Genomic DNA, 226,346 nt, shown 5'->3' with positions numbered 1-226,346 from the left:
CAACCACCCGCCGGGCGCCAATGTGACGACGTCGCAGGTAAAAATATACTATAATTCATAAGGGCGATGATAAGGTGGTGTGTATATATACATTTTAGGTAATTGAAAATATATAGAAAAACCGTGTCTGGGATCGCCGTTTTTCGAGTGTCAACGTTGTCTTTTATTTTGCGATTTTGCCAACGATGATTGTTTTTTATTAGGTACTTATTAATGTTATAATTAAATTTTTCTGAGGAGAAAGATATTGAGAGTCTAGAGCGAGATTTGATATCATGATTCTGTTCTAAACGACTGAAATGAAAAATAAATAAATAATCGATGTGAACTAAACGGTTGTAAATACTATATATTATATTATGTACAGTGGACCTGACAAATTTTGCGTCATTGCCGCTACTAAAATCCTCACAAATTAAAAAAAAAATAGAGTATTCAACATTTTTGTAGACTGCTTATGCTGTAAGCATATGTAATATGTATTATGTATACTGTAGTGTCGTAAAAAAATAAGAACTTTGTCCAAAGGCAATATAGAGTCATTATTTTCTAATTTATTTATTTGTTTAGTTGTAATTTGTTAATATTCCCGAAATGTTTTATGATATCTACTTAGAAATATATCATGCAGAAATTACTTCACATTTTTTCACAAATGTATAATAACCATTTGTTTACGTGTCAATATGTCATTTAAAAGTTTAAAACTTCCAAATACGATTAATTTCACCAAAACTTAAATGCTAATTTTTTAGTAAAGAAACGTATTAAAATATTTCTTAAGCGAAAAAGACACGAATAAAAATCCCCATATAAATCACATTTATACATTTTGATGAAAAAGTGATATTTTATCAGCATTATTTTTTTATTCTTGAAAGTTCTATGCAGTCTTAAAGTTCGATAGTTACCCTTCTCCGATTTCCTTAACCATACCATCTATCTTTTGCTTTCCAGTACAACAACATTTTCTTTTTAAGGTGTTAAAAAGTCTAAAAAATATTTAAATGATATATTATACCTTTCGGAAAACATTTTAATTGATAAAGTGTATATCAACAATTATTTGTTTTAAATACCATACTATGTTTTTGAAATATTTAAAAAACAATATAGAAGTACATACAAACATTAAACATTCATGTATGACTATAATAGTTTAAGTGAATGTAGAATGACGTAAATTTCATTAACGCAGAGATAGCTGTAAATAGTATTTTTTTAATACGTGTCTATGAATTATTATTGTTTTTTTAAATAGGTAGTAAAAAGTGTTAATATAACAAGAATAAATTCAGAAACTAAAAATCATATAATATTTATAGTTTGTACAATATTATTTACCAAGTAGTCAAAGTATTTAATGTTATATTTGGTTGTCAATTTTAAACACTTTATCTACACAAACAAATAAACAAAAAAAAACATATTACAGAAAACAAAGAAGTACAATATAGTATTATTTATCGAAAAATGATTTCCTCTGAAGATATTATACACAATAACTACTCATACATAAATAACTGTCAAATAAAAATTGATGCACAAGCAATATTTGAAAATATATGTGAGAGAACTGAGAATATCCCATGCCATGATAAACCTCACTATCTATAAATTATTAAACCATGCATTACTTCAAATTATTAGCACATGGATGGTGCGTTCAATTTTTTTTATACTTACGTCTATTGTATAGATTTTTATGATTCATGACCTATCTTTATCTATTTCTTAATAATCATTAAAATAAATTTAATTAATCATAAACTCATAACTAATGAATAATGATACATCTTTTCAACTTAAAATATAAATTCCAAAAGCCTTATCCCAATATTTATGTATTTAACTGTATATTAAATACTCATCACCTATAAGAATTCATAGTAAAAAATTTTAAAATCTTTTAAATTTTTATGCATTCTTTTTAAGTTAAGTTTGTACTTTGTAGTTTTACTCATATAAACAATAATTAAATACTGGGACAGATAATATTATAACAAAATGTTAATAATTAAATAAATATTCAGGCTGAATAATTCCACTCAAAATCAACATTATTATTTATTAATATAAGTAATACGACATTATACGCACTATAACTTATAAACAAAAAGTTTGATCAGTCCTATATGGCTATATGTATAATACAGATATACATATTATAGACATACGATTAGACTATTATTTGAATTTTATGCGGGAAATGTAAATTTATAGTACATAACTAGAATAGTATTGATTATATATTTTGTTGATACTTATTTTATTTATTTATTTTTTTTTTTTTTAATAGGAACAAATCATCATAAATGTGAAAGATTCGAAAAACTATTATAATCTATAATTTGACCGACATAATAGCGATTTTTGACCTCAATAAGATAATAATACAAATAATATAAATATTATAGAAATAGTTTAGAATTAAAACGACCAAAAAAATGTCTAATATTTTCATTCCGCATATTCTCAATTTACTTAAAATATGTTAACGAAGTGGTAATGCGATATGATTCAAATAAAAAATACCATGAATCATACCAGTTTGTAAAACAAATTTTAAACGCACCGAAATACTGAAGTTGAAAATTAAACTTTAATAAACATTATCGAGTAAAAATTGAATCATTATTATTATTATTTATAATATAATGAATATGATGTTTACGTTAATATTTTATTATTGTAATTTCTTTATAGTCAACATTTTACTATCATTATTATTTTATATTTTTATGTAAATTTTACTTTTTTACTTTTCAGCAATGAAAAATTTAATTTAATTAGGAGGTATCCATATAATAATTTAATGAATTGCTGAAAAAAAGTCTCGGAAAAAATCCCGGTAAAAAAAGACTCATGCTAGGGAAAAAAATCCAGATAAAAAGAGTCCCACACTTGAAAAGTCAAATAATTTAAAATGTCTAAAATAATAAAATTTAATAAAATATAATAAAACATTATAAATAAAATTAGAGTACCTAATATATAGTTATTATAATAATGATATTAAAAGTTAATTTTTAAATTATTAGGACAATAAAGGTACAACCCTTTCTTAGATTATGACCTATGTGTGTAAAAAAATCTAACACAAAAATATTGCCCTCTAATATTTGTATAATTATATTTTGTAGATGTTTTTCGATAGTCTGAGTTTGTCCCAATTTTTTAATACTTTTCGAATCTCTTTCATCATCTACAGCTAACTTCGCTTCAACTGCGGAAATTTTCATTTCTATTGGTTCGATAAAAGAATCACCTGAAGAGCACCTAAGTTAAGTTAAGGTTTAGTATAATTTTAATTTAAAATTATTTTATTCAAATTATTTAATTTAAATAAAAATAAACAAATAATTAATTTAAAAAAAATACAATGTTATTTACTTTAAATAATTTATTTCGTTTACATTAGGTGGATCATTAAATGCCCTATGATTTCTAATTTTTCTTTTTAGATATTCTTCTGCTAGCAATTCAACGAGTATAGATTTTAGGGAATGTTTGATACTATTTCCGAAAACATTTGAACAGGAAAATCGCTTGTTAGCTAAGCTTTTTCTACAATTATATTTTTTATTTTGTCGCAGAAACAAGATGTTCATTTCCTTGATGCATATGATCACTATTTACAGAAATCAATGTTTGACAAGTTACCTATGTTTAAATCAGTTTTTTTTAAAATATGGACACTTCATAAAGCTATTTTTTAACACCTCCAACGAATAAAATTAGAGCATTATTTGTGGAAATTGTACAAAAATCTCTTATGCGCAACCTAAGAATTTTTTGTTAGAATTAATCAACTCCATTTTTCAATTCAAATTAACTTGCTTGTAAACTGCGAAAAAAACATAAAATTTGAAAACAAACGTATAAACGATTCAATACAATACTATAAAATACGATATCACCTAAAAGACTGGCAATAGTCTCATTACGTATATCATCATGACCTGTGTCAGATATTCGGAAATAGAGAATTTTTTGGTATACTAAATATAAGATCAGAAGGTACGGATTATGATAGTTATTAATGTATTATAGTACATAGCAAATGTACAAGCATTTTATACATTACACACTTAAATACAAAGCACAATTATTGTAGAACTGTACTACAAGATTAATAAGTGTGTATTTTGATTAATTTTTCATTCAACTTTTTCCGATTACCAATTTAATATGTGTACTAACAAGTTATACAACGATATTGTAAGTAGGTAAAGACTTTGGTTTTCAAAATAATTTTCTAAGGTCATAATATTATATGCAAATTCCATTGTACTTCAAATTATCTTTCAAAATATTTAATTTATAACTTTTAAATTGTTATTTTTGTTTGTGTTATATTATATTATAAAGTACCTATTAAAAAGCAAATTCGAAAAGTGTATTATTCTTATGATCATGACATCATGGTATCATAGTTTCATCTTTAAAATATTAATATTTTATAAGTCTATTTCTAATCAAGAGTTCAAGACTGTATTTGTTGGATAGTGAAATAGTTTAAGTTGTATAAAACTATAAAATGTCCCATCAGAAATTTCAATGTTATTTTTAATTGAATATTTGAATTTACTTATTGACTAAAAAATATTTCACCAACTACCATACAGTGCATAATTCCATCATAGACTAGTAAATAGTAATAAGCTTATTTAGCTTATAACTAACGAGTAATGACACATTCAAATTTAACCTATATACTTTAATACTGCTACAATCCTAGTACTAGCCATTACAAACAGACGTTAGGATTGAACATACCGCTGATTTCGGTTGAGTAAATGACAAATACCGAGATATAGGTACCATATATAGGAGCAAACTGATGGTCGGCGGGAATAAAGTATTAACTATGCATACTAAATAATAATAATAATAGATGGCATGTAATAGGCAATTGCTAAAATTGCACACAGTGAAACGTATATTCTGAGAAGTAATGTTTTCATTATACTGCAAAAAATAAATTAAAAAACAGATTAAATCACAGAGGTGTTCCCCAGCCGTCACCTGTTAATAATAGAACAGATAGACAGGAAGAAATAAAAGAACATAATAATAATCAGACATAAAATTAATTAATATTATATAGAAAAGGTACCTACTCGTGAGTTGTGATGAAAATGTTATAAAATGTCTGTTATAAAATGTTATAAAATGTTCTTGTTTATTATTATAAAATAATAGTCCTTGCAGGTCGTGTTTAAAATTAAATTATTTTATCATCTAATGTCTACACTGTGTAATGTGTATAATCCAAGCAAACAAACAATTTGAAAAAATGTTTGATTTTTTGAAGTTGACACATTTAAACTAATATAAATTGATTAAATATCTGTTTTAAAATCCAAAATGTATTTCTGAAATTTACAATAATAAATTATTTTATAATGTCATGTTCTCTAACCTCTCCTTCCTCTCAATCCCAGATAACCCAATCCGCCGCCTCAAACTAAAATGGCCACGAGACCTACTAAATACTGAAAGACAATTAAAATACATTAATTATTCAAAATGAAATATCTACCAGACACAAGTTTGAAGTAGTGTTACTGGGCACCCTCTTCTAGCACGTCACCTCGCATTGTATAAAATAAAAAATTACCTATTGTAGGTAAATACTAAATACCAATTACAGATTGTATATTTTATTTTTTCTAAAAAAAAAAAAAATGTTATGTTACTTTCAATGTATGGCGTGCCAGTATTATTAGGACGAAATACGGTTGAGTTTTACTGTTTTTTGCATTGAATAAGGTTCAGGTAAAATATTTTTCTGTTAAAACACGATTCTGATGAAATATTTTCAGACATTTTACTTATTCCTCTTAATTTTTAGTTTTCGCATCCCATACCATTTTGTTCTCGTAAAATAATAACCAGTTAAAGAATATAACATGTTTAGGTATGAATATGTAACAAATATTGTTTATAAACGATCCAAAATAATTGTAAGTTTGGAACATTTTTTTATAACAACTATAATTATTTCCATCAACTATTTAGTGTAGCACTCATGCAACCTTTAGAAAAATATGATACATAAATTGTTTGTTTATATTTTATAGTATTAACTCCGTTCGAAATTTTATCTTTAAAATCTTTTACAGTATGAAATTAACTATTCTAAAATTTTTAATTTGTACAAAGAAAGTATAATCGTATATTTAAAAAAAAACAAAATTTAGATACATTCCTTTTATAATTAAAAATAACAAATTAATAATCTAATGTGACTACTTTTATGAATATCGCACATATTATATCTTTGAAATACTACGTATTTATCATTTATGATTCAAACTTAAATTGTACTGAAAAAAAAAAACTATATGCCAATACAAAGATTTATTTTTCAAAGTTATAAGATACATTCTATATTTAATATGGATATTCTATATTACTAAAGTTCTAGATAAATAAATAACGAATTATCAAAATTAAGCAAAACAAAATACTATTTCCGACTGCAATGCTGGTGTTATTTAGCATGTATATTGTATATATACATAACTGGCGCGACTCCAAAAGAGTAGGATCTGAAGATTTACATATAATAAAGAAATATAAATTTTTAAATATATAAATTTAAAAAATTATATTTTCCCTTCATTATGTGGATATTTTAAATATTTTTGCTAAAACCAAAAATAGACACGTTTTTGAGTACCAACGTAATGTAAAATGTAGTTTTTTGTTTTAAATTATTGCTGCCTCCCCCCCCCCCTAAAAATAGATCCCTGGAGCTTCGTCTGATATATTAGTATCTCATCTGTAGTCTGCATTCACTGTTTACAAAATACAAAAATGATTTGAAATTTGTTATACCTAATGAGTATTAAGCGATGAGCGTAAGACGCTATTGGCTATCTATATTATATTGTTGTGTTGAAAATGAAATTACTGTGTGGAATTCGATCGCACTAAAATGTCTATTACAATGATTTTCAAGTTCCTAGATCTACACATTACATAAACAACGGCTCTCGGAAACGTTTATATAGTTTCCTTCTAAAGTTAATGACTTGCATTCAAAGTTACTGACGTGATGACTATTATCGCATTCTAAAGTATAAGTGTATAATGCTGTAGCTGCTATCGTCTGTACAGTGTGGGGTAGTTTTAACCAAACTTTAAACTTTTCAGATAATACATTGTATATTATCGTTCAATTTGCAACACAAAACATAGCTATCCACTATCCAGTAGGTACCTATTTAAAAGCGGTAGTGGTTATGTATATGTTTCATACACTGCTTACCCTAAACAGAGTATAAGTGCATATCTAATATGTTACTTTTATGTTTTATATTATTAGATTAACTACAATAATATGTGTTTCTATATGTATGAATACACACGTGTGAATATTACATTATACATTATGATTAGCCACGCATGCTTAACTCAATTTTTTTCTTTATAATGAACTTATTCTAACTTAAGTTTTTGGAATTTTAAGACTATATTATGCATTTATTTTTAAATTATTGAGATATCATTATACAATACTTATTACTAATTAAATAGTGACATGTAGTCATGTGGTGATAATAAATATCTGTTCTTCAAATGAAAACTCATCGTTTTGCTGTAAATTATTTAGTGGATTACTTTTTTGAAAATAATAATGTACTTGATTCAATATTCGAAAGAGTAGTTCTTCAGTTATTAAAATTGTTATTTGTTCCGAACATTATAGACTTTTAAAATTATTTACAAAAATAATATATACAATGCATATTATATGCATTATATATATTTTTATCCAATATTATTTGGATCTAGTATGTATTATATATATTTGAGCCTTTTTTATACGGATTATAAAAAATAATTTTGATAGATTGATTTAAAATATTAAACCACAGCAGCCCCTTTCTTCCTAACCCAAAATCCTGGACCAGTTGTCTTCAATACACATACTTAATAAAATATCTCAAAAACAAGAATCACACAAATTTTTATTTTTATATGTCAAAAATTTTGAAAAATATGTTAATTTATATTTAAAAATTCCAAAAATCCAAGGTGTTTCCGGGTCTTCCAATGAAAACATGACATATGACATTTTATAATCGTATGTTATTTATAGTGGTCTGATGGCTCAGCACGTACAAAACACTCAACGTCACATAGACAATTTTATTGAGTCAATAATATATAGTCGCGTAGTATCGTAATGTTAGAATTAGTTTTTATATTAAAAAAAAAAAAAAAAAAAAGATGTGAAATAAATACAAGGTGTATTATGATTTTTAATTTATTTCAAGTTTCATATTTTGTAACTTGTATCTATACTGTCAAATTATGTTTATTTAATATTAACATAATATTATTTAAGTAGGTACTATAGTGGTTATTTAGATAAATGTAAAAAAAAGAGATCATCAAAATATCATCAAGCACTCCTTGAATAAGGGATCTGCCTAGTGGCCTATGATATTTAATTTGTCAGAATAATTTGTTTAATCGGAACTTGCGAAGCGTTCTTTTGAAAACTTACATCATATGTATACCAACATTTATTTAATCACTCATAATTAATTTTATTAAGTAGATAATTTAGAGTACCTATATACATCTTGTATAGTTGTATCTTGTATTAGTAAATTTATGACCAATATCAAATAAAATGTGTACATAATATTATAATATATAATGTAAAAATAATATTCTGGAGAAAAGTAATTGGAGTTTGACATAAAAAAAACCCGCTGATAACTTTCAATTACCTTCAATGAGGATGTCTTTCAAAAACATTGAGAAAAAAAAACAGTGCCGTGGATGTAATATAATAATGCGAATTTGCTGTATTCCATTGTTCGCAAGTGTTTCCACTACAGAATAATTTTATTAAAACATTGAACGTATTTTTTTCTCACCTGTTTCTCATCGTAGATAGTTATTACACATATATGGGTAATGGGTACTACATAAAACATAACCATAACATAATATATGAAGGTATATTTATATAGAATGTAATATTAGATAATCCATTTAACGCGAGTCGCATTAATTTTCTTGGACGAATTTTATGATTTTTAAAAATAAAATAAAACATGGTACCTACATATCATTGAAGTATTTATAAATTATAAGTTATAAGTTTATTTTTTTTACAAGAAATCAATTTTTCAATGTAGTATTTTTTCATTGCACTTTATGTATATAAGGATCTGCAGGGAGTCGCATGATAAACCTAGAGAGAGAAACTGACATCGTCGGTGTAGTGTTGTATATCGATCCGGTACAGTGTAAAGTTTTACAATTAAACTTGTCACGGGGATGACAAGCCGAATAATTGCATGTTTATTGTTTATTGTGACTGCAATGTGGGATCGCCAACTCCATCGGACCGCATGCACTCGTAACACATTAACACCCCCATTACCGCCTCACTAAGCATCGCAAATGTATATAGACGAACATACTTATTATAATATAACACTCTGGAACTTAAATGTCCATTATCTCTACATATATCGTCCAGCGAGACTAAAATACATAATACATTTTATTTGCCCATATTATATCATATTATATATTCCATAATAATATACAAATAGGTAGTAACAACGATAGTTAAAAGCCAAATAGTGATGGTCATCGGATGATGATTGACGAGAGCCACTTATGGTAGAGGTAGGAAAGGTTAGTTTTAGGGTTTATGGTAGAAATGTATTATAATAATACTCTATTTCTGAACCTTGCGACAAAATATACATTTATCTATTGTAGCACTGGACAGCTGTAAATTTTTATATATTATACTATAGTAATTACGATGACAATTTTAAGTCACGTGTATGACAATAAGAGGGTGTCAAGAGCCAAATCCGTTCAGACAAATAATATAGTATACCTAATACAAACAACTGCGATACGCCTAAATACAAATTATACATTATTGGATCGGTGCTGCAGGATCGTAAGAGTATGCGCTTCTTCGATCATATCACAATACAATAATAATAATCGTAATGATAATATATAATACCATCAGCTCCCGGGACCATAGGTATATTATAATGAAAAAAATTCGCAAAATAACACTATGTCGACGACGTGCGTTATACGCGTAGTATATAGCTGCGAGGCACGCCGACAGACTATTTCACCGCCACTGACGATGGTGCACAGTCACGGCGGGATAAAAGCATAACGGGACATCGAACCCACACCCACGGCGACCACTGCCATCGTGGCTGAAGAAACCCACAACACACAACATATTGTATATCATATACAGTGTGTTTCCTTTTAAAGGTGACACGAAATATTTCTGTCCGGTGCAACATCAAATTGAAATGGATAGTTTTCGGGAAGAGATATGGAATACTGAAATACACATTTGTAGGCGATTTTCAAATTATTAGCCCTTTCATTGGGTGCATCCGCAACAGAGATTACAATTTTTTCAAATGACTGCATGTATTGAAAATACCAACTATTTGGATAGATCATGTTTTTTCAGTAATTTAGATGGTTTAACCATAGCTCTGATACCAAAATGAACTCAATTACAACAAATAAAATAATGTTAAAACTACGCGAATTCCCATGTAAATTTGAAAAATAACCGAAGACTAGACGTTCAAATCAAAAAAATAAAAACTGTATTTCATTCAATTTTGGTTTTACCTACATCAAGCGAAAAACGTGTCATTACTGGGGGGTTTCATTTTATCAACCAATTCATGTGAACCGTTGATAGAATGATAGATACGCTTATTGTAAAAAAAATCATTTACAGATTGTTTATTTTTATGATAAAATATAAATATCTTACGTGAAATGGATCGCACGGTGTGTATATTCTGCATAATATGTAATACCTAAGTCTCTACTATTGTCCTACACTCTATGCGAGCACACTCGGTGCGCTGTAGTCACTTTTTCCTATGCGATTACGAGTCTTATATTATGTCGTATATGATTGAGATGAACTAGTAGCAATATAGTACGTGATTAAAACATATATTGTGTTAAGGTGTGTTGCACTTTAAATACGAATCATCATTACTGCCTATACACACGATTATATATAATAATATATACAAAATATGCTATATATATATATTATGTTTTACCAGACCGATATATCCGACATATCATATATGTACATATTATTTTAGTCCTCTATATAACGCAAACACTGTAGTTTCATATAATATAGTTAGGTATAGTGTGCAACATGTCCCCTAAACAGCTAATTATTTTCAAACAAAACAATTATAATCAGCTATGGGGTAAACACGTTTTGTTCACCAAATATCTACATTCATGAGATCCGTTAAAAAATATTTTTAAACGATGTTTTCAAATTTCCCTTTATACTTAATAGAGTTTTTAAATTCAAAATATATATTTATGTGTACGATATTGATATTACTACATTAAGAGACACTATGTCACTAATATTCATGTTACTATACAATAACTTACTATACAATTAATGGCCAATCGCCAATAGGAAACGGGAACGGAGTATGAATGACTATTTATATACCTATACAAAATTGTCTCATACATGTATTTAACGAATTTATAAGTAGGGCAAATGCAAATTAATATATATTAGTTATAGACACTTGATTATATACTATATAGTCACTACTCACAACTATAGTTACTCTCTTCTATTGAACATCATATAAATTATACACATTTTTTATCCTAATATAATTATGTTTTTTATTATTGTTTACGTGCAAATGTGTATTATACCTATATTATTTATAATGTCTAGTCTAACATGATATTTCAGAAACAGGCCAAATTATGATTTATTTAATGTTTTTGAAAAAACTTGGTTTGATTCCTACACAGATTTTTTTCAGACAAATAAAGCATTTAAAACCGTACTATAAATAGTTATTGAAATTTATCAGTTTATCACAATAATCACGACGTATAAAAGCTATTTTTTGTGTATTGGGAAATTCAATTATTTAGCAATAAATCGTGTTAATTATCCTGCTATTTGATAACTTCTGAATAAATTATAGCATTACATTGTAATGTTATGCGTTATGTATATTATATATTATAATTTATAATACTAAGTTTATCGTTAGAGACTACCTACACCAAATACGTATAGCGCGTAATTCAATTATTGTAAAAATGCGATATCAAATTCTCACGATTATTCGTTAAATCAAAAACACCTGCCTAACAATATAAAACAAAAGAATAATTTTCTTACATTACACAAAATACTGATATGAATTTTTACTATAAATAAAAAGTATATATCTGTTAACAGAGCGAATAATAAATGCAGTTACAGTCGTATATTATATAGTAGACGAACACGTTTTTCATTTTTTCCTGCATCCGATCGTTTTAGGATTTAGGAATATAGTGTCACGTTTTCTATATTATGGTATAACGTATTATTATTTTATACACCAATAGTTATCTTTAAAGCGCGCGCAGGAAATAATTAATTATATACACGCGACGGTCGTAAGTTTATATGCTTTATATAATAATAATTTTACAGACTTAAAATGTATCTATGCTATTACGCGTATACAACAACATACGGCCGTGCTTTTTTTTTGAGAATAAATTCGAGCATAAATAAAATATATCAAACACGATCTTTGATGACTATATATAATATACAGAGGAAAAAACACATTGCAACACCATAATATATTATGTATATACATGATACCTAGGTGGTTTTTACGAGAACCGAAAATTAGTAACGCCGACGGACTCAGCATCGATTTTAGTGTAATATTATATACATACATATAGACGAAAAATTAGACCAAATCATCGTATAAAGCGAAAAACCAAAATGCAATTCCCACGCGAATACACGTAAGAAAATGATATATCATATATGCTTAATATATATTCAAGTCATGTCGTAAGCCACCACCGTCTATATCGTCCTTAAGGCTTAGATTTTTAATCATGCTCACTCCGAGCGCATGTTAACTCTGCCACAGTTATCCATTTTTTAGTGTTAACACCGACAAAAAAAAATTCTGGTAAAATTTGGTTCATGTATAAATGCCACCAGGAAAAAAACTATGTATATCAATATAACTTACTTAAATTCGTATTAAATACAAATTACAAAAACTATATAGGTATATTATATATGTATATAATTTCTATAATAATAATCGTCCATAAACGGCATAAACTAAATGTAATACAATAAATTGCGCATACTACGTATAGGCTATACGGTATAGCAGTAGAAAAAAAATTAAAATTTAAAATTTAATGTATTTCAAAGTATACACAAATTACTAGCTATATATTGAGGTTATATTTTTTTTTCAAATACTACGAGCATAAATTATTTTTAAATAACAATATAATATAAAATAAACAATTCAAAGCATTCAACTGATAGCAATTTTAGCAATTTATACGTACTTACGTCATTTAAACGGCTGTCAACATACGAGTATATTATTTAATATGGGAATAAGTATTGCGCTGGTGGATTTTTCATGTGTTAAGCCGATCACAGGTGTAAGAAAATAAAAACTGGCGAACTATATACATTAGACCTTTTCATTATCTTTTTATCTATAACTAATATTTTGCGGAGCTTACATTCACCTTCACTTCTCGCTGATCTAATACTGAATCAAGCCATTAAGAGGACGTGATACCCGCATGTGTTGTCTCCGTCTTACAAATGCGTAACATGGTACATTTTTCGCTCAGCAGAACACGTGTAGCCCCGTTAACTTAAAAATTAGAGTGAACTGACCTCTTATAAAATTTAAAGGTAAGATTATTATCTAGACAACCTCATATGCTTTTTATTTTATATCAAATTTAAAGCGAGTTATGAGTATTTTAAAATTTTAAATTTTTTGTGCATCTTAAAATACTCATAACTTCCTTTAAAATTTAAATATAATAAAAAGCATATGAGGTTGACTAGATAACAATCATACCTTTAAATTTTATAAGAGGTCAATTCACTCTAATTTTTAAGCAAACGGAGCTACACGTGTTCTGCTGAACGTAAAATTTACTATATAATGCACTTGTAAGACAGAGACGGGTATCACGTCCTCTTAACCTTTCAACTTAACATTTTTGGATGAAAGTTATCGTCATTTTACAGATCCGTTAATACTAAAAGCTTTCCTCTTCTTTATATAATTAACGTATATTCAACATACCAGTTTTATAATTTTATTTAAGAACTAACAAATTATAGATAATCTAGCAATAGCAATAGTGAACAGTTTGAAAGTAATTCCTAACTTACTATATGGAAAGTATGCTTTACGAAAAATGTTTGCTATACGCATTTAAGTTTATAAATTACAAAAATAGTGCTATAATAATGGTTCAAGTATGAATAAATTAAAAAAAAAAACCTAATATAATCGTGGTTTATAAATACAAATCAAATCATAAATAACGATGTTGATAATAATATTTCGTATAATTGGTTTAATCAAACTGTTTTACCTGGTTTAGTTCATCGTCCATTTTATTACTTTGCCACATTAATTTGATGTAGTTACAATATAAATATGAGTTATAATACATATTATTTGTGTACAATAGTACAATACCCAAAAAAACGTTGACCTTTTTCTACTTTGAACAAAAATATGCAATAAACTTATCATAAGGTATAATAAGTATACCTAAATATTAGGCGTTCGAATGAATGCCACTTCAGAAGTGTATATAATATTATAAATCAGAGCTCTAACCTGGCTTATTGACTTGAACGAGAATACTCTAACTAGTCTAATTCATCAATCTATTATTTTGGTGAAACTAAATCATTAAACTATATACAATAAACACACATATATGCACACTACACACAGTTTACACCCCTAAAAATAGGCCTTCCCATCAACAATTGGTAAGAATTCTTATATTGGATAAAGTCCACTCTCATCACCGATCAACCATCGGTTGGTTGACCTATATAGTGGTAGGGATGGAAATAAAAAAGGTGGGGGTTCTAGAATTTAATATAATGAATTTGCTGTGCGTGTGTATTGTCCTCTTATAATAATATAATATACCTACTATAGTACCATCGTGTTATAGACTTATAGTTGAGATATTATGATTATGCGGGATATACACTTTTACTCGACCCCGCAGAGCGTCGATTTACGCAACATTATTTTTTTTATACGGTACCTAGGTATATTATTTATATATATATATTATCGTCATAGATCCGCGCACTGATGGGTGCGTTGTGCTTACATGTATATAATATATATAGCTGACACGAGTGGCATCGGGCGGTATACCGCCAACCTCACGACTGACTATTAAATTAATATAATATACAACTATTACCTAATATACTTAACTATAATATGAGCGCAATCGTTTGATATTAATTTTATATTACTTTGATCTCGCGCGTACTCTTCTCATTTGAACGGTGTGATATACTGATATACTTCGTTTCTCAATTCCGCTATCATAATAATTAGTCTCTAACGTAATTTAAATAAATACATTTTACATTTCATATTTTATCTCAAAAAAAAAAAAAATCATTACCTGATGAATATTAATCTATAGATAAAAAATTCTTAGTTGTACTATCTCAACTAATTTGTCTAAAATCTAAATAAATAAATTCTAAGTATATTTTTTAATGAAAAATAAAATGTGAAAGTTGAGAACCATACTAGATTCGCTACTTTTTGACCTACCTATATAGAACAAAGTATGAAGTAATAATAATTTTTGCACGTGTCTTATTAACATAATTCACCTCCACGACTTCTACGGTTTATTATTGTACATTTTTCAACTTCTTTCGCTTTTGATTTTTATAGTACGATTACACAGAATACATAATTATAAAACGAATATAACGACACATTTTCTATTCCGATAAACTGTACTCGTGGCTGTGGCATTCTTTACTCTATGCTGTGGCAAGACGCCGCATTAATATATGGAATTAAAAAGACATAATATTAATATGATATAGAAGAATAAATTATTAATAATCATATCACTATTTGTCACTTTGTTGTTAACAAATCTTTGTGCCCGCATCATCGGATAAACACGCAACAGTTCCGTTGTAGTTCAGTAGTTCCGTTTACCAATAAAAATTATTATCACAAAAAGATTATGGTGTGTTCGTTTCGGCACCCGTCAGTCTTCATAGTCACGATGTCTGTTTCAATGATTAAACACGGAGCAGTTCCGTATACATTAGAAGAGACAATTTTTAAGTAGCGTAATATACAGCAATATGTACATTTTTTTACATTAAAATAATAATAAAGCATTTTAAATTCATTTAGTATGGATAATTAAGCGTTTTAAAACGATTCGGGTGAGCTCATTTGCAAGTCGTCTACTCGTCTGGTGTCGTGTCTCTTTAAGCCGTTGCCCATAATACGCGATTTGTTGTTTTCCATTTACGTTCGATCGATATACACCAAATTCCGAATAATATTATTAATATTATGATGATTACGTACCCATATACCACGTTTGCGACTACGTGCCTACTATTGCTATTACTACTACTACTACTACTTTTTTTTTTTTTTTTATCTTGGTATCGTCGAACCGGGGGAGTACTGCCTCTGCTCTGCATTCCCGCCGGTCCGCCATCATTTATTGGTATAAAATAATAATTATAATTACAATTTTGTTTTAACATCATGAGCTTACACCTAACTAATAAACTGCGGTTTACAATTGTGGTAAATGCAGTACGAGCTTTCTTAGCTACCTAGGCTTTGGATTCATGTACTAATAACTATTTACAATTTATACAATTTACAATATCACATATATATTTGGTTTGTTCGGGTCTTGTTTGTCCTTTTCACAGGCCGGCCTACCCAGCCCGCCGCCTTTGTAGTCTCGTACTATACTGCGTTGGTGTGCCTTTGGAATTCCTCTTCCTGCTTGGTAATCATTATTTCCTTGACGTACCGATCGACTGCAGCCCATTTCCCTCGACTGCTTAGCATGATGGAAATTACAGTCTCTGGCGTGACATCCTCTCCTACTGTGGCTTCCAGTTCTCTGAGTTTTCCAGCCCATCTCCCGCATCTAAAAAACGTATGTTCAGCGTCGTCTTCAGGGTCACCGCAAGACAGACATTCTGAGCTTTCAACCCGAGTGGATCTGGGCAAGAGGTAGGTCTGAAAGCAGCCATGTCCCGTGAGAAACTGTGTCATATGGTAATTTGTCGTACCGTGTGTTCTAGATACCCAGGAGTATACATCAGGTATCAGGCGCTTTGTCCACTGTCCGGTGGTGGTTAATTCTACCCATTCCTGCTGCCACCATCCCCAAACAAGGTTGTCTACTATTTGCCTAGCGTTCTCTGAATGATTCCTCACTACTACTACTACTACTACTACTACTACTACTACTACTACTACTCTACTACTAAATACTACTGCTAATTGCTATTACTACTAGACTAGTACTAGTTACTACTATATCATAGTACTAATACTATCGTCTATTACTACTATATACGCTGCGTAATGGAATAAGAGAAGTTGTATGTATGGCGTACGTGTAAAGGAGAAAGAGGGGACGTCTGACTGGGTCAACATCGTATGCCCGTCCAGGGTGAAAGGTGAACAACCTCACACGCCATCGCGTCACGAGCCACTGTGCTACTCTCTTGGACGACTTATATTTTGTTTCGATTTTTTCCACTTTTTTCATATTTCACTCGTTATATTGTCGTGTAGTCCTGTGGAGACTACGATGACGCGATATACCGTCGATTTAATGCATAATACCCGTCAACATTAATATTTTAGTGATATTTCGGCCGCTGCAGTATTTCAGTTTTCTAGCCTATCGCGTTTTCGATTTTATTTTTATTCCTAACGAAAAAAAAATGATTTCCGAAAATCGATTCCGAGTATCAACATTACTAGGCCGTGGCACGACCGCGCCGCGCCGGCATTCAAACCCGTTCAACATCGAATAGAGGTGAGGGGAGAGCGGACTGTATACCGTTTTTGATTTCTAGGTCAGCATAACGACCAGCTGACGGTCCAATTTAATAATAGCATGTACTGTACTTATGTATAGACCATTGGTTGGTGTACACTAGGCAGGTATGACACAAAGATTGCGGTGTGTGAGTGAGTTTATACGGCCGTCACTTTTACTGCCGATTATCAGCACTCGGTTTTACGTTTGTCTTTGACCTCTAGTAGGATTGCGTGTTAAATTTGAAGATAGTCAAACGGAAGTTTCGAAAATCTATATCACCCATAGTTGTTTTACTATCTTCGAGACTAAATATCAAACACATATCACTCCGTAATGATAACATTGATTTAACATTTTTAATATAATAAATTAAATTAAAATTTTGATTCGTGAAATCTTGTACATGCATCATATGCTGTATCTATACGTAGTATATCATATACTAAACTTGTTCGTATAATTAGTAAAGGTACCTATTATATACGCATCATATCCTATCCAGGGTCATCAAATCAGCCCGTCAACGAACTTTATCTAGTCCTCAGGCAGCAAAATTATTTTTTAAATTGTTATTTTTTTTTTTACTGCAGTTGATCAAAATTAGATGTTTTCATTAATTTTAACTCAAGTGTTTGACTTTTTCTTCATTTTATTTAGAATTATACAACGTTATATGTGATTGAGCATAAAAAATTGTCTAAATTCATAGTGCCATTACAAAAATATTAATTGATTATCCCTGCAAAACAATACTATGAAAAATTGTTCAAAATGTTTACCACCTGAATCAGTTAATCGAACAATATTTCTATTCAGACAGATTTTCGATCGATCTATTTAATTATTAAACAGTTTTTAAATAATTGATTGATTTTTAAATAACAAGGTTAAAATGACATATTGACGTAGATTATTTTAGTTTTTAGTTTATGAACCATGTGCTACCACCAGTACTGGGTTTTATCGATATCTATAAACACACAAGTCGACGATTTAAGTAAGTTTTAACTTCAAGTCAACAAGAATACGAATGATTCGTGATTCAAAAAGATTATGTACCTACTACCTATAATATACTATTAAAAACTTAGAATAATAGTATAATTATTTCCTGATTTAAAAGAAACGATAAACGAGTAATGCGATTCACTTACATTTTATTTCTATATCAATAAATTAATGTTTAATCTACTATCATTTTCTAATAACCGTAATTTATTATGAATTTCGTTTATTATTTTTTTCAATAAGTCTTGTTGGACTTAATGTTTCAAATATGTAGGTAAATTAAAAGTTATATGTAGGTATTTTCCGTTACTACCCAGCATCCACGGGGCACACACACACACACTCACACACGATGACAGAATACCTGAAAAAAATTTGTTTTTATGATGGGTACCTTCTATTCTTTCTATTCTTGAGACCTACACATAATCTGTACATGTTATATATCTAACCAATTATTTTTAATCGCATGTAAAAATAATAAATATGATAATAGTTCTAGCAAATCATATCAACTATTATTATAATGTAGTAATGCACTGTTTAACTTTATACTATTTATATACTTTTGACACAATTCGCCGAAGTGACTTTCGGTAATTTTTATTGATGTTACGTAAAATAATACTATCATTCATCCGGATTTATCCAAGATGGTTGTTTTGTTTATATAATGTATGAACACAGAATTTAAATTAGCTTTAATCAATTTTAAATGTTATTTATTCAATTATCAAAGAGCAATGTGCAAAAACATATACATAACTAGTTTCTACGCAATATTTTGCAATATTTTGCAATATTTTGATTATTTAACTAATCGTTATAATATTATAACATTTAATTATTGATGATTTTAAAGTTTGATCGCTTAAAAATGGTAAACTAATTCAGTAAAAACTTTAAGTTATTAGGAAGGGGGATATTTGTTCCAAAATCTCTATAAGTACATATTTTATGCCTACTAAGTAAAAAGCTTATTAGAAATGTATACAACGCTAAATATATAGTTAACATACAGCACTGTATTATAGTTTATTGTTAATTAAAAATAAGTAATAATGCAGTGAACCTACATTTCAATAAAACGTGATAATAATGCTTATTAGTCCTAGTTATTTACATCGTCAAATTAAATCATGTAGATTTAAAATCTGGAATTAGGTCTATGATTGGTTATAGCCTATAGGTTATATTTTTTTTATATACGTAACCGGATAGGACCACGAAAGTATAAAAAATCTTTCAAATATAACATATAATACACAGATATAATAAGATTATATATAGGTACAAGGTACATATATAAATTAAACTTCCTCAAATACTCTAATATGTAGCTGACAGCTGTTCCGAATGAAAGTTAAAAATTCTAAATCACGAACTAATTAAGTTTTTGTCTGAACTATTATATGTAATTATTTTTTATTTTATACTCGGCCGTCAAAACTAACGCGCCCTCTCAGAGTCGTTGGCATTTATTCCTTTGTAATTTGTATATACTAAGTTAACAAAGTTCTCTGCTGATTAAAAATAAATAAATGGGGAAAAAAACCATTTACCAAGAACTTTGAGTACATAAAGACAGCTATAAAACCTGTGTTAATATGTAAATATTATTATATTTCTGTTTTACTAGGCCGTTTCAAATACTATAGTTTGTAATTGGATGCCAAAAAAACAAAAATTAAATCTTATAAAAACGCATAGTCACCGAGATCCGGGAACTCAGCAATAAAAAAAAACATATTTATCGGTACATATAATATAAGTGCGTACCAGAATTTAATCACAGATAATAATGAGTTATTCAGTGAATTTATGGGACTTGTTATGATATTAAATTAGTATATTATATTTTTATACGCATTTAAATCATTTAATACAAAATGGAACAAGATTGGACGACAACGAGGTTACGGGATAATTTCTGCAGTTATATAGTGTACCTACATAATAATGTTATGTGTATGGGAGTTTTGGACAGAGATTTTTTTATACCCACATTATTTGTGTCTTGTATGTATTGGTGGCAGGTGTATATATGTATATGGAATATGGAACTAGATCATCACGCATTCACGTGACATGTAAATAACTACTAAACCCTTGCTCGGCAATAACGGACGTTGAGAGTTTGAGCAATTTACTAATAACCATGGCCACAGCAGTCGTAAAGAAACATTCGAGAAATATAAATTTGACAATGATAATACGTACGAATCGTACGATGATTTTTTAAATTTATTTGTAAAGTCAATTATTTGAGAAAATTATAATAAAATCCTTGATTAAGGTATACGGTTTTATAATAGTAACTAATAAGTAGGTATAAAATAACGAAAGAACAAAGAAGGAACTCTAAAATCACGCGTTATGCCTCAAATATTCAAATTCTTATTTTTTTATACCACTTGAAGCAAGTTTCAAATTAGAAATTTATAGTTTGATATAATTGATAATATTTTTGATGTTATGAATTTTATTTAAATTATGTATACACTATTATAACTTGCTGATAGTTACTATTTTCCATGACGTGCAAAAATTAACTAATTTTATTAATTTACCTAAAGTATTATTGATTTCCTATCATTATTATTAAGTTAATTTTATTTACTTCGTAAAATTTAATAAATTAACAAAATGTTTTACTTTATTTTTTTGTTGATATTAAAAGTATATTGTGATTCTAATTCTAAAGCTCAACGTACCGCTCATCCCAAAAAATAAATAAATAAAAATAAGTCACAACCGGTATGGTTGAAAACTGTCCAGCGTCAATATTCATGTAATCATATATGCAGGTGCATATAAAGAGTTCCCATATTGACACGCCCTGCAATTAGTTTGAAATCGGAAGGGGCAAATCTGACTGACTTATCTATCTTCTATATATATATTATATACATATAAATGGATTTCTATATGTTTGTCTGTTTGTTCTTTATGCATTCCTAAACAGCTGGACCGATTGTGACGAAATTTTATGCAGAGATATATTAGACCTAGACGTACGGGCAGAAGATAAGCTAAGTTAAAAAGTGATAGGCCCAACCCCGAGAGGTGCTCAAACAGACATTTTGAAATTTACGATGGAAATTTTTGCTTATAAATGGTTGTCATTAGTGATGGTTGCTATTAGGGTAAAAGAAATGATTATCCTTGAATTTGTTTTTTTTTTTCATGGCACATGCGTCTAAAGCATTACAAGTTTTTATTGATATTTTGTGTTTTTTTTTTTGTTTGTTATAATAACACCATTTCCATGCAGTTATGCCTCCTAAAAAAGATAAATTGGTAGTTCTATGCCTTAAGCTTAAAAGAAAATGGCAATACGAGCTTTAGAAAAAATCGAGCAAAGATATGCAAGATTGGGAACAACCAGAGAATGTCAAGCTCGATTCCGTTCATCTGAAACAACTGAGCAACAATATTTTACGAAATTTGAAACTAATATGAAATATGAAACAAATATTCGTGTACATCTACAAAATGATGCATCAGCCAACGGTTTCTCAAAACAATTGTTGGGAATGAGCCGAATATGAGGAATGGAAAACTAGCCGATGAATCAACACAATTCATCGCATTACCAACAAATTTCTGTAAAATAACAGCAACGGTCAATAAGTTAATAATAATTAACTAGTAGTCTTTCCAAATTTACCATAAAATTACAGAAATTGTCAGTGGTTATATTATAGCACGGGCTATCTATATTGGCAGCTAAAAACTATGGTGTAAAATGTAAATATAATCATTATCATCACTATTCTAAACGAACTTCCGGGCGACACCATGACAACGTACCAACCCATCGATACCATAATGAATTAAGACGGCGAAGTTGTCAATTTTATCCAACCGAATTCTTAAATTCATTTGACTCGTCAGATATGCCACCACACGTTCTAACATTGAATTTTGGCGTGCCCATCATTCTTCTACGAAACATCAATCCACCACGACTCTGTAATATAGTACCAGGCTTTCAGTGAAAAAGTTTAACAACATTATCGAAGCTACAATTTTAAACGGAAAGTTTAAAGGTGAAGATGTTCTGTTGCCACGCATCCCAATGATTCCAACAGTTATGCCTTTTGAATTCAAACGTTTGCAGTTTCCGGTGCAACTCGCTTTTGCAATGACCATCAACAAAATACAAGAACAATCGCTACAAGTGTGTGAATTGAATTTGGAATATGTGTTGTTTATGTATGTGGTATACTCACGCGTCGGAAAACCTGATTTATTTGTGTACGGCGTGTACGCACCAGAAGGAAGAACAAAAATATTGTATATCCAAATGCATTTTAATAAATATCATTCAATTGAATACCTGAATTGTCAGACTATTCTCGATAAAACGAATAAAATTACATAATAATAATTAAGGTAAGTAAAATTATTACTTGATAGCAGTAAGATTTTAAATGGTTAACCATTATCTATCTATATACGACTAGCATAATCACAGGTAACGAATTTAACACACAATTGAGGCATATAAGAGGTAGAGTTTTTAACGGGTTATGAAGTGCACGGGTTCAGCTAGTATTTTATAAAACACAATTATACACTGTGTTTTCTAAAACGTTTTCTTTTTTGACACGTAGCATGATTTAATTTTACCCAACTTTCTTCTAAAATTCTAGTTAGGTTTACTTTTTTTCTTTAATTTATTTTGTTACATAAGTACTATAAGTATACCTATTTAAATTTTTGACGTAGGTACCACGATTTGCCACCTCTGCAATATAGTAATAGGGCTTATAAGATTCAATTCCACGTCACTATGATCTTGTATAATAATGGGTAAACAACTTTAATTATAAGCATGCAATATTTTTAAATAACTACGAATTTTGGGCCTACTTGCCTTTTTTAATTTGCAAACAATAAATAATTATTTATTTTTTGTTATCGAATTTGCACAATCTATTCGACCAAGATGATTTAAATTTATTATTAATAGTAGTTATGGGTCTATTAACTGCTTGTATAGGGTGCCGGTTCAACTTAAAACCTAAAAGCTCTACTTACTTGCAGCTTTTATAGTTGGCGCACGTGATATTAAAGTGTTTCAAACACCATTCATCACTCGTGAATACTGTTCACCGCTACAAGGGTATAAACTATAAAGTACACCTCAACTGACGATCCGAGAGTAATATCTGAGGTCAATACGCCTTATTATTTATAGACACAATACACCACATAACAAGGGTGTACAGTGTACAAGTACAAAATGGTCCACTTATCCGTGTGGCATATTCGGTCTACCGTAAAAATCGAACTCCCGTATCTACTATACGCGCATATAAGCTACACTCACGAACACACACACACACACACACACACACACACATACATATGTATAATGTACATATAAATATAATATGTAGGACTTAGGTCTTATAAATACTACTAAAAGCATTAAAAGGGAATACACTGTGTAGCAGAGTTTGAACGAATAAGGACAAATTGTTTTCCCACATCAAACTTTTTTGTACCATTCAAAACAATATTATATACTAGTGTAGTAGTGTGTATGTAAAGTTTGATAATATATATTATTATTTACTTACAAGTAGGAGCGCCCGTATAAACTCAGTTCTGTAAGTACAAAATTAATCTGGACCTATCTCCTATTCTATACGGAGCTATACCTAGTAATATAAATTGTCAATCTCCCTCGACGATCAGATAGCCCTATAGTAAAGTAAATTCAATAGTTAGGCACACAAATTTAAAATATATTAATACTTCTAAGTTTTGACCTCTCAAAAATTATATTGGAAATCATATTATTATTATATATGTACCCGTAAAAATCCTTGTTTTATTTTTCAATCATTATTAACCCTATTTAGATATTGTTCTTGCTTGAGTGACAGCCATTCACCAATCAGTAGTTAACTAACTTCTCAATATTCAAAATCATATCTAAGAACATTAAATATGTCACAATACAGTTTTATACTCGCTATACTTGATACAATGTATTGATAAAAACATCAAAAATATTATTTATATTTTTCAACCATAATAAAATATAAAAACATTATTTTAAAAAACCCGAACATTATTCATCAAAATAATGAAACCTATAGTCATCAGTTCATCACCTATATATTTTATATTGCACTTAATAAAATTAAACGAATAATTATAAACGATTTGTGTTACTAAAACTTGGTATAACATTAAAATCAAACAATTAATAACGCTTAAGATTCTAAATAAAATCATGTTCAATATAAAAATGTTTGAATTATCAATAAAGTTAAAAAGCTAATATTATTTTTTTTAGAAAATACATTAGTATATAGGTATAAGTATGATAAGTGCATACTACTGATTCGCATATCTGGCCAGATGTGCACTCTGCCAAGGTAGTCACTCAATCGATTACATGAATTAAAGTTTTGCAAGCTATCGAAATATTATATATATATATGTGTGTCAGCTTGCTCTTGTCCAGTCTTCTTTAATAATGTTACGATACACTACTGTAAAGACAATAATGTACGACAAAATCATTGAATCCAGAAATCTCACCGAACGCAAACTTCGTACGATACCCGGACAATTTTTTGAAGAAATTGTCTGTATTCTGTGTCCAAGTTGACAAACAGTGAAGCTTTATGGTCACCCAGTAGTGGACATATATTTTGCTTACCTATACTGCGTGTCTAATATACTGGTAATAATAAATGGCAAATTATTAATACCTAATGAAGATTTACCAAAAACAAATTTTATAATTATTATTGTTTTTTGATTCTAAGCAATGGATATGTCGATTCTGCTATGGTACACTGTGTAGTGAGTACACTGTTTTCATTTTGCGTCCATCGCCTTTTGGATTAAGTAGCAAAAATAATTACATTTTTAACTTTGAGAGTGATTTCAGATGGAAAATTGGATCTAAAGTAAAAAATCCCCAATATTTTTTTTAATTATTTGAAATACTAAAAAAAAATTAAGTAAAACGGTAATATTCACGTATGTAACAACAGTTCTTGACAAAATGTATTAAGTTTTTATTTGCATTTAATTTAGCATTTTGATGGTAAAATACTATTGAGATTTTTTTTTAGGAAAGTAACTCCATCACATATTTTGATAGATATTCACAATAATAAAATAACAATACAGGTACCACGCCCTAAAATTCCAACTTTAAAAATCGAACGACGACTGATATTATAAAGATATTAGTAAAGTATTTCATGGAATGTCTAGACGTTATAATAACATTTTAATGTTAAATTGTTTTTTAGATTGTTATCTGTAGACGAATTCCAAAATAATGCAATATTCAAGAGAAAATAATTTAAAAACTAAGGAGCCACATATCTCCATCACAAATTCTGATATTCTCTTTAACACGATAACTGTATTATAAACTACGCCCTAAAATTCCATCTTTAGGAATCGAACGACAACTGATATTAAAAAGATATTAGTTAAGTAGTTTAACATGGAATGTCTAGACCTTTTAATAACATTTTAATGTTAGATTGTTTTTTAGACTTTTTTTAAATTGTTATCTGAATACGAATTCCATAATAATGTCTCCATCACACATTTTGATATATTCATTAGCACGATAACAAAAATATATACTACGCCCAAAAATTCCAACTTTTAAAATCGAACGAAAACTGATATTGTCAATGTGTTTTAGTTTAGTAGATAGTAACGTCTAGACCTTTTAATAACGTTTTAATGTTAAATTATTTTTTGAATTTTCTTTTTTAAATTGTTATCTGAAGACGAATTCCGAAATAATGTAACGCTTAACAGAAAATGATATTAACATAAAATATGTACAACTCCACGTCATATCGCCATCCCATAATATTCTAATATTCAAAATATATGTTAGGTATGTATACTGTATAGTTATTAGTATTTAGTAATTACTAATTATGTATAATTACTGATTAAAATAATATCATTTATATAAGTATTAATTACATGTCGAGAATACAATCAAAACATACTGTATTGAATAATTTTAGTATCGAATAAAATATAAAATATAAGAAAATTCACGACGATCGGATTAGTTTCGCCGTCGACATTTCGTATAGCTTGCACACTGCGACACTTGTATACCTAATATTAGTTGTTTTCACCTCATAATAATACATGTTTATCTATACAGGGTGGTTCACTATCTTTCGCCACGTCTGCTCAGTGTTCACCACCCCACCACCACAAATCCATCCCCCCTCCCATTTTTATTTACATAATGCATTTATTTAAATTCTGATTTTTGGAATTTTTAAGAGTACTAATTACTAGAATACTGCATATGTATATTATAGCTACTATTTCTTTCTCTATTTAAGAGTGTCCTATGGCGTAAACAAACTAGTTCAAATTTTGATTCAGATAAATTAACATTTTCAAATTATTTTCTATTTAATAATTTTCTGTAAAAAAGGAAGTTTCCTTCTCATTTTAAAAGCCAAAGTTAGGTTAGGACACTTCTGATATGCTACTAAAAATTAAATTATTAAAAATATAGACTTTAAAGCTTAAGTAAACTTCAAAATTTAAAAAATTGTAAAAGAAAATGTGGGAAATGGCGAGAAAGTTTGGCGAATAACGGTATATATGTATAAAATAGTCTTAAGCGCGCGCAACAATATGCATACAAATAGAATGTATAATAAAAAAAGCTGTTTACCTACCTATAAAATATACTTATTATTAATTTTTACCACAGAATAGATTTTATATTATATTGATACTATAAATTTCAAATTTGTTTTCAAAAGGCTAATCAAGTTTCAGTTTTGAAGTGTTTATCACAAGTATTATAGTATTAAGAGGACGCTTCACAACCATTTGTTGTCTCCGTCTTACAAGTGCATAACATTGTAAATGTACGTTCAGCAGATCGCGTTTAGCTCTGTTAGTTTAAAAATTCGAGTGAATCGACCTTTTATGAAACTTGACGTTGTGAACATTGTCTATGTTTTATGTGGATTTTTTACGATACCTAGTTCAATTTTTTAGCAAGTTATGCGTATATAAAAAAGAGTAAATTATAAATGCTCATAACTCACTTAAAAACTAAGTTATTGTAGAAAACACACATACAAACACAGATAATGTTCTTACCATCAAGTTTCATAATAGGTCAATTTCCTCTAATTTTTAAACTAACGGAATTAGACGTGATCTTCTAAGCGTACATTTGATATGTTATGCACTTGCAAGACGGAGACAACAAATGGTTGTGTAACGTCCTCTTAATACTATAATACTTGTGATAAAGACTTTAAAACTTTAAACTGAAACTTAATTAGCCTTTTGAAAACAAATTTGAAATCTATTGTATCAATATAATATAAAATCTATTGTGTGGTAATAATTACTAATAATTATATTTTACAGGTAGGTAAACAGCTTTTTTTTTATTATAAATTTCGAAGGTCTTTTTGAGTCTTGAGATGGCTGAAATTTGGTGTTTAGGCCAAGTGTACAAATGGTTCACAGAAAATAAACTGATTATAAGATGTCTAATTATTCCCATAACGACGGACGAGGGGTGAGGGCTAATGCCCCCTTTAGTACCAACTCACGAGTCCACCTACGAGCGAACCAATGTATTTATATGCTATTATATGTAGGGTCGTTTAAGAAATATAAAATAACATACGAAAGGTCAAATCCAAAAATATATAATAATTGTTCGGCCCACGAATTTATTTGGCATGCACGTGTGTATAACATGATATACGCATACACATACATCGCATAATATGAGATATGGCGATGATGTTATTACTACTAATAATAATAATAGAATAATATAATTTATAATACGTTTATAATATCGGACGCCAAACGAGTTCATTGAGGTGAATGTTTCGCGGCGGAATCGCTCGCACACCGTAGCCGAGACGACCCACTGGCACTTGGCAGTATTGACTTAACAATGGACACACTTTTTAAGGCTCGTACAATGGCACACGCCTACGTCGACAGATATATTATGTTTATGCATATATATGTATAAATATGGAACGCAAAGACCGACGTTTAATTCGGATTTTAAAAGACGTCCCGCACAGTGTTACAATGTTACACATATATAATATATATGATGTGTTAATATGTATATAATTTATATATATATATAGATCTTATAAAACCTTTTCTAAAGCCGGCAGGATCATACAATTGTATAGTTCATGAACGAAAAATAAATAATCCTGCGCCGATTCGCGTTACTACGCATCATGTGGTAATAACATACCGAACGGACTCTTGAAATGATGAGTAGCTTCAGTGGCAATAGTGGCATCATTATTTCGAGGTTATTATCACAGATTATATAAAATTTTATATAATCTGTGATAATAACCTCCTGGTATTATGCAGTAGACAGTAGGTACAAAGATATGCAGATTTTTCATCCGCTAAACTCGGCTAAAGCTGAACTCTAATCATATTAATATATAGTACTGTAGTAGTGTAGTGTCTCATTGTTTTGTTAAATTTTTCAGATAAAAGAATACACAACTGAACAAATAATAAAATAACGTTTTCTAATTATTTGCTACATTTTGACAAATAGTTTTGGAGTGGATCGAATAAAGTGGATCTAGTTCATGGATGTATATTCATTTAACTCAAATATAAGCAAATATAAACTTATTATAATATAACAAATAATATAATTATTTTTAGAATACAAGACATTTTAAATTTTAAATGAAAATATAATAATACATAAATCTAAGTTACTTGATACTTGGAAGATGTTGGGGGAAATTCCCCCAAATATCATATATTTTCCAATTCAGGTGCATAGATACCTTTTACAATATTAATAGACCAGTCCTATTCACATTTCCACCTTGTAAAAGATAGGTGGCGCTTTTCGGTTACTAAGGTCTAAGTTATTATGATACGTAACAATATTAAATACCTACATACAATTTTTGCTAAACGGGGTGTATGCGGGTGTGTATTTGGTATAAGATGAACCGGTCTATGAGTAAAATGTCTATTATAGTGATACTACATTGCTGTATAGTGTATACCGAAAACAATACTTACAACTGTACCACTTCAGTGTACAACCGTCTATGGACAAAACCACAAAACACATTAGACTGGATACAATATTGAGTATTATCATAACATTCATAACTCGTATTATATAATATTATTACACGTGGAAAGATTCGATTTGGCAAAAAAACGTATCTAACGACCATCATATATAAAACCTTTATTATAACTTATAAGTCATCGAGTCGTATAGAAACTGGTTATAATAAATTAATGTTATAAACATAGAACAGAGATATTTTAACTATATATATTAACATCATTGTACATATAGGCACCTTATTACTGTACGGAATAGTTATTATTATTCCGTTTATCATTTTGATGTGCCACGTTCAAAATCTTATTTATTATTACGTTTATCAACGAACACCGCTTATTTAAACTCAGCTGTACCCATATCGCGAACGATATTATAATATATATCGTGGGGGGGAGGGAGAACACATGCGCGCAACTATTATAAACTGTAATAATAATAGTACACATTAGCATTATTATAGCTTTACCTTATTTCACGTATACACCGCACTCACATACGTGCGAACGGAAAAAAAATATTCATTTGAATAAATTATACTCGTTACCGTTAATCGCCGTCTCTGTAAAACTGCAAATAACTATTATAGTCTGGTATGTAAAGAATTAATTCAAGATTCTATTACCAGTCCCCCCCCCCCACAGTCTTATGAAACAAATGTGAAAATATTTTGTACAATAAAATATCGATGGGTTAACTTTGAATCCAGGTAAATATTTTGGAGGTGATTAAACACTTGATGCCAGATCAACTTTATAAAGGTTTAACTATTTATAATTATCCAACTTTATAATATTACCTATATTCAATGATTATCAATATTTATATTATTGGAGGGAAATTAGGAAATTTATCTAGAGGGGCGGGATCAAAATTGAATGTAGATGATTATCCGAGAAAATTAAAGGTAAAGCCAAAATTAAAATAGGCGGGCAAGTGCCAAGTGGGTACCACTCTGCTGCACATTAATAGTAGATACCGATTAATAATATATAGGTCAATATAATGGATATGTTAAGTTTGAATTCAATGATAGTGGCATGATACAAACGATTCTAAGTGAAAATAGTTAGCCTAAGTATATTTTTTGACTTTATTGATATTAAAGTAAATTCTACTGTTATTAAATAGTTGGTTGAATTGCTTTTAAAAAAACATTGCATTTTAAAATGTCATTGAATGTATAAAATATCACAATATATGTGTTACTTTAAAAGTTTCATGTACTCACGAATAATATTTTTAAATTACAAAAAAATAACTAAAATTGTTATTCTCTATTTAAATATTAAATTTGGACTAATTGGACTTAATATTATTATAAGGTATATGTCCTGATGTTTTTTAGCATTTTCAGCTACAGTATGAACTATTTATGAGGAAACTTGTATTCATATTATTAATTATTTTACCAAGTGAAAAAATTATTATTCAAAAAAAACAAAAATTAAAATCGAAAAATTCAAGTGTTTATATCAATAAGTACAAATATTTCAGAGATTTAAAATTGTGGCCTTTAAGTATATTTCAAAATTCCTAAGATCAGAGTTTAAAGTTATTCATTATTAAATAAAAAAATAGAGGGGAATCATGTTTAGTAGATCATACTATATAATTACAAGTATATTATATTTATTATTTACATAAAAATCAAAATATGAATAAATCAGTATGCTGTAGTAATAGCCCCCCAGACTATACACTGACATTTTACAATAACTATAGAGATATTATACGAAATGAAAAGATTATCATCGCTGGGTTTTTCTCAGCACAACTGCTTAAAGGTTTTTCTGTCATTTTTTTTTTGTTTTTCTCGATTTTTTTGAAAACTGTTCTTGGAAAATATCTACTTTTGACCTCTATAATGCACCAAGGATCTTCAATTTTACATTGGAAACCACCCCCAAAGTTTGAAATCGAAGTATTATATCGACTAGTTATGCTGTATACAGACACAAAAAAAAACACACATCATTGTAAAATCAATACATTCATCACTTCGTTCAGAATCTAAAAAAAGGTAGCAAAATTTATAAAAAAAGTAGTAATGTACAATGTTATGATTTTTATGACATTAATATCTTAATGTTAGTGTTTATCTTTACTTTTGTTGGTTAATATATAAATTATAATTTATCACTATTAGATCAAAAAGTTTATTTTTTGAATATTTTTATTTTTAATAAAATGGTAATAAAGTTATAACTTATTACTAATATTAAGTTATAAATAATAATTTATGTTTGAAAATTACTATTACATTTGATTTTTTTGTTTTATAGTTCAATATTATATGTTTTTCAGAAAATTAAATTATATCAAAAATATTATATATTATTAGGTTATAAATTCATATGACCAATTTTTATTTTATATGAGACTAAAAAATAAAAATTATAACAAATATAAATATTAAGTAATATACGTTGGTGTATTTCATCATCGAAATGTCAATAAAAAGATTGAAAAGGGCGAACCCACTGACTCCTTGGCCATTCCGTTTGGTAACGTGTCAGTAATAATTCACTTTTCTTATCTAGTGGCCAGTCCTTATTATATTATATTCATGGCAAGGTTATAAGCACGATCATAGATAAGTATAGATGTATCTTCTCAACGTCATCGTGGTTACAAGTATAACTGATAACTGTTGATAATATGGAGTGATACAAAATTACTATCATTGCCACTCATAGATAATATATTATTATCTATGATGCCACAATAATAATATACCTCCAGGTTAGGTTAGGTAACCACCAGCTGATCTCTGATTGCCACGGTCCAATACTTATTTACTGGACGCTTATCACAAAGTGGCTGTCCGAACCATCGGTGACTATTCGGTGTTATTACAATACAATATTATAAGCTAGCACGGAGGCTACTGAGGCTAGTAAAATTATAAATAGTTATTACTTAATACTTATTAGTTATTAGTGTTATTACTTGTTACTTATTATTATTAAAACCGTGTTATGTTCTATAGTCGAATAACGTCTAACGATATTATTTTTTTGTTAATATGGAGGGTTTTAATTTAAAAAATACTTTTTTCTCGTGTATAACAATTATAGTATTAATATTGTCTATGCTATTTTTCTATGAGCCTGCTCAAAACTTACTGTGTAGCTTTGCAATTTTTGAACGATTCTTAATCAACACCCCTAAAGTATGTTCTCTTTTCGATACAACTCGATTAAGTCGGTATAATGGTGTTGATGGAGGCAAAATATATTTATCCATTCTTGGTATTGTATTTGATGTGACAGAAGGTAGAAGATTCTATGGACCTGGTGGTTCGTATAGTGGATTTTCCGGTATGTACCTAAGCAGTAGGAACCTGTTAAAAATAATTTTAATTCAGTTATTCTTTAAATTTTGTTTATTTCAAAAATATTTTTGTTTAAAGTAGTTTTACTCAAATTTAAAGATTAACTTTTTTACTTTGTGTAAAACAATATATTTTAAGGTCGTGATGCCAGTCGTTCATTTATTACTGGCTTATTCGACGAAGAAAACCTAACTGATCATGTCAGTGATATGGATCCAAATGATTTGATAGGACTGGATACTTGGATTAATACTTATAAGAAAAAATACAAAGAAATTGGTACTTGGATTTTATATTTTTATATCATCAACCTTTTCAATTTCTTATTTCATCCCAAGTTATGTTATAATTATTTAATTTGCCTTGTATTTTATACTAATATGTTGTTTTAGGAAAATTAATTGGACGTTATTATGATTCATCTGGTAAAGAAACTGACTATAATAAATTGGTGTTGGAAAAAATAAAATCAAGTAAAATGGCTAAAGTAGCTAAGAATGAAGAAATGGTTCGATATCCGAGTTGTAATATAGAATATGTTCAAGAAAATCAAAGAAGTAAAGTCTGGTGTACTACATTGAGGTTTGATCAATAGGAATATAGACATTTTCTAATTATTTTAGATGTTAGTACTTTGTTAGTTATTGTTTTTTTTTTTATATACATTTATAGTGGTGGTATTAAAAGGAATTGGATTGGAGTACCTCGTAAATTTCAATCATTGGATGAAAATGGAAAGTTGTCAGTACGCTGTGCATGTGTACAACTAGATACCCTCAGTAAAGCTGAACTAATGCATATTAATGAGTATGAGGATTGCGATGCTAATGCGACAACATGTTATATCAAAGTCAGTTAACCTGACGTGTTCTACTAATATATGTCTTTCCATGTTATTGTTATACTATATTTCCTAAAATGTTCATTCTGTGATAAATTCTCATATAGTATCAAAATTGTTAACGCCAGTGAACAATAGGAAAAGTTAAATTATATTGTTGAATCTTTTGTTAAGAATAAGTTTAATTAAGAGGGCACAACACCCGTATTTGTTGTCTCAGTCTTACAAACGTGTTACATAGCGAATTTACACTCAGCAGTACACGTTTTACTCCATTACCTTAAAAATTAGAGTAAATTGACCTATTATGAAACTTGATGGTAAGAACATTATCTCAATTTTAACATTACAATAACTTAGTTTTTAACTAAGTTATGAGCATTTTTAATATACCATAATTATAGGCGCATAATTCACTTAAAAACTGAATAAACGTAAAAATACTTCCAACAAATCACAGATAATGTTCTTACCATTAAGTTTCATAATTAGTCTATTCACTCTAATTTTTAAGCTAACGGAGTAAAACATGAATTGCAGAGCGTAAATTCGCTATATTACACGTTTGTAAGACTGAGACAACAAATACAGGTGTTGCGCCTACTTATTGTGCCTATGAACTATACCATGTACCAATAATATTATAATGTTTACAATTTTTATACAAAAATATTTATAAGAATAAATACACAATGATTCACATTGATGTATTACACTTGATTATAACTTATAAATTATAATAGTTGTTTTTTTTTTTTTTTTGTATATGAAATGCAAAAAGCCTAAAAAAAACTTTGAAGTAAACATAAAATCAACTGTTAATTTTTATAATGTATTGTGACAATAATATAGTGACACTATGATTGTAATATATTATATTATAAACATTATTTACTCATATTTTACCTGTGCCTGATCTATCAAAAAAAAAAATTGATTTTAGAAACTGTTAATTGATAATGCTTTAAGTTAGCTTTAATTATAACTTATTTATAATAATAAATGTAGCGTGCAACATAATATTATATATATGTATTAGATATATTGGTTAAAATGATATTCTATCAAACCAAATTAAGTTTAAGCTATCTACATTACAATTTATTAATAATATATGTACACCATTGATTATTTATATAATAGTATATTCAATCAATGGTATTACTCTGTAGATAGTCACTAAGTTTTAAGTTTAAAATTAAATTTTTATAAGCACTTATATAATATTGATAAGTCAATCTATTAAATATTAAAATAGTCAAAGTATGTGCCAACCTAATATTTAAACTTGAAATTACTTTAATACTAATATAGAACTAAATCTTAAAATATTACATAAATTTAAACATGGAGGTATTGAACTTATTATAAATTATAGTAAGACCAAAATGTATCGAATACAGTAATTTAACTTAAGACATGTTCAATACACCAGTATTTACTTTAATTAATTTCTAGGACATGGATAATTTATGACCACCAAATAAAATAATGTGCTTGGATAATGGAGATGGTAATTCTAGTGAAATTTGATAAATGTGCTTATGGCTCTTTTCCAATGTATTACTATTGTTGCTTCAAAGTATGAGCAATTGTGTTGAAAAATCCACTTAGTATTGAGATTGTTCAAACAACTTGTTATAATATATGTGAACAAAGATCATTTTCAGTTTAAGTATATAAATATACGTATAGAAAATGTAGATACATTTTCTGTGCTCACTGTATTACATTAAATATTGGCACACTTATTTATAGATAGATAATTTTATTTTTATTTCTTTAGGTAGCTAAGTGTGAATTTTAAACTTAAAATTTAAATTATTTTTTACTACTTTCGTTTCAACTAAAAAAGAATGTTATCAACCTATTTTCAGATAAGTAATATCAAAATAGAAAACTGTAAATTTGTTATTTGTGAAGTATACTTTTAAGAAGGGCCTATGCTATCAATTTTAAATTAAAGTTGGTTAGTCAATTCATATAAGGTAACTCAATATTGCCTATGGCTGAATAAAAAAAGTTCATCTATTAAATTAGCCAAGTCAGACTACTGCTGTACTTGAATAGTTTAAAAGTATTATTTACAAAACAGACAATGTAAACAATCAACATTCAAGAGCTTTTTCAACTTGATAACACTTAAAAGGATGCCAGTGCATTTTTTCTCCCTATAACCGACGCACAACAGAGAAAATGTTCCGTTCACAATAATCAGAATAATTTCTAAAATTAGAGTGAAATGACCTCTTTTAAAATTTAAAGGTATGATTATTATCTACAGCATCTCATAGGCTCAATTTTGAAACGAGTTATGTATTTTTTTTAAATACTCATAACTCACATTAAAATTAAAATATAATAAAAAGTCTATGATATTTTCTAGAGTCTAGATAATAATCTAAATTTATATACTAAAGTGAACTTTATTAATTTATGAAAATGCATATAAGATATAACTAACTTAAAATATATCAATAAAATTGAATCAAAACTATGTCACTCTGCTGTACAGTAGGTTACAAGTGGGTTACTGTAATGGATGGAGTTAAATTTGAATCCAATGATATTATATCATTGTACACGAAAAACGATTCTGAGCGAAGACTATGCTGATCCGTCTAAGATATATTATAGATTATTAAAAAATTTCAAATCTTAGATTCAAAAAGTCGCTCAAATGTTTAGAAAATTTTACCATGTCTAGGTAAGGCTAATATAAGTTAACAATAACCAGAATTTCAAGTTTTTATGAATGTTCTTAAGCGAATTACAACAAAAATCTACCAAAATTAAAATGTCTATAAATAGCTCAAAAATGGCTAACATTTCCACATACGACCATTAGCATTCTTATTTTTATTTAGTATTTTCAAACCATCATCATTTTCTCATTAAGACATAAAGTCATAATATTTCAATATTCCGCAGATGGTAAATATAATATCTAACTAAAATATTATAACCATTCCATATTGATGTATTACAATTGCATAGTAAAATGTATTTAGGTACCTCAATATACTATTTATTGTATTGTGCCATTGGCATATCATTTAGGTTTATAAGTCTTTATGTGCACATGTAATAATATTATTGTTTGCACAACTAATTATAATATTTACCGACAATGGCACACAATAATAAGTATTTTTTTTCTTCGCCTATTTAAAATTATGATTAATATTTTAATTACAAGAATTATATTTATTATTTTTGTGTTGTAGCCTGTAGTTATCTTATTTGTTATATGTATATACATAGGTACCTAAATAACATAATTGTAACCGCAGTTTTTTATAATAATTGTAGTTTGTACAATCAGTGGCGCCGAACCCTATGTTAAGGTCGGGCCATGGCCCGACTTATTTTGAAAATGTAAGATAGGGCCGCTTCATATTGACCATTTTCCTCTGCACGGTATGCTATTTTATCCGATATTAAGATGTTGGGCCTCTTGAAATATTTTTCGCCCTACTAGATTTTTAGGACTTCGGCGCCACTGTGTACAATACCTTCAGTAGGTACCCATACTACGTATCAATATATACGTGCTGTACTCGCTGCTATATAATATATACCAGCGGCGTATTTACGGGGGGGATTGATCCCCCCCTGGTGTTTTTTCTATTATTAAAGAATTTACCTATATATAACTAGACACTAAATCGTGTTTAGTATTATTATATTATATTATTTATTAGTATTATTATATGTTACTTTTATGTGTGATATTCAATGGGTCGTCCCCTCCCTATAACAGTTCTTAAATACGGCACTGATATATATTATATTTAGACATATAGATATAAATGGTATGATATGTATGATTTGCTGACAACTGTCAAGTGTAATTCACTTACATAATAGATATTAAGCGATGCGATGTTGTACAATTGAGAATTTACCTTTTTAGCAATGCGTTTGAGAACGATTGTCGGCAAATCAAAGAAACAATATTTTGTACCTTAAAATCAAACGTTTGAGAACGATTTTTTGAGGGACGTCGTTTATCTTAACTTTTAGTATTAATCTTTAGGGCATAGGGCATCTTTTTTTTGGTGTTTTGAACTGTTGCTGATTGAAAGTGATTTTTTTTTGCATTTGTTGACAAAATTCACTTTATAAATTTGTTTATAACATGAACGAAAATTTTTGCGATTAACAAAGACTTTGGCATGTTTCCTTTTGATTTGGATTTTTTTTAATTTTTAATCTTAAACTAAAAATATAAATATGTTGTAAATAAATATTAATTTTTTAAACATTTATCTTAAAAAATTCCTTAGGCTGACAAATAAGTGAAAAATGCAGGTATTGATTTTAAAATAATGTGTGTGTTTTTTTTTATTTATCAAATTTAATTCCACGTACCTAAGTTTATGTTGTAACCAAAAACTCAAAGAAATATGGTTATTGATAGGTATCTATTATATTGTATATTTTATTTATATTTTATATTTTTAATTAATGTGGCAACGTTGCATAAAAGTTAGCAGGTAAAAACAACCTCAATCGTGTTATTAAAAAAGGTACGGCCGATAAGGACCGTTTCAAATTGTTCTTAATCGTGTTCTACCCATATTAAGAGGACACCACAGGGAAAGAACCGAGAAAGCTACAGTAGGTAGGTAATACCTAAGAAACGAAATTTTCACCGTATAAAAAGGGAGAATTTTGTCTGTGCAATATCGTTTTTATTTTTTCAATATCAGAACTACAAAAAATTTTTTCATGCCTAAAAAACACAAAAATAATGTATTATGAATCATTAAATACTTTTTTACATAAGTGATATCGAAAAAATAAAAACGATATTGCACAGACAATATTTTTATACAAAAAAAGTTCTTATTGTTTCATGATACATTATTTTTGTGAATAACTTTTTTTGTAGTTCTGATATCGAAAAAAATAAAAACGAAATTGCACAGACAAAATTTTCTTTTTTATATGGTGAAAATTTCGTTACTTAATTATAACTGTAGCTTTCTCGGTTCTTTCCCGCGCGAAACAGTTTTTGCTATGTTACTCACTTGTAAGACGGAGACAACACATGCGGGTGTGGTGTCCTCATAATATTTAATCACAGACTTCTATACTATCTATCTATCTATATATATATATATATATATATATATACTGTCTATATAGAAGTCTGTGTATTTAATATATTTAACCTTATCGACGTTTGATAAACCGGCAACCGTGCACAGCACACATTATTAATTAGTATTATTTAATAGTAATAAGTAATAACTAATAATATTGCCAATTTCCAAGTTTGATGTACACCAATTACGTTTTTATCGTGTACGGTGTATATTTACCTCACGTCCTCACCTCATAGGCACACCTCTTACCCATATTTATACTACACGTATTATATTATTAATTATATTTATGATTTTTAAATATGTTTGGTGATCTTAGTTTATTTCTAAAAATCTCGGTGCCTACGAATTGCGTCCCGTATAAAAAGGTATAATACTAATTGCCTCCCGGGTTTTTCTCGAGAACGATTGAATTGCGTCCCCATTATGGGCAGAATCTCGGCTACAACTATACGAACTACTATAATAGTTGTGAAGATTTTCATTCGGAGCTTAACGCAATGTTTTATAATGCTCATCCAAATATTTTTCAATTTATAAATACTCTGAAAAGGTCACAAACTGATATTTATATAAAACAACGGAGCACTCACTTAAATTACCGTACAACCTCGATAATTAATAAAGAACATTTTTTAAAACAAGCAATGGCAGATTTTCAATAAAAAAAAAAATTAGTAGATTCGATTTTATAAAAAAGTTATCTTTTAAATTTTTACTATTATCATAATATTTTTTACTACTAACGCTTATATTTTTATACCGTTATTAATTTATTGTTATGCAATTTTTTTTACTACAATTCAGTGGCGTGCTAAACAGCTATTTTTTGAGACAACTGCCTCAGGGAAAATACGGGTGGGTGAGTTACTATAGGTGTGCAACTGGGCACTAATTTGTTCGTACATTTTCAATGTATAAAATTTTTTATTAAGTGAAAACCTAATGGTTGTAGGGTGGGTGTTAAATTGTATAGTTTGTTTCAGGTCTGAAAAATGTTCTGCACGCCACAATTTATATTTCTATATTTTCAATATTTTTATACATTTACAATTACAAATGCATTATACAATAAATAATATAGAAATCAAATCAATATTTTTAACCTACCTATTGTAGTAATAAATTATTATTTAAATATTATTACAGACAGTTCTAAGTCTGTATAAAAATGGGAAGGGAAATATATTTAGTTATCAAAGTATACGAGGCGCATTTGGTATGCATAAAAAAATTCGGGACGCAACTAGTATATCTCCAAAAAATAACTGGGACGCAATTCATATGCAGCCAAAAATCTTGCTATAGCAGTGTGCTTAGTTTCCAAGTGCTTAAGAGAACGTTATACTCGCATGTATTGTTTCCGTCTTACAAGTGCGTAACATTATTGCAAATTTTACTCTCAATAGATCGCATTTAGCTCCGCTAGTTTAAAATTTAGAGTGAATTTACCTCTTATAAAAATTAAAGGCAACATTATTATCAAGGGCATCTCATAGGCTTTATATTATGTTTTAATTTTAAAGCGAATTATAAGTATTTTAAGATATACAAAAAATTTACAATTTTAAAATACTCATAACTCGCTTTAAAATTAAAATATATAAGATATATTATATTAATTTTGTGTCGGTACGCCCATTTTTTTTATATATTGTATTCTGCGTACAACTTCATTATATCTATATAACGTGATTATAGGTTCTTATTGTTTAAAAATAATGATTCTTAATTTAATTAATTTTTTTTGCACTTATGCTAATTGTAAGCATTCAAAACTTCGTTAAATAAGAATACGAATAATTGATTTTTAGTTTTGTTACTGAAGGTAGCTCTAAATGCTGAAATTATTAATTATTAATTATTAATTAATATGGTAGCAGTGGCGTACCCAGGATTTTTCAATGGTGAGGGCCGAGGGGGGCTAGCTAATCAGAATTTAATAAATTAACAAACTAGTTACTAGTTTAAATATAGTCTTATTGTAGGTAATTGAAATATTTTATTATTATACATTCTACTACTATACAAAAGTTTCCTGAAATATCATGGTTTTTACTTGGTCGTTTATTATTTAAGATTTATACAATAACGCGATCAATGGGGAGAGGGTTGAAGCCCCCTTACCACTCCCCCATATTAGGTACGCCACTGTACGGTAGTATAATAGGTATCCAGTATCTGCGAGTTGCGACTACAATAATTGAAAAATTCAGCATTTACTATAGTATTATATCCACGGAACAATATAGGTTATATAAATAAATAAGTACACATTTACCAGAAAATTAAATAAAGACTACAAAATAAATAATAATTAGGTAGGTATAGTCCCACCAGACAGTTATTAAAATTTAATAACTTGTGTAAATGTTAAATGTAATTATTTTTAAAGCTAACGTGCTCGAATATTTTAAAACTTCAATTACGAATTCAGAACGAAAACTGTAGACATCAGAGATACATCAAATTGCTCTCTGCTACAATAATTAGTTGTTACAATAAACTTAGGAGATCTTAGTTCAACGCTGCGGAGGAACACTGTAAAAAATAATATTTATAAAATACAATCGTATTGTATAAAAATAAATCGTTATCAGCGTCACTGATAAAAGTGTCACGCTGATAACACAAGTTTCAAGACATAAAGGCATTAGACTAATAGACAATTAAATAATTCCAGATGGAAACGTTTTGATGTCGAATTGCTTTTATTTCTTAGTTCTAAGTAATAGTTTAACCGAAATTAAGTGAAAATAATACACAAACCAATTTTAAATGAAGTCTTCATCAAACTGTCATAATATTTTAATAATAAACTAATTTGTTTCACCGTCAGTAGTTGAATGTGGTGCACACTATTCTAATATAGTATAGTTATATTCTTATCCTGCAGATCATTATGAGTAACTCTAGTCCTGATGTTGAATCACTTTATAATAAGTCATTAAATCAGTTATGCGATTCCATGAATGAAGAAATCCTACAAAATGTGTTAAAGTGGTTACCACCACCAATCAGTTTACAACTTTTATGGAAGGTTTGAAATACTTTTGTAAAAGAAATTATGTCTTGAAAAATAAATCCATTTTTTTTTATAGATCTTACGTGTAAATAATGGTTGTGAAAAGTTTGTGTATAGTCATATGCTCCCAGATAGTGAGCTTTCTTCCATTAATCGAGGACGTCAAATTGCTCAAATGTCATTTCACAATTCAGGCTATACAGCGCCTGTCTCTTATAGACAAATGAGTTCTGAAACTCATGAAGCATTTGCCTCCATACAAGAAGTAACTTATACATTTTTTTTATGGTACCTTTCTAATTATTGTAGCTTTGTATTATTTTATTCCACAAACTAGGTCAGCATATGATACATTGTAGATATCCAATGAAACAGAAGTACAATTCATTAAAACTTAAAATAATAATATTTACTGATATATCAGCCATCAATGAATATTCAATAGAAAAAATATTTATATTAATCAATTAGGTATAATAATGTGCAATGTTTTAATTCTGGAGAACTTTTTTTCATTAGATTACAAATCCAATTATTTAACATTATCTATTTACTATCTTGTTGTAGTAAAAAAACCCGTACTTAATTAAAATCTTCTATCAAGCATATATTTTCACACATAGATATTTAAAACTCAACATAGTTAGCTTTCAATCAAGATGTTATACGTAATTAAATATGTATGATAAAAGATTTCTTTATAAAATCATACACACCAAAAAAAAAACTAAAGTTAAATACCTTTAAAATTGTGGTCACATCTATGACTATGTGTCTAATCTTATTTGGAACAATTGACCATTTAAAATTATCATTTGGTACTTTTTTTTATAATGTATTTTCAATATTAATTTTTATTAATATAATTTACATTGAATATAATAAAATCATCTGTATTGTATTTGTATAATATTATGTAATATTACAAATATTTTTGTTTAGAACTTAAAATAAAAATAATAAAAATAAAATATTTTACTGTGGAGTCAAAACTGTAGCAATATCTTCTAAAATGATTTGAAATGAGTATGAATTTTTTGATTTAATATTAAATATCTAAAATAAGAAAGTTATAAAAATTAATATTTGAATTACTGTCAATATAACACATTTGTTCCAAATTCAGTTGAAATTAAAAAATCTTTAAAATCAAATTTTGGTATACACTTTATACTTAAAATATTTCTTTAACGTGATTTTTAAAAGGTTTTACATTGAGATTTATCCATTAAAATATTACGTGTATAAATAAATTGTATCTTTTTATATTTGTTAGAGATGGGCTTGAAATCTGAATACCTGAATTATCCGAATATCCGGATATCCAAATCCGAATTTGAATTAAACTCTTATCCAGATTTCCAAGATTATCCAGATTTATTGATATGCTTTTTATATGACTTGAGACTTACAATTATTTTTAATGTATGATAAAATAATTTATTTTATTTTATGATAATGAAAATTTAACAAGAAATTATTATTTAAGTTTTAAATCACTGGTACTTAATATGCGTTCGAAATTTGGTATACCTATGTCCAAAAATTATGTTATAGAATTAAAATATTATTAGTATATATAAATGAATTTTTAAACAGCATAATCGAGTTGAATAATCCGGATATTCCAGATAATCCGTGAAATTCGGATTTGAATAACCTGAATAATTAGGATTTTTGAAATCTGGATATGCCCAATGATTTTTGTAAACTTTTCAAAATCAAAAACTGTTTAATTTTATTTTTGAAATTAGAAAAGTAAAACAATAAAATTGTCCTAGGCTTGCGTACTGGGTATGCAGGGTATGCAGCTGCATACACTGAAACTTTTTGAGGGGTGAAAACCAAATCTGGAAAATTGAAACATCCAGTTATCAGTTATCAACTACCATGTATTTGCGAAATACATACTTTATGTACTTTGTCATGGTATTTGTTACAATACTTTTTTTAAATTAAACAGTAGATATTTCAATATTTGTGTATTGTGTAAATATATTATCAAAATTTTACAAGTTTAAAATAACTTTCGGGGTACGCCATTGTCAGCCTTCTGCATACTCTGAAAAAGAGGCCTGTGCATGCCTATTCGATTGAATATTGGAAATTTTTAACTTTATTTAAAAAATTTACATGACTTATAGATAATCCTTAGATGTTTCTCTTTTTTAATTTAACTAAAAATGTTGTTATAGTCATATTTGATAAGTAATTTTAGAACTAAAAGTGTAATATTCTAATTATTAATATATATTGAATTTTTTTAGACCAGATTTGTTGATAGTTTCAATTTTTCTAATTATTTCAACTTAACTTTGTTTTCAAAATTGGTGGATGTCACCAATTACCGAAGTCAGCTGTTCACTATTTTCCAGGTAATACATTAATTAAACAATACTAAATCAATCAACAGTATTGATTTTATAATTTCAGTTATATTAATTATAATATTTTTAATATTGTTTTTGTTTAGATTTGTATACAAATTAATGGTTTTAAATTTCCCCAACAATTGGCTGATGAATGGTTAAAAATAGAAATACAAGATGATAATGACAATATAAAGGCTCATCATATTGAACAAGGTCTTAAATTAGGTTTGTAAAATGATTTTTTTTTTAATTTTGAAAATCTATTGAAACTGTGGTTGAAAAATAGGAATTTTTCTTGGTGATGCCGGCTGGTTCAGTGAATGTGCTCTAGTCTTATCACATACATACAAAATAATTACTACAAAATGGGTGTGTCTTGATCGAAATTTTGAACTGGTCAAAATTATTCAATGTCTAACCAAGTTAAAAAAAATCTTGAATTACAAATTATTTAATTTCAAATAATAGTTGATCTTTTTCTCTAGGTGGTTATTAGTAGTGTCAAACTACCATAATTTTGATGAAGCTAAAATAGTATTACAACATATGCTACACACTATAGCCATCATTGAAAAAATAGAAGAAAGAAAATTGTGTATAGCATATGCCTATGTGGCCGTTTCACAATACTACTATGTATTAATGGAATTTAATGAGGTTTACTATTTTTTTGTGAGCATTTAGTTTAAAAAAAATATTTTTATAATAAATGTGATTATTTAGGCTTGGTCTTGGGCAGTAAAAGCTGTCTATGAACTCCGGGATAAGAATGCTGATATCTTGAAACTTTTGGTTATAAGTCATGCCATAAGGGTTTGTTCTGTTTTGAACAAACTGAGCACAGCAAAAAAATTAATTAATCAATTGCACACTTATGAAAAAGAAATTGATCAGAACATTTATGTTGATATATTATTGAATGAAGCATGCTACTCATTAAAGGCTGATTTAGCAAAAGATAGCATTAACAGTTACTATGTAAGAATTATTTGTGGTAGATTTATGATAAAAGAATACTATTATTGATGTTAGCATTATTACATTTTAGATTGCATTAGATTCTAGAAGAAATTTATTTGGTTATTATAATTTACATACTGCAATTGTTTTTGTTGATTATGCATATGCTCGATATGTTTGCGATTATTCAACAACTGACTTTAATGAAGCTATGTAAGACTAAATTCAATTATTTTTTTTTACTTTTATGTAATGATATAATAAAAAAATTTAAACTTTATGCAACCATCATGGTTGTCTTTAGGCGAAGTATATTACAAGGCATATTTATCATGGAAAAAATTGGTTTACCAAGTGATAATATGTTGTTAGTTAATGCTGGACGAATAAAGGCATTGATACTTGAAGAAAAAGCATTGGACATAATGGACAGAGGTATCGATATTTACATTCATGATGGTATACGAGGTCTGTGCATTTATTTTTTATTTACTAATTAATATAATATCCTCAAAAGGGTTATTGAACAATAGTTAATTGAAGTTTAAACCACTAAATCTATAATTGTGTAGTTGAAAAATGTTATACACATGGTTACTTCCACTGATTATTAGTCAACATTATTTTCATTGTAAGATGGACTTTAATCCCACTAATATTAACACACAAAGGAAAACATTTTTTTAGTATCAGTTTGAATAGAAATAAAACACGAAATTTTGGAATAGTGAGAGATAAAATACCAGATAGAAAAACAAATTTAACCAGAAATTTATCAATTTAACTTTAAGGTCCGATATCTGTTCGACATCTTGACACAGGGAACAGTGGTCACACGTCTCTCTATTTCTAGATGCTAACAATGTTCAAATTGGTAATATTGACACTAGAGTATACAGAAAAACTGTACTTTTATGAACACTTACAGTGTTTTAAAATATAAACTTTGCATTTTATCTGACCAGTCTATAAAAATGTTTTGAGATGGGTAACACTAATCCATAATCTAGAGAATATATATTCATTATAATTTATAAGAAATCAAACATTTTGAAATATATTAATTTGACGAAACGCCATAAGTAACTTTTTAAATTAAAAATTCTTTAAGTCATAAAAATGGCTATATTTAAGGAGGCTATATAAATGGCTATATTTAAGGAGGATCTAAACATTTTATTATGTTATACCTATTGCTTAAAAAAAATATTTTGGATTTCATCAACTTTTTTAGAATTAATCAAATGATAACTACTATATTTAGAAAGTAAACAATTTATTTTGTATATTTATAATAGGTTAAGGACAAAACCAGACAATGGAGAGTATTGCCGCCCCAATACATTTTTTTCTAAATTTAGAATTCCACACTAGCAAATTATTTTTAAATACATTTAACCTGAACGTAAAGAATAATAGCAAGTTTATCTATCTAATGAGTTATAAACAGATTTTCTAGAACAATTATTGTGATTTTTGTAAGGGTTTCAGCTAAGGTGGGTGACAAATGCCACACTTCCCCTATGATGAAAACTGTTTTTCTAGACATATTAACTAATATTCCATGTTCTACTGAATTAAATATTCCTATAATTGGCTCTTTAATTACTCAACACACATTTTCAATAATGTATTTATTGACAAAGAAATTCACTCTACACAGTAAAATTTTGTGTCATGAACTTCGAACCCTGATTATTAGAGATATATGCGGTCTTGGACGGCTATCTTTAGTTTGTGCATACTTATATTTTCTCTGTGAAAGGAATATGGGTATTGTCTACTTTAAATATTCTCAAATTTTTTTTCTGCTTAAGACTCATGTGTGTTTTAGATCAGTAGTATACCACTAATAACTAAAAATAGAACTATTCAAAATGTTAATTCACATTTTATCATAACAATATTTTAAAATAATAATTTAAGTACGTTTATTACGTTAACAGTATATTTAGTAGGTACCTTTTTACCTAAAACAAATAATTATATAGATCTGTGGCAAACATTTAAGTAAAAATAGATTTAAATGTATTAACTTTACATACTATTACTATATAGTCATCCTTGTACAATTTTAGATCCAATGGCTTATACTACTTTGGAAAGTATAATGTATGTCAGCAATTGTGGCCAAATCATCAGAGTGTATTCTATTATAATTTATATTTATTAGTAGATGAGTTTAATTTTTATTGTTTTTTTTTTAAAAAAGACCTTAAGAAAGTATGCACTTTAATCAGATACTTTTTATATATTTTATATAAATTTAAATAGTTAACGTAACATTATTTGGGTAATTTAATTATGATTATAATGGTTTTAAAAATAAAATTACGTTGTTTTAGATTTACAAGCTGATGGAATTAAGCGATTGTTAGAAAGAATGAAGAGGAACATGTTAAATGAAGCTGAAGCCCTTCATTTAAAAGCGTTAGATGTTTCTTTGAAAGCAGTCGGAGTGAAAGCTTTGCTTACAGCAAAGTCATACTGTAATCTAGGAAGACTTTATCAAAGCCAAGAAAAATATGAGGTAATATTTAAATTATTTTTCTCTTTGAATAACTGAATTTTAAATTGTTAATGTTTACAGCAATCTGAAAAAATGCATTTAAAAGCTATTGATATCAAAGAATCAATTTTAGGTAAAGATAATCCAGAAGTGGCTCTATCTTTAGGTCACTTGGCTAGTTTGTACACTTATCAGTTAAAAAAATATGAAGATGCCGAAAAACTTTATTTGCGTTCAAAAACGATATGTAAGTTAAAATAAATCTTATAACTGTATAAGGCTATCAAATGTATCATATTATATAAGGATCAAAATTATTTAATACAGATGAAACTACCTATGGTCGCCAGTACACAGGATTACTGTATGATTTCCAAGGATTGGTAGAAGTTTATCGAGAACTACAAAATACTGAAAAGTTAAATCTATACAATGAAAATATATTAAGATTTCATGAAACACGTGAAGCTTGGTTACATCAGGTGCACACTGCAGTTGATGAAAACTGCACTAAAGACGATTTAAGTTTGGAAAAGTTTAAATGCATACTGAATGAATGTGCTTGTGACAAGTAATAAATTTATATGTAAAAATAGTTAGAAAAAAAAATGTATATTATGATATCTATTGATATTTAATTATGTGTTAACAAAAATAATATCAATAGTATATTTTTTTCTGAGTGTTCAATTATAATTTTTTTATCATATTAATTTTGCTTGTGCATAACTATTATTTTTAAATTATAATAGAACTATAAAAATTGTATTTATTTATTTATGCTATCAGATAATTGTAAATTTATTACTATTATTATTTAATTTGATTATCAAATTAATATATATGTGTTATTACTTAAGAGACGTACACCCTTGTATGTTTTCTGTCTTACAAATGCACAACACAGCAAAAACTGTTTTTGTGTGGAGTATCTTTACTCCCTCTGTATTCATATTAGAGCTACCTACATTTTACAATCCATATGGAAGATCTTTATCTGTGCTACAGCGTCATTTTTTTTTAATAATATATACAAATAAAGTTATCAGATTGAGAACATAAGTTTTCTTATTTTTTTTTCATTGAATTACTAAAAATTATTGGGTGAGTGTTATCAAAAATAAAAAATACACTGTAGCTTAAATGAAGTTCTTCCATATATTTAATAAAACTTTTGTAATTCTACTATAAGTCAATAAATACAGAAGGAGTTAAGTTATCCTGCGTAAAACAGTTTTTGGTATGTTGTACATTTGTAAGACAGAGACAACTCATAGTCAAAGAACATTTATATAAGGTCTTAATGAGTGATTTTTAATATGGCCCATGACAAGTATATTTATTGATAGTACTACCTGTATTTTCCATATTTATCCTATAATAATATTTTTAAATTATTATATTTATGTTAGTTTTACATACATAAAAATATTCTATATTGTTGAATTTCATTAATGCATACATATTTTATTTTTAATAACATATTTATGTGGTTATTTACAATTTTTCAGAATATAGTGGAAATATTTTTAATTTAGACTAACTTAATTATGTGCAAACATTATCCAGTTTCCATTTGATTAAATATTATCTATAACTAAATTAAAATAATTCAATGTACTTTTAATAAGAAATATAAAGTTTTTAAAAATGTGTGTTTATAATTTTAAAAATCAATTTTTTTTCTTTATTTTGATTATTTTATATAATTTTAATATTAGAAGTTAATAAATTGATATATTTAATTTAATTATTTAAATAAGTAAAATTATTATAAGCAAGCAATAATGCGTATATAATTTGACAATATTCATGTTGTCATATGATTATACTTGCATACTAGTTGCATAGTACAATTTCTAAGATTATTTATAGATAGAAGTATTTATGTATTATGTACCCACTACCTATAACATTTTTAGTATAAATGTATTTTTTCTGATAACATAAAAATAAATTAATGGTACCTAACTTATTGTCTTGAATTCTTCGATGAATTTTATTTAAAATATAAAATATGTTTAAATGTTTATAGTTAAAAAAATATGCAAACATGTTAAAATGTAAATTGTTGATTCATTTAGTAGATATAATTATCATATTATTATTAAAACATAGATTAAGATTAATGATATATTTTGGATTGTTATTTTAGAATGTTAGTACTCACATTTAAAAGGTTCAACACATTAGAATATGAGTGTAATTAATATGTTATAATATAACAAATATCATCAATTTCACTATACTCACTCACAGCATTACAATAAACATGCATTTTAAATGGATGTGTGAAGTGGTTTTTATTGAATCTGAAATCTACTGATTGCAGTAATTACTTCAATTAATTATCATACAGACGACTAGTTATATGCATAATTTATACATATTATATTGTTTAGTGTCACTGTTTATTTAGTGTGACCATAATTAACACTTTAAAAAAAGAGGTATGTAAAAAATGTAAATACATAATAATAGCAAGTACGTTACATTTCATTTAAAATTATTTTTATTGATAAACAAATCAGACAAACATTAGATACTACATATTTTAAAATGTTAAAGTTTTTACTTAAACAAATTTTAATTTACAATCACAATTACGGTTTTAATACTTATCCTTAGATACAATTTTTTTATTATTTTCAATTCGTAATTGCAAGTCTGATACAACGTCCTTTAGAGTGTAGAATCATGATGTACCACTTCAATTTTCATAAATGCGGGGCCAAAGTGGGACATTTAGATATGCGGGACGCACCTCTGAAAAACGGGACAATCCCCCCTAATGAGGGACGTCTGGTCACACTATGTTTATTGGACTTACTTCGAAAATGAGTCCAATGAATGACAACTATGTACATATAATGTATATTGTTTATACAAGTTAATCTTACTGTATTTCTATTTAAATTCTTACAACTTTTGTTTCTTACTTTTTCTGGACACTTGTTGACTGTTGTGTTCGGTTGATTTGAGAATGATACTTTTAAAAAAAAAAACTTTTGATTTGACTAAAAATGTTAGTATTTAATATTTAATATTATATTTATTATATTTAATATTTTATTTAATATTTACCGGTAAAAACAATTAATGAAGACAGTTAAAGATTACAGTTTTTTACAGGTATATTTTATATTTAGCAAGTAGGTACCTACAATCTACATTATTCGACGTTACTCAACCAAATGAAAACTCATAGCTTCTATATCTATACCTAAGCATAGGCGTGCGCAGACTTTTGGATCCGGGGGTAGCGGGGTGCATACTATAAATTAGGGCCCACAATAATTTTGAAAGCCATTATAGGTACAGCAATATATATATAAAATGCACTAAAAATAATTTTTTTTATTTTATACATTGTAATAAAATAAATATCAAAAAATGCGGGTAAGTCGTGGATGTCGCTCTGCTGTACAGTAGGTTACAAGTCGGTTACTGTAATGGATGGAATTAAATTTGAATCCAATGATATTATATCATTGTATACGAAAAACGATTCTGAGCGAAGACGGTTTATCTGTCTAGGATATATTATACATTATTAAAAGTTTTCAAATCTTAGATTTAAAAATAAAAATTTTTAATAATTTCTAGTTTAAAATAATTTGCTAATTTTCGTGATTATCGTTATTTTAGATTGTGAGCGGAGCGATGAATGTATTGATTTTACCATGTGTGTGTTTTTTTTTGTGTCTGTCATCACGTTTTGGGGCAGTAAAAGTGCTTCGATTTTTGACTTCAGTACCTCGTTCGATCAGAAAGTGAATCTAGTTGGTACTTTGAGGGGGTCAAAAGTGAAAAATTCTTAATACTTTTCTAAATAATCGGGATAAACAAACTAAAAATTAAGGGAAAAACGGAAATTTTTACGCACACTCATTTTTCGACAAAATCGATTACCGATTATCGAATTAATTTTCTATTCAGTGAATATTAATATTTTGACTTTAAAATGTAATAATAAATTTCGAAGTATAGGTTCCACCATCTATATTAATCAACCTTGAATTAAATACTTTAATAATTAAAAATATATGTGTTTATGACGTAAAAGCGTATCGTAACTGGAAAATAAAACCCATTTTAACGTAATTCATACTGTTATTCTACGAAAAATAGAGCTACCTACGTACATGTGTAAACACCAAAATTATTATTATGAACGTGGATCATACGTAGTGCTGCGTTTACCATAGATAGTAATAATGTGACCTAGTGAACATAATCCTTAATGCCATTTTCACATAAGATAATTTATTTACGCCATATACATCACCAACACTTGCTAAGGATCTTTTGTAAAACATAATAATTAAGCGAAATACCTTTTTATTTTTTTCTATTATTTCAGAAATGAGTCAAACTTTATTGTATATGATGAATATAAGAATAAAATTTCTTATGATTTTTGAGTCAGTTTAAAGTTAAATATCCCACAACAAAAATGTAGAGGATAATATTTTCGAGGGTATGACATATCGGTTTTATGTTTTATTATTATTTGACTTGGTATTCGACTTTAAAAATAAAACATAAATTTTGTAAATTTAAATTGTTTTGAGACAATATTTAGATAGTCATAAAAATATTATTCTCTATCGATTTTGTGATGGGTGATTTTGCTTTAAGATTATTTGAAATCCTAAACAAATGATTTTAAGTAAATTGGTTTGGTCTATTTTGGGCAAAAATATATTAAGATACAGAAAGAAAAAACAAACAGTGCACTTTTCACTTACATCCTTAGTTCTGATATTTTTTCATAATTTTTATTAGTTGCTAATGTAAAACACTATGCTATAATTAATCATTTATAATAATTTAAAACAAATAATTATTGCCACTGTTTATCTTGTACTTTTCTCAAACAAATTAATGTTTCACATCCCTTTTTTTTTAGACTGCGACTGAAGCGTGCAGAAATACTAGAGACAAGCGCAATGACGATTTGACGCCTCGATTCGTATTTAAAAATTTCGCAAAAAGGTATCATTTAAGTGTTTATTTTTAAATATGACCATATGTCGTATATGTTTACGAAGGTGAATCAAAAATTAAGTTGCATTATTGCGCCATGTATTTTGCAACTATATTATGCAACTTATATACTTTTTGAGTGTCTTTCGTAGATATATATACATACGGTAAACGTAGTGTTTTAGTGGTTGTCGATATAGTGTTTATAGGCACGGGTATATAGGTACAACGTAATACATACATAGGCACATCAAATGAATAAAAGCGTCAAAATTAAAAGGTCATGTTATATTTGCGGTAGATATAATATATATGATAATAATAACATACAAACGTTTATTTTTTTTAGGTTATTCCTTATTATTTAATTTTTATTACAATTAAATGTAATAGGTATAGCCGTAAAGGTCTTAATAAAGCATCTAATAGTTTATTCTACAAAAGCAAATATTATTTATAATATAAAATCATATTCGATTAAAGTTATGTAAATTTATCGCTGTAATATTGTAACATATAAATTATTATGATTTAAAAATGTTCAATTCGTTCTACTCTAAATATTAATAATATTTAAAACATTTATCGATAATTATTTTTAATGGAATATGAATAATGAATAATTAGACTTACACACTATTTTAATATATTAATTATGAAGTACTTATATAATATATTAATTTCACATTATTATATATATACACGATTTTTTTATGCTCGTATCATTAACATTTTGTTGATTTAGACTGTTTTATAATTACTTATAGTTAAAACATAAATTAAACATAATTTAAAACCTTAAATATAGGTATATTATATCGATTAATATAAAATTCAATCACTAAACAAACTACTTTGTCATCACACATTTTGACAAATATATTATTTTTTTATTAAATTATCGTCAACTATAGTATCTAATAGTAATTAACTACTATAAATATATAGGTATATGTACCTACCAACAAACTAATAACCACTAAATTACATATTATTTAATTTATAAAAGTTTGATTATCCTACAAGTACAACTAAGATTGGTGTCAGCCAAATTTCTTAACACAACGCTATTCGCTGTACCTATATAATATTTTTTTTTTTTTAAATTATCAATCAATAAACTGATTATATTCTTTTATCTGCCATAAATTTGTCTTATAATGTTTTTTATCCAACTGGAAAATGTATTTTTAGATATAAATATATATATATATCTTTTTATGGCACTAGGTTTTTAACGATATATAATTTCGAATCACATTTGTGCAAAACCATAAGTGAAACCTAGGAATGTACACATTAAAATAATAAATAGCAAAATGTCGGGAATATAATATTTTATTTTATAGTTTAAGAATAAACTTCATATTGTAATTTATTAGGTGAACAATATTCGTAATATATTAGATTATTACACGGAAAATAAAAATTCTAATTTTTAAAGGCAGAGAGAAAAATGTTTTGTCGTAATAACTCGAATACTCAATAGTATTAGTCTATAGTATTTGCCTATTGACAATTTTTTTTAGCCTTTCTTTACTTTTCAAAAAATTGAAATTCACTTCCCCGAATTAAACCATTAAAGTACCAACCTATAAAATTCAAATTTTTTTTTAGTTTCTTCATTGATTGCTTCTTCAGCACTAATCAAAATGTGTATTTGATAAGATTGTCCATGATAATAGAAAATTTATAGGTAATATTTTAGTATAAAACCGATCCGTGCGGCGTGCTTTATACTTATAATCTATTGGCTATTATTATTTCTTAAAACTTATCGGAAGTAGGGAAATGTATTATTGTATGATTATTAATTACTCATTAGCGTAATAATGTGCCATCTGTTGGAGCTGATAAATTTAAAAGTTCACACATTTATTTTTGTATATGTTTTTTTGAAACGCCTTGAGACTACTAAAAACACTTTCTAAGACGAATATTTTATAAAAATTTTAAAATGGCCTGTAGGGGGACATGACACCCACGTCCCCCTTGTATACGCCCCAGGGTACCTTACACTTGTAAGTCAAGACTCAATAGTGCTCAACATTTTAAATATTAAATTAATAAAATTATTATCTACTTACACAAACCAGAACAACTATGATTATTTCAGTAGGTGTATTTTTATAAAATCCGATAAAAACGAATTATTTGGACCCGATTTCAACCAATTCGATTTTCATTCGAGTACGTATTAAATTACGTTTATAACTACAAAACTTGAGACTAATCATGTACAACTTTTGAAGGAGTGAAAGAAGTACATTTAAGAATGACTCGAATAGTGGTATACTGGTATATAATATGTGTTGTGTTTAGGTATTGGGTACTTAAGCTAACGTGTTGAATGGGAAACTAGTCTATTATCGATAAAATCACTAATTATTAATTAGTATTGTACTTTTACAGCGTACTACTCGTAAAGTAACTTCGTAATTGGAATATAAAATATTGTTATATTATTAGTCTAAAACTAAAAAAAACTTAGATAAAAAGTTATTTTCAAACACGACTACATTTTTATTGTACCTACACAGTACACATATTTTCTATAAAAACTAAGTTTGGAAATTAGGTAAGATTATAATATTTAAATTACAAGCTGAGGTACGTACAATAACTAGTCTAATCTAATCTAATTATTATATTAGTTATCAAAAAGCGTTTAGTCTCTATTGTAAAACTCCCATCGTGGAATCTACAAATATACTATATTCATTAAAAAAACACGATTAAAGATATTTTAACTATGTTAGCAAACGTTTTCTGCAAAAAATTATTATTATTATTATTATTGTTTTCTTTTTTTTTCATTTGTAATTTTTTTACCAAAATTCAAACATTTTAGATCTCAATTATTTTTTATATACGCAATATTTATAGAACTATTATACTAAAATGTATTAATGTTATAATATGCCACATTTAATATAGTTTTCATTGGAATTATTTAGGTATTTTAAATTTTATCAAAATAAAACAAACTACCAAACTAGGTACCTAATATAATATAGATAGATATAACACAATTTAACTGTTCATTAAATTACAGATATATTACTATTGTAAGACTTTAACTCCCCAAAAAATAGCCACTAATTAAATATGTTGTATAATACTATTCTATTTATAATTAATGCAAAGAAAAATTAATTAAATATTATGCACCCAAATATAGTGTACATAACGTTAGAATCTTATCACACCGTAGATTATGGTGATTCTGCAGATTATCATACATATTTAATTTTTAACATTATGTACTGCTTTCAAACCCAAAACTTACAATACTTTTGATTGTTATTTATTATCATGAAACAAGTAAATGAAGATTTGTAATAATTATTTTATTCGAGGCTGAGATCATCGAAATTTTATAAGTAGTCGTTGTCATTGACGAAACAAGTTCAGTTAAATTATCGACTTTGCAACGTGGTTTAAATATTTCTACGTTTAAAATTTAAAAAAGATTAAGTAATATTATAATAAAATTATTGTATTATACAATTTTTAATTATCTACTCTATGTACCTATAATCTATCATTACGATAGTTACCTACAACTATTTTATAACCAATTAAGCAAAATTTCTAAATGACCGTTTGATTTTCACACACAAACACTTTTAGAGTTCAGAACTCGTTTAATTAGGCGAATTAAAATGGAGGATGCAATCATTAGAATTAATATAGCTAATGTAAATACTATTGTTTATAGACGACAGTCGATATCAGCTGTTTACTCGCTAGAGGTTAATAGACCATTGGAATTCAGCGAGCTTAATACTATTTTGACATTTCTATTGGATCTCAAACGTCTACGGATGCGATGGGACTGGTCAATCTCACTTGTGCTGGATCAGAGAGTATGTGCAGCCCGTTTATAGAAATCGGATCGTCGTCGTGTTCGTCCCGCCAAGGTGTAGTGAGAATTTTTAATCTCTGTACACAAATGATTAGTTTCAACGTTAATGTTCAATTTACATATAATATAGGTAAGTGCGTGTGGGTACTTATGGCAACAGTGGCACTGATATTATACCTATTTGACAAAATTACCTGTAAATGCGTTCCCGAGGTGTTGAAATATTGATAAAGTGCCACAGCTGGAATCATTGCGACACTGCTGCCAGCGATTATCCAACCGAGCACATTTGCCCAAGCCGGATACACGTAACCTTCGTAAGTCAAGGGTTCGTATCCCAACAGACCGTATACTATAATGAACTATTGCGAAAACAGTTTAAACAAAGAATTCGTATTTTGTTTTCAATTGCACACCAACGAAATGATTATTATGCCGGGTTGCATTAAAATTGATTCATTTTATGGTTCACTATAAAATTGAATGGACCGATCACTGGCCACTAGATCATGAATTAAGGGCAATTTAGCTCACTATAGATTCGTTAAATGTTTAGTGATTGTTTAATGTTTATGCAACCCGACAATGTTTTACTTTACTTACGACTAAGAACAGAGGAGCAGCAAAACGCCAACAAAATCTCCAGTAAACACCAGGATGATGGCCCATCATGTCTTTGATGTCATCACAAAATCTATCGACTCCTTTAGATTACAATTTCAAAACAAATTTATAATTGAAACTTGTAGATTTTTGTTAAACTTTCACCATTAAAACACAACATATTATTGTTTTATGTACAACCATACAATTATTATAAGGCGTTAAAATGTTTGTTATACTCTATGATGCATACGTATTAAATAGTATACTTTATCTATTAGTTTTATGCATAGGGTTTAAACAACAGTATAATATATTGTAATAAATTAACAATTAAAAGAGGCTGAAGAAAAGAAAATACTTGCATTCGGAGTGTGTTGCTATAGGCGAATTCTCAAAATAAGTCAGATGGATCGTATAACAAATGAAGAAGTTTTTCGAAGAGTAGGAGAGGAAAGAAGTTTCATAAAAGCTTTGAAAATAAGAAGAGCTAAGCTAATTGGACATACACTACGACATAACAGTCTACTAGGTAGGATATAATAGAAAAATCTACAAAAGGAAAGAATAGTCGAGGAAGGCTTCCACTCGAATACATAAGCCAAATAGTTAAGGGTATAGGGTGTGAAACATATTATGAATTAAAGCGTAAAGCGGAGAAGCGTGAAGAATGGAGGAATGTTGCCAATCAGCCCTTTGGCTGTTAACAAAAAAAAAATCAATTATCAGCTTTCTCAACCTATAGGCCACGAATCTTTGTGTATGAGTCACTACAATTATGTTTTTAAAACTGAATGTAATATCTAGTTTAAAAAAATTCATATTTTTTTTATCGAAACTTATGAGGAAATCAATTTCGAATATAATTTTATAGAACTCAGAAGTCAAAAGTATTTAAATTGACTCTGTTATATAAAAATATACACTTGTACCTAAACCTATATGATATTGAAACCTTATTGATAAATGTTTTCCGTTAAGATATTTTATAACTATTATTAATTTTAACGTTTAATATTTTCTATTTTTCATATAATATGATAATAATTGACTGTATATCTGTATTTCATTATTTTAAAATGATAACGATACAAAAAATGCAGTGAGCCCAGCTAAATATTACTATTGTACTTGAGTATAGTTCCGTTAATTCACCTCTCAATAAGATGTAATCTAATTGGAAAACTGTTCATCTGTACTTATCCCTCTATTGTGTAACTCGCAAAACTACCCACTATGCAACGCCTAACAGTGTTAAAACAAACAACGAGACGATTTATCGATGTTTCGATCGAAGTAAATCCAAAAGACTAGGTACCTAATAACATTATATATTTTATATTCTGGTATACGAATAATTTTTTTCGTAAATAAGCTTATTTTTTTTTATTTTTTTTTGGTGCATTAGCCGATTAGCGTGTAATAATATTTACTTTATGGTTGAAACACAATGAGAACTAAACCTACAGGTACTGTGCTTTGTCAAAAATATATATTCGTACCGTAGATCCACGATACAGCTATAGTTTCAAACAACACGGCGATGAGCATCGAGTAACCGGCGGCGTAACGATCGAGTAAATTAAAAAAGTAAAATCCTCCTTGAGCGCATGATGCGAGACCGACCACAAAATAAAGAAGAAACAATAACGCCACAAACACTTCCCGATTACGTCTGATCAATGGAAATTCGTCGCTCATCGCAGTTATGATTGCTTCCGATCCTCCAAACTGAAACGAATATAATAATAATAATTATACTTAAATAATACACACACAAATAATAAAAGTCTGTAAATTGTTATAATATAATTATATATATATATATTATATTGTATAAGTATCTTTAATACTTAAACAAACTGATTTGACGAGTACAATTAACTATAGTCTATAATTGAAGATGATGTACAAAACGTGTAATTACTTATCTACTATTAATTGTAGTTATTATAATTTTTTATCGTACCGAACTGTCAAGGCCTAAGTTGAGCAGCATCATGAAGAATATCAAAGCCCAAAACACTGATCCTGGCATGGCTGCTATGGCTGCAGGATAAACGATAAACACTAAACCCGGTCCTTCGGTTGCCACATGTTGAATTTGTCGACCAGAAACATGAGACATATAACCCAAGACAGTGAAAATAACGAAACCGGATAAAAAGCTCGTGATCGAATTGCACATAATCGCCAAGTATGCATCTCTAAATAATCATATATATTAAACACACGTATAGTAATATTCATTGAAAGTGGACATCAGTGACACAACTAGAAAATAATTTCAGCGGGAGGGGTGTTACATTGTTTGAATATATAAATACATAAGAGATAATAATATGCTAGGCGAAAAAAACAAAGCAAAAAACATGATTTCGAGGGGAGTTTATAACCCCCCCCCCCCTCGTTGACATATAATAATATATATAATTAGTAATAGGGATTAGCCAAATCTCGGTTTCCGTCTTATCGTAAGGCGCAAAACATTTTTACTAATTTAATAATATTTAATAAGTAAAGACAAAATTACCTAACACACAATTTAATAAGATATATAATTATTGTACGTTATTATATTTTTTTGCATATTTTGCATTCTCTCATTTTATTACATTTGATGATATATATATTATCTTATTTACAATAATTGTTCTCAATAAAAAAAAAAAACTCTTTTTTCCCCGATCTTGGATATTATATATTTTTCATTATCTTGTGCGGTTCGTGGCTCTTAATCGTGGTCTATCGCCGCTGACGATCCCAATTACCTATAATATATTATGTACTTATACAATAAATTATAAAGATCAATATTATATTAATTTTTTCGAAAGTACACCATATACAGTAGGTTACCTACTCAACACAGGCATACAGCAAAATCACGATACGAAAGGCTGTATAAGACTTATAATTAGTGAATGGCGTCTTACACTTTAAATGGATTAATAAAAACACGTGCATTGATTAGTAATATAGTTGCACACATAGAATATTATGATTTGTGAAGATTTTATGAAATATTATAAATGTAATTTAAAATGTTAATATAGTTATAAACTCATATTGAACAAATTACTAATATAGATAGAGTTAATATTGATAGGTACATCTAAAATTTTAAAGTCACACTAAATTACAATCTAAAATCAAAAAACTTGTAGCTAATTAAAAAAACAATAATGTAGATTATAACAGGTTTATAGACTATAGTTATATCTTATATATCTATAAATATACCTAAATTGATCTTATCATTATATTTTAGTTTTATGGATCGTAATTAGTATATTTTAAAAATATGGCACCTATCTACTGTTACATAATTATAACATAATTTGTGGGTATAGGTTAATTTTTTTTTATGCTAAAAGTTTTAAAATTTTTTTAATTTATTAAATTATTATATTGATTTGAATAGGTTATATTACCGTCAAACGTCTGATATTTAACAATTAATGATGGACAGTGGACATTCAAATAATTAAATATTGGAAAATAACTTTTAAAATATTATGTATTTTAGTGTTTATAAAAATCAAAATAAGTAACACTTACCTCAAAACATTGTTATGATATTTGTTATACGAAGCATATGCTAATAACACTCCAAATCCAGGACCTAGTGAAAAAAATACTTGTGTAGCCGCATCAACCCAAACCTAACACAAATTAATGCTATTAAAGACAAAAAAAAATGTGATCCACATTGTCAATGACAAATTAAAATGATAGAATTGAATCAAATGTAAGTAAAATTAAAATATAAACATTTTTATCATAACAAAAAAATATAATAACTTTTAAAACCAAACTTAAATATACAATTTAAAAAGCCTACAATTGTAATACAAGTTTTCAACGAAACTAAGAAACAATTAAATTATTTTGGTCACCTTTTTACCCACATAAAATAAAATACAACATTAGCTTGAACCCAGTGTATTGTTATAAATTATCATAGATATGACCACTTTTTAATCTTACAAAGAAAACAATAATTTTCAGAAATATCCATAAAATAAATCTCTCATTTCATACAATCCATGCATTTCGCCATTATAATTGTAGGTAGGTACATGTATAATTTTTCAATTTTTAAAATCTAAATACTAAAATGTAATCAACGAATGAATTATTCGAATATATACATTTTTTAAGTAAAATGTTAGTTCTTGTCTAAAATACGAATGTTGAAAGTCCTTATTAGTTATTACATTTACATTTTTTTTAGTCGGCTAAATATTTTATATAATATATATTTACTTATATGCGGCACATACCTACGGTGTTATATTTTATATTATTCATAATACGCCTATTTATATAATATAATATAATATCGTGATATATTTGGTACGTGAGTGGGCGTGTGTGTGATGTGTATATGACTACATACATTATAGTGTTTGATTTATTTTGATGTCAGTGGTTCATAATAAAATTCAGTAAGTATTAATATAAGTAAGGTACGCATTTCAAATTGTCGAAGGTTAAGTGTACGTATAAAGCATGTATATATTGTACATTGTACATACATAGGCTTATAGTGGTCAATATATAGGATTCAGCAAGAAAATGAAATCTCATTTTGACACGACAATTCCATTTCCTCAATGGGAGTGTTCATAATGGACACTACTTTATCCGTAGCAATGTTAGCAGAATACGTAAACAGCTGTATAATTTCAATCATAAAAATATGCGGTGAATATAATATTATTAGTGTATATGTGTCATGTGGAAGTTTTTGATGTGAAATTGTTTTTATTTTTTTCAAACGCGAATCAACTAATAATACATGTTGATGGAATTAGATTAACTACATATTCAGTATTTAAATAGGTTCAACTGTTAATATATGAAGTCCAGCAAAATAGATTATAAGTACAATATACTAATGTATAGGTACAATTAAAAAGTAAAAGTCTAATAAGCAGATTAGCAGAATAATTATAAATAGCTAAACACGGATACTTATAATTATATTAATAGTATTTATAGTAACTTTTCTAATATTTAGTTGTTAGTTTATTGTCAAATGCGTTATAGGTATACCTAACCGGAATCTAGAATAAATGTTGATTTATTATAACGCACCCCTTTTATCTTTTAATTTATTTTGAATTTATTAAAACTATGATTTTTGCAATCTTCAAGTTCACTTAAAGAGCATGTTATTTTCAAAATACTAAGCTATTCCAAAACTGTTAATTAAACGAGTATCCTTTATTTGTGTGACAGTACAGAGCTATACTTGTATTTTTAATGTAATTTGATATCATGGTCGCCAACTCTTCTAAACCTTTGTTTTTATAGACCATTTGTAGACACTTTATATTTTAGATTTAGAATAATTAAATAATCTTACCTCTGGTTTAGCTATCATAGAAAAGTTTGGATACAAGTAATAACGAACGCCTTGTGCCGAACCAGGTAAAGTGATTCCTCTGATGAGTAAGAAAATTAATACTACGTATGGAAACAATGCAGTAAACCAAACGACCTATGGTAAAAATAATGTTTTATGAATTATTAGACTGTACCTATGTATACAAAATAAAAATAAGCAAAATGTCCAACTTTTCCTGAAGTAGATATTCCTTTCCATAAACTGAAGTAGCATATAAGGTAAACCAAAAACAAACATCCTGCCATATCCCATTTAATATATCCTAAATCGTGAATACCTTCACTGTGGTTTAATTCAAGTACTCTACGTCTGAAAAATAAACCATTTTTATTCTGTATATTAATTTTAAATAAATTAGGCACTTACAACCAGTACTCCGAAGAAGCAGATGCTAAGCGGGAATCATTTGCTAATACTGTAACATTGTCTATTGAGTTCAAGCTTGAATCATTTGACCATATAGTTAACTAATATATATATATATATATTAACAATTCATATAAATGCGTTAGTCAAAAAATCAAATTTTTAACAATTATAAACTACATTAATAAATAATAATAATAACAATAACAATTACAATAGGTACCTAATATATATCTTTGATAATAAAACTATATTTTTGTTTTTATCTCTATATTTTATAATCATAATTTAACAAGCCTAGTGAAATAGTTGTAAGTAAATTAAACAGATGTCTTCAATAAAATTTGGAAACAATTAACTAAATATTTTTAAACAGAAGTAGAAAAAACAGAAAGAGATTTTAAGTAGGTACACGGTATACGTAATACGTATGTCGTATACCTATAGATTTAGAAAAAAACACAATTTACCGGTTGGCAGAAGTCTGTATTCCAGTCGTTGTCACAGGTGGTCCAAGGTAAAATATTCGTAAATGAAGCCAAAAAAAATCGTAATGCCCATGCTATGATTACGTTGTAATAGAAGTCCACATAAAACGCAATCAAAACTACCGAGTAACCAATGCCTAAATTATTCATACATTAAATTTGGATTATTGAGAATAAGTCTTGACGTTCAATAAACTGTAAAAAATATGATAACTTACCTTTGAACAGTGGGACTAGCCTACCCCAGCATGTTATTGCTCCAGTTTGATAAAATTGCCCGAGGGCCAATTCCATATAGAACAAAGGAATTCCACCAACCAACAACATAGTACAATAAGGTATTAAAAACGCCCCTTGAAAAAAAAACATGAATATTAAAAACGATAAAAAAACTTGAGTGTTTTCATTTTATTTATTTTTACTTGCAAGCGTTTAAAAAATAAGAAATATTACTAGATACATATAATACATATTAAAGGTAAACATGTTTGTTCAATGTTTATAAAAAATCTAAAAGGTTTAAAATGAATAAAGTACCTATTATAATTAATGAATAAATACTCTAATTATATAGTTCATAATAATATTAGTATACATGTCATATATTTGAATTTCAATAAAAAAATGTCAGTAGTTTCTCGTTATCTCAATGTCTTTCAATATTATGAATTATTATTCTCAATCAAATTTTAAAACAGGTACCTACATAACAAGTTTAATTTAAGTAAATAGAAATGATTTATAATATTGTATCATCACATGCAGTGAGTCGTAACACTCGTAACTATTATTGCGATTATGAATAAGACCATGCCATCTATAATAATAGTATCAAATAGGTAGACAAAAAATTATTTCATAAATAAATAACATAAAAAGAATTATATTTAAAAAGATGAAGTTAATAAATATGAGATTGAATTTTTTTTAATATTAACACTCATTTTCAACAATATATTTCAGGTTTTATCTGTACCTATAAATTGTATTGTATTATTATATATATTTTGTAATGATAATTAGTCTTTAGTCTTGTCCGTTTGCAATACCTACTCGCAGAAAAATAAATGAGATAAAATTACATGCACCAAAAATAATTTAATTTGTATACCTTACTAAATCCATAATATAAAAGCCCTTTGATAAAGGACAAAGTATATGACAAAGTGGTTTGAAATTCAATAAAGTACATCATACATTATTATTAAAGACATTTTAGGTGTAAAACGAGTGATAGAAGTAAAGGAAACTTCGCAATAATTAAGGTTAAATCAGTAATGATAAATGAAAGATGACTAAGTGCATGTGAATATTGCATTAAAAGTAGGTAATGACTAATAAAATAATAACTATAAACGCTATAATAATATCATCATCCGGTTTAGTACCTAGTAAAGTATGTCGAATCAATTAACTAACTGAATTTAATATATAGATTATATAAAATTAAGTCATGTATTAAATATAAAATCAGATAAGTTGCTTTACTGTAAAGTTGATGCCACATGTAGATCGTCCATGAGTAAGTCACTGTAATGAATTAAATTTGAATTCAACGACAAATCATTGAAAATAGAAAATACCTAAAAACGTGTGTCGAGGAGATGGTACGTTAGCCCATATAATATTATTAGTTTTTTTTTTCTTAAATGTTCAGTCGAAAACTAATTTTGACCAAAATACATGGAGACATCTTGTTATTGCTCCCAGATCTTCGATGTTATAAACTTAAAATAAAATTCTGAATCTCCCCCCTCCCGACTTATCAATATAAAAAGTAATTGTTATTTTGTCACAAGTCACAATAGTTTGAATATTTTACTAATAACGATTTTATTGTTTGAATACTCGCTGTAACGATTGAGGAATAAAAATATAGTACAGTGGTTTTCCGTAATAATTAAATCACAACAAATTTAATAAAAATATAATGTTGTAGTAAATGTGTTTGTGGATTATAGTAAAGATGTGTACATATTAATTTTCCGAGACTATTTACGTTTCACAAAGAAGCATTATCTGCTGCAGGAATTTCATCTCTTAAATACAATAATTCCCCACGCTGGTAAGAGGTTTATCATAATATTGAAAGTACCTTTTACCTTGTACCTACATATGATGTAAGAAAGTCAATGGAATCACTTATGTGCAGAATATCGGTACGGATAATAATCATTGTTCAATCGATTATTTTTCATTTCCTACCAAGAAGACCAAGAAGAACGAGACGGATATCAAACTCGGGGTTTTATTTATAATATCGTATTTTAGCTGAATATTGACATATGAACGCATTATTTCGATAACTTGTAACTTTAAATCTAAAGTTCTTAACATTTTACTCAAAATGTATTTTATTTTCAAATCAAGTCAATAAATTAAAAAATATTGAGTTCAATAATTCTATATTATGGTAATCGCTTTAAAACAGTTACGTTTGCTACTGTGTTACCAAAGAGTGGATATACTAAAAGGCACGTCTGCATGCATTGAAATATGCATTATAACTTGTAAACAAAGAGCAAAATATGCATTTGTATCGAGCAGAATTGCAGTGATCTAATAATATTTTTTTATTTGCTTACATTTATTTAATCTCGATTCACTTGTAATTCATCCATTATACATACATAATTTAAACATATTTTTGAGTTAAAAAATGTTTAAATTTTCTCGTAATTATAAATTATAATCATATAAAAAACGTAAACACGCAATTTCAACATATTATGAATGCGGTTATGTAAAAAATATTGGTACTTATATATTACCAATGTAAAATGTTAAATGTGTTTTAAAAGTTTTAATTTACCGTTTTATAGTCTAAGGACAATTTTAAATTTTTAAACTCTTACTGCAGACATTATGTGTATCGCCGTAAAAGCTTACCAAGAGTGTGCTGTATAATCTGAAGACAGTTATTTACGTTTACACCTTTTGATTCTCGATATGCTTAAAGGTGTATAATATATACGTATAGACTGTGCGTTTTATCTGCAGTAATGAACCATTTCCGTGTGTTCGAACATTATTTCCTGCCGGTAACAAAATTTTCTCATTTCCCGTAGGAAGTCCCCTTTGATCAGCTATATACGAACCACTATACTGATCTGTATACGAATCACTGGCTGCAAGATTTTTGCATATAATTTCCATTTACTCTATCACCAATCATTTTCTTCGATTTTCCGAAAGAATATAACCAGAAAACATTACGATTTCGCCGGGTTATTGTTTATCGCGGGCCTTTGTATGATTCACCACCTACCGCGTTCGGTGCATAGTATAACACAATAAATAAAACGAATACAACACGTCCACACGTGGGTACTTACATCGTGACCGGGTGCTTATGATTAAAAATACCAATGATGGTTATGCTTTATTATTATTTTCCTGAGAGTGTCCCCTGCGACCCTACACCGTGTAATAAAATCCCATACCCTGTATCTTTTCGTAATTCTAGTGCAAGTGAAATGCATAAAGTGTACCAAAAGTCATGGTCTGACAAGCACATTATGGATATGTCATGTACCACGCTGTTCATAAATCACTTTTGTCACATGTATTACTCAGGGCGCCTATTGTTTCTAAAATAGGTACCCTGGTATACTTACCCACTTTATGCTCGCTACTCGCGGGTTGTATTAGCTATTTTTGCGAGAGGAAATAAAAATGATGTGACAGCTAATTACGTAAATTCGTTTGAAAAATTAAAATGTGCTGAGTAATAATGCTCTCGTTACGGCGGTCTGTGCCCTTCAACTGCAGTGAAAAAACTAGTGCCTATCTATAACATATACATATTATATAAGCTAGCTTTTATCAAATATAGGCATTCGTTTACAAGTTAAAGCTAAGTTCAAAAGTTAATTATTTTTCAAACTTTTAAACTTATTACTAGTTAATTTTCTATTGAAACTAGATAAATAATCCATTGTAATCACTTAGCTATTTCCAGTCAATTGAAAAATAATATTAATGACACTAATGTCTAATTACCTATAACATGGGCATCCCCAGTTTCCCGTCTTGCCCCCCCCCCCTGTAATAATATTATTTCCACAGAAATTGGTAAAATTCTGATGTAATAATGTTTTTTAATGTTTTAATTGTAATAATAATACCTACCTAATTGTAATGTTTCATTAAATGTTCCAACCTAAGCTATATTATAAAATTACATTATACGAGTTGTAGACTTGTAGTATTCATCAGAAAGTAAATCGGACTCGGTAATATAATACGCATTAGGTATATCGAAAATAAATTGAGAACATGTATACGTATATTGTGACAATGTGTTGATGATTAGAATTTAATCCAGAAATACCCATATACATTTTATACATATATTATATTTTATCTCTTAGGCAATACATAACGTTATAAACTAGCAAAACTGTACACAATAAGCTGTGAATACATCCTATTATATATATTATATATATTATTTTGTAGTAAAAACGATTATCTTGAAAACGCGCAAATGTACAAAATATAATATAACGTTGGGTGGAAAAACAATAAATAAAAAATATTACAATTTACATAACACACATTTATATAGATAATGAATATACGAATCATAAGTACGATGACGAATGAATTTAGCAAACAAACCTCATAATTACTAAAATGAGTATAATATTTAAAAAAATCTGCAACTACACACGTACACAATTAAATCGAATACGCGTTGATACAATGTTTCATGTAACAATATAAACGAATTAGATGATTTTTTTATTCGATATGAATAAAACCAAAACGGTAGGTATATACGACGATGAGTGATGACGCACGTGATGAGTACAAGCGCTTTGGTAGGTTTTATTAGTAAAACGTCAATCTAATTTTGAATAAAAAAATAATTGAAATGTTGTCAATAAAACAGCATGTAAATGTAAAGGTGTCTTCTTTGAATACGCATAGTATAGGTATTAGATATTACACTTGACAAATAAATACACGTAATAGGTATTGTATGTTTATACAATGCCATAATCAGCTTGATATTTTTTATTTTTTATTTTTTTAATGGAGAAAGAATGATTGTTAAACCTATTACTCGCATCAACCAATAAATTGTTTTCAGTTTTAATAATAATTATGATAGAGTGTCTCTGTGTGGACAGATTAATTGGAAAATTATGTACACTGATGTTGATTAGGGTGTATAAAAACAAATAAGTAATAAATCATATATTTGTCTCAAAAAGATAATTAACCACTTTCATTTTCAAAAATCATGATGTAGGTACACCTAAACATAATATACAACTAATGAAAATTTAAAATTCTTATTTAAATCTTTAATTACTAACGAGTAACGGCTCACTATACAGTTTTAAAAGATTAGTTAACTTCTTAAATATAAAATATTTTTAATTCTCAAAAATTACAATTTCACTTTTATAATAAAATTCATCGACAGTTTGATATGTATAGTATAGGTTTCCTAGTTTCAACAATAAAAATTAAACTAAATCAATAAAAATAAAAATATAGCATATTCCTAATTTTTCAAATTTCATAAATGAATAAGTTCGCTAATGAAACAAATTACTTTGCTCTTATTTGTACAACTAAAAGGTAATGGTTTTTTATTTGAAAACACTCAATCACATAAAAATGTTCATCTTGATAAATAATAATAATGAAAGAGGTGTAAATACATTTTAACATTTTAAAATCTTTTTACTGAAATGCGTCCGTCAATGAAATGCATGTCGAGAAGGCGATCGAGAGAGAAAATTGTCATCAGTTCCGGTGCACTCGCCCTTCTGATATTCTTTCTTCTTTTTATTTTGTATTACATTTTAAACGGTTCAGATTTTACTTCCCCTTCTCTGAGTATTTTATGCTTAACCATTGCAAGATTCTTGGAAAGAAGCTTACAATAATGAATTCCTCTTTTTCACCCAGGCCACAAAAGTAAGGGTTTCCGTTCAATTTTTATTATTCCATTTTAACAAGAAAAATTATGTTTCATATTCATATAGAATCTGCAGGTTGATAAATTAATCATTTGTTGAAACGAGAGTTGAACTTTTCATAATAGCTGTCTATAAAACTTGATTTTATATAAGTACATTTTGAAAATAACTTACTCTATAAAATACAAAGACTAAATGTAAATTCCTTATAGGCTTCAAAAAGTACAATCTCTGTTGAGTTATCCTTTCAAAAAAAAGTAATTTCATCAGACATCACTAAATAATACATTTTTATTAAAATTCAAGAATAATTTAGAAATAAAAGATAATTTTAATTATTATACGAAGGTGACAATGCTTTTATGTTTTTTCATTTCACCATAGAAAATATTGATATGATTACCCATGGCATATTTTAATAAACTCAAATTATAATTAGTGTCCAAATTGTTTTAGCATATTAAATTGTTTCATATAGAAATCAAACTTATACTTAAGAAAAAAGTTTCTAGTTTTTCTTTCTCATTTCATTTACAATAAACGTATTAACAAAAAAAAACAATTTTTGGAATTAAAATCTAGGAATAACACTGAAATTATGGAGGTAGAATAATATAGGTAAGGAATACACAATAGACCCATAATATAATTAAAATATCATATATTTAATTGAATTTGGGCAATAATTATTATTTCCTGCTTAAGCTTAAGTTATTTTTATCCGTACTCTATATTATATCATCATCACATCACTCACCATTTAAAATATTACAACGTGTTCTATATGAGCATCAAGCATTTTTATAGTATGAACATTGAACATGATCTGAAGCGTAAAAAAACATAAATTGTGAAATCGTATCAGAGAATAATGATCAAATTATTAAATTGGTTCAACAATATTGCATTATTAACTATTATATATGGTGACATTGAAATAAATACCTATTGAAAAATATATTAATTCATTTGTTTCTATAAAAGAAAGGTGTTTAGATTTTATAATGCAACCTTATGATTATCCACATCATGAGTTAGACTATGGTTAGGTATTCAATTTAGTTCTAATTTCTGGTGCTAAGCTATTTATTTTATTTTAACTAACAAATCAATTTTGATAATTACTTTACATTTGAAAAGAAATGTGTACTACTTAAATTTTTAAACATGTTTTATAATTCTAAAATTTAATAATTAGTGCCATACTCCTCCCACCCAGAAAAAATGTAATAACAAATAAATATTTAGACGTTTTTAATAGGATTAGAGGCCATCCTGTTCCTCGCCAACAGAATATATATTAGCTAGATAACAGAGTCGTGCAAAATCGTACCTAGATAATTATTTGAATAGAAAATTATTTGAATAATAATTTTTGGCTAAATTTCAAAAATAGTTATTCAATAATTTCCAGTTATTTTATTTGAGTAAACAATTCGATAATTATTTTTTCATAATTTTATTATTCGAATAAAAATATAGTTGAATCATTTCAAAACATAATATCTATCGTACTAATGCAAAATATGTACTATACTACTATTTGATGATTATAATCCTTCTAGTAAGTTTACATGTATGTAGTATGTAGTAGTATGTAGATGACTAGTGTTTACCCGTATTTACCTCAGTAGTATATGATACAATATCATGCAGGGCCTCCACAATGGGAGTGGGTGGAAATTCAGAAGGACCCATGGTATTGGGGCTCAAACTTTCGTGGGGCTCGGAAGTTCATGCAAATAATTATTTCAATATACTCGTACATGTCCCACGGAGATCTGACATTTTGACGAATAAAATAAATTTTGTTATATTAATATTTTAAAATTTTTTTTTTTAATACAATGCATAGACACTTGCACCATATTTTTATTTTTTATTTTATAATACTGAAAATAAAAAACTTCAAATTTTTTTAAAAATATTGATTAGAACAAAAGTTATTTAATTTGCCAGAATAATGGCAGAATGTCAGATCTCCGCGGGACACCCTATATATTAGAAAAATTTCCAAACTTAATTGTTATTTAAGAGGAGCCCGGATTTAGTTCAGTACCAGGCCAAAAATATGATGTGATGGGCCTGATATCATGTATCATAATTTAAAGTATAAAGACGCTCATAGATATTTAGCCAGACACAAAAGTATATATAATAATAATATGTAGGTATATATATAATAATATATAAGCATTACGCTTGTTTATTTCAAAGCTCACCTCCGCCATTCTTATAGCACAGGTATGGAAATCGCCAAACGTTGGCCAAGTCCACGGCGAATCCTATGACGGACATTAGGAAATCCGTTTTGTTTGACCACTGTTCCCTGCCAGGTCGCCTACGCCGCTCCAGCGGAACCGCTGGCGGCGTGTTGGCTTCAGCACCGCCGTCCTCGTCGTCCGTGGCCATGTCACGCGATCGCCCCCCCCAAAATGCGTCTCCGAACTATCCACCCACTTTCCTGCACAATATAATTTTTTATATATCATTATTATCGTGTCTCAGACGAAATTACAAACTACGAACGCGAATAGGTATTTAAATTATTCTCCGGAAGCTGGAAATTTTATTTTCTACGCTGACGAACGAATCTCGAATAAGGTACGCACCACAATAATTGAAAAATGTAAATGATATAATATATTACACATTATAATATAATAATTCGTTTTTATTTTTCAACGACTAGAGGGGTAGTATACTACAGCAACAATTTAATATTATAGTAATATGCGGCGGGATGATACATGAAAGCTTTATAGTCATTCGTCAGCGTGATTGAACTGTCGTCGACACATTATATTATGAGTAGGTATACTGGACCCAGTGCCAGTATTCACTGCAATTTAATTAACCAGCAATTATTAAACAACAAAGCCCGTTTCCAAAGTAGGAAAACATAAAGCCTATTGTACACACGCGCGCTCAGCGTTATATGTTATGTTCGTTTTTCATTCATTTGGTTTGACGTGGTAGCCGTTAAACTACACTTATTATACCTATCTATTACCTAATACACTGAATAGAAAAATATTATAATAATATAATATGGTGTATTATGGTATATACACGCGCGATATGAGACTATATGAGAGTGTCGGACGAAATCAATTAACGAGTGGTTCATCAAGGCGTTGTATTGACACACAAAAAAAAAATTAACATGCTAATCGAATGTAAAAATAGTGAAATTAGTATTGATCACATCTGAAATGCACAACATATATATTATTATATTATTTACTACTTACTACTACATATCAATGAATCGACGAATTTTAAAGTATCATATTATAATATAAATATATATTGTTGAATAAATAATACAAGAAACCTGAATATAAAATATGTAATGCGTATACAAAGAAGTATTTTTCTGATTTCTGAAGAATATTCTTACTTCAGTAAATCCAAAGTTCGCGATACCGTAGTAGAACTATTGAGATTGAAAAATATTGTTAAGCATTCTTTTGTCAAAAATTGTATAATGTTACTTATTGATACACTGATGCACACGTAACGTTTAAGATTACGATACTTCCAATACGGCAATACCTACATCGAACTAACTAAAATTATAATATGGTAAACCTATAAATATTAAAATTAAATGTATTTAACAAACAAATAGCAAAATTAATATTTAACGTCATATTATAATGTGATCAATTATTGTGAAAAATGAAAATTGCCTGTCCATTTTAAGAAACAAACATTCTTTAAAAGTAGTTACATAATATTTTATTGTCATCAAAGTCAATTATTATAAATAAAATCGGTTCTGTTTCATATTATAATTATGATGTAGGTACCTAGTTTTTAAATATTTAATAATCAATACAATAAATAACAAATCGTATTTTATTTTTATATTTGATATTTAAAATACTATATAAATTAGTTGTAACATTTACTAAGCATTTTTTTTTTAAATTTTAGAACTGATTTTATTTGTTTGTATGTTTAATGTTTATATTAGACATTTTAAATTATGTTGCATCACGTGGGTAAAGAAGTTGATTATCTCATATTAATTTAATCAAAAATATCATTATATTTTGCCAATTTATATCATTTTCAAGCGAAGTTAATGAAAACATGAGCAATATCGATGCCTTGAACACCAATTTATGGCGTTTATAATTGAATTACACAAATAATCTAACAGATACGCTTCATCCACGTATACCTATTCGTTTAATTGTTGAACATATACGTAATATTCCGTGACTGACTAATTAGTAATTAGTAATTACCTATTTTGAAACTTATAAATATTTTAATTAAACAACCATGAAATGTTATCGAATAGTAGTTAAATAAACAAGGGATAATACAAGTTTAATTAAATAGGGCAATAATGTTAAATTTGATATCATTTTTAATCGATCTTCTAAATGTATCTGTGCAATTAGAACATGGTTAAATAAAAAAGTATACATGCAAAAAAATAATTGTAAAAGACAGAGGTACAACACTGAACATACCACTTAATATCGTTTGAAAATAATATATTCCGATACACTAAATGGCGGTTAACATTTTGTATATATCTTCAATATTATTGTTTATTTTAAATAAAAAAATTAAAAGACTAATGTCTAATATAGGTAGGTATATCAACATTTTGGATAAAATAAATAATCAATAAAATCAATCACATTTTTCATAATAGAACAGTATCATATAAAATACTAAAATTTATATAACCTCAATAAATTAAATTAAACTTGACAAGAATGCCTGTGTCATTAGATATTAATTATGTGGGCTGAATTTTATCCCTTCAATACTCACTACTTATTGGCTATTACCTAGCAGCTAATTCATATTTTTTAATCCATTATTTATTTTTATCTTAGTTTTAATTTTTGAAAAATGTATTATATAAACTATTTGTTCAACGTTGATCCAAAAATACTTATATTTACTTAGAAAATCTAAAAAATAAAGGACTAATAATTGACATGCTTGAAGTGGTACCAAAATTTAGAATATTATTAAGTATGTAACTCCAGTTAATTTTTATAAAATAATTTTGTATACTATTTATAAAAATACCTATAATTTACTTTGTGTTAACAGATAAAATTATTTTTCATCATACAAAACAGATTATTAATTCTTAAACATCAAGAATTTCTTTTAATATGATTAATAAAACTGATACAAATTGATCATACATTAACAAGTTAATATAAATAATCTTGGCTTCCTTAAAGTTAAAAACAAATCATCGGGCAGTCTCACAATATTATTATGCAAACACATAATATTAATTGTATTGTTATTTACATTAGAATAATGAGTGCATAGACAACAGACGTACAAATATAAGTAAATACGGTACCAATAAATTTAAATTTATTTAAACGGACGTAATGTATAATATTTTACCTGGTGCCTTTCGGCTGGTTGGATACCCGGCCCCGAAGCATCAGCACACCCGCGTAAATTGAACGTCGTATGCTTGTGAAGATTAAATAAGGCGCGCGATCTGACAAAATAATATTGTCGGTGGTTTCGTGCTTTTTCACAACGCGTCGACCAATCGGAACCATATCATCTGCAGCGCTTGCGTGTATTTTGGCTAACATTTTAGACTGGCGGGGTGTTTTTTTTTTTTTTTTGCAAAACAAAATTACACGTATACAAATTATTATTATTTTAACTAGGTACCTATAGAATTAATAACATAGCAATGAATTCGTTCAGTTTTCTGATATTTTCCGACAAATACAATAGTCTGTTAAAATTTCGACAAGTTTTTTTCAATTTTAAGGTAATTTTCTATTTTAACATTTTAATCATATTAGAACAAACTACATCTATTTTATAATACTAATGCTATTTTAGTTATTATACTTATTTTTATTTCAATATCACACACAAAGTATATGACCATTAATTAAGTATCTATCACATTATTACTTTACTACTATTATTAATATTAAATATATTATAAAGTACCTAAATTTAATAAATAATAACTATAGGTAAATATCATCATAAAAAGTTAAATCTTAAAAATATCGTTTTTGTGTTACGTGGATCAACAATATATTGGTAATTTGAATAAGAACGTAATACGTAAACCTCTCTTCAATTATATATGTACCGCAAGACAGCTATTCAATATTCCGTTTGGTAATTAAAATACTCCTCTCATGCCTCAGATCCAAAAATTTGGTATGGAATAATAGGTACCTTGATGCCTAAACATATTTTATTTCAATTAGTTTTATAATAGGTACCAAATGACAAAAATATTTTGTAGTTGTATACCTTGGGTGTACAATTGTGTATGGCATATAATATACATTACATTTTATAAATTATAAATATAAATAAAATTATATTAATTATTTTTAGTGGTGGCTAGTGACGACTAGTTAATAACTCATAGCCATAAAATCTTTCTTCTATAATATGGTTATTGGTTATAGTAAGTAATAACCTATATCCATTTTATACCCGTCATATAAGTTATAATAATAATATATATAAAGGTAGATTTCTACACTTGAAAAATGATAAATACAATTAAGTTGTCTATTTAAATACTTTAATTTTAAGGTTTCAAATTATTATGCTTAATCAAAAAAATTTCAAACTTAAAATAAAATTAGAAGTCGATGAATTTTATCCGAACCTAACTACGTGTTAATAATTTATTTCATAATAGCCAACTTAACATAATTTAGCCTATACCTACTTAACCTACATAAATATTAAAATTGTATTCTCAGTCGGTAATATTTGTTGGAAAATAATTGCATCATTCAAAATACCAATTAGCCTATAGGAAGTGTATTATTGCAGGGAATACGCCACTGAGTAGTATAATATATTAAAATTGTGTTCTTGTTTCAAAATAGGATTGGTTTGAATCTTAAATTGTATTAAAAAGAGTCTAAAATTTTGAATTTGACTCAATATTTCCATCTGTTGTGTGGTTTTATCAATTTTTCCAGATGGGTTGCGTCTTGTCTCTTATGTATATATGTATATTATATAGTGAATACCCTAACCAACAAAATCCAAAATGTTGGTGTAAAATATTGTGAGGTGTATGGTACCATTTAAATTCGTAATTTTTTGGGACCGTCACCCGTGCCCCCCACTATAAGTAGTTCTTAATACCTACTCCCTTATTGATCACTTATTAAAGTTTATGAAATATTCAAGCTCTTTAGAAAGCGAACATTTTTAATCGACAATCAATTCAAAGAAAAAAAATCGAAAATGAAAAGTGTAATAGATAGCTCAAAAATAACTATAAACTATATTCAAATTTCAAATTTTAAATTGAAGCGTTTTTTCTAGATAATAATGCCTATGCAAGTATAGTGTCTAAAAATAATTTAAAAAAACAATAAAACTCATCATTGTTTGTGTGAATTTGTAGGAAAATGCATTATTTTTAGATTATTGCAATACCTTTCTTTAAATATGTTTCAAACTTGTGTTTGCTGTGTGGCAAGGAATTGCCACTAAGAACCTGATGATCACCAATCCGAGAAATAGTGACATCAATCGATACTGGCAGACATGAAACGTTTGTTATCTAAAGAAAATACCGAGCCACGCCAAATCGCCAAATCACAATCTTCTATTGGGTATTTTAATGTTTAGTGTACTAAATTTGAATTCAATAAGAAATCACTGCATTAAGTACGTAATGACAACGATCTTAAGTGAAAACGATCTGTCAGCCTACATTATTAAATATTATATTCATAAAGCGTTTTTGATATTTAAATAGTTTTACTATAAATATTAAATATTATATGGTAGGTATATTCATTTTTTTCGAAAACATTGCATTTGTTTTAATATTAATAGTTGATTATTAGAATAATAAATCACGGCTAATGCAGTTGTACCACTATACCATACCACCATTACCATCTATCCGTAGAACAATACACTAAAAATTCCGTTTTTTTCTAATTTTTCATATGATGTTCCCAATTGTTAAGAAAATTTCTTACTGAAAATCATTTTCTTTTTCATCCCCGATTTGATCCACTTTCCTATCAGAAAAAGTATTGGAGTTGAAAATCTATGCATTTGTGCAATGTGCACTATAAATCGTGTATGTGTTTAAAGCATTACTCTGTGGTATGCATATTTTAACACATTAAAAAAAATCCTTGTAAATTCAACACATTCATGTTAATTTCTCCATTCATCATCTAAAATGTGTATTGACGTTTTGTAATATTGTGGAAAATGGAGCCAGTACGTATAATACTTTGAGACCTACCTAAATTTTTATATTAAGAATAAGTTAGTGAGAACAAACGACAAAGGGTATATAATATTAAACATGAGTTCGGTCTTAGATGTATTTAAATCGTTTTTTGATATATTTTAAAATTTCTTAGTTCGAAGACATAGGCCAACTGCACGTAGCTCCGCCATAATGTCAAAGTCAAAATCAAATTAGTCGAAAAACATGCTAATGGCCATAATATAGCTATAGCATACACTTATAAGTTATTATAATATAATATTGCCTTTGGTCCCGACTGTGGAACACCAATGCCCCCCACCCGCCCATCTTTCCGAAATTAATACATTTTAATAACAAGTGAACAATGTACACGTATGAATATTACTTATTTTACGGCATATTACTATTGATATTTAAATATTTATTGACATTAAGTTCAATACGATATTGGCGATATTGCGTACCAACTGTAGGAACCATACGTTTTGCATTGTGCAGCTGAAGTATTTTAGTGTATACGCAGACCATGTTTTATCAGCTGGTCGTGACACAGTTCACCAGGTTTAGAAGATAATAATGTTATGATCGTTATCTTTGTTACAACTGGCAACAAATTATAGCACTTAAGTATAATAATATTATTACTATAATAGTATTTTTAGTGCTAGTTTTTTTACCACCACAAGTAGACGACAGACGTGTTTACATCGTTAATTATCATATACTATTAACTACTGAAATATAGTGATTAGTCCAGTTTGTCGTGGCACTGTTGATACAAGCTGGATATTTATTATTAGTTATTGTTGTTATTAAGAAAGCGCATTATACATAATAATAAACGCGTAATTATTATCCCTGCCTACCGGTTTAGTAGTCGCTGGTGTTTTTCTAATTACAATAACTCGAGCTATTTCAATTTTCAATACAACAGGTAACGTCATGTACCTATAATATACGCGTAACATTGCCAACATTTGCGACTTGTGTTGTCGGCGAATTTGGAAAATGGGTACATCGCAGTGAGTTGCCGGGGTAGCTAATATTTCTATAATATTCTTTCATTGTTGTTGTAGATAAAGTTGGTTTTCTGTACTTTTGTCTTTTACCATGAGCGATAACGACCCATGCGAATGTTTTTGGAATCATGAATTATCCATGCAACGACTGCTGTCACTGGTAAGTAAACGCAAGTATTTTCATTTAAGAAACAACACTTTTAAGTGTATGTATTCAAGTGCTTCCTGATCAAACATTGGCCAATAATATATTATACCTAATATATCTATACTTTGTTAATTTATTTTTGATTTAACTCACACCTATTAAATATATTAATCAATATTATAATCCTATTTATACAAAATTAAATTAATGTCATTCATACCACATTTCTGTATGCTCTTTATGGATTTCTACTTAATATTTAATATTAGTATAATATGATATATACAAAGCAATGCTTCATAACTCTTAATGCTTAAAGCCATTATTTTAACATAGTTTAAGTTCTAATTAGGAACTTGATTTAAGTACACATTAGGACTTCATTTCTTGTAAACAATTCCTTTGTATACGCTTGACTAAATATAGATATTCTAGTAAAATTAATAATCAAATACTTATCATAAATATTTCTAAATATAAATAGGTACCTACCTAAGTAGTTATGATTACTGAGGTCACAGCTAGAAATTTCAATTTAATTCATAATTTCCAAGTACAACTATAATTTTTGTTGTCATTCATATATATAAAGATTATAATATGGCCTGTCATTGATATAGTCTACTCTTGATCCCCTAGCTACAAGTTTTCATTAAAATATTTCTCTATTTTTACTGGCAAATCGAGACTTAAAATTCTACAAAAATCTGTCAACTTCCAGAGCAATAAAATATCCTAACTTATCCATCATAAACATTTGTAAACAAAGCAAATAAAATAATACTAACATAATTTTATTAATTAATAATTATGGTTGTTAATTTTGAACTTTATAAAATAATATTGATTGTTAAATTGTTAATAGAGAAGACTATCCAAAAATGTTATGATTATTTAAGTTTTACTATACTTTTGTAATGTAAACAATTAAACAAGTAAACATTTAATTTATTTTAAGGTAGTTATCTTTAAAACTAATATCACATAACAGATATTTTTGGTGGAATTTTTGAAATATTGAAACGTGCAAAATATTTTTTCCCGATCTGAATTTCCGCTTTAGTATATGTACCTACATGAATTTAAAAACATTTTTTGATATCTGTTGAATCCATGGTCAATTTTCCACCTGAAATATTCTGCAAGTGTGATATAAAAAGATAAAATAATTCATTTAATCAAGTAATAAAATAAAACTGTTGTAGCTACGTCAGTCACAGTCGGCCTGCACAGATATTGATTGCTTGGAACCAGGTAAATCTAGATTTTAAGTTAATAATGATACAATACATTTTTTTTTTACCATTTTTACATTAGACATTTTACAAAAAATATTCAGTCTTTAATTTTACTTAATTTTTATTGAGCAAGCCGTGTATTTATTCTTAAATATTTATATTTATATAATTTTTTTTTTAATAACAATGCTTACACAAGTTAATTTTAATGAGACAATGTTAAAAAGTTTTTAATATTTGGTATTCCTGCACAAATAAATTTAATTATTTTAAAATTATTATGTAATATTTATACAAAACACTTATATGGTTGTTAATATTTATATATATGATTATTATATCACTTTATGTAAGTAAATTATAATATAAAATTTAATTTTTATAGTGCAAAGATTAGATGGACCATTGGCATCGAATAGTGAAGATACTAATTTTATCTTATTAACTGGAATTTGGGTTGTTATTGCTTTGGCTTTGTACTTTATGCGTCCTAATCCGGCTCGTACACAAGAGGAAACTATAAAAAAATCACCATTTGGTGGATCTGACAATAGTGGATCAGATGTATGGATTACATTAAAACAACAAACAATATATTTCATATATGAATAAAAATATTTTTATTTTCAGGATCCACCTTCCCCACCTCCTCCATCAATGGGAGCCCAGTGATAAGTTGACGGTACATTCTACAAGAATTTTGAGCTTCGCTCAATCTAAAATTCCCTTCCATTATTCCACAGATAATCATTATAATCACATAGATTTAAGAATTTGAAATTTTAATTAAAGTTTTCCACTTGACTAATGAAATCCACTGCACTAAAGTGAAACATCAAATCATTGTTTTTATATTACAAAAAAATTAATATACCTTAACTTTAAACTTGATAAAATGTTATTATATAAGCACATATAAGATAATAAGTTTTCTTTTTCAACTATTATGATAAACAATAAAGTTAAATTGGGGATATGTATTAGTTGAGTGGAAAATATTATGATTAATAATTATTATACATTATAATATTATATATTACTTTTATCATATGCAATAACAAGGAGAGAATATGTACAGAAATGTATTTAGTATTTGAATGTGTGGATTGATTTATTATAGCTGTTTTATTTTTAATTTAAATCTTATTTTATTGTTATTTTGTTAAATAATATTTTAATATATTTACAAGAACCGAGCATAATATTTTGTTAATATTTCATGAGAATGAATTAAAATTGTCCATAATATGTATTCAATTAAGTTTTATAATTAACTTCACATTTTCTTAAACTTATTGTTTAATAAAAAAAAATGGGAAGTCTCTGTTGTATAGTATTGTGTTGAGTGCACCCAAATCCAGGTTAATGATCCATTTTGAAACATTTGACACTTAAGGCTTCACTTTCACTCATGCTTCAAATTTGTTATTTCATTATCAATATTTTCACTTAAAAAAACATTGAATAACAATTTTCGTGAATAAATATAAGTTTAGTTTTTGAGTGAATGAGAATATAATCTAAATGTAATCTAATGGTTTTACATTGATGAGTGTTTTATTTTTGTGACTGTCCTCATGTCTAATAGTAAAAAAAAATGCTCCAATCTTCAACTATGATCATAGTTTCAGATAGTAAATTGGATATAATTGTTATTTTTGGGAGGTCAAAATTGAAAATTCTCTATTCTATTAAATTAATTGAGAAATACAAAATAAAAGGAAACATAGGTTACCACTCTGGCCTTTAATGTACATACCTAGGTTATAAGTATATGGTAGGCCTTAGTCATTGGGTCACTATAATAAATGTGTTAAATGATAAATCATTGTACACAAAATATGGTTCTGACTTCTGAGCAAGAACCAGAAGTCTTGGTATATCTAAGTAAATATATCTTATTAAATATCATATACTTAAAGTATCTAATATAGAGTAGGTTAAATAGTTATTTTAAAGAAAACTAATGGAAAATCTATCAATTTTTCAAATTTTGGGGATTGATTATATTATTATATAGGTATTGCATATAAGGTATAAGTATATAAAATTTTAAATTTAATGAGTTTTAGCAACAAAATAGTGAACAAATTTTCGTGATTTTGACAAGTTTTGTCAAATGTGAATTCAAGAGCTTATAAAAAAAATCATATCTGTATTTTTAATTTTTTTAAGAGAAACTTTTAAAGATCAGGAGTTACATTTTATAGCTCTTACACTATCAAATAGAAATATTATCATCCTGAAGTCCAAAAAACTATAAAGACAATAATATTATTATGTAAGTAGGAGGCTCAAAAAGAAAAAATATTTTTTTCATTTCCAAAAAATGTAGTTAAGTACAAATATTTATGAAAAAATTCAAGTCCACTTTTGTTTTCGAATTGCAACAGCCAGCAAAAAACAAAATTGCTCTTGTTGAAACTGATTTTTACTTTTTCAAAAATAAAATATGTTATTTTTATGTCCATCTCCTTTTACAGTTTATGTGATTGCATAAGCGGAACTATAAAATGTTATTAGGAGTATTAGGACAGACAAAATGATAAATATGAAAGTAGAATATTATGACTTATGACACTCGTACTCAGTAGATTCGCCTATGTGTATGAGTTTTGAGTTGATGATGTATATGGAAATATCTAATACGATGAAAATATCCCCGCGAAAGGTCACACTGGCAAGGATGAAATAATAGTAAAATCAATTTTTGTCATAATATTATGGTCTTCTTTAGATTATTATTTTTATAATATTTTAAACGTGGATTTGTACTCAATATCCATCATTCGTCTTAAATAATATTTATCCAGCATTCCAACTTCTGATAAAATACCTAAGCATTATGAAACTCAGTATTTTCACTTTAAATATATGGTATTTACTATTTTGCTATTATATTTTTTGTTTCATTGCTTACTTATGTCTTATTATATTATTTTGATAACAGACAAATATTTAATATATTTTCAGGGGTTTGAAATTTATTTCCAAAAATCGTAATGCTCGAGTAAAAGCATTATCTGACAGTTTAACAAACAATGGATATGATGTTGTGTGCTTACAGGAATTATGGTGTGAAGATGATTACAAATATTTAAAAGCATCTTGTAAAAACGTATTTAAATACATACATTATTTCCACAGGTATTGTGTTACATAAAATGTTCAACCTATCAACACAGAATAGGTTTAATCTATTCTAATTCTATGCTATTAATTAGTACCTAATTAAAAAAATATTATATTATTAATATTTATATTATAATTAGATGCATCAATAGCTTCTACAAATGATACACCACTACAGCTGCTCTGATAGTAAACAGTCCTAATGGACTTGATATAAATTCTTTAAAAAGGTTTTTTGAACTCACTGTAAATATACAATGGTAATCTATACATATAAACTGTTAACTGTTAAGAGACACAAAATGTTAATGGTCATCACTGTAATTTCCAAATTGAAAAAAATGAAAATGACTAGGTTTTAACATATTTCATTAACAGATCACCAACGTCATTTGAATGACTTACATTTTCTGGGCATTGCAAGATAGCAAATAGCATGTATTAACTTATATTATATATTTCATAGATCTTTCAAAATTAAATATGAAGATAACAATCATAAAAATTGTAAAAATTTGTCTAAGAAGGATACCTATAATCCATATTATAGGTATTTATGATTCATCATGTGAATGTGATTTTCAATTAATTAGTTCCCTACATTTTTATGTACAAATTACTTATATTTATGCTATAATTTAAGCCAGAGGAACCAAAAAAAAAAAAAATTGAATTGGTTTTTATACCCGTTCATGAAAAACATATCACAACAAGACATTTACAACCAAAAGCATAGTATTCACCTAAATACATATTCTCCCTTCACTTATTTATTTTCTCTCAGCTCATCTAACAACTTGAAGAAAATCCATGCAACCTCCTGCATATTATATTTACTGCCCTATCCAGTATCCTTGACACTTTTTTGCTTCTCCGCACTTGGTTATTTCTTTCATATCAAAGACATAAATTTTAAATTCAAATTTTTCAAAAATGCATTAGATTAAGATTTCTTATTAGTACTTGAATAACAGTATACCTACTATGATTATTGTGCAATAATATTTATTATTTTATACATATAAACGCATAAAAATAAAAATCTAAAATTTAATTTGTGTTTAAAAGTGGCATGTTAGGATCAGGGATGTGCATCATGTCACGTTATCCAGTAATTGATCACCATTACCACTCATTTAGTTTGAACGGCTATTTACATAAGATTTGGCATGGAGATTGGTTTGGTGGAAAAGGGATTGGTATGTGTCGTGTCAATGTCAACGGCTTTACTGTAGATGTATACACTACACATGTAATTTATATATTTTTTAATAATTATTATATAAGAAACTAAATATTATTGACGATTAATATTCAACAAAAAAATAAAAAAATTAACAACTTTTAAGATTTCTTTACTTAAATAATCTTAGTACCTGATTGAAAACAATTCAAATTGTGGTATACCAAAAAAGCTTTTTGAGGCATTAATTTGTAATATTTTTTAGTTGAGTTACTTATATTTAAAGCATATATAGTTCAGTGGCGTGTTCAGAACTTTTTTTGTGGATGGGCCATAAAAATTAAGTTCATAATGGTTTTACCCCCTCCTTATACTAAAATTTCATTGAGCATCAAACTTACACTAGTCTAGTACTTATATAAAAATGTGGGTGGGCACATGCCCACCGGGCCCACCCCTAGACACGCTACTGATATAGTTAATACTCAGCTATTATAATTTAGAAAATTGTCTACCTAATATCATGGTAACACAAATCTGGTTGTGATAGAATTTTTATAATTCGTTTCAACTTTGAAATAAGTTTGGCATGTCATAGTTGGTACTATTGTACTATTAGATTTGTTACTTGAATCTTAAATAAATGTGTGTTTTTTTAATTTTATCTTAATTTCAGTTACAAGCTTGTTATAATGCATCAAACGATAAATACATAAATCACAGAATAATACAAGCTTTTGAAATTGCAAATTTAATTCGTATTACATCTGCTGGTTCTGACTTATCAGTTTTAGCCGGTGATCTCAATTGCAATCCAAATGATATTTGTTATAAGTTAGTCTGTTTAGTTGCAAACATGATCGACTCTCATTCTGCGGTAATTTAAAAAAAATTAAGTATTTATCAATGCATCAAATTACTGAGGCATAATATTATAGCAATAGATTATGGTAAATTCTTGATTATCTACAGAATATTCACTAATAACTTATAATAGATATACAGAGTGTCCCTCGAGGATTTACCCATTGCAATATCTCACAAAATAATGGAGATATCAAAATTCTGGTTTTGTAATAAGACTCGCTGGGATAAGAACTGCAATTATTTCATTTTTTAATTTATTTTAATGTTTTGGTTAAAAATTTAAAAAACACATTTTTTTACAAATTATTTCCAAAAAAAATGAATATAACCATTTTGTAGTTTATTTTTCTGAAAATATTGGCGTTTCAAAATTTATTTTCATTAATTTCCTGATTTTTAATATTTTTCTAGTTTTAAAGAAATAAAATGTGATTATAACTAGGCACACTAAAAGTGTCCGCCCGGCCACAACAAGAATGAGCGTGGCGCAGTGAGTCACATATTTAATAACACTACGGTGTTAAATAATTCGCTTTTTTCTTGAAACTGAAAAAAAAATTAAAAATCAGGAAATTAATGAAAATTAATGAAAATGCAATTATGAAACGTCATTATTTTCAGAAAAATAAACTACAAAATGGTTATAGTCAATTTTTTAGAAAATAATTAAATAAAAAAAATATTTTTTTTAAACTTTTTTACCATAACATTAAAATAAATTAAAATATGAATAATTTATTGTTGTTCCCTGTGATTCTTATTACAAAATCAAAATTTCCATACCACCATTATTTCGAGAGATATCACAATGGGTAAATCAGTGATTAATAAACACTTGTAAATGGCTCAGTACAAACTTATGTAATTTTATGTTAAACAAAACTGTCATTACTAAAATTAGTGTTGCAAATTGGCCTAGTTAGATGGCTAAAACAAGGAATTTTTAGTGAAAATATATATTAATTAAAATATAATAAAAACTTCTAGTTAAACAAATATTTATTTATAAAGTCATAGTTGCGTGTGTAGGTGGTAGGCTTCATATTATTAATTAAAAATGTTTAATAGCGGGAATAATGTCTTGGGCTAACCATGTTTGCTACAGCACTAATATCTTTGGATTCTTCAGATAATTGGGAGTTTACTGTACAATAATAATTTTAAAAAATTGATTTAAATTAGTTATTACTTTTTTGAATTTTTACTGATAATATTATAATAATTATACATTATTACGTTTCAGTGTTTAAATAATAGTATTGAGTATACTTTCAATCATCCTCAAAATTCTTACAAAGATGCTAATAACATAAATGATCGTATTGATTATATACTGTACAAATTAAATGAAAAGAATTTAGTAAGTTTATTTTTTATTAATTATCCATTTGTACCCATGAATATGAATATGAAAATATGAAAGATAAATATAGTATAGAAAATTAAAATTGTTAATTTTTTTGTGTAACTTCAGTAATGTAATATACTAATATACTATGTAACACACTAAAACGTGTTATGATTGAGTGTGTTGTTTAGAATTTAACTTGTTACAACTTGAATCAACATGATTAAATATAGGTTTAAAATGTCTAATAATATACAAATATGGTTAATATAACTGGTATCATTAAAAATAAAAATTGTAATGAAATTGAACAATCTAATATTACAATTTTATAGAATGCTTACATTGTTCTTATGTTGAACTTTAAACTATTCACAAATTTGAAATTATATAGATACAATAAAAATATACGTAAAATACTACAATAAAAAAAAAAAAATTCTAAATTGATAAATAAAAAGTTATACAAAATATTTAGGTGGTTGTAAATGAACATAGACATTCATTACCACATCGCGTTCCTGGACAAAATTTTAGTTACTCAGATCATGAACCAATTGAAGCAGTATTTGAAATATCAGCGAATACATCAAGTACTGAAAGAAATATTACAAAGAATTCCAGTAAGAAAATCTTTTATATTTGTTAGAAAATATTTAAATTTCATTTTTATATTTTCAGGTATTAAATTTGAAGATGAATTTAAAAATGTTTTGATTACTTCTCTGAACATATGCAATGAAGGAAATGTAATAAACCCATTAATATCATTATGGCATTTTGTATTTGTAATCATTTTTATTGTATTTATGTATATATATCCATATACATATATCGATATAGTTAGTGCTATTACTTTATTAATTATTTTCTTAATAATGTGGATTTATAACTTAGTCATAAAATGGACAGAACAAAATTGTGTACGTGGATTTCGTCATCGTATAGAAACATTTTTTTCTAATCAATAAGACAGAATTTTTATTTCATAACATACAGGGTTGAAATAAATGTTAGAGATATAACTGACATATGCAAGGCCGTAGCCATGGGGGTTTAGGGTTCAACCCTCCCCCCCAATTTTTTATGTCACATATGTAATAATAACTAACTGCATAATATTTTTAATTCTAATAAATTTTCTTGAAATTAAATTACAATTATTATTAATTACCTAATATTTATATATAAGTGCTAATACTTATAAGAACAAAAGACTAAAGTTATTACATAGTTAATTATGTCAGTTATTTCTGTGAATTCCTGTTTACTTATATTTATTTATTTTTTTTTAAATGATTTAAACAAAATTTTAATATTATTAACATTGTTAAATCAGAAGAGACTTATATACCTCCAAGTTACTTCGAAATGTATTTAATAAATGACCTCTGTTACTTAAATCTAAGTAATTATCATTCCCTAGTTCTTAACTCAATTAATTTTTTTTCTAGACAATATTTAATTTTTAATTTAAATATTAAATTTTATTATAATAACTAGGCAGGCAAGTATCTAGTAGCGTATATAGGGGGGGGGGGGAGTAGCCTAGTAGGCTACAACCTCCTCGTGAAATTACAGTGTTAAATATTTTGTAGCCTCTAGATGCTAGATCATTATTGTTAATTACTATTTATTATGGCCCATCCCAAAAATTATTTTTATACATGCTACTGGTAGTATCTACAGAATAAATCTAGATATTTTACTTTTATTCAAAAAATTTTTCAGTAGATATATCTATTATATACCTAGTTAATATTTATTGTATATTAATTAATTTATATTTATATCTAATTTATTAGTATTGAATGATACATCAATTACTGTTAATATATTAATAAAGTATTAACCTAGTGTTCAATATTTTTTCAATGTTAATTATTTGCTTTTACTAACATTTATTCTACATTTTATTGAATTAATAAATATATTTTAAAATAGAATTATCGTTATCAATTATGTTACCTTAATAAATAAAAGAAAATGTATCTAAATAATCTTATGTCAAACTGTGACCAGGAAACCTAAAAAATGGACAATCCCCCATGTTACACTCTAACAAATAAATGTTTTAACTTTTAATTGACATACATATTAATAGTTATAAATACAATACTATAAGATTTTTTTTTTTTTTGGGAAATATTTTATTAATTAATACTAAGACAATTAATATTACAGAAGTACCTACGAGGCTACGCATATTATTATTATTATTATTTTTTTTTTGAAATTCCTAAATTTTAATTTGATTCCATTTTATAAAATAATTTAATACAAGAATGAAAATTTGAATATTATTTAATGCAAAAAAAAAATGTTTTTCTTTTATTGAGGAATGACCACAAATACAATTATTTACAAATGTTCTTATTATCACTTATAAAACAAGATTCCTGGGTCAGTAGTCCACAAATTCATGAAATGAAGGTTATACCATTGAGATATTTTTTAAAAAATTTGAAAGCACAAAAATTCAGTCTTGTATCTAATATTGTCATATACATAATTCTAAGAACAAAAGTCACAGATACAGAATAAACGGAACAATATTCTAGTTTAGCTCCCAAGCGATTTTTTGAATTTTTTTTTGCAAAATGTGTTTTTTGTAATGGAACATTAAAATAAAGTTGCTCGAACTTCTAATGGAAGTTATGTTCAAAAAACTTCGAAATACTCTATTTTTCAAAAAATAATGTTATTGAATTAAAAATATCAAAAATTTGTATTTTTGTAATTTTTTTTTTATATTGTTAGTATTTGTATGCTTAATGTTTCGGTAAAATCAAAATTGGTCTATCGTATTTACTTTTTATATAAAACTTAAAAATGATCGATTTTTCCGAAAATTGTGTTTTTGGTTAAAAATATCAATACCTAAAAAAGTTGAAATTTTTTTTTTTCATTCGGTGTGTAATGATATAAAACAGTTTTAGTGTAATCAAAATTTGTCGGTCGGACTTAGTTTCGAAGTTATGACACTTCAAATAGGGCAGTGATTACATAGTAAGCGGCACTCATCGCTCCGCTCCGCAAATCGAAAATATCCCTCGACTTGCTATGCAACACCACCACAAGTATAGGTTACAGAGTAAGTTATGTTGTAGACTTGTAGTATATGGGCAATGATTATGCAGTTTGCGATACTCGTCGAAAAAATTCCAAAAATACAAATTTTTGATTTTTTTAATTCAATAACATTATTTTTTGAAAAATAGAGTAATTCGAAGTTTTTGAACATAACTTCCTTAAGAAGTTCGAACGACTTTATTTTAATGTACCATTACAAAAAACATACAAAAATACACATTTTGGATAAAAAAAATTTCAACAAATCGTTTGGGAGCTAAACTAGAATTATGCCTAAGTCATATGTACAGTCTTATGTGCACCCAATTATCTACCAGTGTTTACACATTCCAAAAATGTCAATGTCAAATCATCTGTCACTCTGAACAACAACCCACATCAGTGACATTGGATAATATATCAAGTGCAACAAAGAATGTTACCGAAATTAATAAAATTAATAATTATTGATTCATCTCGCATACCTGCATTCCACCGCTCCTCATAAGTAAAATGGCACTTAAATAAGCACAGAATGAAAATACCGTTGGGTTGTTCTTGTTATAAAGGAGGAAAACGCAAATTATTTAACTCCATTATAATATGACAATTATTACAAGTCAACAACAACAAGACTAACTGAGTAACAATTGAAAAACTTTAAATGAAGATTGATAACAACACGCGCTATTAACTTATTATGAAACAGATAAGTAATGAATAATGATATTCTAAAAATAGAAGGTCCTAATGATTATTATTATATGTGTTAATACCATCATAATTATTGGTTTTTAAAATGACACGAGACGAGAATAGTTTAAATTATACGAGCATTAATAAAATAATACAATTACATTATATAATATTAAAATGTAATTACATTGCACAAAATTTGGGAAGTACTTCAAGTACTTTAAAATAGGCAAATCAGTAATTTGAAATAAATATCAACAAACAATAAACATTATTAATTAGTAATTACTCATTATTAACTACGACTGTCTACCGTAGTAGACAGTGGTAAATGATTCGTATTGAGTCATACTATATATACTAGGTGCATAATATACTTTTACCTACTTCTCAGTGCTCTACAAAAACTAGTATACTATAGTAATACTACAATTTTATTTAATTAGTGGAGTTATCGACAATAATAGAAAAAATAAATTGAAAATTTTAAATGCCTATAGTTATAAATAGCCAAAATATTTTGAGAATTTTAAGAATAGTCAACACGATTACACGAATTGAAAATTATATAAACATATCTCGATGAAAATTCCAAGCATCAACGGTTATTCGGGTTTTTATTACAGCAGAAAACAAAATCAATTTTGTCGTTAACTGGCTTTAACCTTTCGTTAAAAAATGCCATTTTTTTTTTTTTTAGACGAGATAGTGCAAGTTGGATTCAGCCGATGCGACCAATAAGTGTCACGGGCGTAGCTCACTCGAGACAGTCGACATTCAGGGTCCAATCAGACATCAGACGATCGGATTTTGCCGACCCGCAATTCCCGCGTTTCTACTGCCACACTGCCACAGTAAATAATTAAATATGCCAGAGCCGACGAATTGCGCAAATTGTCCGGTCGGCGAAAAACGTCTGCAATGTCTATTTAGTATTTAGTAGTATTTACCACAATCTAACTCTATAATTATAAAAAACCGGACGGCAGATGCTAGCTGGCAAAATCAGGTCGTCTGTTTTTGATTTCTATGGTAATAAACTAATAAATATAATATAATATATTTACTCATCTTTGTATAATATTAACTAACTAATTTCAATTGAACATTTTATTTTACTTTATTATTCCATTACTTACTTATAATATTTGATCCTAATGAACCTTTTTTTCCATACCTTCTGTAAAGCGAAGTTTCACTTTATCGTCTTTATCCGAACGTAATGTTGTTGGAACATGCAAACATTTTTTATTCCCTACCCTTTCAAAAACTAAATACCAATAGAAATTGCTTACTCTTGATCCACCAAAGTCCAAAAGACTTTTAATAATTGATTCACTTTCTTACCAGAAAAGATGCCGAAATAGAAGCATTTTTACTGGCCCAAGGCGCCCAGCTCCCAAAAAATGTAATTATTAAAATGCTCATAACTTGCTTCGAATTTTCAATAATATCAAAAAAAAAAAAATCCTTTCGAGATGCCTAAAATTATATTCTAATTTTCTAAACTTTATGCATGTAAAAGATATAATATATATTTTGATTACTTATTAAAATTAATAACATGCATATTTAAACATTATTTATCAGTTATCAGTGTTATCACACATTATGAAAAATAATCTCTACTCTCTATAATTAGGGGTAATTAACAATTCGATTTTTATATAAAATTCTTAAAATATTTTGCTTTATTGGAATAAGAAATAAAAAAGTATAATATGCTGCCATTCAAAAATGTAAAAAATATAAAAATGATAACAATAAAAAAATACTAAAATGTTTTTTTGACAGGATTTTGTGAAAAAAAATTCCATAAATATTAATATTTTAGAGAAAACGAGTGTTTTACCTTTGAAGAACTCACTCCATATAATAGTCATACATCATACACTACATAACGTAGATAATAGTCAATAAATATATGTATATATGTATATAATATGTAAAAGACTTAGGTATAGAGGCTTTTATGTAATCAGGATAGCTAGTAATCTTTTGTTTATCGCTTGAATCATCTATGTAGGTACAAATTTTTACCATCATAATATTTATAAATTTATTCTCATATATTTACTCATCACCTAATACCTATGGTTCCACCTTTTTTTAATTTATAAAACTTATAAATTGCAAGTATTAGACTTTTAAATTCTAAAGTTTTTGGGATATTAAAAATGTATATCTTTAATCCTTGCTATGATTACTTTTACGGCTAATAATACCTATATACCTATAGACGCTATAACCATAGTACTGATAGTATGCCTATACGGTTATACCTACGTATATCATAAATGATGCGTTGGCCACTTTGAATTCGTCTTGTCTTTTCGCGGAGAGAGTACACCTGAGTATAGTATAAGTATTATCTATTTTTATCACTTAAATACATTTATAGAAAAAATCTTTCAACTTGTATCTATAATATGTGTACTAACTAATATATTAAAGTAGTCTCATATCAACGCTACACCTTCGTCATGCACTACCTATGTGTATTACTATTATATAAATCGTCAATAAATAAATATAGATACCTATAGATATAATGATAAATAATAAATTTTATTTTATCATATAATCAACTAATTTTAACTAAGTATTTATTATTAAATTTAAAGTCAAAATTATTTTGTATTCCCCTTCCCTCTTTAGTATTTATCTATTTATCTGTCCATTTATATTATGCTATGGACAGAGATATTATGCAGTGTTGCCCTGGCCATGGCAGCTAGGCCGCGAACGCGTCCGGGGCACTTGACCTGTATTTGTGTCTAGGGGCCCCGGCCCCCGATATTACTAAAAATATAATATTTCACTATACTTATAAGCATTTTTTTTATCATTTTATGAAATATCAATTTTGGGGGCCCTTCTGAAGAAATGCATCTAACGCCCTTTAAGTACCAGGCTGACACTGGAGATTGTTGATGACTTTTACATTTTGTTTATCTTAAATAATAAGCAATGTTAATCAAGTTACAAATTTGATTCATGCTTCAATATGAGTCAGGATGTATACATTTAAATCTTAATTTGTTTTGTTTTTTAACGTAATTTTTCACACTTTTAGGCCATTATTTAAATTATTTTACCGAGGTATTTTTTTTCTCGTAATTTTTGTACATCCGACATCGTAGTCATTTTTCTTGATCATAAAATCTTCAGTAATGTGTCATTAAAGATAGATTACGTATTATATAGTTGTCAGTTTGCCACCAAGTAACATACTATTAAAAGTAAAATAAATACAAATACAAGACCCAAATTGCGTGTTAAGAGATAGTACCTAAGAAACAACCATCATGTTAATTGAATATTTTCATATTTTTAATCTAAATTTTACAGCAAGTTTTTTTTTTCATTTCATAATCATATACCTACCTACTAAAAATATTATAATTTCCTTTTGCATTTTTTATAATAGTATTGACTTTAATGAATATTGAGTAATGAGTAATGAGTGGTAATAAGCCTCAGTCCTCGGATGTAGTATACAACTAGTAATTTACGTGTTCCGTGTAATTTTTACCATCCAACTTCAAACTTGTTGCAATGCCTATAGCCTCAATATATTGTAAGGTCTAAATAAATAAATTTGTTCCATGCAATTATGAAAGAACAAGTATAATTTTTACGTAGGTATTAAAGCAATTTATTTTCAAGAATTTTAAGTGCAATCAATAATAGATTTAGAGATTTTACGTCCATACTCCCCTAGACCTTCTATCGTTCTATGACATAGCATTCGATTCTATTAATGTTTTGTTTATGAATAAAACAAGATGGTTTCCTCTATATTATGTATTCACTTCATGACTTAAAGTAGCTACATTTCAGTATCACTGTCAATTCATCGAACACATTAAATGTATTTAAAAAAAAAAACAATAATTTATGAACTTTACTAAAAGGGCGTCTTAATTTTTATTTCCTTATTCTAACATACGTAAAAAAACATGGAAAATTGGATAATGTGATTACCATTTAAAATAAAGAAAAAATATTTCTTCATTTAGATGTTTTTTGATATTTACAAAATTAACTTATTTTATCATATTTTTCATTACATTCATTTCACATTTTAAGTTGGAACAATTGATATCTGCAGAAGTAGGTATCTTGCACACAAAAATACAAACAAAAACAAAATAGTTAAGAAAAAAAATATTTGTTAAATGGAATTCATTATTTATAAATATTGCTCTAGCTCCAATACAAGTTACAAACTACTTTATAATAATCAATTAAAAAAGAAGATAATAACAAAAATAAATCACAACAAATAAATTTTGTACATTTGCAGATTACAAATTCTTTAAAATACGAACACGAATTTCGCATCATAATGAAACTATAAAAATACTGATAAATCTTTAAAAAAATTAGGAAATGTTTGGGGAGCTTAGCCCTCACAGTCTCCCCTCCTATTTGCGTCTATGTAGGTACCATTAGTACCATAACTAAAATAATTTCTGATCAGGTTTCAATCACATTATGTTATCGTATTACAATTTTTAAATTTTAGCAACTGATCGATGCCATATTGGGTTATTTAAGCATACAAATATTACTTTAATTTATTATATTACCAATCATTTATTAGATTTTATTATTTTTTGTTTTTAATATTTAATCAATGCTATTTATATGTCGTTAGATATTTTCATTGCTAATAATAGATCACAATTCACAATGAGATTACTATTAATGGTTTTTTTTTAGGTCACGGAGGCATGTCTCTCGTAGATACACCACTACATTGCTGTCAAGCGACAACTATACTACTTTTTTAAACACTACAAAAATACCAAACCACTTGTGTACATTATAGGTAGATATATTGTCTGATTGTCATATTGATATATTGTAATATGGTTTATGGTCTTATAGGTCTATAAACTCTATAATAAATAAAAAAATAAATTAATAATACATTATAAACGTTATTTTGAAAATTATAATTGAATGTCGAATATTGTTATTCTACCACAATAAGTATCAAAATAAATTATACTGCTAGTGAGTTAGTGTAAGTAACTAGTGTAAGTGTAGCATTGTAGCTATTATGTGCATAATATAAATAGTTCATTTTAAAAAGATGTGTTGGGTTCACTAGTAAATCACTTCTATGTTGTCTTGTCGTATCGTGTCCGAAAGTTTGAGCACGGATCAACTGGAATTTTCCTGATCCTGGTTTGTGAATGATTGAATGATACCATATTTACCACGGCCATTCAGAATATGATTAAAGCCACAAGACACGATAGACGTTATACATGTTGTAAGACGCCTAGATAGTGACTTACGGCTTAACCTATAGTATATGTTAGTATGTTTTTTTTTTTTTTTTATTTTAAAGCTCTCAATATAAAATTATTACAGCTTGACAATTAAAACTAAAGATACATTAATAAGAAACGGTACAGGATAACGAAAAATAAGTCCAATATACATACATACTAATAAAACTAAAAACAAACAGTGATTAAAAAAGTTAACAGAAACTGAAAACTATAATAACAAAAACAGAAAAAAAAGAAAAAAAAAAAAAAATAAGCAAATTGATTAAGCGTAAATTAAGCGTAAATTTAAATCAATATAATCAAATTAAGAATCCAGCATTTTCGAAGAATTTCAATATAATAATAATAATGTCTCTTGAAAAGGAATTAAATGTTAGTATGTTACTATGTGATTATGATAATTTAGAAGATATTTTAATTTTAAATAACTAAAATATTAAGATGACTAGAAATCACGTACCACACAAATACGCTACCCTGGCTCTTAATTTTAAACTTTTGTACATACTAGTAGCAAAGTGTATACATTTTAGGTATATCTTAGTTGTATTCGTTAATTATTATATAATTATTACAAATATGTCATTCAAAGATTCGCGGTCGTCATACAAATTGCAATATCTAACGATTGGTCAATAGTTAATATTATCTAAAATTACTTTTAAAATTGTTTTTCGAAGGATACAATTACAGAAAAGATTAAATACAATATGTCAATATACCAAGTCTATGACATAATCTGATATCGTAGCATTTATCGTTATGATTATACATTAATTAATAATTGCAGTTACCTATTTATGTTTATATTGTAATTAAATATCAATTAAATAACAGTCATCGTAGTCTCCCAGTACCCCGTTGATTTTGATTTTTGATGATGAACTAAGATACGGGTATAATAAGCATTATTTAAGATATACTTAAAAATATAATATTTATACTTTTATCTTAAAATCATGGTAATAAGTACAAGTAGATAATTAATAAATGATTAAAAATAATTGATAACTGTTTTGGCTTGAATGTTTAGTGTTTACAAAAACCCAGTAAACACGATGGACTATATTATTATTATAAATACAGTAAGTAATAACACTAATAACTGTTATCTGTCAATAAGACAATATCCAATGTAACTATAATCGGATAATCCTAAACATAAGTTGATAATATTGAATATTTCTACTATCAAGTTAAAATTAAAACAATTTAAAAAGTTTATACATACCCATTTGATATAATAACTAATAAGTATGTATATACTTGTATATACTATACAAACATATAATTTAAATTCAACATTAGATAACCAATTCATTACGCGTAGAAAGAACATTTTTCAAATAAAATATTTGTAAAATGCGCATACCCCCTATAAATTTATTTACCCTTGTGGATTATTATTGCAGGTTATAGAATGGTTTGATAAGTTTGTAATTGGAAATTGATGAAATTGAATAATTCACAGAGAAAAGACATTGGAGCGTTTTATCATCGTCACATTATTGAATAAGAAAAAAATATTTTTTAAATTATAACTGCTTTTAAATTTTTAATTTTAAGCAATATTAATTTGTATATACAGTTTACTCATCATAGTTATAGAACTAAAGTCTAAAGATATCCTCCAAAATTCTACAAATTATATGCTACTCGGAATAAGGAATTAAAAATGTATGTTATCTTTAAATGATTATAACAAAAAATAGTAAAAATATTTTATTTTAAGAATCATGTTGTTTTTAAATACTTAAAATTGAATAAAGGAAATATATTTAAAAAGCACGAGCACAGACACACTATTATAATGCTATATTAATTATAGTTTCCAAAAGATTTTTAAAACGGGAAGAGGGAGTTTTTGATTGCAGACAGTATGACACCAGACATAAAAATTGGGCATTTTTACAAACACAAACGAATTGTCGTGCGTATCCAATTTAGACAAGGGCGGTAGAGTAAAGTGGAAACTCTCGTGAAGAATATCCCATCGGCATCAACATATTACAAAAAAAAGTCTACAATTATTATGGTAGTTGAAGAAATTCAACGCAGGGATCGAATTTTCAATGATGGTCGTGACGAATTGGAGTTGGACGTGGTATTAATAATAATCATTATCGTAAAGGTTGTAGTGGTAGAGGTGGGAAGGGTACCTATATATACTTAATATTCTGAGTAACCTGTAGTCGTACTCGTACGTATTATTATTATTACGGACAAGGCACGTCGGGTGGTCGTGCAGCCCCCCCCCCACCATGGCCATGGATCTTAGAGTGGCGTTAATGTAATGTGTGTTCCACACCTGCCGGTCGTCGGCGGCGTCGGACCCATTGGTTCCCAGGATGCGGCGTCGGCGGGAAAAGAAAGAGAAATAAAAAAAACCGTTGGGCCACCGCCGCCGCCGCCCGGAACGTGACTGCCGTCCTGGAGCGGAAATCCAGAGAGTCAAAGTCTGCAGTGGAGGGGGTGTGGGGGGGAAAGCCAGTAATAATATTTTATTGCCGGCGTGTTTCTTTGTGGCCCGCGTGCAAAGAGTCTTATAATAATAATAATAATAATAATAAGGCGACCCCGGCGTTACTCCGTGGCGTGCCTTCTCGCCGCCGACAACCAGTTTTTTGGGTTCAACAAGTTTGTCGAACGACCGACGAGCGCGCGCAACGCGTATCACGGCCGCCGTGCACTCCCACCACCGCCACTGCCGCACGACGACCGTTGCCGCCACTGCTGACAAGGCACCGTACATAGTGCCGTGTGTTGTTGCACTGTTAGTTCTTCGTTGCGTTCTCCGGCTACGAATATTATTTTTTTCGTTATTATTATTATTATTATTATTATTTCCTTCTTCTTCCTTTTACCCCAAACCCCACTCGGCACTCCGTCGAAACTAGAAATTCCTTCGTACGTCCGCTTAGTGGTGTGCGCGCGCCGCGTGTGTACATAAATATTAATATAATATATTTCATTATCATCGTCGTACCTATCAGAAATTCGTACGATGTCGGTTTTTTTTTATACGTCCGTTATTATATTATATTTGTAATATTGTTATACACGTACGTCGAATTTCGTTTTCCGTCCGATTTCAGTGCAACGGATGTGCGTGTAATGTGTTCGTGATATTTGTTTCGTGTTCAGTACAGTGCCAGATCACAGGATTAACGTGTAGGATTATCGTTCGTTGTTATGCCGGTGAACGTTTGGAACGGTAAGCGTACCTTTGTTAAACACCTCCCCTTTTACCTAGTTATGATGTCATATGCCTATTACATAGTAATAATAATAATATATAGGTAAATGATAAATCGTTCTACAACCTGGATGTTTACCACCCCGTGTTGATTAGACTGAAAATGCTTAAAAAATATTTTTCCTAAAAACTTGCATTTAGTTTCTGACACGGGTATAGTATTACAGTAGGTACTAGGTAGTAGTAATATGTTGTTTTAGTGTGTGTGTGTGTGTGTGTGTGTGTGTGTGTGTGTGTGTGTGTGTGTGTGTGTGTGTGTGTGTGTACATGTCTGCGTGCTCGCGAGCGTGTGTTGGAATGCGAACAGTTTGCCCCCTAGAAATCATAGCCGTCCACCAACCGGCTATCCAGAATTTCCTAGTGAATACTGAATTCCAAACACTGGTAATTGCATTCCCTGTGACAAGGTTGATGACTCTGGGTGTGTGTGCGCACGGAGTATAGCTAGACTTTAATGCCCCGAGGCTGTAGAGTATTAGTCGTAATCATAGAATAATATTATGTTAATCTGCGGTAACTGCAGTGTGTTCTTCTCGGAGGTTTGCTAAAATGTTGCAGCTGAAATTTTTTGTAATTTCTGTAATTGTATTATGGAATATTGAACTATAATTTATTAACTATATATTCTAAAATATAATACAATTTTTAAGTTTTGAGAACTACTGAACTAGCTATCTATTTGAATACAACGTTTAAAATTAGTAAAATTTACTTTTAATATTGCTCATTCGTTGTAGTCTGCAGTCAGTGTTCTACATAAGGTGGTTTGAAGACTGAAATTGGTATACATTGGTATTTTTTTACCTGCCTCAGCCTAATATTTCGAACCTTCAATTCTCAGTTTTATGCAGTACGTGTTTTTTTGAAAGGAATTGACTCTCGGAGATGTCGCATTCCTGCAGGCTGTCATGATGTATGGATAAAGACTAAGAGAGGGATAAGATATTTCAATTCTTAAAAATGATTATGATGATTAAACAAATTCTTTGGTTGAATATTAATTTTTATATGATAGATACTTGACGGTATCTTTCATCTATAATTTTTAACATAACATAACTTTATATAAAAAAAATATATTATATATAATTTATAAGCGAATATTAGAGTGTGGTACAAATTTTTTTGAAAGAACAATAAATGGATAAACAAAAATTATTATAAATTCGTAAAATAAATAAAAAACATTGGAATAAAATAATACAACATTAAAACATATTGTACCTAATAATTTATACTTTTATAACATGCAATCAATGTAGTTTACAGAACTTGACAGTTATAGATACTTGTAATAAATATTTCCGTATTGTGAAATCACAATAAAATTATAAAATAAAAACATTTAGCCTAGTAAATTCGGTAGGTAGTAGGTACCTACTTATTTTTCACATTCTGTTACGGCGATTATATTATTTATAGATTGGATAATTCATATGGATATTTAATGTCCGCAATAAATTAAAATAAATAAATATTTAATCAACTTATAATGTTATCTACCTAATAATTAAGTGACTCCAATAAGGCAATAGTATAATTATGTTGTGGTTTAAAAGCTAATTTTTTGCCCAGCCCAGCGTGGTTTGGAACATTTTATAGAATTACTAAAAATCATTATGTGCATTGACTTATAATAAGTAATTAATTTACGTGAATTTATAATCCAGATTTAGTAATAATCAGTAATCTGATAATTGGTTTGAACATTTTTATTTATGTTCGAAAAATGGTACAAGGAAAGTTAAATCACTTTTGGTATTTATGTCTGTAGAATACTTGTATCGTTATTATAAGACATTTTATATTTACAGTGAATTTATCTATCATATTTATTTAGAGCCATTTTATATTTCAATTTTAGGGCGAATTTGATCATTTCAAAATGTGCTAAAAATTTACCAATTTAAAATGCTCGTAACTTGCTTTAAAATAAAAATATCAAAAAACCTTTCAATGATACTTATTACTCACTTTTACATTTGGTAATTTGTCGACTCTCTCAAAAATTAAATAGAACAAAGTTAAATTAATTATTCAGAACTCAACGATTTTCTATGTAATACGTTTGTAAGACGGAGACAATGCATGCGCCCTCGAATGCGTCTTATATTGTATTATCCGAGATATCACCGATATATTTTAATATAGGTACTATATTTATTATTTGCACTTTTTTTTTTACACTTTTTTATCTTGGATAATATTTATGTCGTGTCGTATAGAACTTTCGTATTTCAGGAATTGAAAATTTGTCATTTAGGATGGACACTAATCCTTATTCAAATAATAAACATCCGTGTTGTTTAACAATAATACACATCATTCTAAGTAAATGTAAAAGCATAGACGCATAATACTAATGAGTAACGACCAACATATTGTACGCTGGTAATGTACATATTGTATTATAATATATATGTATATATAATATATATATATATTATGTACATATTATTATATACATATTATTATGTTTATAAAACATCAAGTACAAGGTCATGTAAAGATATTTGCAATTTGCAGCACTGCAATGTAATAAATAATAATGTAATGTCCACCCATTATATTTAGTATATATTAAATTGTTAGGTTAGTTATTTGGATATAGTAATACTCAACTTTTTTGTTTTAATTCAAGTATTCAATACCTAATTTTAGTTATTTGTTTGTATTTTGTAAATATGTATTTTTCTTATTTGTAGGTACTGGATTTATACAAAAAACATACAAAAATTATGAGTATAAATAAATGTAATCGTCAATATCGTGTATATGCAATATATTTATTATTTAGTAAACTAGTAAAATAAATTAAGTTTATTTTCTTTATAATGATATTTACCAATCTGTTATCTAATACAATAGGAAAATTTGATACATGACAAATAATAAAAGTTTCACAGGAATTTCTGGAAGAAACTATTTACTAACTGAATTTCAAATATTATTAAGTTAAAAGTTAAAACTTAAAGCAAGCCTAAATAAATGAATAAATAATAATTTATTAACATTAGGTATGTCGTATTCAATTTTGATTCAATAATATTTAATATAGGTATTAATATGTAAATTATTACTTAACGTTGTTACTATTTGTTGTGCCTAAACTTTTTTTGGATTAACAAGTTGAAATTAAAGTAATTGAAGAAACTAAATATTTTTCAAATGGCAATCGTAACGAATGAATAATGAATATGGAGCAAGTTTAGTACACTATTCAATCAGAACAATAAAAATAACCTCACACATTTCAATTAAAGTGATTGGAAGTGGCGGTTTTCTGTTTTTGTTTAATACACGTACAACATAGGATTATAGATGTGTTATATGTCCAATGTACCGATTGAAATAATGAAGTGATAAGAATTCTGAAAACAGATTTAAATTTTTCGTGAAGTCTTCTTGAGATTGATCTTCCCATATTTTTTATATTATCCCTTAAAGTCCTAAAATCGATACATTAAAACAGAGTAATATAAAAATAAAAAATGTGAGATGGTCAATCTCAAGAAGATTTGACGGCAAATTCAAATCTGTTTTTAGAATTCTTATCGTTTCATTATATCAATCGGTACGTTGGACATAGAATTTTATGTGAGGGGCATCGAGATGTATATACATCTCGATGGCTCGATTTTATGTATAGCCATTTACCAATCATGATTTAAAACAAAATATGAAAAATTAACTTAAAATGTTAAGGATGTCAATGCATTAGGTATTTGTTTTGCCTCGATCTAAGTCTGACCCACGCTCAACATGGCACATAGCAATTTACTTTGTTTCCAGATTTTTAGTAGAAATAATCTTGTGTTATATCTTGTAAGCTTTCTGCTTTAATATTATTATAGTGAATTGACTTACTATCAAACTTTTAAGTTACAAACTAAAGAACATTTTCTATGTTTTACCTACATTAAATTTCATTGAATTTATTATATTTCTATTTTCTATGATACATCGATACATGGGCAATTTTAAATATTAAAATTTTTTTTTCTGATAATATTTGACATCAGCAGCAAAGGCCATTAGTCACAATTAGTATACACGATTGATAGTAAACACTTTGATATTAATTCTAATAATACAAAATTGTTTCTGCAGAATGGAGTTATTATGATAAGTGGCCTGTAGGTTATCGTGAGAAAAAAAGTAGTGCGCTAACATTCAATGTTTTTATATTCTAAACATTTTGAATTAAAGCATAACATTAAAATGTTTTTTTATATTAATATCATTAACATTACCAAAATAGAACCTTTCAACTCGTTCAATTTTAACAAAAACACAATCTCAGATTTGCCGGAATATAACAAAGTACAAATTATTATTCTAATCCATCTTTTGCAGTTTGCATAGAAATAAAACTTGTAATTATTGTAGATATCTGTCTCCTGAAATGAATGTTAAATGTTCATTAACTTTAAAATTGTCTTCTGGATTTCTCTTTTAATATCAAAACATTATTTACATTTTAAAAATCACTCATCTGTTATTTAAGGATTCATTTAACAAGATGTATTTTTGTTGCATCATTAACACGGCTCATTACCTTTCTAATTTTATCTTTTAACACACTTCATTAATTACAGATACATTATACATTTATATGTAATATTTATCTTGTTATCGTTATAATTATAATTTATTAGTCAGGTACACACTTGCATTATTTTGGTATTTGCTGTTTAAGTTGTAGTTTGTTATTTTTAGATTAGGTTTATTATATTATTTGATCTTACATTTGAAATTAATTTGTTTACTCATGAAGTCATGAATAATAATAGTCATAACTCCTAAGAGTCCTAAGTCATTTACTTAATAATTTTTATTTATCTACCTATCTATTACATTTATGTATAAATATAATGATTAGGATAAAAAATTCAAATCTGTTTTTAAAATTTTTATCGCTTCATTACATCATTACATCAATCGGTACGTTTGGCAAAGAACGCGTCTAAAATTCAATGGCACGGGTGTGTTAAAGACAGAAAATAGTGGCATCGAATGACAATAAATGCTTATTTTTAATTTAATTTTTTGTTTACAGGGTAGTTTTTTAGTCAGCGCTCATTTTTTTTATGTAACAATTATGGGTAACATTTTTTTTGATTAATTTAAAATCATCACAGAACTAAAAAATCTATAAACAAATTACAATGTGTAACTAATTAAATTAGTATAACTAAAAAAAAAATAATCCGGAAGTTATTTTCCTAGACAAAACTGCTTTTTCCATTTTACACTCATAGTCTGATAATCGAATTGTACGTAATATAATATAGTATAGTATACTGCAGCTGTCCACCCTTGTTCTATAACCAATTTTTCCAGTGAAAAAGTATTAATTCGCAGATTATTTCAGTAGTAAATGCCTAGACCTAGAGAAGAAACACTGTGCAGTATAACTACTCAATATAGATTTTGTCTTAACTTTTTCCTAAGTAACTTGACTTTCCTTTTTTCAATTTATCTAAGTTTCTCTTTAATATTCGAATAGTTTCACGCATTCTCACAACATCATCATATACCTGCTTATACTTTTCTAGGATAAATATATTTTTATAGAAACCTCACCATTTCTATGTTTGTCAGTGGTTATGGACACGAAGACGGAGACGACATAACACAACAAGTGTATCTAGGCCACAGCATTTAGACGCATGTGCGAACCTGCTACCTACACTGTTCCTCTTTTTTTTTAGCGCGCGCGCATGCGGACCCTTTTCCATTGCTTGGTAACATACGGAAAATCTCGCACAGTCGATCAGTGCATTTTCCAATGTGCCGCGCGTCGAATAATCGAGCAACTAGCTCGTTAAAACGTTCTACACATTCAATTGATAGATTTTAACTTTACGAATCTTCATTAGTTGTTTTTCCTAGCATTCATATTCGTTTTATCTTTTTCGAAAAATTAATATTGTTAATTTGTGCTGTTTATTATACTCCCAATTGATGAATTTACTTAAATAATAATTTGAGTGTCACGTGACCCATATTTTGTTCAGTTAATTGGTCTGGTGGGTGGTTGTTGCGATTTATACGTAGCGCCATCCAAAAATGTTATTGTGCGTTCGCTTCGAGTGTAACGACCTAACCGTTCGATACAATGATACTGTAGCCCAAAAAAATAAAAAACGCACCAGAGTGGTTTTACGACATTCCATTAATATCACAGCATAGAATACGACGATATATCTACGTACAATGTTTCCCTGTTTTTGGAATTTCTGGTCATGGTGAGTATAGTCAACGCTATTTTGTGTGTCATATCGCAAATTACCATTTAATTCGTGTGTGTATTGTGTGTCCGTGTAAACTGTATGCTATGTAACACAACTGATTACTTTTGAAGTATGTATAAAAATAATACATTGAATAAGTAGGTAACCGTTTTATGCGTGTGTATATGTCAAACACGCATGAATGAGTGCCAAGGTGTCGTAAAATACGTAAAATGTAAATGAGAACCTACCGCTATGCGTCTAATCAATACAATGGTAGACAACTAGTTGATGGTTATTATTTATACTATATCTATGCAATAAGTATTGACTGCTAAACAGTCTATAATAATAAATATAATAGTATAAACATGCTATTTATAAAATACATATTATACCCATCAATTAAATTTCCTACATTTGTCCCTAAATTTTACTTTTTAATATCTTGATTAGGTAAAATATGATTAGAGTAAACTATAGATAAATTAATTGTCATAAACAAAGAAATATGAATTGTATTGAAATATTTTTGAAACATTCAATGTTTTTACTGAGTTATTTGGCATAGTAATATGTATGGGATTAAGTGTATACACTGTATACCTAATAAATTATATTTATCTTTTCATTAAAAATTTTAATAAATTACAGTAGGAAATAAGCTAAATATCTAATAAGTAATAATAATTAAATAAGATAACGATACAAAAGTTTTAGTAATGGTTTTATATTTTCACTTGTAACATAACAGAATTAAAATTACTAAATAAGTAAAATCTTGTGGATAAATCTGAAATTCAAATTATTGCAAATTAAAAAAATTAGCTATATTCCAGCCCACTAAACATTTATAACTTTTTAAAAGAAGCAATAAATTTATGAAACAATTTATTTAATTAATTAACTTTTTATTTTTATAAGTAATATACAATCTGTATCATTATACATAACAATACATGCTAAGAGTACATTGACAGGAACATTATTGTGATGGAAGGAGCCACCCACTTTTTATGGTTATTTGATTATTATATTTAGGTAACTATTATTATTTTAATATGTTGTTATTTTTTTTTATAACAAATCACGACACCACTTGCGCTTTAAGCGTCTTGACTTCTTGAGGGATAACCAGGAATAGTGGCACAGGCAAAATTTTTGATAAGTCGATTCGAACGAGTACTTAGGTGGTTGTGTAATCTTTTATAGAAACATTATTTCAAAACTAAAATTTAAAATGTCAAAAACTAAACTGAAAACCAAATTTTTTGGTGTATTTTCTAACCTACCGATTACCTATTAAATGTATACAATGTGGTCTACCGTAGTATTTAATAAAATCAATTATGGTATGTTGTCTGAAACAAAAAAAAATTGTATTTAATTCAGTGATTTGACATGAAATAATTATTATTATCAAAACAAAATAAAAATATATTGATTTTATAGATTAAAAAAACAAACATTTATATGATGATTAAGAACTATGAAATTTTTACATTAATATTTTTAACTTTAAATTCTTTTAAAAATATTTTGAAAAGTTGATTATAAAATGCTTTAATACTAGAATTAAAAAATATATTTCCTTTGAAATACACTTAGCGTTCATATTTAATATAATTTTGAAAAAGCTATGAGACATCACCTCACATTTAATTCTTTTTTCTTTGTTTGAAATAATGTGTTTTTGCTCTAAAATCCCTTACTAGTTACTGTTAGATATTTGAGATATATATATTTTACGAATATAGATATAGATAATATATCTTATAAAAATACTGCGTTAAAATTACTTAGGCTAAAATATACTATATAGGTGGTAGGTAGATATGAAGCGGGTTAGATGGGATAAGTGCTGAGTCAGATATAAATATAATATTATCTCCGTTATCAACATAATAAAATCGATATCTAGCAGTGCATTATTATTGTTGATTTATTATCTTATTAATATATTTATTTTGAATTCAGTTAGTCGACAGGAATCGCTGATTTAAATTTTATGGAATTTGCAAGTACGGGCATTTCATTTTTAAATACCAATTAACACAAAATGTGTGTAGTAAACATTATAATTGTATTGATTTAACTTATGCATAGTAATTATTCCAAATATTGTGTTTTTTGAAAAAAGAACATAATTTTAATAATTGTTATATTGTTATGTAATAGTTATATTTATATTAGAATGTTGAAGGAAATTACTCTACTGGTATTATACTTTTAAAGTTTATAAATAATGAATAGGTATTTTAGTATTCTACTATACATCGTTGAAGTAAAAATATGTGCAAATTATCGTCATGTTGGGGTAAAAATGTCCCTTGTTAACAGGAGGGTTGCTATAATGGGGCTTTTTGTGTACACCCTTGTTTATTGTACGATGAAGCCTAATATTTTTAGAATTCTGGTCTCGGACGACTCGAATATTATCGTACGATACATACGATGAACATCTGTTTGAAATATAATACAATTGGAAACCCCTGAGTTTTAATTTATTTCTGTTCGTTATAAACATTATGAACGTATCATTTATGTTTTCTACAATTACACTCAGAAAAAATTTATTAAATTATTAAAAATCAAGTATTGGTACTTTTCTTATTAATAGATCAATTATTACCGAAATAATTTATCTATGATTATTATTAATTATTGTATTATGGAATTGTGTGTACTAGCTGTTATATGTATTGTGTATTACAACGAATTGTATTTTTGTATTATAATATAGTATACCTAGTCCAATACGTATACACTAGCACTATACAGTATATACCAGGGGTGGCCAACTTGCGGCTTGTGTCATAGTCGTATGCGGTTCACGTTTTATCATAATAAAAGCAATATTTACTAATTAACGATAAAATTATAAAATGTATTTTGAAAATTTTGACTCGTAAACATATTAATGTTAGCCACCCTTGGTATACATAATAGGTGCATACACATATTACATGTAAGAGGGCTTCTGATTCTATACGATAGAAATAAAAACGTAAAACTTAGTAAAACCAGATTATATAGGTGCTGTAAGAATTTAGTTTGATAAATTAGCATTTTATTATAATTGTTGAGCAAGATTTAAAATAAAAAGCTAAAAAAAAAAATTAACATTTTGAAAACTAATTTAAATTTTCTGATAATTACTAAAGCATAACCGAAGCAATATTTGCTATTACAAAAATTATGGGCTTACTTGATACATAACAATTTTTTTGTTAAAATGCCAATATTTCACTGGAAAATTTGAATATAAAGCTAGAAAAGAGTCAAAAAATCGCGGTAGGTGAGTCGATTCCCTATTGTTGTTTAATCTCATTACCTGCAGATACCAACTTATTAAAACAATGTGATAGACATTTTTACCAAATTACTAAATTATTTAATAAATAATAAATATAATATAATACAAAAAATAATTAATAAATAAAAATTGAATGATTTTCAGAATATGAAAAAACTAAAAACAACATTTTTGAGAAACTTGTCAACCAACCTCCTCTTGGTGTTTCTTGAGTTTTTCTAATAGGCTAAATATTTTACTAAACATTGAAAAAAATATATAATGACCCGGGGAATGAACTCAAGGGTGTCGGTGCAGGTAAACAGGTACCGGGGAATCAAGCTCAAAAAATAATTTAAAAATTTTATCATGTATGAAAAATACTAATATAAATATTTGGTGAAAATGTTAAGCTCCATGGTTATTCATTTTTGAATTACAACAAAATATTATCAAAAGATAGAAATTTGTTAATTTACCAATAGTGAATGAAAATGCAATATCGTAAAATTTTTAAATTCAAACGCTTGCAAAAAATGAATGTTAAATTCTGACGAATTTTTCTTTTGTTAAACGGGAATCTTCTATTAAAATTTCTTTTATAAGGCATAAAAAGAAAAATGTTTATGAATTTCTAACTGAAAAATACCGAAAAATATTTTTCAAATTTTCGAGATTTTGATTGCATTTATCAAAATTTGAACTTAAAATGTATATAAAAAATAATCATGTCTGTATTTTTAGTATTTTTGTATATTATAAGTATTAAATTTTGACTTTCTGAAAGCATCAACTTAATTTATTTTTCTATCAGAATTGATACTGATGTAGAAAATCTGAACATTGTTACTACCACAATTCATGGTAATGACAAAAATAAAAATAAAACAAATCATTGCAAATACAATATAATACGCTCAGGAAATAAAAATATACTCAATTTGGTATTTTGCTATTTACCTATTCACAGTTCACACCAAAAAAATTGATTTGCAAAATGTTGGTCCATTATTCTGCTTGTCTAAATTTAAATACTTATAACTCATTAACTTCTATTCCTAAATTTGATTTTTATGTATTGAAATACACAGAATAATATTCCTCTTTCAAAATTTAATTTTAAACAGTAGGTAGGTATGTTGTTAAAACTTAAAAAATTACCTGTAAGGATAAAACATTTTAAAATTGTTGTTTTGTAATAATTTTAAACTATGCAAAAAAAATATTTCTAAAAACATAAATATGTTTTAATGATGAGTGGTTTATAGTAAAAGAATAAAAGTAATTAAGATGTTTTGTTATTATAAACTATTAATTTTGTCCATTGATTTATTTAATTGTTTTTAATTAAATAATTTATTTTTTAATTTAACTAAATATTTGAAAAATTATAGGGTAGAACCAGCTACAACGTCAGCAAGTTCCACAGTTGTAACAATGGCCACATTAAAAAAGGTAAGTAAATAAACAAATTTAATGAAATAATTCTTGTTAAATATCAAGATTCTTTTAGTGTATGTAATTAATTAAATTTATTTTTAGTTATAGTAAAGTAACCAAATTATTAATTATTAATATATATATACATACATATATAATGTTGGCTCCCAAAGAGAACAAATGTAATTGTTTTAATCAATAGATTCTACAAGTAGAAAATAAGAAATTACATAATAATAAATACCTAAAAAAGATTATATTCTTCCTAGGAAAGATGACCTTGTACCTTCAGAAAACATGACCACCTGTTATGATAGGTATTAAAAAACCATCATGACATGTACACTCTTTTCTCTTGTCAAAAGAAAGAAAAAATCCTAAGATATTGTAATGATTCACTGAACCGTGATTTGTATATTAGTGGTAGGAAGGAGACTAGCTATGATTGTAATATCTTTCATGCTATGATTTATTTCTGACAAGATTTACATTTTATGTTTGATTATACTTTCAATCAACAAAGAAAAATAGTACCTTTTTTAAAATACATTGGTATTTATTGTGTGTGTTACTTTTGATTCCCAATAGTAGATAAAAAATTACTATTTGTGGCACAATTAGGGCTTAAATTTTGGAAAGGGCTGTAGCCTCCTGATATTACGTAAAAAGTAACTCATGAAGGCAACTACCCCAAATCCCCATATATTCATTTGAAAATATAAAAAAAATAAACAAAAATAAGACAAATATTTATTCACTCATTTTCATTTTTTTTGTCAGTAATTTTATTAATATCTGTTCATTTGAGTCTCATTTCCTTTTTCAATATGAAGTAACGATATGTTACTAAACTGACACTGGTTCATTGTGGACCGTAAATATGTGTTTATCCTTGTTTATCATATACAATATGAAATGATTTTAAACTTAAAATAAAAAATAAATTGTTACAGTTAAATTATAAAAGGTTTATTAATAATTTTTTTTTTTGAGGGAGGCTAAACCACTCCAACCACCCTAGTTATGTGCTCTGTTGGGATATGTGTAACATGTGTAATATTATTTTCAATTTTCATTTTAAATAATGTACTTAAATAATAAATAAATAAAATATGTTTAATTATTCTGTATGTACTAATTTAATATAAATAAAGCAAAAACTGATAAAAATTTATTAAATTACCAAATTGGGGTTTTTGACTTGAATATCATAAACATACTTTAAAATTGTATGAATTAATTTAGGGGATTCCTAAACTTATTTAATATAACTTAATATAAAAATAAATAAAAAATATTCTGAACAATTTGTTTGTTGAATACTACCTCAATTTGATTTACTTATAATTAAGTTCCAGGCTTATTTTCTCTTAAAACAGTTATAAGTAGGGCTCAGTGGCTCAGAAGTTGATGACCTTAAAAACAATAAAAAATGCCCTAAAAAAATATGTAAATATGACATAAAAATGGCAAAAAATAACCTAAAAAATTACAAAAATTAGTTTTATATTAATAAAAATACACTTTTTTTTTAAATATTTTACTCTATTTTACTATAAAATTCAAAATATGACATAAAAATGACAAAAATTTCCTTAAAATAAAAATATAAAAATATAAAAAATATTTTTTTTATAAATTTATCAAAGCTTACAAATTATTTAAAAATTAAAATCATTGCATTGTACAATTAGAGCGTATTTTATGTTATCGAAAGTAAATGAACAACGATTATCTGTTAATAAATATTTATGATTGGAAAAAAAATTCTCTCTACGTCCACTTAAGTGATTGAGGCAAATCTGAAATGTACCTAATCATCAGCACTGAAATCATCCGGAAAACACTCACTTGAAGCTTCTTCACCATTTAAAATTTTTGAAATTGTTGACAACGACAAATGTAATCGTCGAGATGAAATTAAATAGGTACTTATCTTAGCCAGTGGTAATTTCCAAGTTTTAAGTTATCGGCATAATGGTCGACTAGAAACGATAAGAAAGGAACTAGTGTGAAATCAGTAAAAATGACTAAAGATTTAGGAAAATTACCTAAAAATGTCAAAAAATGACTAAAAAGTAATAAACATAAAAAAATGCAAAAAAGAGCAAAATAAAAATTAGTTATTCAGATTCACTGATTCACATGCTTATGAAACAGATTTGTAGCCAGTAGAGCATCGTCTAATAAGTTCCAAAAAAAAATGCAAAATGCATCAACTTCCGAGCCCTAGTTATAAGTTATAACATATGATACAATTTAGCATATTCAGTACAAAACCCTACATCTATTATCAGAAAAAAAACTTTGCAAAAATAATCGATAAACCTCTTCATAATATACTTAAATACCTTCAAACAAAAATATAATTATCACTTAGGTTTAGACGTTTAGTAACTAAACAAATATGTAATTAATTAATTCGCTTTAAACACAAGGGCCTATGTTGCCGAGGGTATATGTACAATTAAAAAAAAATATATATATGCTTAAATATGTATTATTTTTGCTATTTTTTTTTACAATAGTAAAGTATGCATTTACATATGGTAACAGTTAAAAAATTTTGTGTTGAACTTTTTATCTTTTGTTTTAAGATGTATTTGAAATTAGTGGATTTTTGTATTTTATTAATTTTAATCACTTAAAAATATGCAGATTATAAATTTGAATAAATAACCTAATTTATGAAAACTAAAGGTTAAACTATGTAGTCTCATGAAGTCATAACCAAAGTATTCACATGTAAATCCCAACACAAATTTTTGTTGAAAATTAAACCTAGATATCTGACACTCAACTCTTGATAAACTGTAACACTGAGCATTGTTACATGATTACATGAACAAAAAATTGTTGTATATTTAAATTTGTGATGAATTTCTACAAATACTTATGATATAAAATAAAAATGTGAAGCTCAAGCATTTTAATAATAATTTTGATAATTTTTAGAACTCTGTTGTGGTCACTCAACCTATGAGGAGAGCTATGATTGGATCTAGCCCTTTAAAATCGCCTTTTATCAAAAGACCCCCATCTGCTTCTGTTACATTACAAGGCTGGCTTTACAAGCAAGGAAGTGAAGGTTTAATGTTATGGAAGAAACGATGGTTTGTTCTATCTGAATACTGTCTTTTTTATTATAAAAGTAAGTTCTTTTAAAACAAATTAATTAAAAATTTAAATTTACGATTTCGTTTAATTTGGTTGTTGATCTAGATGAAGAGGAAGAAAAACTTTTAGGTTCAATATTGTTACCATCATATAAAATATCCCCGTGTTGTCCTTCAGAAGATAAAGTTTACAGAAAATTTAGTTTTAAAGCTGAGCATGATAACATGAGAACATATTATTTTGCTTCAGATACCAGAGAGCTTATGGTTCAGTGGATGAATGCTTTAAGCTTAGCATCAATTCTGCAACAAAACTATGAGTAATTATTTATATTTAATAAATAAAAAGACATTTTTTTATGGGATTGATTTTAAAATAATGTTTTTAATAGCAGGTACAATGAACGAAACAATACAAAACGATCCCAATATATTAATAAGTTAGATGATATGGATTCAGGTTTCGTAAGTTCATCTTTCTATTCAACACCACGGTCATATTACAATAATGATATAACTTACAAAGCTCAAAACAGTCAAATTGCTCAACCACTTTATGCCAATGCGCCCCCAAAGCCTAGACGTGTAACTGAACCACAAGAAGATCATCCTCAAATAGCTCAACCTCAGTATAAGCCATTATCACTAGTCCAAAATTTAAATAGGTCGCAATTAAATAACTCTGAACGTCGAACACCTGATACATATGGACGTCATGATGTCAAATATTTTAATCATAGCGAGTATGAAGAAGTTATTGATGAATATGTACCAAGTCCTATTAAATATAGAGAAAAAAAATATTCTTACAGACCCCATAGTGCTGATTTTTTAGAATATGATGTAAGACGTGCTTATCAGACACCAACCCCAAGCACAAATTCTTCATATAAATCTCCCGAATATTACAATACAGTGAAACATGTTAAAAGACCTAAATCTAGTTTAGATTTTGTAGATAATTCAGATAGTTATTGGTCAGAAAATGCATATGCAGAAAAAATGAGACAAGCTTCTCAGAGTTTGAGTAAAGAGACAAACTTGAATCGCACAACTGCTTTATCATTGAGACAACTTGGAATTTATCTAAATGATATAAAAGCTGAGCCAGTAGATGCTTCTTCCGCACAAATGAAAAGTCATCGAAACTACATTAAAGAACAAGAAAAAAGATGGAGTGAATATGTTAATTCTTTCAATAGATCAGCTAGCGCTAGAGTTGCTAGGAATGCTGATAAGCGTAATTACGAACAGAATGACCATAAAAGAAGTACTAGTTTACAAAGAAGAAATAGTATTGACTCTAGAGATAAAGAACGGAAATCACAACAGGTTCGTTAAATAAATTCTTTAAAAATGCTTTAAAAAAAATTAAAGTATACTATATATAAATTTATTTTTAGAGAGAAGAATCTATGAAACGTCTTTTAGATTGGAAACAGCGAATGCTTCAATCTACTTTGACTCGCAAGTCTTCCGGATCTTCTAATCGTGGTTCAGCTCAAAATGAGTTATCCAAATATTACAAAAAAATAACTGATAATCGACTTAAAAATGAAGAAAAAACTGTTGTTAATTGTACTAATAATTTCTACAATAGCAAGTATAACAACGACAGTTTTAGTTATTCTAAAAATGACTTGACTATTGAAAATGATTTCAACTATTCAGATGATGAAGGTAAGATTAATATTAATTCTATATTACCAGCTTATTTTTAATATAAAATAAATTAAGCAGCTCTAATTACTAAATATGTAGAATGCCTTTATTTGTGGTAAATATATTCTTCTTATTCTGTCAACTAACTTTAAGTAGTACTTAATATTTAACCCAATATTTACAAGTGGATGATGGTCCTTTAAGGATTTTTCCGAAGCTCGCTCTAACTGCATGTGCAAGAGTATTTTACAATGGATTATTTAACAATTTTGGAAAATTATTTATCCTAGAAGTTAAAGCAAGAGAAAGTCAAGTAGATACTCCAGTGTCAGCAGTAAAAAATGTCAATGAAATCACTCCAGACTCAAAATACACCAACACAATTAACTTTTATACAAAACCAGTGGTCAAGCAGCATCTTTCTGACGAGACTGCAAGTTCAACAAATTCCTATTTTAAAGACGATACATTATTAGTTGACAGTAGGCATTCAGACAGTGGATATGATACTTTACAAATGGGTAGTGTTCTTTCATCAAAAGATCCAGATATTGATCGTCTATTGAAGTTTGATTTTGGTAAGAAAACAAATGGAATACAAAATCTAATCAAAAATTTCGAATTCAATGATATGAAAGAACCACTTCAGTCATCTTCATATAGTTCTAATGAAGCACAAATTTCTTCACTGAAAAAAGAAGACATAAGGTATTCAACTGCTCAAAACCCTCAATCTGTTAGAGATTTATTAGCAAATTTTGAAAAGAAAAATGAGCGATGTGTATTTAGTGATACGGAAACACTGCTATACGAAACATCTAGTGATACAGAACCTATTGAACCTAATATACCTAATTCAAAGCGCACTGAAGCACTATCAACTGACGAAGATGATCCAGAAGTTGTAGATGTGTTGAGACAAAAAGCTGATCCTAATGACGAACAGTACTATTTGCCTATGACACCATCTAAAAAGTCAGCATTAGAAGAAGATATTTCTAAATCCAAGTTAGTGATAGTTGATACTGAAGATCAAGAAAATTATGTTGAAATGACACAAAATTCTAGGCCTATACTTGCTCCATCGCCCAAACTAGACAAAAAATCACATTATGAATATATAGCTTATAAAACTAATTCTAATTATGAACCAGTTTATACAGAGGTAAAAAATAAAATTTTACCTGACATTCTCAAATCTTCAACTAATGTTAACAGTTCAATCAAATCAGATAGTTCAGATGCTGATGATGAAGCCTCAAAAGATTTAGATTCACTTGATACTCCTTGTCATCCTAGATTTAGTTTATCTGATACATTTAGACCAGCTTCTTATTATTTAGGAGCTGCAACCAATGAAGATACCCATGATTCTTCAGATAGTGATCTAGTTTCTCCACCACCCATGAACTTTGATAAAGACGATCAACTTAAATCTATTAGAAAAAAAATGGAATCACTGATACAATCTGCTTCTGAATCAGATTCAGATTCTGGTAAAAAGGAAAAACAAACAGCCTTTAATGGGGATTTAGACTCAATTGGAAGTAGAAATGGAATGTATGAAATAGATATAAATTTAGATGATTACCTGGATAAACAGAATATAGAAGAATGTGATAGATTCTATGAAAATTATTGTAAAAGTTTAGAGAGTAGACGATTAGAAAATTCTGAACCAGCACCTGGTGCTCCTTATTATTATTCAGATATTTCAAATGGAAATTTAAGATCACTAACTCCAGAACCGCAAGGTGCTGAAGGGTTTACAATGCGTCGTCGAAGTCATTCACTTGAAGGCGTGCTTGATGATAGTGCTTATTGCAATTTAGAACCTAGAAAATGTACCTCTCCTAAAGAGGCAATATCTCGATTATTGCGTACAGCAGAAATGAAATCACCTAGATCAACTGAATTAGCCATTGTAAATCTACCATTGAGATCAAGGTCCTTAGATAATTTGGATGCCGAACCTGAAAAAAAGACTGGTCGTCAAAGCGCAGATATTTTGAATAGCAAAAGAAATGAAGCAATGTATGTCAATGAAGCTGTATTTGACCGTCATAAAGAATATAAAGATGATTATCGGTCGGTTAAGAAGGGTAGATGCAAGAGTGGATCCCAGTCTTTTTTAGAGGAGGGCCTATATCCGATGACCCGACCACCATCAATGGAGCAACTGGACAGGGAGAAGTTAAGGCAGTGGGACCTCATGTCCACTGTCCCTGCCGTGATGTTGGGTGCAACGCGCGTGTACAGTCGTACTTCCGAGAGACAAGTGATATTGACGCCTGCCGAATCAAACACAAGGCCGCCATCGCTAAGTTGCCGTTCAGACGAAACACCAACAAGCTCGCCAGGTTATTAAATACAAACATTTTTCCTCTTATATAAATTTATAAATAAATTATATATTACACAATATGTAGGATTTACTTTATAAAAGTTATATTATTAGTTAACTATTAATGTGTACATTTTTGAAGTAATGATTATAAGTATCAATATCGATATAATGTATACATAAGGGATTTATAAGCTAAGGTATTAAATAACACTGATTAGTGATGTAATGTATGAAATTGAATGAATTAATAATTTAACTTTATGTTTATCATATTTCATAGTGTCCGGTTGCGGATCAGCGATTGGACAAGGTCCAGTTCATCGAGAATACCAAGAAATCAATAAAATGATTAATGAAACAATGGGCAGTAAAAATATATATTCCAGCAATAGAAATATAAGGGTAAGTTATATTAAATTATGTCCCAAATAATTGATATTAGTTATGCTTAATTTTGTTTTATTGCTATTTTAATTTATTTTATTTTATTTTAATTTCAATTTATTATTTCTTTATATACATTTAAATCATTAGAATAGTCAATGGAACTTGACAGTTTCTGCTGGTGAGCTCCTTGGCCAAACGCATGAAGAACTAGTTTTATTATTGATTCAATTAAGAAGGCAAAGAGTTTCTATTTGTAAAGCAATGGAAATGTGCCACAATGATATAGAAACTCAGGTTTGTTTTAGTTATTCTAACATTTATACGTGCTAAGTTGCTTATGAATGATTTATTTGTATGTAATTTATGTTTTTAGAAATTTCATTAGTATTTTTTTTTTTTTTTACATTTATATTACAAATAGTGCTAATATGTTATGCAATTATGGCCATTACATAAAAATGAAAATAAAAATTTACCTTCATCATAACTTATAAATTTATAAGTAATATTTATAATTATAAATTAATGTTAAATGATTATCAAATTACCAGTATGGGTGCAAAACAAATAAGTAAATTTTTTACAAATAATTAAAAACTTTTATTGTTATTTAAGTGACAGGAAGATAAACTTAATCTATTTCCAAAAGTATAAATTGATTAAAAATAACCTAAATAATTGTATACCTGACTTAACCTAAGTTATATTAAGTTTTCTTTATGTTTTTCCTCTGGTTTTTTGGAAAACCACTGAAATTTTAAATTTTTACCTTCCAAATACACCAACTATATTCAGTTTCTCACAATAATAAATATTGAATTTGAAAATTTAAACATTATTTCAACTACTTATCCTGTACACAGATACAATAAATAATAATAATAATAAAAAGCATCAATGTAAATTAAATACATTCTTCAAAACCTCTGCTCAATAATAAACTAAAATAAAATAAAAAAATTATATTATAGTACTATATATGTAGCACATATATATATATAAATTTTAAATATTGATTAGTCTAAAAGTTATTTCATGTGTCAGACCTTCCTGTTACACTCTTGTATAGTATAAAAAATGATGGAATTTTTGATTTTTATATGATTTGAAGGTTGATCTATAATAAAAGTAATTTACTTCTTAAAATTCAACCATAATTATTTTTGTTTGATATTAATCACTAATTTACTCATTCCCTCTATTCTCTAAATATAATATTGAATCATATTTTTCATTTAATTTAAATTTAAAAAATATATTTGTTCATAATTACGTGTCTTATTATGTTTAATTTTAGCATATTATATCAATTTTAACATTATTGTTATTATTTTAGACGAGATTAACTGAACTGGATACCCCAACAAAAATAGAAAACTTACAAAAATTAGATGAATTGAAAAAACATTTGTTGGAACTTGAAAAACAAGTAATTTATATCAATGGTTTATAATTAAAATGTTTAAAATAATATTTGTATGAAACTATATTGTCTTTATTATGAAATTTCAACAGTATGAAAAAGGAAAACCTCTAATTAATCTGGTTGATAATATGGTAAAATTGGGTTCATTGTATCAAGCTGGATCTGCACTTGAAAATCCAGATGGACTCTCAACACCAACTATATTAAAAGAGCGTTTAGAGTTCAATGATAAAGTACAAGAAAAACGTCTTTTAGCAGAAGAAAATAAAGAATGGCAACGAATAAAACCAAATGTTAACGATCTACAGGAAAAAGTTGATAGACTATATGACTTAGATCAATTAATGCTAGAAGAATCTGGAAATTTATTACATTTGAGGCAAGATAAAGAATTACTAGAAAAAGCTTTAGGTGGCCTTAGGCATAAAATGCAAGGTATACATAGTCCAGCTGAGGAAGAACGTTACAGGAGACAACAACATGTACTAGAACGTGAATTAAGTTCAGTTAGATCTGTATTAGCTAATAATTCAAAGGTAATATTACAATTCTAATATTTTAGTTTTAAGTAACTAATATACTAATTTAATGTTTTCAGAAACTGGAAGAAACAGTGGCGTCAAATGCCAGATTAGAATCAGAATTGGTAGTCTTACGTCAAAAATTGCAGTCATCCAGACGTGTACCAGATACAGGCACGGGAGGTCCAACTGTAGCTGCATTGGAAGTTGAACTCAAAAGAGTGCAACTTCTGGTTGGCGATTTACAACGGCAACGTGAAGATTTAAGTGTTCAAGTTCGACAGCTTACAGAGAAATCAAATACATTATCTATGCAAATGGATAGTGATGAAAATGAAATAAGGGGTAAGAAAAGACCAGCAAATGATTCATGGATTGAAACAGATTTGGATGATTCAATTCAAGAGGATAAAAAATGTAAATAACATCTAAAATTAAATGTTTTAAATGTTAATAATTAATATAATTAAAATTGTTTCAATTTTTTTTAGTTTACACTCCAAGAGAAAAGCCACAAGAAATTAAAACAGTAAGGATTGTCAAACGAGAATCAGAAAGGCGACAGAGAGATAGAGATAAATATGGTGGTAATATTGGTCTTCCATTAACAAGTGTTAGTGTTAAATGTGTACCTGTAATTGAAGAACCTGACTATAGAGTAAGAATACATTATTTTCATTTATAATTATTAAAATTATGAAATTATTTATTAACTGTTTTTACTATTTTCAGGTTGAAGATAATCATGTAAAAAAACTATCAGCACAAGAACAATTATTTGGCACAAGCCAAGAAAATATCGCATATGATATGTATTCAAATTTTAACGTTGGAGATCAATCTATACTTCCAAAAGATGATGCCCCCTTATCACCAGTGTATCAGAGTGAAGCAGCCAGACAAATTGTACAAGAATTATCAAAAAAAGATCAAAATGATAACATTGAGCAAAATGAGTCATTAACAAAAAGACTGGTACCAAGAGAAAAACGCAGACATCACACTGTCACAAGTGTCAGACCATTTTCCATTACAGAACCTTACAATGTAAATATACAAAATATAATAGCTTACTTATTTAAAATTATATTAAATGAAACAATAATACATATTTATTTAAAATTGTAAATTGTTAGAGAGATGGTGGTTGGAGAGCTCGAGATGATGTGGATATGGAGCGAGCTCTTAGGCCCGGTGCTCCAGATGTGGTTCGATCTACCATGAACAAGACTGATCCTACAAAATTTAGTGCAGAAACTATAGATAGTATATTAGGAACTCCTGGAAAAATATGTATACCAGAACGTTATATACCAGAATCGGCCCCTGTGTCACCAGATGAACGTAAAAAGAGAATGCACAAAGCTGAAGCTATTAGAAAAATGTTGTCAGAATCTACTCCTATACTTACTGCTGGTACAACTTACTGTTCTCTTAATGTATAATACATCATGTATACTAAGTGATCAATTGATATTTAGAAGGAGAAAATGATGAATACACAACTGTTAGCAGAAAGAAGATGATTGAAGAAAAAAAGCAAAGAGATCATTTGTTACAATTGAATCAAATATTGGCGCAACAAGTTATGGAGAAAAGTAAATCAGTGGCCTGTAAGTTAAAATAAGGTTTATAAATGCATGAGTTTTTATTTTGTTTTTATTTTTATTTTGTTTTTTTATGTTTTTATCTACCCTGCTTGAGTAGTCACACGTTTTGTTGTAGGTGCAAGCCCCACAAATACTAGAGACTGATTGATAAATAGCATGAAGGTGTGTTTAAATTGTTTAGTTATTGCTGTTTTGAACACTTGAGTAAAAAAAAAAATGAATTCTAATATTTTATTTTTAATAATTTATTTGTAGTGAATGCTATGGCGCAAGTGGGTAAATTAAAACGATGTTCAATTGGTGATGGTGAACGAGAATTATCACCAGAAGAACCTCTTCCATTGTACCAACAAAGAGAAAACTTTTACTCTTAACAAATTAACTAAAAATATTTAGGTTGTGTACCTGAAATGTTTAGGTTGTGTAATGCAAAAAAAATAGACTTTTAAACTGTTAAAAATATTTTTTAAATATTTTAATTTTTGTTGTATAGTTTTATAGAGATTGATGTTTTAATAATGTGAATTACACATACAAAAAAAGTATTATAACTTTATAAGTTAATTTAATTACTATTATTATTTGTAAATAAAAAGTTTAGTTTTATTTAATATTTCCTCAACAATTTAGGAAAAACCGTTCTAGTATTTATTATTTATTTAATTTAAATATTTTTTATTAAAAATATTACTATTACTATATTATATGTATAATTTTTATATATATTATATATATAATATTAAATAAATAAATTGTTACTTCAGCTGTTAGAAAATAATTTATAATCAAAACATGTTCCTTATTAGTTATTCACAAATACTTGTGCCAATATTAAAATGAAAAAAATGAAGTATAAACGTATATTCATCTTTACGTTTCTTATTTTATGTACTGATAGGATAGATTTATTGTATCTTGAATAGACATTTTTATGAATAAATATGATTACATTGTGTATATGTTTAAAAGTCTAATTTTGTATTTATAATTTTAAAAATTAAGTTAAAGATTGTACTTTTCTTTTGAATATCTCATGCACATACACTAATACCTTGATAGTTGATGTTAACTATTGAGTAAGAACTGAACACAATTTATATGTGCATTTACTCATTAACTGACAACTGCCGTTTATTCTTTTATGTATCAAGTACTCGTTATCATTCAGTCTTCTTCTTTTATTGACTAGAAACAGAGAGGTCTGATGATGTGAAATTTCAATCAATTGTTGTAGCCTATGACTAATTTATATACTTATATATATATTGTTCTATGTTCAACCACCAATAGGGGTCAGAAGTTTTATAGCACCAACATTTTGGGAACATAAGTTCACTACCAGAGCTAATGTGCTATTAATTTACAATTAGTTTTTAAACAACTCATTTTTTATGCTTATAGAAGGGCGGTATGAAAATCGTTTTTTGGAAGCTATTATTTTAAAAGTTATAACCCATTCAAATCTGTTGTATGATAAATATTAAATTTTAAATAGTGTTTACATATTAACGTAGAGACTTGTTCAAGTTTATGACCAACAAATAAAATGTGCTTGGATAATGGAGATTGTATGTTTAGTGTTAATGAACTAAATGTTATATCAATAAATGTGCTTTTGACTCTTTCCCATTGTATTGCTTCGTGGGACAATTCACAGATTATATGAAAATATGAAAGTAGCCAAGTAGGTATATATTATCAAATGAATAAATAAAACAGTTCCTATCATAATGTTGAACTTATAATGTATGTGATCAGAGTAATCAATTATTTTGAATAGAGTTCTGACTTTCTAAGTAATAGTTATTATAAAAATTAAAAACTGTATTTTGAGTATGACAATGCAAATATGAAATAGTTTAAAATAGTTTGGGATTATATTATTTAAAAATATTACAACATAAATCTTATATTTTACTTAATTTTTATAATGTTGATAAACTGTTTTTTTTTTAAATTAATATTAAGGTAGTAAAGTATAGTTTTTATCGAAAAATCGTCTGGTGGAGGAAAATGGCTTACACAAAAATATTCAGATTCATTTTACAAACCTAGCTATCAACAAAAAATATTGTTGACAATAAATGGAGAGGTAATATGAACTACAAAATTCTTGTATGTGTATTTGATACATCGTCAAAGCCTAGGCAAGTTAACAGTATTTTTTTAAACTCGTTAAGTTAAGTTAATATAGAAAAATTTAAGTTAAGTTAAAAGTTACAAAGTTACTTTTATTTTTTTAACTTGTAAAAGTTACTTAACTTATTTAAAAACTAGTTACTTTTTTGTCATATAAAATTAATAATTAAACCTATCTTTTTTAAAGCTAACAATAATAACATAGTAATTCAATAAATGTCTTACAATTTTAAATAAATATATTTATTAAAATTAATTACTTTTGGTAATTATATTATATTTTAATCCAAGAAAATCCAAAAAAAAAAATTTTTACTATTTTTATGTACACAATTTTATTTAAGTAATAGTCCAGGACTCCACAACTATATTAAATATTATAATAATACTATAATAGAATATAATTAATTGCAGGTAATAGGTAATAATTAATTAGTTACACAATTTATAATATCAAATATTATTCAATACTAAGAATAAAACATTTGATAGCTTAAATAGCTTGTTCATTTATTTAATTAGGAAAATAGTAAATACCAAGAGTCTATATGAATGGCATGAACTACGCTACGTCGCAACTACGGATTTTCATTATTTGCACCAATGGGCCATGTGATTGCTTTTAAATTTTAATTCCAAGAATGAATAAAATATTATAATTACTTATCAATAAGTAATAATATTAATGATTATGTAGGTAATAGGTAATCAGTAATGACTTATCTGTAATGAGCTAACAAACATGTATGGGATACTGAAAAGTGAAAATAAATAATTATATTTTTCAATTATTTATGACGCAGTTACCCTTATAAAATTTCAGTTTATAATATTGGTGTGTATTATATTCTGTGAGACTGAATATGCAATATACCTAATATTATAATAATACTATAATTATAAATTTATTAATTAATATTATATTTAATATTTTGAATTATTATTTTTTGTTTTTATATGACTAATTTTTATAAAATTGAAAATATTTTTAACTGTTCAGGAATAAAATTAACTTAACGTGCGCATAAAACAAATTAACTCATAAGTTATTGAAGAACAGAATAAAAAATTTACTCGTCAAGTTAGAAGTTTCTCTGAAAAAAAAGTTAACTCGTTATTTAACTTAGTTAAAAGTAACTTAACTTTTTATCTCGTTAATGTCCAGTCTTGTTTATCGTACCGCACTACCGTGGTAGCGTTTGCCAGTGGTACGAAAAAATATTTCTGTATGATATATTTTACTGTTTGGTAATCCATATCGTTACCGGATCAGTTGTGATCACAACAAAGCTTGGATGACACAAGAATAATTAATGTTAGGATGGTTATCGAATTTTTATAGAAAAATGCAAGGCCGAAACCGAAAGGTTATATCTTTTTTCTTGATAATGCGACTATAGTCATCCCCATTTGAATTTACAGAATGTGAAACTCGCATTCTTCCCACCAAACGTAACTTGCCAAACATTTGACCTAGGAGTTATAAACAATTTCAAAATTCTCTACCGCATTAGTCTTTTAAAACACGTAATTTCGTCCATATAGACAACGGAAATATAAAAAACCTTAATGTGACGGTTCTTGAGGCAGTTATGTGGACTACAGCGACTATCAAAAAAATAAACAAGGAAAGAGTCGCTAAATGTTTTATAAAATGGTGCGTTACCGGGGTCAGATAATATTGGTAACTCAACACAAATTGAAGATTTGAATAATGAGTTATCGAAACTAGCTTCGACAATATGTCCAACAAATGCACCGGACTATTATCTTCTACAGATGATTGCCTACAAATCGAAGACTTATCATTGAACATTGAAGACATAATCAATGATGGCATTGAGTGAGAATGAAAAATATGACGTAGAACAAGAAGAAGATAGTATACAGACGGACAGACGTTGTAAACGAAGAAAAAATAACTCTCAAAGAAGCATTGCAGTTAGCGAATAGGCTGAACATATTTTGTCTCAATAAGAGTGATGCGATTTCATTGTCATTAGTAGTTAATCAACTCCAGTCTAATTTCGAGGAAATTGCAATACAAGGAAAAAAACAATCTAAAATTTCAGATTTTTTCTCAATAAGTAATTTTGTACAATATAGTTTGTTACGTCTAAATAATTGTAATAAATTATATAACGATACATCTACAATAAGATATTCTTTTGAAAAGTCAATAAAATTTAAATTTTCAGACAAATACATACATATTATTTTATTAATTTCTCCCAATAGTGGAAAATTATGCCACTCCCGTGAGTGTCCGCTATCCAGAGGTTTTACTAATATAATTATATTACTATATTACCAATACTCTCGATGAGTGTAGTATAGCGGTGTCATTTACTATAGTATTACAGGGAAGTTAATAAATTTAAAATATAAACTTATATAATAGTCTATTATAATTAAATGTGTGAACTACTGCATGTGATTAATATGGAAGAATAATTGAATACATTTAGTAAAATTATGGAATAAGGATTTAATTCAAAATATAAAAAGGGTGGGATGGGTGGTTAACTTTTTTTTAATTGTGTGTGCTATTATTAGTTATTATACCCCTCTGCGCCACTATAAATGACATTTGAGTACTTATTTTTCAATTGATTGAACAAAAATACAACGGAACAGCAATAATATGGTCGCTCGTAGATTCATTGTTGCCGTGCCAACCATATTAAACATTAGGTGAACACAATATCATTTGTACACTGTGTACAAACATTGCAGCCATTATAAAAGTTTTATATTTTCAATGTTATTATCTATTACAACTTCACAATAGCAATACTTAAATAATTACAACCATCGATGGAAAATTATAAAATGTTGGAACGGATCGGGGAAGGTACACACGGACAAGTGGTTCAAGCCATGGAACGGTCTACCGGTAAAATAGTCGCCATTAAGTGCGTACGTTCATCGGACAAGGCTTCAAAGAACTTGCTGCGTGAAATCGAATCACTGAAAGCGCTGGATTCCAATTACGTTTGTTATATATAAATATTAAAAACCAGCCAATGGTCCAGTGGTGCATGTGGAGATTGGTCTAGCGGGGCTTATCATAGTGTCGCTCGATGTACCTAACCCAGACAATTTCACCTTTGTTAGGGCCATCATAATTTTTGAAAAACGTTTAGTTATTTGAGAATTGAATTCTATATTTTTGTCGATGCACACGGCGTTTAATATTATAGAACTATTATATTTATATGATAATTAAGGGAACAAAAATATTATGACATCGATAACTTAAAATATGCGAGGTTCGTAGGTCATGGCTCATGGGTTTCCCTCTCCGTAAAGGCTGTATTCAGTGGTGTATTTACGAGGGATATAGATCCCCCCCTAAGTCTCTTATTTGTAACTTATTTATGATATTGTGATGTCGATGGCAATTTATCTACCCCCTCTCCTTAGGGAAATTAAATGTTATAGAAATTTAATAATTCACGTTAACCCCCCCCCTAAAAAAAAATCGTGCCTGACTAAATCTCCATCTATGTTGCAACATACTTTAGATACCTAAAGCCTAAAGGCAAAAGTAATAAAATAGGCTCCTAAACTATTTGCCATTTTTCAGGTCGTAAAGTTTTTGGATCATTTCTGTCACAGTTTTAGTTTCTACTTGGTACTTGAATTCATGGCATCTGGCTTACCAGAGATGTTGTGCGATGACGACATATGGCTCGACGATTCTCATCTGAAGACATACGCTCATATGCTCTTCGCCGGTGTCGCTCATATGCATGCCACCAAAATCATACACAGGGTAAAACTATCAACTATAGAATAAGTCACGGGAAAAAATAACACAATTTTTCCTCTATTTTTACTTACATACATGTATTCTTTGAAACATGATTAACAATTATTTTTACTAAAATTAGAAATTCCCATTATAAAATATACTTAAAATCGATACAACACTGAAATCTGAATAATATTGAAACGCTGGAAAGAGAAGATGAAGATTAAAAGGTTTTATTATGTAGGTCGCAGGTAATCGTAATAGTTTAGAGTAGGACGAGTAGGTAGAATAATATCTTAACTCGAGAAAGGTTCTAAAGAAATTTTTAACAAAAATATGAACAAATGTCATACATTTTATTAGTTATTTTTAAAACTGTAAAATACTTTCTTTTTTTTAAACTTAAAAAAAAGAATTTCAGTGTCTTGCGTAGGTGTATCGTTTATTAAGTCTTAGATTTTATGGCCAATATACCAAATTATAAAATACAACCATTACATATAGGTATACATTTCTGCTATTAATTATTAATTAAGATACATAATTGTATCAAAAGATTGAATAATCATTATATTATTATTTTAATACGTACCTAGCTTATAGCTACACAATACAATGCATGCATTTTAATATTTAAATAGTTTATATTTATAATTTAGATTGACCAGTTCTCTAAATGCGTTCTACCTTTTTTTTTTTTTACTAAAATCATTAATAGCCAAGTCAAAATGTATCACTGAATCTAGATTTTAATTCTAAATAACTTATGTACAAATTAATATAACAACCACTCTGTAGGATTTTTGTTGATGTTGGATACAAATAACAAGTTTTATAATCTCGTCGTCCGTGTTTATTAGGATCTGAAGCCGGCGAATTTGCTGATAAGTTCCGAGGGCGTATTGAAAATAGCGGATTTCAGCTTGAGCCGTCTGCTCCTGTCCACCTCGACTGCCGATGATGATGTTGATGATCAACGTAGTAGCCAATGTTACACAGGCCAAGTAGCGACGCGCCGATACCGGGCTCCCGAACTCTTGTTTGGCTCTGTTCACTACGACCAATCAATAGATATGTGGTCTGTTGGTTGTATTTTAGCAGAGATGCAAATGAAAACTCCTTTATTCGCGGTTAGACGATTTGTTTGTCTTTCAAACATTACAAACTGCAGGGCTGCAATTGCCACTTACCTTTAAATTGTAATACCTTTTCAGGGGTTATTGTGAATCCAATGCCTTAAAATTCTTAGAGTTACGCATTTTTTTGAAATACATTATATTTATCAACAATGTTGATGAGAACATTTTAATTTTTGACTTGTATATCTCCATAAAAATTTTTCAAATCTCTTAAATTTCAATAGTTGACCTCTATTTGTGAAACATAAAATATTATTAACAGTTATTACAATTTTAGGGAGATTCTGACATGGAACAGATTGCCATCGTTGTACATAATTTAGGGACTCCGACTGATGAAACTTGGCCAAATAGGAATGAAATGCCAGATTACAATAAACTCAAGTTCACACGCTGTAATCCAGTACCAACAAATGAATTGTTGCCTGATTTTGATGAATTGTTAGTCGATCTACTAGGAAAATTAATTTTATACAATGCCGATAAAAGATTGAATGCTCAAGAGGTACTTAATGATAACAATTATTTTTTTCTATAAAATTACTATTTGAAAACAAAATATCTATTTAATTAAACTTATTAAACTGTATGTACCATGGAAAATTAACAGATTAAATACTAATATAATATTTTAAACATTTTTCTAGGCATTACTACATCCATATTTTTTTAATGAACCATTGCCATGCTTAGAACATCTAATGCCAAAACCACCAAAGGATCATAGACAAAAACTTATGCCTAAACCAACTAAAGTAATTGAAAGTTTGGAAAAAAATTTTAGTTGTTTATACCAAATACTTGATGAGGTGATGTAAATTTGTAATTACTAACATAATATTGTTTTGGAACATTAAATTAAAAACTTATGACAATTAACAAAGATACTTTTCATTTATAATATATTCATCTATTAATTTATTAAAACTAAAAAAAAAAACATTGTTTCAGAGTAGTTATTATTTTATTATTCCACATTAGAAAAATATAAATGCAAATTATTTATTAAAGTATAGAAAGAAATTAGAAAACTATAAAATAAAATGGTTAATAACAAATAAACACTTTTGAAAAAAAAAAATGAATATAATATATTTATAATTGATTGAAATCTATAATATTGGCAAAACCATAAACCTAATTGTTATTTAATAATAATAGGACACCATTTATTTGTGAGTGCAAATTTTTCATTTTTTGGATTTAACTTCATTAAAAATAAAAAAATAAAAATAAAAATACCTATAGGTTAATTAACAATTCTAAAATAAATAAATAAAAATAAATAGTCAACTATAAATATATATAGTATATTTTAATAATTGTAGATTTTCAGCTTGAATTACCAGATTAAATGGGTGTTACATTCCAGATTTTTGTATTGCAGTCTTGTCCAACCGAGACTATAGTTTCATCATCCAACCACAGTACACGTGTAATCTGACTTTGTGGATGAGCATCTAAAAAAATAATAAATATATAAATATATCATCGTATTAAAAAACGTCACAGCTTGACATGAACTAAAAGCTTTAATACTAACTTTTTATTATTGTATGTTTGTTTGGTGAAGTAACGCTCCATACTATGATAGTAGTGTCTAAACTTCCACTAGCTACTTGTTTTGAATTTGGTGACCAGGCCACACTGTTAACACGTGCATTATGGAAGCCCCAATCTTGTTTATGTGCCAGCTAAAGTATAAAAAAAGAAACAAAATTACTGAAAGTCAATAAAAATTAATATTATTATATATTCCTTACCGACTTTCCAATGTAAACAAAAATAACAAAATAAATAGTATAATGATTGTTTCAGATTTGAAGTATTCACTTTACTTACATTGAATTCGGGTACTTTATATAAAATGACTTTTCTGTTTGCATCACTTGCTACCAAGTACTCTCCATCAGGTGAAAATGAACAATCTGTAATTGGTCCCAAGTGATCACACTCAGTGACAAATTCCAAAGAGTAAGTAGATTCATTAATCTTGTATATGTGAACCTAGGATTACTTATCAGTTAGACCATGACGACCATTGAGTGTAGTGTATGTGTTTTAAGTTGTTATGTACACTTACTTTATTATCCAATGCTCCCCCAACTGCAACATAACCAGCGCCTGGACTAACAGCTACAGCAGAAGGCTCATAGTCCACAGGCAAATTAAATACTTTTTTTTCGTTTTTTAATACTATTATCTAACATATAAAAGTTAATATTAGAAATACTATTATTATGTTCATTAAATATTTTTTGTATAACCTCTTTAATTGTAACCGTGACAATCACATTACTGTTAAAGTCCATTCCTCTTGGTTGAGCATTTAATTTGATTTGCAAGTCTGTGTAAGAATTGGATTTAATGTCAACTTGCCTAAAACTGTCATCTATCCCACATGTGTACAAATAATCATTATCCAGTTTCATTCCATTGATTTGATTTCCATGACCAACACCTTTTACTCTGTCATTTTCACCTAGTTGTAATTAACAATAATTAATAATAATTATATTTTTTTTAGCTGGAGGAAATAATAAAATATAAAATTTTAAAAATTATTTTATGTTCAAAATTTGAAAATTACCATTTACAGCATTCCAGTTTGTAATATTGCCATCATGGGAACCAGTATAAATAGTACTACGGTCTGGACTTAATGCCAATACAGTAATTGGTTTATTATGACCCTGAATAATTATGAAAAGTGTAATTTAGTTCTCTTAAATTAATGATCAATGATATAATCTAATGATGTATAACTATTAAAGTTTTAACATGTTAATTTAATTTTTACTTTACTCTATTAAATTTAAAATATTTCCATTATAATGTATAAAACTATCTTAGTATGATATTATACGAACACAAATTATATTCAATAAATAAATCATAGTTTTTGAAGATAAGTTATAATTTGAATTAATAAAAAATACTTCCGCTTCCAATGAATTCAACTTTCTAAATTTTTTATGGAAATTTACTATCTTTAAAAATTAAAAATGGTTATTTGAATTACCTTAATGATTCGTATGGGTTTTTCAGGATTGTTGACATCTAGATATGTAATGAAACCATTAAGAGAGACGGTTAATAAATAATTTCCTTGCCACAAACAAGAAACCTATTGAAATATACAAAAAGTTAATACCTTTATAAATAATAAATTATCTGATAAAAAAATATTAAACCTGTTGATCTTCTACTTGGTTTCCTATGACGAATTCACTAACAACAGATTTTGTTTCAACATCCCACAACTTGCAAGTCTTATCACCAGAGGATGTTAATAGACGTGTACTGTCTGCACTCCAAGCAACCTATTATTTTTCAATATAACGTAAAAAAATTACAGTTAAATATATATTAGTAGATGTTTTCTTACTCCATAAACTCCTCCTTTGTGTGCAGGACTACCAATTTCAGATACAAGATCAGCATTAGTACCTTCATACAAGAACACTTTACCATCAAAACCTGCTGATGCAAAAAAGTTACCATTGGGCGAGAAGCGTACGGCCTGAACAAATCTTGAGTGTTCCTGTAATGCACAAAATTAAAGAGTTAGGTACCAAGTTGTAGTTAAGTATAGATAAAATTTACCTGTTTGGTCATTTTAAACTTGAATGGTGGACCTTCAAAAACACCAATTGTGTTGTCTTCACTACCAGTCACTATTCTAAATGGACGGGTAGGCCGAAAATCACATGAATTAATTGGTTTGGATTGACCTGTTATTTCACCAACTGAAGTACCAGTTTCTGACATAAATACATGGCCAAATCTATAAAAATAAAATATAATATATTTGAATAAATATAATAACTAATAAATAACATAAAAAGTTAAATGATCTTATGTACCTCTCTCGGCCTTCACCGACAACCACCATCCGTTGATTGTCCGGAGACCAAGAAATATCTTTAATTGGCCCACCAAATGGATGGAATTCATTTTTTAGTATGTGTTCTTTATTCACAGTATCCCAAATTCTTACTTTTCCTGATTGATCTGTAATTATAACTTTAATCAATCAAATACTTAATTTAAATATTTTATATGATCTCATACCACCAGATGCAATGTAAAATCCACTTGGGGAATACTTAGCGACATTTACAGCACAGGAGTGTTCGGTGTATACATCTGATATCGCAGGGTTCTTGACAATAAGTGAAACAAACGAAACACAAATTAAATAATTGTTTATTGACAATAAACAAAATACAAAGGCTCACCTCAATATCACGTATAATGACACTATTACCATTTGTGTAGAGAAAGTTTTTTCCCTTAGGATCGCTACCCAAAACAATCGGTTGCCCTCTTTGAGTACGTGGTAGTGTTGAGTATATGTACTCTATAATCAAACGGTAAAATTACACTTTGGTCAATTATCAGATGATTTGTGTAGATGACTCACTGTTAGAATAGGACATTGTGTATGATACTGTAGTAGGTAAAAATGAAGCACTAATAATTAATAAATTACTAAATGATGAGTAAACACCGAATCCTGGTGTAACAAACCTATTACGAGAGAAATAATAATAATAATAATAAAACTATAATAATAACGAGACGACGGGGCTGTTAGTTGTTCGTAAGGTATTTTAGTGTGTAAAATACTAAAATGTAAATGTGTAACTATTTTATTCTCGCACAGACTAACGAAACCTGATATGTCTAAGCTCTGAATTCTCAACTCATGATAAGCATATTATTATTATTATTATAAAGATAACTGTAGCGAGTCGACCAGGATTACCATATAAGGAATAGCAAATAATTTATTTCGTATAATTTTAAAATGATGATAAATTATTATTGTTTGTCACGGTGCACTTATTGTGCATTTGTGCACATAATGCAACGACCGCAAAGGACATTTTATGGTGTCTGCCGCCGAGTAGAGAAAGTCGCTGAAGCTTACTTATTATTGATTTCTTATCTGTATCTCGCGATGTTTCAACGGCACAACGACGAATGCACACAGACTCACACACAAGACACAAGTTAACCAATGTGGTTACTTGGTAGCGGTGAATGGTGAACGACAGGCGGACCGGTATACGTATACCGCATGGCCGTTACGTCCCTTAATAGTTAATATGCTGGCGGTAATATAACATTAATTCAATTAATTGGTTTGGTAGTTGGGATCCGAGTGTTCCGAGTTCCGACTGTATGAATTACGGATATTGTAATAATAAAATTAATATCGGCCTCATCAATTAATAATGGTTCCTAATTTCCAAGTCCCAATAATTGACGAATACAAATTGGCAAAAAGTAGTACAGATAATTAATAATCACTGAAAATTCGCTACTAAATTCAAAATGTAGGATGATTCACCAAACACACGCTTACCTACTTTTTTTCTTCAATAACGAGGTTATTCATAAGCTGATTTTTGGAATCTTTAAATATTATATTATATTATGGGAACGAGGCCTAAAGGTGTAATTACATTTTACATAAAACGAAAGAATATAAAAAATTATAACAGAAAGTAATTAAAATTAATAGTCTATATACAACTAAAAGAATACAACATTTCGAAGACATAATAATAATTAACAAAACACATAATATAATTTAATGATAGATTAAATAAAGTAGGAAGCTCATTCACCAAACGCATTGATAAATTGGATCATTCTTACCATAGTATTTAATCTATTCTGTGGTATGATGAAAAGGAATTACAAAGAGATACCGTGACCTATAGAGAAACGAGGAGGAACTCTATAGTTAACTTGAGATATTAAATATAACTACTCAAAGGCCGTATTTTCAAATTCTTGAGATTTTATGTACGACCTAAGGTCTTCTGTGACGGTACAAACCTTTATTTTTCAAATGAGAATTTCCCTTTTTATTATAAATTATTGAAGGGATATTTTTTTTAAGAATTTAGATGTATTAAAAATTAAAATCAATATTCTAATAAGTAGTTTTTGAGTTATTTAACTTTCCATACTTTCATATTATATTGGAGTGTTTAATAATAATAATTTGATATCATTAAATTTTTGTTGATAATTAATTAAAATATTTTTAAAAATTGAATGGTGGAGGGAATATAACGTGCTATGTTATGTTGCAATTCGTTAATTGTTTAAGAACTATTAAAAGCGAAAAATGTTATAATACTACTACATAATGGCCATTTTAAGTTTATACACTATTTTACGATTCTTAATATAAATCGAGATTGCTTCATAGCACGTTATATAGAAAATTGAAAAAATGTTACTAGCACGTTATTCCTGCCCACACTTCAATAGTCTTTTTTTCCTTGGTATTTTTTACCGGTTACCAAATACACAATAATGATTGTTGTCTATTAATTATTTTTGTGGAACCACGGTCTATTGTATCTATATGCTACGTGCTACGGTTGAATAAGTACGCTAATGATTAAATAATTCAATTTTATTCAAAAAAGTATTTAATGGAAATCGTAAAGTGGGTACTATTTTTAAATTCGATACTCCTGAATTCTTAAGATATTATTTACGAGTTAGACACCAAATCCTCATTATTTAGTTATCTCAGGCCTGTCTTATAATCTCCCAATCGCGTAATGACATATTTACGTTAAATTTACTCTTTGTCAAATTATTAGTTACAAAATTGTCCATGTTTCATAGTTTCATTGTAAGTTTATTTTCGATATTTAAATTTTCTTGAGAGTAAAATGATATAGTATTATAAATAAAAAACAATATTACATATTAATAACAGTCATGTAACATTTTTGATAGAAAATGTAAGTCCGTGTAACAAATCAGTAAGGCATTCCCTTAATAAAAGGAGAAATAACTTATAGTAGTAAATCAGATATTTTATTTGATAGAATAAATTGCTAAACGTTACAAACATATTGCTTATTTAAAAACTATCTAACATTATAAGTACTATTATTGGATCATTTAGTTGAATATAGTATAGCGATGATTAAACCTTGATATTATACAGTTCAAAAGATTTAGATATATTGGACTCATAAATGGGAACAATATTAAATAATCAGATCTTAAATACTTTAAAATAGGTATAGGTGTATAGCGAAAATTGATTATTTCTCCTAAGCTATAATATGTTTAACTTAATTTTTTTTTTTATTATATTTAACTATGAATTTTATATTCATTGGAAGCACTTGATACTTGTAAATAAGTTTTCATATTTTATTTTTTATGAATAAATTAAATAGGATAAGCAAAAAGGTATATAATTAAATTTAAATTGCTGGAAAAAAATAAGATACAACTCGGACAATAGTCATGTAAACTAATTCATGTTGTTAAAAACAAAATAAGACTAAAATATTGATAAAATTAAGATTATCATAAGGTGCAGGATTTAAAAAATAAAAATAAGGGATACATATTGAAATTTTAGTTCTTATTTTGACTTATCGGGAAAAACAACAATTTTTTCTCAATATCTATCATATTAGAAGAATGTAACGAAACCACATTTTGAACTTTTCAACTTTCGAGTAAAATCAAAATTATTCAAAAGTTCTAAAACACCAAATTTCAGAATGTCACAGTTTTCTTAAGTGGTTATATGCACACTATTGATTTAAAAAAAATTATTTTCATAATAAACAGATAAACCTAATGAGAATATTTTTAGATACTATCCGTAAATGAGATTGTTATTTTAAAGTCCTTTATTAGAGTACACGACAATTGGTGGATTCTTGCAGTTGCTCACTATGTCACAATATGCAGTATTCTCGTATTTCTCCAATGTGCTTAATTTAATGGAGCTGAAATAAGACATAATAGTTGACTATAAAGAACATAAATTAATTTTAATTATATACCTGAACTGAGGAAACAAGGCACACGCAGTTGGGACCATACCAATAAGACTGAAAATAAAAAATCAATATTTTTGTAAATAGCATATTCCAAAACATATAATTATTACAAAATTTTGATAAGTTTATGTAAAAATATAATACTTACAAACAACCAACAGCAAGAGTTTGGAATGGAGCATGGATCCATGTATTTCGCTTGAACCATGTACTTTTGTTTTCAAGTTTTTCCATTATGACAGGCAACAATACTAAAAATAATGATAATAATACATACATATAATTTAGTTAAATACATTTTTTAAATCATAATTATTTCTTGAATTACCCATTCCAGGTGCACACATAACAATCCTTGACACTATTACTTGAGATATTCCTTTAGCTGCAGCTAACTAAAATCAACATACATTTAAAAATTGTATTTTGATAATATATAGTATAAATATTATTTTAGAGTCCAATGTATTACTTTAGAACATCCAACTCTATTTTTATCAGCATCATAAACATCTACACCGTTTAATAATTCAGTCTGGCGCATTAATGGAATGTTCACACAATTAGCTGCTGCAACAGCGGCAAACGGAACATATCTCTAAAATATTGATTAAATTAGGAACATTGCTATGACTTGACAACTCATTGATAGTCTTACTTGAAAAAAAGGTGAGGCATTGTTTGTCAGGTATTGTTTGAATTTTATGGATGTCACACAAGCAGCTATTGTTGCTGAACCGTAAGCTGTGCCCATTTGAGTTTGACTCAAGGGAGAGTTAGCATTTCGATTGGTATAGTTAACTAAAGCATTGAATGACTGATTAATCCATTGCCAAAACACGACAGCTGGAACAGTCCTAGTAAAGTAACAATGTGAAATAAATATTAACTATCTGCAAATTACATAATTTTAATAATAATATACTTATAAAAAGATAACATTGCTCCAGTAATAGCCATACCCCCAGGAACCTGAAAGCACATTCGACCAAATACATTTTGTTTTTGTCCAGTATCTGGGTGAAATGAACTTTCATAGATCTGTTTAGCAGTTAACAATTGTTCAGTAGTTGTTCCAGGTGGATGTGTACCATTTCTGTAAAAATGTAATTTTCAAATTTAATCAAGTCTATAAATATTTCATAATTCATAGATTATACTTTACTAAGTATTATAGTATTATGTTTTACTACTTACAGATAAGATGAACGTAAGGACTTGGCTTCTTCAAGCTCTTGATCGGTTTTTAAACATAGCATAGGGTTTGTCACCCAAAAGTAATAATGCCATCTTCCGACATAAGTACTCTGATCCCAAGGACATTTTTCCATTTCAAATGAAGTGTTCATTGTATAATGTATATGTTTTATAAATTCAATATTACTATAAAAAGCAAAAAAAAAAACACTGATATTATTCATTTTATTTTTGAAAGGGACAGAACTAACTCATCTTTTTAGTTATTAAATTATTACCAAAGTGCAACTAAATTATTCTTAAAAAAACCAAAAGGAAAATCAGAGTGTCAGAATATCAGTCAACAACTTACTTTTAACTGTTGTTTAAAAGTGTTTAAAATAAAACTGTGTAGGTTGATATGACGTATATTACAAATAGGTACAACGCCTTAACTATAATTAACGACGACTGTGTTTCAGATTCTGACTATCAATTTATCAAAACAATTATAACTGTTACCTATTGAATTAATTATAATTAATAACTACGAGTTCAAAACATAGTAAACGTAATGTTTCGATAAAAACAAATTCATAGAATTATTCGAATTAACATGGCGGGATGTAAATATTATGTAATTTAAAAGTTTGGACTAATTATAGGCAATGAGTAACCCGGGATTCGACCAATCGGAAACCCAAGTGGCTAAATCAATGACCTAAATGATAAAATAATCATTAGACTAACTGACCAAGAAACGCGTTTATACTTCATAGCCTTTAGTTTTTTCATGTGTAACTGGGTACTAGGTGAGTAAGTGGCACCGTGACAACTACAGGCTGCAGTCGTCGCTCGCTGTATATTATTATTATTATTATTATTACCTTCCAAAAATATTATTTATGCCCTTCAATTCCCCTGTATACTGTTTTCTGAATAGCAGGTCCCTTTGGTATTTATAACTATTTTCTTTTTAGTGTATTGCTCACAAGTAGACTCGTGAGTCGTGAGACGTGTACGTGACGGCGAATGGCAATAGTTAGACAAGTTGTACTGTAGTATCGTACATTCGTACGGCCGGCCGTTCGTCTATAATTTAGTTTAATCTATATCATTAAATAGTTAGTAAGTCAAGACGGTGTCAAGTAAATTTGTAAATCAATTTAGACGTCATAAACGACAAACAAGTGTGATTGTATTCCGGTACTTATCTCACTCTATGGTTCATACTTGGTAGTTGGTAGCCAGGTAGCCGATAATAAAAAATATTGATACAATCACCGAGAATCGAGATAGATAATATATATACTATATAGTTATTTTGAAGTGAGATATTATGAGTATTTTAAAATTGTAGATAGTTTTTAAATCTTAGAATACTCATGTTCTCTTTAAAATTAAAACATGTTAAAAAGCCTATGAGATTGTCTGAATAATCCTACCTTTAAATTCTATTAGAGGTCCATTCACTCTAAATTGTTAACTAATAGAGTTACACGTGTTCTGCTGAGTGTAAAAATTGCCATGTTACACACTTGTAAGAAGGAAACAACACATAAGAGGACTCCTCTTAAATAATATGTATAGTATTAGTGTATTACCTAATTAGGTCATAACCGTTATTAAAATATCAACAGTAAAATATTCCTAGGGAGGTAGGTATCCACATATAGCGCCTCCAGCTATTTCATCACTGCGCCAAATCTAAATACCCCTCCCCATTTAAAGAATTTTAAAGTTGGTAGGTATAATAGTGCCTACTATAAATTCTGGTTCTCGGTAATCAACTGACATAATATATTATCTCATATACTTTAACTTTACTCTTAAGTCTTATAGTTACTAACTTACTACATATTACTTACTAATAATACTTAGTATGTAGCCATCATGTAGGTTGTAGCTAGAAGTCACATTACGATCACTTGGGTTTTAAAAGAAATGCATGTACGAAAAAATGTTACTTTAATTAGTTGTTATTAACTTCAGTAGCTCAAAAGATAGTGGAGTCCTCAACTTCTACTGTAGGTACTGGGCTAAGGCTAATGCAGAACTGCGTGGCAACTCAAAGTTACACACGTACACCTATTTTTTTATGCAGTTATATCAATAATTTATTATATTAAAAATAATTATAATACGATGACATTATTAGATAAATATTTGATACTGAATATAAACCTACTATAAAACTATACATATAAGAACATTTTATAATTTATAGGCAATTTAAGTAATTATGTAATTTAAATGCCTGATTTGTATTTTTAATGAATCTTGATTAGCAAGCTACATTAAAAAAAGTAAAACGTTAACTTATTATTGCATTATTTATTATTTTATAAGGTATAATAAAATTGGTAAAATATTTTTAGACTGGTAAATGCGTTCAATGTCCAAACGCACTGTTCTTTATTTTTCACAAATTTTAAAAGATTGACAACAGATCATCATTGTTGTAAAAAAGAGATTAATCGTCATCGTCGTATGATATTATACATATTATCTATTCCGACATTTTTATAAAACACATGCTTAAATTCTTAAGATATTATATTGGTAATGCATTTAATAATGTATGAAAAATATGTATTTAGTTTTATACTATTCAATAATATTATATTTATCGATGATTATATAATTTATGTTGTAGTGCAAAGATACACAATTGTTTGGACCTTTATTATTTATCTTTAATAGCCAATATCATTGGCGTAGTCAGGGGGTGTGTAGGGTATGTGGCAACCCCTCTAAACGCACAAACAATTTAGTGTGGAGTTCAAACGTCGAATGATATTGTGATTTGGCATTGTATATCATTATTATTGTGATGTAATATTATGAATATAATGAAGTATAGTATAAATTTTTTTGAAGGTGCCAATACCCCCCGAACGTGAAAAGGTGGCTCCGCATAAGGCCAATCGCCAATATATATGTGTTCATGTCTTCATAGTAGGCACGAAGGTAAATATTTTATAAGATTATACATATTATTTTATGATCTACTATTTTAATAAGTTAATATTATGGTATCCGTTAAATCGTGATAATGATTTACTCCAAGATATATATTCGTATCGGCTATCACATGTGTCATTTAGTCCCGAAAGTGTCATACAACATACAAAAACTCATAGAACAATTGAGTTGAGGTGTTGAGGAGTCTATATCTACAGGTTGCTTAAAATCTTTGGAGAGCCAATAAGAATTCACTATTCCCCAATATTTTGAACATTTTAACTAATGTATATACTTGAAATAAAACAAACGTTTTGCATTATTCATACTGAGCGAGTTGAACATAGTCTAAAATATTTAAAAAAATAAAAATTATATCACGACCAGAGAAGGGGGTGATCCAACAGTCCCCCCTTATAACCGCCAATGTCTTCTTTACTATCTCTCGACTCTCATCGGACTATCCGACTTGTGCGTTTAATGTTGATGTTGAATCATTTGATTTGAATTCCCACGCGATCGAAATATATAATTTGGTAACCAAATGTTGAAATAAGGTTATCCGAGTGCGGTACGTATTGAAACTCTTAAAAATTTCGTGAACACACGCATAAACATTGCATAAAAAGCAGCAGCAAAATCATTGCATAAAAAGCAGCAGCAAAATCATATTGCCCACCGTTTTGAATTCATTCTAATCCTTTCTAATCCGTACGGGGTATCGACTCATCAGCGACTTAACCATGACAAATATAAATAAACGATTCATATAATGTGCACATACTAGGTAGATCATAGTTTAAATTATAAAATATTATTATTGAATATTTTAATGAGACAATAGAAAATGTTACTGATAACCTCGGGATACGAATTATTTGTTCGTCTGAGAGATATTCAATGCGACACTGGGATATTTAGGACCTCGACATCGCTCAAAAGTTAAATCGCGTTATTACATTATTACCTATAAGTCAATAATCAATAATCAACGAGTAATCGCGAAAACAGTGCGACTGTACGAATCGACAATAGCCATTACCGGTAACCACGTTTCAAACGGTAAAACGTAAAACATCGCTAACCATGGGTTCAATATTTAAGCCAAGACGCCAAGTGTTTAGGTATGGTCAACTTACTCAATGTCTAATGTCTATATCGTCATTAAATATTTAAATTTAACTACTTAAGTATTCTTAATTCCTAGAGCGCGTCGACGCAGTCTATCCACACCGAGCGTGCGGAATACGGACGAATGGACGATTCGAAAGCGTGCAACAACTTACATCACTGCCTCGACGCCCTTAAAAACGCAAAACAGTAAACACGTTTTGAGACGTCACAGCCTTTGTAGAATGTAGATTGTAGATCAACTTTTCTATAATAATACAGATCATTGTCAATGATTTAGAAAAGTAATAAAAAATGATAATTGATGACAAATGACAAATGTGAATAGTCGATGCCGAGTGTTTCACAATTTTGAGCGCAACAACCACAACAGAATAACGAATTTACCCTTAACCCTGTCACGGGCGGGGGATGCGGTAAAAATGAAAATAAAAACAGTAAAAACCACCAATAGGCAATACTAAATTTTTCTGCGTGATAACGTGATACCGCAGCGGTATACTAATTTATTATCAGCCATGTCGCCATGATGTCGTCCCTGCTATCAGGCGGAAACCGGAGGTGCCGCCAAAATGTTTAGGTGAAAATATTTCTAAACTATAACCTATAGGTGAATTTTTTGGCAGTACCGAATTATTGGCCTCAAAACTCGGTGAGACGGTGACCGTACTACGACAAACGACTATTAAATCGGAGGTCGAGGCTAGGTCCGAGATTCCAAGCCATTGAGAATTATTCTTTGTACCAAGCTCATAACAATAATAACGTATACGGCGGCGGCACTGACTTGATGTTGGCATCGGTCTTGGCGCGCGCGTATAATCACGGTGGCGATTATTGTTGTATTTTTTTACCGTTTATATACACTTTACACTCAACACTGGGCCCGCACTTATACATCCCGCCACCGTCGTTGCTACCGGACGGACGCGGTTATGTTTTGTTGTTTTGTTCGTACGATCTTTCGCGTTGATTTTCTCTCGCCGTAGTCGTCGCACATACTACATTTTACGTTTTGCGGGCCTCCATCACTCGATCGAAACACGCTCGTTGCACCTATTCTTATATTAGTGGCGTTAGAACTATCCGGAGATCGGTTATCTTGACCGTCATCGTCAATACAACCCTTGCGAGTAGGTAGAAATCAGTAGACGCCAATACCAAACGAGACGTCGCGGACCGGGACGACGGACCACCGAGGTACCGAGCAGCAGCTGGCCTTCCGGTCGTCGCGCGGGACCACTACCGCCGCCACCGCCGCATCTACATCAGCGGCAGTTGCATCCGAAGCCAAAGCGACAAACGACGGTTGCGTTCACCGCCGACCGCGATTATTATATTACCGCCGCCGTCATGCCACTGCTCCACAGAAAACCGTTTTCCAAGAACCCTGTGCCCAGGGGTCTGAGGGACACGGATGAGGTGTTCTACTGTGAGCTGACCAAAGAGATTTTCCTCAGTTACGAGTGAGTTGAGTTGGTCTATCAAGTCTTATACTTTTCCCGTTGATTGTGTGCTATTGCACCACCGTGTCATTATGCGCGTTTCACATGGCGCCCAGCGCTCGATCGATTCTCGCGCGGCGCCCACGTTTGGCGACCGACGAGTCCGGTCCGCCCGCGTCCGATTTTTCGGTCTGTTTCCGTTCGATCCGTGGTTTACGTTTCGTCTCAAAGTTAAAACTCTAACCTGCGTCCACTGAATGGTTAGCGGATCACTTTCACCGCGTTTTTTCCCGCGATCGTATTTTTTCTCCAATTATTCGAGGTTAATCCTACTCCGATATTGGAGTCCAAGATGAAACATTCGTCATTTTTTACTACTATCAATTGTCGAAAATGCGTTTAACAGTACATACATTTCGAACAACTTTTCCCTCCTGTTAACCTAACAACATTAACGACTATTGTGTCAAAGATTCACGACTAATATTACTGTCAGTTGTGTAGTAGGTATTATACCTTATAATTATATGTTGATTTTTTATAGTAAGTGAATATCTCAACAGTGGTTTATCTTATATGCATTAAATCTAAATCATTAAATGCTAATTATCCACAGTTTAGAACTATTTTTTTATGCATGTATTACACAATATACCCGTTTCTTAAATTTGATTGAAAGATAGTCCCATTTTCATGAGTACCTATAATTTTTAAGTTCCTGAAGTTTTTTATATGTTTAAAATTGACTAGTATTACTTTTCTATGTTAAAACTTAAATTTATATTCTTAATACTGATTTTGACTAATTTAATATTTAATTCATCTGAAGTGTGTATAATTTAAATACAATGTATTAACTATTTTTTTTTTATTTATCTATGCAGGCATTATGTAGAAAGAATTATTTTGTGCAATTCATTAGTATGGTCATGTGAGCTTACTGGTAAAAAAAATATGACCTATAAAGAAGCCTTGGATTGTGAATTAGATTCAAAAAAAATGTTGAATGACTTTCCAAATGAGGTAATATTACAAGTTTTAAATTTCATAGATTGTTTCATAGTTTTTTGTTTTTCTAACGATCATTATGACTCATTTTTAACTTTCAGCTTCAAAAACCCATTTTGTATTTATTATCGCTGACAAAATGTTCTTCTTTGAAAGAGCTCATTGAACAAATATTTAACTATGTAAGATATAGATATTTTATATCAGAAATAGTGGATGTTGCTTTAGAACAAGATCAATGGTAAGCATTGTTTAAAACAGTAATAGTCATATTGTATAAATTAATTAATTTACAACTACAAAACATGATTTTTTGTTTAATCCTGTTAATATTTTAAAGGTTAAAATGTAGAGTTTTAGCTGTACATGCACCTTCTGACCAAAAAATTGCTGAAAGAAACCATCATACACCAAAGTAATTACTTAATTTTTTGAATAAGTACATTGAGAAAACTTAAATTTATATTAATATTTTTTCCATAGAAAATCAAATGATAGTAATTCAAGTGCAGCTCTTGCATTTTATAGTTATGATGTAGAACTACTAAGTCCTAAAAAAAAACAAAATCCCAACAATGAACCTATATATAGGGTTGATAGCGTTCAAATTCGAAGACCAAAAGCTTGTTTTACGAGAGATCGATGTAGATTTTTCATAACTCATAATGTTGAGTTTAAAAATGGTTTGATTTCACTAAAGGTAAACTTACATACTTAAATAATAATAATAATAAAAAAAAATGATATTTCTAATGAGAAGTAAAAAAATTCAAATATAGGGAACGTGTATGTATTTTTTAAATATTAAAACTGTTTTTGACATTTTAAGTTTTAATATTTTTGTAATATTTGCAAAACAAATATATCATACTCTATAATAGATTTGATAACTAATTTTAATTAGTTATGTTCTTTTTTTTAAACTAATTGTATTATATTTAATATATTCTAATTTTTTTTATTCTGTTGAGATTAAATATTTAAAATTATGTAATCTTTTGGATGTTAACCTCAATGATATCAAGTGTATAGTTCTATGAAATAATGTTGTGAAATTATATTATTTTAGGATAATGTAGCAAGTAGTATTGCCAACTTAAAATTTGAAGACATATTCAGTGGAGAATCTCCTCAATTTTCTGAAACAAAAAAGAACAAAGTATTAGCTAAAAATGGACTTACTAAAAAATGTAACAAGTTAATGAATGGAGGAGAACCATCCAAAAAGGATGATAAATCTTTGCAAAAATCAATGCTAGAAACAGTTGAAAAGTTAAAAGAAGAAAAATTGAAAATAAAAGAAAAGAGAAAGGAAGAAAAAGAAAAATTATCTAAATTCATGAAAGAATGGAACAAAAAAAAAGAAGATCTTGAATTGGAAGATTTAAAAGTAAGTGAAACTTTTATTTTAAGAATTTGAATTAAACAAAGTTTTTTCATTTATCATAACTATTTAGAATCATAGGCTTAAATATTATGTTCATTTCTTGATTACAAAATTTTATTTTAGTTTAAGTTGCATATCCCATAAATTAATAAAAATAATTCAATATTTTTTTTCATTTTTCATTTTAGTTAATCAGCACTCATAACAGGCTCAGTACAGTTAGTAAATTCAAATATACCACTTGTTCATATAGTATTATACTTTGATTGTTATATCATTCAATAAAAAAGTTTTACACAAATTTGAATAAAAATTGCCTATGTATTCTAAAAAAAAACATTGCCTTTTAAGTTATGTCTCTTATTGGTACCAAATATAGTATTAGATTGGTTTTACAATGATTTATGATTTTTATTTTTCATGAGATTTTTGGAAAACAGTTTTAGATTTTTTTGAATGTCCAAAGACTTTAGGAGTTATGCATAAGTAAAGTAATTTTTTGATTTATTAATCAAAATCTTTATCACTGTTGACTTGGTAAATCAAATTCCTTTCTGGGGTTTAAAAAAAGGGATTAATATTGTGTTAAAATACGTTATTAAGTAAATGCCTTTCACCAAGTATTTATAATGCAATATTTTTGTTTTAGATCTACTATACCTGTGTTAATTTAATGTGTTTCATATTTATTTTTTTATTCTATCAATTAAAATATTTTATATCATATCTAACATCAACATCATTTTTTTTAGGAATTGCCTAGTGTAAATCCAGTTAATTTGCGAGTTCCAAATGAACATATTGGTGACTTCATTATGATTTATGAGTTTTTCCATAATTTTTGGTCTCAACTTGATGCAGGCAGTTATTTCCCACAAGGATTGAATATAGAATTATTAGAAAGATGTCTAGTAGAAGAGGAAATAACAGGTATAGTACTATAGTATAGTGATGGGAATAATTGAATGAAATAATCGTTCGAATGATAAAATTACGAGTAAAAATCATGACAAAATAAACATGTTATGGTAAAAACTAAAAATAATCGAATGCTTTTCTTATCTCACTTTTACTTCTCTTACCCGTATACTACAACTGACTACTGTATAAAATATGAATGTATAGCAATAAGCAGGGCTCGGAACTTAATGTGTTTAAAATCTTAAAAATATGTGCATAAATATGTACCAAAAAATATCAAAATATGCATTTATTTTTAGTTAAAAAAGACGTACTGATACAAATTTAATTTAAAAAAAAACATATTGTAGGTACATACTACTAAAAATTTATATTTTATACATACCATATTATTAAAAAAATATGCCAAACTGTTGAATGGGAGGTCTTTGGATTTTTTTAACACTCGACATCTTCTATACCTAGCAATTATAATTTTTATGTATTAAAAAATAATCATTTTATAATTCTTAATATTCTAATTATGTACTTAATTGCGTTACACTGGATTATTAAATGTTTTTTGATGTTTTCAACTTTGAAAGACCTTCTATTATTCGTTATATTATATTATAATGTGGTGTATACTGTATAGTACCATTACTACCAATCACTAACCTATAGCTCATTGGGCAGCCTTCAGTTGCAGCGTATATTTTATATCGTTCAATTACTGATAATATTATATTATAAATATAAATTTAATATTCAAATTGTGGTTTACTGTGGGTATATTGAATAGAATAATTCACTTTATTTCCGATAACAAAAAGTAAAAACCGTAAATAAGAAGTGCAATACAAATTTTTTTTTAAGGAAAGTTCAGTTTATAACTATTTAGCTCGACAATTGTAAAGCAATAAAATATCTAAATAATGACAAATATAAACTTATAAATAGTTTGATATTACAAATCAAATTGTATAAGTGTCATGCATACAATTATTTCCAAAAATAGTTTTGGACTAATAGTGTTATAGAAGTAATAACCAATAAGAATAAGTTACCAAAAACAATATTACGTATCATTAAATTATTAAAATTATTATCATTGCGATTTCTGGCACAAGTCGAATAAGAAGTGTTTCTCTGTTATTAATTTTATTTTAGATAGTAAAATGGCACCTAAAAGATCAGTGGTATGGGAGCATTTAAAAAAAATTAATGAAAAGTGCGTGAAGTTCCAAATATGCAAAAAATATTTCAATTACCATAACAATACTACAAATTTAAAAGTATAATAGTAATAGTAATAATATTAACTAAATTATAAAAAAATATAAACGCTACCTCATAGATTAGGTTTTATCTTCTATGTAGTAACAAAATTTGAGGTTTTTATTTTGATAATACCTACTCTGTATTTGATGTTCGCTTAAACATCTTTTTTAAAACGAATATCATGATTACACTGCAATAAAAAATTGTGTTGACACATGAATATTTTTTAATTACTTTTAAAATAGTTTTAAATTGTTAGATTTTGTTTTATTTTTTAAATTTATAAAAAATGCTTATTCAAAACTCCTTGTTAAACGTCCGTGTATTGTGTAGCATTAGCATAATAATTAACAAATAATATAGGTTTACAGATATCTCAACCACATAATATCATGAGGTTATAACTATAATTCATAAAATTAATAATATATACTGATTTTGTTGTATATAGATATATTATTATTTTTTATTATATTTTTTTATATTATTATATTTTTATAAGATTATACAATTTTTTTTTAATTTCAAATTTAATTACTATTACTTTGTTTTTAGAGTTTTAAATTCCAATTTATTTATTTTGATTGCGTTTATTTTTGTTTTATCTAAAGAACATTTGAAGAGAAAACATCTTACACACCTTAATCCTATTTTAGAAACTGAAGAACAATTAGATTCAGATGTATTATCGGCTGGCCCTTCCACAAGTTCTAATTTACAATCAGAACATTCAGGTTCTAATACGAGTTCACAGCAGCCTTGTACTTCACCTATACCTAAACGTTCTCGTCAGTTAAAATAATTTGGTTCGACTAGAGATGATGAATTATCTGAAGTAGAAAATAGTTCAATAGACAAAAGTCTAATCAAAATGATTTCTGTTGATTATCAACCACTTTCATTAGTTGAGAATATTGGATGCCTTTGTATAAGCCGCCTAGTAGGAAAACGTTGACAATGAAATTATTACCGGATGAATACAATAAGATAGCTACCATTCTTAAATCTATGTTAAAAAGTATCAACAATGTTTCAATTACGACTGATATGTGGACATCAGATAGCAATAGGGTTTATTTAAAAGTTACGGGCCACTTTATATTTAATGATCGTTTATATTCGCCTGTTTTAGCAACTAGAGAAACTATTAAAATACATACTGGTGCAAATATAACTACTTCAATTTCAGATATTTTAATTGAGTGGGGTATTTTAGAAAAAATAGTAACAATAGTTTCAGATAACGGGGCGAATATGAAAAATGCGATAAATGAACACCTTCATAAATATAACCATCCATGTGTTACATTAAATTTAATTGTTAATGATGCAATTACTTCAAATGAAGAGTTGCTTAATGTGCTATTAAAGTTAGTGTTTTCGCGTCCACAAAATTAAAAGAAATACAAAACCAAATGAATGTTCCCGAATTAAAAGTCAAACAAGACGTTAGTACTAGATGGAATTCTAGTTTGATAATGTTGGAAAGACTTATTCAAATTAAAGCACCGTTATCTGCCGCAATGACATTTCTTCCTCGTGCTCCAAATTTCTTAACCATGTTAGAATGGAAATTATTATCTGAATGTCTTCCGTTATTAAAACTTTTTGAAATAATGACAGTTGAGTTATCTGGAGAAAATTATCCAACAATATCCATAGTTATTCCTTTGATACGAGGACTTCAGTATACATTGAGAAACAAAACTACTTCAAAAACAACAGGTACTTTACTTAAAAAAACTGCAATCGATGTTTTAGATAGGTGTTTAGGGATACTAGAATGCAATAAAATAGTAGCAAAAGCTACATTTTTAGATCCAAGATTTAAAAAGACAGGATTTGGTTTTGTGGATAATGCAAATAATACGGAGAAATGGATAACAGATGAAATTAATTCTATAATGAAAAATACTCAAGAGAACGAAACATCTAATATGCCTATCAACGGAGAACCTAATTTATTATGGGAACACTTTGATAATAAAGTTTCTCAAATTAGAACAACCTTATCAACTGTAATCTCAACTTCTCTCTTAATACGGCAATATTTAGAAATGCCCTTTTTAAATCGAACAAAAAAACCCTTTAGACTTTTGGAAACAGCACAAAAAAACATTTCCTGAACTTTATTCGCTCCAATTAAAATATTTATGTGTCCCCGCGACTTCTGTTCCATCAGAATGCGTGTTTTCAAAAACGGGACAAATAACAAACGACCATCGGAACAGACTTCACCCCAAAAATTTAGATTATACATATTGTATTTTTAAATAGTAATGTAAATTTGAATTTATTAATTAACATTTTATTCGCAATGCAAGATGCAGTTTCCAAATTATTATTAATATATTGATTCTATATATTATTATTACTTAGTTATTAATATTGTATCAGATTTAAATATTATATGTCATGGTATTTATTTTATATTTCATAATTAAATACTTAAATTAAATATTTATTCTTTTATATTTTTTATTCTTTGCCTAGATACATGTTAGGTACAGATAATTCATTAAAAAGTGGTTGGTAGGTAGTAGTAGATGTAAATGGTTGGCGCTTATTACTACTAATTTAGACTTAAGTATTATAATTATTCAATTATTTTATAATAAATTAAAATTATTTTGAATAATAATATACCTGCCACTAAATCAGTAGCACTAACTAATAGTTCAATTAGTCGATAACTATATTCATTTGAATAATAAAATAATTGTATAAATTTTCTGTCCAAATTAAGGAATTTATAATTTATTTTTATAGATAAAAACAATTATAAGTAAATAGTTAATACGCTTCAACTGAGTATTACCTAATGGCTAATTGTATTATTATTTATTGATATAGGTATTAGCCATTAGGTACATTAAATACTATACCAATGAGTAATATTATTATTAATATTGACTATATTTGTAAAACCAATTGCTATAAACAGTATAAACAATAAAGTAGTCAGTAGTAAACGGGCAGTGACTAGTGAGATAAGAAAAGCATTCGATTATTTATCATTCGAGTGAAAAATTCATTCGATTATAAAATTTATCGATTACTAATCATTCGATTATTAAAATCATTTGATTGTTCCCATCGCTACTATAGTATATTACAAGTTTTGAGTCTTACCATTTGGAGTATTGAATATATGTTAAAATGATTCATTTTAATTTCACAGGCCCGTTAAATACTTTGATTCAGGTATTGTTAACCACAATATTTGACCTTGAAGAAGATGAAGAAGCAGATATGAAAGATAGTCATATTTCAGGTTTAATTTTTAGCGTTTTGCTTTCAAGCTTTCAATTATATTATAATATTATAAATAAATAAAAAAATATTAATTTAGGATGTGAGCCGGTTTATAATATTAGTGACAATAAAACAAAAACTGCAGTAAAATTAGCAACCGATGTTAAAAATTGGACAATACAGCATTTGGGCCAACAGTTGAATAAAATAACATTACAACCAACTGTAATTTCTGAAGTTTTAAGAATCCATATACTGTCATCTGGTGGAAAGTGTTCTGATAGGATGATGAAGTGGATGTAAGTTATTCATCAATAACAATTTATAAAATTCATTAAACTTTTATGATTAATATATTTTGAAGATACCATGAAAGAGGATACTATTGTCCTACTGATGATCCTGGACTTAATATTAGAATAGAGCACCCTGAAGTATTAGCAGCTCTTAGTCGTCATCATATTTCATGTTTGCCAATTTGTAAGTTTTTAATTTAAAAAAAAATTGTTGATTATAATTTTTTGTTTATTATATGTTTAGCTGATAAAATAATGTTAATTAATTGCTTGATGAATCAAATATTAACTTTTTCATCATACCGAATACAACTACTGAATACTGTTGTTAAATTGAAAAATGACAGACTAGAAGTAAGAAGTGCATTAGCAGCGGAAAAGAAAAAAACCCAAGAAATAGTTCAAAAGTAAATTTTAAATGTTATTTAAAATAATTTTAGGTTATGTTTATAATTTTGATTTTCATTAGAAAAAAAGAAATGAAACTATTAAATGGCGAAACTCAGAACATAGAAACTTCTGATCAAAAGGCTATTAATAGTAGATTAAATGAATGGAACAAAAAACTCTCTGATCTAACTGATTTGGGAATGACTGCTCAAATATTGCCTCTTGGAACCGATCGAGCATTTAGGAAGTATTGGATATTTGCATCTATTCCTGGACTTTTTATTGAAGATGATGAACCATATCCTGGAACTTGTCTACCAAAGTATACAATTTTTCTTATATATTTTAGTTATTGTTTTTATTGTCATACTGAATATCTTAATGTATTAATTTCAGTGGTACTCCTATAAATAATATTAATGAGAATGATCCAGTGTCTTATGTCAAAAAACTGTTTGAAATGAATGAAAAAGAAAATGTTGGTGAATCAAGAGTCAGTTTATCGAATACACCATCAAAAAAAAAACTTATTGATGAAAGCAATAATACTTCATTTATGACCAATGGGAGCTTTGTAGATCAAAAAAGGTCACTTTTACGATGTTATGGTCCTGACAGTCAATGTCCAGTGCATGATAACATTGAACACAGGCTTGCTTGGGGTTATTACAACACTCCAGATGAACTAGACAGTTTAATTAATAATTTAAATTCGAGAGGATTAAGGGAAGGTGAACTTAAGAAAGTGTTGATACAAGAAAAACCACGTATACTTTCAAGCATGGAAAAATGTACAAATTGCCTTTTGAATCCATCATTGGTAAGTGATTTTGCTTTTACTCGTTGTGTGCTCTATTCATCCAACTAATGTATGTTACTCACATCTAGCTATAATTTATCTCAAATAAATGATAATGAAGGTTAAGTTAAATTTATTTTTTCTGTCAATTTAAATTTTTCACTTTTAAATTTATTATGGTATAACTGATAGGCTGGACAAATTTAGATAGTGTTATCTGTATTACTGGAGGTTTTTAAAGCTCCATGTCCAAGAAATTTTGTTTTGAAAATGAATAACAATAAAAAATTAAACAGTTACATCAGTACATTGTAATCTTGATATGATCAGATGAAGTGGGAGATAATATTTTTGTAATTAAGTTTGTTCTATAACTTAATTGTTTTCTGGTTATTTGGATGTGCTGTTGTGTGTTTGAACTGCCAAGGTTTTACTGGAAAAATGCCTCATAGCTTGTACATATGCAGTCTCATTGGTTGTTATCAGTGCATTACCGAATGTTGGTAAATCACAGCGGTCTTACCGTTTTGAGGTTACGCAGTTTTCCCAAATTTATTTGGAATAGAGTATAACACCTTTTGAATCTAGAAATATTGGTTCTAGTTTTCTTTCATAAAAAAAATCATTATGAATATGGTTCTAATTCAATGAAAAATATTGATTTGCATTTTAAGTGCATACTATATCTTAAGATTGTAAATAGTTATTTGAGTAAAAAATAAATAAGTGAATATTTATAGCGTAGTTTTTCCACGTTAAATTATGACAATTTTTTCTGACATTTTTAGTAGCAAATCTTTCTTGTTCATACGATGTTTTTTACTTTAACATCCCCATACAGTTTTTTTTTGTGTTATTTAATATTATTAACCGGAAGTATTAATTAAAAAGTAAATTAATTTTTATTTATTGATGTTTATGTATAAAAAAATAGATAAATTAATATTTAACTTTCATTTTTCGAGAATTCATTTATCACGAGACATAATTTTTCTTTTTTATAAATTTGTCTTTTAGTTACCCTATGTATTAACTATTTATTATTAAAATCAAATTGTATTTTACTAATAAATTATTGAATTGTTAAAAAACTTATGTAACTTTTTATCATGCTTAGCATATTTATTTTTAAATGTGAATAACTTTTCTGATGTTCCATTATTGTATTTGTTAGTTAATTGTAAAAATTAGTTTCCAGTTCCAGTTATTAATTTTAATAGTTTTTTTTTCAAAATTTTTTAGATGGTCGAGGATGATAAAAAAATTCAAAAACGTTTGAAAACTGATTTTTCTGAATTCAAAAAACTTAACGTTAAATTTCTTCGTTTAGATTCTGATGTTGATACCTCAATGGAATTAACTTTAAGAGAATATATCTTATATTTAGAACGAAGGTTAAATACTTCAGCTCTAGGTAGCATTGGGTTAAAGGTATGGTTTTAACTTATATTGAATTTATTAATTTTAGTTAAATCTAATAAAAATTATATTTATTATAGTTTTCAAATAGAGAACAATGGAGAGAAAATATTTCTAATGGCATTTATAAAGTCTCTGGTCAATTATCATGGGGTAATAGGAGTAAAGTGGTAAGTTAATTATTATCAATATAAAAAAAAAAAATTGTTTAAATAACTAATAATGGTGTATTTATTATATGTAATTTATTTAAATAAGTGTATATTGTATTGAATTGTTTTTGCTTAGAATGACGACAACTCCGAAAAAGCTAGTTCACCAGAACTTATTAGTAAGTTTATAAGCAATTATAATTAATTTTAGTAATTTAAATATAATACAACAAAATATTATTATTTTAGATTATCAAGATCCAGTTACATACATCATTGATATTAAAGGTGATAAAAAAATATTTGAGCTGGCTTCCGTGATTCTCAAACTAGAACAATCTATTGAGCCCAAATTTCTCAGAAGACCATTAGGTAATTTTACTGTATATTTAATGTCTAAATTTGTTAACAAAATTTAGTTTGTTTAAGATTGAAATAAAAATCAATTATTTAAAGGTACATAATCTATTATGTTTTTTTAATCTGTGATAGAAGTAATAACATTTTTATTTTTTATACAGTAATTAATTCAAAAGTAATAACTAATAGTGCATAACCTCGTCATTAACCATGGATTTTTATTTTATAAATTGTTTAGGTTTTGACAAAAAAGAAAAAATGAGTTCAGCCATAAATCCTTTAATGGATAAGTGGGAAATGTCACTGATGAATTCATTAAATTTTTCACAATTATTCTTACATTTAATTACATTAGGTAATCTAAATTATATTTTAATATATTAAAATATTTTGAATTTATATCAAGTTATACTTAACTTATTATTGACATAATTTGTTAGAGAAAAGTATTGAATGGTCAAAATCAATCATGAAAGTCAATTGTGTGTTATGTCGAAGCAATAAGGACGAAGATGTTATGTTGCTGTGTGATAACTGTAATAAAGGACATCACATTTACTGTTTAAAACCAAAATTGAAGGTATGTCTTATTAATTTTTTTTTTTGTATTCATTCTAGCAATAAAACACATTTTTGTTTATAGAAAATTCCCCAAGGTGATTGGTTTTGCCAAAAATGTGTGCCTATAGTAAAACATGAAGTTGAAGACGATGAACCCGAGGAAAAAGTGTTAGTTTTTAATTATTATATTGCTACCTGTATACATAGTTATTCAAATAATAATACTTAAAAATAACAAAATATTACCTTTAGATTAATGACTGTTAACAGGTGTAATACATTTTAATAATTTGTTATTCATAAAGTGATCAACTTTCATTTTTATAAATTTTATAACAGTGATTTTTGTTTTTTTTTTCACTTGGTAACTTTTTGGTAGTTGGCAACTATGCTATAATTTAAACATACAAAATTAACCAAAGGAAATTAATAACTAATTATGGAGCAATACAAATTTCAATATAAATATTAATACTTTTTACTTTATAACTTTTTACATAGATAGCAATAAGATAGTATTTTGTATATTTAATGATTAATAATTAATCTATTTTATAAATGGTTTTTAAGTTTTCTTTTTTTTTTTTGCAGAAAAATTGATATTTGTTACGTTTGTAAGGAAGAAGGAAACGTGATAACCTGTGATGACTGTTTGAAAAATTACCATTTAGCCTGTCTTAATCCACCAAAGCGTGCCGCGCCAAAACGAAATTGGACATGCTTCAGTTGTCGGCAAACATCTTGTAAAGGTATTAACTAATGATTTCATTAATATTGTTTTAAATTATAATAAATTGTGCTTAATATTATAATTACCTTTTAAAACTATCTTAATACTTTTAAAAACATATTTAATATGTGCCATTACTTATAATTACATTATAATGTTGGAGAATAACATTTGGAGAATATGGTTTTGATATTTTACATCTAATATAAATGTTCCATGGCTCTACTTATATTAGGAAGTACTTGATTTTTAAAAATACAATTCTGATTATTATTTAATAACTTTGACATTAAACAGTACATTTCATAAATACTTAATCATTGTGAACACCACACTGTCTTCATTTTACAAGTCTGTAACTGAGCAAATTTTACGCTGAGCAGTTCCAATTTATCTTTGTTAGTTTAAAATTTAGAGTGAATTGACCTCTTATAAAAATTAAAGGTAACATTATTGTCTAGGTTATCTCAGAGGCTTTTTTTATATTTTAATTGTAAAGCAAGCTGAGTATTTTAAGATATATAAACAATTTACAATTTTAAAAATGTTATAACTTGCTTTTAAATTAAAATTTAAAATAAAACCTCAGAGTTAATCTATAATAATGTTACTTTTAATTTTTATAAGAGGTCCATTCACTTTGAATTTTAAACTAACAGAGCTAAATTGGAACTGATGAGCGTAAAATTTGCTATGTTACGCACTTGTAAGACGGAAACAACACATGCAGGTGTGGTTTTTTCTCAACATTATTAATAAAATAGTAAGATAAATTATTTTTTGATAATAAAATAGCTTTATTCATAATTTTTTGAGATACCATATTATACTAACTGTCAACTGGCATTAGTTATTATCAAGGATGGAGTTGTCGAGTGTAAGATAGTAGTGCCAATGCGGCAATGCGCAATGTTGCTTAGTCACAGACAGTGAGTTTATCTTTGACTTACTTAACTGGTTTAGAAAGTTTCATGCATAGATCTTAATCTGTATTGGCATATAAGAAACTATTTTTGTGTTTCATTACATTTTATCAGCAGCAGATAACCAACCTTGACCAGAACTTTTGATCAAAAGCACCTACAAAAAAAAAAAAAATGTAAAAAAAGATTTACAGTTTGCTAATTTACTTATGGTTATTCTGGATAATATATTTAACTTTGAGACATTCCTTATCTATAAAAATTTTTGAAAATAATTTACACTTAATTTTAAGTTGTTGGTAAACAACATTTTCAAAGAAAAAAAAATATTTTTTTTTTGCCTTGTTATGCACATGTAAGACGGAAACAACACATGCGATTTTGGTGCCCTTTTAAATCCTATGAATTGTTACGAGTCAGTAGATTTTCAAATGTTGTATTTATAGATGAATGTTGAATAATTTTCATTCGTTTCGGTGATAGATAAACCAACTGTTTCCTGGTCCTATTTCAATCTGTTAAATATTATTTACAGATGAATTGGAACAGGTTGAGGTGGAAAGATATAGCAGGCGTAAGAGTTCGCAGGCTGCCACTGCCAAAATATCTGAATTTGCCCGACAACTATTACATGCATCAGCCAGATGTTATGGTCTGTCTCTGATGTCATATTATCTTATTTTCAGTGTTTATTAAAAATATTACTTTAATAACTAATATCCGTTGCAGATCCAGGCCGTATTCTTTAAATGCTCTTTTTTTTTCTAATACATATATATCTATAATTAATAATACTGTTCTTAGGATTAATAATAAAATTATAAATTAAATAGGTACTACATACTTTCTTACTATTAAAATTAAAATTTAAATATATATTTAAACAAGACTTGTAAAATATAAACATGAACATTTGATTTTGTTACACCTGGATCTGTATTATATAATACAATTTTATTCTATTGCATGTAGATAATTTTTTATAAATATTTAAAATTGCTTGATATTACTTATTTCTGTATATACTTGATGGTTCGTTTTTTTAGGTAAATAGTTGTTGATAATAGTGTGTTTTATGTTTAATATACAGATATATACTAATAGTAATACTAATATTAGTATATATCTGTGGTTTAATATTATGTTTTGTGTTTTGACAAAAAAAATTGTATATTTATTAATATGTTACATAGTATCTATATAAAAGTTATGATATATTTCTTAAAATATAGCATGGTTAGACATTAGTTGATAAATTGATACTCTTATTGACATTGTTTTGGTTATCCTTGGCTTAATTGCCTTTAGGACATGCTGATACATACAGTTTAATGTTTATTAATTATTCAGAACTATGCATGGTACAACTTTACATTTAGTCTAATTAGGAAATATCAATAAAATTGTTTTCTATTTTATTAATATTTTATTAGGAGAAGAAGAAAATATAACTGAAGAAAAAAGTCGAAGAAGAGGTAGACATACCGAACAAACAACATTAACTACATCTGAAGATCTACCTTTAGATAATGCACTTCTGCAGTTACTTTTAAACCAAGTCATGCATCATCCAGATGCATGGCCATTTTTAAGGCCTGTTACTAAGTCTCAGTGTCCTGATTATCATACAATAATAAAAACTCCCATGGATTTGGGTACCGTTAAATATAAACTTAATATGTTATCATACAGAACAAATGCAGATTTGTTAAGTGATATGGAGTTGATATTTGAAAATTGTTTCTACTACAATTCAGAAAGTTCTGAAGTCTTCAAGTGAGTAATTAATAGAATGTTATATTGTTGAAATAGTTAATAAATGCAAGGGCATTAATATTTTATTAGGTGCGGTGAACAAGTATACAATTATTACAAAAAATTATGCCAAGAATGCAATTTGAAAGATTTCAGCGAAGATGGTGTATATGATGGCCCTCCACTAAAGAAATCAAAACACAGCTTATAAATTCAACGTTTGCTAAATGTTAGAATTTAAATTAGATTTCATTACATAATCAATAATTCACTGATAATTGCCATGGTGGTCCTATTAAATTATTCATTACATCTTCCCCTAAGATTTTCAAAATATCATTGATTAGCTTATTTACCAGCTGTCTGATTCATATATGAGTCATTTTTTTAAATCAGTTTTATATATAGTTCTTAAGAACTATATAAATATGAGTTAGAATAAGTATAGTTTAAATTAAATTAGTTAGAATTATTTTTTTTACTTGGCATTGATGCTTTTCCCCAACACGCAAATGACGAAAAGTGTATTGTGATCCATTCTATTATTATTTATTACTAATAATAGATTAAACTTACTGTATATTGAAGCTAACCTTCATTTAGACTATGTAACTGTTTTTAAGATCATTGTTGTATTTCCTTATTATGTATTGTGATTTTTAACAAAAAAAAAAATATTTATTCTTACAAAATTCAATCAATTACATTTTACTTAGGCATTTTGTAAATTTATGACTTATGTGAACAGCACATCATCATTCTATTTTATTTTCAGTTATATGAATAGTATTTATATAGAATTTTAATATTAATTTAGGTAGTTATTTTTAACTCAGTACAATTGCAGTTTATTTTTATGGTATATCTTTGAATGATTTTTTTTAATTTATCATGTATATTGATCCTCGGCTCAAACCTTTTATTTTATTCTCTGTAATAAAATATAATAAGTTTATTTTAAGACATAGTGCTAAGTGCTGTGTTTTGTCAATAATTATAATTAAAATAATATAATAAAAAAAAATTTTAATGTAATTATGCGTTTATGTATTAGATAAACGTAGCCCATCTTTATTTTCTATATTATTTAAAGTATTTTAATTTTAATTTGTGTAATTCAATTCCTATTTTCATATTTTTTACTTAATATTAGTATTTTAATTTCTTTTTTTAAGTTAAATATTAGTATACATTAAATTTTTTTAAGAAAAGATGTTGTTTTATTTTGTTATTTTAAATTATATTTAAGTATTTATACAATTTCTTGACGTCTTAGAGGTCATGGTTAAATGTTTAAAGTTATGAAAAAAATAATATTTCTTCACCGTGGGGTATGTGTTTCTAAATTGTATATTGATTTAACAACAGCTATTTAAACCTTCTAAAAATTAATAATTGCATACAGATATTTTTTTTACAAAAAACTATAATTTACTTGACTATAAATAAAAATATAAAGTTAATTTGGATATGACGTGTTTAAACTATCTAAGTAATATATTTAGAATTGTCGATTAAGGGGTTTTAAAGTCAGGATTTTGGGGAAATTGATTTTTTATTCTTATTCCTAGTGAAAATGTATGTGATTCATAAATTTAATGATGTTAGTAAAGTTAACAGTATATTTTGTATTTAATAATATAAACCATAGTTCAAATATTTTCTAAACGTGTGAAATTGCTTATAATTATTATGCGTTATAGCAAAATGTACAGGGCTCATCACACAAGGTCATACTGTATTCTATTAACCATTCCTCTCATTAGTCATTATTTACACACGTCTGTCATTTAATACCTAGGTATTCAGCAATAAATATAAATTGAATAACGATATATAATACACCTTCTGTATGATTGAAAATTTGAAAGAACTAGGTATTACTTTATTCTGTGATTGAACTACTCTTTAGAAATCTATTTTGTTAACATTATTGAATTTATTTTTAGTTTATTTTCAATTGGAAATCTGTATGAAATATTAATCAATTTTACAAGGAAAAATAAAAATAAGTTGAAAATAAAGGAGAAATAGTTACTTCTTTGTTGTTTGTGCTGAGCTTAAAAGATATACTAATACTCTATTACATGATTTTAAGATACCCGTATCTTGCCAATGAATAAATTTTAATTCAATGATCAGTCTATAATAGTCATTGCTAATAGAAAATGATTTTGAGTGAAGATTGTTAGTCAATTTACATTACTAAATATGTTATATGATAAATTTGGATTGGCACATTGTTATTAAAATAATTTTCCTTAATATTAAGTTGAATTGATTTTATACCTTTTGAAAATTTCATTGTGCGTATCAATTATAAAAATTTATAATATAAATTACGAGCACTTGAAAATAATTTTTTTAATAAATTACTACTAAGTATGTCAAATTTTTATTCTCTGCATAATATATATTAAGTATCAAAATTAACTTTGTGTCTACGAAAAAAAAAAATTTTTGTATATTTTTTAGTTATAGCTAAAACTTTAGTGACTCATACACTTGTGAATTTCGAGAATCCTTGTGTAACACTCAATTTTGTATTAGTTATAACTTATAAGTTTTCAATCATAAAATCCGTTTTAATTGTAATATCAACATATAAAACTTTTGAATTTCTTTCTTGCACAGTGTCACAGTTTGGTATCGGAATTAATTTGTGCTTCTCCTCGAAAGTCGAAGAATGACGGTATAAATTATTTGTATTTGATTGGTTTCTGTTTTTGATTTTGTACTGTCGTCTATCTATTACCGGACTAAATAGATAGGTATGTTAGGTATGATCACAAAAAAATAGTTTTCGTTCAGTTGGCGCATCTCCCACTATTCTAACCACAAAACCATTGCTCGTAGTTCTCCGCATTTCATTGGCCGGCAATATTATTGCCGCCAAAATACAAAACTTCATTATTTATTATTGTATTTAATGATAATGTAACTATTGAAAGTTTATTTGTTAATGATTTCGATTTCGTTTAACATTTTTTCGACACAATTTTAAAATGCCGAAGTGTGTATTCGAAGGTTGTTCCAGTGGCTGTAGGAAAAAAGGAGTTTTCTTAAATAAAACAATCAAGGGTGTCCGCAGGAATTTGTCAAGGGGAGGGCAAGGCATTTACATTTTTAAATTTTTGTTTCATTATCTGATTGGTGATAAAGTACCTAATTGTTTTTGACGAGTTCTATCATATAGATAGGGAATGTAAAAATTAAATTATTAATTATGTGTATAGTCGGAAGTGTTGAAACTTAATCTTAATCTACAGTATTAATTTTAATCAAGTAACGTGCAACTTTATCTTGACAAATGCATTTTCTTTATATAAATAAAATGTAATCATTGACTTGATAAGTTTAGGTTATTTATAAAATTAAATGTTTGTAGCTTCTATAAAATAAATAAAAAACTACCAAACCATTTGGTAGGTCAACTATTTGTTGAAATCGGTTATTTAAATATTATTAAAACAAATCAATATTATTATTTTTTCGACAATTAGTAATAAACTAATAACACAAATAATATTATTTTATTATATTATATACAAATACTTTTTTTTTTTATTTATCCAATAAACTCGGCAACTATGGCCATTAGTTACAGACTTACAGTTATGGTAGGTTATGAAAAAAAAAATAAAAAAAAAAATAATTATTATAAAATTAAAAAGGCCTGTTGACTTTAAATTATTATATTATTATTATCGGAAATAGCACCGCTGCATTGTTCAGTATCGCCGTCGTCATTCGGGAAAACATAATTAATACCCACTAAAAATAGCTACGAAAAATTAAAATATACCAATATTGATTAATGATTTTAAAATACTAGTATAGTATTTTAGTATTTATAGTCAATGATACCAGTAAAATCACGAGATTCTAATAAATATTCACATAATATATAAGTGGAAACAGTGCATCGACGATGACGAAGATCCATCAGGTAATCTACTCTAAAATACTTTTACAAAATTAGTTGAGATATGACATTATGACTAAGTATAATCAATAATCACGGTATCCATTGAAATATTGAAATATATATTTTTCTCCAAATGTACAATACAGGCACAATACAGGCGTAGTTGTTATGGTAATCGGTCAAAAAGTCCGGATTCATTTTTTGATTGCCGGACAAAAAGTCCGAACACATTTTTGGTGTCGGACAAAAAGTCCGAAAATACAAAATTGTCTAATTTGTCATAATTGTGTAATTTTAATATTTTATATAATATATTACGGTACTTGTTTGTTATCGCCCCGCCAATACACCGAATAAAATTTATTGCCCCGCCACTCTTGTTTGTTATCGCCCCTCCAGTACATCGCATACAATTTATCGCTATTGCTAATCGTTTGTGATATATTTTAGAAAATGAGAAAACTAAATTTTATCATTTTTATGATAATTTTCGATTAGTTCGTTACAATAATTTGCAACAAGTGGGATTCAAACATAATACTGTAAACCACACGTATAATTTTGTCGATCTGGACACAGGGGCTCACACCCAACATATTGAGAGGTTGTGGGGTTCTGCTAAATGGGGCAATAAAAATCGTCGTGGGACTAACAGAAATTTTCTAGAATCATATTTGGCAGAGTTTATGTGGAGAACACGTCTCGGAAAACAATACGCATTTGAAACTATCCTCAAAGATATTTCCGAATTCTGGCCTCCATTATAACTATATATTCATAATATATTTTCTACATTTTTCTACATATTTTATATTTTATACATTTTTGAATTTAAATTTTATACTATACATTTATATATTTAAAACTATTAAAATAAAATAACATAATATTATACATTGAAATATTTTTTTTTATTTATGGAGGGGCGATAACAAACAAGAGTGGCGGGGCGATAAATTTTATACGGTGTACTGGCGGGGCGATAACAAACAAGTACCTATATTACATTTTCTTATTCTTATTATTTCTTATACCTAACTACCTAACATAAATACAACAGAAATCCACTGGATTATGATTTTTAAGATAGCATAATATTATAAAACATCGATAATAATTACAATGAAAATAATAATTTAAAATGAGTTATATGTTTTAAAAAATTGTCAATACAAAAATTGATCCAAATATAATAATAATAATATTAAAAAAAAAATTATACGTCTTAAAAAATCTAGTCTACAGTAATAATAATATAATAATAATATTTAAAAAAAAAAAGGTACCTATACGATATATTTACAGATATCTACGCATTATGTTTGCCGATACAATAATAATTTAATCTACATTACGTTTTCTTAAGCAATGACCTATCTTATTTAAAAATTCTGCTATTGTTAACTCGTTATTAACAATCATTAATTATAATATTAATTAAATAATAAGAATAAGAAAATATAAAAAAAAAATATATATATATAAAAAATATTATAATTACACAATTATGACAAATTAGACAATTTTGTATTTTCGGACTTTTTGTCCAACTATTTCCATACCGGACTTTTCGTCCGGGAATCAGTTGGTATACCATTAGGTATATATATTTATTATCATTATATCATTGGTATATCAAAAAAAGTAAAATAAAATTTTTATTGTTCCCCGATTTTCCAAATCTCCGTTTACTCCATCAAGCCATCTGTTAAGGCCTATCTCTTGGTGAACACCTTATGCATCGATATCTTTTGTCCACTATATTATATGCTCAGCATTTTATCCCTCAGACGTTTTTGTGTGTTTGGTCTTTTGAACTCAATTTAAAGTGTAAAATAATGTTATTTAAAATTACGCGGGAAATGTTGGTATACTTTCATATCACATCTCAGAACTTTTAGCCTATCAAAATTACGACCAATCAGTGGAGAGGATGTGAAAATATCTCTACCGTGTTGATTGTGAAAAATACTAAATAACCACTATAGCCTCTGTGTTTCACAAATTGTGTCGCCCTTCTGGACTTTTTCCCTATTACAGAGGTCAACACATTTTTCTGCTGCCTTCTAGAAAAAAGAATTCACGGTGAGTAGTTTTTTATATTCGCGTTGTATTATTAAGTAGATTTTGCGAAAATGTGATTAACTCCTACTGCGATGCATTATTTAACTACCTATGGTGGTGTATTATGTGCATCTCGAATATCGGTAAACCCGTTTCTGTTGTATTTACCAACTATTAAATATCATTTTTTCGCAACGGTTGTATGGTTTACTTCAGTATCTGTACTAGAATATTATTACATATTTTATTTCTAATAAAACGTGCGTTATCACATTTCCAACATTGGTTGGTCTTCCCATTGATTATTTAAACCTGAGGACCTCTTGATTTAGATTTTGAGCACCTCTAACCTTATCCGCCCTGAATAGGATAATGTCAATGAGTATTGTTGAAAGATGTAAAATTTGGTGCATATTTAGATAGATAACTTATTGTCTGTATTGTCTGAGAAGCTTACCTAGTCAGAACTGTTAGAATATCTCAATACTTGATTCCAAATTAGAATAAATTGTCTAACAAAAAAAAAATTACCACCTAGATTGCCTCTCAGCAATAAATTAATTTTACTTAGGTAGTCATAATTTATGGCCAAACCAAGACCAGTTTTTGTCAGGAATTCATTTTTTTCCCAAGTGGAATAAGAGTTTAAGTCCGCGATGTACAGTTTAATGTCTTATTTTCATTATTGATTATATATTATTTGCCTTAATACCTTTTTAATGTTTTTAAGTTAATTCATTAACATCATTTTAGTAGGCTTAGAAGTTAGATTTACTTATTTCAATATTTAGTTTATTACCCGGTTTATTATAAGTTGTAAGTAATAATAAGTAATTATAGTTTATTATTATTTTAATAACAACTTTTAGATGGGCGATGAAAAGTTAAGCCGCAAGATGATTTTCCCATACACTTTTACATCTAAAGTTGTTCAATTTCCGTTCAAACTACATTTCAACAATCACTGGATGTTTCCATGGTTTATCGGAGCAGCTTTCATGGTTTCGCCTGTATTTTATCTGATTCAGAAAGCTGGTAATTATATATTTTATAGTATACCAGTAATACAAATATGTGAACCAAAATAATTTTTTTTTTTTTAGCTAATTGTGAAGCTAATGTAAAAATTTGGGCAGAGAAAAGGAGAAAGGAAGAAGAACACTACAAACACAAGTGGGATTAAACAAGATTCTGAGAAGCTATGTAGAATATAAAAACAAAACAATTGTCACTCAAAAATTAAATTTTATTTCTAATAGTGTTACTGCGAATTTTACAAACATATTTAAATTAATAATTATGTAATATACAGCATAGTTCAGGTTACATTTTCATTGACTTTAGTCCATTTTTCGCTAACTTTCCATAACCAATCAACTGTTTTTTGATCTCGTGCTCGATATGGCATTGGTATTATTTTAAAATTACTAAAAAAGATACATAATACCATTTTATAGATATTTGGCACAATTTCAAAATAATACATTTGTTTATAAAATATATTCCAATAAAAAACAATATTTGTATTTTGGTTAGTTTAATAAAAATTATACTTGAAGTTTTAAAATTTAAAAAAGCAAGGTTTAAATTACCTGATGAATTGTCCACTGATGTTTTCAAGTTCTGGCTCTAAAGCTGCATGAACCAATGTCTGCGATCCTTTAGCAGGTGATTTTAAAAACAACCATGCCATTGGTTTTATGAAAAACCTAGTAACACTATTGTAAAAAGGTAAATGTCTTGAAATATCTGTTGTACAGATACCAGGATAGATGGCATTTACTGTAACTCCAGTATCTGTAAATTGAATACAAATATATGTTGTAAAAATGATCCAATGATGTGTTTATAATAAAAAACAACAAGAGTGATTTTACAATAAAATCATAATCATAATATAATGCTAATATGAATTAATACTGTATTTAAAATAGGTGGTTATAATAATTAATGTACAAACCTTTTAATATTTCAGCTAATTTTGATGTAAACATAAGATTTGCGAGTTTACTTTGGTTGTATGCCTCTTCTTCATTGTACGACCTATCAGAATTTAAATCTTCTTTGTTAATTATACTAGATCCGTGTTTCAACGTCGTCACATTAACGATTCGACTGGGAGCACTTTTTTTCAAAGAGTCTAAAAGTAAATTGGTTAACAAAAAATGGCCCATATGATTGACACCCAAATGTGTTTCAATTCCTTCTTTGGTTAAAGATTTACTGCACCTCATAACCCCAGCATTGTTGATCAAAACATCCAATCTATTAAATTCTAGTTAAAAAGTTATAATTTAATGATTTCACAGGATGTATAAATATCAAAAATATAAATTCAAACCTTTCTGGAATTTTTTCGCGAATTCTCTTACTGATTCTTGTGATGATAAATCACATTTTCGACAGTATAGTCGTTTGTTCCTGGACATTAGTGCTAGCTCAACTCGACTCTGTTCTAAGGACAATAATCAATTTAAAAACATTTACATATATAAAGTGTATACTTTAATAATTTAGTACTTATTAATAATATAATAAGATAATTATTAGTGTAAATGCTGAACTTATTAAACACCATGTAAAATAAAATTAATAAGGTTAAACTATGAAAAAATTTAAATCACTGGTTTAAGACTTCCAATAGTATCAATGTAACTTGATAAAACTGTAAATGATTTTACAAAGTCGATATAATATTATGTTTGCATTAACCTTTTCACATTTTTCCATATCCCGACATGCCATCACGACTGTTGCATTTTTAATAGCCAACAACCTAGCAGCTTCTTTGCCTAGGCCAGTATTAGCACCTGTAATTATGATTACTTTGTTAGCAGCTGAAGTCTTGATTTTGTAATCTTTTCCAGACAACATATCCCTAGAAGAAAGAAAGTAAGTAAAATAAATAACAACGACAATGTAAATTATTAGGTAGATAGCTGGACCTGGGCGTAAAGCGATATCTTATCGGTAATATAAGGACATACTTGATTAAGTAAGCACCACCGCATACTGTACCGAAGACACTGACGTAGACCAAAGGCTTAGGTATATTGATCATATTGCGTTAGATAATATAAGGTCCCGACGAAGTAAATCTAGAATTTAAGAACAATAACTATAGGTACGGTAAGATTACTATATAGTTCAATCTGAAAATTGTTTTATTCTGTGGTTAAATATTAAAATATTTTCTTGTAAGTTGTAATATTATATTATTATTATTATCAAACATTTTTACTGTCTTAAGTCTTTACTAGTTTCACTCAGTAGTTTGCTCTTTAGAATTTTAGATTATGGTTTATCAGCAAGATGAGCTGCAGCTGCTGCGGTGTCGGTGTGACAAATTTGTGATAAGAAAAAAAATCAGTTTCGTGAGGAATTTGAAGACCACTGTGACCAACACAATAGCGTGATTAAGCCGCGCAGTGATACCTAATCTACCGTATTCTTCAAATTTCCTTTAATTTCAAAACAAATCAATAAAAACTAACAATTTGCATGCCTTTAAATTAAGACAAATAATTATTAAGTATAATGATTGTTAAAATATAATACTTTGTGCATAAGTGTTGATTTTGGTCAAAAATGATTTGGATTTTAACAACAGTTTATTACTCTATGGAAGCTGAGCTACAGACGTATTTGTTATCTCCATGCTCCGTTATACACACGATTAAAGATAGTACTATCTTTAATCGTGGTTTTACATGTTACAAGTAAGTAACTTTTAATAGACAATTTATACTTAGTAGTTCACTTTGGTTCGTTGGCCTAAGAATAGAGTGAAATGTGAATCGACCTACTGTCAAACTTAATGGTTAGAACATTATATGTTGTACTCTTGTATTTAATTTATTAATTTATTATGTAAAAAAACACGGAACTCATCAGAATAGTCGAGGATAACAAAAAAATTATTTCTGAAAAACGAGAATATTTATTATTTACCCAAGTAGGTTTTTACTCGGAATAGTTCAATAACAATAATTCATGAGAATATATTTATTATTATTATTTAAATACCTATAATACCATTTTATGTCATTTTATTATATTTAATATTTCACATGAAAAAGAAATATTTTATATTTTATTCTTGTGTGCAACTAACTGAACTAACAATAATAATTATTGTTTAGTCCTTAAAATAGTACTTATTATACTATTATGAATACTCAAAGCAATACTAACTATACAAAATAAAATGAACTTTTTCCATATTATCTATCATCAATCCTAATTATATGTACCAGTTAATCTCTTCAAATTATAATAGGTACTTACACAAATAAAACTTATGTTTAGTAAAAAATAGTATGCTTATCTTAATCGAATAAAAACATACAATAATGTGTTAAGACCATAGGCGTGCGCAGAGTTTCAAGTCAGGGACAGCGAATATTTTTACCGGCCCATACATGGGTATTAAGTTAACATTTTTAAGCTCAAAATCAAAATTTAACTTTTGACCTTTAAATAAAAATATTTTAAACGATAATCATTGGTTAATCATAGATTGTTTTTGCTCAATACCGGTATACCATATCAAAATTAAAAATACATCAAATATCAATAACACATTGTTGTTTTTTGTTTAAGTTAATATAAAATGATCTCTGTATATAACTTATTTTTCATACCTGTCATGTCATCATTATAGCCAATATATCCGGAAGCAGATATTAATAATAATATCAAAGGGTATTAGAAAAAATAAATAATTATTTTAATGAAACTATTTAAATTTTCAGTTATAGTACTTAGAATTTTAATTTGAGTAAATTTTCTGTGTGGAATTTTAAAAATCACTTCTTCTAACTATATGTCTTAGAATTGTGTATTATATTCAAGTATTTACGTCTCCCCAAAATTAAAATTCTACCTGTCCTGGGTCCATTACCAGTAAATAAAATTTGTTTTTTGGGGAATTTCGAACGGTGAATACATTTTATATACATAAAGAATTTCTATAGTTTTGAGATTCTTGGATTCTTTGGGACTAGCGAATCATTCATTAATGACATTTGATATTGATTCCATAGTTCTAGCCATACTCCGATTTTTGCTATTTCGTAATCATAAGACGAGTATTATTTGTTTATTATTTTTAAATTGAATATTTTTTACTGTTGTGTGTATACGAAGTTAGTTACTCGAAAAAACCGTCTTATTTCTTATATCAATACTTAATATTTAATTTAAGCAAATCCTACGACCGTTACTTGTATACGCAGTCCCTGTGTGGGGAAATTGTGCAAAAACCCACATACACAAAATTCAAGTTTTCCAATCAAAAGTCCTGAGAATAATTTCTAATGCTCCATCGTTTGTACGTAATGATACACATCACAAAGACTTCCTGCTTCCTACTATAACTGAGTATATAAAAAAATTAGCAATTAACTTCTTCGAATACATCAATTCTGCTCATAGTGCGAAATTCTATAGACTATAAGTGATTCACCTTCTGTACGCCGACTCAAGCGTGGACGCCCACACGACCCGTTGTTATAACTATGATTATTAATTTTAATTTACTTCTGATTTGTAAATACTTTAAAACTTTGATTATTACTAAGTGTTATCTATTTTCAAATGTAAAAAAAAATGCATCTATTCAACACTAGTTGAAGATGAGATACATCTGTAAGACTTTATTTAAAAAAAAAATAATATTTAATTTAATATAATTTGAAAAATATATGTGAAAACGGCTTTACATTGAAATTTCCACAGTACGCGTGTTACTATAAATACTCAACATTTATGCTGTAGAATTCGTTTAAATTATACATGTATCAGCCAAATATAATCAAAATCTCACTATAAAGTAACTATTTAAACATAATATTATACATTATAATGTTTAAAATAAGACAAGTGAATACTTAGTTTAGTTCACTATAACTCTTTCAAAAAAACTGCTGCTGTTCTCCTATCTTTACTCTGTACAATAAATCGATCTTTGATTTTTAAATAGTGAGTCTATATCAAAAATAAATTGATATTAGTATAACTAGAAAATAATTCCGTAAGTTATTTATACATTAAAAATGGTAATTACATGGTTGATAACATTATATGATGGTTAGATCGATATTATCTAGTAAATAGTATTATAGTTAATATCGACTGTATTTGATGCAAAAATGATCAAGTAAAAAATACCATAGTATTAATTTGTGATAATTATAATATGAACCTCATTACTTGACTGCATGGCATATCCGGCGTAATGTATAGGCTATTTAGCTACATTGCTGCGTAGATCAACAAAATTTTAATAATATGTTCAACGTATTGCAGATTAATGACTTTGTTGTAAAGTTGTTGAAATGTGAGTTTGAGTGTTAGTTATCAGTCATCACCAATATAAATTAAACCTGGCATGGTCGCTTGGTATTTGTATAGTATTTTTTTTATTTTTGTTGTCAAAAAGTGTTGAGTTCATAGGTGCAACTAAGATTAAAATTCTAAGGGAACTACAACCATCTTAACAAAACTATTAACTTAAAATAACCTACCTTTAAATATTTATTGATATTTAAAACCAGTAAGGGATATATTTTTTCTTGATGGGGGTGGAGGATTAATCATTGTAAGGGAGTGCTACCCCCAATGATTTTTATTCGTATTAATTTTAAACATAAATGTAACAATCTTTTCAGAAAAATCTTAAAAGTTTTAATTATTTCACGAAGATTCAAAATTGGTCGTGGATATTTAATATTTTACGTCTTAGATAAAATTTATCTCTGGATGAATTGTATCTAAATAAAGTCTTTTTTTTATCTAAGATTAAATAACTTATACAATATTTATCTGGCTGGGTATCCACTTGCGATGACTTGAATATGGCATCTGTGAAATTATGTTTAAATATAATTCGGTCCGAGTGTAACTAATATTAATCAAAGGTGGGTAGGCGTGTTTCTGTTGTAAGAAGTATAAGATGCCATCCATGGTTGCGTTTGAACCAGTGACGATGCGTACGAACCACTGATGTCTTCGAGCAATTCATGTATTTTTTTTTAAGGATCTTAGTTTGGTCACTATCTTCTTTATTTACATCAAGTCTACGTCCTTCTTAAATTTATTATCTAATATCCTTAATCGCTTTGATTAAATTAATATTAGATAAAATACTTATTTCTGTATTTATTTTATAATTAAATGAAATATTTGCTGTGCTTCATTAGATTTTTAATTTAAGGTTATATAAATATTATATATTGTACTAAAAGATCATTAAAAAAAATAACAATAATTTATTATTTAGTTTTAGAAAATCAAATTTCTGTAGAAAGTTCACCGAAAAATCTTACAGTAATATAATATGGTATTGCAAAATATATTTGAATACGTATGTTACTTGGACCTTCTCTAAATTCATTCTGCCAAAACTTACCTTATTTCGTGTTCAAGGTTAAAAGTTTCTGAATAATACACTTGAAAAAAATTCAAATTATAAAAATTAATGAATGTATTAGTATATGTAGAACAAACAATATGATTTACTTTGATAATATTTTGAAATAATAAAACAAACGTAGGTATGTTTGGTAGTTTGTGAGATATACTTGTATTACATAGTTCGTAATTCATGAAAAAAAATTATTTTGTCTTTCAAACAGGTCTACAACGTAAGTGCTAATCGTTAACTTAAAAAAAAACACATAAGTATACAAGCACTACAATACTACATATTATTATACTTTATAACAAAGTCCAACTCTAACGTTATCTTAGTGAATAAATTAACATAATTTAAAAGCACAACTGCAATTTATCTTTACCTTGGAATACGAATAAAAAATAAAAAACTTTTATTTTAAATGATGTAATCTAATTTTTGTTGTACATACTACTCGTGTGGTTATTTTTTTTCGGTGTACACGCAATCTTTTCGTGTGATATCCTAGGTTATCTATATACTACGTTTTACTTCAAATTTGTGAATGTTAGCTGTATTAAATCAAATTTTAATATAATTAATTCTACATAGGAAAAATGTTTTATTTTTTTTTGATAATACAATGTCCTGAAAATATTACAATGAATTAAGAATATTCCAATTCTCTTATACCTACTTATCGATAATGATATTTTTTGGTTCATAGCAATATTATAATTTATAACTTAAAGGTTATAGCATGCAACTTGTTAAACATTTTTCTGCTACCAATGCTACCATAGTGTCAACAAATTTCGTTAAATGAATTTTTGAATTTTACGTTTTGTAAAACTTATTTTTTAAGTCTACAAAAACCTTAGTGGAAGTTACATAAGATATTGTTTTGAAGTTTGAACCTACCCTCCTATCTAACCTGAACGACCTCGATATGAATTACGGAAAACTGGTGAATCAATATCTATTAAAACTGTAGGTATTGGCGATGACTCCATGCATTAGTTTAAGCCCACGTACGATGTAGTTATGGGCGTTATTTATTGTGTAATAAACATTTTAATTGTGGTAATAACTCATTCTTCTTAAATTAAAATTAAAATATTCTTACAATATGTGTTTGAATTTAAATGGTAAATCCTGTTTTGTACGGTTGTTAAACGATAGCGCGTGTGATAAACCAATTTTGATGGCCATCTATTATTCTGAACGGAATATTCGTAGCTAATTGTAGCAATGTATAACTCTGTAATCTATTGACTATTGTGATAATGATGGTTGTAATGTTTAGTGAGCATAATATACTTATTATCAAGCTCATGCGCATTGCACGGAAATTTCCTCATACATTTTTTATTAAAAAATAGTAAGAAACATGGGTTATAATATATAAAATACTTCCTGGGGTTATTTTTAAAGTATTTAACATTGTAAGAAATGATTTCAATATTAAATCATTAAAAAAACCCAGGAAAGTTGCATTGTTCAGCTTACTTCTCCAGCCGTATTCAGTTGGTATAAATGAATGTGTTTTATTTCAATGATATTGAATATCATTTTGTACAAAAAACAATACACAGCGGAGACGGTTTATAAGATATTTTCTATTTTTCTATAAGTGATACGGATGATCGAACTAATATTTTGAAAATATCATTGCGCATAAATGATAATACTATACTTGCCTAATGGCAAAATGTTTTAAGCGCCTTCATGAATAATACTTTTGATCTACAACAAAATCACTAAAATTTTCCATTATTTATTGTTTAAAAATAGCATTTTGATTAAATTTGAACTTGAAATCTCAATTTTGTGCACTTGTGTTTTTAGATTTTTTTTTTAATATTGCTAAAATTTATAAATAGTTATTAATTATTAGTTCATTAAATCTATGTGATCGAATAAACATTTTTTATTAAAATATATAGAAAAAAAACCTGAAGAAATTGGAAAATGTTTAATGCCTTTAAATAGCTTAAAATTACCTAGTCTAAACATCTTGAAAATTTCATAATATATAAGAAACGATAATTTAAGTATACCTAGTTATGGAATATTTGAAGTATTTTGAAGATTTCAGTACAGTTATTCATTTTTGAATAACAACTGAAAAAAACAAATTCGATTTTCGCCATAAACTAGTTTCTCGTACAAATTCCAATAATTTTGAAAAATACAAGACATTTGTTACTTTTGATTTTCAACTCTCAAAGTGCTTAAAGTTCCAACTTGTTATTTGAAATCATCCCCAAACTGGAAGTTGCATCAAACAAATGCTTACCGAATATTTCGAACGGTAGGCACCTATATGCCACGTATTGTTGTCGGTTAACGAAAACATCAACAAGTTTTAAATAATTATTACGTAAATATTATATTAATAATAATAATAGGTATTATGCTTGAATTACGGTACAATGAGCATAGAGAATATATAAGTGAACTAACCGTTTGAACCCGTTATGATGATGCAGATTAAAATGGGCTATTAATGGACGTGATGAGGTTTAAAAAAGTTTCCTAACTGGTGTCAGGGTTTGACACGTATATTATTAATTATTATTATTAAAAACATCCTATTTAAAAAATACAGTGGGTACGCAGTTTAACCCGAGATTTACAGTGCAGATATGATATACTGCAATGATAACTCCGTGACATACACACTGTTTATAATAGGTATCATATCATTATAATATACGCGTAATGGGTTGACATTTAAATTCGAACACTTACTATTTAGGAGAATAGTTTTAATTGAAAATAATCACTATCAGCAGTTTGAATAATTACGATTAACGATGATACACATTTATTATACACTGGGAACACGAGTCAAAAAATATTGACTTCCCGTCAGTGGCGGTTATACATGATGTTCAAGGGGGGAGCGAAAATAAAGTCAACCCTCCCCATCCCCTACCAGAGAATTTTTATATATAGTAAACAGCCATACAGGGTGTAACAAAAAAACCTGATAAAAAAAAATTATGCCAATTAAAAATATGAAAAAAATTATTAATATTATGATAATTAAATAATTTATAACCTTCGGACATACAGGGTCGTAATTAGAAACCTGCATTTTTCCACCTTAAGTAATGACATTGTCAGTGCCTTGGCTGAGCTGGGACACTCAGCCAAACACATACACAACGTCAAAAATAAATGTCCTCTACCTTTATTTTTGTGGATATTTTAACAAAAGACATCTTCGACATCAAGTTTCTACTCAATACTAAGGTTTTGATCGAGAAACCACACAAAAAAAGACGTGGCCCACCACAATGCCACAACTGTCAATCCTATGGACACACGCAAAATAACTGCTGCCACCAACCTAAATGCGTAAAATGTGGCGAAAACCATCATACGAAAGAGTGTTCCAAAGACCGATATAGTCCCGCCAAATGTGCACTTTGCACTAAGAAACATTACTGCTAACTTTAAAGGATGCCCAGTTTACAAAGCTGCTTACAAAAAAACCGTCCACCCTGTCAAGGACTCTGATTCCAACCCCTACCAAAATACCAAATCTTACGCTGATGCTACCAAAAATGATCAAAATTCACACACGGAACTCAAAATTACCGACACTCTCTCAAGTTTTATATCAAATTAAACTCACTAATTAGTCCCCTTATCTCCCTTCTCTCATCAGTCTTAAATGCACTTACAGCTAATAGCACTATTCCATAACCTTATCCACATTAAAATTAATTAATTAACATAATATCTTATCTCTATTCCTTTTCACATTGTATTACTTAAAAATATCTATACCTATTATATAATCAACCAACACAACATTATATTATGTAAAATTAAACAATTGTAAACTTGTAATAGCATATAATATGCTGAAACATTTTAATATATTAAATAAAAAAAATAAAAATAATGTATGAAATATACTCATGTTACCATATTTAGAAAATAGTTATTACGTTCCAAATTAATTTAATCAAAAAATATTGAATTTTAGAAAAATTCTAAAAAATAAAGTAATTGACTTAGATATAATCCGTGGTTTAATGTAGTATAGCTGCTGTATAGTAGAGATGGAGAGTAGGTCACTATAATGCATGTGTTAAATTTGAATGCATTGACAGGTATCATTGAATACGAAAAACGATTCTGAATGGAAATAATTTGTTAATCTATAGGATATATTATATTACCTATAAATTATAATATACTTTTATACGCTCACAAAGTGTTTTCTATATTGACTATGGAGTTTTTTTTTACAGTTATTTTAAGAAAAGGTTATAGAAAACATTATATTGGGGTTTTTAACCTTAGGTGTAAATCACAACAATTTTATGAATTTTAAACTTCATAATTCCATACAAATTTTTGCGATTTTGACATATTTCGTAAATATTTGAACTTTTATATGCTTATTAAAAAAAAATGTGACCAATAATTTTTGATTTTTTTTACTTTAATAATTGAAACTTATAATAAACCTTGTATGACATTTTAAAGATTTTTGGACAGCCAAATTTTTTATAGGCATTTTAATAAAAAAAACTAAAAATATTGAAAACTTCAATAGTCTTTAAATAGCTTTAAAAAGGTCAAAATATTTTGAAAATATAATCGTAATTAGATAATATTAATATAAAAATTTGGTGAAATTTTTAATTATTTACAATGATTCATTTTTGAGTTACAGCAAAATAAAAAAATCAATTTTCAGGAAAATGGATTATGCGTAAAAATTCCCGTTTTTTGTTACATTTTTATGGTTTTTACTGACGATTTTTAAAATTATTGGACATTTTTTCTTTTGACTCCCCAAAGTACCAACAAGAAAAATTTTTCTTTTCAAAAAGGGGTTGAAGTCAAAAATTGAAGTTTTATTTCTACTCCAAAATATAATAACAGAAAAAAAAAAACTTATAAAAAAAAACATACATCATTGTAAAATCAATACATTTCTCACTTCGTTCAAAATCTAAAAAACACATAATATAAATGTTGATGTTATTATCTAAATTATATAATGTTAACTTTATAATATATTGACAACATATTGTATTGAGGTACAATTATACATTTTATAATTTATTGTATTACCTAAGTATATTATACATAATATTTTAACCTAATTGCCTAAATATTAATTCAGTATTAGTCTCAAATGTTATACATTTTAATGTTTAAATGTAGTTAACATGGTTCACTTAAGATTAATATATATTTTTATTTTCATGTATAATATTTCTAGTTTCTATTGTAAAGTAACAATTATTATTTATAGGTACCTATTTTATATTTTCTTATCACTCATGAGTGATGCATGCATGATTCATAATTAATACATCATCCTAATTTTTTATTTAAATTTTCCTGCCATTGTATTTGGATTATTTTATGGTGAATTTTTTTTATTACACATTATTGAGTATAAAAGTTATTAAAATCTATCTTGTAGCACTGTGTTGATATCTATAATATTCTAAGCATAAATAATTATATTTTTGCAGTAAACTATTAATACTCCTAATTTATTCGATTTTTTTTTTTTTTGGCAAAAAATATGATAGTTTACATTTGGATTATAATGCGTCATATATATTGATAGAATGTGCAAATTGTTTATTACTTTATTAGAATAAATTACAGCAGCTGATTTAAATTTGGTTTTAAATATATTTTCAATGTCAATGATACTAATAGGTTGAATCAATATATTATTGCAATTTTATCATTTTAAAGTATTATGCTTGTGTTTGTATTTTAAATGCAATCGTATTTAAGACATTTTTTTCCTTTTTGTGTGTGCGTGTTTGACGTTTAATATATACACTATTTTTGTCTGTGTGTACTTTTTGGTGTTAGTACACAATGTTTGGTTTTATATTAAATGTGTGTATGAATATATTTACGTTTCAAGTGAAGCAGGGTAACGATAAGTTATGTTCAGTTTTAAAATATCTTGTCATTAAAGTTCCTTTAATTTTTTCTAGCTATAATCGTAAAATTTTATTTTATTATTTTTTCTATTTGGATTGTACTATGGATTTATAGATCTATATTTAAACGTTCAATATATTTTGTTTCTTCTTTATTTACATTTTTAAATTGCTTTTCCACAAACAAATTTGTTTGCATACACATATATTTACATTATTTACAAGTATATATGAATTATGCATATAACTACTTATATTTACCATCACTAGTTTACTTAAAGAGAGTATAGCAAATATTATTTTTTAGTATCTATTAACTAAATATGTGTATGCATATTTTGTTTTTTAAAGCTAAATCAAAATTCCCTATCCTTATAATCATAAAAATAATAATATCTACAAAATTTCATGTTATTCTTCGTAAATCTTTAGAAAACTAATAAATAGTAAATATTATATCATAATGTTTTTGAAAAATTGTAATGATTATATAGATTATCTTAATACTAGAGTTATAAAAAAAATATGCATACATCTAAATTACCCACAGAAAACAATTATTATTCAAATGGTGAATTTTAATTTATTGTGTATAATGTATTTTGCTTATTGTTTCTTAATTAAAAATTAAAATAAAGTAATTTTTTATCATTGAAATTATATTATTCCAAACATTTGGAATTCATCATAATGTGTGCATGCCTATATATTTTATAAACATGTTTACATAAGTTTAACTTTAGATAATATTATATACTTTTATACCTAAATTTTTTTACAAAGGTTGGACAGAACATCTTAATAAAATTACTGGTAATGAAGGTTTGGACTTCAATATAATAGCCCAAATTTCAATATATTATCAGATATTGCCCATTGGTAACCTATATTTAACTGTGAAAATGCTGCAGCAACAGTATAAATTTAAAATTAGGTGTCGTTTACTACGTTTATATGATGGCGTTAAAACGGTTTGAAATTAAACTGGTTCTAAATTCTTAAACTACATAGTGCGAGCGTTTTAACTTTTAAAATGGCTTATAAGATGTAAACCGTTTTAACGCCATTATATAAACGTAGTAAATGAAGGGTAATGTATTGCAACAATTAATAAATTGACTAACTTAATAAACAATACACGTAAGGCATTGTGTTTATAACTCAACTCCATGTCATATTGTTGGGTAATATTATTATTGGGCAAGCCCCTTACTATTTTATAGTATCCTTAAAATAAAACCGTGTCTGGAGGGCTTTTGGCAACACTGATTGCGCCTTTGATGGGTCCTGGCGGCAGCTGCGGCGGCCACAGTAGCTTTAGCAGCTTCGAGTCAAGTTGTTGGCACCGCTCATGACTGTGCTTTTTTAGTTAGTCCATGCACATTATACCTATCTCTTCTGGCAATTTCCCCAAAAATAGTTATTCTTTAATCATCACTAATAATTTCTTTTTTTTTAAACAACTATTTACACTTGTCATTGGTGCTGTCACGTGTATAATTTTCCTACAATAGTAAAATAAAAATTCGAAAAAGACTGGTGAGTGATATGTAAATATTATTAAATACTAATTTATTTCGCGCCATTGTATGTTATTTATATTTTTAAATTTATTTCCCCCCTATAATATTTAAATGGATTTGATTTAAAATTACTTTTTTTTTGTTTTAATATAGGTACTTATAGTATGTTTTAATGTTATCTGATTATTTTTACTCGTATTTTATAAATCTTAATACATTGAATTAACCCTTACTTGTGATATATGAACATTATTCGTACACTTTACAAATACAATGTGTTATATATTTTTTGTTATTATTTATAGTTATTTATTCTCTTACAGCTATTATTATTATTAAAATCTTATGAATTGATAAAAGTTTGTTTGTATACACATAAAATTATATCACTGATAATTTTGTAAATAAGTTTAAAATATGATACCACCGCATTGGTTATTCATATTTTCAATTTTAAACTTAATGGAACTTCAACCTTTTTTGGAACTATAATATTATTATAGGTGAAAAATTTTAACTTAAAAATGAAAAGAAGATTACTACTATACACACACGCGCGTGCGTGTATTTTTCAAACTATTTGAAAGTATTTCACACTTATTTTTTTTTTTTAATAATTAGTGATATTGCTACTATAATAGGATCTAACCTGTTGCTTACTGAATAAAAGTATTGTTGAAAATAAATCAAAAAAGTATGTATTTTATTGTCTTTGTGAAGACTAATAAAACTATAGATGGTTTATTGAAAAGTCGCACGCAATAAAATAATTGTTACACTTATGTTTCTCAAGTGTCTATAATAGATTAAATAAATATAAATAGTATAAAATATGCTCGAGCATTTGTAATATTAAATAACACCTTTGTATTTAATATTATTTTTAAACAAATAAATATTTGAATTTAGTTTATAACTTTCCCAGAATAAAAATAGATGGAATATAGGAAAAATGTATCGTTTTATTTTGTGAAAAAATCTTTTATTTATGTGTTTAAAATGTGTAAAGAGTACTGAAAACTATAAAATATATTTTTTATGAATGGTATAGAGTTGTTATGACGTATTGTTCAGAGTTTTTGGCCTGCACATGATAAGAAGTATTGTCTAATATATTTTCTTTATTGTGATTCATAGTCTTTCGTATACTTATAAGTTATTGTAAACATTATCCATTGAAGGAACTCCCGGTGGTTTTTGGCATAGTTCCTGAAAAAACTAGAATCTAAAGCTTACCAAAAATACGTCTTAAAGGACTAATTAAGTTCCTTCATCCTTTGTTTTTTTTATTGCACTTTGTTCCGACTGGACAGAGACAGACAATAAAATTCACTACTCGACAGAAATTAAACATTTCCACCACTTAATTTCGGAACCAACCGCATTTTACCCACTTATCAGAATTAAATCCTCCCAGGAATTCTGTTGGCTGCAATTTAAGTTGAAAAAAAAATTTAAATTAAATTAAAAACGTGACGGACCGTTGTTCAAGAAAAAAATCATCGTTGAAAGTTATTATGTGATATTTGAAATTAAAATGCGTTTTTAAGGTATTGCTAATAGTCGTAGAATGTATTTTGTGATAAGTTAGAATTATTTTTTGTAATCGTATTAAGTACTTATTTTTAAATTTAAATTATCATGGTGGAATATTTATAAATATACATTTCTAAAATATTATATTGCACTGTTTTATCTCTGATTTGTTATCATACGAGAATTCTGGACTTGGTTGATTTTAGAGTGGGTTATATGTATCTGAAATATATTTAAGCGCGTTTAATATTTTATAAAATTATAAAAAAAAGTTGATTGTTTAAGTGTATAATATTTTATCTTGATTACTTTGGCGCAAGCAGTAGTAGATTTTTGTCATTAATTCAAACACATAAGTCAAATGTTAGATGTAATAAATTAATATATAACGACAGTATAGTAACTTTATGCACCTCCATGTTACTAGCAATAAATCATTTATTATCAGAAAAGTGATTTTAAAGGTAAAATAAATCGAAGTTTGTTTTGTTTTTGTTAAATGTAACAATAACAAAGGGTCAGTTCAGCTGTTAAATCAATGTAAACATTCCAGTCGAATATTCAATACATATCATATGCTATATTTAACAAAAACCTCCTATAATATTATTTTGCAGTGTATTGTACTATGACTGTCAGTTGTATAATGTATTTAAATACGTATAGAGGTCATTGCATTGAAAGGATGTTCCATTAAACTTAAAAAACTACTTTTTCCTATAAATATTAAATGTGATGTGTTTTTATTTGTTCAACCTATTTAAAGTTTAAACATTTTTAAAACACATTTTAGATCCAATTTTAAATTTATTCTTCTATCGATACATTTAACTCGAAAATTTTGAATTTACTTTTATTTTTAAACTTAAGTTAGATACTTTATTTATTTCGTATTAAAGAAGAAAATATTTTTCATAAAGTTTTAATATAATAAGCTCAATATATTATATGTTAATTAATTATAGGTATTTGAAGTTTTTTGATTGGTTACATATATTATATTCTACTTCTCCTTTCTAATTTCTAATTGATTATTATTATAAGTTGACTAATTGCGTTTTGCTTATGCTTATAGCTGAATATTTTATTTATATCACATTATGTTGAGTATAATTATATTATTAACTAATTTATTGAAACAAATTTATTTTTAAGAGTAAAATGTATTAAATACAAACATATTTATGGTATACTTATCGTACTTAAACCTATAGTTTGTAATGACAATTGATATTATTTGTATGTTTGTTAGTATCCACTATCCAGGTATAAATATGAAAAATTGTATAAACATAAGATATGTTTTAAAATATAGTTAGTAATTTACAGTGAGGTACTAGATTATTTAATAAATATAAACTTTCAATATAGTGCATGTAAGCTTAAGTTTATATATTAACTGTACCATATTTTCAAGAGTTAAGTTCTGAACAATTTTAGGTTTGTGATAATAATTTAATAGCTTAAGTTTCTGATACGAGTATACCTATGCCTAAAACGGGAATTGGAATGGAAAGACTATCAAATATATTACTGTATTAGTATACGTGAAGAAATAAATATTTTTTTTTAGTGTTTTGAAAAAGATTAGTAAAAAAAAGTATATAGAATAGTATATACGAATTACATCAGTAGTCGATATATTATGTTTTGCACATATTTTGTTCGCGTGGGATCAGATTGAATCGGATCTATTGGATGGAAAGATTTTAACAGATCCATTTCTTTTTAATACCGGTTTTTGTTCACTCATATTATTACTATAATTCATTGTGTTTTAGGAGATCAGCCGACCACCAAAATATTGAACTGAGCAGCGAAATAATTGGGCGGTGGCCGCCGCCGCCAATCGCTCCGGTCGTCCTTGTCGTGGACGATGACGTACCAGGTCAACTGGTGTACCGGGGCGGACCATCGGGTGGCCAGTTCATGTGCTGATAGCGTGCGACGAATGAAAAAACAGTGCAAACAACAACGACCTCGCCATCGGGGGCAACTACAGTGGCTGCAGCAACAGCTGAGGCAACAGCGGCGGCAGCGGGAGCAACAGCAGCAACAACAGCAACTGCAGCAACGGTGAACGATTGGGGGGCCACCGTGCAATGGCGACGCCCCCCGATAGCCCGATCATTGAAGAGGCGACATTAATCGAGCTTGAGGAACAACTGAACAACAAGTCTGCGTTTCCGCACCCTAGGCCCGTCGCCCTAGAGGACCTGTGCCGGCAGACCAAGTTTACCAGACAAGAGATCCGTATCATGTACAGGGGATTTAAACAGGTCGGTGGCGATTTTGAATATTTTTTTAAAATTAATCACCGGTTATTCGTTTCGTGACCCGCGTACATCCGACGCACACATGAAATTCCCTAAAAAGCCACCAGTCGAATTTTTCATCGAACCTTTTCTGATGGATCTATTGCTTTATTTGCTATTATATTACAAATGGAAAAATCGAGTGAAAATGAAATCGTTACATTAACATTTTTTTTTTCATACGTAATGTACGAGATAAGATTGTTGAAAATTAAAACAATAAATGAGGGTGGTAAAATTCACGTTTCGGTGGGAAATGTTGGACTAGTACGTGCAGAAGCACGCATTGAAACGACCCGAATTCGTTGTAGTTGTGTATCCACTCTCATCCAACCACCGACACATGATCAAACGCATATGAGAAAATATTAATTATTCACGTAGGTTATTATCTGTATATATGTGATGCACACTAACAATAATTATATATTTAAATCACAATATGAAATATTGATACAAACAATAAGTTCAAAAGTGATTATATTTTATTTTGCACAAATCTTAAGACGTATTATGTGAGTATTGAAATTTTGATTTCCGACAAAGTCAAGTGTAGTTATAACAGTTTGTATGAGACGTAGTCGTCTTCCACAAATGGTACGTTTTAGAATAATTTGTATATTATTTTCTTACAGTTATTAAAATTATTGTTTGTTATAAATAATAAACATATTTTCATGTAATTTTGGGTGGGTTTCATTTTCTCCATAATTATAATATTTTTATTTTTATTTATGATTATCCTTGAAATCGAACGATAACTCTACTAATCTTAAAAAGGTTGTTTATGAGTTAAGAAATATTTATACTTGTAATAGTAAAATATACAATTAACACCGACTATGTTTTATAACGAGTAGCTAACCCACATTTATTCAGTTTGATATTAATATCATTAATGTTTAATGTAGATTATGCAACTAAAAAGTTATAGAAAATAGTGTCTATATACTCCTATTATTCAAAATACTTTTATAATAAAAATAAAAATGTTCATAAAGTATTAATAACATTTTTGGTTTATCTATACCGTCATAATTTGAAGGTACTGGGTAAAATAACAAAACAATATTATTCATAATGTGATCATTTTATAATCACATTCAATAAGCGTGAACGGTTATTTCTTCTCTGTGCTCAGACTAATATTAAAAGTATGTTAAATTTTTAACCTTATAGTGGATGATTTCTTTAATAAAAAGTCTCACTCGACACTTTTACAATCTTCTTCTAACCAATATACTTATTATTGTATTATATACAGTGGATATCGCGTCTATATATTACGAATTACGATTTTATTAAACTATATGAAACAAAAAAACAATCACTAAACATAATATAAAATAGATAATGATAGTATATTTGTGATGCAGTGATTCGAGTTACTTTAAAAAGGGATATTATTAATTTTAATTAATAATTTAATTATTATTTTACGGTAATACGCGTGATTTTAATTTAACACAAGTTTACCCGTACTTTTTCTTATATTGCAATTTTTTTGATGATATTCGTTTGAAGCAGAAGTGGCTATAACTAAACTCGAACATCATTGGACGATGTGTCGGTTTATTAATAATCTTAATTAGCGGTCATGACAGTTACTCTTATACTGTTTCACTATGACACTATTTCTAAGTATTTAGTACCTACTAATGATGTTTAATCAAGTAGGTGTACGTCATTCATTTTCATTGTTAAGTGCATAGGATGTTATCGTGAGAGAAAAGGTGGCATTTCTCTCGTAATTTTTCACTGGTAGGTGTTAAGTCGTGGTACTCACATGGGAAAACTAGATGTTACAAATGTCTGTGTTATTTTCTGTCAAAAGAACTTATAGATTCCCATTCTTATTTTATGTTGTACTGTTTAGTACGTTCTTTTAATAGGAAAACAAAAACGAGAAAAAGAGTAATTGTGTGGAAAATGATGTAACGTTTTTAACGAGAGAAAAAAAGATATTGTCGACTGAAAATTACTTTGAGTCTAGTAATCAACATTTTAATGTTGAAAAAATATCATTCGACCGAATTTTAAGTTCTTTTTATGCTTATTCATTGGTAGTTGCAAAACAAAATGAAACAATTATTGTAATAGCTAACTATACTATTTTTTTTGCGATTATTACTAGATAAATATCAATAAAATATATACTAGATACTCGTAGTTTGTATTTTTAAAATTGATAAGAATTGTTGTTATTTTAAATTTTACATAATAGTTAATTTTTGAATTAGTTATGACTTATTTCTTAAATATATTTAAATGTTTTATATTAAATTATTTAATATATAGTTTGGTTAATATTAACCTTAAATTAGTCAGATTTCATTTTTAATCAGAGGCTTATATTTATTTATTTCATTATTGTTAGTATTTCATGATATTTTGATTTTTTGAGTATAATATTGCAGCACGATTTTCTTTAGATTTAAGTCTTATGTTATTTTCTTGCAAAAAATTCTTTTTTGTGTTGAATTGTAAAAAACTAAAATAATAACAATAAGAAACACAACAAAATACCATTAATATTAAAATTAGTATTTCATATAGTAATATTAATTTCTGTATTCTTTAATATTTAGAATTAAAATCTGTTTTTAATTCATATACAGTATAATATCTGATATATTTTTGGATTAAATATTACATACTTATGGAGTTATGGCTCATATTATATTATTATTGCTATTATAATTTAGGGTACACCTTTGATATACACTTATTCGTTTACTAATTACTTATGGGCGGTACTGTTTTCGACCAAAATGAACCTTTCCCTTTTCGGTCAGCACACTATTTTGGTCACCAATTAAATATTCTTTTCGCGTTTTATTTTTGTTAAACTACCAAAAAACTACTTTTTTAATGGACTGTATAAAATAATAATATATATATATATATATATATATATATATATATTAATTTTGGTTTCTTCAAGTCCAAAGCTTGGGAATGGTTAGTGAATATAAAAACGATTTTTCAGAAATCGGAAATTTAATAAAATATACATTTGGACTGTTATTTTTGAATCCAGGAGATGTAGAAGATTGCTTTGTTGAAGATTTAATAACAATAATATGTCCTGATGATGATTAGTCAAAATCATACTGTGATTATTTAACAGACATTTATATTAGTGAAGAAAGCATATTTCCTCCTACTATTTGGGCATAAAGCTCTTCTGACTTGACTAGAACAACAAATGCATGCGAGTCTTTTCATTCATATTTTAACCAGTGTTTTTACAAAGACTCCCCTCCCATTATATATTTGTTAAATATAATACACGAAATCCAAACAGAAATATATGTAAGAATACGAAGTGTGGATATTCCGAAATTCCCAAAGGATGGAAAAGTTCGGAGTCGTCAAGATAAAAACATTAAAAACTAAATCAATATTATTAACTATGAGAGAGGAGAAATAACACGAATATAATTTGTTAAACGTATGTGTTATAAATATAAAAAAAATTAAAAATCCAGATAATTTTTTATTTATTGTGTTAGTGAATAATATAATATAACTTTTGTTTTGTATACCTACTTTTTAACTTAATCAAATTTATTATAAATTAATAATTGACATTTGTTGACGCTTTTTAACTTAATTAAATATATTATAAATTAATGATTGACAATTGTTGACGCGTACTCGTATATAATAATTTTTGAAGTCATTATTATTATTATTATTATTTTTTTTTTTTTTTTATATTGATACGGCTTCAACATTAAAGTCATTAGCCGGGAACAAAACATGTTTACAAGTTATTTACAGTCATCTTAATACTTTTATCTTTATTATATTGTATTATAGATATCTTATTCTTGTCGATATCTGGTCGATCGATATCATTGTTCAATTATATTTCAGTGTGCTACTATCCGTGTACATTTATGTATCATTGTGTCTGTTTCCGCATATATAAATAAAGTACTTAGACATGCAAAATAATTAATCTTAATTTTAATATAATTAATATAATTAATATACTAATTTTTTTTTATGTATTATTATTTTATATAGTCCATTAAAAATGTAGTTTTTTGGTAGTTTGACAAAAATAAAACCCGAAAAGAATATTTAATTGATGACCAAAATAGTGTGCTGGCCGAAAAGTGTCCTGCCCTTACTTATTACTTTTGCAGGAGTTTCTTATGGTTATTAATTCAGCTTACACGAAATTTTTTTATACTTAATATAATTAATTAGTTAATAATTTATTAATTTTTGGAATTAAATTATAAAATAATTAATATAAATAAATTGTTTTCAACATTGATATTTTTAAGGAACATAAACAGAATAAATTACTAATTAAATTTTATTGCAGTTTTATATTCTATTGGATATAAAATCTTCTATTTGATGGGATTTTCTTTCGTAAAAAAAAAAAACTGATTTTAATTGTATTATTTTTATAATAAAATATATTATACGTATTTGCTCATACATTTCAGATTTATCTTGAAATTTTGATACCATATATACCCTTTAGATTTCTTGTTTTGTGTACATTGAAAATATGTACAACTGACAGGTAAACATAATATATATTCATAAATCATGAAAACAATTCGGGCATAACATTGTGCAAAGAATAAGAATAAATATGTTTAAGTAATAAAGTGTGTGAGATGTATTTCCATGATCATAAACTAACAATATTTTGTAATAATTTATTTGTTCATGAAATATTTTTATTTTTGTATGATTATGACCTGTAAAATTTATTTAATTTATTAAATTGTAATATTTATTTAGTGACATAAAATACGATATAAACAATTATTTTCGGAACACCTAGTATAACTCAAGTATAATTACACATCTATAGAATGTATTTTAGAATAAACTTAGGTATAGGTATATTCAATGAAAGTTTTACAATGGGATTCATTATGATGAATGTAAATTTTTTTTGTGATGGTGTATTATAGTTTCCATTAACTCATCCTACTAATCGGACATAATTAATGAATTGCCTTATACATTTCTGCGTGTATATCAGTACTTTTTACATGTAGATAATAAACTTTATGTACGTGACTATATATAATGAGTAGGGTCGGGCATTTGTATGACTTTTTTGTACCCTAAAACATTACTGTCCTAGTATAAAATTTCAATTATGCTACATTGAGAGTAGCTTTTCCTTATCGTATCAAAATATGATATTTGTACTATGATTATAAAAATATTTATATATTGGGAAATATAAAACGCCTGCTAGCTGTTACGATATATATTATTATATTATGATGTGGTGCAGTTAAAAGCATAACCAGAACTCCATGTGATTATATTTTTCCAATTAAAATACATTTATATTTTACTTAATTTATAACAATTTATTTATTTTTTTTGTACGTAAGTTTTTTTTTTATTAGTATCGTTATATTTTTGTAATTACATAATATATAAATCTATAGGTAATCTATATTATTTGAAAACAAAATCATAAATCATTTAAAGTAATACATAAAATAGAATTACAATATATCTATTATATATTCATATCTACTAGTACCTGTCATATTTATCTTTAACCCACGGGAAATAATACATTTTGTGTTGTGAAATAAAAAAATATTAATTTAAAACTGTAATTGGAGTATAGGAATCTACCAGATACAAAACTTTAAGAGAAGATCTGTTTCAATTATTTAATGGAATTATAATTTTCTTTATACTCATTACATTTGTATATGTATTAAAATACTGAAACTTAAATTTTTATCAAATTATATGTTATTATCATGGGTTAGAATTTTTTAGTTATAAGCCAAAAGCTTTTACCGTAGTGGAGTTTGTTGTAATAAGTATTAAACGTGAAAAATACAAAGAATCTTGGTAGCTCAATGTGCCGTCTACTTCATATTTTATTATTTATATATGTTTGTGAATTTAATAGACAATATTAACACCAAAAAAGTCCTTTATACTTTATATTCGTCATTATAAATCGTACTGTAATCAAAGATTATACATATTTTGTGATTGGTTAACATTTTATAAGGTTACATTATTAAATAACATAGGAGTAAGTAAATAGTTTGGATATAATGAAAATACAATTAATATTGTATAATATTTAAAAATTATTAAGGTTTGAAATAGTTCAAATAAAAATGGACAGGATTTTAAGTAAATTATAAATAGTTAGATACACTGAATTCATTATTACATAATTCAATGAAATTTAAAAACTGAATATTAAAATACTTTGTCCCTGTGATTATTCACAATTTAAAAATGTAACTTTATTTCTAAATATTGTAATTTATGATTTGAATGAAAATTTCAATACTGATTGATTTTCAGGGGTTAGTTAAAATTTTTATTGTCGAAGAGACGAATGCTTTCATTTTAATTGACACGTTTAACTTGAGTTGTGAATTGCAACTACATAAATACATTTCATTTTTTTGTTTAAAACAAAAAAAAAAAAAAAAAATAGGGAATTGTGATTTTATTACAAAAACACGATCTGCACTTACTAATTCAATGAAACAATATGTTCATAATTGACATAGGAATTTTAAGATTCGCATTTTATTCAATAAACAAAGTAAATTAAAATACTGATTTTTTTCATTTATTAAATTTTTATTGTATCAACATATCTCTGTTTTTACAATTTTTTGAAATTAATTCGCTGAAATAATATAATAATAATAATAATTCGTGCATAGTCTAATGATGTAACACGTTGGTGAAAATCAGCTATCAGTGAAACTTGTTAACGGATGTTTCGAACAGAGGATAAATCTAAAACCGAAAGAGGGTCGATTATCGTATTTCCGATCGGATGTCCGTCATGTGAACCATAGATTCCACAGGGGGTAACCTGACGTTCAATATATATTGTAACGACAGCTATTTGACGTATATTGACGGAACGTTGAAAAATGATACTTCCTATTATCACCGTGACCCGCGATCATTAATAGATAAACATTCTTTTGCCACACTTTTCGATTGGATGAGTTTGATCCCCTTTCTATTGTTTTTCGACTTTTTAAATAAAAACTGGCTTGGCCACTCGTGGGACCCTTATATGGGACACCTAACTCGTTAACTCGCTATTGTGTTTTAATTTAGCAAAATTATAATAATTGTGTATTTTCGTACCTATTTTGTTTCACAAATGAATAAGTAATATATTAACGTACGTTATAAATCATACTATGACGTTATGTAAAATTGTCGTTTAAAATAATGATTAATAAACATTATTTATTAAGGATTTATTGATTGTATTATTAGAAATTATTTTACCATTGATATTTTTATTTAAAATTGTAATAAAAAAAAAATAAAAAATGACGATTACATTTTTAATATAAAGTAATGCAATATAGGTAGGTACATCTTTTCTTTACAAATGTTCAACATTTATTTATAATAATATTTAAAGCATTAAGCATATTGATAAACTTTAAATTTTAATATATTTGATTTTTACATCAAATTTTGTGTATGTTTATTCCAATTTAATAGAGTTTATTATTCATTTAAGTTAAATCTGTATTTTTTTTTAGTTCAATTTATAGTATCATTTAATTTTTCTGATGATCAGATCTTCTTAACAAAATATGTTTTTACCTAAATTAAAAAAAATATGAGGTTTCGAGATAAGGTACTTGGTTGATATTATTATACTGTTATAAGAAGATCAAAACATTTTCAATATTATTATTGAGTAATAAAAAAATAAAAAAAAAGCAAACATTAACTGGAAAATAAACACGATTGTTTTTAAAGAGGAGGTGGAAGTATTGATTAGACTTCAGGGGTGTGTACTAACAGTGTCATTTTATACTTAATATAAAGCTCAATAATATATACCTTATGTGATAGATACCTATGTGTTAAATAATTTTTTAGGTATATCTTATAAACTTATGATATAATCAGTCAGTTAAAAATTAATTAAATATATCATATATGAATAGATTGAAAAATACGTAAAATAGGTTTTTATCAATCATTATACTGATGAGCATAAGTAAGTTTATATTTAATAACGAATTTTAATCGTTTTATACTGTATTTTTTGCATCGTGTCTGAAAATATCGCAATATAATCACTTTTTTTTAAATATTTTAAGTTATTATCATAGTGATATACGATATTACACATAAGATAATAGTTTTAACATAATGACCTTTATTACTAAGTCCAACATTATCAATAGAATTTAATATGTAACTTATTGTAAATAATTTAGAGTTAAACCCATTGTTTCTAATGGCCATAGTTGCCGAGGCTTAATTCAAATAAAATAAAAAAAATAAAAAAATAGTTATAACATAAATTATAAATTTATTTTCAAACTATTTAAGATTTAATATACTATTCATATTAAATTAGTAAAATCTATCATATACAAGTATAAAGTAATTATTTGATCGATGGTTATTAGAAATTTAAATTTCTAAGTTGATATGTAACTATTAAAGATCGATATATTGGATAATACATTTTGTTTGTTATTGATTTAATTTAAACTTAAAAAACTATGTAAATCATCAATATGGTCTTTTGTGTTGTTATCATTACTTTTTTATTCACACGTTAATGTAATTTGATCAAAGGGACTACTGGCGGCTGGCGTGACCCAATAAATTGAAATATTACGTCCAATGGGAATCGCATTAAAAAGTATAATGCGCTTTTAGCACGTAAACAAAGCACACGAACGGTTTCTGGCATTTTTTAACCACCTGCACAGTGCACCTCACGCCATTTGATGATTTTATGCAAATTAGGAGGCCAGTGTAATAATAATAAACTGTCCTTTAGAGTTTATATTACCAGACATATATTGATTTTTGATTTTTGTTTTATCGAAACAAAATATCTAATGTCAAATAATTTAAGGATAGTGAAACTAAAATATAATAATATTACAACCTAGAAAATATGTTTTGTATTACTTATATTTTTTTACATAGCAATCCTGAAGAGATACTTTATTTGTCAAGGCTTGCATGAAAATTTGTTTTTGTTTTAATTTTTAAATCTCAGATTTTGAATGATAAATGAATTTTTATGGATATTTTGCAAAACAATTTTTAGTGCATTTAAAAATTTGAAAAGTTGATATGCGTTTTCTCTTTATTATTAATATTAAACATAGATAATTATTAAAAATAGTGTGTTATAAATATTTAGTTATTTTGAGTGAAATATTGACGATAACAATAATGTAAGCAAATGTGTTGGGGTGGTTTTCAAAAAAAATATTGAATAGTGATATTCATAAAATAATATTTTTGTTCTGGGGGACACAAAAGTTTAATAATTTTGATGCGAGACAATGAGTTGAACCACTACATACTCTCCAATTTACCACTGATACTTAAAAAGGAAGTTTGTTTTTAAAATGTACTGGAACTAAATGCAAATATATGGTTTGATTATAAGACGTTATATGCTATATTTTATGATATACGTAGATCTTATAGTAAAATCATAAACTGTTACCATAGTTTGTATAATCTGCGCAGTTACTACGTTAATATCAGAAAATGGCTTCTTTTATTGTTGAAATTAATCTGTGTTTATGTACGAGCACAATCATTGTTTCCTTCTTTTCATTTTGTATAAAGTGGAAAAACATGTTTACAGTACTACGTTAAAGTATTTAAATCATTGGAATTTATTGGTGTAATATTTCAACAAGCAACTAACGATTAAAAGTCTTGACATGTTAAAAAGTTTCGTTTTATTTTTATCTTAAGGAAACCCGTCGTAAGTCCGAGTTTTAGAAGTGACATATTGAATTTAAATAAACGTAAGTCAAATAAAGTATATTTATATTTGATTAAGTTAATATTTATTTATTTTTGAATTTATTTTGAACAAAAGCACCACCTAATTTCTGTAAAGGAAGGTGAAACGAGAAGTTTACTCTCATCCTTTTGGTACTTATTATAGACTGGTGTAATGTGCTTAAACATAATATGCACTTTTTTTTTATTTGATTAAGATAAATCATTGTGAAATATTTTATTATTAAGTAAAATTATAGCTTAAAATGTCAAAATATATAACCAGCTCTAATTATAGTTTGATTTAGTCAAGTGTTATGGTTAACTCAAAAAAAAAAAAGGATGAGATTATAAGTTTAATTTTTCCTTCTCAGGTTTTCGTTAACGCCAGAATTTTGTAAAAGAACAATATAATGTGCTTCGTCATCACAATAGGTCTGAAATTCTTACCCTTATTCGTCAGTTTTTAGTTCACCAGACCTTTATTGTTGTATAGTAAATTATAAATATATAGCTCACTTCATTTACACATCCTATGCAGTTTAAGATAACAATGTGATATACCGAATGCTTTCATCAAAATATCATATATATAAATAAGCATGTGCATATTTTTTATCACTCTTTATTTTCTTTGGATTAAGATGTATTATTATTAAATATAATATACAAATATAACTGTACTGTATTTATAAATAAATATATAATAAATAAAACCTCAGATATTTTTGTTTACTGATATTATATTTTTGTGTTCGATATGAATTTTTTCATATCTGATTAAATGGAATCTATTTAAATATATAAATGTATATATATATAAAATAAACAAATAAAACATTAATATTCAAACTGACCATCTAGAAAAGACAGTAGTAAACCCGAATGATAAACCATAAAAGGTCCATCGGAAAAATAAATTCTCGTTTATTCGAGACCCAATTCTAATATTATTGTATGGAAGTCAAAGCCAGAGGCTATTCAAAGATATTTATGGCTTTTTGAGAGAACAACGTTGGTTATGGAGTAGAAGAAGGAAAAGCCTTTATTTGCTATGTCAGGCATCGCATAAAATTCCATGTGATTAAAATGAATGGCTTTATTTTTTAGTTATCCGATAAAATTGTCATAATTTTTCATTCATTAACTGTATGTATTACAGCTGTAGTTAAACAATTGGTAAATTTTATAAATCTGGTACATTTTTTTTTTACAAAAAACTTATACGAACTATATATTTTTAATAAATATATAACTTTATTAAATCATGCAATGGAAAAAATAAGTATTTATCTTTATTTGGTTAATATAAACATTATTATTATTTATTAATACCTTATTATCGACGTAGGTCGACGCTATTAAGCAATAAATTTGGTGTGATCAATAATCATGTACTCGTATGTATGTCATAACTCATAAATATTATAAATTAATTTTTTTCAGCACGGACATTAACATTATGACCAATAATATTTTGAAATTTATGTATAATCGATTATTAACAATTAGGTTTGTGTGTATTATAGATACCATAACCATTGATAAATATGAAATAATGCCAAATGTAAGATATTTTTTTTTAACATAATGGAGTTAAGTTTTTATAATGTGGATATTGATTTTATCATAAAAATATATTATAATAAAAGGCTGAATCAGAGTATTTTATATATGAAATTATAAACGAAAAATCCTGTATTAAAAGAGTATGATTTTAAATGAAGATTTTACTGTATTATTTTTAAAATAAAATCATATGTATAACACTTATAAAATACAACCACATTCATAAAGAACAATTATATTACAACGTATTTTCAAAATACATACGGTTTAAGTTTTAAAAATAATCCTACCACAGCTAGGTAACATTTGAACAATAATATCTTTATTCAAGTTCATGTTTATAATTAACTGTTAAAAAACATTTTTAGGAGTAACAATTCAAAGGATCTGATTAATAAATGGATACATGAATCCAAATAAATCGAAATCATTCTTATGATTTATGTTTCAAACCGTTGAGTATCTCATTACAACGAAAATAATAAAACATCCTGTCTTGGACGTGGCATGTTATGCAGTTTGTACGCTATAATGAAGGTAGCCAATCAAAGTGTTCTAGCCGTATTTGTCTAACGTATGTAACGGAGCCGCAGTGGGCGAATATTCCTCACTTTAAAGAAAGTGTAACACTCAAGTGATTCGGGTAGGTAATCAAAAGTGTTTTTTATTTCTATGTAATATTAATATTACAAGGTATGGCGATGATGGTTCACGTCTTCGAGGCCATATGGTATGGTTCACTAGATCGAGACCATCTTGCAAAGTGGAGAATGAGTTGGTTTATTCACAGTTCGGGAAGGTATGGGTGGATAAGTCCGTCCCGCTCAAATAAGTGGCGGTGGTGCGTATTCCTGTACGGGTAGCGTGGCCTATGCAGGCGCTTGGGGGGATTTGTTTGTTTTATGTGCCCTAAAAACGGATTTGGTGGTATTCCGGTCCGGCGGCGGTGTTCGGATAGTCCCGTGGAGCTGGATTGCTCGGCGTGGCTGGCTCGTCCGAGTGATCGGTGACTCTTCCGCGCCGTCCTAGGACACCGGCTTCGATCAGATGGCTTGGCTGCTCGTTTCGGGTCGGCAGCTCACTTGGCGGGATGGCTACCACTGCTGACGGCGGTTGCGTCCACTTGGATACACTCGCGACGGCCGGCGGCGTGACGATGATGGTGTGGTGTCAGCTTTGTCGGAAGGTGTTATTCCCACTGTCGTACCTACGTATGGATAATCACTTATCATGATTACAACAACTTCGAGGGCGTTCGTCAATCGTCTTACGTCAGAATTGATGTTCGATTAACCCTGAGCGGTTAGGTCGGCGTCCGTGGAGAGCCCTTGACGATGACGACGCATTGTAGTCTCCGACCTCCGCAGACAGCGGTGTCGGACGGTTGGGTGTTCGTATCGTCGCTCCGGTCGTCGTAGATGGGTTTCGGGCGGCGTCTTGGGGTTCGCTGGTATCGTCGGTCGGTTCCTGCAGTTCTACTGCTCCGGCGGGGGTGGTTGGTGGTCTTCTCTGTTTTCAAGTGACAGCATATATGAATTTTGAATAGTCTTGATGTCTTGAAGGTTGGAGAATTACTGATAATGATCGATCGAATGCACCAGTATATATACGCATCGACCAACCCTAGCGTTGCTATGGTCGGTAGGCGTATCGGTGTTCGGCGAGTGAACGTGACATCGATCTACGGGTTGCCAGGTATCCAAAATGTCATTTTCACTCGGCAATATCGCCTAAAAATACTCGTGCACAATATAATTGTTTGTGTAAGTTGTGTGTAAGCCATTGAGTGGTTTTTGCTTGCCAAACGAGTAATATTTGTTGGCGGTGAGAACGGCCTTTTTAAGTGTTTGTGTTTTGTACCGTATCACGTACCTAATTTGATTGGATTATTCACCCTGTTACTTGTATACTTACAATACCAGATTAACATCCCTTCCCCCAAAAAATACAAAATTAAAATATATCAATCATCTAACAATACTAGTCATATAATGTTCAGTCTGGTTTTCAATCTATTATGAAGTTTCAATGTGAATATTATTGTAAGATGGTACTTTATATTTATTATTAAATTGTTATAATTTGGGCTAGGATTTTGATGTTTTTTTTTAGTTCCAATTAATTTTGTTTATTCTGAGATGAGTAGAAAACAATTTTTTTATTTTAAAGTATAATTTAATGTAAAGAGTTCTTTCGGATTAATTAGAAAAAAAGTTTAAAACCTTTAAATAATGCTTGTAATCACTGTTATTCTTACTAAAAAATAAAATTTCTATAGGTACTCGTACTGCATTAGCATTGAATATAATATTCTTATAATACTATGATACCTATTAGTATTCATTGGGTCTGGCATTAAAATTTGGTAACATGTGATTTAAAAAGAAGTTTCAGTTAGTATAAACCTATTCCAATAGGTTTAATTCGCTGGTCGTTATTTTTTGAAAAATAAACCTAACATTGCCGAAGTCACGTATATTAAAAAATAGTAATTTAACATTTAAACTTATCATGTCAATATATGATAACCGATTAACAATTAATAATTATTATTTTTAGTTTTATTCAAATAATATTATGTATATTTTGATTTTTTATTGTATATAAATCCTAGCACTGGTATAAACTTATACTGTTAATTTAAAACTGCATAAATAATATAATAACCATTATTGTGACTTGCAAACAGGGACTCCTCAAGAAAGGTTGTTGAACATAGAGTATAGGGGCCCGGTTATTTTAGGGGCATTATAAATTCGTAATTTTTGAAATATTGAAATTTTTATAAGAATACTTATTATATATTAAATGATATTTCATATGAACCTCAAAAAACTTTAGTAGAGGCCCATAATTTGATGGAAGGTAGCGTTTGCTTACAAGTTGTAATGTACTGTACGCAAGAATTTGGTATGCATATATTCAGTACATTTATATGAATTTATATATAACGTATATTTTTAAGTCACAATAAATTCAAATTAATTTAATTTAACCTATTTAATGAACCAAATTATTGTGCCAGTTTTTAAAATGAAACATTAAAAATAATATAGTTTAAAACGTTACGTTCACAAAATTACATATTTTAATAAAACAAATAGAAATTTGTATTCAAAATATAAAAAAAAAAATCTCATTTCCATTCTTTGTTATAGTATACTTTAACTTATAAGTTCTATACTATTCAATATTCTGTATGATATTTTATGTACCTACATATTTAGTTTTATTGTTAGAAATTTATCAGTTAAATTTAAATTTAAAATTAGTATATTAGTTTTTAGTAATCACTAATTGGTACTAAATTTTAGATTTTTAGCGGAACATTATTATAGTCGTTAAGTTTGGTTGAATTTTTTTTAAACAAAAACTATTCGTATATTGATATAATAAAAAATGCATTGAAATACCTAATATAAAACTATAATTTTTAGTTGACGTATTTTATTTCGAAAAATAAAACTTCATAAATATTAATGATGGCCAATGAGGGAGGAAATTTACTACCTTCTCCGTAAACATTATATTACCTCTGCACGAATAAAATGTATACGAGTATAAAACTTCGACATGAATACGAAGTACGAACGTATTCGGATAAAATAAGTAGAAGAGAAAAACATTACATAATCGATTGAAATAAAGTATAAAATCATAAATATTGTTAAGTACCTATGTATATTTTTCTTATTAATGTACCTACTCTAAAAGTTTCAAAAGACTTGCGTAAATATTAATCTTGGTGTCGAGCACCAAAATCAATATTATCATTGTATTCATAGTCGTTATTGTAATTTTATATACCACTTTAATATAGTGTAGTGAACATGTTTATACCTAATGCATGTAGTCATGTAGGAAATATAAAGAAAGTCATATATTTTGCTATTCAGTCCAATGAATACTTTTATGTTTGGGTACACGGACTACAATTTGCGCATGTTATACTAAAAGTAAAAATGGAAAATATGGAACAATGTGATATCAATGATGATATTAAAAAAAAAAAATGTTATGGTAAATATTAAGTTGACTTAAGAGAGATGCGATTAAAACAGATGAATTAAAATGTCATACATTTGGAAATATTCTTTGATATTATAATCAATATTATGTTCATTTTTTTTAAATTGAGAATAGCTGAATTATACGAGTAATATTGATTTAGAATTTAAAAGAGAGCAATTTTTTTATTCATTTACGATTAGTTATCTTGATAACCGCATAATCGTCACTATGGCATTTATGTCAATTCGATTATTTCTATTGTATAGGCATGGACTGCAGCGCGTAAAACTTTCAGGCCTTCATGTCAAACGAGTGGACCGATTGTTGGGATTCTGTATGATTGTTGGTTTGGATTTTTTCCTATGTTCTGAGAGGACTTTCGAAGGCTGAGCACTACAAATCAATCCAAATACTCGAGCAAACAAATAAAATGTTGAAAGTAAATCATGTCGATAGGGACAAGTCAAACGCCACTATTAGCCCACAAATATTTATAAAAGATCCCCGTCTTGATACTTCTGATCTAAAATAATTCGCGTCTCTAAGTTAAGTTAAAAAAAAAAATAGAAACTTTTTGTTTATTTGACATTACATTTACTGTTCTTAAGAGCCATTTTAAGCATTACCGTAGAAATATTTGGCTTTCTTGAACAAGTGTATAGCTAGGTTAGCTAGGTTATAATAACACTAAAAACTACTCGAAGAGCATTAACAAGAATATTAAATGAGGTTATAAAAATGTAAATTATTTCATTGCATACGTTCTTGTGTTTCTTACAAGATAATGTAAGTAAATACTAAAGAAAATTCCTCTTCACAAATTTCCTAAATTGGAGTATTTTTCTTAATTACAGGCACATATGTAGTTTTTTTTTATGAGAAATTTTGTCTGTTTATTTTATAATACATACAGACAGGCAAGTAAATAATTTTCAATAGCCTTCGAAAATAATGAAAAAAATATTTGTTTTGTGATGTTTATAACAAGCATAGAAGAGCAATAATATTATTCTCAATGGTAATAATATCAAATACTGAATGGTTGGTTGAGACTTTGAGTCACGTTGATTTTTTCTCGAATGAAATTAGTGATAGCTTCCACCTAGGAATTTTATATACGAATATATGATCATTTATCAAACGTATTGTAGTTTCTTGTCAAATAGATGTCGGCGTTTGTACATCAGTGATTATGGAAATTTAAACTCAGAATCATAAGTTCCGAAAGTAAATACGATTGAATTACCACTTTTATTCTTAGTCACTCATTCATCTCCAATAAATGTATTTCTTACCATCCTATTAAAGCTTCACACTGTTGTTTGTGAAGTTAAAGTTTAAATATTAATTTAAAAAAATATATATAGATAATGAACTGTTCGTGTTAAACCAATAATAATATATACCACCAAGTTTTTGAGTGATTTAGTGATTTATTAATGCTTTAGATTTTAGTTACTGAATAAATTATGATTAGTTTCAAAACAATTAACTACATCTTGTCAATAACGAATTCATAAAACCATTGTTTTTAAACATGAATTGTTTATTGTAACTGTAAGTATAAATTTGTTTTTAATTGTTTGAAAAATTTTAATGCAATTTTTCCAAACATAAGTTTAGGTATTCACTAATTTTGGTTAAGTTATAATTAACATAGGTGCAACTAGGGTTAAGGTTTTTGGGAGGAGGAGGGCTAAAAAACTATTGATTTAAAGTTACTGTTAATTAATGGTTCTTCTTCTCCTTAATATTTTAGTATAAATCAATACCTACTCAATAATCTTTAACATTTTTCTCACGATTATTATAAATAATTTAGATATTTTTGACAATTTGTAAATGTTAAATACTATTTGTGCTTTATGAATACCTATAGCAAATGTGAAATGGTAACTTCATCTTACTATAATGTGTATGTATATATATATATATATATATATATATATATATATTATATATACATATTATGAATACATAATATAGGTAGTGTGATGTATTTGATACTTATGTCAAGAGTTAAAATGGACATAAATTATAAAGAAAACTAAGCAATTTATCTTCTTCGTTTATAAACTATAATATACTTTATAGTACTGAAGAAACTAAGTGTATATTATACATATATGTAAATTAATTTTTAATGATTAATTAAGTTATGTTCTCATCCATCAATACTAACACGTCATAAAAGGCTTCAGAGGAAATTTCCCAGATTAATGTCTTAAACGATAATCTATATTTTCATAGACCTGATACATCCATTATCTTATTACATTAAAAATATTACAATTTTAAATAAATAAACATTAAACTATACTATACTTACTAATTTTAAATAGACTTATAACGTAAACGTGCAGAGGTAACATTCAATTTTTTTAATGAGGAAGGGGGACTAAAATATACACAATGTGTTATATTATCGGAGTAGCTCACCCAACACAATAAGTTCTATTAAAAACTATAGTTAAATTATTTAGAGTTCACACTATAATTTTTGTGATAGTACTTTTATTAGAAATTTGAAAATAAATTATATAAAAAACAATTATTTTAATAAAATTAAAATTAAAAATGTTGCTTTTTGTTTGAAAGTTTATTAGGAACTTTGTCTGCTGATATTGAATGATTACGATTTTTTTAATAAGTCTTCCTGAAAAATGATTTAATGAACAAGAAATAAAGAATCAAATTATAATTAAAAATATGACATTGGTATGTCCAGAGACCAGAGTTTCATTTAAGGGAGGAGAAGAGGCAATGGAAACAACTGCTCAGAGTGCCAAAATATTGTGGTCTAAAATTTGTCCACTTTTAAATTATCAAACAATTAAAATTGAAATAATTTAATGGTATATAATAATTATATTATTATTCATATTATATATTTATTTTCCTTTAAATTTTTTTTTCTTAATAATCTCGTGAATTAAAAGTTTATATTAAATAATAGATACATTTTTTAATACTAAATAATCCATGATTATAAAGTTGAATTAAGTTAGATTTAGATATGTATACGAGTATAGGTACGATATAATAATTAAAAATAATAATAAACTATTTATCCCTTCAAATTTTTTGAATTAGTTTCTACAAACTTATGCGATTAACTATAAATAAAACATAATTTTTATTTCTTTGTTCCATTTTAAAACTTTTGTGAAACATTTTACACAAAACTCCAGTGCTCACGATCATTATCTAAGATGTAGACACGAGGCGCATGGTTTCGTGTAGTTGAAACTTGATTGTAAAACATTTACTTATATAGTATGATAAAAGAGAGGGAAGTTAAAAACAAAAGTTTGTGTACCAGAGATGCAAACCTGAAAAACACAATAATTTGACAAGGATCTGCTGAGCAAATATTATCAGTTTGTTTCAATATTGTTTGAAACGGATTTTAATTGTAAAATTTATCTATTTACAAATCACATTTACAAAGATATATATGTTTATACCAACATACAATTGATCAATGAGATGTGATGAAACTTAATTTTTAATTAATAATTTTGATAGTAATAATAATAGTGTTATGGATCTCTTTTTAAGAGTGTATTTGATACAATTGTTGATCATGTTACTTATAAATCTCAATGACCAGCTCTCGCTTTTAATGCACAATTTGTAGCATTAATGTCCATAATGATATGTATAAATACATGATCATAATTTAAAATTTAAACAATATATTCATAACAATTCTTAGTAGTATGGATTATTAAAATTTTATGTCAGGTTTACATTAAATTAAAAATAATCATAATAATAATAATTATTTTTTAAATTTTTCTATTATTATTTAAATACTCGTACAGTATTTTAAAACTCATTCGTTTAGGCGCATCGTACCGAATCATCAAAAAGTTGCAAGGCAGAGACCACCGGAAAAATATAGTTTTCTAGCGCGTTTCTCCTCTGTAACAGGTCACTCTTACATAGTCACGCATCTGGAAAGTGGCAGGTTACACGTGAGTTGCACAAACTGTCGAACTATAGAAATGTATTTAGTGTTGTTTCCAATATTTTAATAAATGATTTATACGATGTTATGGGATTTATAAAGTTGATATTTTTGCGTGATAGCAAAGGGTAAAATGTACCTACTGATAAATAGATAGTTATTATTCTTTAAAACTCTTAATTTGAATCCTTACTCGTATATTAATAAAAAAATAAAAAATAAAAAATAATATTCGCGAAGAAATATTCTGTTAAATGTATTTTGGTAGTTAAAGTTGTGTTGTAATATTGTTGATTTTGTAAAGTTAATGTATATAACTTTTATATCTATATCCACCTCCCTATTTAAAGCGTGTAAAACATGTAACGGCACGTAAAAGATTTTCTTTAAAATTACTTTAAATTATTTACCTCCAACATCATTAATAGCTGGAGTTTTTAATGAATTTACTAATGGAATGTGTTCCATTTTTAATTGGTGTTGGTTTAGTAATTTTGAGTAATGTACAGCCGATTATTTCAATCGAATGAAGATAAATAAAGTAGGTTAAATTTTATCTTTAATATTTAACGTAGTGTATTTCAATTACAATAACTTATAACTCATTGTTAAAATACCAAGGTACCTAACTATATACAGACAATTAATAATAATAATAATTTATTATTTATATAAAAAATAATGGGTTGCTATTGAAAATGTATTTGCGGTATGAATATTTGACAAAAAGTTTTATTTATTTTTATTATACGCATGTCTTTTACTCACTGACAATATATTTATAGATATAAGTACTTAACGGAATTTATTAACATGATACATACATATTATTGTGTATAAACAATGAAAGCAAATTCAATTAACGATGGGTGTATCGATAAACAATTTGTAGGGTTTAGTCATATTTTAAGGTCTATGATAGCACTCATTAATACTGTACCCTGCAGTAGTGGTAAGTTAAATGATATTAAATGGTTCACCAAACTTAATTAAATATACCATAAGTTTTGTAGTCATATATTTTATTTTATTGGTACTAATTGCATTAATATTAAATATATTATAATACTTTATAATATAGCGAATTCGTATGAATTTGTTTAACATATTTTAATTCGTCACTCAATATGACATTTTCAAAATAAAATTAATACTTCCGTTATGAAAATCAAATACCAAATATGCTATATCATATTGATATATTATGTATTATTATAATATAATTGTTATCATTGGTATTGTTAAAAATATAATTTCCTCATAATATTTTACTCGAGAAGACGAGTTATGATAACGTCATAATATATTCTGTTGTACAGATGTATATTATTGGAAATTAAGTTTAGGAAAAAGTATTTCTTTAATCAAATTGTAAAATAAAAATTTCAAATACAACTATTCCAAAAATCAATTACTTATTATAATTTGTAACAAAAAGTTAAACATAATATAGTATTTCCATTTAACACAACAATTAAACCCAAGGTTTGCTTGGCGAGTACACCATCAGCCATTAGCAACAGAAAATTTTAAAATGAATTTGGAAGAATTGTCCAGCTATAGAATTTGCAATTAATTATAAAAACTGGTAAATTTATTAATTATATTTATTTCGTGGTTGTTTGAGTACTTTACAGTAGAAGTTTACTTAAGGGACAAGAGACTTTTTATTCGTTGTAATGTTCGTTACTAAATTATACACCAAACAACGTTAGTATTTTGTAGAACTGTGGCCAACTCGTTACCTGGTAGTTTTTGAATGATATATGTTTTGTTAAAAGCGTACGAAAAGTTATACGATCGTAGCCGTTGACGCACCGAGAGATTGAATGGGGCTTACCGCGCGGTAACCTACATTGTGTAATGTATAAATATATTACGACAAATAAAATTACGTTTTTTTTAAATCTCACGGTTATGATAGTATTATGCGCGTGTGTGTTCGTGTTTGTAAATCTTTTTCGAGACTGGCGTGGTCGAAAATGTACCATTTTGAATAACTAACATTTGATTAATATTAAATATTAGTTTATGAAAATTTGGAAAAGTGAATTATGGAGAGGAGCGATGACGAAGATAATTTGAAAAGTTAATCAAAAAGTGTGGCAGCTATCCAAAATGTGTATATAAGACTAATTCGAAAGCTTTAGGTAATTCTAGGACCTATAGTTTTATTTTCTTCATACTGAAAACGATCTTTTGTCTTCACATGATGTTCCAAACTTATAAAAATTGTTAGATGTATTTTGAAAGCTATGTTTACTTATTTTTGCAATATTTGCTTTAGTTGTCACTGTTTTTATATTTATATGCTTCGCTAACGTTTAATTGACTGCAAACATTTGATTTCGGTTCTCGGAAGCTCTTAAAAATTGAAACTTATTTACAACATATGACGTGTATATTGTAATGGTATCCTATTGATTGGTCCTGACTTAAACATTCAATTGTATTTTAAGTTTTTCACTACATTACAGTAAGTATCGAAAAACTTCCAAATTTTAAAATTGAATTCATGGTACCTTCCAAATAGAGTACCACATCATTCACCATCCGATGGATATATAAAGTTTGACAAGGTTGTGGGATGGGCGTGTATTTTATCGTGCCAACTAGCACCTACATAAAGTGTGTGTGTCGGATATAGTGCCGTTGGTTTGACGGGAAATTTTAAACAGTCGAGGAACTTATCTTTGGGTTTGGTTTTCGCGTCACGCGTAATGTGTCTGTGTTCGAATCGCGGGTTGCGTGCAGCGCGTCGTATACGATATTATATCATGTCCATCGATATTATGGGCGTGATTGTTCGGGTACGGCGACTACGATGACAATAATATATCAGGGGGAAATAAAATAAAAATATAAAAAGGAAAATCGATTTTTTTTCCTTTTATTTTATTCGTTTTTGTTTTGCTGTACACAATAACATTCATGAATCGAATACCGTTCTCTTAGTGTTCTTTAACAACGCAAATCTAATTATGAAGTATAAGAGTCAGAATTGGGACTCGGAAAAATGAGTAACGTCGACGTGCATAGAGATAATTCGAGAGTTGTAAGTTGTAGTCGTGCTTTTAATATTTATAAAGTAAGGAATCTGCTGTTTTTATTTAAGATTGTGCTCTCGACAAGTTTTTTAATATGTGTTGAAATCGAAATTTTACTGTAGTACAAGACATAACTTCAAACAATTAACTCGATAATCTGTGATCTCTAATCTGAATAATATCATAAAGTTATAATGATTAATGATTTGGCTTAATATTTAACTATTTTATTTATGTAGAACTTGTTGTAATCCCTATGAAGTCGTCGGATATATTTCGGGATGGGTACAAAAACTCACCGTGTTTCAAAACTCGTTTAGACGTCTCGTCCATACTCCGCGAGAAATGTACCTACGTCGACAACACAGAATCGTTTGCTGCATTTTATTATAATATTATGATAATCGCTCTGTGCGTATATCGGCAAGTCCGTGACGTCGTCGGATTGCGTCATGCCGTCGGGCATGGCATGTAGGGTGGTGGTCGTTTGCTGTACGTTTCTCGTAATATTATACTTTTACACCAACCCCCCAATCACTCTCTTTCACACACACATACACGCATATGCACATACATATATGCACACGCACTCGTACAACAATCGATGAGTTACAGTGACGTCACGAACGCGTGTTTTCGTCTCAACCTCTTCTGCATGCCCAATCTCCCACTAGAATGCGACCCCTCGCGCCTCCCCGCAGCTACCACCGCTTCGGCGTACAGGTCGTGTCGGACGATCGGGTGGACGATTATGACATCATATTATATACACGGAAAACAGTTCGGAAACTAATCCAAAATATCCGGCTTCGGCGGGGGTGGCCAATTGAATCTGACACCGTCGGCGCTAGTGTGTGTGTGTGTGTTAGGTGAAATTGGATTATTCTCTATAGTTTGATTGAGAGCGGCGGTGGCACCTGTAGAAAGTCGTTAATAACGACAGATTATTTTCCTCGTCGGTTCGGTTAGTGTTTTTCCTCTCTGACATCCATTTAAATATACATGTATCCAAATCGAAAATCGAAAATCCAATCAGATATATGAATATTAGGTATACCTTATTGTAGACAGCGCTACAATAGCTAGTCCCGGTTATTAAATTATGATGCACTATATCGATATATTAGTATAATATCGTGATAAAAGAAGTGCGGTAACAGAGGTATAAGTGGTGATTGATGGTTCAATGGTTGAACGATTGTAACGGAGGATAAATATGAGTTATATTTTGTTTCAAAACGCCTATATCGCGGTGAGCAGGACATTATGCGAACTTCAATATTATTGTTTTCGTTCACGGTCTTAACTGTCTGTTTCTTTTTTTGTCCTTGGTATTTCCGTTAAAGTCATTAGATATTAATATATTTTTTATTGCCAGGAAAACGAGTAAAAAATGATACTTTTGTCTCGTTTTGAAACACTCTGTCCTCGCCCGCCCTCTCAGATTATGTTTATGGCGATGAACGAGAAAACAATGTTTATTCGGGAAGTTCTGGAGACGCTGCCATAACGCCTTTTCAACATGTATCTAAGGCTGTCATTGGCCGCAGGACACGAAAAATACATATAAAGGACAAACACGACAAGAGAAACGTATACGCTATAATAACTACCCCGGGGAAAAACATAGAAAGATAAAATTTCCTAAGGAAAATATACGTCCAGAGAAATGTAGGATCTAAAAAATAAAACATTCTACAAAAAAAAAAGTATAAGAACGAAACCGTTCTTTGCAAGCGAATTTATATTAAAAATATTGTGTTCAAAATTTGATCATAAGTAACGTTCTTGCAGATTCGTCATTTTAATTATCACAAAAATGTTTTTTTCCATCATGCGTAATAATTGCTCGATGTCATTAATGTTGGTACACCTTGATATAATTCAATTTATTTGTTAATTAACACGAATGACTGTAATTTGTTTAATTTATACATCGAGTTTTGCCCGTTTTACGTTTGTCATTTTTGCATAAATAACTCATGTGTTAATTACTTATTAGTTTTCTGTTTGTATGTATAAATAGGTAATAATAAGAATAAAAAAGAATCTAAGTGGAAAGCATGCAAAAGTAAATTATATAAGTATGACGATTTCAATTATAATTTATAAATACTTGTTTAAGAGTAAACTTAATTTTAGTTTCATTTAGAGATAAATTGTATGAAACTACAAAATTTTCCAATTATATCAAATATTTATTGGATGTTTTTTTCATTTAATACTTTAATCATGTATTTCTGATTTGCTAGTGATTAATTGAAAATTAAATTTTTAATGAATTATACGTTTTATGATATTTTATTTGTGAATAACTTATCAAATTAGAATGAAACTCAATAATGATTTTCAAGCTCATAGGTTCGGTTATACAATATTATCATTAGATTGATGTTGAAATTGACATTGACTGTTTTAGGTTTTAAAAAAACGCTAAATGTATTTGTTTTACAATTTAAAAAAAAGCTCTGCTCTTCAACTCCAATGGAGTTTTCTGTTGAGAAATTGTATTTCATTAGTATTTTGCGTAATTAAAAGTTGAAAATTATCTGTACTTAAATAACAATCGGGAAAAACAATAAAAGGGAATATTTACAGAACACAAGATTAATATTTTTTTTTATTGTTGTAGTTAATAATTAACAATCGTTGAGACATGAAATGTTCAATCAATTCAGGTTTAATATATTATGATACAATTTTCAAAATATTATTTTTTGTGTTATATATTTGAAAATGTTTACTTTTTAATATTTGCTTTAGATTTGCTTGTGATAGGTACCTACAATTTTAAAACAAGTTCGAAAAGCTCACACTGCGATCGTGCTAAATTCCCGGTTTTCAAACGTATTTCAATACAACGCAATAAATTATAATTCCATATACAATTGTATTGTGTAACTACGGACAATAAATAAATAAAAATCAACAATATTTATCAACAATTGTAACTATGTTTGCAGGTAACTAACGGACGGGTGGACATGCACAATGGGGATATAAAGAGTACTAAACATATGTTCAGAAACCTAAAAAACCACATACAATTTTATTTCAAGGTTTCTCAGGAGTGATTTTTCTAATACTAAAATATCAAGATTACTGGGTCTCATTTTTTTTAATTAGGATTAATTTAAAATTTAAAATTTAAAATTTAAAATTTAAAAGTTAAAATCATGAATTAAATTGGTAGCTTTTCGCTCAGAACCGTTTTTCATCGTATACAATGATTAATCATTGAATTCAAATTTAACAAACTTATTACTGTGACCTACTGACAAAGTACCTTCATTAGACATATTTTTAAATTTGTAATAGTACTTAAAATATAATTACCTACCTATTGCTTATTCATATAACATAAATACTTCGTTTTAAATTTTTAAAACGATAAAAATATTATCTGTTATATATTATTTGTAATTTGCTATCTAAATATTTTTAATATAGGAAACGTGATCCATCATTCTCCATGTGTATGCACCTAATTTATCGGAGATTGATTGTTAATGTAAGCTGATTGAATTTTGTGGTTGTAAAAATTTCAAAGATGTTTTTTTCCTAACAAGATCCGCACACATTACAAATATTGAATAAACTCCTCATGTGATTCAGTTCAGATTCATTTATTGAATGTGATGATTTATCACTATGAATATTAAAATGACAATATTCTTTTTTCGTATCCGTCAAACGATCTCCATCAATAAATATCCGAATAAAAAAATAACATACTTTAGTATTTTGTTATTGAAAAGCGGAAGCCATTAAAATTACATTTTCGAGATGTTTGTTTAATTCACTTTAACACGAAACACTAATTTATCATGACTTAATAAAATATGTTGACTGAAAATATGATTCAAGTATGATCAACGTGATTGCGGTGGACCTGGTTACTATTGTTTTTGAAAATTGTTATAAATCTTTTTTCTAAGAAACACAAATTATTGAATATATTATTATACTTAATTACTTTTATGATTGATGAACCGTTGATAATGGCGAAACATATTATTATTTTGTTTGATATAATATTGCTTGAAGAAAGACAGAAACGTAATGAGAATTTAATTATGATGGTTTATTAAAACCAAATGCATTGTGAAATAATGGTAATGATAAACAGATAGTACTGGCGCCTATAGTGTATAGTTTTATTAAAAATATAGAAAAAAAAAAACGATTTTTTTAATTTAAAAATAGTTATTTTATTGAAGCAATAAATGAAAATAAATATATTACTATATTTTAATACACTACGACTAAATTCATGCGTCTAAGTTCATTATACTATAATATTACATATCATAAATACATATCATAATTTGTCATAGGTAATCAATCGATGTTATAATTTTATTTTTTTTCGTTTAATGCGATGAAAACTCATCAGTGTTCTTACTATAGACGAAGTTCTATTATTATTATGTTTTGTTGCGATATATTCTTTGGTATTTGCTATTGCATCGCCGGTCACCATCTCTTTCGTGATTTTGATTTTTACACGCACGTTCACATACACCGACTTGAACATTCTGTAAAGCACTGATGAAAACGCTTATAATTGTTTATGGAAAGATTCATGAATGTACACTTCACCTATTATTTGTATTTTTTTAAAGATTTTATATATTTAAACAAAAAACGAGCATAATATACTTAAATCGTAATGCTTGCGTATAACTTAGGCTGTTCAATAGCATAAACAGAAACGAAGTATTATTATAATCAGAGTTTACTGCGGTGTTTGTTTTTGATTTTGACACAGTTCACGTACAATATTTTGTACACGTATGCACTGTGTTATGATAATACCTAATCAAATAATTTCTAGTCGTTTGTAAAATAATACATAATTATGTTACTTTTTTTACATCCAATTGTTTCATAAATAACGTGTGTGTTGTTTTTAGAAATGTCGTATTTCGTCTAAGGTTGAACATACAACCAGCAATTTATTCGTGAGTTGTGCGATGGTGTAGGGGATTTATACTTCATAGTCATAACGAGTTGTTTACCGTTCACCTCCGATTTTCAACTTACTTGCAAATTTTAAATCGTCTCGCGTCGTCGTCATCACTGCTCGGTACAGGGATTGGGGTAGAGTCCTATTCAGTTGAGTTAAAAAAAAAAATATATATATATTTATTTATAAACAAGTATTATGTACCTATTATTTTAATATACTTATATATAGGTATAAAAATATTATGAATTTGATATCAATTTTAAATACAAATTATGAATATTTCAAAAGATTTAACAGTTATCGCTATCAATGTTAATAAATCATACGACTTTTCAGGTTAGGTAAATGAGTTTTTTTTGTATCGTATAATAATGTAATGAATATGATTCCAATATTTTTTTTTAATTAGTTTTATCGTTATACATTTTATAATATAATATGCTTTACATATTATGCACAATAATTAATACTTTTATCTCTATTAGAATCTATAGAGCTTAATTTTATAGCAGTCTAACCGTTTTTCGGCTCGATTACAATTTCTCGGTTGTCGTGACTTATGATTACACATTTAATCTGCAATTGTTGGTAGAGACGTCGGGTATAACTGTTATTATTATTTCGCGTGTGTCGTGTTACATATATAAACGAAACCTACTATTATATTTCTAAGTAAAACAGTTTTACAATTGTCAACCGTTTTCTTTTAAATGTAGTATATTATCCACAAAGATAATACTAAATACGTGTAAAAACTCACAAAGTGAAATGGGCTTATCGTATTTCTAAAATGTATGAAGTTATAATGTGAATGTTAAAACAGGCAACAAGTCATATATTTTGGTCTTAGAGTTTTCCCTGGAAATAAACATAGGTCTAAAGTTTAATCTTGAAAGTATATTTTGAACATATACAAATGTGAACTTAAGTAGGCTGATATTATGTAATACGATTGTTATTAAAAAATATTATTTCTTATGAAATTATAGTAGTTTATTGTTTAGTAGTGTTTTGTACACCAATTAATACAATAAATATTACAATACAGGATAATATTGTTGTTAAATTATTTGACCAGATGGAATTGTACAGATCTGTAAGAATTTTCTAGTATAATATTATTTGTTTTCAAAGGAAATATTTAAATTTCATTTAAAATACTCTTAAAACTTTAATATAGTCATGTATAAAAGCTTATTTAATTATTAAGTGGTCTATTACATTCACTTAACTATTTAGCAATAACGAGAATTTTAGATATATTTTAGCTCTTGTTTAGAATAATTGAAGTGTAGCGTATCTTAGATTAACCAAATATTGTGAAATTGCATAGAAACGTTGATTAAAATAACGATTATAATATGTTAATTAATTTACATTAGGTAATTTATCATGTAACTAGTTTATGCGTACAATACAATGTTATGTATTGTAATACGATTATGTAGGTGTCTACTTTCACAATAAATTGTTCAAAGCTTTTCTCTCTTGTCCTATTATTTTATGGTGACATTAATGTTTTCCTTTTTGTTTTTATCACACTTTTTTTCATCAATGTTTCACAACTGACACCATTAGTTACATTAAATTTATAATTTATTTTAATTAGGCTAAGGTTAGCTAAAGTAAATTTTACTAGAACAAAAGAGACAAAAAAAAATATATGATAAGTTTAAATCGAGTACTTAATATTTATGTACAATTTTTGCATGCTACTAAGTGAAATATCATTGATCAACGATAAAAGTTAATTACCTTACTGATAACTTATTTGTATTGCATAATTTATATGTGCATGTAAAAAGTGTTTGGATATTTAATAAAAAAAATTTCATTGTGGTCCATTAAAACACACGTAATTATTTTCTTTCAATATTCTTTTAATATCATATTGATACATTTTCATGAGAGTTAGGTATTATAGTATAACAGTTATTTTGATTGGTAGGTACTTGAGAATAGTTTAATGACGTAAGATAGTTAAGACTGTTTTTATAACTCTACACAGTCTACATGTTAGGAATTCAATTGTGAGCTGTGATCTTACATAAAACAAACACCCTTGTTATTAGCAAAATAAAAGCGATAAAATCTAGGAAATGGAAATATGCCATTAAAAATAAACACTGACTCATTAACCAGTTTAGTGAGTCGAGCTGATGATTTTTTTTCCTGTAGGTATGTAAGTACTCTTATAGTTGTACTATATATAAATCGGGACCAACCTGTTTAAGTCCAATAGGTGAATGAGTTCATATTAACGATGACCCCTGGATTAAATAAACGGTGACTACAGTATTTATATATACAATATATATGTGTATAAATACAATATATGTATATATTTATAAATACATATTATAATATGTATTACTGTGTTAATTGCTGGCATTTTAATACAGATACGTGAAATAAAGCGTTGCAATTGAATTTATAATATTTGTTTAATACGGCGTTTTTTGTAGGCAATTGTGGTACATACGTGTTCAGGTTGAATTTTATATTTTGGTTTGGTAAGGGAAAAATGCCAATATAATAGTTTTTGTAGTTTTATTAAGAATGCTAGATTTAATCTTGTTATAATTTTATAAAAAAAAATTATTTTGAACAAAAAAATTATATTAACCTGTAGTATATATTCTATGATTTAAGCATGGAATATCACATTTGGCATATGTCCACCTCGGATTCACAGGCAAGCTTCTGTTTGGATCACGAAATTTGGTATCACTTGCTGACACATCTCCTGGTCACCCCTTGGTCATACCACTGCACGGTAACAGAATATTATTATTCTGTGTCATGGCTACAAACAGAACCGGAGAGTTAATAGATAACAATTATAAAAGAAACGTTTCAGCCAATACACAAAATAAAAAATGCCGGGAAAATTAAATCCGGCGTTATTAATGAAACACCCTATATTTGTATTTTTGATTAACTTGTTGAAGAACTTAATGATTACCTAAAAGTATAGATTATATGCTTAGGTACAACGTTTAAACGAATGTTACTTCCTTCACCAACATTATTTAGTCGGTGATTAGTTATTTTATTTTGTATTTAATTCAAAATACAATATAAATTATAAAAATATAATAAACAATTTTTCAAGAAAAACTTACATATATTATATTATAATATATTTATTGATAAAAAATAAGTGAAGGCGCAAAAGTCAAATATGTCAGCGGTAAAAATGAAGTAAAATAATAGGTATTGAAAAAAATGGGGCTTCAATTTAATTTTGTGTGTATTAGCGGCCCGTATGGGCTAAGATAAAGGAGAATCGGATAAAAAAGTTTAAGTAGACAACGGGTTGACGGAGCGAAAGTTTGACGTAGTCTGGTGAGTAGGGCTTCTGATATTGTTTATTTAAAGAAAACATAGTTTGCACATGCGTAAATCTGTTTAATACCTCTATACAACTCTACTTAATAATATTATGAATAATTCAAACCTCCAGTTGCTTTTATTGTTTATAATAGTATTAATGAACTTAATGTAACTTAATTAAATTATTTCAAATCTATTATACCTATCTAGTATCGTATGCTAATTTATTCATTATTTTACCCTTAGTTAAACAAGGGTAAAATGATAATAATTATGAATGTGATCATTGTACTGTTTTGGGTTTTTGGATGCTATCCAATAATGAATATAATTGAATAATTCGTTTGTTATACTATATCACAGTGGAATTATGATTTTATAAGCGTTGCATGACTAAAACAGTCCTTGGCAACAAAATTATGTCTTTTGTAATTTTACAATGACTAAAATCATCCATAAATATTTAATAAATTCTGTTATTGTATGCGTATGTTCAATTATTTGAATTTAATTATTTAAATACTAATACTGTTTCTAATTTCGATACTAAAAATATGTTCGATTTCTAGGTTAGGTTATTTTAGGTTATTGTGAATATTTCAAATTAAAATGTAGGTATGATAAGTTTTAACTTTAAATTATAAAAAAAAATTATAAAGTTAAATAATATACTATATCCAAGAAACATATTTAATTTAGATTTGATCGATTTAAAGCTATATTATACTTTTGTTCTGTTAGAATTTTGAATTCGAAATTGTTATTAGAGGCGTAATCATTTCTAAATGAATTTTAAGTATATTAACGTTATAGATGCTCACCCTTATATGATTGTAAATTCAATCATTTATAAACCTATTGGATTATTGACGAATTTTATTGGTGAACGCTAATGATGACATACTAAAATGAAATACGGTTTAAATTTTATTTTAGTTTGGTAGTCAACAAAATATTATCAATTGATTGCACAATTTAATGGCTTTATTATTATGGAATTTATTGTGAGTTCAAATTTGGTCTGAATAATCATAAAACTTTCCAAATCAAAAATATTTGTTAGTTATAATGTTGTAATAATGTCATTGATTGTACATGATTGTTTCAGAAATGTCCTGAAGGAGTGGTGCATGAAGATCTGTTCAAAGATATCTACTCCAAATTTTTTCCACACGGAAGTAAGTACAATAAAATACAATTACTTTTTTGGTAGAGCATTTTGATTTCTAATTACATTTCAAAAGACATATTTGTATATAAGTATTATATTATTGTCTTAAAAACATTTATAATACATAATTATATGTTTCTAATATTCATAAGTTTCTTATTGGATAATTCAAACTAAGTATATTTATTTATTTATAGATTCGAATTTATATGCTCATTTTGTGTTCAAAGCATTTGATGTCAAGAGTAATGGTGCAATTAGTTTTAAAGTAAGTTTGTGTTTTACTTACTTGATAATATATATTAACATCCGATGCGAATAATATTGCGTGCAGAATAAGCCCGTTATTAGAATATTAAAAGAAGTCATAAAAGTGTTTTTATATCCATTTTGCGGAAGCCATTTTATACCTTTCATATTCTAAATTATATTTATGTATATTAAGTAATTTATAATGGATATATTTATTGAAATCACATTCTCATATTATATACGTTGTCTACATTCCACACATGATTATAAGTTGTATAGACTTATAAATCTTATCTACGTTAAAATATTTTTTACTGTCATGTTATTTTTAACTTTATTACAATATATAAGTATAAAAACAAACATATGGCATTATATGTATATTGTATAGTCCGGCATAATTAATTCATAATGATTTTGGAACGGATAAAAACATTTATAATATATATTATATTATTTTAGTGTAGAAGAGTCTAATAAGAGTAATAAGAATTTTGTAAATAATGAACAGAAAATAAATTGGTTTTTTGAGAATATTTGATTTGCTCATTTAGATGTAAAGTTTGAATGAATACAATTTAAAGTTTTCAAAATTCAATAAGGCAGTAAAAATGTATAGGTACGCATAGTTTTTTTTATTTTACAAACAATTATTAAATATTCATTAAAAAATAAGAATAAATTAAATTTATTTCTATCAATAAAAGATTATATTTTCAATTTCATATATTTTAGTTTTCAGAATAATTTGTATACAATTTTTGTATGGTTAGTTCCTATTAAAAAGTTTTATGAATAATTATTGGATACAATTTATTCATATAAATTATGAATAGTAGCCATGTATAAATCGCTTCTGATCTTAGTCTTATGTATATATCCTTGATTATTTATTTTTTAATTCATAAGCAATTAAACTGTATGGTTCTAACGAATGCATTAGAATAATTACAATTCCAAGTTTAAATGTAATATTGAGAATGAAATCTACTTTCATCATCGAAATGTTTATGGTACGATTATATTAAATCTTTGATTCGCCATTATTACTAAATGCACGCTAAAAGGTTTTGTTCCAAAAAGACAATAGATGAAACCTTTTTTCGTTATCAAACAAATTATTGAAAATATTCCATTGTTACAATTTAATATTATTTAATTTCTGTAATATTTTCTAGAGTTGTAACGAATTATTTCATTTGGATATCGTAAATCTTCAAAATATATAGTCTGAACATTACTAACCAGCTGTCAACGATATAATATTTTGAAAATGTATTAAATATAATTATATAAATTAATTTTGTACGGTAAATTTGTTCGATGGGATTTTATTTGTATAGTTCGGTATTTATTATAATTTATATCACAAGCGAAAATAATTCAAATGCATATATCGTATGGGATTTATCGAAGCAAAAAAGTAATAAATCGACGTTCCCTCAACGATGACATAAGATGTGCAAACGTCGAATGGTTTAATAAATTTTTTTTTATTTTTTTTTTTTTTTTTTAGTATTTCATTGTATTCTGAATGTTTTGAGATGCCATTCATTTTCTTGCGTTAAACAATTCCAATATTATAGCTGTTGGGAGCTTGGCCTCTCTTCAGCTTTCCCTTTTCCCGGTGTTTAAAAGCGTTAAAACTATCGATCGCGGGTAAGATGATGAGCTCTCAAATTCTCGGCGTGAAACTTTTTACAGATACCGGTAGTATAATGTAAGCTTAAGTTTTATTTTGAATAAAATATCATAAATTGAAACGTAAGATATACGATTTACTAAAAATAAAAAAGCCTTTTCTCACCGATTGCTTGTGGGAACCGTATATTATATATGAGACGCACAACTGACCGCCGTGCCGTTTCGTCTAAGCGCTGACATAATTACATATTATTATATTCGATTAATTAAATTAACTATGCAGGACATGCTGATGACTCTATCTACTCTGCTTCGTGGGTCTATTTATGAGAAACTCAGGTGGACATTTAAGCTATACGATCTAAACGGCGACGGATGCATAACGAGGTCGGAGCTCAGTCAAATCGTGTTAGCCATCCACGAGCTGATGGGCAAAAGACCACAAGTACGTATAATATTTCAACTCGTATATTACGTGTATGTATATATTTACTATGTACTATGTATGCATGTATGTGTGAATGTGTCGTGTACTCGTGCGTGTGTATAAGCAAGCGAAGTATATATTTGCGTTATCTTAATGGATGTCTTACAGTTTCCTGAATAACTAAATATGAAAACTTTGTGCCGAGTGCCAACTAATATGCATTGCGATATAGGTGAAATATATATGCATATTATGTATCTAATAGAGCTGTTGTTAGTTAAGCGACGGATGCACGAAAGATAATATTATTCAAAATGTTTTCGAGAACAAATGTTGAAAAACTACGTGGAATGTACCATGAGTTTGAAAATATGGTTAATTTCAATGATTTAAATAAATTTAATTTTATAGGTGAAGTGAGATTTTATAGGAGGTGTTTGAAATTTGTCAAACTTATTAATAACTTCATAAAAATGAAACGAAATACTATTTACACATTTTGTCCCTTAAATAAATTAAATATAAATCAAATTCTTCTCATTTATATCATCAACTCAACTTGATTGATTAGTTCAAACAGTAAACATATTTTGTTTTTATTATATCATTTTAAATTGTGTATTAAAAACAATAACGCCAATAATAATAATAAATTATTTATTATTGATTTATTAATGAAGGAATATATTTTAAAATAGTAAAAAAAAGTTTCACCCCATATGTAACCAAAAATTAAATAAGTAAAATTGTAAAATGATTGAATAAAGAAAAAATACTGCTTGATTGATTTATTTTATATACATATATATCGATTAATTCTATAAATTTAAACAACAATCATTAACTATTTGAACCTAGATTTTTTTATTTGTATTTTCCAATTGATAAAAAATGTAATATTATGTTTTAAAATAAGTTAAATGTCATAAATAAATCTACTTAATTTCCACATACATTTTGTTGTTGCCAAAATATTTTATCACTATAGCATAACTTATTTGGTAGCTTTTGTACATACATATTATTTTAAAATAAGATATATGTTATGTACGTTTCGAATCCACAACATAAATTATATAAGAATTTATTAATTTGAGTTTAAAATTATATATTTTTGTTAGTTTATATTAGTTAAATACCTATGTGTTTAGTAAAAGATAAAGGCTATATATTTTAGATTCTGAGCGGAGCGAGAATGTATTGGTTTTACAAAGTTGTTTAATTCTTTTTTATTCTGTAAACACTTTTTCTCCCTCTAAATTTGCTGATAGTATCCACAGAGAGAGTCTCTACAATATTATGTATGAGTTTGGTTTCCCAAAAAAGTTAATAGCACTAACTAAAATGTGTATGGAAGGCACGAAGTACAGAGTAAGAACACAAAATGTAACATCGGGAACCCTTACAGTGGAAACCGGACTAAAAGGGGATGCTCTGTCACCAGTACTTTTCAACCTTGCCCTAGAGTAGGTAGTAAGAATACTACAGGACAATGAAGGTGGATTATTAATCGGTCAGAATAAGATACGGCTCCTTGGTTTCGCTGACGATTTAGATATAATAGGTGATTCGCTTGTAGACACAGCTAACGCAGCCAGAGTGTTAGAAGAAGCAGCGAATAAAATAGGGCTTGAAATAAATACCGAGAAAACAAAGATAATGGAACTAATTGAGAGTGGGGAGGATCCCAGTGGGACGGAGAATTTATCCTACGAAAAAGTTAGCGATTTTAAATATCTGGGAGCAACTTTAAGTACAAAGAATGATTGGTCAAAGGAAATAAGTATACGGATAAATAAAGCTCAAAAAACGTTCTACGCACTGACAAAATTCTTTACATCCAAAATTCTATCTAGGAAAACGAAAGCAAGACTGTACGTGACTATGATAAGACCCACTCTCACGTATGGTTGCGAAGCTTGGACAACGACCAAACAAACAGAGAGAAACCTGAGGACTTTTGAGCACAGAGTATGGAGGAAAATATGCGGACCTGTCCTCGATGAAACAACGGGGAATTGGCTGAGGAGGTACAACAGAGAGCTGTACGATATGTTGGAACTAGCACCGGTAACAAGCGTTATTAAGAGCCAAATAATACAATGGTTAGGTCACATAGTGAGAAGAAGAGAAAACGAAGTAGTCAGAGTAGCATTGGAATGGAAACCACATGGGAAAAGGTAGGCCTAGGAAAAGATGGATTGACGTGGTAGAAGAAGATTTAAAAACACTTGGAGTTGAAGATTGGAGAGAGACAGCCCAAGACAGAGATAGGTGGCGAAGTGTAGTAATGACGGCAAAAACTCTTAGAGAGTAGGAATGCCAGAAGAAGAAGAAGAAGAAGAAGAAACTTGCTCAAAAGTAGCATCTTTTTTAAAAGGTAATGTTCTTGAGCTGTTTAAAGAAGTCATTTTTTTTATAAGCATTTAAAGTTAAAATTTTGACTAAATACGTAAAAATTACAGCAATGTTTAAATTATCTTAGATAGCAAATATCACAAAAGGTTTTCTTTTTAAACCTAAGATTTTAAAATTTTTAATAATCTATAATATATCCTAGGCAGATAAACCGTCTCCACTCGAAATCGTTTTTTGTATACAATGACATAACATCATTGGATTCAAATTTAATTCCATTAATTACAGTAACTCACTTGTAACCTACTGTATAGCAGAGCGACATCCACGACTTACCCGCTTTTTTAACACTATGTTGTTACACTTAAATACATATCTAGATAAATGGTATAAAAACATTTAAATTATAACTTAAATGAAAAATTGTGATAAATAAATCATGAAATATATGCATTTTAAAAAGGCGGAATTATAATGTTGCGAGATTTATTGCACTTAATGTAATAATGTGTAATGGGTATTATAAATTATGGTTTACATGAAAATCTAAAGATTAAATTATTCCAAATTAATATACCACTTTGAATATAATAAATTGAATAATTATTTCCTAATTACCTAGTCATTAGTTAAGCTTAATATGTACAGATCTATGTATGTATTTTGATTAAAAAAATTAAAATTATAGTTTAATTTCATAGATTTTAGCCATATTATATAAGTATATCACTATGACGTAAGCACAAGAAAGTATTCTTTTATACAGCAATTACTTTAGTTTACACATTTTAACCATTAAAAGAATGAATAAAAATTATATAATAATAATAATTTGTCAAAACTGTTTAAAATAAACATTTATCTAATAAATCTTATCAATACACAGTGTAAATAAAAATTTACTTGCAAAATGTGCTTAAATATATGGCATAATGATTTATAATATGTATTGTACATTATACGAGTTTAAACTTAAAATTAATGATTATACGATATTTTTAATTTTTTAGATACACTTTGTATTGAATTACTTGTGACTTTAAAGATAAATAAATATCTAGGAGGTTAAAACTTAAATTGTATATGGAACGTGGTTTATATAAATTCTAATTTTGTTTTGTATTTGTTGTGGGGATTAATAAAGTTTGAAAAGATTTTCTTAGTCTCAAACTCATTAAGAAAAATATTACTTTTACAAAAAAAAATTTTGAATATTATTACCTTTTTGTGTGGATACTCTATTTATATTAAAACTATCTAATTTTTAACTTTTTTAATTTCTTTAAGTCGTATATATTTTAAATCATAATTTTATTATATTTCTAAACCAAACTTTATCCGCATAAACCACTTATAATAATATTTTAGAATTTTCTTTTTTTTAAATTAAATTTAAATAAACTCACAGACACTGTGACTATTGGGTGATTTGTATGATGTTAAATAACATAATATAGATGATAAGCGTTATATCTTGAAATGTCACGCATTTATGGGTTTCTACTGAATGGAAAAAAAATTGATTCAATGATTTCTACTATAATAGTTGATATTTATGAGTAATCAATATTATTAAACATAATGTATTTTGCAACTCAAGATTTCAGGAGAAAATAATTTGTAAAAAGAAATAAAACAGCATGTATAAGGTGTTTTATTGGATTTTGAATTAGATGGATTAGACGAATTAGTGATTAGTGCTTTGTGATGAAGATATAGGGGATAATTCAGTTATTGACCACGAGAACGTTGAGGAGATATGCTTTTTGGTGATATTAAATATTAATTTACTGAATGTTATGACATATTTCAATATTTGATTTGAGGTATGTTGTTGATTGAATCGAAAACAATTACTTTTTCTGGTCGGTTAGTAGTCTTAACAGATGATTTCCTTGTGAATATATCACTGTTTGTTATTATAATTGAATCACTAAATGTAAGAAGGAGGGCACACATGTCCAAATTTTATAATTTTTCAGGAGATACAAAAAACTTAATGCCTCTAGAATAAATCGAAGAAAATAATCAAACTAATTAAAATCATATATAAATTATACTGGTTTATAATATTCTGAAAAGTTTATATGAAATTTTATAAAATTGCATATCATACAATTATTTTAAGTTCTTGGACATGTGTCCTTTTTACAAAAATTGAAATTCTTAAATATTCAATGTAGGTACCTACAAAACTAATAGTAAGATACATAAAATAAGTTTAAAATTATAATTATTTTATTGATTTTTAATATAAACAATAAATAGGTAAATAATAAGCTATTAATAAATAATGTATGGAAAACTGTTTTAACATGTCTTAGGACACAAGATAACATGATCATTTTATAATATACCAGTAAATTGCACATGTGTTCCATTTGCACAGGACGATGTATTTGTTGAATCTAAACAAAAATCTATAAAAATGTGATTTTATGAAAATTATGGACTTGTGCCCTTCTTGCATTTAGCGATTCATATGAGTTTTTTGGTCAGAAACCAGGTTTGTATTTTGAGTACTTTGTATATTAAGATTATTATTTATTATTTTCGTTATTGATATGCTTGCGGTTAATTGCATTATAATTTTCAATTTCGGTGGTATTGGAAATATTATCTGAATGTTGTGTGTGGACTGCCAGACTGGGATAATACATAATTTATGGGACTGTGACATTATTTTATTTTTTTTATTTTCATTTATAAAGAAATAATATGTAATGTTTTATGTTTCAAATTATGTAATAGTTTTTTTTTTAAATATAATTATATAATTTCATGTTTACTGTCATTAAATCTTAAATATTTTAACATTTTTAATTAATGTATTTTAATTTTGTTAGGGCCGTGGTAGTACTAAATCCAAAGATCATACCGATATGGTTTTTCAAAAACTCGATATGAATCAAGATGGCGTGATTACGTTTGAAGAATTTATCGAATCATGCTTAAAGGTAATACCTACCCTGCACCCATTGCGTAATATTTTTAAATTATACATTATTTTATTTTATTATCAAAGAATATATAATTTATGATTTATTTATTGTTGGTTGAATGTCGACAGGACGAGGCAATCACGAAATCATTACAAGTTTTCGACTCCAGGTCCCTGTGATTGTCGCTATCCTCCACCGACTCCATGGAAGTATCACTTCTGTCATTTGATCAGTCTGCTGGTCAGTCGGAGGAGGAGCAATGCAGCCAACTACGGCAAGCAGACAACGATGAGTCTTCCCAAAATAATAGTTTCTTTAATTTCTAATGTACATAGCAATATAATATTATTTTAACGGCCATTTTGGTTAATATTCGGGAATATTATTTCCAAATGTATTTAGCCGTTACAATTGTAATATTCTGATTTGTGATTATCGGTTCAATTTTGTTCTATTAAAAGTGGCTTTCATATGGCGCCATTGTTGCTCGGTCCGTCCTATATATTGTTACCGTGTTAAACGTAGGTACATTATACTACATACCAAACATTCATGTATCGATCTTTGTAGATTTATTATAATAATTGTTAACTGTTGGTGACTATCAACAATTTGTGGTATGTTTTCGTAATCACATTGTTAGTTATTCGAAAATATTGTTCATCTTACTATTATACTTGGTGAGGACAAGACATTATTGTTTACTTAAGTAAAAAATAAAAATATATACTCGTAATAGTAAAAAGTATTTTAAAAATACGTCGGGAGTAGCATTAAATGATTGTGTGAAATTAATATTGAGTGATTACCTACTATATATTCAAATACACTATCTTATGGATATGTTTGTATAATAATAATAAATATGTTTGTTATACACATTTAAATGTTGCTAATCGATAATATATATATATATACACAGGGTGTAACAGTACTATTTGACAAATATAGTAATATTTGTAATGGAAATTTGTTAAATAGTCCTGTTACATCTTATATATATATTATATATATACGTATTATATATTTGATGATCAGAAATTTGTAACTAAAAATAATAGGGGTCTCATGATATACTTAAAAAATCAACATACATTTTCTAAAACTAGTTTCTCATCAGATCGTTTACACATTTATGTGTGTACGTAGGTTTGTGTTGAGTGTGTGTGTGTGTGTGTGTGTGTACTTAAACACTTAGTCGATGGTTTTTGTTCCTGAAGCGATATTATATAAATTTGAAATTCTTGTTCATTACGTGCTAACTTGTATAATAATCAAGCACACATTTATATACTTATGAAGCTTGTAAATATTCAGTTCTTACTTTTAGACTATATCTATAAATTCGCATCTCTATATATTTTAGCTTAAACTTGAAAGTTTAAGTCATGAACATAAATTCTATAATATGTAAGTAGGTAATGAAAAAAACAGTTTTTATAATACTATGTTTGCAAGTCGATTAGATTTATTTCGAATTTCTTATTTATTGGATATTTAATTAATCCAATTTAATAAGTACGTACATAAATAGTCTATATAGCTAATTTTGTTAATGTACATTATACTTATACGTAAAACCTACGCTTATAGTAATAGTATAATAGATTTGGTTTGGATGTAATAGCATAATATTGCACGTTGTTAATGAGCAAAAATAATTTGTTAGCGTATTACTGAATATATCGATTGTTTAAACACGATATGTTAAAAATAATAATATTTCTAACCAAAAAAGTATTTAAAATATCAAATATTACCTTTAATTTTTTAATTTACATCTAATTATTGTTGCAAAATAAATTACAAGTGTAATATTGTGAAGTGTAAATCATAATATTAATATTTTAACATAAAAAAATATATATTTATGTTCTTTTTTTTTCAATATGTTTATTTGATTTTGATCGAGTTAATTATTAAATTTGTTTTTTTAGAGTTTGGGTGAAATAAATAATTGTATTGGGCCTATAAATTATTGGATATTTAATTTAATGTTCTTCTAAATCCTTAAAGAAAGTTGATTTTTATTTTATCTTTACCTTGATTCCTAAAAAAGATATTCCTAAAACCAAAAATTAAAATGGATGTTTAAATTAGCGTACAAATGATCGAAAAACGCAAATTTTTAGTAATACTGATACTATTAGTTCATTACCACACAGCCCAAATATAACATTTACCAAATTTTTGAATTATCGAATTATAATATTATAGATTATCAGTTCAGAGGTAAAGTCATCTATTATTTATATAATAATTAAAATCAATTTTTTTTCTTTAACTAGATAATTTATAATCTGTAATATATATGCTACGGGCAAAGTAGGAAGTCGGGTATTGTGCACAATGACCGGGCACTATGCACAATGCCCGATTTTCAAGGGCAAAGTTGAAATAAATTAACATTACCCGGACATTGTATACAGTGCCCAATTAGATTTGGGCACTGTAGATTAGTATATTAAAAAATAAATAAAAAATTTTACTGGGCACTTAAAAAGTTGTTTTTCGCTGACTTTATCACTTGCATCACTTTTTTCGTCTTTCTCGTTTATGTTTTCGTTGACAGCTCCACAGTCTAGAGCTTTTTCTAAACCTTTCTCGGATTTTAATGTAGAGATACAAAATATGAACACAGATAATACCTTTAAATTATATGAGCTCAAATTTACTTTAATTTTTAAACTAACATAGCTAAACTAAACGTGATATACTGAGCGTACATTTCGTATGTCATGCATTTGTAAGTCGGAGACAAGTTATGCGGATACGATGGCGATTGGCATCCCCTTAAAGTCTTAACTAATAACAGACTACGTGACGTGGCCATCGTGATAATAATCATTAGAAAATATCGAATAGAAATTTTTAGATTCCATTTTGAAATATTATCTAGATAGCCATAATGTTCGTGTAATATACTATGTGATCAATTTATCGTTAAGATTACGGATCGGTTAGTTTTATTGACAGCTGTCACGTTGTCGCGTACGAATAACATATCTAAGTATAGTGATAATGTTATGTATAAATTCAATTTGATATAAATTTATGCTGCGTGCTGTATTTAATTTACTTTGCCCACTTGAATCTGGACAGGGTACACTATGTCCTGGAAATCTAGAACAATGCCCAGTCAATGTATGAACAATTTGGGTATTAAAATGATGATTCTTACATTGACCGAAATATTTGGGCATTGTGCGCGGTGCCCAGGCATCGTATAACAATGTCCGGATTTCCTACTTTGCCCGTAACATATGTATAATAAGCAAATAAGATGTTTACGGAAAATATTTACAAGTTGATTTAGTATAATGATGGAGGTTGTCCAGAGACGAAACCCTCACGTCGATCAACTTACCACGATTTGTATAAAAATATGATATTATAATGAAGGTATATTAATGGGTGGCCCCCTTTTCAACCAAAACTTACTGTTAACTTTTCAGCCAATGGTTTTTTAAATTAAAATTATTACCTACAACTGCGGTGTGAAAAAATAATAAAATAAAACAATTGGCAATAAACTGTTATAATGTTATAACTGTTATAATGAATTTATTGAGTACAAATTTATATACATAGTTTTACACTATTAATAAAATATGCATATGTTGAGAGTTAAGGTTTCCAAATACAATAGTTAAATAAAAATAAATATAAACCTAATAATAATTTTGATAAAAAAATATGCGTTCGTTGAAAGTCAAGAAATTACAATATTTTTTTTTTATTTTTCGTCATCAGGACAGTCCGACATAAAATCATTGACTAAACATAATTTTGATACTACACTATAACTGATTGGG

The 226,346-nt window shown here is 27.5% G+C and overlaps 13 protein-coding genes and 1 long non-coding RNA gene across 32 annotated transcripts; 10 read left to right on the top strand and 4 right to left on the bottom strand.

Annotated features, from left to right (window-relative positions):
* Positions 1–32,962: 32,962 nt before the first annotated feature.
* LOC107171028 (neuferricin) lies at positions 32,963–35,226 on the top strand. The gene is made up of 4 exons (XM_015521258.2): positions 32,963–33,471; positions 33,624–33,764; positions 33,878–34,067; positions 34,158–35,226. The coding sequence occupies exons 1-4, from the start codon at positions 33,177–33,179 to the stop codon at positions 34,342–34,344; spliced, it is 813 nt and encodes a 270-aa protein (XP_015376744.2). The 5' UTR covers positions 32,963–33,176; the 3' UTR covers positions 34,345–35,226.
* Positions 35,227–42,069: 6,843 nt separating this feature from the next.
* On the top strand, positions 42,070–50,277 carry LOC107165084 (amyloid protein-binding protein 2-like). Of its 3 annotated transcripts, none has more exons than XM_089220112.1 (12): positions 42,070–42,480; positions 42,542–42,730; positions 44,733–44,840; positions 44,939–45,062; positions 45,124–45,259; positions 45,323–45,494; positions 45,561–45,815; positions 45,886–46,010; positions 46,102–46,232; positions 48,143–48,327; positions 48,388–48,553; positions 48,634–50,277. In XM_089220112.1, exons 1-12 carry the CDS (start codon positions 42,343–42,345, stop codon positions 48,879–48,881), a joined length of 1,977 nt encoding a protein of 658 aa, XP_089076238.1. In that variant the 5' UTR covers positions 42,070–42,342; the 3' UTR covers positions 48,882–50,277. The 3 variants fall into 3 exon arrangements, with proteins under 3 accessions (XP_089076238.1, XP_089076237.1, XP_089076239.1); XM_089220111.1 differs by having other exon boundaries at positions 42,071–42,480; positions 46,102–46,265; XM_089220113.1 differs by lacking the exon at positions 42,070–42,480 and having other exon boundaries at positions 42,623–42,753; positions 46,102–46,265.
* Positions 50,278–54,617: 4,340 nt separating this feature from the next.
* On the bottom strand, positions 54,618–75,490 carry DAT (Sodium-dependent dopamine transporter). 2 transcript variants are annotated; one of them, XM_089220148.1, is made up of 13 exons: positions 75,376–75,490; positions 72,198–72,439; positions 64,255–64,389; positions 64,019–64,173; positions 63,549–63,649; positions 63,353–63,491; positions 63,141–63,275; positions 61,328–61,431; positions 59,736–59,973; positions 59,269–59,497; positions 57,767–57,867; positions 57,358–57,525; positions 54,618–57,240 (listed from the first exon to the last, which is right to left on the bottom strand). In XM_089220148.1, exons 2-13 carry the CDS (start codon positions 72,385–72,387, stop codon positions 57,109–57,111), a joined length of 1,827 nt encoding a protein of 608 aa, XP_089076274.1. In that variant the 5' UTR covers positions 72,388–72,439; positions 75,376–75,490; the 3' UTR covers positions 54,618–57,108. The 2 variants fall into 2 exon arrangements, with proteins under 2 accessions (XP_089076274.1, XP_089076275.1); XM_089220149.1 differs by lacking the exon at positions 75,376–75,490 and adding an exon at positions 70,733–70,801 and having other exon boundaries at positions 72,198–72,317.
* Positions 75,491–75,651: 161 nt separating this feature from the next.
* On the top strand, positions 75,652–82,165 carry LOC107165279 (small integral membrane protein 14). 2 transcript variants are annotated; one of them, XM_089220602.1, is made up of 5 exons: positions 75,652–75,760; positions 79,294–79,396; positions 80,590–80,638; positions 81,008–81,186; positions 81,253–82,165. In XM_089220602.1, exons 2-5 carry the CDS (start codon positions 79,328–79,330, stop codon positions 81,292–81,294), a joined length of 339 nt encoding a protein of 112 aa, XP_089076728.1. In that variant the 5' UTR covers positions 75,652–75,760; positions 79,294–79,327; the 3' UTR covers positions 81,295–82,165. The 2 variants fall into 2 exon arrangements, with proteins under 2 accessions (XP_089076728.1, XP_015368935.1); XM_015513449.2 differs by lacking the exon at positions 75,652–75,760 and adding an exon at positions 78,847–79,151.
* A 1,169-nt stretch (positions 82,166–83,334) lies between these two features.
* nSMase (neutral sphingomyelinase) lies at positions 83,335–89,098 on the top strand. 3 transcript variants are annotated; one of them, XM_015513399.2, is made up of 7 exons: positions 83,337–83,499; positions 83,596–83,769; positions 84,823–85,006; positions 85,614–85,814; positions 87,048–87,164; positions 87,631–87,775; positions 87,834–89,098. In XM_015513399.2, exons 1-7 carry the CDS (start codon positions 83,468–83,470, stop codon positions 88,121–88,123), a joined length of 1,143 nt encoding a protein of 380 aa, XP_015368885.1. In that variant the 5' UTR covers positions 83,337–83,467; the 3' UTR covers positions 88,124–89,098. The 3 variants fall into 3 exon arrangements, with proteins under 3 accessions (XP_015368892.1, XP_015368885.1, XP_089076672.1); XM_015513406.2 differs by lacking the exon at positions 85,614–85,814 and having other exon boundaries at positions 83,335–83,499; XM_089220546.1 differs by lacking the exons at positions 83,337–83,499; positions 83,596–83,769 and adding an exon at positions 83,786–84,014.
* A 9,884-nt stretch (positions 89,099–98,982) lies between these two features.
* On the top strand, positions 98,983–122,499 carry kmr (pleckstrin homology domain-containing family A member kramer). Of its 6 annotated transcripts, none has more exons than XM_015513716.2 (18): positions 105,270–105,736; positions 110,411–110,471; positions 113,412–113,607; positions 113,679–113,892; positions 113,965–114,904; positions 114,976–115,252; positions 115,525–117,594; positions 117,862–117,983; positions 118,116–118,262; positions 119,305–119,397; positions 119,484–119,930; positions 119,993–120,332; positions 120,407–120,573; positions 120,648–120,962; positions 121,052–121,331; positions 121,397–121,528; positions 121,641–121,687; positions 121,781–122,499. In XM_015513716.2, the coding sequence occupies exons 1-17, from the start codon at positions 105,705–105,707 to the stop codon at positions 121,667–121,669; spliced, it is 5,862 nt and encodes a 1,953-aa protein (XP_015369202.2). In that variant the 5' UTR covers positions 105,270–105,704; the 3' UTR covers positions 121,670–121,687; positions 121,781–122,499. The 6 variants fall into 6 exon arrangements, with proteins under 6 accessions (XP_015369197.2, XP_015369202.2, XP_015369190.2 ...); XM_015513704.2 differs by having other exon boundaries at positions 121,623–121,687; XM_015513711.2 differs by lacking the exons at positions 105,270–105,736; positions 121,641–121,687 and adding an exon at positions 98,983–99,443.
* Positions 122,500–126,322: 3,823 nt separating this feature from the next.
* On the top strand, positions 126,323–131,515 carry LOC107165199 (cyclin-dependent kinase 20-like). Of its 3 annotated transcripts, none has more exons than XM_015513327.2 (6): positions 126,325–126,658; positions 127,254–127,442; positions 128,282–128,551; positions 128,838–129,065; positions 129,208–129,369; positions 130,379–131,515. In XM_015513327.2, exons 1-6 carry the CDS (start codon positions 126,482–126,484, stop codon positions 130,382–130,384), a joined length of 1,032 nt encoding a protein of 343 aa, XP_015368813.1. In that variant the 5' UTR covers positions 126,325–126,481; the 3' UTR covers positions 130,385–131,515. The 3 variants fall into 3 exon arrangements, with proteins under 3 accessions (XP_089075654.1, XP_015368813.1, XP_089075655.1); XM_089219529.1 differs by having other exon boundaries at positions 126,326–126,658; positions 129,208–129,315; XM_089219528.1 differs by lacking the exon at positions 130,379–131,515 and having other exon boundaries at positions 126,323–126,658; positions 129,208–129,378.
* flr (actin-interacting protein 1 flr) lies at positions 129,855–133,254 on the bottom strand. Its single transcript, XM_015513316.2, has 14 exons — positions 132,987–133,254; positions 132,802–132,923; positions 132,635–132,725; positions 132,427–132,574; positions 132,167–132,347; positions 131,949–132,104; positions 131,755–131,883; positions 131,583–131,687; positions 131,151–131,253; positions 130,828–131,042; positions 130,644–130,763; positions 130,403–130,567; positions 130,104–130,254; positions 129,855–130,020 (listed from the first exon to the last, which is right to left on the bottom strand). The coding sequence occupies exons 1-14, from the start codon at positions 133,000–133,002 to the stop codon at positions 129,911–129,913; spliced, it is 1,812 nt and encodes a 603-aa protein (XP_015368802.1). The 5' UTR covers positions 133,003–133,254; the 3' UTR covers positions 129,855–129,910.
* A 2,139-nt stretch (positions 133,255–135,393) lies between these two features.
* On the bottom strand, positions 135,394–141,969 carry Sfxn2 (sideroflexin 2). 5 transcript variants are annotated; one of them, XM_089219530.1, is made up of 9 exons: positions 141,831–141,969; positions 137,602–137,787; positions 137,330–137,500; positions 137,063–137,261; positions 136,877–137,002; positions 136,733–136,799; positions 136,553–136,655; positions 136,408–136,455; positions 135,394–136,350 (listed from the first exon to the last, which is right to left on the bottom strand). In XM_089219530.1, the coding sequence occupies exons 2-9, from the start codon at positions 137,751–137,753 to the stop codon at positions 136,242–136,244; spliced, it is 975 nt and encodes a 324-aa protein (XP_089075656.1). In that variant the 5' UTR covers positions 137,754–137,787; positions 141,831–141,969; the 3' UTR covers positions 135,394–136,241. The 5 variants fall into 5 exon arrangements, with proteins under 5 accessions (XP_089075656.1, XP_015368773.1, XP_015368756.1 ...); XM_015513287.2 differs by lacking the exon at positions 141,831–141,969 and adding an exon at positions 139,449–139,624; XM_015513270.2 differs by lacking the exon at positions 141,831–141,969 and adding an exon at positions 138,468–138,770.
* LOC149058375 (uncharacterized) lies at positions 140,880–141,905 on the top strand. Its single transcript, XR_016190268.1, has 2 exons — positions 140,880–141,668; positions 141,752–141,905. It is a non-coding gene; the product is annotated as an uncharacterized LOC149058375 (long non-coding RNA).
* A 620-nt stretch (positions 141,970–142,589) lies between the features above and the next one.
* Positions 142,590–160,601, top strand: LOC107165562 (bromodomain adjacent to zinc finger domain protein 1A-like). Of its 2 annotated transcripts, XM_015513859.2 has the most exons (24): positions 142,590–143,141; positions 144,005–144,143; positions 144,230–144,369; positions 144,469–144,543; positions 144,612–144,828; positions 145,198–145,518; positions 146,268–146,445; positions 150,878–150,970; positions 151,049–151,250; positions 151,316–151,431; positions 151,492–151,654; positions 151,717–151,959; positions 152,034–152,457; positions 153,679–153,867; positions 153,936–154,025; positions 154,144–154,186; positions 154,257–154,379; positions 154,606–154,722; positions 154,808–154,947; positions 155,011–155,096; positions 155,520–155,677; positions 157,117–157,233; positions 158,015–158,357; positions 158,427–160,601. In XM_015513859.2, exons 1-24 carry the CDS (start codon positions 143,029–143,031, stop codon positions 158,545–158,547), a joined length of 3,951 nt encoding a protein of 1,316 aa, XP_015369345.2. In that variant the 5' UTR covers positions 142,590–143,028; the 3' UTR covers positions 158,548–160,601. The 2 variants fall into 2 exon arrangements, with proteins under 2 accessions (XP_015369345.2, XP_015369354.2); XM_015513868.2 differs by lacking the exon at positions 157,117–157,233 and having other exon boundaries at positions 142,593–143,141.
* Positions 160,602–164,188: 3,587 nt separating this feature from the next.
* Positions 164,189–165,654, top strand: LOC107165445 (uncharacterized). Its single transcript, XM_015513674.2, has 3 exons — positions 164,189–164,349; positions 165,198–165,363; positions 165,432–165,654. Exons 2-3 carry the CDS (start codon positions 165,198–165,200, stop codon positions 165,509–165,511), a joined length of 246 nt encoding a protein of 81 aa, XP_015369160.1. The 5' UTR covers positions 164,189–164,349; the 3' UTR covers positions 165,512–165,654.
* Positions 165,554–167,639, bottom strand: LOC107165426 (retinol dehydrogenase 13-like). Its single transcript, XM_015513650.2, has 6 exons — positions 167,316–167,639; positions 167,041–167,206; positions 166,670–166,778; positions 166,289–166,603; positions 165,921–166,125; positions 165,554–165,755 (listed from the first exon to the last, which is right to left on the bottom strand). Exons 1-6 carry the CDS (start codon positions 167,387–167,389, stop codon positions 165,647–165,649), a joined length of 978 nt encoding a protein of 325 aa, XP_015369136.1. The 5' UTR covers positions 167,390–167,639; the 3' UTR covers positions 165,554–165,646.
* Positions 167,640–178,970: 11,331 nt separating this feature from the next.
* LOC107165257 (Kv channel-interacting protein 4) lies at positions 178,971–223,007 on the top strand. Its single transcript, XM_015513417.2, has 7 exons — positions 178,971–179,205; positions 182,507–183,004; positions 214,846–214,915; positions 215,106–215,176; positions 217,088–217,249; positions 222,436–222,546; positions 222,660–223,007. Exons 2-7 carry the CDS (start codon positions 182,828–182,830, stop codon positions 222,708–222,710), a joined length of 642 nt encoding a protein of 213 aa, XP_015368903.1. The 5' UTR covers positions 178,971–179,205; positions 182,507–182,827; the 3' UTR covers positions 222,711–223,007.
* The last annotated feature ends 3,339 nt before the right edge of the window (positions 223,008–226,346 follow it).

Source organism: Diuraphis noxia, unplaced genomic scaffold, assembly GCF_037042655.1.
Source record: "Diuraphis noxia isolate RWA-SAM2 unplaced genomic scaffold, SU_Dnox_SAM2 contig0002, whole genome shotgun sequence".
Lineage (NCBI taxonomy): Eukaryota > Metazoa > Arthropoda > Insecta > Hemiptera > Aphididae > Diuraphis > Diuraphis noxia.
This window is presented reverse-complemented; position numbering and strand designations above follow the sequence as displayed.

Coding starts and splice junctions, on each gene's coding strand:
- LOC107165084 (XM_089220111.1), top strand. CDS start 42,343: ATGAGTAACTCTAGTCCTGATGTTGAATCACTTTATAATAAGTCATTA. Junction 45,260..45,322: donor ATTATTCAATGTCTAACCAA/GTTAAAAAAAAT, acceptor CTTTTTCTCTAG/GTGGTTATTAGTAGTGTCAA. Junction 46,266..48,142: donor CATTCATGATGGTATACGAG/GTCTGTGCATTT, acceptor ACGTTGTTTTAG/ATTTACAAGCTGATGGAATT.
- LOC107171028 (XM_015521258.2), top strand. CDS start 33,177: ATGGAGGGTTTTAATTTAAAAAATACTTTTTTCTCGTGTATAACAATT. Junction 33,472..33,623: donor TTCGTATAGTGGATTTTCCG/GTATGTACCTAA, acceptor ATATATTTTAAG/GTCGTGATGCCAGTCGTTCA. Junction 33,765..33,877: donor GAAAAAATACAAAGAAATTG/GTACTTGGATTT, acceptor ATGTTGTTTTAG/GAAAATTAATTGGACGTTAT.
- nSMase (XM_015513399.2), top strand. CDS start 83,468: ATGAAACTCAGTATTTTCACTTTAAATATATG. Junction 83,500..83,595: donor ATTTTCACTTTAAATATATG/GTATTTACTATT, acceptor ATATATTTTCAG/GGGTTTGAAATTTATTTCCA. Junction 85,815..87,047: donor TGATCGACTCTCATTCTGCG/GTAATTTAAAAA, acceptor ATTACGTTTCAG/TGTTTAAATAATAGTATTGA.
- flr (XM_015513316.2), bottom strand. Junction 132,348..132,426: donor GTCGGTGAAGGCCGAGAGAG/GTACATAAGATC, acceptor TTATTTTTATAG/ATTTGGCCATGTATTTATGT. Junction 130,255..130,402: donor ATAAAGTACCCGAATTCAAT/GTAAGTAAAGTG, acceptor TTTATACTTTAG/CTGGCACATAAACAAGATTG.
- LOC107165426 (XM_015513650.2), bottom strand. CDS start 167,389: ATGATCAATATACCTAAGCCTTTGGTCTACGTCAGTGTCTTCGGTACA. Junction 166,779..167,040: donor ATATGGAAAAATGTGAAAAG/GTTAATGCAAAC, acceptor TCCTTAGAACAG/AGTCGAGTTGAGCTAGCACT. Junction 166,604..166,669: donor CGCGAAAAAATTCCAGAAAG/GTTTGAATTTAT, acceptor CTTTTTAACTAG/AATTTAATAGATTGGATGTT.
- LOC107165257 (XM_015513417.2), top strand. CDS start 182,828: ATGGCGACGCCCCCCGATAGCCCGATCATTGAAGAGGCGACATTAATC. Junction 214,916..215,105: donor CAAATTTTTTCCACACGGAA/GTAAGTACAATA, acceptor ATTTATTTATAG/ATTCGAATTTATATGCTCAT. Junction 217,250..222,435: donor TGATGGGCAAAAGACCACAA/GTACGTATAATA, acceptor TAATTTTGTTAG/GGCCGTGGTAGTACTAAATC.
- LOC107165562 (XM_015513859.2), top strand. CDS start 143,029: ATGCCACTGCTCCACAGAAAACCGTTTTCCAAGAACCCTGTGCCCAGG. Junction 151,432..151,491: donor TATTTCATGTTTGCCAATTT/GTAAGTTTTTAA, acceptor TTATATGTTTAG/CTGATAAAATAATGTTAATT. Junction 154,380..154,605: donor ATTTCTCAGAAGACCATTAG/GTAATTTTACTG, acceptor TAAATTGTTTAG/GTTTTGACAAAAAAGAAAAA.
- kmr (XM_015513686.2), top strand. CDS start 105,705: ATGTTTCCCTGTTTTTGGAATTTCTGGTCATG. Junction 120,574..120,647: donor TTGAAGAACCTGACTATAGA/GTAAGAATACAT, acceptor TACTATTTTCAG/GTTGAAGATAATCATGTAAA. Junction 121,529..121,780: donor GAAAAGTAAATCAGTGGCCT/GTAAGTTAAAAT, acceptor ATTTATTTGTAG/TGAATGCTATGGCGCAAGTG.
- LOC107165199 (XM_089219528.1), top strand. CDS start 126,482: ATGGAAAATTATAAAATGTTGGAACGGATCGGGGAAGGTACACACGGA. Junction 126,659..127,253: donor AAGCGCTGGATTCCAATTAC/GTTTGTTATATA, acceptor GCCATTTTTCAG/GTCGTAAAGTTTTTGGATCA. Junction 129,066..129,207: donor AAAGATTGAATGCTCAAGAG/GTACTTAATGAT, acceptor ACATTTTTCTAG/GCATTACTACATCCATATTT.
- Sfxn2 (XM_089219530.1), bottom strand. CDS start 137,753: ATGAACACTTCATTTGAAATGGAAAAATGTCCTTGGGATCAGAGTACT. Junction 137,003..137,062: donor ATGCCTCACCTTTTTTTCAA/GTAAGACTATCA, acceptor TCAATATTTTAG/AGATATGTTCCGTTTGCCGC. Junction 136,351..136,407: donor GCCTTGTTTCCTCAGTTCAG/GTATATAATTAA, acceptor GTCTTATTTCAG/CTCCATTAAATTAAGCACAT.
- LOC107165279 (XM_089220602.1), top strand. CDS start 79,328: ATGAGCGATAACGACCCATGCGAATGTTTTTGGAATCATGAATTATCC. Junction 79,397..80,589: donor TGCAACGACTGCTGTCACTG/GTAAGTAAACGC, acceptor AAACTGTTGTAG/CTACGTCAGTCACAGTCGGC. Junction 80,639..81,007: donor TATTGATTGCTTGGAACCAG/GTAAATCTAGAT, acceptor TAATTTTTATAG/TGCAAAGATTAGATGGACCA.
- LOC107165445 (XM_015513674.2), top strand. CDS start 165,198: ATGGGCGATGAAAAGTTAAGCCGCAAGATGATTTTCCCATACACTTTT. Junction 165,364..165,431: donor TTATCTGATTCAGAAAGCTG/GTAATTATATAT, acceptor TTTTTTTTTTAG/CTAATTGTGAAGCTAATGTA.
- DAT (XM_089220148.1), bottom strand. CDS start 72,387: ATGGCCACGGACGACGAGGACGGCGGTGCTGAAGCCAACACGCCGCCA. Junction 64,390..72,197: donor GTGCTATAAGAATGGCGGAG/GTGAGCTTTGAA, acceptor TTTTTTTTCAAG/GGGCGTTTTTAATACCTTAT. Junction 59,974..61,327: donor TATCATAACAATGTTTTGAG/GTAAGTGTTACT, acceptor ATGATTATTTAG/AGATGCATACTTGGCGATTA.